The sequence below is a fragment of the Lissotriton vulgaris genome, chromosome 2_1, assembly GCF_964263255.1.
Source record: "Lissotriton vulgaris chromosome 2_1, aLisVul1.2, whole genome shotgun sequence".
NCBI lineage: Eukaryota > Metazoa > Chordata > Amphibia > Caudata > Salamandridae > Lissotriton > Lissotriton vulgaris.
The window spans coordinates 1539834010-1540122367 of NC_141687.1; the positions used below are offsets into that span (position 1 = coordinate 1539834010).

The window sequence follows — 288358 nt, forward strand, 5'->3', positions numbered from 1 at the left end:
CCACGGAGGATGGGTGCAGTGTGAGAACTCGACCGCGTGCTACGTAGAATTCAATGAGAGAGCTGCGGTTGCAGTTTTAAAGTTTAAGGACCCTTCCCAGTGGAGTACAAGGAAGACCTTTGGATCATAGGAGCTTGGAGAGCCACCCCACCCGTACATACCGTAGTACCAGATTTACTTATCCCTTAGAAGCCGGGTGCATACGGCTGAAGTGGTGTCGGAAACCGCCATCGATCTCAATGAAGGACTTCAAGGAAATGCCACTGCGGGAAAGAAGAAAAGTGTCTGTTGGAATCCAAAGGTGGATTCTTGGTGAAGAGCATCTGAAAGCAGAGGGGACAGTGTCTTGGTCACTCAGGAGTGACCAGGGGCTTGGTAGACGAATGCCCACCGATGTCGGGTCCTTCAGGTGTGATGATGTAGACCTTGACTCTACAGCTGCAGGGACCAGGAGACATCGAGGGCAACTAGGAGCTGGATACGAACTGGCCCACGAAGGATGTTGAGTGCTGAGGGGTCGGTGTCTGGCGGGAGCAGCAATAAGCCTTGGCAGTGGCAACCCACGAAGAAGGTCAAGGAAGGTTACGGTCTGGCCCAGCAAGGACCAGGGGACTCACCACAGCAAGGGGAGTCAGGGCAGGCCTGAAGCAACCAGGGGAGCCCATGAAAAGCAATGTTGACCCTCAAGAGGACCCACAGGCTGGAGGGACAGGAGTCACAAGGGGACCTTGAGCAGATTTACAAAGGAACGGCCCACAGAGCACTCAGTGCAAGGAGGCCAAAGTTCTTTGTATGAAATATACCCAGAGGTTGAGGCTATTTGCAACCCAATGCACTTGTTCTGGAAATAACAACAAGCATATGCACTTGTAAAAGTACGCGGTGTGCAGGGGTTTGTGTTATGCTGTCTCCACGAAGGATACTGGCCTCAGACATGGTGAGAGGACAGCTCAAACCCAAGGAATGTAGGAACCCACCTCCTGCGTTGATGGAGCCTTTGAAGTCTGCAGGAGCTCAGGATCAGCAGACCGGTCAGTTGCATTCCGGTGCCGCCGAATGCAGGGGAGTGACTCCTTCACCCCAAGGGAGATAACTTCAGTTGTCCTTGAGCTCCAAAGGTCCTGCACGGAACATGTATGGTGCAAGTGCACAGACAATGCTTTGGGAGGAGAGGGAGATGACGTCGGACCCAGTCGAAGTCTAACGAAGTCCAGAGTGTCCAGACGGTCGAAGATCAGTGGTTTCTTGTTCAGAATCTTATCAACATTGAATCTAGGGTCCTACAGCCAGGTAAGCCCTTTTGTACCCAAGGGAGAGGGATGGGCAGATTCAGGGGACCCTCTCAGGGGAGGGTCAGGACAGTGGGAAGGATACTCACATGTCCTTTGTTCAGTTTCATGCCAGAGCCGGAGCCAATGGCTCCCAGGACTGGTTTGAACTAGACGATGCACAGGGATACCAAATGTGCCCCTAATGCAGACTTTCAGGGACTTTGGAAGTGCACCCACCCAGCCCTAATACACTAAATCCTATTTGGGAGGTGGTCACACCTCCCTGTGACAGGATGCCTTTTGTTCTGCCTTCCCCTGCTCGAGCTCAGCTCAGCAGCAGCAGGGCAGAATTGTGTCTCTGGTTGGCTGCAACCATTTTGTGCTGTTCGGGTCAAGAAGGCTGGTACCGGGAAGACCAGGGACCCCACAAACCTCACTTCAGCAAGGTGGAATCATAACTCCACACTGGTTACCGGTACAGAGGTATGATTCCAAGGTGTTTGATACCAAACACGACATGTTTTGTTGCAGCCTATTTTGATATAGCATTTTACGCGAGCATATAATGCACCCCTACCTATATGTCTGGCTGCGTCACCGGCAACCCAGGAGAATGGTCTTTGAAGGATGTAGGGCTGTTCTGCTCTTGCAGGGACACCCTCTCACATAAAACCCAGCACCTTGCCTTCAGGACTGTTAAGGCCCGCTAGAGGGGTGACTGATAGGTTTTAAGAGTAGTGACCTATAGATATAGGAAACCTATATATTTTGTAAGCGGTGCAAGCACCAGCTTACATAGGCTGCACTGGCAGGAATGTAGTTCCATTTTGCAAGGCCTCTCATGGGTGGCATAATACATTCTGCACCCCATTGGTGGCCTCTGGGGTACCTATGCCCTGGGTATATGTGTACCATATACTACGGACTGACAAGGGTACCCCAGTATCCAATCTAGAGTGTACCTAAGGACATGGCATAACATTGTAGGGAGAAAGCAGATAGAATGGGGTCCTGATTAGCAGGATTCCAGTCAGACTAGTCAAAAACAGTATAACATTAAGCTAAAAGTGGGGGTAACCATAAGAAGCAAATCCTACTTTCCTATAGTTTATGATTAAATAAATCCCTTGCTGGCACTTTCACTTTTTTGCACACTTATTCACTCAAAATGTGCTTTGTTGTGGATGTTGAGTGGTGACTCAATCAATTACTTAACATTTGTATAGTACAGCAATGTCATCCCTTGGGGTATCTGGGTGCTGTGGTTGTGACGTCAGAATAAAGTTCAGAAAGGAGAAGAAGAAGCTAAATCAAGGTGAGAAAGGAGCAGAAAGAGGCAAAATATAGGTCAAAATAAACAGCAAGAGGGGGGCGTGGCTAGCAGCCGACCAACATGGCTTTGTAGTCGAAGAGCTCCGGGGACAACGCGGCCCTTCACATTAATCTGCATACTAATCCGGCAATCAACGCAGCTCCAGGGGCTGATTCAGAGGTCCAGGACCAGGCGGCGAAGACCGGTAAAAGTCCGTAACCGCTCCGGAGCCGGGAACTGCGGAAAACAAGGGACGAACATTGGCGGCCTACACAGAAACAAAAGACCGCGGCCTAAAGTAACTCAAGGTCTGGAGCGGAAGCGGAGGTGTTGCGGACTCCGGCGAATCAAAAGACCGCCACGCCTCAAACACGAGCAAAACAACCGGGAACAATCGGCAGTAAGCAGCGACACAAGTATAACGGCTACAAGCGGCGAGGGAAGAACTGGAGCACCCAGACAGCGCAACGGGAAAAATCAACACCGGGGACTCATCGTGCTCACCGCGCAATAAGGCAAGGAACAACAACATATCTGATGCAGGTGTACACGCGCACAGCATTACTAACAGCACGCTAGGAATGAGCGAAGGACCCCCCCATGAAGGTGAGAAGAGAGTGACCTAAGCAAAGGGGGAACCGACAACGGTCTACCTTGTATGCCGAGACCGGGTCAAAAAGTAAACTGAGGCCGGAGAAGGAGGGGTGTGGGTGTGGAAACACAGCAACGGCTGAACCGGTAATACCTGGAGAGCAGAGACAAAGCGAGAGTGAGGAGAGCCCTGGGACCAGCAAACGGCAGAGTGAGACGCAAGCAGGGAAGGAGCGAGGTGGAGGCCCGGCACCGAAGGTGCAATCAGGAGCCTGAACACAAGGGTTATAACAAGGCCAGAGGCCGACTGACCTGAAACACACACTCTGCACATTCTGCCATGGCAGTCCTAACGAAGGTGGACACAACTGGAAAACCGAACTCGGCCCCCCCTCCCCTCCCCCACAGAGTGGGTACCAGAGAATGAGGTGCCCCGATGGGCACTGATTAAAGGTCGGACCACATCACTCATGGACTGCGGTGCAACCAGAAACGCAACATTGGTAGACCAGGTCAGCACTACAACAAGGTGACCCGGGACACGCCAGAACTTGAGTCGGTGGCGACCATCTAACAGGAGCTACAGAGGAATTAGAACCGCTGCCCAGGCCAACTGCCGAGTCATATATAGGGCTAAGATTAACAATTAACAGCTCGCGGGCCCGGTGACCAAACGTGAAAACGTAGTGAAACAGCTGCCTGATTAACCTACCAGCGGGGCCAACATGTCTGGCAGGGGGCCTAGAAATCAACCAATGCAGGCAAAACTGGACAAATATGCATACGACAAAAGTTTCCCGCCCCTGACGGGGAGGACGCCCATCCACGGGGGAAACACTGGAAGTCGAAGGGGCAAAGAAAGTGACGCTGGAGGACATTATGAAAGCGCTATCGAGCGTACAAACAACGGTAGGGACAATCTCAACAGACGTCTCGCTGCTGCGGGCAGACTTCCACAAAATGGCTGAACGGGTTAAGGAAGTAGAGGTGGTCACCAAGTCTCTGGTGGAGGACACGTCGGAACTGCAAACGGCGATGGCCCGAATCGAGGCAGAAAACAAGCAACTAAAGGAGAAGTTGGACGACCAGGAAGGGCGCTCAAGAAGAAACAATGTACGCATTCTTGGGGTTCCTGAGACCGAAGGCACCCAAGCAATGGACCTCTACTTGGAGGAACTGATCAAGACAAGACTGCAACCCAAGGGACTGTCAAGTTTCTTTTCAGTAGAGCGAGCACATAGGGTTCCCGGTGGCAAACCAAAGCCAGGAGCTGCCCCGAGACCAGTGCTGGCCAGATTGTTTAACTTTCGAGACAGGGACGTGATCCTCCAAATGGCAAGAATTTCCCCACCAATTCGAATACATAACTCTACGATCGCTTTCTTCCCCGACTATACAGCCGAGGTCTCCCGTCGCAGAAGAAGTTTCATGGAAGTCAAAAAAGCACTAAGATCACACAAACTACCCTACTCCTTGCTGTTTCCAGCGCTGCTTAGAGTAGCAGCTGAAGGGAAAACATGGTTCTTTGAAACACCAGAAGCTGCTTACGATTGGCTAGAGTGATGGAGACGAGTAGAGGGCCCCCGTCGTGGAAACAAAAATCACCAACACCAGATGGAAGACGAACACCCCGGATCTCAAGCATCAAGGCGAGAAGATCCAGACCGCTCACCGGGAACAAGAGTTAAAGGAAACGAACATGGGCCGGACTCTTGAATAACCGACTCCCGAGATAATATCTGTTGACATGAACAATGAGGGTCGGCCGACTATGGACACTGGACTGAGGCGGGCCTTGGAGAGCAGGAAGGGCCGCTGCTCTCACGGGACTTTTTACCCTGACAAGCAAGAACTATGGTTTGGGGAGGGGAGAAGCACTCTGCTAAGTTGGGGTGGCGGGCGGTTGCAAGTCCGTTAAGCAGGGAGGCAGGGAGGGTGCTAGGGATGGAGGGTGAAGTTATTGTTTTTTTGTTCTTTTGGTTTATGGCAGGTCTCGACAGTGTGGACACATCGCAAGCTCGACTAGTTGGTAGGTACATTAATGTCTTAGCACAGAAGCAATTCCTCATACCTAAGCAAGTCACTCATGGCGCAAGATTTGCAACTTAACAACACTTGTGAAATGACACAGGAGAACCCAGTAGCACCCCTACGGATAGTAACATGGAATGTAAGAGGCTTAGGCAATAAAATAAAGAGGGGTCTAGTGCTGCAGGCCCTAAAACGACATGGCCCAGCACTAGTGCTTTTACAAGAGACGCACCTCACGGGGAAGGCATGCAAGGATCTGGATAGATGGGGGGTACAAAATGGCGGCACACTCTGAATTCTCCTCGGGATCAAGGGGTACGGGTATCCTGGTAAAGAAAACCTCTCCACTCATAATACTACGGAGTAAGGTAGATGACTATTGACGTTTCGCAGCGATACCAGGGCAGTGGGAGGGCAGACTTCTGAATATAGTATCAATCTATATACCTCTGGCGCTCCAATCAGTGGCACTGCCTGCACTGGGAGAATTCATTCAAGCCCTACCAGAAGGTGACCTTATTATGGGAGGAGATTTCAATACAACAATAAACACTAATGTGGACAGGTTCCCTGTTCGACCTCAGACATCCGGACCTTCCCGGATCCAGGGCTTCTTAGAGGCAATGGGGTTGGTAGATGTTTGGAGAATCATGCACCCGCAGCTTGCCAGTACACATACCACTCTACAGTGCACAATAGTCTGTCACAAATAGATTACTTCCTGATGTTGGCCGCTAGACTGCAAAATGTCGAGGAAATAGAAATAAAGCCGAGGGGCATCTCGGATCACTCCCCGGTGATACTAACACTCTCTTGCTGAGAGAAATCTCGTAAGAGGTTATATCCTATCTACCCTAACTATCTTAAGATTCCCAGCATTAAGAAGGAACTTAAGAACACTACTAAACATTATTTTGAGGAAAACACAACGTCAGTAGAATCGCCGTCGATAGTATGGGAAGCATATAAGACAGCCCTTAGAGGTCAAGCAATAGTCTCTATCACCTGGTATAAACGGACACAGCAGAGGGAGATGGCAGAATTGGAACTAACAGTGCAGGCAGTGGACACGGCACACATGGCAGACCCCTCACCAGAAACAGCACACTCCCTGAGCATACATCATCAACAATATAGGGACCATCTAAAAACCTAGCTGTCGATAGATAACATCAAGGCAACAGCACACAAAATATACGATGTAGGAGACAAAGCAGGTAAGATTTTGGCTTGGTTAGATAAAAGAGGGGAAGGATCCAGGGGAATACAGCAGTTGCGAACGCGGGAGGGGACACTCCAGACACATCCTGAGGAGATAGTATACACACTGGCGGAATATTTTAGAGAGGTATACACTTCAAGCCAAGAATTGTCGGAGGCTGAAGCAATGGAATCACTCAGACACATAGAGACGCAGACACTTACGCCTGAAGCAGCCTTAGAACTGGAGGCGGACCTGACGATAGACGAAATTCAAATGGCAATCCGCTCGGTTCAATCTGGAAAAGCGCTGGGCCACAATGGGATCCCCATAGAATGGTACAAGCTTATGACCGAGACTCTAAGCACACACCTGTTAGCAATGTACAACGAAAATTTAATAAATGCAGAGCTCACACTGGATCAACGAATCGCGACAATAGTGGTGATTCCAAAACCCGGTATACCCCCGACAGAATGTACCTCCTACTGCCTGATATCACTGCTAAATGCAGAAGCCAAAATTTTTGCTAAACTATTAGCAAACAGGTTGATGTCCCCCCTCCCACAGTTGATTCACCCGGATCAGTCGGGTTTCATGGCAAATAGGAACACAGCCCTCAATCTCAGGCGCGTGCATGGGGTACTAGCACGGGCTTTTCGAAATTATTGGGACCGGCGGTGATACTGTCATTAGATGCGAAAATGGCATTTGACATGGTAGAATGGCAATATCTTTTTGCTGTCCTGTCCCACATGGGTTTTGGGCCAAAATTTAGAGCTTGGATACGACTTTTATACTCTAAACCGTTGGCTCAGGTTACGGCTAATGGCCACATATCCCACAAAATACAACTGGCAAGGGGGACGCGCCAGGGGTGTCCCCTGTCGACGTTGCTGTTTGCTATAGTACTGGAACCGCTGACAACATTAATTAGGACAACCCCGTTGCTGAAGGGAATTAGCTGGAAGGAGGGATGGGAAGACCTTCTCTCGCTCTACGCTGATGACATGTTAATATATCTGATGAACCCGGAACACAGCATACCAGAGCTCCTACCAATTTGCGATACACATGGGAAAGCGTCACGATACACAATAAATTGGTCCAAATCGGTACTTTACACTCTGAAGGGACCGGAGCCCTCGTTCCCCGCTGAGTGCCCACTGGTGCTGGCAGGGGACTCCTTTAAATACTTAGGAATTCACATTACTAGGGACATGACAGACTTCTTCGCGAAAAATCTGGCTCCACCTCTGGAACGTTTGAGACGCGATGTCGCGCATTGGGCGTCTTTGCCCCTGACGCTTCTGGGTAGAGCAGCATTATAGAAAATGATGGCACTGCCGAGATTTCTTTACGCACTTGATAATACGCCCCACCGGGTCCCACCCCGGTACTTTAAACAAATAGCAGCGCAAGTCTCGACCCATCTATGCGGTAACCGCCCAGCACGTATAGCCCAAATCAAACTGTTCAAAGGTTGGTATGACGGCGGGACTGCGCTACCAAACTTACAATTATATTACTGGGCAGCGCAACTTAAAACCCTCAATCAATGGATCCACGCACCTCAAGATGATCCACCATATAGGGCGGATAGGGCGCAGTTGGGCACGAACAACATGCTAGCCGTGCTCTACAACAGAGGACTCGCCTCGAAACTGGAGGGGCCCACAAAACAAACGGTCACACTATGGTAAACGGCGCGGGCAAAACTGGCATGGAAAGGGGTTATAACTAAACTTACCCCGCTTTGGGACACCAGGGCTCTGGGACATCTGAGACGCAGTAAGGGCTTCACACAGTGGGATAATATTGGTATCTCCACGGTGGGAGACTTATGGGATAAAGGAACAGTAATTCCATTTGCCCAACTTCAACAACAATATGTTCTGGGCCCGATTGAAACATATAGGTACGTAAAAATTACACATGCGTTATTAGCAGCACTTCCACCAGACACTGACGTCCCGGAGGCCTCCCCGCTGGAAGACCGTCTACTCACTGATTACATGCAAAAACGAGCAACGTCACTCACATACCGAAAGTTACCCAACAACCTACCTGACCCTACAATCACACTGCGGGAGAAGTGGGCGGCAGAAGTGGGGGAAATAGAAGATACGGAAGGGATAGAAGTACTGGCGTCCCCTAAGGAAGAAGGAATTTCAGCCAAGCTTAGACTGGTGCAGCTTAAAATCCTACATCGCATATACTATACCAGAATCACCTTACACAAGCTACAAAGAGCACAACATCCATTTTGCCTTTGAGGGTGCCAGGAGGAAGGTACCTTTTTCCACACTATATGGGAGTGTCCAGCAATAGTAGAATACTGGCGACAGGTGCTACGCACAATATCACAAACACTGGAGGTATCCCTTCTGCCAGAACCATGTAAATGTCTCCTAAATATATGGGATCCCAATGATCCGACTCGCCATGGACAAACCTGGGTCACGCTAGGCCTCATGATTGCTAAAAGGGATATAGCGCAGAAATGGGATGCGACAGACCTGCCCACGTTGGCAACATGGTGTAGGAACATGGACCTTGCAATGGTTACAGAGCGCACAGTATATACAAACAGGGGAAGCCCGCGCAAATGGAACAAAATCTGGGCGGCCTGGAATATTTTCAGAGGAGAAATATGTGACCCGTTGCCAGAATCGGATGTAGATAGCTCAGATGAAGAGGTAGAGGGGGAATGAGGATACGGAAAAGATACGAGAAGTAGTAAAACTGATGCAGAGAATATAATGTACTAATGCCATAATAAGAATTGTATATCCGACCATGTATAATTGTATAGATGTGAAATCACTGTGTACCTATTGTCATGATTGTCAAAGAGAAGTTTGGTTTAATAAAAACATTAAAAAAATAAAATAATAAACAGCAAGAGACAAAATAAAGGTCAGAAATGAGCAGGAATATGTAGAATAAAGGTCAGGACCTAGCAGAAAGAGGCAAAATAAAGGACAAAAACAACTAGAAAGTGGTATAATATATGTCAGAAATGAGAAGAAAAAGGCAAAATAAACGTCAGAAACCAGCAGAAAGAGGCAAAATAAAGGTTAGAAATTAGCAGAAAGAGGCAAAATAAAGGTCAGAAAGGAGCAGAAAGAGGTAAAATAGAGAGCAGGAGTGAGCAGAGAAGAAATAGAAGAACAAGCAGAAAATGAGCAGAGAAGGCACAGAACCAAAGGCAGCAGAGAGTAGTGGACTGTGGGCAGGCTGGACAGGAGGACTGTCACAGGGGGAGTTGGCAGGAGGACCTGCTCAATGGGGTCATGCTGCGACCTTCAGTAAGTAGGTCCTTAAGGGGAGGGCGAGGTGCTGGGAGGTGGGAAACGGCGAAAGGAGGGAAATGGCGGGAAGAGGGGGAAAATGGGCATAAAAAGGCAAAATGAAAGTCAAACGAGCAAAAATAGACAAAGTCAAAGTCTGATACAAGTAGAAAGAGGCAGCATAAAGGTCAGAAACCGGCAGAAAGTGGCATAATAAAGGTCAGGAGTGGGCAGAAAGAGGCAACAAAGCGGGCAGAATGAGCAGAAAGATGCAAAATGAAAGTCAGAGACGAGCAGAAAGAGGCAGGACAGGAGTATCGGGGGAGCAGACACGAGGACCTGCTTCATGGGGTCACACTGTGGCCTCTATTAAGTAGGTCCTGGGGGCAGGATGGGGCGGGGCATTGGGTGGTGGGAGGAAGGAAATACAGGAAGAGGGGGAAAAGTGGACAGAAAGAGGCGAAATGAAGGTCAGAATCAACAGAAAGAGGCACAATAAAGGTAAAAAACGAGCAGAAAGCTGCAGAATAAAGGTTGGAAACAAGCAGAAAAAGACAGAATAAAGGTCAGAAATGAGAACAAAGAAGCAAAATGAAGGTCAGAAACTAGCAGAAAGTGGCACAATAGAGGGAAGAAATCATGGGTCAAAAATAAGAAGAAAGAGGCAGAATAAAGGTCGAAAGGAGCAGTAGGAGGCAAAATAAAGTTCAGAAACTAGCTGAAATAGGCAAAATAAGGACAGAACCGAGCAAAAAGATGTAAAATAACGGGCAGAACGAGCAGCAAGAGGAGAAACAGAGGTCAGAAACAAGCAGAAAGAGGTAGAATAAAGGTAAGAGAAGCTGAAAGAGGCAAAATAGAGGGCAGGAGCAAGCAGAAAGAGGCAGAATAAAAGTCAGCTATTAAAAGAAAGAGGCAAAATAAAGATGTAAAACGAGCAGAAAGAGGTAGAATGAAGGTCAGAAACAAGCAGAAAGAGGCAGAATAAAGAGCAGAAATTAGCAGAATGAAGCAAAATAGAGAGCATGAGCGAGCAAGGAAGAGGTCAATCTTTGCCATGCCCTTTGTAGTTGACCCTGTGTCACACCTCTTTTCAACTATTTTAAACCAATTTTTTATTTGCACTTTTTATTGCACATGAACAGCATAATCCATCCAAAGTTATAAGTGTAAAACATCCCATACATTTGCATGCTATCTTACATAGGTCTGTTTTACAGTACTATTTTACCGCCAAGTGTTTGGCGTTTTGTTTTTTGCCAATAGGAGTGACTTTTGACAGTTTCTTAAACTGTGCCCGGACCAACATCCGGTTTAACCGGAAGAAGGAGCAGAGCAATGTCTTCCCGTCAGTTAATAATAGTTTTTTTAGCATGTCTGCCATATTTCACCTTTGTCCAGCGTTATTAAGCCTCAGCAGTATGTATTTAGATTAGTTAAAGCTGCTTTTGAAATATCGACTTCAGAGGCTTTAAACTTACTCCTGGATGTGTTGAGTAATGTTTGCTATGAGACATTTTGCCCAACCATTGGCAATATTAGCAATTGCTCTGATCCAATACAATCAAAATTAATAGTGAGATCTTTATTACATTCTGTACTAATGATCTACAACTGAAAGTTATTTTTAATGATTTTTGATTTTTATTTGGTGCATGGGAAATTGTGTTTAGTTTATTACATTCTGTACTAATGATCTACAACTGAAAATTATTTTTAATGATTTTTGATTTTTATTTGGTGCATGGGAAATTGTGTTTAGTTGTGCTAACTTTATAAACAACAAAAAAAGCTAAAACGTTGGCAACTGTAAGAATACTAAAATACTAAATTCTAAAAATACTAATATCGAACCTGCTATGCATATCCTTAAAATCAACATTAACTTGTTTGAAAAGGGCCTGGTTAGGATTCATGTTAACCTATTGCCCAAGGTGCCCCCTGACCTGTGAACATGCTGGTGGATAAAACCCGCCGTTCAGGTAGGATCACATTGCTGAAATCTTTTCTTGCGAACGCTTGTGCTCTAAGGAGCGTGTTTAGAAAGGGCGGGCCTTGCGTCAGAGGTGACGTTTACCATGAGTCAACTCTACAACAGAATAAGCATGAATGAGATGTATACAACTGGGCCATTCGACGGTAGCACGGCGCCACTCAAGAGCTCACGATGACCAGCACCAGTTACCCCAAAAGATTGACCCGAAACCCACAGTAAGGCTTCTCTGGTGTACCCTCAGAGTAGTGAACCCCTAAAGAATGAACCCTGTGAAATGCCCGTCATTGCATGTTCTCTGCTCAGCACGCTGAAGGGTGCCTAATGTGAATTGTGCCTCCTGGCTGCAGAATTGCGATGCTAGACCAATGCATTTTTGAACATTTTATTTTAATTTGCCAAGGGATTCTATGTTTATTGTCATTTCCAGATTTGATACAACATATATATTTTTTAGAATTTACGGCTTTTTTTTAAATGGTTCTTCTTACATTTTCCTGCACCCCGATTTTTTATTATGCCGCTGTACGTTTTAAATCAATAACAATTTTCTTTATCTAGCTTGAACCCCTTCATAGTGTTGTGCCCCATGTTGTTTGCGATCAAGTAATTGTGACGCAGGGGCAAAAGAGAGCCAAGTCGCCAGCTAAATACATGTCAATCTATTTTCTACTACAGGTTTGAAAACTGTGCTGTATCCAGTTAAAGGGACCCTCGCCAAGGAAAGTCTGATGGTATTCATTCTCGTTTTTGGAAACTCTGCCAACACCACAGGATGGAGGGGATTCTGCTCTTTGTCCAGGGCACCTTGACTCGAGTTGTTCTCAGCTTTTGGTCTTCAGTCTTCTCCTTGGCCGTTTTGTGGCTTTTCAGCGTCTTCTGCTTGCGGACCCTGGAGAGGTTCCCCAACCTCTGTCAACTGAAGCAAGGATTTCAAGCGCAGGCGAGTTTTAAAAAAAATGTTTTATTATTCTTTTCATTAAAAAACAAAAATGTACATTTTTCATCTTTGCATATGAACTAGCAGGCTATACAACATCGGTAGTGCAGGTCGGGGGGGGGGGGTGCGGGGGGGCGGACAATATCACATTCAGTGGGTATGAGGGAAAAGTCCACTCCTCTTCCAAGTATTTGCAATGTTGATACCATCATTCCCCTTCCATGCCCTCCATATTTTCTCCCATTTTTTGGGGCATCCCCTGCCCTGATAGATGGTTTTAGGCGAGTTATTTTTATTATCATTTATATGCACAAACACCTCACTTTGTTCAAAGATAATGACTCAGTGTACTACTACAACTTCTCAGTAATCATAGTCTTCTGGTACATGAGGACCTACATTTGTGTCGGTAGGATTTGAATTTGTGACATTTGGTATTTGAATTTGCCTATGGTAAATTCCAATGGGAGTATGTCAATTTTTGGCACAAAATGTAATTGAAATGTCACTGGCAGTGAAAAAAATACATTATATGGTGTTTTATTATTATTATTATCAATTTCTGCTAATTTACATTAACATTCTTGCCATCAACTAAATCATATACCGTCAGTACATGTATTTTGATATATCCATTACTGCTGATGAATGCAGATATGACAGACACAGTTCTATCTATATGGTAAAACAGTGAAGCTGACAAATTAAAAAACAAAACTGTCTACATAAGGTGGCTCGAGGCCAGTTTGATAGTTCACAAAAAATAGATCATCCATGTAAACCTGTGCAGGATCATAGTGACTAGAGTGTGTGTTTACGAGGTAGGACCACCCATCTCACTTTCAACTTGTGCCCATATTGGAAACCGCACTCTCGTTTCTGTCGCTCTATATCGGGGTTGTTTCAGCACAACAATCATAGCAGAGCCACGGGAAAATTATTGTAGAATGAGTTGATGAATGATTGATTTAATATAGTAATTTACTTTCGCTAGAATATAATGTTGGCCTGTAAATGTTAAGAGTATCACATCAAAATGTGCATTGGTACCTAAAACAGTTTACAATCCTATCCCGAAAAAGTATTTTCGCTGATTACTTTACTTTGGTCTCAGAAATCAGGTAATCATCATCATCATCATCATCATCAGCAATCTTTATTTCGACAGAGTGTTGTCATAAAAGATACAAAACAGCTCAATACAATAATGAGTAGTACATTAAAACAAGCATCTGCAAGGCATTTTAAAACCAACGAGTACATTTTGTCAGTTATTCATTAAAATCAACAACTATGGGGCATTTATAAAACCAGCGCATGATCCAATTTTAACAGTTATGCAGCATCCCCAATTAATAGATGTCTTCTCTTATGCCATATTCTTTCTAAAAATGTGGCTACGGCAAATACAATCATACCGGATAAGTCAGTTTTAAAAACCCTATACGCCTGCAAACAGTGGGAAAACCCTAAATGTTTGCAGGCTGGGACAATCCAGTGCCTCCTGGCCCGCACGTAAGTACGGCAAAAAAACAATATGTGCAGCTCAGTTTCTTGCTCTACTTTTCACCCGGGACAGTGACGCGGGGAGGACTCAGACCATTTACTGGTATACGCTCGAACAGGCAAACTGCCATACCTCCATTGTAGGTACAGTTTCCTGGTGGCGGTTGGGAATATAGGGCCAGATGTAGGAACCCAAATACCGGTCGGTAACGGCCGATTTCGTCCGTTACCGTCGGTATATTTACCGATTCGGTAAAATACCGAATCGGTAAATATATCGATTCTGTAATTTAATATGTAGGTGGCACAGTTTACAGTGCCACAGCCCTTTAGAAATTCGTTATTTACCACCCAATAGTATTGGGTGGTAAATTACGAATTTCTGTGTACATGCACATCTGTGCATGTACACCTGTGCCATGTGGCACGCATGTATGTGTGTCACATGGCACTCAAGCCTGACTCAGGGGTGCAACAGGGTGTCAAAGTGACACCCTGTCCCCCTTGGAAATTCAGTATTTTTACCGATTCGGTAATTACCGAATCGGTATTTGCTATTGAATCCTATGGGCTTCAAGGCCCACAGGAACCAATGGCAAATACTTATTCAGTAATTACCGAATCTGTAATTACCAAATCTTACTGATTCGTTGTTTTGACCAATTTTTTTTTTTACATAGCAATTACCGATTAGAAAATACAGAATCGGTAAAATTCGGTATTTACCATTCGGTAATTTGCTATTACCTACATCTAGTCCCCAATGTCTAAAACTGGTTCAAATTTGTACCTGTCCTTAGCCTTTAAAAATGATTGAATGAATGAATGAATGAAATAAAATTTATAATGCGCAACTAAAACCCGGAGGCATCAAGGCGCCTAGCAAAAACAGATCAAAACACAGAAGGCAGAACACCACTACGAATATGACTTCGCAAAAAGCCGAGTTTTCAGAGCCTTTCTAAATGACTGCATGGTGGGAAGGGACTTAAGATCCACCGGAAGGATATTCCACCACTTAGGTACCAGAGTGGAGAAGGCTTTGCCACCCCATTTAGCTCTACGCGTGCGAGGGACTGATAACAGAGATTTGTTGGTAGAGCGCAAATTCCTCGAGGGGCTAAAGGGAGACAAGATGGATCCGATCCCAGTAGCACTGCCTCTGGCCAGAGCGCCGTAGGTCATGCACATTGTTTTAAAGAGGATCTGATCTTCGATGGGGAGCCAGTGTAGCGATTTTCTGGCGGAGTTGGCCGAGGCACGTCTGGGCAGGTCTAATACAAATTTGGCCGCCGCGTTCTGGACCATTTGCAAGCGCTGCAGCAGACCCTTGTTTAGTCCTGCATACAGCGCATTACAATAGTCCAGACGGGAGCCAATGAGTGCAACCACTACCTGTTTTCTAGCCTGCTGAGAGAGATAGTGTCTAATCTTCCTCAGTACATAGATAATTCCCCAACAGGTTGAAAACTGTCCTATTGGCCTGTTGACGCATGCTGAGGGTAGGATCAATCAGGACTCCTAGGTTTTTAGCTGATATAGCAGGGACAGGACAAGCTCCCAGTGAGTCCGGCCACCAGTTCGCCGACCATATCTCTTCCTTTCCTCCGAACACCATGACCTCCGTCTTCTCCCCATTTAATTTCAATGAATTGTGGATCATCCATTGAGCGACTGCCTCCATGCAACATCTAAAACTGGAGGCAGCCGAGCTGGCCGACTGGGAGAGAGAGACGAGGATCTGGGTGTCGTCGGCATAGGAAACTACCTCCATCCCGAAAGATCTGATCAGTCTGGCAAGTGGGGTCACATAGATGTTGAATAGGGTCGGACTTAATGCCGACCCCTGAGGGACCCCACAATGCACAGACAGGGATGGAGATAGAAAGTCCCCCAGCTTCACCCTCTGCTCTCTCTGGTCGAGGAAAGAGGTCAGCAAGCACAAGGCAGACGCCTCAACCCCAATCTCCCTCAGGCGGGATGTTAAAACTGAGGGAGAAAGGGTGTCGAAGGCGGCTGTGAGGTCTAGCAGGATCAGGAGGGTGGTCTGGCCCCCATCAACTTGTGTGCGGATATTATCCAGCATTATGGTGAGGGCCGACTCGGTGCTATGTTCCCTCCTGAAACCGTGCTGCGAGTAATCCAGCTGACCGGAGCTTTCCACGAAGCCCGCAAGATGCTTATTCAGATGGATTTCCAGCATCTTCGCAGGAGCAGGGAGCAGTGAAATAGGGCGGAAGTTCTTTAGTACCCCAGGATCGAGAGATGGTTTCTTGAGTAACGGCTTTACCACTGCCCTCTTCCATTGCTGACGAAAGATGCCGTCCCTCATAGCCCTGTTCATGATCTCAACAAGAGGGGGCAGGAGAGATTCCCTGCACTGCTTGAGGATCTTAAGCGGACATGCATCTAAAGGGGAGCCAGACCTAGTTTTGTCCAGAAGGTTCTCTAGTTCCTCGAGAGAGAGAGGAGGAAAGGAGGCCAGGCGCCCCAAAGAAGAGTTCTCAGCAGAAACTGGTGCGGAAACAGAGGGGACAGAGGGCTCAGAAGTTAGAGACCTCTGCAGCTCTAAAGCTGAATAAATATCCGTGATCTTAGTCTGAAAGAAAAGAGCTATGTTGTTACACAGTTGCTGAGAGGCAATAACAGGATCCGGGGTCTGCAGGGATGTCAGAGAGTCAACAATCTTGAAGAGCTCTTTCGGGGAGGAAAGTGAAATGGTAAGAGCCGTGAAATATTCCTGTTTCACCCTTATTACCTCCACCTTGTAGCTCCTCAATAAGATCTTATGCGCCTCTTTGCCCCTTACATCCCAGCTGGTATGCCAGAGACGCTCCTGTCTCCTGACTCCCTGTCTAAGGAGTCTTAGGTGCTCAGAGACCCACAGAGCCGACGTTTTTTTTCTCGCCGAGTAACGCGGCCGGGCAGGGGCCAGTTCGTCAAATGCCATAGTAACGGCATTTTCAAACTGCGAGACCGCCAGATGAACGTCTTCCTTTTGGGTGGTGGACATACTGGAAATCCAGGGGGCAAGGGAGCTATTAGAGATATTTTTAAAATTCCTCCGTGATTCCATTTTGCTCGGGACCTTTTCGTTCCTGTCAGCAATCAGACAGGTCACTTCAATCGGTACAGCGAAATGATCCGACCAAGAGAGGGGGAGAGGGTCCTTTACAACCAACCTGTCATCATTGGAGAAGACCCCATCGAGCGTATGACCGGCTTGATGGGTGGCGCCTTTCACAAGCTGATTCAGCCCGCAGGCGGACAGGGCATCCAGCAGGGTGAAAGTATCACTAGCCTCCAACTTCTCTAAGTGATAGTTCAGATCTCCCAAGACCGTTAGATGTTCACGACCCAAAGTAGGGTTCAAGGATGTGAAATAGCTGTTGTCCGAAATCAGCTCTGGGGCCGGGGGGACGGTAGATCAGGATCCCATTAAATGGGGATTCATAAACACCCTTTAGAGAGAAGTAGAGGGCCTGGAAGTTATCCTGAGGATCCGATAGGGGTAAGGTGTGACAATGAAAGCTATATTTATAAAGGATAGCCAGCCCTCCTCCTACCCGACCTATTCTATCCAGCCGGGCCAAAAAATAGCCCTCTGGTACTGCCTCAACAAGGTCTGGGCCAGACGAATCCTTTGCCCACGTTTCCGTGACAAATACCCATGAGGGCTTTCTATCCAGCACAAAATCCTTAAAAGCGATGTTATGCTCGATTAGTGAGCGAGCATTAATGAGGAAGCCGTCTTCTCTCACAGTACTGCCTCCTTTTTTAATGTAGTGTCCGATGGGTGGGGAGACGGAGGGAGGCTGGGGCCTCCAGAACCCTCAAGGGAACATCCGCAGCATAGGGGATGTGAAAGATCCTCCGGAGAGATTTTAAAGTGACATGGGAGCTGAGATGGTTTTAGCCTAAGCAGGTCGTAAGTAGAGTACGTGACAGCCGTAGATTTATCCTCGAGACAGCCCGGCGACCAGCCGTCCAGCCCGTCCCCAGCGCGGAAGGGCGCAGACGGGCTGCACTCTGGCGTGACTCCGGCGTCACTGCGCGCCATCATATCGGGTTTAAATAGGGCTCTAGCTAGTCCACCTGACTGCTAGAGCGCAGAGTGAGGCGTGAGCTTCCCTGAATCCCCCCCAAGATGACGCTCACAAGGGTAGAAAGCGCGAAGGACAAGCCGCCAAAATAGCGGTGCGGGGCACAATTAAGGTGCGGCAATGCGGAGGGGAGATTAAAAACAAGGTAAAATGTAGTCCCAACCAAATACAAATGAAATGACAAAACGGGGATATTTAAAAGCACTGAAGCGTCTTGAAACAAAGTGCAGCGCGCAGTAGTTAGGAGCCTAACAAACCGTTCCTCTCTCGGTCAGCCCTTAAGTAGATAATGCCCAGAGAGTCAGAGTGCCCGAATCTGTGTTAAGTATGTGCGCCTCAAGTTTGCTGTCGTAATACAATGTGACCAGGTGCTTCCGTGATACCCTGGCGCAAGATGACAGGGGGTCAGACCATAAGGAAGCTAATCCCAATCGCCCTAGTTCATTCCTTATGTAATTGAGCCAGGGAATTTTCACAACATTTGGGAGGCTCAGAATTTCCTGCAACTCTAACCTATAATTAACTAACTCTGGTGTAGTCCATATCCTGAGCCAGAAGGTTAAGGGCCTAACACTCAGATCTTCATCAAGGGGTTTAAGACCCAAATCAAGCCTCATCGGCAACAGGGGAGTGCTAGGGGGTAGTAATAGTAGCTGCCTGATGAATTTATTCTCTGTTGCCACTAGTTCGCGTTTACACATGTGGCCCCAGAGCTCGCCTGCATACATAACCGCACCCCTGGCCTGAACTCTGTAAATCTCTAACGGCGGTCCAATCGGCTTAGTGGAGGATTTATTTCTGTTTGTAAGCCTGGTGATTCCCCCCGCCAGTTGGGCCAGTTTTAGTTGTGATTTAATTTGATGGTGCCCCCAGGTCATTTTCTCATTTAGGGTGACCCCCAGATACTCAAAGGTTCGGACCCTTTCTAGCCTGTTGGCACCAATATGCGGGTTGGGGCGAGATTTTGATGGTGGAGTGAAAACCATGAATTTGGTTTTTAGTGCATTGATCTCGAGACCATGTTCTCCACAGAACGCCTCGAAGCCGTCAAGCACTCTTTGGTCTCAGAAATCAGGTAATCACTTTTGAGTTATGTGAAGTAGGCAGGAGTGGAAAAACTTCAGCTTCTTGCATTATTCTAACATTGTTATATATGGTTGTAGCTGAGGGCCACTAGCCCGAACACCTGATTCTAAATATGGTTATTCACTGCTATGACATAGCAAGTGGGAAACAAAAGTTGTTACTCGCCCTTGCTATGTCGTAAAGGCTGCTGTAGTACGAGATGGAGAGGAGAGGGCACAGTTTCAGGAGGAGTAGGGGTTCGGATGGTACAGAGGGTGATGGGTTGGATGGGTGGATGCTAGATGTTGTTGATTTTACATTTATGTATGGCTCCCCATTACTCCTCTGCCCGTGGGTAGCAGTTGACAGCAGGGCCAGATGATTTTGTGGGTGTGGGGGGCTTGCATAATACATTTATAGAGGGGAAAAATGAATAAAGGGGATGTTTTTCACCACGGGGTTCTGAGAGATATCATAGACAACTTGAGCTTCACTGTCTATCTGATGTCACTCAGGAAATCTGGTGGAAAGACATCCCTGTTATTCACCGTTAATCATCTATAACATATGCAATTATAATATCTGTGTTGTTGTGTAGTGCTTTATCACCAACTGGCAAAGTTCAGTAATATTAGGTAACTCGATTACAAAACTCAAAGGTAATTATTTTATTTCGTTATGTAGGTTTCTCACAGAGAGCCATTAGCATGGCAAACGGTTTAAAATCCAGTAATTCCCTGCTATGACGTGGCAGCAGTGGGCAACAGAACTTGTTAAACACTGTTGCTATGTCATAAAGGAATTCCAGTCTGTTCTGGCAGGAGAGAGTGGTAGAGGGGGTGTCAGGTAGTCATTTTTATTTATTTTTTGTACATTTGGGGGAGGAGCCAGAGGCCACGTTATGTATGGCTCCCCCATCACTCCTCTGACCCTCTGTAACAGGAAGTGAATAGCTGTTGGTTTGCGGGCAGTCAACCAAAGTAGTACTGGTGCTCCAGTCAAGGGGAACAGTAGGATTGCTCCACCATCTATTTTTTTTTTTTAGGAGAGGCAGAGGTTAACTAACCCAAAGAATGACAGAATGAAGCCTATGCAAAGCTTCTTCTGAATGTGCAATTGTACCATGCTCATGCCCGCCCAGAGCTCGACCCTGCTTCCTGCTCAAGCGTCAGCTCAGACCTTCGGTGTTTTTCTGGGATCCTTGTCTATCTAAATGATATTGCTGTTAGCACTATTTCTTTTTTTCACTGGGACGCTGTCACAGCTAATGGGCCAACACCTGGGAAGGTGTATGGTTCATGCTCATGAATAATAGCGACTGAAAAACACGCATGGTAATCTGCAGTCTAGCTGGGATGATGTATGACACAGTTTCCATCAGTTTGTGCCGTCATAAGGTAGACTGTTTATTGACAACAGGAAAATGGAATATGATCTTTCTAGGGAGTTTTGTGGGCGATTGATGTAAACCGAGCACGGCTAGAGGATAACATTGAGGAACAACAGATGCAAAAAGTATAAGCATCTATTACTAAAGTAATATTTATCATGCAGTAATGTAAGAAAGACCCTGAAGAGCTGTGGGTGGTGATAGCGGTTCAAGAGAACATAAGGTGAGGTGGACCTGGAGGATCAATCAGGCGTTCATACACACAGTAACATAGCCTGAGAGAAAACACAGCAATTTAAACATGTGAAATGTTCAGCCCATTACCCTAGGAAGAAAGGGTTAACAGTAAATGTACTCAATATAGTGTTAGATCTGGGGGTCTCTAGTTGGCAATGGTATTCACCTTTGTCCAAATAGGGACCCTTACTTCTAAGTCAGGATAAGGGGATTATACTCCTAGATAACCCCTGCTCACCCCCTTGGTATCTTGGCACGAGCAGACAGGCTTATCTCAGAGGCAGTGTGTTAAACATTTGTTAATATACCCAGTAATACAGTGAAAACACTACAGATGCACACAACACAGGTTTTAGAAAAAAAAGTATTCTTTATATAGACTTAACACAAGACCACAAATGACAAAAATCTACAATACTACACGTAAGATTGCTTTAAAGATGATAAAAGTTACTTAGTTCAAGTTGATGATAAATGCGACAAAGTTCTCAACAAAGTACCTGGATGCGTCGGTTCCGTGATCCGGGGTGTTGGAACTGGCCCTTTTTGCAGGGTTATCCCCAAACTTTTTGCTTCTTCCTCCCTTATTTTTTCTGACCTGTGGCTGTTGGCAATAGGACTCTGAGCACTTTACCACTGCTGATCAGTGCTAAAGTGCATATGCTCTCTGTGTAAATTGTTATTGTGATTGGATATAAATGATTGGCATATTTGTATCACCGAGAAGTCCCTAGTAAAGTGCACTGGGTGTGCCAAGGTTGGTGATGACAAATGCTACTAGTGGGCCTGCAGCACTGATTGTGCCATCCACATGAGTAGCCCTAAAATGGTGTCTCAGGCATGCCACCGCAGTGCCTGTGTGCAGTCTGTGAACTGCCATGTCCTCCTGGTCAGTGTCCCCACTGACCAGGCCTAACCCTTCCCTTTTTTTGCACATTGGTCACCCCTATGGAAGGCCCAAGGTACCCCTTTGGGCAGGGTGCAGTGTATGTGAAAGGTAGAGCATGTACTCGTGCAGGTGACATGTTTTGGTAGTGAATTACAGCCATTTTCGGTTTTCACTGCTGCAAGGCTATCTTGCTCCATAGGCTATCGTGGGGGATGCTGGCTACTGTGGCTACCAGCATATCTTCCCATAAGAACAAGATAGGACATAAAAGTCTGGTATCCCTGAACTCAGAATTTAATAACACATCTTTTAGGAAAGGTTGTTTTTAAATCCTGTGTTTGAGAACAGCACTTTTAGAAAGTAGCTGTTCTCTTGTCTGACCCTTCTGTGTGCCTTGGCCATTCTCTTGTCTGACCCTTCTGTGTGCCTTGGCCTGTTTGTGAATTGACTGTCTGGCTTGAGAGTGACAGGGGCTGGGGAGCCCCAAGGAGGCTGGCTGTGTCAGCCCTGGGCTGAATGACTGCATTTGCAACTTGAGTGGTGGGAGGAGATAGCACCTGGACCTGAATAGGGCTGTGCCTGCCTTCCACAATGCTGGTTCCACTTCCTGCTGGGCGGCTGACGACCATGCCCCTCACTCTGAAAGGAAAGGAGAAGCCAGGAAAACAAAGTGCTCAAGTAACACCCAGAACTGGTTCAGACCGGGTTCAGGGCTCACTTCCACAAAGAGAACAAAGACTTTTAGGGGTATAAGTACAGGACCCCTGACAACAGAAAATTAGATCATACTGGAATCAAGACGGAACCTCTGCCAAGGAGAAATCTGAAACTGAAGAAGGAAGATTGTACTGCTGTTGCTATGCTGGATTGCCCTGCTGTTGCTTTGCTGTCAAGGAGAGGGGAAGAACTTTGCTTTGTGCTGTGTCCCCTTGCTTGAAGGAGTCTCCAAGGGCCTGAGAAGAGCTGGCTCCCGGTTTTGAAGCCCCAGGAAAAAAAGGACTTCACCCCCAGCTTCCCTGAGCTCTGCTGAGAGAGCTCTGTCCTTCCTGGAGTGCTTGGCCCCTGTGTGGTGCCTCTGGAAGTTGTACCTGTGTTGGGAAGCTGGAAATCACGCTTTTAAAGACTTTACAACAGAAAAGTTATCGCATCGCTCACTGCGGAGCGCATCCCCGACAGTTCGAGGAAATTCCCGCTGCTACGGAGGTCGAGATCGTCGCAGCGCCTGTTGCTGCTGCCTAAGATGTCGCACCCTTCGCTTGCGGAAGGATCACCATCGCTGCGAGTATCGTCGCAGACCCTGTCATCGCTGGGTGAGATCATCGCACTGTTTGCTTGTGGACCACATCACGTCGCTGCGAACATCATCGCAGAGCCATCGCATTGAGGAGCTGCAAGAGAGAGATCGCCGCTGGATCGCGCATCGTCGCCCCGGAGATCGTCGCAGCCCCCACGAGATCGTCGCATCGTGCCTTTGCGAGAACAAATTTCCTACCGAACCTATGCACCAGAATCCATACAAGTGGCCTTCCTCCCCATACAGACCGGATTCATCGCAACATGCCCGCTGCTGCAGCGGGGCTGTCGCAAACGCCTCCCCAAGGTCTCAGGAGCAACGCATCGCTTGTTTTCCACCGCACCAGCTTCTACTTTTGGAACTTTGTCGCATTTAAAGGTAATGTTAGCTAAACGTGACGCAACTGTGAACTTTTCATGCAGCTGTGGATTATTATTATCGTAATCTTAAGAACTCTTTTGCAACCATATTCTTGAACTGTGTATGTTGGATTTTTGTCGTTTTGGTCTTGTGTAGTTTAGATTAAATACCTTCATTTTTCTAAACTATTATGTAGTCAGTTTGTGGTGTTTTCACTGTGTTACTGTGAGTGTTGGTTCAAATACTTTACACATTGCCTTTTGATTAGCCTTGACTGCTTGTGCAAAACTACCTAGAGGGTGAGCAGGGGTTATCTCAGAGGGTTTCCTCCTTACCCTGACTAGAAGCAAGGGTCCCTATTTGGACAGTGGTACCTACCTCTGCCAACTAGAGACCCCTAGTTCTAACACGGGGGAATGATGCGTTGTGCCTCATTGCTTGCACAGAGTAGGGGATGCATCGTGATCCTTACCGGTGCGGGGTTGATGCGTAGATTCTCGGTCTGCGGGCCCCTTGCGATGCGCAAGATGGCACCTTGATGCAATGTGATGATCCGGTTGCGATGCGAGAAGATTGCACCCTTGGTGCAACGATGCAATGGCGCTGCAATGATGATGCGTAGGCGCCCTTGCAGCCTTGCGACGACTCTGTACTTTGGAGCCGCGACAGGCCCTGGGACACACTTCTCCAGGGATGCAATGGCAACGCGCTTCTCCGGTGATGCGACAGCAGGCAGCTTTGATGAACACATGCTTCCAGGGAGATGCGGCGAAGGCTCGCTTCTCCGGCGATGCGATGATTTCAGCTGCAGCGGTGACACGCTTCCTCTCGATGTGTCGCGCTTCCAGCTCCCAGCAACACGCAAATGTCTGGAGTTAGAATTCCCAGCAAAGAAATTCAGAGGGGAGCTGGAGATGAAGTCTTTTGTCCCTGAGACTTCAGCAGGAGGCAAGCACAGTTCAAGCCCTTGGAGAATATTCTGTAGATGATGAAAGTCCTTAAAAAGTTTCTTCTCCTTTCCTTGGCAATGAAGCAACCACTGCAGGCTAACCCAGCAAACAGCACACTGGCAGAGGGGCAGTCAAACTCCTGCAGCTTCCTTAGTTCTTCTCCTTGGTAAAAGGTTTCTTGTTCCAGAAGTGATCTAAAGTTCTTGGGACTGGGTCCCAATATTTATACCCCAAAATCCTTTGTTATCTGAAGGCAGAGGCGGCAGAGAGGCCTCTGCCTAGTCCAAGCCAGTTCCTGAGCACGTTGTTTTCATGACTCTCTCCTTCCTTTCATTGTGCAGGGCAGAGACACCAGCCGCCCCACAGAAGGTGGAGCCAGCACAGGGGAGGGAAGGCACAGCTCTGGAGCATTTTTTGACAAGATTCCTTCTCTCCTTTCACAGTGCAGGGCAGAGACATCGGACAAGCCACAGGAGGTGGAGCCAGCATTGTAGAGGGAAGGCCCAGCCCTATTCAGGTCCCAGGTGCAACTCCTCCCTCCCATCTAGATGCAGATCTCTCTATTCACCACTGGGCTGTCCCAGCCTGTCTCCTGGAATCCCCTGCCCTGTCACTCACAAGCCCAGACAAGGAATACATAACCTAGCAGAGGCAGGCCTGGACAGTTAGGCATTTCAAACACAGAATATTAAAACCAACTTTACTTAAAGATGCATTTTATCATTCTGAGTTCAGGCATATTAAATTCGAATTTCTACCATGTTCCCTGAGTCAGTTAGGATTATAAGAATGTAATAATCTAACTGCCCATTCTAGCCTATGGAGAACAGGTATCCTTGCAATAGTGAACAACGAAAATGGCTGTAGTTCACTATTAGGGCATGCTACACACACCAAAGCATGTCCTACCTTATACTAACAATACACCCTGCCCTTGGGCCTACCATAGGGGTGTCTAATAAGAAGCAAAAGGGAAGCTTTAGGGACAGACAAGTGGGAGCACTTGCCAAGTCGACATGGCAGTACTAGACTGCACACAGGCCTTGCAATGGCAGACCTGAGACACACTTTACAGGCTGCTTCTGTGGGTGGCAAAACCAGTGCTGCAAGCCCACCAGCAGCATTTGATTTACAAGCCCTGGGCACACATGGTGCACTGTACTAGGGGCTGAGAGGTGAATCGAATAACCCAATCATGGAATCACCAATTAGTACTTCAATTTAACATAGGGAGCACTTGCACTGTGGCATGAATAGCAGTGGCGCAGTGCCCAAAGCATATAACCAGCAAAAACATATCAAAACAGAGGAGGCAATCGGTCAAAATGGAAGGGAGACTCACACCAATGATGGCAGGTTTAACATATAGCCTTAGAGCCCGACGTAGCGGGCTCTACCAACCATTAAAGGCCACCTCTAGCGTTAAAGGCCCAAGCCGAAGGTGAGGGCTTTTAACAACAAGGGAGCAAGCCTTTAACGGCTCGCAAAGCCTGTTACAAACGGCTCTAATGCTATTGGAACATTCCGCCACTAGAGGGCAGATTGGTCTAATTTGTAAAACAAGGGCCTCATGGAGCACAGGGGGTTGAAATCCCCTCGGGCTCTGTGAGGCCTTGGTTCACAGCTGTTGCTGTTAATAAAACATTTATAAACCAAAAGCAAAACCAGTATTGCCACACTACTTGTTTTGGGGATCACGGGTGATCGCTCGAATCACTGACTCAAACAGTAATTCTCAAGGAATCTTGTTTCAGAATGAATCAAATTTGTTTTATTTTTAACTTAATGCATATATCAAATCAATGTGCACTTTTTATCTCTTTTTTCAATAGAAAACGTTTCTTTAGTTCCACATAATAAATCACAGTAAACACAAATTATACAAAAGACAAAAAAGAATATAGTGTTTAGACAAAAAATCACAACTTGCATTCAACATTCATACCAAACAACAAATCTACATACATTTTAGTTTTTGTACAAATATTTACAATATCACAATTGGAAAAAGCATTGGAAAAGAACCAGTAAACAATGTTGGTATGTTTCAGAGTTAATCAAGGATTCCTAATGCTGAGTAGAAGGGGTCTACGCGTTTCGATAACCCCTGGTTATGGGGAAATCTCGTCAGGACCAATAGCCTGTAAATGGAGAACGAAATTGGGTCAGGCGGGAGGACAAAACCAAAACCTCGCAACGCTACAGTGGGGAGAGAACTAATCATACCTCTTAGTTGCTGGCTTCACTTTTGTGGTTGGAACTGTAAACAAAAGATGAAGTATCTTTTAGCCTCAAAATATATAAACAAGACAGGGAGGCGTTCACACCATTTTAAAAAAGACATTCATTCGTGGTTACTCACATAGTCTTACGCCTGCTGCGGCTTTGCTTTTAGCTGGAATGGGATTCGGGTGGAAGTGGAAATCTAAGACAAATCGAAAGGACTGGTAAGGGAATTTTTAAAGGGGGAGCTCATGTCGGATGGTCACGTTGATTTCAGGATACGACTTACTTGTATTACTAGCGCGGAATGTTCACGGATGTTTATGTCCGCGTGGAGCAATGTTGCGGCATGCTCCGGTTTCCTGAAAGGGAAAGGGGAGCTGGCGTCAGGTTTCCAATTTGTTAGTCAAGGTCGCCTCTCTGGCGATGTTCGTCTCACATGATGTATCGGTTTACCTGTTTAGGTTGTGTCCGCTGTATCAATCGGGGGGTCCGCGCTCTTCGGTCTCTGTTCGTAAGTCCAGTTACCGGCACCATCCAGTCGGTAACTCTGGTCTCGCGTCTGGTGGTTTTACTCACTTCCTGGTTCCCAAGGGATTGTGGGGATTGTAGTTTAGATGTCCGTTGTCTTGGAAACGGATCGCGTTTCTATTCGGTCAGGTAATGTGTGGCCCAGTTCACAGTCTATGTGGGAGACAGTAGTCTGAATCTCGGTGATTCCATCTTTATTGACATTTTACAGGCGGTAGATCTCAGAGAGTTCATTGAGGCCATCTATTGCTGAATTGAATTTCACTATCAGCAAGGCTTCCGTGTGTGACAATTTTTCTTCGATGTCACCACCTCTGGGGTCTTTCTCAATTTTCGCAATCACTGTCCATCTTAAGTCATCGGCGGTGTGTTTGTAATTCAACCAATGATTAAAAATCATTGTGTCAATCGGTGTGTTTGTAATTCAACCAATGATTAAAAATCATTGGTTGAATTACAAACACACCGCCGATGACTTAAGATGGACAGTGATTGCGAAAATTGAGAAAGACCCCAGAGGTGGTGACATCGAAGAAAAATTGTCACACACGGAAGCCTTGCTGATAGTGAAATTCAATTCAGCAATAGATGGCCTCAATGAACTCTCTGAGATCTACCGCCTGTAAAATGTCAATAAAGATGGAATCACCGAGATTCAGACTACTGTCTCCCACATAGACTGTGAACTGGGCCACACATTACCTGACCGAATAGAAACGTGATCCGTTTCCAAGACAACGGACATCTAAACTACAATCCCCACAATCCCTTGGGAACCAGGAAGTGAGTAAAACCACCAGACGCGAGACCAGAGTTACCGACTGGATGGTGCCGGTAACTGGACTTACGAACAGAGACCGAAGAGCGCGGACACCCCGATTGATACAGCGGACACAACCTAAACAGGTAAACCGATACATCATGTGAGACGAACATCGCCAGAGAGGCGACCTTGACTAACAAATTGGAAACCTGACGCCAGCTCCCCTTTCCCTTTCAGGAAACCGGAGCATGCCGCAACATTGCTCCACGCGGACATAAACATCCGTGAACATTCCGCGCTAGTAATACAAGTAAGTCGTATCCTGAAATCAACGTGACCATCCGACATGAGCTCCTCCTTTAAAAATTCCCTTACCAGTCCTTTCGATTTGTCTTAGATTTCCACTTCCACCCGAATCCCATTCCAGCTAAAAGCAAAGCCGCAGCAGGCGTAAGACTATGTGAGTAACCACGAATGAATGTCTTTTTTAAAATGGTGTGAACGCCTCCCTGTCTTGTTTATATATTTTGAGGCTAAAAGATACTTCATCTTTTGTTTACAGTTCCAACCACAAAAGTGAAGCCAGCAACTAAGAGGTATGATTAGTTCTCTCCCCACTGTAGCGTTGCGAGGTTTTGGTTTTGTCCTCCCGCCTGACCCAATTTCGTTCTCCATTTACAGGCTATTGGTCCTGACGAGATTTCCCCATAACCAGGGGTTATCGAAACGCGTAGACCCCTTCTACTCAGCATTAGGAATCCTTGATTAACTCCGAAACATACCAACATTGTTTACTGGTTCTTTTCCAATGCTTTTTCCAATTGTGATATTGTAAATATTTGTACAAAAACTAAAATGTATGTAGATTTGTTGTTTGGTATGAATGTTGAATGCAAGTTGTGATTTTTTGTCTAAACACTATATTCTTTTTTGTCTTTTGTATAATTTGTGTTTACTGTGATTTATTATGTGGAACTAAAGAAACGTTTTCTATTGAAAAAAGAGATAAAAAGTGCACATTGATTTGATATATGCATTAAGTTAAAAATAAAACAAATTTGATTCATTCGGAAACAAGATTCCTTGAGAATTACTGTTTGAGTCAGTGATTCGAGCGATCACCCGTGATCCCCAACACAAGTAGTGTGGCAATACTGGTATTGCTTTTGGTTTATAATTGTTCTGATGAGGCTTGTCCTTATTGCCAGTGAGCCCAGGCCCTGTTTTTGGTGTTAATAAAACATTGGCATGTTGATGCTCCGGGCTTCTACAAACCATTAGAAGCCGGAGCATTCCATTGTTTTTTATGGTGCACTTAACATTCCTATGTTCTAATAAATATTACAACATTGAACTGTTAGGAGCACCATTAAAGACAATGGTTTTGCTCCTGGCTTAAAATGGCTGGTACAAGCCTTCTGTGCCAGCATTCCAATGTTTGTCTTTCAGTTTCACCTTTTTTAATTTAGAACACTTTACCCTTACTGGGCGGAATATTGTAATAGCGTTATAGCCCTTCTGCTTTGGTCTATACCAGTTGTTGAAGGATTTCACTTTCGTTATACCTCAGGTTTAGGGTCTTTATCAACTCGTATAGCCGTTGGCAGTGGGTTAAACAGCTATATTATGAGGGGACTTCTTTGGATGATTCCCATGACACATATGTAGTGACAGAAACTGAGACCCCTGGAGAGGGGTGTATGAACTGGAGCTGGTAGCAGATGGAGCAGAAAGCAACATGACCACCACTACCAACAACCACGCATAACCTGCTCTCTTCTGGTAAAGTCTACAAAAGACTTTGTAGGAAAGCACTTTGAAGTGAAAAGAAGTGAGGCAATTCAGTCATTCATAGATACAGAATCTATTTTAGATAAATATATAAGTAACACACAAGGGTCCGAAGCCATGAACAGGTAACAGTAGACCCTGTAGAAAGTCTCCTGACTGGCATCTTCACCACTTATGGTCACCTGTTTGCTATGAAGTGAACTGCAAATGGAGGAAATAAATGATGAGAGTATAATCCATTTGAATCCGAAAATGATCAGCGTGGAGTGGTCAATTCACACCTAGGGCTTGTGGGCACTCTAAATACACAATAACCACTCAATTTGTACACCTGGAGACATCAGCAAGACCTTCCTCCTCTATGTTAGATGTAATGTTATTAATGCAAAATACTCTACAGGGAATATTTGAAACCATGGTGTTAAATATTGATGTACAAAAAACACATTCAAATCACCAAGCTAGAATAGCAATAGAGTTAAATCTTACAAAAAAGCATTTAACCTCATTAGTACAGCCAATTGCAGAGGTCAATAATAGTACTATTATAGGTGATGTAGAGTGCTTACATACTCCGAAAAGACTGGTTGCATTGGTCTATATTTCAAGAAGGTCTATGCTGATAAAAAAAGGGGGAAACACATATTTTATAAAAGCTATATCCAGCTGATGAAAATATATTATAAAGTAGACGGGTATTTAAATAAAGGAGCAAAGAATAATTTAATTAAAAAATAAGTCCAATTATTAGGCTTTAGTACAAATATTAGGAAAATAAAACCCAATGATACAGCGGGCAAGGCATGTACTCTCAAGTTAAAGGGGGAGAGAATAGCACTTCAAGCGGTCCCTCAATCAATGAAATGGAGAGATAGCGAGCAAAAGAAAGGATGAGGCTTCTAAACCAAAGAGTAAAATGTTTATATATACCATGGCAATTTAAGAAAAGATGTACAAAGAAAGGGAAGAAGCTCAGTTAATTTGACAAATGAACGACCTCCTCATATTAACTATAAATACTATTTATCAGTGTATATGGAAACATTGCAAAGGAGTCAAAATAAAGAAATTGAAACCTTTAAATTTAGTGTGTTATTATTGCATGCATATAAATATATATATCTCTATGTGTATTTGAATGTGATTCATTTTAGCATCTGGGAAAGCCTTTCTGTTAGAGAGCATTGCATAAATAAACCCCAAGCCTTATTCTAAAAAGAGTCTTTGCATTTTGTAAAATAAATCCTTTTCTAGGTGTTGTTGTGTTTTATGTCTCCTGCTTCACCGTGTTTGAGCCACCGTGTGGGAGATTCTGTATTATCTGAAAAGGGAAGCAAGACACAGTGATACATACAAAATGTAAATGGACAGTGGTGACTTTAGTAAAAATGTATAAGAACCTGTGGAATATAAATGATATAATTGTGAATAATATTTACATTAATCCAATAGATACTGTTTCATTTAAATCTGAACTGGAACTTTTCTATGACGATCTTACCCATATTTTGTCAAAATTTTAACCCTGAAAAATTGTGTTGTGCAGAAATATTAATCTATGCTTGAATTTGCAAAACATTTATTTGTTTAAAAAGAAATACTTGAATCTTACAGTGTCCCCATTGCAATATTCCAAGATTGCTATCATTCTAGATATGCCAGTGATCTGTGGCAAACATTTGATGCTTCTTATATGCTGACAATTTAGTTGTAATGGATACTATTCAAATAAGGCTTCAACGAAAACTAGCAAAATCCAACCATTATTGTATAAGTAAGGTAACTATTAATTTTGAGAAAACCAAAGTAGTGGTACTAGGAGGAAAATCATCCTCATTTTCCTGGAAGTTAGGAGCCTCAAGAGTTGAAGAGGTTTCCTCCTATAAGTATCTTGTTGTAATGTTTAATAAGAAACTACAATGGAATGAATATACAGAGGCTATAAAAGCTAAAGCATTATCTTCTGTAGCGGGATTAAAAAAATGTAATAAGACATTTATGGGAACCTTGATAAAACTGCTCTTTAGTGCCTATTAAAACCTCAGTGGCAATATGGAGCAAGAGCTCTCTGTTTAGATGGAAATTATCAGGGGAAAAGGTAGAAGTAAATGTTTAAAATATCTATTGAATCTTCCATGGGTCGCCATGATTCACCTCATAAAAATAGAGACCAATCAAATAGCATGGACCCCCTTCGCCTGTTTAAAATTTCATGTTTTTGTAAAAGATTGGAGAACATAAAAAAATACAAGGTCACAACTCTTAAAAAAAGAGAATGAGGAGCAAACTCAAATGGGCACATGAAGTAAAGGTAATTATGAGCAATGTATACAACATTTTAAATTTAAGTAGGGAACCTCGCAGTGCTTTATCAAGAATACCAGAATCAAGGGTTAAACAAATTATATGATAATTCTCGAGAAAAAATGATTTGGACTTTCTTGGAAGGTAAACCATTGACACAACTTATTAGAGAGTCATGTTTTGCCGAAGGGGTATTGCCCTATATTTAACAGTTCCTAAACTCTGAAAGAAGAATGACAATATTAAAAATGAGAATTGAATTAATTTGATTTGATTGATGTTCCGAGATGTTGTAAGAAGTTCATAAACATCAGGGGAAATGTGTATGTAAGTCATATATGACAAGCCATTCGTAATGTATATTTTGTTAGACTATACACTACTAGTGTTGGTATGTAAAAAAAATATTTTTAAAAAAAAGATGGTCTAAGAACTAGGAGGGAGATTCACCAATATTTCACACAATACAGTTTCCTGTGTTGCATGAAAGGGAGAGAGCTGAAATGTGCCTTATCTAGTAAGATATGGGGCATTTCTTCTGTCTCCTAATGCTGGAGCACTTATGACTGTTTAGCGCTAATACAGGCAAACTTGCACCATGTTGCAAGGGTGCCTGCATTATGAGCAGGATTGTTTTTGTGCTGGAAGGGGCTCCTTTCTGCACAAAAGCAATGCTGAAAGTCATTTTCACCTTTGTATGTGTGCTGCACCAGGAAACGGCACCTAAACACAACATGGATACATCCAATTTTTACACTGAAAACTGACCCTTTTTTTGCAATGTGGGTGGCTGTGGATTTTGGGCCCTAGTTCAGTAGACATGGAGGCAAATCTGGGTGGGGTGACTTGTGTGGGTCTCACAAGGTTTCCTTTCCCATAAATCCTTGCAAATCTCAAACTTTGGCTAAAACACATTTTCATCACATTTCTGTGAGGAATAATTCCAGAATCTATGGGCAGCCACAAATTTCCTACTGCCCATCATTCCCTTAAGTCTCCTGACAACACAGGTACCTCACTTGTGTGGGAATGCCTAGTGCCTGCACCAGGAAATGGCCCAAAATGCAACATAGACCATCACATTTTTCTATTGAAAATAAACTCTTTTTTGCAATGTGGGTGGCTGTTGAATTTGGGCCCTAACTCAGCCAGACCCTAGGGAAACCTAGAACCTTTTTATTATTGAAATCTAGACACCTAGGTGATCCCAGGGTAGGGTGACTTGTGTGGACCGCATTTCCCTACCCATAATCCTTTGCAAACCTCAAACCTTGACTAAAAAGCACTTTTCTAACACATTTCTGTGAGGAAAACATTTGGTGAACTAAGGATTTCCTAACTCCCACCATTCCCATAAGTCTCCTGATAACAATGGTAATTCACTTGTGTGGGAAGGCCTTATTACTGCAACAGGAAATGGCCCAAAAAACGCAACATGAACAAATCATATTTTTCACTGAAAACTGTATTTTTTTGCAATGTTGGTAGCTGTGGATTTTGGGTCCTAGTTCAGCCAGCACCTGGAGAAACCTTGCAAACCTGTAGATTTGTTTTAAACTAGACTCATTAGGGATTTCTGGAGGGGGTTGCTTGCATGGTTCTCAGCAGGTTTCCTTATCCATAAGCCTTTGCAAACCTCAAATTTAGACTAAAAACACACATTTCCTCATATTTCTGTGAATAAAAGTCCTGTATTCTCTGCAAAGCCTACCACCAGCATTCACCCAAGTCACCTGATTAAAATGGGTACCCCACTAGTTTGGGTAGGTCTAGTACCCACGACAGAAAAGGTCCAAAAACGCAACATAGACCCATCACATTCACTGAAAACTGACCATTTTTATGTAATATGGGTAGCTGTGGATATTGGGCTCTAGCTCAGCCAGCACCTAGGGAAACCATGGAAATGTGTAAATTTGTAAAAACTAGACACTGAGAGAAATCGAGGGTGGGGTGACTTACATGGCTCACCTGAGGTTTTTGTACCCAGCAGCCCTTGCAAACTTCAAACAAACTTTGACTAGTAATACACATTTTCCTCATATTCCTGTGGAATCTATGGGAAGCAACAACTTTCCTATCTCCCAGCATTTTCCCAAGCCTCCTGATAACAATGGTACCTCACTTGTGTGCATAGGGCTAGGGTTTACAACAGGAAAGGGCCCAAAACACAACATAGACACGTCATGTTTTTCCACTGAAAAATGACACAGTTTTACGATATGGGCAGCTGTGGATTTTTGGCCTTAGCTCAGCTGGCACCTAGGGAAACCAAGCAAACCTGTACTTTAAAAAAAATTAGACGACTATGGGAACCCAGGGAGGGGTGCCTTGATTGTCTCTCTCCAGGCTTTCTTACCCATAAGCCTTTACAAACCTCAAACTTTGACAAAAAACACATTTTCCTCACATTTCTTTGCAGGAAAGTGGGGATCGATAAATGTCATACCACCCAGGGTTCCCATGCATCTCTCGATAACAACTGTACCCCTCTTGTTTAGGCGGGCTCAGAGACCGCCACACAAAATAGCCCCTAAAACGCTTTGTGGAAAGATCAACCATAGAGGTAGCTGCTTTATTTGGGGCCGTGCTGGTGATCCAGCAGAAGCATACTTAAAAAATCTTATACTTATATGGCTGAGATACCCGCCACCCCCTCTCAACACAATCCCCAAGAATTTGGGAAACCGAAACAGTTCTTGAACTTTTGGAAGGCGGGAAGGGAGTCACCCTTCCCGGCCGTATTTATTAAAATATGAAACAAAATAAAACATTAAAATAACAGTTTCATATTATGTACAATTTCATTTCCACATTACGATGTTTGGCTAACCTTAACAGATCTCTAATACAAAGGTTCTCCTAGCCGAACTAACACCCTACAAAACATTTGCTTGAAATTGTACATCCTAACGTTAAGGGCCAACGGCAAGGTCGCAACCGGTGTCAGATCCCTAAACCAGAAATATCACCCTCACTTGTGAGGGGACCAACCGCACAGAGGCGAACCTCATGTGCACATACCAATTTCCCTTTGTACTTGACGGGGGCCCCAAAAAACTCGACGCCATTTAACGGTCGTTCGAGGACTCGTGTGAGGTGTCTAAAAGGTAGCGTAAACCCCCTCCCGCACCCCACACAACTTACCCATCTGCCGTCGCAGATGTCCTGGCCCCGGGAAATTCCCCAGGAGGGGCCGTAGCCCCTCCTATCCAAGAAGGGGCCTTGACCACCTTTCCTTTCCTTCCGGCGGCCTCTCCTTAGACAGGACCGCCTCCCCGTTGAGGGGCCAATTGGCCACCTCCCCCGCGCGCTCCCATCCGTAATGGGTGACGCCCCCTCATAGGGATCTTCGAATTACTGCTCACCGATCATGACCTTACCGCCCGACCAAAATTAAATACGACAATTCTACCTAAGTTACTAAGATTACAAAGCAAACATCACTTATTACCAAGCGTAAATACTGATCTATCCTTGTTCCAAATTACTTTATTTGCAAAATATACTGAAAAAATAACCAATCTTTATTACATCTTAAGAAATTTCACGATATTATCACAACCTGTAAGAAACGGAGAAAACAAAACAAGATACTATTTCAACTGTATTCACAACGAATCGCTGTCCTCAGGGGCTGGTGGGTGGGTCAAAATTGGCTCTTCGTTCCGTCTCGAGCTCACGTGCAGCGGGGAGGTGCAGCTTCAGAGCACAGGAACAAGAGGATGCTTTCTTGGCTTCCGCTCCTTTTATCCGTCTTCAGGGTGGGCGTAAACCCGCCCCCGCCTGCCTCCGAGGGCGTGGCCGGCCGCGTCGGTGTCTAGGCCAGCCCACTCTAGGGCGGGAAAAAGGCGCGCCCCGGCTACGCCGCTTCGGGCATACCAGCCGAGACTCGCCTCCCGCCCAAGATGGCTTCCCGGGGGGATCGTGGTACTCCACCATACGTTCGGGGGGACCGAATGGTCGGCCCTTTCCATATGGCTGAGATACCCGCCACCCCCTCTCAACACAATCCCCAAGAATTTGGGAAACCGAAACAGTTCTTGAACTTTTGGAAGGCGGGAAGGGAGTCACCCTTCCCGGCCGTATTTATTAAAATATGAAACAAAATAAAACATTAAAATAACAGTTTCATATTATGTACAATTTCATTTCCACATTACGATGTTTGGCTAACCTTAACAGATCTCTAATACAAAGGTTCTCCTAGCCGAACTAACATCCTACAAAACATTTGCTTGAAATTGTACATCCTAACGTTAAGGGCCAACGGCAAGGTCGCAACCGGTGTCAGATCCCTAAACCAGAAATATCACCCTCACTTGTGAGGGGACCAACCGCACAGAGGCGAACCTCATGTGCACATACCAATTTCCCTTTGTACTTGACGGGGTCCCCAAAAAACTCGACGCCATTTAACGGTCGTTCGAGGACTCGTGTGAGGTGTCTAAAAGGTAGCGTAAACCCCCTCCCGCACCCCACACAACTTACCCATCTGCCGTCGCAGATGTCCTGGCCCCGGGAAATTCCCCAGGAGGGGCCGTAGCCCCTCCTATCCAGGAAGGGGCCTTGACCACCTTTCCTTTCCTTCCGGCGGCCTCTCCTTAGACAGGACCGCCTCCCCGTTGAGGGGCCAATTGGCCACCTCCCCCGCGCGCTCCCATCCGTAATGGGTGACGCCCCCTCATAGGGATCTTCGAATTACTGCTCACCGATCATGACCTTACCGCCACAGGCCGGATAGTTGACCGGCTATCCGGACCCCCCACAACACTCCTACCTAAAGGTCATGCTGTAAACCCCTTAACCAGGCTATGAAGTCTCCTATGAGTAATTCGTTCCCCACCCGGGACAAATGAACACCGTCCCCCAAATACATACTGTCCCCTTTGATACAACCATGCGAAACAGAATGCAGTGTATTTGAACGAAATAGTCTACTCACTTTGTTATTTATCTTCCTTACTGAATGATTCAGTGCATTAACCGAAATAGCCCCCCGCCACACTTTCCGTGGGATCATATGGGACCATGCAATTGTGCACCCTGGAACTCTTCTTGCCAACCAACTTACTGTGGAAAGCATTGCCTCAAGAAGAAGTCGTCTACCAATGGCCACCAGATCGTTACCCCCAAGATGGACTATGATTATAGACGGCGATGACCTCGTCCGCTCTAACAAACCCTCAAAAAAGAATTGAAACTGGTCAATACAGAGCCCGCCCTTTCCGTAGAAGGACACCCTGTACCCGTATTCCCCAGCCACGTGACTCATATCACCTGCTTTGAATACGTCCGCGGCACGCCTCACGTATGAGTGGCCCACGACCCACACCTCCTTATTCGCAGACGGTGATTTCTGACCGCTGGTCCCCAGGAGTCGGGTCGACTGTACAGTCCACCCCGCTTTGTAAGCTTGCGTAACTGGAAATCAAACAGAGACAAGAAGCGTGAGTATATCATTACAGCTTCACAACATGTGCAACCGCACATACCTTTTATAACAGTTAGAGGACCAACGCCCCACACGTTTTATTTGCTCCACACTCAGACCCCTGGCTGTAGCCTCAGTAGCAGCCCCTATCCGAAAGGAATGGGTCCCGAACTCGCCGGGGTTCAAGCCCGCGGCCGAAATAGACATCGCAAGCACCCTCTGGAACTGAAACCTCGTCAGTGGGGTGGCGTCAGCGTGTCTCAACAAGGTCCCCCCCCATGCCGCCACCCTCTGCGCTAAATATTCCTCAACGCACAACACAGGGCACATGGAAGACCCGGGGATCCTCTGAATGATTACGCAGTCCCCGATTGCACCCTGATCGGATTTGGACCTAACAAACGAGACCGTCATCGTCTCCTCCCTGACCTGAATGTGTTCCCGGCACAGTCCCCCCATCGTATCCCGCTTGTTCTTTGCCACTAATTCGCTTACCCGCATAGCCCCATGGAATGCTAGTGCAAATGCGGCTCGAAACAACACCGCTTCGTACTGGGATGAACATGTTGCCGGTAGTACGGACAATAACAGGGTCAACCTATCCAGACCTATCGGGTGCCTCTCGTCTACTCTGCGACCCTCAAGGCGTTGCCACCCACGTAGCGCTTTCTGCACAACGAAAGACGCTGTCGGGTCCTGGATCCCATGAGCCTTTGCCATAAAGGAAATGGCGGCCCGATGCCTCTGGGCCGTAGCTACTGATTTGCCTGCCTGATGTAAAGAGAGCAGGAATTTCACTACAAACTCTTCCTGACCCCAAAGCTCCCCCCCAGCAGTACCCAAAAAGGCCCAATAGGAACGGAACGCCCCTTCATATGCCTTCCTCGTCCTGGGTGCTAAACTCTCTCCCACGAGGTTTTGTAGTTCGGGGCACCGAGAGACCAGAGAGCTTCGGGAAAGGGTGCCGCCACCGGGTCCGCTGTGGGCAGAAAACCCCAGAAGGCCTGCATACGGAAACGAGAAAGCGCATCAGCCGCTTGGTTCATCACCCCCGGCACGTGTCGTGCCCTAAACAGTACATTCAGTTGCATGCATAACAACACAATTTCCTTGAGCAGTCTCAAAATCAATTTGCAACGTGCTGCCTGACTATTGATACACTCAACCACGGTCATGTTATCGGACCAGAACACCACAGAGTGATCCCTAAACCCTTCAGGCCATGTTTTCAAAGCAACCAGAATAGGGAACAGTTCGAGAAAAGCAATGTTACTCGTCAACCCGCACTCATGCCACCATGACGGCCATTTTTGAGCCGACCATTGTGTACCCAATATGGCGCCAAAACCCATACTCCCCGCCGAATCTGTCCAAAGCCCCAACTCCTCGGAGGACACCGCTGGTTTGTTCCAGACAATTCGACCATTGAAATCCGCCAGAAATGCCAACCAAATGCGCATGTCCTGGCGAACCTCTGCCGAGAGTCTCGTGCGGTGATGTCCCTCCTTCAGGCCGACCATGGATTGTGCAATCGAGCGGGAAAAGGGGCGCGCCATCGGTATCACTCTTAGGGCAAAATTCAACTGACCCACCACCTGTTGCAATTGATGCAGGTTTACTTTCGTTGCACGAATACATGTCTCAAGGGATAACCTGAATTTTAACACATTTTCCTTGGGTAATCGAAAACAACCTTCCCCCGAGTCGAGCTCGATCCCCAGAAACTCGATCAAGGTCGAGGGACCCACAGTCTTACCTGGCGCCAATGGCACACCAAATTGATTCATTAAGACACAAAATTCATGTAAAGCCTGTCCACACTCAGGATCCCCGGCTGCCCCCAAAAAGAGAAAGTCGTCGAGATAGTGCATAACATGTTGAAAACCTGTCTTCCTTGTGAATACCCACTGCAGAAAACAACTGAACTTCTCGAAATAGGCACATGAAATCGAGCATCCCATTGGCATACATCTATCCATGTAATAGCGACCCTGAAACTGAAAACCAAGGAGACGCTGATCGTCTGGGTGTACCGGGAGCAACCGGAACGCTGACTCGATGTCCGATTTTGCCATCAGCGTCCCGGGCCCCAGGCGATTCAACATGGCTACGGCCTCATCGAAAGATGCGTACCGCACTGAACACACTTCCGGGTCTATCGCGTCATTCACGGAAAGACCACGTGGGGCTGATAAGTTATGTATCAGCCGAAACTCACCCGGGTCCTTCTTGGGGACCACCCCTAGAGGAGAACAAACAAAGTTAGCAACCGGTGGCAAATCGAATGGACCGGCGACACGACCTCGAGTCACCTCTTTCCCAATCTTTACCTGCACCACCGGCGTGTGCTGCAAGACCGACAGTTGGTTCTTACAGTTTGGTACACCCTGAAAATCCCCCACTGGGATGCGGAAACCATATGAGAACCCGTTTCGTAACACCCCAGCGGAAGCATGATCCGGGTATTCGTTGAGCCAAGGAATCATTGCCATGGTATCAATCGGGGTAGGTAAAGGCGCCCCTCGGACTGTATTAGACCTATTTGGCGCCTCCCTTACCACCGTTATCACCCGTTTTGGCTCTGCACATGGACTCAGGATGGGATGGCTGCCCACACCCCCCACACTCATGTCTGAATTTGCATGACCCCTGGGGCCTCGTACATTTCCCTCTGTTAAAATTCCAACAAATCCCCCTTTTACCTGTGTTGCCACTCGGCTTCGAGTGGTACTCGTTACCTGCACCCGTCCGAAAGGGTGTCCCAGAGTTTTGGCGGGAAGATTCCCCCCCGTTACTCCCTACCAATGGTACCTTCAACATTCCTGTACTCTCCATTTTTTGCCATGACACGGAGTCGTAACAATCCCAAGTCAACAACGGGTTGTGTTCCTTAGCTTTTCTAAACAGATTGTCATAGCAGAACCACTGATTGCCCCCATATGCCACAGAATACTCCATAATACGCGACTGATAAATGGGTAACTCGGTCAGCAACTCGGGCCTGCGCTCGCCCATGATGGAGGTAAATATGCCCCACGCTCTGCCCCAAGTACCAATGTTCTCGTCGACCTTAAAGGCGGCCATTTTTGCGCGCCAAACACTCGGATGCATGAGCTCCTTTTGACTCTTCACATGCTCTATCTCGTAATGGTCGGTAAGCAATGAAAACATGTTTACATACTTATCCGCCCAAATCAATTCCTTAATTTCTTGTGGGACGTGCTGGGCAATTTTCTCCCTTCGAGAAGGTACAGACCCCTCCCCCGCAATCGGCAATGGCCGCTAACCTGAAGTAGACCCCGCGCTTGTCGCCGAACTTGGGCCTGCTGTACTTGCAGCCGCCGGGACCTGTGGGGGAACAGAAGATGTTGCCTTCGCAGCCTCCCTAGATTCCCGCAGTTGCCTCATTACTGCCCGGGCGTCGTCAGCCGTGGCGCCCTCGCTATCGTTTCCCAACCACGCTGCCAATTGTGCTGCTAACTCGGGGGGCATATCCTCCCTGTTCACGGGGATTGGATTCCCCTCTTTCGGCACCGGGATTGGCTCCTCACGTGGGGTTTCGGGAACCGGGGTGTCTCCCCCAAGTGCTCCCCTTCTGGGCCTCTTGCTTTTCCCACCGGGGACTGCTCCCTGCAAAGGCCGTTTCGGTCCTCCCTCCCCGTCCTTAGCCTCCACCTTTTTCTTCAGATCGGCTATCTCTTTCATGAGCATGCGGAGCATCTGCTCGGTACCGACCCGCTTTCCGACTTTCTTGGGCATTCTCAGACGGGATATCTGTAAGACAAAAGAAAGATTACAACGCTCAAAATTGGCTCTTCGTTCCGTCTCGAGCTCACGTGCAGCGGGGAGGTGCAGCTTCAGAGCACAGGAACAAGAGGATGCTTTCTTGGCTTCCGCTCCTTTTATCCGTCTTCAGGGTGGGCGTAAACCTGCCCCCGCCTGCATCCGAGGGCGTGGCCGGCCGCGTCGGTGTCTAGGCCAGCCCACTCTAGGGCGGGAAAAAGGCGCGCCCCGGCTACGCCGCTTCGGGCATACCAGCCGAGACTCGCCTCCCGCCCAAGATGGCTTCCCGGGGGGATCGTGGTACTCCACCATACGTTCGGGGGGACCGAATGGTCGCCCCTTTCCATATTTCTTTCTCCATTCTTAATCTACTCTCATATTACTCCTATAATCATACTGGGCCCTTTGCGATTAGATGACCAAATCAAAGTCTTTTAACACAGAGGCATTGATCCTCTGATGAATGCTTTTCCGCAGGTAAGGGGGTGGAAATTAGGACGTGTAAAACTCTCTGTTAGCTGTCCAATGAGGACGATTCATTGACAGCCAGCTCATAGGTTAGAAATCAGATATAGATATACCACTCTACTTTATACTGTAGATATAAGGAATATCAAGAGGAAGTCCCAACCTCCTAAAGAAGTTAAGACAAGTGAGGATTATTCAAACCAATTACGCTGCAGTCTCTACACAGAATAATAGAAGCACCACCTGATTTTCAGGCAGGGCTTGCTGATTCTTCCTACAATAAATATACATTTAAACCATTAATCACAATCATATGATGAATCAACAAGACTCAATAATAGGCTCAGACAAATTTGAATACAATTGTTATTGGATTAGAGAGGCAAAATTTATCATAATCAGCAATTGCTTAAGAAGCTCATATAGAAATATAATGGTTTTAATAACAAAGCCAAGCATTTATGCAGGCATTTAAATCAATAATAGCCACAGAGTTATAGAGTCCAACCACCAAATAGGCAGAAAGATAGTTGTAGACTAACAGCTCAGATTTTAAGGGGATGGAAAGATTCAATTAGTGTCTATTAAGGGCGAGTCCATTAGCAAAACCACACTGAAAAGAAAGTTCAGTATTTAGGCTCAGTCTGTATGCCACCGACTGTAGCATAGACCAGGAAGTCCAAAGTTAACAAGAGTTCAAAAATCAAATAGCATCAAGCTCCACATTCAATGCACTGTGCTTCGAAAAGTGTCAGGAAAAAAATTGTCTGTGCTGTGTGAGTTGAGAGAGAGAGAGATGAGAAAATGAGTGGGTATTGGCATTTTCCCTTCTTTGAGGTTTCTTCTTTTATAAGTTCTTTGGTAAAGTCCTAGTGGCACAACAACATACCACCATCGAAGGACCATCACATGGCTATGGTCGCATTATGTCACCTAAAATGATTGAAACATTGAGCTGGTTTCCCATGCTTGACATGAGAAATGAAACTATGCGATTCCACACAGGCCTAAAGTTGCTAAAAAGAAAGTATGAAGTTGCAGTTTACAGTCATAGTTACAATTCTGTTCCCACAGGAATATTTCACTGTGAACCTTAGAAAAAGAAATGTCAGGGGATAGAAGTGCACAGGACTAAGTATGGGCGGAAAATCCGTTCCGCTCGCGGATTTTGCGGATTATCGGTAAATTCGCAATCCGCGAGATTTGCGAATTTCCCGCGAAATACGCAAATTCGCGAGCAGCGGATTTTATGGCTTGCTCGCACTGTTCGCGTGAGTTCGCGGCTTCCCAGTTCAACTTCGCGCCCCGCGAATAAGCGCTAAATTGCAGATATACGATCTTAGCAAAACTGAAACTACTTACCAGGTTCAAAAGTTCAAGCTCACCATTAGTAGCCATTTCCTGTAGTGCTTCCTGAGGGTCCCCTAAGAGTTCAGTTGCCTACTTGCAACTATTATGTGACCCTCCTTTGACCCTCAGAATAGTTACACATATGCCACAAAGGTCCTGAATTACAGCTAAGGGAGACAAGTAGGAGCCAGGCTGGAAGTTCAAATCCAACAGTGACACATTAATCAGCCCTTAATTCATTATTGTCAGTTGGGGCAGGGCAGGTGTTGTAACTAATTTTGCAACAATGAAAGCACTTACCAAGTGCAAAAGATCACTAATCAGGAAGCACTAAGGAAGCAGGTGCCAGCTAAAAAAATATTCTGTGACACATTAATCAGCCCCAAATTAATTCAGGTCACTTGAGGCAGGGAAGGTGTGCTTTGCTTTGCCACAATAATGTACACTGGACAACCAGAGGGTGCTGTGATGAAACAGAGGGTGGCATGGGTGGGCCAGAGGGTGGCATGAGTAGTCAGAGAGTGGCAGTGGTGACAGAGGGTGGCAGTGATGAAGAAGAGTGTCCCAAACAGGCTGGACACGTAGAAACAACAAGTTCGCAAAACTTGCGACCCGACAGGTAAGTTCGCGTTTGCGAAATTGTACAAAACCCTCGCGAACTGGCAGAAACCCGCGCGAACACAAAAAAAAATCTGCAAATTCGCGAGAATTTGCGGATTTTTGCGGATTTCGAGTTCGCAAATCCGCAAAATTCGCGAATGCGAGATTCGCAAAATTCGCCCATGCTTACACAGGACAAAATAAGTCACATTACTCTTGCAAAGAACTATCTCCATTGTATTAAATCTGGGGAAAGGTCAACAACAGAGAAAAAGCATCTTGAAAAGAAGGCTTTTAATTTAGCATTGTACAGCTAAATGTAATACGCTTTTCAACTCTACCTCAAGCATAATGAATTTAAGTCAATTCACATAAAAATGTATAAACTTCACAACCAGTATTACACAAAAATAGCTAACGTTAGAAATATCATACTACTACCAATTTTTCACGTTATTTATATAAATGCATGTTTTTCCCAAAAACATTTTTCAAAGGTTTTCATAAACTATAATATCTCTATTATCATTCTGTAAAATATCAAGTTTATTACTTCATTGCTTACACATTTTTGCACCATATAAGCAAAAGCATTAAAACACTAGGCCATTTCATTTAGAATAAACTCCAATAAGAAGCATAAGTATCATTAGTGCAATTTCGTTTATATGTATTAATACTACTCTACATATGTTTTCTTTATCTCACATTTTAAAGCACACTTTTACAGTGCTTTTACTACACTTGTCTCTATTTCATGTAGCACCGTATCTATTATGTGCAATGTATATGTTCAATGTTTTGTGTTCTCTACATATAAATGGGTTTTGTATTATAATTTTCAAAATTTCAGTGGATCACTAGGCCGCCAATATTAGTAACCTCCCAACCACAGACGTTTATGAAAAGTAGACACCCAGGCGATTCCACGGTGGTGTGCCTTGCATAAATACCTTAATGTTTTGTTACTCACAATGCCCTTCAACACTCAAACTCTGGCTAAAACCATGCCTTTTCCTTTTATTTCTGTGACAGAAACTTCCAGAATCAGGAGGACTCCACAAAATTCCTACCACCCATCACTCCCCACTTGTCCCAATAAAACAATGCCCCACTTGTGTGGCTTGGTCCAGTGCCTGCAACAGGAACAGTCAATGGGAGTTCTATTATGAGGGAATGCTGGGTGGTAGGAATTTCATGGATGCCTGTGGATTCTGAAAGATTACATCACTGAAATGCAAGGCTTTGTGGGTAAGAAGGCGTTGTGGGCTCCACATGAAGCACCCCACCCTGGACTCCCCAGGTGTCTAGTTTTAAAAAAATGTGTGGGTTTAGCAGGTTTCCCAGGTGGTGGGCGAACCCGGGGCCAGTTAAGGTAGTTGCCCCGGTTGCCAAATCCATTTAGTTTTCTGACTGGAAATGTTGATGCTTCCACATTACGTTTTGGGGCCTTTCCTGTTGTGGACGATAGAGGCAGCCATACAAGACGGATAGTATTTTTATCGGTACAAGTGCTTGAATATTGTGGATCTCTGTGTATTCTGGATGTTTACATCTCAGAAATACAAGTAAAAAGTGTGATTTTAGGCAGAATTTGAGGTATGCAGAGCACTGTGGATAAGAAAATACATGGGATCCATGCAAGGAATACCACCCTTTACACTCCTCGATGTCTAGTTTTCGTAAATGTCTAGGCCTGGTAGTTTTCTCCAGGTGGTGTCCTAATGAAGCCTAAAAAGTGCAGCTATTCATAAGAGCAAAAGGAATGATATTGGTATTTAGCGCCACTCTTCTGGCCCATGTGTAGAAACAGCACCCAAAAGAATCAAATGTCTTGTAGCTTGTCATTTGGATGGGAAGTTTAAGAAAGACTGTTGAGGGTTTAGGGTTGAGGGTGGTGCCTAATGTCAGTATGAGCTAGACACACCCTATTATTTTATTTTACAAAAACAAATAATCATGTTATCCAGTGGGCATTCTGTCCAACCTGGAAGCAAACTGGGGGGCAAACTGCCCTCCAGCTAGTCCAAAATACTAGTTTATCCCTTTGGGGTGGGAGTATGGCCTGTCAGAGTGCGACACCTGCACCCCTTTCTTTTGCCCCAAATGCAAAATCATAGGTGTTTAGTGAGCTTTCTACCACCCAGGTGAAGAAAAATAGAAACCTTCTCAGGGGCCTCACTGATACCTGGTCCTTTTAAACCAAAAAAGAAGAAATTGGCACAGAAGCTGAAATATAAAAAGAATGCATTTATTAACCTAAGATGAGGGAGACTACGTCACACAGTACCCTCAGAAACTGTATGAGGCAGTCTAAAGAGTACAGAAAACAAGGGCTTTATATATGCTTAGGGTTACATAGTCAGCATAAAACCAAGGGGAGGTCCTGGCTCATGTAAGCATGCAAAATGCCTAATATTGGCATGCAAGATCTGCTTGCTCAACAAAGTGGGAGGAGAGTTACTTCTCCATACATCAGTAAAAATAGCCTGACATATATATAAGAGGAGGAGGTGCATTCTACTAGCTAGGCGCTTCTGAGCATGTGCAAGGCTCTGAAGAGGGAAACAGCACATGGCGAGCACATGGCTAACTAAAATGTCTGCCAAGTAAAAATATGGCTCTCAGCTCATGCTAACAAATCCCTGCAATCTTTAACAGATAGTCCTTTTAGCATGAGCTAAAGACATTCCTATGATCCAGTAGGAACATAGAAAATATTTGCACATTAATTTTCATAAATTTATCAATATCCTAATTCATTGCTAGGTGGGCATTTTCCATCCTAAACATTTCATTAAGCGGGTACATATGAGGTATAAGCACGAAGACAAAGGCAACAAAGCATCGGGTCATTATTAACATACAGATAGCAGGAGAGAATAATGACTATTATCACAAACAGAATTATCAGTTCTCTAGTGCTGAGCAAATCCTAGAACTATCTAGTAAAAACATTTTCAGAGCTCCTTTATATTTCAGTGACAATCCATTTCAATTTCAGAATAGCCAACAGCACATATCTAATAAAAACATTTTCACTAGACTTTTACAGTGTTCCCTTTATGAGGGCTAGAACATCAATTTAATACATTTAAGGAAAGGGCAAAGTCACATTTTTCAATTGCTCAGAAAAATGTTTTTCATGCAGAATAAATATAACTAAAGCAAATATTAAAGCAACTAAACAGATTTTTACAAAAACAATCCTGGCTCCAAGGGACCAGGAGGACCACACAGGGCCATAGGAATTAGGACGAAGAGCTGCAAAGGGCTACTCCTACTCAAAAATGGGACGACTAAAGGGGTACATGATTAACAAGAAAAAGAAGAAGTCCTTGGGGAAATTTAAGCCGCTGTACAACCAATCCAGAGGGGAGGCTTCTCCCTGTGTCCGTTTGATCCTCACAGGCAGGCTCTTGTTGTTTCCACGGTGGAGCTGCACAACTCGCAACTCAAGAATCATGGCCCAGTTTCAAGGAAAAAGTTTCTTCTTTTAGGATAGGGCAGTCACCCACCAGGGCAAATGCTCTCAGCGATCCTGTCCAGTGTCTCAGGCTGTGCACCAGTTTTATTCACTTCAATCTAACAGGCATCAGAGACACAGCACCTGTACCCTTAATTCAAGTCCTTCCCTAACTCCTGTATTGCTCTGCTGGCGCACTGCTCATTCGTTGGGGACACATATTTGCATCCAGTGTGCTCAGGCACCTCTTGACCAACAAACAAAGGTACAAACTTGCACTCACTTTAGGACCAGGATTCAGAGGCCTGATGCTAGGATCTCAGAATCAACCCTTGTTTCAAAAGGGGTAACCTCAAGCAAAGCCTCCTCACCGTTCTGGTCGGTCTGTGACTCTGAGCTGGGCATCAAAAACTTGATCCACAATTTCTCCTTTCTGGTTTGTGACCTCGACTTTCGCCCAAGACAGTGGCAGTGGTACAAATTTCATCCCAGGGCTTCCGCCTTCACTGAGGTCCAAGTTGCCAGCAATGCCTGTGCTGGTTACCTTCCCGTGGCTTCAAGCTGGACTGGTGCTGACGCTGACGCTGACTCCCCAGGCTGAATCTGATATCCAGGTCCCTCTGGCAATGGTTGTAAGGCAGCATATATCTATTGGTGGACAGAACAAAAGGTCTTTAGACAAGGCACAGAAACAGTTCATCAACAGAGAGGATAGTCTCAGAATACTTCCTAGTCTTGGGACGCCCCATATATTAGTAAGGCACCCAAGAACCACTTCATCTACGTGAGAGTAAACAAAACAACAGCCTGGACCTATTGGTAAGTATAAAAGGAACTCTTTGGTGAACTGACAAGAGTAATACATCACCCAATCCCAAGCAGCCAAGGACGTCTGTATTCATTTACTAAATTCTTAGGAAAAGAGAAAATGAGACACAGACATACCCTAATCCTTACATTGGTGTATTCATGTGTACTAATCTGAAAACTCTCAAGAAGAAAGGAAATGTTCTACACTTTTGCTCATAAACTTAACATTACTTGTACAGGACTGCAGACACTTCTAAAATGATTTCTCTTAATAAAAGCACCTTCATTGTACGCTTAATACCATGGTCTCATGTTATAGGAGCAACAGGAAAATCTAAAACTGCTAATTTAAAAGGGGTTCTTATCTATAAAACAATATTTCCTTCAAAAATATTTGCTAAGGATCACATGGGCATCTTCCCTGCGTTCTACTTTTCATGATCCAAACTATGCAACATCAGCTCTAATAAGGACTCATCTTATTCACACAGACTAGCTAATAAAAACTAGCAATGCCCTTGCAAAACTATGTAGCATGAGAATAACATACAATAATGGTGTTATCACCTTAAGACTTGTAGAACAACAACTACCCACATCTAGCTCCCCTTAAAGATCAAAATAAGGGAACAACAATCTAGACTAATCATCCTGTCATAATTTCATCAAACAGGATGGCCAGTAACATAACATATATACTTATTCATTTTAGGAATGCTAACAATCTTTAAAACAGTATTACTGAATAGCCAATGAAATGTCTCATTGCTATTTCACAGACAGCTTAGACAGGCTAAAAATAAATTGAGAAAAAGAGAGAGAAACATACATTTGACCTACCCTTAATTTGTAGAGGAACCAGCCTCCTTCCCCCATTTCGACAGTAGGAAACCTGAAACAGGTTTCACTTCTGTCAACACTATCAACCCCTAATTGTAGCAAATGGGCATAAACAAAGTTATAAGAGGTACATAGCACTTTTGAGAGGGCTAAAACATGAATAACCAACCCCCAATCATTTTAGCAGATGTACAAATTATAACATGAGGGCACAGGAATTCAAACTAAATTTCATTGCCTCAGCTTTTGTACAGTAATCCTCAGACTAAAAGCATTAGTGCTGTATATAAATATGGCAAAGCTTTCTATTAATCAAAGTTCACATATACCATTATATCGTTTTTTTATCATATGAGTACATAAAGTGCTTGCTTTTGCCCAAAAAAGTAAGCAAAACTTCTCCTTTTCTCATTTGTCTTCTTTCAAAAAGTTTCAGAGGTCAAAATGTCAAAGCAAACTTTACTCTGGGAGCCATGCTAGGCTTCTAAATATAGAACTGACATTTAACCCTTTCCAGCTGTCCTATTCTGTGTGCAAGAGTTTCCATGCGGCTTTCCCAATTCAAAGTCACCCTAGAGACAGAAAGCTGGAAAACACTTATCCCCCGTTTGTCAATTTAGAGTTAAGAGAATGACTTCTGCTAGTTTTGTTACATATTTTCAATTATAAGCAGTGTGCAGTATACTTGTCTAACAATATAGAAGTCAGCTGTTTATATTATACCTAAATGTGTGCATTTACTGAAGTCTAAGGCAGTTCAAAAGCTGCTCAGAGTGGCAGAATTTGTTTTCAAATTAGTGTATTTTACCCAATTTCGACTTTGATATTTGGGGAACTTAAAAATAAATATCCTATAATTTGTTTGCATAATAGTCATCCCCAGAATGTTCTCTACACATTCCAGAGATTGGGCATCAGAAATATATCATATATACCATTATAAAAATGAGTTTTTTACGCCTGCGCAGAGTGAAATTTCACATGCAAGTTTCCTCATTATGCGGTACAACACAACTTAAATTTAATTTTAATGCTAGGAGGTCACAGACTGATTTTTAAGCTTTATAAGTATTAAAAACCGAATTAAAAAGCACTTATTTTTTAATAACTTTTTTTCATAATTCTTTTTTTAATAAAACTAATCATTTTGATAATTCCACATATGGAAAGGAAGCTGCATCTCTTGCCTATCATAAAACACATTCATTCATAAGCCTAAGCACAGTAGCCTAACTCGAAACAAGAAACATTTTGAGACACTTTTTAAAAGGACAGTCGTTATTTAACATCAGAACCATGAATGTGCTTATGTAAAAAGGCTTAAAGAAAGGAAATCCCTACTTTAAATGTTTTCCTGTTATCTAAAATAATGAACCTTATTTTTGTAACTTTTTAAAACAGCAGTCTGAATTGCAGGATTTTACACCATGTTAGCACTGACAAAATCCTAGCTGAGTTAACATCCCTGTCTCTCCGTGGCCTACAATCAAAACAACAGCTGTTTCTCAGCGGCAGTTCAAACACAGCTGTTGGAAAGCTTTTTTTAGTGTTGAAATGTAAGCATTGTGACAGTCGATTTAAAACTGAGGCTTTTCAATGCATGTTCTATAATATGTGTTTAGTTCAGCAGCATCCAATTTACTAAAATGATGTGTTTGCCTGTTTATATCTAACACAATGTATCTAAGGAAAATGCTGTACCATTTTATAATTGTTTCTTTATTACATAACACACAATTTCGTTTTTGAGGCCTATTTTATTCCTATTGAATGTGAATTCTAATTTTATCTTTTAAGCATTGGCAGTTTGTGCATGTGCATAGTTGCTTACTCTATCAATTTAATAGTAACATATAGGTATTTAGCATATCATATGGTTCATTTCTGGATTTTTATTTAATATTAATTAAATGACATTTTACATAACAGACTGATGACACCAAAAAAACACAAACAAACACATGGAGCTCATTCCAGACATATACAGAAGGGGGGTCAAACACTCAGAACACACAATACAGCACGCTTACGGCTAACATTCTTTCACAAAGAGCGCAATCGCTATTTACTCACAGAAGTATCAATAATGGGAAAACCACAAACCACAGACATTTAAACACACATTTAACCCACAGATCAACACTTAGGACAGAAACAAAGGACAGCCCACAGACTGTGCTTAAACCAAACCATTTGTAAATACTAGTTGTAAGTCATAATTACAAGAAGAGCTTCTCAATAGTATTCCAAAAGACTGCACAAAACAGTCCAACAGACTGTTTTATTTTCAAGAAGCCAAAATGCAATCAATTCACTAGCTTTGGCTGGCAGAACACCAAAAAATCGCTCTGCATATCTCTATTTTTAAAAGTGCGCAGATTAGGATTCTTGTTTGTTTTGTGGTCATATTTTAATTCCATGGCGTCCATATATCAATCACATACAAATCCAAGTTGGCCAACACAATTCCAAAGCCACATCAAGCGTCGCAAAACGACCTTAACAATCCCAGGCATCAAACCAACAGCAAGTGTTGCCTCAAAACAACGCATACCAATCACTTGGGGTCCAGATTCTAACTGCCAAGTTCTGAATGACATAACAGTCATTTTTTTTAGAATACTCACGCCAAAAAGGTTCTCCGTCAGGAGCGGTAAACATGTGAAGGATCAAAATCAAGAAGACCAGAAATATACCGGACTGCAGAGACCGATAATCTCCAGAATCTCTGTGCACAGAGTACCTCCTCAGTAGAATTCTGTCCTGTCCTCCTCAGTAGATTCCTGTCTCCTGACAAGATCACTCCCTTGGATAGCCACTTCTCTGATGAGGTCCACGTTGGAGCGCCATTTGAAGAAAAATAGAAACCTTCTCAGGAGTCTCACTGATACCTGGTCCTTTTAAACCAACAAAGAAGAAATTGGCACAGAAGCTGAAATATAAAATAATGCATTTATTAACCTCAGATGAGGGAGACTACGTCACACAGTACCCTCAGAAACTGTATGAGGCAGTCTAAAGAGTACAGAAAACAGGGGCCTTATATATGCTTAGGGTTACATATTCAGCATAAAACCAAGGGGAGGTCCTGGCTCATGTAACCATGCAAAAATGCCTAATATGGGCATGCAAGATCTGCTTGCTCAACAACGTGGGAGGAGAGTTACTTCTCCATACATCAGTAAAAATAGCCTGACAGTTATATAAGAGGAGCAGGTGCATTCTACTAGCTAGGCCCTTCTGAGCACATGCAAGGCTCTGAAGAGAAAAACAGCACATGGCGAGCACATGGCTAACTAAAATGACTGCCAAGTACAAAAATGTCTTTCAGCTCATGCTAACAAATCCCTGCAATCTTTAACACAGGGGCCACATTTTGGGAAATCTCCCTTATTGGGGCATGGTCCTATCTGACTCCAGGGGGGCAATGCTAGGATAGTCTGCATCACCCTTTTGTTTGTACATTGTTGAAATTCAATGCTCTTTTAACAGTTTTGTGTGGTTTTAAGTTTTTGAACTTTTTTTTAGTATCTACTGATATCAGAATTTAAGTCTTTCTGAATCCGAGTAGTCACAGTAAATTAAGGTCGGGAAACAAAAGTATGTTTCTCTGCATTAAGAAAGAACACTTTTATTCATTCTGCTCACTTTTAATTTGATGAAATTTAAACTATATATTTTCCTTAGCACAGCTTCTTAAAGGTACTTTTCCCTTTTAAATGTAAGTACAACTCCTTTCAGTGACATACCACATCACAGTTGACCTCCTGGATAACGTCACTGAAGGTAGAAACAATTCCTCTTTTCAGCATCTCATTGATGAAAGTTCAAATACATGCCTAAAAGGAAATGCTAGTGAGTAAATTCAGCAGGTTTCTGCTCGATTGTTTACAAGGAAGGATCTAGGGGGTGCCTCATGCGTACAATTGGTGTTAAAGGCCACACCCCTGTGCACATAGATAGTACCAGTGGAACGTTGTGGGCATTGGCGCGGTGCCTGTCCATTGGCAAGGATTGCTCAGAGTGCACCCAGCCCTCGCAAAGGCCCTGGCTCTCTGGCTTTGGTCTTATTGATAGACTTTTTTGTTTGTACACTTTTCTATAACTGTCGTTTGAGAAAACAACCCAAAGAAATACAATTGTTTCTGGAATGCTTTCTCTTCTCCTTTTTCCGTTTAGGACGAACGGTTCCAAATAGGGCCCATTGTTCAAGAGTGCATAATCTGTCTCTCAGGGTTTTTGAAGCGGCCTCAGCTTCGGACTGGTGATGCTGTAATGACAGTTTGGGCTCAAAAGTCTAGTTTGTGAAGTGATGTTTTCAACTCTGTAATGGTTTGGTTGAGTCCTTAATAAAAGATTGCATTCCAAAGATTTCAACCTAGTAAACTGAGGCATCTGCCGCCATCTGCCATGAGTTTTCAGGAGTTCATTTTTTCAGGGTTTTTTGGGGGCCTGAGGAGGCATCACCAAGTGTTGTTAGCAGATAGAGTTGCCTCAGCAGCCCATGTCCACATTACACGGCCCTCTACCACACCACAAACAATTGTAGAGAATTATGAGCAGTAGTCATGTGATACGCCGCGTGGCAACCTAAACCTGGGTTTTGTTTAACAAATAGTGGTGATTTTTTTTGGTTAACCTGCATAGATCGCATCACAGTAATTCATCTGTTCCAAACTATCCCCATTTTCTGTGTGACGTAGCAGCTGCTTGTATGATGGTTAATAAACGTATGTTGCTCATATTCAGTTTGCTAATCCATCAATGACTGAAGGAATGACTTCGGACAATATATCACATTCAGTGGGTTAAGCCATCCTAGGAGTAAAAAACAATATTTTTCTCTCAGAACCATCTGGCGCAGTGTGGTTTGCTGGCTTCAGTAATGAAAAGGGGGGCCCTCGGTCCCCCCGCTCGCATGGCGGTGCGGCGATCCCCTTTCCCCTTGCCTCCCGGTGGTGGGGGGCGTGACCTCCCGGGGTCCAATGATTACGCGGGGGTGCGCGCCGCACCACCGGTTGGCTGGCGCCTGATCCATCACCCGGAAGGCGTTGTGCAGACTTCCGGGTCAAAGGGGCGGGCGGCTGGGGGCGGAGGGAGGGGGCGTGCTGCCCCCTCCCCGTGTCCCCAGGAATAAAGGAGGGTGGGAGCGCTCAGGTGGCCCTTCTTGTCGCCTGGACGCTCCCCCACACTGGTCGTTCCCCGTGATCGGGGCCTCCTAATTTTCCCCACCCACCATCCCTGGAACAATGCGGTGTTGTACATATTGTATACCTGTTCTGATATTAATTACTTTTTTTCCCGTTTAGGAAGTGTTGTTGAAGCATAAATGTCGGTTACTATGTTGTTTGGTACATACTGTTTACCCGTTTATTGCGTGTATTGTCATGTATTAATTATTTGCTTCCCGTTTGGGAAGTGGTGTTGAAGTGTAAATGTTGGTTGCAATTTTGTTTAGGCCTTTTTTCCCCTAGTAGCGTGATGATGGTATGTCATGAAATGTTGATTTAGATAGTGTAGTTGTCCTTTAGCTCTTTTTTCCACAGGTCGTCGTATTTATTAGGGTATTGGACATGTGGTAAGGTCAAGACCGGTGAGCAGCTATTTTAAGGTCTGAGGGGGCGGCATCATCCTTTGGAGGTGTCCGCCTAGAGGGTGGAGGGGTCACTGGCCCCTCCTAGAACATCAGGGGCAGGTATAACTGGTAGGGGAGTCACGCTGTCCTTAGGCTGGTAGCCACCCCGTGCGTACTCATGACGTCAGCGTATGACGCGAGTAAGGGCCCTCCTTCAGTGGTTAAATGGAGTTCACGGGGTGGACCGAGTAATTAACGGGCTCGGCTGCATGGGTGGACCGAGTAATTAACGGGCTCGGCTGCGCATGCGCACCTGCGGTAAGGGCGCAGCTTGTAAGACCTGACACTGGTTAGCGACCTTGCCATATGGCCATAAATGTTAGTATGCAAACATTTTCAGATGAGGATGTTAGATTTGGTTAGGAACAAGCTCTATTAGAATCTTGTTAAGGCTAGCCTATCATACTTGTCGATATGATTATATCTAATGTTCCTGAATATGTTTGCATAAAAATTGTATATTTTGTTTAACAATTTTATTATTTTGTATCTTAATAAATACGGCCGGGGGGTCTTGCGATCCCCCGCCTTCCAAAGACAAATCATGTTCCGTGTCAATGTGTTCTGGGTTGATGTGGGTACACAGGGAGGGGGGCGGTAGCCGTCACTGACCATGCTGGTGTTTTGATTTTGCCCTCTTCACTTGTAGTGCTATGCATTCGTACTTAATTAGTGGTTGGTGGCTATGCCCTGCTCTGGAAGACTGGCAGATCCTAAGGGGCCAATTACGATGTCGGTCGGAAAGGCTCCGAACAGCATTCGATTTGTCCAAATCCGATTCGGAACCCACGTTTCCGACCGACTCGGAAACACATCTGACCGGCCGATTACGATAGTCGGAAACTGTTCGGTCGTTCTGACTTGGTTCCAATCGGCATTCGGAGAAACCGAGTCGGTCGGAGCTGAATCGTACAGGTCTTATGATGTCAGATTCGGACAGCCTTTCTGAATCGGTTTGTCTGATATGGATCGGCTGACGGAATCTAACAGTGTGGGCCCGTAGCAGGCCCCGCTTCACCCAGAGACCTCTAGTTGGGGCATGTGGGGGTACCCATGGGTTCCCTCTTTCCAACCATGCACGGTGTGGCAGGCACTAAGGGGTGCCCACTACAGGGTGCAAGGTTTTACGCAACCACCTCTATTTTCAACGAAAGCCTGTGTTGCTGGTCGGAACACAGGCTATTATTGAAGTCAATGGAAGTCTGACCGAACGGTGTTCGGAAACATCATAATCGGTCGATCAGACTCCACAAATCCGATTGAGTCGGAAATCATTTGTTGGATTGGAGTGTTGGATTGCTTTCCTACTGACATCGTAATCGGCCCCTAAGTGTTAATGTTGAAGGAGGCTGAGATGGAAGTTGAGCAGGAATTATAGGTGTTTGCTACAAGAGAAAGTCAAGTATAGCCCTAAGGTGTTTATATTTCAAAGATATCTACTCAAGCTAGATATGCACTCAATTCATCAAAATGGAACTCAGTTATGCACTTTATCATTTTCCTAAAAATATGGCTTGAATCCATCCTTGTTGGAATAAAGCTGCACACACGTCTGTAGGATTTAAATAGCCACTCTGCCCGAGCCAAATCACATGCACATTAATAATTAAATAACACAATAAATAAATAAAAGAACTGCCACTTCAATATGGGGTCAAGGTTATTGCCTTCCTTTATTGCATGCCAATTAAGAAGACCCAGATAGGATCAAGTGAAGGCACGAATCCTAACCTATGAATTTACTGGCATGATTTTCATCTTTGTAACATAAGAATTTACACCAATAATTGGCGTTCTTTGCTATTTTTGACCAATAAAACCACTTTCCCTTTTTTCCTCAACAGCAATCGTCGGATGCTAAAAATCAACTGGAGTCCAAAAAACAGTAAGTAATTATTTTGGCGACATTTGAACAATCTTTTTTTAGAGCGCATCATGGTCATCAAGGTGAGAGGCTGCAAAGTTCCTTTGTGTGCACAGTATACTTTGAAACAACACACAATCTGCACAGTGCCTGGCCTTGAACAACCTCCTGCCTCGAGGTCTTAAGAGAGGAAATTATACTGACAACTTACTGATAAAGCTTCTTGGCTAACTTCAGCATCACATTTAACTGGTGTCTTGCGTTCATAGGCGGTGGGTGGTTGGAATTGATGATATTTGGGGAATGGTCTTTCCAGGCCAAGTTCACACTTGAGTTGGGCTAAGCCATCTTTTTGCTTGTGAGGCCATCTAGCCTATACTCTCCTGTTGACCTTATGGGTGGCTGGTCCTCATGGGTTTCAGCATCTGCATACATGTGAATGAGAACTTCTTACCCACAGTAGGTTTAAGGTGTCAACATTGACCATTTTGTCTAGATTTTGTTCAGAGGATGATGTTCTTTCTGTCGCTGAATCTCTTCTTTGATCCTGACATGGATTCAGATCTGGAAGAGTTGGAGCCTTTCCTTACTGCTGATCTGCAGCGCTGCATTCTGGAAGCCTTATGTGATCAGAGCATCCGGAATGAATGCATGTGTATGTGTGTGTGTTAGGGTAGGTGTAAAGCACCAATCCTAGCTCCAAAGTGATGTTCAAAGGAGCAAAAAGACAAACGATTACAGAGTGTGGGGAGGAAGAGGCTGCATGGTATGGGGAGGGGTTAGCGAGGGCAGAGAGGCCATTCAGGAGTTTGGCTACTTCATACAGAGGTGTGAGGTCTTTCATTCAGAGGTGGGTCTGGAGTTTGGCACTGAGGAACATGGTCATGTAACTTCAGAGCTGTGGTGGATCTAGCCCTTCTTTGGCCTGCTGGCCTGCTACCTGTAGAGTGGGGATATTGGAAACCTGAGGGTTTGATGGGAGAATCAGAGGAGAAGCCAACGCGCTAACACCAACGTGCAGGGTCTGCTCCTGGGCCATGCATTCTCTGTTGCTTGGTCAGTCTCCCACCCTTATTTGTCACTGAGGCCTGCAACCCACTGCCTGCCGAAAATAGAAGGGAGGCTACCACACACGTCATAATGAAAGCTGCACCTCTTCCATTTTGTGGCCCTTAACACTGTCCTTACATTTTTGCCATGAATGGTTCAACACCTGTTGACTGTGGCCATCATCATATAGTACTGAAGGACTCTGTGAGAGAGCGTGGCGCCAATGTGGGGGGCATGGTGGATAGCCACGATCGCAGAGACTAGCTCTTGCTGAGGAGTAGGGGCATAAAGCAAGCCCCTGTGAGGCAGGGAGGGTCTCCCCAAACCTTCACAAGGCCCCCAAACCTTAAAGGTGGCTGCATTCAGTCCAAAGTCATAAATATCTGGGATTTGGGAAACTCAGGGTCCCTCCACATTCATCAGGGGAGGGCAGTCAGTTTTCGTTACGTCACAGGAGTGGACAGCTGAACAAATGACTGCAGAGTGAGTCCGCTTGTCCGTAATAAGTGGGACAGCTGAAAATTGATTAATGACGGTCTTGCCAGACCCATAGAAATAGAGAGAGGACTGATGCCCTAAATGAATATTTATAGTTGTATTGTACCAGCCTCGACTGTGATGTGAACCTCGTCTCACTGAAATGCCTGTGCCAGTCTGCTTCAAATGCTCCTCTGACCTTATAATGTCAAATAACTCTCCCATGTTTTCTGTTACTGTGCAGTAAGTACATCCACAAATCAGCCTGGAAACAGTGACAGCCACTAAGCAATTTTTGGGTGTACATTTCAGATACCTGACATTTTCTGAGTATGATGGGCATGCCTGAATCTCCCCCATCTTCACTACACTAATGGCCGCGGGTGCTAAGGCGAAAGAAATATTGTTGCATTACGTGCATTCCAGCGCTGAACCTCGGCCTGTCGATGCAACCCTCAGGGCCCTAGTGCACGAATCCCTACTGTTATGAGTCACCCGATGACAAACAGCATGCAAATTCTTTTTTGGCAACATATGTAGCGAGCAATAAGGGATCTCCTGATGCTGTGGGCGGCCGGAAGGCCTGTGTTAGAAGAGGAATAGTGAGGGGCAGATATAGCTAAATAGAACACTAGAGACACCCAGTACCAGATTTACTCAGGGTCTACACTAGTGTGGAGCTAAGCAATGGAAGCATTTCACACAGCAGCAACAGATCAATTCCATTCGCAAAAGCTATTTTGCGCTCAAAGCTGACCCTCACGCTGCACCCACACATTTGTTGTCACTTCCCTGCTAATGTATGTAAGGGGGCATGTTTGCGGCACGCTGCACAGAAATCTGAGGTTTTTGTTCAAAACCAGATTTACTGAGATAGTTTCATCTGGCTTACGTGTGCTTTACCATGCAATGTGCCAGATATAGTGAGTTTCATAAAATAATATTGATATGAAAATTCTTGTGAAGTTGTTAGAGAATAGGGTGAAAAAGGTCAGACCACTCCTACTGATGAATCCTGAGATCTCTATGCCCCAAATAGTTTCCTTTTCCTGGTTCCCTGTCGGTAGGATCAACTGGTCTAAGTACAAGGCACAGGCTTTATTCGATCCACGATGATGCCATCCCTTGGGGGGTGAGGGTGTACCATTCTAGTAAATACAGTCCTAGAGTTTGTTTATTGATAAAGGCCTGGAGACCATGATTCGGGACAATGTATCTATTTATAGCAGTTATATAGTGCACAATCGTCCTAGAAGGGATATCCCGGTGCTATACAACCATCCTGACCCCCTAACTGCTCCAACAACCAAATGCAGAGAACTTCAGGGAGAAAACAAGTTTTCAACAATTCGCGAAATGTGTTAAGGTCAGAGGTGGAGAGCAGATAAAAAGGGAGGACATTCCAGTGAAAAGAAGCCAAATAAGTGATGGAGTGACCACCCATAAGTGACCTCCTTATTCACCTGCATTGAATAGTAGCCTGATTGGTAGATCGAAGAGCTCTCGCTGGATTGTGGGAAGAAATTAAGCATCTTAGAGCAGCAGGCCCGGTGTAGTAAACCGCTCGATGCACATGGCAGAGCAGCTCGAAAACTTCTCTTTTACAGATAGGCAGCCAGTGAAGAGAGCTCAGACTGGCCAAAACCAAATTCCTAGCAGGAAGATTGCAAATCACTCGTGCCACCATATTTTGAACTGATCATGCACGAGTAAAAAAATAATCAACCATCCCTTCATATAAGTCATTGCCATAGTCCAATCTGCTCATAATAAATTCACTCTAGTCAAAGAATAGCGAAAGCGTTCAGGAGCCACCATCTGCCTGGAACAGTTTTCCAAGTCGGTGATGATAAAGTCTCTTTCAATTCTTCTTTGGCTGGCCCACTACCCGCATGTTGTTCCTTCTGGTGGGCCCATTCGAGACCTCAGCTCCATATTCCAAACAGCGTACCTACTCTGTTAGATCTCTCTGGTTTTGATGTAGCTGACTTCTGGTCCAAAATGATGGTTTCTGTCTTGATGATTCTCTCCGCATTCTTCTTCTGATCACCCTAGAGCAAGCCCAAGTCCACTACAGTAGCATCATTTTTGCTGTCCAGAGTCTCTGGTTGACATTATGGCCACCAGCATAGAGTCCAACTTGTACACTCTCTCCATTCTGTCTCCTCTATTAGCAAGCAAGGATGTAGTGGGGGATGCTCAGCCTTTGTTCTGATGTGGCCATCTTCATTTTGGGGTGCCTTCCCATCACAGGGTCGTTGTGCACTTCTTTATTCATGCAATGCACATTTTCTTACAAACTTTGCACTATCCCCAGTACCAACACGAAACAATGGTTATCAGTCAATTGTTGAAGTCCCAATGCAGCTGGCAAACCCAAGGTCAGCACAGATCAGTCCCTGCAATGCTGTCCGGTCAAATAACTTTAAATCCCCTTTTTGCAGGGTCCTGCATTTTCAATGATGGACATCATAAGGGTGGACGGTGTACCCAATTTCTATTTTATTAGGAGCTATTAGACTTTCTTTTTATCTGCAGCATCGTATAGCAGTATGGTATATTAGCCCGAATCCAGTGCATTCAAGGTGTCAGTACTGCTACTAAGGCTATGGCCTTTCTGTACCCAACCTCTGGGTTTCATAGCTGCAGTGCTTGGATGGGGCTGCAAACTTTCCTTGGCATATAGCTTCTAAGCCTGATCAATGCTTGTTGCTCAGTTGATGATTACTTGTATGTGCAGGGCTGTGGGTGCACTTATTCTGGTGCTCTGGGTGTTACTGTCCTTTATTTTCACCTGATGCAATGCATACTTTGGGGGTGCAATGCCCACCTACTCTCCCTCCCCTCACCCCACATACCCTAATAATCACTTTTGTCAGCTCACTGCTGCTTGGGTTAGTTGTATGTCTCCTGTTCTTACCTCCAGCGTGGTCGCGCTTCCAGGTTTTCTTGCAGACCTTCGAGCAGCTGCCTTCTCTCCACCACTTGCTCTGCAATGTTTTGCAGGTACCCGCGTCCTGTTGCTGCACTGCTCTAGTTTCCACCGCTGCTCTCCTTTAGAACGGGGACAGCTCCAGTTTGACATTGCACACCCTTCTTTCCAAACCAAGGTTCTCCTTCCCTGGTATCGTCTGCTGGTCACCATCTTGTTCCAATTGCACTGCTATTCTTCTTACGCCCTATCTGTGCGGTTTTAGCAGGCAGTCAGGCAGACAGCGCAGCACTCAGTAGGGTTGCAATAAAGTCGGCCAGTTCAGATGACTGTTCCTACCTCAGGATAATGCATGATTGCAATGGCCCACTGAGAGCCTAGACAGCCTATGTCATGCTCCTAGATAGCCTCTGTCATGCTCCAGAGGTGTAAGATTGCGTCCACACCTTTGCACACAGACACACAATAGTCAAAGATCTGAGACAAGTGGAAACATTGTCCTTAGATTTTGACTGTTCCTACCTCAGGATAATGCATGATTGCAATGGCCCACCGAGAGCCTAGAAAGCCTATGTCATTCTCCTAGATAGCCTCTGTCATGCTCCAGAGGTGTAAGATTGCGTCCACACCTTTGCACACAGACACACAATAGTCAAAGATCTGAGACAAGTGGAGACATTGTCCTTAGATTTTACACATTTTTATGGTATGTGCTACTTTGCCATGAAAGTCTAGATTAAGGTGGCAGACATTTTAGATTGTAGGATAATTTTCCAGATGGGTATTTCCTCTTTCAGGTATTGTGGTGTGTCTCAGTCTTGACATGTTGTTGTGTTAAGATTTTTTTTCAAGATGTCGCCTAAATGCCATCTAAATTTGTGTTTTCTAAATGAGCTTTATCATATACTGCTGCTACCTTTTACTTCAATAAAGATTTGAATTAGCAATAAAAGGAGATGTTCATTTCCATCTGGAAGTGAAGAAGGGATGACATTGACAAATTTAGTTGGGAAAGGGATTCCAGAACATTGCAGGATGGCGCTGAAGGCCTGGTCACCTTTCTGTCATTGTCGTGTTTGGAGATGTTTAAAGCTTACTACCCCTGTAGAGGCACTAAACCACTTTATGGTCGGTAACATTGTACTCCGTAGCGCAAAGTTAGGGGTTAATTCAGTGTTGTTGATGTTGCTTTAAAAATGTTGTCCTTTTCTATTGAACATTTTGTCCTTTTCTACTTACAGCAATTTGGGCATAGTTAGTGCCCATCAAATCAGCCCACTTCTTCCTCATCTCTTTTCTTCCACCTTACCTTCTCCCTCATCTGATCCCGGGGATGAATTCTCCTACCTTCTCTCCTATCCTCTTGCCTCTTCTATTCATTCTTGCCTCATCCCATCTTCTTCCTCCTCTGACTCATCTTTCTTTTCCCATTTGCCCATTTCTTCCTCCATTTCCTTCTCTATATATTTCCTGTTCTTCCTTTTGCCCATAGTCCTACTCCACCCCTTGACATTTATACCTCTATCTTCTTAACATTTTCTGCTTTTATTGCAGAAGAATGCGCTTCCTCAAGGGAGTAGACTTCAAAATGTTCCTACATTAGAAAGAAGTTGGATGTTGTTACAATTCGAATAAAGAGGGAATCCCTAGATTTTTTTAAATCCACCAGCCATGTCATTTAACCGGTTACTGCGCTCTGCACTACTGTAAAACTTGACCATCTACACACTTGTGTTAGTAGTAGTTAATTATTTAAGTTTATATTAAAACTATATACAATAAAAGACTAATCACTCATGCACTACGAAGAGAACATTCTGCATAAATAATAAAAAAAATGAAAAATATGCACTCTTAAGGCCATCCAACAATATATACAGATAGTCAAGTCAAGTCAAATAGTCTTTATTTGGCCATAATCAGGCCATAAAAGACACAAATATACATAGGTTCAAATAACGTCCAACTAAAATAGAATATTCCCCGCCAAGGTCGTCGAGATGGCCATCAACGCCCAACTCTGCAAGTTCATCGAAGAGAACCACGTCCTGAACAACTCTCAAACCGGCTTCTGAAGTAACCAAAGCACCAAGAACGCTCTCCTCGCTGCCACCAATGACATCCGCTCCCTCCTCGACCATGACAAAACGGCTGACATTATCCTACTGGACCTCTCGGCTGTCCTCGATACTGTCACCTACTGCACCCTAATCACGAGACTCCACGACACCGGCATCCATAATAAGGTCCTGGACTGGATCCACTTCTTCCTTATCGGTCGAACACACAAATCAGACTAACTCGGTTCCTCTCAGAAACTACAGAGATGAGCTGCAGTGTGCCCCAGGGCTCCTACGAGCCCCACTCTATTCAATATCTCCATGGCCCCCTCCCGGGCATCATCAGAAACCACAGACTCAATATTGTGGAAGTTGGCCTGGTATATGCTGATCACTAGTTATAGTGGGCACCTTGTACCAGTCCAAACAATCCTTATTGATGATTAGGTTAAAGACAACCTTTATTGAAAGCTATCCTAGTGGTAGCTATGGAGAGCAGCCTTCAGGCTAAGTCCCGAAGGAATGTAAAGCAGCTTGTTTTACCGAATCAGAACCTCCTGAATGACCAAATGAAAGGAGAACCACAAAAGGAATATATAACATATATATATTTATTACTAAACACTCTCTACTAACCTCTTTATGAGTTTAGAGAACAAAGCACACAATATTAAATCACTAGAATGACAGTAAATAGCACAATACACAGCGGGTTCCAGGGGGAGACCGAACCATATACTAAGAAAGTGGTATAACAACCATGACTTGACTAGACACAGTGCCTAGAGCACGTAGAATTGCTGGGACCCCACGGAAACACCCAAGTTAGTGACACAGGGGACCCACGGAGGAGGGGTGCAGTGTGACAACTCTATGGGAAAGTCGCGGTTGGAATTTTAAAGATTAAGGACAGTTCAGAGAGGACTTTGAGCAAACCCTTTAAAACATAGAAGGTTCTAAGGCCAGTACCCTTGTGCGCACTGGAGTACTCATATTACCTAGCCCTGGGAAGCCGGGTGCATAGGTGTCAGTTGATGTCGGGAATCTTCGTAGTTTTCAATGACGTGATTCTGAAAAGTGCTTCTGCTGTGAATAGGAAAAGTGTCTGGTGGAAACCAAGCCTGGTTTTGAGGTGAGAAGAACCTGAAAGCAAAGGGGACAGAGTCTGGGTCACTTCAGGGTGACTAGGGGCTCGGTAGACGAATGTCCACCGATGTCGGGTGCTTCAGGTGAGTTGACACGATACTTGACTCTGCAGCCACGGGGACTAGGAGATGTTAAGGAAGACCAAAGTCTGAAAGTGAGCTTTCCCACAAAGTATGTCGAGTGCTTGGGGGTCAGTGTCCGGATGTAACACCAACAAGCCTTGGCAACTGCAACCCACGCAGTCAGAGGAAATCAGCTTTGGTGAGGACCTGCAAGGTCCTGGGGACTCTTCACGCAAGGGAGAGTCAGGGCACGTCTGGAGCAACCATAAAACACCACATAAAGTCAAAGTTACCTTCACAGGGACTCACAGGGCAATGGATCAGGGATCGTGAAGGTGCCTCAAGAGGAATCACAAATACCAGCCCACAGAACACTCGTGGAGTGTAGGCCGGAAATCATCAGTGGAAACACTGATCAGGGTCAGGACTACAAGTAGCCCAAAGCACAGCCTCAGGGGTCGCCAGAAAGCATATGCTGCTGCAAAAGAGCACGGTGCACAGGGGTTTGGGTTGCACGGTCCCCACGAGGGATACGGGCCTCAGAATAGCTGAGAGCGCAGATCAACCTCAGAGACCTTGGGAACCCACCTCCTATGTTGCAGAAATCTTTGGAGTCCTCAGGAGCTTTGGAGATGCAAACCAGTCAGATGCGTTTCGGTGCCTGCTTAGCTTAACTCCTTTACTCCAAGGTAGATTCTTCAGTCGTCCAGCGCTAAACGGATTGTCGAAGTACTTGGTTTCTGCAGCAGAGTTTAGTCCAGGTAAAATCAAAAGTCCTGTAGTCAGGGGTTCCAACTTTATACCCAAGGAAGGGGTGGGACAAACTCTGGGGACTCACCTATGGGAGGGTCAGGACAGAGGGGGTACACCCATGTCCTTTATCCAGTTTCCCACTAGAGCATGAGCAAATAGCTCCTGCAACCAGTTTGAGCTGGACTATGCTCAGGGACACAAAATGTGACCTCAGTACAGACATCAACATTCTGAGAGTACACCCACCCAGCCCCAATACACTAAAGCCTGTCTGGGAGGTGGTTACACCTCCCTGTGACAGGTAGCCTATTGTCAGGCCTTCAGCTGCTCGAGCTTGGCTCAGCAGCAGGAGGGCAGACTTGTGTCTGTGGCTGGCAGCATCTATTTTGTGATGCCTAGGTCGAGAAAGCTGGTACCTGGTGTAAAGGTGTGTCTCCTATGTCCCTTTAGGAGGGTGGAATCATACCTCCCTCGCCAGTTGCTGGCGGGGAGGTTTGATTCCAAGGTGTTTGACACCAAACACAACATATGTCTAAGCAGCCGTTTTAAAGTTAGCATTTACAGTGAGGTTATAATGCACTTAAGAGTATATGGTTGGCTGTATCACAGAACAACCCCGTATAATAGATTCCGAAGGCTGCAGAGGGGTTCTGCTCATGCATGGGCACCCTCTCACGTAAAACCCAGCACCCTACCTTCAGGATTATTAAGGCCTGCCATAGGGGTGACTGATAGGTTTATATGTGCAGTGATATAAGGTAGATATAGTGAACCTATATCTAAGTAAGGGGTGCATGCACCACCTTACACAGGCAGCAGTAGCAGACCTGTGGAGTTAGTTTGAGTGGCTCTCATGGGTGGCACAATACATGCTGCAGCCCCTGGGAGGCCTCTGGGGTACCTATGCCCTAGGTACAAGTATACTATATACTAGGTGTTAGATTTGGGGGTATCTAGTTGGCACTGGTAGGTACTTTTGACAAATAGGGACCATTGCCTCTAGTAAGGGTAAGGGGGTACACTCCTAAATTAACCCCTGCTGACATTCTTGGTAGCTTGGCACGAGCAGACAGGCTTATCTCAGAGGCAGTGTGTAAAGCATTTGTGTACACACACAGTAATCAAGTGACAACACTACAGATGGACACCACACAAGTTGTATATTAAAAATAAGTATCTTTCATATAAATTTAACACAAGACCATAAACGACAAAAATCCACAATACTGTACTTAAAATGGTAGAATTAGCTTAGTTCTCTTTAGATCTTAAAATGTGTCACTTTGAGTCAATGTACCTTAAAATGCAATACAGCGAAAGTGTTGCAGGGAAGGGGATGCGTCGGTTCCCTACTGCTACGTAGGGGATGGTGATTTGTTGGTTTCTTACTGTGCTTCCGTGGTGATGCGGCAAGCAACGCCGTGATGCGATGAAGTTTTGGTGCAAAGAAATAAAGATGTCATCTTCTTCTTGATGCGGGCCACAACAGGCCCGGCGACAAGCTTCCCGGTGATGCGGCGGCGTCTGCTGCTATGTTGATTCTCTTCTCCGGCGATGCGTGGTGCGTTGACAATGATGCGAGCCGTGACAGGCCCTGCGACATGCTTCCCGGTGATCGGCGGCTTCTGCTGCGACATTGATCCTTTTCTCCGGCGATGCGAGGCGCTTCAGGGGCCCTGCGATGACTCGGCGGTTCTTGGGGGCCACGACAGGCCCTGTAACACGCTTACCGGTGATGCGGCGGCATCTGCTGCGATCCTCTTCTCCGGTGATGCGAGGCGCTCTTGTGTTGTGAAGCGGCAGTCCGGCGTCACGCTTCTTGCTTGTGACTCGTGCTTCCAGCTCTTTGCGATGCGCAGTTCCTCAAAAAGTCCCACACAACTGCAGGCACTTCCAAAGCACTCTTGGGGAGCTGATGGGTGAAGTCTGTTGTCCCTGAGAGTTCAGCAGGAGGATAGCCCTTTTCTCAAGCCCTTGGAGATCCTTACAAGTTGATGAAAGTACACAAAGTTCCTCTCTCCTTTCATTGGCAGTCAGGCAACCACTGCAGGCCAATCCCCCAAGCAGCACTTCAGCTTAGGGTTAGTCTATTCTCAGTCTCTCTGGTTCCACTCCTCAGCAGAGGTTTCTTTTTTTTGTCCAAAGTGATCTAAAGTTCTGGGGTTTGGGGCCCCTCTTTTATACACAGTTTCTCTTTGGTCTCTGAAGGCAGAGAGCCCTTTGCCTAGTCCAAACCAGTTCTGGTCAGTCCTGGAGCACTCTGTTTAAATGACTCCTTCTTTCCTTTCACAGTGCAGGGCAGAGACATCATACACACCACAGGAGGTGGAGCCACCATTGTGGAGGGAATTCACAGCCCTATTCAGGTCCCAGGTGCAACCCCTCCCTCCCATCTAGATGCAGATCTCTCTATTCAGCACTGGGCTGACTCACCCTGTCTCCTGCAATCCCCCAGTCTCTGTCACTCAAACTCCAGACAAGGAATACACAACCTAGCAGAGGCAGGCTTGGATAGTTAGACAAGAAAATGCCTACTTTCTAAAAGTGGTATTTTCAAACACAGAATGTTAAAACCAACTTCACTAAAAGATGCGTTTTATCATTCTGAGTTCAGGCATACTAAACTCGAATTTCTTCCTAGTTCCCTGAGTCAGTTAGGATTATAAGATGTAATAATCAAACTGCCCATTCTGGCCTATGGGGAATAGGTAGCCTTGCAATAGTGAAAAATGAAAATGGCTGTAATTCACTATTAGGACATGCCACACACATCAGGGCTTGTCCTACCTTATACTTACAATGCACCCTGCCCTTGGGCCTACCGTAGGGGTGTCTGATATGAAGAAAAGGGAAGGTTTAGGGACTGGCAAGTGGGTCCACGTGCCCAGTCAACATGGCAGTACCAGACTGCACACAGGCTCTGCAATGGCACACCTGAGACACACTTTTACAGGCTGCTTCTGTGGGTGGCACAACCTGTGCTGCAAGCCCACCAGCAGCATTTGGTTTACAAGCCTTGGGCACACTCAGTGCACTGTACTAGAGTCTGACCAGTAAACCAAATCAGCCAATCATGGAATCACTAATCCATACATCAATTTACAATAGGGAGCACTTGCACTGTGGCACTGGACAGCAGTGGCACAGTGCCAAAAAGCATCTAACACCAGCAAAAACCGATGAGGCAAAAGAAAAAATGGAAGGGAGACCCACACCAAGGTGCCAGGTCTAACACTAGGACTTATGAGGGAACCCCAGAATCCAATCTGGAGTGTACCTAAAGTACATGCAATCAATTTAGAGAAGAAAGCAGCTAGCCTGTGGTCCTGGACAGCAGGATCCCAGTCAGAAGAAGTCGAACACAGTGAAGCATCAGCAAAAAGTGGGGGTAACTATAAATAAATCATAGATACGCTCTTATATAGCGCCTTATCACCATAAGGTCTCAAGGCGCTTGCTTTGGGAACCCGTCCTGGTCTTTCCCTGCGAGATTACCCCTACTGGGCATCCCCAAGGTGAAGACCCATCGCGGTGGGGCTGTAGTGGAGATTAAGCAAGCTATTGCCCAGAGTTGCAGAGTGTGAACCCATGATTCGAGTAGGCACCGAGGCGAGAATTATCGAGTCAGTGGACATTATGAGCTCAAGACCCTGCCCCGTCGGGAATTGAACCCTGGTCCCGGGTATGACCTCTGCATCAGGGTCTGCCTCCTCTAACCGGTGAGCCACACTTCTCCATTAAGAAGCAGATCCTACTCTCCTACAAATATCATCTCCTACGCCAGTGACACCGAGCTGATCCTGTCCCTACCCAACAAACCCACAGCCACCAGAACCAACTTTCACAGCGGGATTAAAGCCATGGCCACATGGTTGAAAGATAGCTCCCTCAAGTTCAACTCGGACTAGACTGATTTACTCATCCCGGGACCTGCCCCCCTCAGCCTGGGACAACTCCTGGTGGCCCGCTGCAATGGGAACTCCTCCCACCCCCATTGACCATGCACGTATCCTCAGCATCATACTGGACTCCTCACTCACAATGCCTTTGTATCCTTATCCTGCTTCCACATGCTCCGCCTGCTTCGAAAGACATTTAGATGGATCCCTACAGAATCCAGAAAGGCGCTCTCTAACACTCATCACCAGCAGACTCGACTACAGCAACACACCCTGCGCCGGCGTCACCCAGAAACCGTTTTAGAAACTACAGAACATTCAAAACGCTGCAGCCAGGCTGGTCCTCGACATCCCCCACCACAGCCATATCACATAACACCTCTACAACTCCACTGCCTCCCAGTCCTCAAGAGAATCACCTTCAAGCTCCTCACACATGCCTATTAATCTCTCCACGTTGCAGGACCATCATATCTGAACCACCACCTCCTATTCCATGTACCAGCCAGACAACTTTGCTCCTCCAAACTTGCCCTGGCCACCATCCCACAGATTCACAAGACCAGACCCAGAGAAAGATCCTTCCCTACCTCGTCGCCAAGACATGGAACACCCTGCCCTTCCAACTCAGGCAATCCCTGTCGCTGACCCAATTCAGGAAGGATCTCAAGACCAGGCTCTTCGACTGAACCTCCACGCTCAGACGGATCAGCAGCCCCCCACCCCTCAGAGCATTTAGACCCTCACGGTGAGTAGCCGTGCTATACAATTTCCTGATTGAATGAACAGCACATCTTAAAACCCCATAGAGATCATAATTACAAAAATGATAAAAAACACATACAAAATACCTAGAAGTCCATGGAATTATGCCAATGCAGGACTTCCTTTAAAAGTCCTCCCATAGCATGGCAAATAGTTGGCTCAGAGAGCATGCAAAGAAAATAAAAAGATGGTCTATAGTGTTGAAACTCATAAGCTTTAAGAATAGGCAATACATAGCGGCGCCTGACAAAATCATAATAACAGCAGAAAAAAGTAAAGTGCTTGAGTCTATTATGCGTCTTACAAAAGTCATAGGGTCCTTAATTTAATAATTGCTGCCGCTTACACAATACAAAATATAAAGGCATTTATATAAGAGTAAGCTATATGTGGTAAGTTACATGAATATCGATTCTTTGACGTCAATTGTTTACTTAAAAAAGAGTCTCCAAGATATTTGCATACATCATTTGCTCAACTTTTCCTAATATATTAGTGAAGTGACACCTCAAACCCCAAACCTTAGATGGCCCTGCATGAGACAAAGGAATTAATTTTCATTTTATTTATATTTTTACCATTTTACAGAGGACTGTACTTAACACGAAGGTCATATAATATTGAAAAAACAGGAGAGGAAATTATTTGCAGATGAGAAACCAACGTCCAGATATAATTTAACAGAAATAATGCAATTGTCAAATGATGATAACTAGGCAGAAAATATACAGTACAATAAAATGAAACATAAAAACACTAATAAAAGATGGATATGAGACAGTTACAACTCAGAAAACAAATTGCTGCTGCTTTTGGTTGATGAAAGCTGGTGTCTAGCCCTGCTGGGCAGATCGTGTAAAAATAAAGAACAAGCTAATACGCTACAATGTGAAACTGGTCAAAACCTTGAAAACAAGCATTGGAAAGGCCAATACGTCTGGTTTTAATGGAATGGTCTATGGTGATGTGAAGCATTACAAGTGAATAGCATGGGAACAGATATATATTTGTGTAGAAGCAAATACATGTAGAATAGTATTGGTGTAGTTTAGAAGCTGTGGTTACAGTCGCACTGTCAAACAAGACCTAAAATCTATGTAGGTTTATGACTGCCCCCGTCCCTGCTGTGCTGCTGCCAGAGAAAAGCAACATAAATTATCTATTTATCTAAGTCACTTTAATAGCATTCCAATGCCATGCGTGCACCTCTGAAAGTTCAAGCTTGGGTAGCTGGATAAATAAACAAAATGATCACAGCTGTGTTGAGGGCCAGTACTTGTTTGTAGATTCACACAACTTCTGCCCAATCAAACCATGTGCTTTTGGCTCCCAACATGAGAGATTAGCCGAAACCCCCCTATAATGATGCTTACATAAGTGTCTGGCGACAGCTGCTTTGTCAAGCCAGACCATAATGAAACATAATAAAAATGAAAAAGAAACAGGTGGTGGCAGCAGGCCCGGACTGGCTGTTGAGGGCACCGGGCAATTCCCCGGTGGGCCGCATGGTTGGGGGCCGGTTTTGGGCCCCTGGGGCCGTTTTTGTTACAGGGCCGTTATGCTGCAAAAACGGCCCTGTAACAAAAACGGCCGAAAACCGGCCCTGTCACAGAGCGCGGTCGCACCTCTCCTCCCCCCCCTCTCCTCGGGGGGCTGGGAGGGAAGGGGGAGGGGGAGGGGGGCCGGCCGAGCACTTTGCCAGGGCCGGTTCTGGTTCCCAGTCCGGCCCTGGGTGGCAGCATCAACACAGAACATTCCCCTGCTTGGAATGTTTACCGAACAGCTCAGACAAGTTTCTGGTTTGAGTGGCAAGGATGAATTCTTCTGCTCTGGGAAGCCAAAGACGCACAATTGATGGACGGAATGCAGTCACTCCTGTATGCAGAATGTGGGTCGGTGACTTTCCACTAAATAGTTTGCGTGGCAGGGGAACATCAGTTGAAGCGTTGAACACAATAAAGACACAAGGAAACTTGCAGCATGTTTGAATATGTAGAAGGGGCAAGCATCTAACTATTAGATGATCGATCTTATGCATTTAGAACTTGCCTCTGTGAGAGAAGGGTTAGGACTGTGACCACCAGTGAGTCGCATAGACTGCCTGCATACTTTACCCATGTCACAGTGAGATGACACGATGATATGAACCCTTATGGAAGAAACCTGCTTTGTCTAGATCACCAAGGTCGCAGTTACACCTGCAAACTACAAATAGCCTCATTGTAATGGTCCTGGTGTTCAGCTCGGTAATCCCACACCCGGCAAATACAAATAGTGCGGGTTTGGAATTTACGGGGTACAGTAATCCCTTCCCTTTTTGAGTTCTGCACCTCGGAATGAGGGATAACATGATACACGCATGTGTTTTCTCCATTCTAAGCAGTGACATTGAATGTTGCAGTGTTTCCATGCGTACATTTTAGCAGGCCATTTTACCAGGCATAATTTCTATAGGAAAAAGTGCAGAAACTTCCCAATACTCGTTACAATTCGGCTGCAAACTTCCAAGTGCTCCTGAACCAAGATTACCAGAGTACTCAGAATGAGCCTAAAGAACCTTGGGGCATATTACCAAGCAATAGCGATAATTATCGCTATTGCTTGGTTAGAGACAAAAATTTACAGCTGAGCTGCGGTGATTTTTACCGCAAATAAACCTTGGTATTACCAAGGTTTATCGCAAATGCGATAAAAATCGCCGCAATGCATGAATATCGCTGAAAAGTCAGCGATATTCATGCATTACCCAGCTAATGCTCTTAGCCATGTTATCCACCTCCCATTGGATAACATGGCTAAGAACTGCTCAGGGCAGGTGTTAGCTTTTGGAGATATTCGCGCTTAGCGCGAATATCTCCAAAAGTTGGTAATAGGAGATAGCGATGTTAGCGACTGTTTTCAGTCGCTAACATCTTGGCACGCCCACTTTGCATGTCATTAGTGATAAATACCACTGACATGCAAAGTGGGGCCCAAGATGGTCGCAACCTCCTACTAGCTGTCGCTAACTGGTGTTAGCGACAGCTAGGTAATAGGGAGATAATTTTATCTCCGCTTTCTTGGCTTTTAAAGCCAAAAAAGCGGAGATAAACCCCCTTGATAATATGCCCCCTTGAATGTTGCTAACGAAAGGCGGTGAACAATATGCATGCGTAGGGCAAGTAAAATGTGGAATTTACCTTTCCTTTAGCAATGCTTTTCTCTGCAATAAGGCTATATTTCCAGTTGCCACCACACTACATGTGCTATGTGACTATGAAAACACATCTGTGCTCTTTTGCATACTTTCTGAAACGTTTAAGCATGCAACTTTTAGATATAAGTTGGATCTATGTTATTGTAGTTGGTTTTATATAGGGCTTACTACCCTTTTTGAAGCGTTGAAGCGCTTTAGGGCAGGTAGCATTCTACTCCATAGCCCAAAGTTAGTGAATAACCCAGTGGTTATTTGTTATTGTTGTATGTTGATGATTCTTGGGTTCGCTTTGTTCTCTGTGCAACTGTTTGAAGTATTTCCCCTATTTTATAGTGGTGCATTAAGTCAATAGGATTTAAGTGTGGTGATTAGAGGGAGTTCATGCAAATAGAAAATGGTATAAGTAACTAGGAAAGAAAAGTGTAGATATTGTGAGACTGCAAGACATGCAGATGAGTTTGGTAAACTAATTGCAAAATGCAGACTATGCCAAACATGGGAACATTTATTTTGCTTAATAGCCACATGACCACAAAACAATGCCACAGCAACCTGACCTTTCAATAAATGAAAAGGAGGCCCATCATATAGAATACCAATAAAATGTCTGCAGCCAAATATTCAGTTTTGGGTATGGTCTGCATTCTTGTTGATGAACCTCCTTAATTGGAATTAAAAAAGAAATGCTCTTTGAGCATCAACACAGTCTAGGTAGTAAAACATACTACCACAGATGATCCATTGTTTACCTTTATGAAACTTGCCTTCTCAGAGGTTAACCTGACATTCCGGATTAGCACAGCTCTTATGCTCTATTGTTGTTGGGTGCTGCCTGCGTTGAAAGGGATCTGCTGTTGCGAGTACTTTAACCCGTTTAACGCGTCGAACATTCCGCCCCAGTGCGGACGTTCGATCGCGCTAACGGGATTCGGACGTCCAACTCCAACTCGTGCGCAGCACTAGCGAGGTAGTGCACGCGACGACCGTTGGACGTTCGCAGCACTTAAAGGGTTAATTAAGTTGAATGCTTTTGAGTTTTTTATGCCTGACAATCACATGAGGCATCAATGTATTGAGTAAGTACATCTCTCCTGATGATGGTCATCCTGGTTTGAATACTCTTGAGCACCAAAACACTGACTTATATGGAGTGATTGGGAAATCACAGCCTATTTTATTTCAGTGTATCTTTGCAGTTTGTAATGGGTTGCCTTTTCTGATGTCTGGCCGTCTACCTATTTATTTTTTGTTTTCTTTCATGTGGTAGTTCTGATGAATGCTTCTAACAGCAGATTCTTCTTCTTGTCAATATTCCCCAGGTGTAGTCTGGATCCGTATCCTCAAAATCAATACTTCTGCCCGCCAGTAGGAGGTGTCACATGGCTCCACATTGACGTCGTTCCACTTTGGAAGTGATGAGTGGGGCCTCAAATAAGTGCCACCTCAGCTCACTGGCATCAGTTCCTTTCTTTCAGCGCATTCAAGTGTGGATTTGGAGCTTTACTCATCTCGTCTTTGACACATCTTTCCACCAAAATTCGCATTTTTTTAAACCTGTGAGCGATGAAACTTTTCCCAAGAATACTGGTGTCATGCCATGTAGGGTCTACATGAAGTATGTCTGTGGTGCCTGGGGTCTGAGCACGATTCCAGGGCCTGTGATGACTGTGCCCAGATGAATCCGAAGGCTGTACAGGATTGCAAGGCAAAACTTTGTCTACAAACATTGGAAGACTCCATGCCGTGACTGTCAAAGATGAAAGGAAGATCCCGTTCCCTCTCCCAAAGTCTTTCTGGAGGCAGGTCCTCATCACCATTGAAGTCTTTAGGTAAGTCAAAAAAGAAGCCAAAATGGACTCACCCCCTTCCTGACACTCTCAAACTCCAGAGAGGCTGTGAGGGCATCAACATGCTGCTCGGGTTTGCTCCTCAAGAGCTGATTCTGAGTTTTGTCCTGATGTAACTCAAATTTCCGGGTCTGTCTGTGACTTTGCATCAAATAGAGGCCCTTACAGTGGCCATGGTGCACATATTTTTCACATTTCTGGCTTCCTCTGGCACGCCCTGTGGCTCTAATGATCTGCAGAGACCTACACATGGAGTCCCACCGGCAGGTTCACCCTCTGCGCTGTCTGTGCCTCGAATCTGCTTTGGGTTCCATACTGCTTTGGCTTCAGTGCTGACTTTTGCCCCGGTGCCACTCTCTGCTCTGGTTCGGCTCACATTGATGCAGGTGCTGACGCCAATTGTGCTGAATTAAGAGTAGCTGCTTATAGTGGTTTCTGACTCTAAGCCTGCTTTTTTACGATGGAAGCCATGCTCTGATCACACTGGAGCGCAACCTAAAGTCAACCCTACATTCTCCCATACCTTACCTTTACCTTAGGACAGAGCTCATACTTACATCAGTTCTTCTGTTTTGATATTAACAAGAACAACTACGATAAGGGGTCTGAATGTGCTACACAATACAACAAAGTCAATTGGTATGCTGAATTACAGGATGCCAGTAGTCTGGACACCTCCCCAAACACTGAACTTGTCTCCCCCTGGTCCTGCTGGGCAGAGAGGAGAGTGCATCTTTTGATGTGGTTATGCGAAGGACTGCGGAGTCCCTGACCTGCAGCTCCCTACAGTGGAAATCAGAACAAACTTTATGACGGAGGTTCTGCACCTTGGCCTGTCACCTACTGAAGCTCTCTTATCATATATCAAAGCCGTAATGGATACCGTCTTGGGTACTCAGGCAGTGTGTTGCCTGCTGCGATCTGCCCTTGCCAGGCTGTATCCTCACCAGTTCCTCCCTTTCGTGGTTATATCAAGGGTTTCCAATACCACCAGCGCCAAATCCCGCTGCTGGCAAAACAACCTTCTCTGCCATTTCGTTCCAAAAGACAATGTGCAAAACATCACAGACAAGGGGCAGCTCAGTCTCTCACCTGTCTGGCAACCACAACTGCAAAACCACTTTAGTATGTTCCTTTTGACATACATCCACCATGTTGGAAACAGAATATAACATTTTCTCCAAGGGTGGCAAGCCATCAATTCAAGTGCATGGTTCACCCAAATTGTCAAAAGTGGCTACACCCTCCCATTTCTTTCTCTCCTGCCGCATCTTCAACTCTCATCAGCGACCTGCATTTCTGCTGTAGTTATTAACACTTTTTCATGACAGGCAGGCTATCTCCCTTCTAACTTTCTTTGCCCCACCTAGTCTCTCGAAAGAAGAGACTGCATCGTTTGGGCCCAAAGAGTGTCCTCTTTATCTACACTGATTATACCGGGGAGCATCAGGAAGAGGTCAACTCTTTGTTGTTTCTTTCAGGGGCAGGGTAAGGAAGCACAGAAAAGAACCATCTCTTGGCGGATTGTCCTTTCCATAACAATCTGCTGTTTGCTATCTAATAAGATGGTTTGAGAACTCATTCCTTTAGCGCCAAGGCTGCAAATCACCGCACTGGCATATGCCTCGCCTGTTCTCGATATCTGTCAGGCTGCTATGTGGGCATCGGTGCACACGTTTACTATTGCCTTGACAGTCAGGACCGTTGGGATGGACATTTTGCCCATGTGGTCCTGCTAGACATTGCGATCTGAGTCAATCTATAGCCCCAGTCCCAAGGTAGTGCTGATTTGATATCTATTCACAAGGTGCGGGCTCCACAGTTAGAAGAATCCATCATAAGAACAAGCTATTTACCTTTGGTAACCCTCTTTCTAGTGGATACTCTAACTGCAGATTCCCCTCCGTTGGCGAGTTTTTACTTTTATTCTCTAATAAATGATCAGTTTTTGCCATCTAGTGGAAATAACTGCAAATAACATCTCCCTGTTAACAATGTCACAGTCATCTCGGTGTGACTGAGATTATCGCATTGTGAAGATGATTAATAAAAGCATGAAGATGGAATTTACTTATGTGCCCAAAAAGCCATTTGCAATTCCGATCTGTTTCACTGAGTCAAGATTAGTGGATGTTTTGAAGTACCTTGCTGAAGGCCGAAAATCTGAAATCATTTGTTTTCAGAAGGGGCTTTAGAAGGAGCTGTAGTCATGCAAAAGGTAGTAAACACCGACAAACCATTACATTTGTGCATATCCGAGATCGTTTTGTAGGTACTTTCTCATCATGGAAACGCGTACAAAAAATGCAGTTTCAGTTTGAAACAGGGTAAGTGCTCCTCTTTTTCCAAAATAGTTTTGGGAAGAGAACACCTATATTCCCGAGTGTGGAGTGGGTTAAGGGATAAACTGAAGCTACAAAATAAGCACAGGGGCATTTTGGCTATGCACTCACAGTCTCCACTCTCATGCAGAGAAGAACAGGAGTGTGCTTGGAAATATACAATTACACTGATTTCCATGTATTTGTTAATGCTTGAATATCTGGAGATGTATGCAAGTAATCATGAGGGGTACCTTCCACATCAAGCAAAAAGTCACAGTTGTCCCACCTGGAAGTTGCGTTACTTCGTTACTGGGACTCCGGGCCCCTGCAGGGGCGTAACAAAGGCCTTCGCAGACCCTGCTGTGCGGGGCCCATGCTCCAGGGGGCCCCCTCGGCACTGCACTCTGGCCAGAGAGCTCCTGATTGAGCCTGGAAGGGCCACCTCTTCATACCGTGCAGGGAGGCCCTCTCAATTTTCGTTATGCCAGTGGTCCCCCGGTCGGCCTCCCTAGCAGTGATGTCACTTCTGGGGAGCCCACATTACTGTGTTGGTTCACATGTGTTGTGACATCACCCTGGTCATGTGCTCATGGTTCTACCACGTAGTTAGGGCTCTGCGGCAGCCCTCAACGTACCAGAGCCCCTGGAGATCAGGTGACCATGATGTAATGTAGTTGAGTATGCCCCTTTTTTGATGCTTGGGATAAATATAATGAGCCCCTAAGCAGCCTATTCCAAACCCAGGAGGCGCTTTCCAGAAAGAGATCATTTGGTCATTATGAAGAGATACAGCCACCTCATCAAAAAGACGCCCTCTGATAGTGGTTTGAACATGATTGATAGATATTATCATAGCCTCACACCAGAAGCAAAGGAGCAGAATACGCCTCAGAGAGTCCTTAAAAAAAGGGCATCACCGGTTTTGACGAGGAGCTCTGTTGATGGTTGGAAAGGCTCAGCCTCAAGGATTTGCCGCAACTCATATTGCCTATTATGGGCTCCAGCAGCGAAGCCTTGAGTTTAAATGTTGGAAAGAATTTCATTGACATGGAAGATGGTGAAGAATGTAGATTCTCCAAGTTTGTGATGAGAGAATCTGGATTTCATTAAAGACACGGAGGTTAGCGTTATGCATAACCTTTTATTCAACCACTCCTTGCAGCACTTAGAAGTATTACATCACCAAACCAAACTTCTAGAATATAGAATGTCCAAAACACAATATAACCCTCAACACAGCAGCCATCTTCCTCTTTTACGCTGCTCCTGAAGAAAAACAAAATAACTCCAACTTCACGCCGATTTTCTCCAAAAAATTCCTTCACTGTGCATCTGAAATAAACAACATTTTTTTTTCTTTTATAAATTCCACAAAACATATAACATTCTAAATCTTGTTACCCCCCCAAACCTCACCCTAAAAAGGGAGGGAGGGAGGGATAATGCTAGCCTCTGTGTCTTTAATGAAATCCAGATTCTCTCATCACAAACTTGGAGAATCTACATTTCATGGCAAGACCGGAGGCTAGCATTATGCATGTTCAAAGCTGTGATAAAACTACAGACGACACATGCCCCAAAGGTTTCAAATAAAACTTTGCAAAAACATCCGCACTTGACCAATCAGCTGCACGCAAGATCTCCTCCAATCGACCACCAGACAAGAAAGCTTTACTTGCCATAGCGCCTCTTACTGAATGTGCACTAAACTCATCCAAATTCACACCTGCTTCAAACATACAAAATCTCACCCATCTAGCAATTGTAGCTGAAGAAACTGGCCTAAAAGGCTTAACAAAAGAAATTAGCAACTGCTCATCACCATCCCTCCTAAACCCACTCATTCTTGACTCATACTCCTTTAAACACATGGACACACACAGTTTAGGATGATCCAAAAATCTTGGATAAATAAAGGTACTCGACATGCATTTAGTTCTCTTAGTTACTAAAAAGAACCCCATCAGGAGTAAAACATCTAATACGAATATCCAAAGCCTTTACATCAGAAACTCTCCTAAAAGAAATGAGACATAAAAGACTTGCCAATTTTCCCGACAACTGCTTAAGACTCAAATACTTATTAGCTGGCCAACTCTCAAACAAAGATAACATCTTATTAACATCCCACATACCATTATATCTAGGTTTAGGAGGTCTTCTCAACTTAATTCCTTTCAAAACCCTGCAAACCAAAGGTTCCCTACCAATCGAACAACCTCCAACCAAACTATGACCTGCTGCAATAGCAGACCTATAACAATTAATTGTCCTATAACTTAAACCTTTACCAAACAAAACAGACAAGAAATTAGCCAACTCTATGGCAGATGCCTCCATGGGATCCAAACCCCTTTCCAAGCACCAACATGACCATTTCCTCCATGCTCCCAAATATCTTTTCCTGGTTCCTGGAGCCCATGATTCATTGAGCAAATCCTGAGCCTGCTCCGAAAGCTCTCCGAACTGCCCTTCTCTCCTGATATCTTCCAAACAAGAAGGCTCAATGCCCCTTCCATAACCAAAGGATGATATATTCCTCCTTCTACTATTAACACATCCTCCAAGCCTGGGATTAACATAGGCTCCTCTACCGCTAATTCCAAAAGACCTGGAAACCAAACCTGACCAGCCCAGAACGGCGTCACCAACACCAGCTTGCACTCCTGTTTCTTCACCATCAACAATACTCTCTGAATCATTGCAAACGGGGGAAAAGCATAACACCGATCCTTCCTCCAATTCTGCTGAAATGCATCCACTTCCTCTGCCAATGGATCCGGCCTCCAACTGTAGAACCGGTCCAGCTGAAAAGTCAACCTCGACGCAAATAGATCCACTTCCAACGGACCCCACTCCTTCACTATTCTCCTGAAAATCTGAACATTCAGCTTCCAGTCGCTGTAATCCCTTAAAAATCTTGAATTCCAATCCGCTACAACATTGCTCTTGCCTGGGAAATATTCTGCCTTTAAACCTATTTTCTCCTCCAAACAAAAATTCCAAATCTCCTTTGCCAACTGAGACAGATTCTTTGACCTGCTTCCACCCAATCGATTTATATAACGGACAGCTGAAACATTGTCCATTTTCAACAACACATTGAAATTCTTCAAATTCTTTCCAAAACTCTTCAGAGCATAAAGCCCTGCTTTCATCTCTAAACCATTTATATGCATCGATCTCTCCTCCTGAGACCACCTTCCTCCAGTCTCTTGATCCTCTAAGCATGCTCCCCAACCAAAAAGGATCGCAACTGTTTCCAAAACAAAATCCGTGCAAATTCCAAAAATTGCACAACCGTTCCACGCTTCCAAATTCTCCAACCACCAAACCAACTCCTCCCGAGCCTCTCTTGAAATTACAACCTGATCTCCTTACCACAATCCCTTCCTGACAGCATCTGCCTTCAACCGTTTTAAGGCTCTGTAATGAAGTGGACCCAGGAAAACTGCCTGAATGGAAGAAGAAAATAAAGCTATTACTCTCGCTAAAGCCCTCAAGTTCACAAATTCCTTTCTCAAAACACATCTCACTTCTGACTTTATCTTTTGCACCTTCTTTTCCGGTAAACTTAAACTCGTTTCTACTGTATTTACATTGAAACCCAAAAACTCCAAACATTGAGTTGGAACCAAAACAGACTTCTCTTTGTTTACTAGAAAACCGAGATTTTCTAAAAGATTCATACAAAACAACAATTGAATCCTCAACTCCTCCTGACTCTGTGACATTAAAAGAAAATCGTCTAGATACATAATCATCCGAACACCCCTCTCCCTCAAAAACTTCGCCACTGGTCTTAAAACCTTGGTGAAACACCACGGAGCAGATGACAGACCAAAAGGGAGAGACGAAAATTGGTACAACCGACCCAACCACCTGAACTGAAGATATCTGCGACTCTCGTTCGCAATTGGAATCGTGAAATAAGCATCCTTCAGATCTAACTTCACTAACCAATCCTTTTCCTGCAAAATATCTCTTAACAGATGGATTCCTTTCATCTTGAAATGCCTGTAAACCACAAATTGATTCATACTTCTTAAATTTATTACAGGCCTCCAACCCTTTCCTTTTTTCTCCACCAAAAATATTGTACTTACAAATCCTTTGTACTCCTCTGAAACCTCTTTGATTGCTCCCTTTTTCAACATTTCCAAAACTTCCATGCCTACAATCTTTTTTAATTCCCCATTGAACACCAATTGATTTGGCTCTCTTAATTGAACCGGAAGATCCATCAACTCCACAACATATCCTCTCACAGCTTCTAATACCCAATTGTCTCTTGTTATCATTTTCCAATTCTATTTGAAAAATCTTAACCTTCCCCCTACCTTGTCTGGGAAAGAACCAAAACTCGTCTTCATACTTACTAAATGAACTTTGTGTAAACTGTGCTCTTCCTCTTGGCTGCCGCCCTCTTCCAGATCCTCTTCCTCTTTGCGGGAAAAATCCTGTTGCAGACTGGAAGCCTCTGAACGCAGCTCTTCCACCTGACTGATACTGGGCCCTCCAAAATCCTCGGCCAGTGATACGGGCTCTTCCCCCAGCCCTGTCAAAAACACCTCTGTTGAAGACCCTTTTTAGGTTGGACTGAGCCTTATCCAAACTTGTAAAAGTAGCAACATATTTGCCAACTCCTTTAACTAACCCTTCACCAAAAAGATACCCTTTCGGGTCATCTGTGGGTTCTTTCCAACTTTGGGCTAATTCTCATAAGTACTCCTTTTCTTCTCTCTGAAATCAGGGCCGCGTTTGCATTTCCCAACAAGCAAACTGCCCTTTGAGACCAACCTCTCAAAAGGTCTAAATCAACCGCAACCTTCTTCATCTTGGCCTCCTCTGCCATATCCAGAATTCTTGCTAAAGGCCTTAGTATGTCTAATGGCCTGTCTTCACACTGTTTCAGAGCCTTCTCAATTCCTTTCCTAGGATCTCGACCCAACTTAAAAAGAAAACTAATTAGATCAGGGTCCAATTCAGGAGTTAAACATGCCTTACCATCCACCACAGGCCTTGAACACTCAGCTTTCATGACTGCCCTAGCCTCTTTCTCCAATGGTCTCCGTATCCATTGTTTAATAAACTCCGCAACATGAGGCAGAGGCTACCAGTCACCACTTCTAGGATGTCTAATTAAATCCGGGCTAAACATCTCCTCATCCTGAGGATCTTTCCCTAAGCCCTTTTCCTTTCTATTTTTTTCTAATTTATCACTGTCCATGTCCCATCCGTCGTCATCATATTTTTCAAGAATGAATTCATCCTCTTCATTCTCACTTCCTTCATCCGAAATCTCCTCAGAAGATTCCTCAATATCTTTTGTGCCGCAAGGGACACCCTCTTTTGTGCCGCTTTGGACACCTCCATCTCTTGTGGCGCTTGAACCACCAACTCCTTTAATAAACCTTACATCAATATCAATATTCTTAAGCTTCTTTGCTCTTTTCCCTTTTTTTAAAACCTCACTACTCTCGTCTTCATTAACTGACCAAAATTCCTCCTCTTCATCATTTATTACTCTCCTTTTCCTTTTTAAAACACTCTTCAGAACATCTTTCATTGAGTTCTTAATTTCCTCCTGAACCATTCTTCTCAAATCAGGCTCCCCTGACCCTTCTCCTTCTGCCTCAACACTAACCTCCATAATCCAATTCTAAATACCAATCATACTAACTTCCTCAATAAAAAAACCCTTTTCGCGATCCTTCTATAGCGCAATAACTTTCTCAAATGACAGTTATAACTGTCAACTCGATCGCGTTACAAAAAAACGCTCTTTTGCGCACTAGTCCTCATTTAAGATGGCCGCCAAACGTCATCAGGCACGCACGCGCGATGACGCAACCGCACCATCTTCACTTTCCACAACTCGGAACGACTCCCCCGCCTCGTGGGCTCCGACACGAAGGTTCTAAAGCCACTGCGAGACGAGTAAGTACCCTCGCGAGTTCTTTTAAAAAAAATAACAGATCGCCTAATCAAAAACGTAAATACCTTTCTTTTCTATTTTTTGTAATCGAAGTAACATTACACTAACCAAACTTACCCTATCAACAACATCAAACCCGCAAATTGGGGTATAAAACATTCAAAACATTAAAGTTCACAAAACTCCTCACTCTCAATCCACAATTAACTATGTAAACGTTCACCTCAACACTTTAAACTCATTAAAAACATTCATATGACTTAAATCTTACTTTTAATCAAAATTAAAATATGAGAAAAACACAAGTATACTTATCTGCAAGGAGCAGCAAAATAAAAGAGGAAGTTGGCTGCTGTGTTCAGGGTTATATTGTGTTTTGGACATTCTATATTCTAGAAGTTTGGTTTGGTGATGTAATACTTCTAAGTGCTGCAAGGAGTGGTTGAATAATGCTAGCCTCCGGTCTTGCCATGAAATCTATAACAGCTCCTAACTCACCTGTCTATGAAGATATGGGGTTTCTGAAGGAATATGCTCCGGAGGCTTTCGTCATGCAGCAGCCACTCGCAAACTCCGATGCCAGTTATGCCTCGATGGACCTCAGCAACTCTCAAAATTACAGAGCCGCCGAGTCCCACGAAAATGACGAGGTTAGCAAAAATCGCTATAGACACTTACTAATACCGTATGTACGGCTATAGTTAAATTTATAATGAATAGTCTGTCTTTATAGCTTTTGTGAACCATAGAAAGCATCAGCAAAAGGAGCTGTGGTAGAGGGAGCACATCTACAGGTTAACACTATACATTTTTACTGCCTATGCTGTTCAAAACAGAATGAAAGTTCCACAATCCAAAAGAAAGAGCTATGTAAGAAATGTGTTTGTAACTATAAGATTGCAGATTTTGGAAAGGAAGCTCCTGGCTTATCCTGCAATGCCATATGGCCTGTTAAAGGTTTTGCTGCGATTGTTTTGAACGTGTGTGTCAAACGATACTAATATAACCTCTGCTAAAGCCATAAAATTATTGACCCGCAGCAGGAGGCTCATCAGGGTCTATATGACTCATATACTTCAAGAACAATCTGTCATATATGTAGCTTGCTAGACCCTCATAAAATATATGATCTGTTAAGGTTGCGGTATGGTTTGTCAGAGGAAAAAAAGATATCAACCCTGATATGATTAAGGTTTTGTTGACCATAGTCAAAGAGATCTGATGCTCAAATGAGCCACGCTAAAAACTCTGTCATATGCAAGATTTGTGTATGTATTATATTAGAAGGATGGCAGAAAGAGCTATAGAAAGATGTATGTGCAATATTTATTTTAAAAAATTGACAAGTTAACTCTTTAGCCCCATGAAAACAGTTTTAAAAAAATGGTGAGTCTTGTGATAGCACGTCATTATTGTATTATTTAACGTTACATACTTTCTCACTTTTTGGACAAGCATCAGAATGTCAGTGCGCAAGATGCTTCTGAGTTACCTCCAGGATACATATGTATTGGCAGATTGGTATATGTGTTGCTTACAGAAAGAAGAGTTGAAATATAACCTATAACTCTGCGCTATCTGTAGCTTGGGGAGCTGCCCACGGTAATGCAGTGTGACAGTCTTCCAAGCATAGCCAACTGGTGTATCAATGCGTGGCTGCCTACAACGGCTGAATACTTGAGCGCGTACAAATGCCATATGAGGGAGTTAATACTATCACCGATTACTAGCTTACGTATCACCTTGGAGCGTCTGACCAGAGATTATTTCAGAAATAAATGTTTGTATTGTACGACAGAGAATTGTATGCTCTTTTGAATGCCATCAGCATACTGAGTGTACAAAGTTATAGGAGGGTAGAACAGGAAGTCCTGTCTTGAACTGTTGAGTTTACAGCTGTAAAAATATGAAAAATCATTACGCTGAGGCAAAATATCTGCTGGGCCCCTAATAATGTAGGTAGCATGTGTAATATTATGTATACATAGTGAAAAGTCAGCAAACTGTCTACCACAATGACAAGACAAGTACCATGAAACTGTAAAGTATGCCCTTTTTTGTGTTGCTAACAGTCTTTATTTTTAATAAAATGCCCTTACACAAAACCATAGGTTTTCATTTCATTTGATGCAGGGGCTGATAACATGTTGGGGGATGGGTTAAGGAAGATTTATTATGATACAAGCTGGGTCGGTAGCTTCGGAAGCACTGAAGCTCTGTTTTGAAGGGCTCTAGTTGAAAATGAGCCAGTAAACAGAGCGCAGGTAAAGACCTGGTTATCCGGGGAAGAGGCGTATTCACTACACAAGCCAGCCAGGAGGCATTTTAAGAGGAGACCAACCATTGTTAATGAGCAGTTAGATTATCAATAGCAGGCGGACATAATCAGTCTTTAAAATCTAACCCAGCATAATAACAGAGCTCAAGATATATTAACGGTAATATATGTATTGTTCAAGTGTGCCTTTGCAGAAGAGCTGCGTGATAAAAGTGGTACTAGCGTCACCACGGACTTTAAAGCCCTCTTCAGGAAAGTGCAAACTCCTCATACACTGTAAACAGATAACGGAAAATTATTTTTAAACAATTTGTTTCAGAAATTATTAAAACAGCACGCTGTTCATCATTTTGTAATGCACACTGAGGTAAAGGCTGCCTTTATAAAGCATTTTAACAGAACTTTAAAATTTAAGATGTGGAGATATTTCTCGGCCTACCACACCTACCAATATGTGGATGTTCTGCAGCCATTTATAGATGCTTATACCACCAGTTATCAGAGAACCATCAAAACATCTCCCGCAAAGGTAACGACTGATAATTCCTTAGCGGTGTGTTGAACGGTGTACAGGAACTGTTTCACTACCAAGGTAAAGAAGCCTCCACTAAAAGAAGATGATCATGTTAGCCTTTACAAAGGGCTGCCAGCAGACTTTTAGCGACAAAATATTTATGGTGAAGAGCATGGAGCTTAATGAAGGTATATTTATTTACAGGTTAAAGGACTACGATGGAGAAACAGTGTTGAATGCCTTTTACAACAAAGAGTTACAAAAGGTTCCGGATGATCCACACCGTATGTACGGGGTTGGAAAATATTCTGAAACAAGGTAGCGGGGCTAAGAGACAGGCCTTTGTCAAGTGGAGGGTGTGGCCCGAAAAATTTAACAGCTGGGTGCTGGGCAGCTCCCTGCAGGGTGTGTGAGTAAGGGAGCTCTCTGAAAGCGACAATATGAAGACAACATAATTTTATATTACCTTGCCTCGAAGGACATGTTCCCCAACAACCACATTTCTAATTATACGGTGTATCTGGCTAAAACCTATGGACCGAAAACTAACACTGCACTAGCACTAACTGAAATCCAATACCCAAGAACGTGAAATACATTTACAATGCCCAAGGCCAAATTTACTATAAACCATGATCAGGACTCCTTGAGCATCCACTATTGCATTCCTCACGGCTATTACCCCAGCGTTGCAGCGATTGTCAAGGCCCTCAACAAACCCATTGCCAGCATCAAAAACGTATTTGAATATTCAGCTACTATTAGATAATGTTAGAAGGAAGGTGTTTCTTAAAGCTCAAAATCATGATTCAGAGTTAGCTGTACGCGTAAATTAAAAAGAGTTTTAGGAACAGTGCAATATGTAAAAAGCCAGGTAGAGTCGAATCCTCCGTACCCCAATTTTAACAGAGGGTTCTATACACTCTACATTTATAGTGACTTTGTGAAGCCGCAGAGGATTGGGCCAGTTATTCCCCATTGTTACGATGGGTCCAGATGAAGGGGTAAATTAACAAAGTTATTAATATTCAATATATCAAACCTGACTACGTATCAGTTTCTAAAAAACATTTTGACACTATGTCGGTCATGATCTTCGATGATCAATCTGAGCCTGCATTCTTTAAATACAGGAAAACATTATTAGCTTAATTTAAGACTGTTGGACCTGCGATGGGCAAGCCCAGCACAAAGGGGGTAGCTTGGCTCAAGTGTCAAGGCAAGTGAAGGCTGTCGTGTTAAGCCGGCTTTGACCCAATAATATCTCCTTGTACAACCGCCAAAAAGAAGGACACCACACCACTGTTGTAGAAAAATACGATTCCTTTATGTAAAAATTCTCTGTTGTGAATGGGGATCAATTAGGAAAGCACATACACATTTCTTTTGGCCACAATTTGCTGGGTTTCGATTTTGGAATAAATACAATAAATAAGCTCAGGAATAAATATCATCAATAAATAGAATAAATATCAGGAATAAATACCATCAATAAATAGAATAAATATCACTTTTGTTTAGCAGAATAAATACTGGTTCATTTAAATAAACAACCACATGTTCATTCTGGTATCGCTGCCACCAATTAATTACTTCAGGAACATTACACTTGCAATGCACTTTAAGTTGGAAAGATAACTCATACAGTTTATGATGGTTTCACCAATCCTATACACAGGCTTCTCTGGGCACAAAAGGGGTGTTGGGACTCTTTAAGAATCACACGGGGTTATGCGCGTGTATCTAAAATACAAGGAAACACAGTGAACACTTCATTTACACTCGGCTGCCACCGGGTTGAGATCTCTATTTGCCGGTGGGTCTAAGCGCGCCTAGGGGCTTTACCACTGCTAGCACTCAGGCGGCACCAGTTCAAAGTCTGTAGACTGACGAACGGGGCTGCCGAAGAGGTCACTTTGCGCTCAGTCATATAAAGGCCGGTTCACAGTTCCTTTATATCACCGCTTCCCACCTGAAGAAACGGGCCCACCTCACATCGGCTGCAATCGGAAAGTGATTCAGTCGGGTTCAGCATTTCTCTCACCAGCGACGGGTTCTCAGGGGCTCCACAGACCTCCCTCCGACTTCCTCAAACAGGGATGGTTCCCGCCCACAGCTACAGCCGCCGATTCACTGGGGAGGGGCAGAGACAGTAGTCCCGCCCAACGAAGGCCGGCCTTTCCCCGCCCCGGCGCACCACCTCACCTCAGTCTGCGCAGGAAGCACTCTACGCTGGTGGAGCTCGGAGACGTCCGAGCTCCTCGCTGGAGGCGCCTGTCACAAAGAGGCACAGAGGACGCTCGCGGTCGCGGCGATCTTGCTCTCGCCTCGCGACCCGAGTCTGTCGTAATTCACCACCGGGGGGGGGGGGGCGGGGAGGCACACGAACATGGCCACAGTCTCTTGGGGGTAACGAGGTAATTGCTGGGCAGGCGCTGTAGGCGCGAGGTCACAGCACACACAGCTGACTAGAACGCCAGTGACCCTTGCTTGCTCTACTGTCCGCACTACCAGCCGCCTCAGGGGTCAACAGGGCAGGTGTCAATCTGGTGTCAAGTCTGGAATCTCCTTCTTCACCTAGATCTGGAACGTCATTATCCTATCTAGTCTTCTGGTCATCTAAAATGGCCGCCAGGGACTGGACCTTATATAGCCAGTGCCCTGAGGTGCTAGCTCGTGCCAGTAGGTTCTAGAACCTTCTTTGGGCTAAGCCAATGACATGGCACTTCTAAGAGCTATTTGGGACCCTAACAGCCACCATACTGGGGTTCTAGAGCAGCCATTTTGTGTACCTGAGGAAAATAAACTAATTCCTGTCAGGAATGCGCGCCAAGTAAAAGGGCGCCAAAACCTTGAAAGGTCAAGGTTCATGGAGGCTCCAAGGGGAGTCACTCACATGAGGAAAAGGGATGGCCACCATTTTGAGGCCATACATACAGGTTGCCAATCCCAGTCTATATTGTCACAGGTTTCGCCAGGTGTCTTGTAAATAGGTGCCAAAAACTTTGTGAACAACTTGGCGTCAAGGAACATCTAGCCCCATGAAACAGCACACAAAAGGTCCTGGTAGACAAAGAAAAGCGACAAATTTCGGGAGGTACAGGGGAACAAAAGAAATCATAGTGGTGAGGGGACTCTCAGAAGCAGACGGGTCTAACACGCGTCCCCCCCAGTTGAAAGTGGGGAGAGCTACCCAACCCCTTGGGAGTTCTCAACACTAAGGCGGAAATACCTGGAGAGACCGTCTGCATTGGCGTGGTCAACTCCGGGTCGGTGTTCCACCCGAAAGTCCATTCCCTGTAGGGGGATAGACCACCTCAACAGTTTGGGGTTTTCCCCCTTCATCTGCATGAGCCAGCGAAGGGGTCGGTGGTCTGTCTGAACAAGGAAGTGTGAACCAAACAAGTATGGTCGCAGCTTCTTTAGTGCCCAGACCACCGCAAAGGCTTCCCGTTCAATGGTACTCCACCTCTGTTCCTGGGGAAGCAGTCTCCGTGACAGAAAGACCACGGGTTGATCCAGACCCTCTTCATTGAGTTGCGATAACACCGCCCCAATGCCAATGTCGAATGCATCTGTCTGGACAATGAATTCCTTCGTGAAGTCTGGAGCCTTCAAGATGGGAGCGTTACACAATGCTTGTTTCAGAGTGTCGAATGCTCGCTGACAAGCCTCCGTCCAGATGACTCTCCTGGGTTGCTTCTTGGCGTGAGTTCCGTAAGGGGTGCCACGATAGTGCCATACCCCTTCACGAACCGTCTGTGGTAACCTGTGAGGCCCAGGAAGGCTCGGACCTCAGTCTGGGTCTTGGGGGGTTTCCAGGCCATGATTGCCTGAATCTTCGCCTGAAGGGGCTGCACCTTTCCCCTGCCCACCAAGTGACCTAAGTGCACTACTGACCCCTGTCCAATCTGACATTTGCTGGCCTTGATCGTCAAGCCAGCCCTTTCCAGGGTTTGGAGAACGGCTTGCAAGTGCTGCAAGTGATCCTCCCAACTGCTGCTGAAGACAGCTATGTCATCCAAGTAGGCAGCAGAGGAGGACTCCATCCCGGTGAGGATCGTGTTCACCAACCGCTGAAAAGTGGCAGGAGCGTTCTTGAGCCCAAAGGGCATGACGCAGAACTGGTAGTGTCCATCAGGTGTGGAGAAGGCTGACCTTTCCTTGGCTCCGTCAGTCATGGGAATCTGCCAGTACCCTGCAGTGACGTCAATGGTACTGAGATATTGGGCAGCTCCCAACCGGTCAATTAGTTCATCCGCCCGAGGGATCGGATGAGCATCCGTTTTGGTTACCGAATTTAGTCCTCGGTAATCCACACAGAATCGCAATTCTGGTGTGGTGCCAGGTGGAGCAGCTTTGGGCACCAAAACCACCGGGCTAGACCAAGGGCTACTTGAAGGTTCAATGACTCCTAGCTCCAGCATCTTAGCTACTTCACTTCGAATGCTGGCCTTCACCTTGTCAGACAGCCGGTAAGACTTGGACTTCACAGGTGGGCTGTCTCCTGTGTCCACATCATGGGTACACAGGTGGGTCTTACCCGGGACAAGGGAGAACAGAGGAGCGAATGACCCCAAGACCTGGCGACATTCCTCCTGCTGCTCAGGAGTCAGGGATGGCGAGAGTTTCACTCCCTCCACCGACCCATCCTTTTCTTGAGACGCAAAAAGGTCAGGGAGAGGCTTTGTGTCCTCTTCCTCTGATCCGTCAGTCACCATAACCAACATGACTTTGGGCCTCTCGTAGTGGGGCTTGAGGCGGTTGGCATGTAATACCCGATGTGGGTGCCGAGGGGTCTTCACGTCCACCAAGTAGGTAGCCTTGCCCATCTTCTCCAACACCTCATAGGGGCCTGTCCAACGGTCCTGGAGGGCACTCAGCTCCCCAGGCTCCATCACCCACACCTTCTGACCAGGCTCCAGCTCCACCGGGTGAGCATTGTGGTCATACCACGCTTTCATCACAGACTGGCTGGCTTCCAAGTTGTCAGAAGCTTGCTTCCACAACTTAGCCATTTGGCTCCGGAAGGCCAGCATGTAGCTCACCACGTCCCGGGGAACTTTCCGAGGAGACTTTTCCCAGGAGTCCCTCACCAGGCTGAGAGGTCCACGTACAGGGTGCCCGTACAAAAGCTCGAAGGGGCTAAAGCCCACTCCCTTCTGCGGCACTTCCCTGTAAGAAAAGAGCAAACAGGGTAGGAGGACGTCCCATTTCCTCTGCAGGCTTTCGGGTAGACTTCTGATCATACCCTTCAAGGTTTTGTTGAACCTTTCCACAAGGCCATTGGCCTGTGGGTGATAAGGAGTGGTAAACCTTTAGGTCACCCCACACTCCTTCCACATTGCCCGCATGTACGCTGACATGAAGTTGGTCCCCCTGTCAGACACAACTTCTTTGGGGAATCCCACTCGGGTAAAGATCCCCATCAGGGCCTTTGCCACTACCGGTGCAGTAATGGTTCTCAGAGGTATTGCCTCCGGATACCCTGTGGCATGATCCACCAGTACCAGGATGAACCTGTGACCGGATGATGTCGGTGGATCTAGAGGCCCAGCAATGTCGATGCCCACCCTTTCAAAGGGGGTGCCAACGACAGGAAGTGGTTCCAGGGGAGCCTTCAGCTTCATCCCTGTTTTCCCACTGGCTTGGCATGACACACACGACCGACAGTATGTGTCGGACGCCACCCTCATTCGAGGCCAATAAAAGTGGGGGACAAGCCGTGCAAAGGTCTTGTCCTGTCCCAGGTGTCCTGCCAAGGGAATCTCGTGAGCCAACTCTAATAGGAAGGCTCGGTAACACTGTGGGACTACCAGGGCCCGTGACAGTCCGTGCACTGGCGCCCTGGGCTCACTGTAGAGGAGACCATCCTCCCAGTAAACACGATAGCTCCCAGACTCGTTACCTGCTGCCTGGGCTTCAGCCTGTGCCTCAGACCCTCGAGGGTGGGACATTCCCTCTGTCCCTTGCTCAGTTCCTCCCTGGATGGTCCCCCCTCCGCTCGCCACTCAGCGGGGATAGGCAGATCCTCCAACGGAACCATGTCCTCCTCCGCGGACTCCGGGTCCATCTCCTCCGATGGCCTATCCGTCTCACAGGGCACGGACATCAAGGCAGGCTCCTCCTGTCCTCGAGATGCTCCCTCATCGGCAGCTGGGTGGGCCATTGTTCCAGGCTCCAACCCATGCGACTTCTCCTCCCGAGCAGCCCCCGACCTGGTACTCACACAGGCCCAATGAGGTGTACCCAGCATCTCAGAATGAGTCTGGTATTCCACCTCCTTCCAAGCATTGTGCTCCATATCATTGCCCTTTACAAAACAGAGAAACCCACACTTCACGTTATTTCAAAAAGTCTTATTCAAGTGAAAAAGAATGAACAAAAACTAATATGTTCATCTCGGCAATTATTTGCGCCTTTTAATCGTATTTTTAGAATGATAAATACTGTTTTTTAGAAAGAGAAGACAACGTTCTTCACATACATAACCACACAATCTTGTTGTCTTAATTATACAAAAACATATATACAAAAGAGTGAAACATACGGTTATTACGATTCATTTCATGTTACACAACATTATATTCAAAAATGAAAACGGGAAAAAATGAAAGGTAAAAAAGATGTCAAATTATTTTAAATGAACATCATCAAAATACCAAAACATAAGTGCAATTCTTTTCTAAATACTGAAGTGTCATCAATCAATGTGGATACTCAGTATGAAGTAGATGTCAACAATGTTTTCAAGAGATAAGGCTTAATCCCATTTGTCAAGAGCGTTTTCAAAAAGTAGGATTTAATCCTTTTTGCCGACGCGTTTCGAGTGTGGGTTCCTTGTCCCCAGACTCTCATCAGGGCCAAATCAATCCTTTTCCCAATCCTTATCCTAATAATGAAATAACAAATTGTACATACTTATTAAGACAGCTTCCCTCAACCTTCTCAGCCTGTTTGTTATCTACATGCTTTGCACTAAGGTGCCTTACCTCAAAGTTGAAGAGGTAAAGGTCACTCTTCAAGCTTGTGAATGAAGCTGTGTGCACGCTTCTAGAACAAAGATTATTGTGTATTTATTAGCTAAGGTGATTCTACATTCATTTCTTTTAAAATATACAAAGTGGGGGGCAGGACATTCATACCTGCAACTGAGTGTCTCAAGAAATCAGATGTATGAGCTATTTTTTCTCATCGTTTTGAAACGGGACCACTTGTAATTCCAATTTTATTTCTTTCTGTGAAAAGAGTAACCAAAGTGGCGTGTTATGGCTGTCTTTACATTTTGGTTCATAGCCATTGTTCTCCTAAGGGGACCGCTGAACTACTCACCGTGAGCTTCCTCACGTTGGTCGCGTTGTCTCGCACCAGCCTTGACTAGCGGTAGCCGTTCACTGACTGCGAATCTGTAACATGAAAGAACCCGTTAGGGCCGCTGTATCGGTAGCAAGGAATGCGAGCGTTTGGAAACAAACCAGGGATCCACGCTTACCTATTTATTTCGCTAGCTTTCCTCTTAATGCACTCCTTGTTCTGAATCACCAGTGTTGGTCAAACAGGCCGCCGCCTGTTGGTTTCTTGAAACTTTCTTGGCCAATCCAATGTGAGCATTGCGGTGAAGCCACGGGAGTGCATTCTGGGAATTGTAGTGAATTGGACGACTCATATTGAGTTATTGTTAGAGTCTGTTCAATTCGCTCATGGAATTGAGTCCTTTGTTAATGCTGTCGAATCTCATTAATAGGTACGCTTCCTTGCGCAACAGGGCCTGCTCTACATTTGGTGATCTATGTTTTGGATCAATGCTTGACAAAACCGTCCAAGTGAATTCGGTCTCTTTGTGATTCAAAGCCACAAAATGGTCTACCATTGGGGCATTTGGTACTCTTTTCTTTAGTCTCGATCGATGCTGTGAAATTCGAATGTTCACCTGTTGGCATGTTTTGCCGATGTATATTTTATTGCAAGCACACATTACTGCATAAATGACGTTCTTGCTTTTGCAATTAGTATGCATCTCATGCCTCCATTTAATGCCGTTATGACAGAATTCATTTCCTTCTATAGTACTACTGCAGGCGACACACATACCGCATTTGTGGTGTCCAGCGATGGGTTTAAGTTTCCACTGTGATATAAGGTCACTCTTAGTTTTTGGAACATAGCTATCTGCCCGGATGATTTGTTGGCCGATACTGGGATTTTTTCTCATGGCGAAAATTGGTCTTTCCAAAGGGTATTCAAGTCCCTCTAGCAAGTGCCAGTTTCGCAGGATGATTTGCCTGAATTTATTGGTATGAGTCCCATAGGTGGTGACACAGACCAGTTTGTTTAGTTCCTTTTTCGGTTTAATTTTTAGGAGCTCTTCCCTAGGAGTGTACCTCGCTCTTTTTTTTTAGTGCTTTAACAGTTTTTTGGGGTAACCCCTCTTGTCCATTTCATCACAAAATGAAGCTGCATGTGTATCAAAATCAGTTATTTCAGAACAATTTCTTCTTATCCTCAGCAGCTGGCCGTTAGGAAGATTTTGTTTCAGGCACTGGGGATGCGCACTATTATAATGTAAAATAGTGTTTTTGTCTGTCTCTTTTTTGAATAGAGAGGTTGTAAACCTATCTCCTTCGATGCCAACTTCCACATCTAAGAAAGTCATTCTCTTTTTGCTTGAATCAATTGAGAATTTAATGTCTGGATGTCTTACATTCAACCAGCCATAGAAATTATCGAGTTCTACCTGGCTCCCCTGCCACAGGAGCCAGATGTCATCGATGTACCGTGCCCACTGTTTTATGTTGTCACTGTATGGGTTGTTCCTATAGATGAATCTTTCCTCGTACTGGGCCATGTACAACACAGCCATTTCTGGCTCGTAAGGACAACCCATGGCCGTGCCTTTGATCTGAATAAAAAACTCATTTTCAAATTTAAATTAATTACTCCTCAAGGAGATTTCTGCCAATGATATGATGAAAGCAGTGGGGACCCTATGGGGTCTCTCCCGTTGCTCCAGATAAAATTTCATGACTTCTAGGGCTTCATCCTGTGGGATCTGTGTGTATAACGAGTTGACATCCATTGTGGCCATCACTTCAGTTTCCACGTCAACTGTCATGTCTTGTAGCTTATTGATCAATCGTGTCTCTTAGGTATGATTTTACCTGTGGTAAAAACGGTTTCAAAAAGAAATCAATATATTTGGAAATAGGTTCCAATGCTGAATCACATCCGGAGACAATTGGTCTTCCGGGAGGTGTCTGATGGTTTTTGTGAATTTTTGGCAAAAAGTATAGGACAGGCGTTCTTGGTGATTTTTTGTTTAAAAATTCGAACTCTTTAGGGCCCAGGAATCCTCCTTCTAGTCCTTCTTTAGTTAGTTTAGCGATCTTATTTTGGATTTCAAAAACCGGGTCTTCTTTTACAGGTCTATACCATTCCCTGTTGTCTACATGTACCCTGCCTTCTGATAAATACATAGGTCGAGGCCAAATTACCACTGCACCCCCCTTGTCTGCCTGCTTGATTATGATTGAAGTATCCGCTTTGAGATCCTGGATGGCCGTCAATTGGCTCTTACTGATATTATGGTGAATGAAGCTTTTACTCGTTTCCAATTTTGTCAGTGACGACAACACCGCCTGTTCGAAGGCGTAAATTTGTTTAGGTATATTTGTTGTTGGCAAAAATTTCGATTTGACCCTTAATCCAGTGGTTTCACTGCTTGGAGTGGGTTCAGCACCGGCGAAGAAGGTTTTCAACTTAATTTTTCTGCAAAAATCAATTGCCTCCAACTTTAGTTTGGTGAAGTCGGTTCTTCTACTGGGGACAAATTTTAAACCCAAACACAAAATCATTTTTTCGTCTGTGGTTAAGGTTTTGTCTGAAAGATTTACAATTGTGGAGGTGTCTAATTGTTGTAGTATCTGTTTCTCGTGCGCATCTCCCATGGCTGTTTGAAACGGACCGATTGCTGGCCGCCCTTCCCTAAAAAAGGCTGATTGAAACCCTTTTTATTCTGTCCACCTTGTCTACCTTGTCTTGACTCGGGTGAAGACCCCGACGACGAGGTAGAAGAAAAGGTAGTGAACCTTGTTTTTGATCTTCCCTGGTAGGAATTTAAGGCCCTTCTTGACTCGGCCGTTGTGTAGTAGTCCTCCTTTAAGAACGGATACACTTGGTCTAGTTTGAATGACTTCGAATCTCTTTCGAATTGGGAGGTTTTAGTATTGATGGTGATATCTTTAAAGGTTTGTATTTCCTTTTCAATCTTCTCTAATAGGGCTTTAGCCTCAGTCTCTGTCTTATTATCAGCAATGGCCTTTATTAAATCCGCAATCTCCTGTTCTTCCTGACTGCATAAGCGTTGGGCCGTCTCTATTGTGTGAACCATAAGGTCTCTGCTACATTTTGTGTTAATGCAGCTGAAACCTTTTTTATATTCAGTGTCTTCGACAAAAATCACAGGGATGTTCTTAACTTGTAGAACCCACGGTATGGTGCCAGCCTGGAGGTGCTGCAGAAGGAAATACCCATGTAATTCAGTTCTTATATGTTTCTTTTGAAGGCGAGTTAGTTTATCTGCCTCGTTTTGGTGTTTTGCTGTAGTGCTAAGTGAAAGACCTGAGAAGGGATTAGAAGCTATTAGGTTTTTGATGTGGCTTTCTGTGAAGGACAACGTCTCGTTCTCTGACATACTTTTGCAGGAGATTCTTCTCCTGACACTGAATTAATCTAATGATCAAGGAAAAAGGACCGTAAAGGTCACAGTCCAAACCCACTCGGGTGACAACCCGCTCTAAACTTTGAAAAACTGGGGGGTGTGGCCCAATGGACAGAAGTGGGGTAGGGCCCAATATGTGTTTTACAAAACAGAGAAACCCACACTTCACGTTATTTCAAAAAGTCTTATTCAAGTGAAAAAGAATTAACAAAAACTAATATGTTCATCTCGGCAATTATTTGCGCCTTTTAATCGTATTTTTAGAATGATAAATACTGTTTTTTAGAAAGAGAAGATATCATTGCCCAGCAGACAATCGACCCGCACGGCGGGGCTTACGGCAACTCGAAGTGAACCTGCAACCCCTCCCCACTCAAAGGGAACCTCAGCCACGGGATAGTGGCTCATTCTGCCGTCAGCCATCGCGGCTGGATGAAGTACGCCTGGAATCACCTGCTCTGAGGACACCAGATGACTCCTGACTATAGTCATACTGGCTCCTGTATCTCTCAGAGCCTCCCCTCTATGGCCATTGATGGTGACCCTTTGCCCATACTTGGTAGTATTTGGGGGCACCTGGATCTTTGGAACCACCTCCCGATCACCCAGGGACACTAAGGTGACACCCGCCCACTCCCTCCCCTTAACTAAGGGCATCTCCTCCCCGAGCGCTACACTAGCAACTCCCGGGGCCTTTCCTCCAGTGGGAGGGGGTGGTCTCTTTGGGCATTTCGCGTCTCCCTTATAATGTCCAACACCACCGCACTCAAAGCAATGGACAACCCTTGGCTGCTGACTCTGGCCAGGATTAGGGTTCTTTTGTGGGCTAGCCTTAGAGTTGGAGAAGAAACATTTCCCCTTAAAGTTATTTTGGGGGCCTTTGGAGAACTCCTGTTTCTTATTATCTCCCCCTCTTTCTTCTGGGGAGCGCCCTGTCCGGACTTCTGAGAATCTCCTCCCGTCCCCTTCGTGGACACTCGGGTACTTACCCAAATGTCTGCCTCCTCAGCAAGCTTACGGGGGCAAGTAAGTTTGCTGTCTACCTGGTGCTGCCTCAGCTCGGGAAGACATTTCTCGAGTAGATGTTCCTTGAGTATTAGATTGTACAACCCTCGATAGTCTTCCACCTCACTACCTTGGACCCACCCATCCAGGGCTTTCTTGGCATAATCCAGGAAGTCAACCCAATTCTGTGAGCTCAGTTTGTGACTGCCCCTAAACCTCTGCCGGTATTTCTCGGGGGTCAACCCAAACTTTCTGATGAGCGCCACCTTCATGGCGGGGTAGTCTACCTGATCCTCCCGGTCTAGGGCCAATAGGGCATCCCTACCTGTAGGAGGCATGTAGCGATACAATCCACCACCCCAATGCTTCTCATGGATCCCATGGGCTCTTAAAGAGACCTCATAGGCTGCCCGCCACTTAGCTATGTCATCTCCAGCGGTATAACTGGCTACCACGTCCTTGGGTAAGTGAGGCCTGAGCTCCCTGGCAAATTCCTTAGACTCGACACCCTCCGGAGTGATGTTATGGGCCCTGAGGTCGAGCTCTCGTAGCTTGAGCTCGTGTTCCATCCTCTTCCCTTCCATCTCCAGCTTGGCTAACTCCCACCTCAATTGTCTTTCCTCTCTTCTGTCAGCTAACTCGGTCTCTGACAACCCTCCTGTTGATGTACTGCTGCCCTCCCGTGAGGCTACATTGGGGCTGATTATCATATCACCCACCCCCAGGGGACATTCCGCAGTCCTCTCAACGACAGTACCCCTGTCTGACTCCTCCTCCTCTACCGTTCCCTCCGGATGCTCTTCCACCCAGGCTCGCAGACTAATACGGAGCTCCTCCCTTTTGGCCCCTCGCCTAACGAACACTCCCCTTTCCTGACAGAACTCCTTGAGCTGCGCCACAGTATAGGTCTCCAGCTCTGACATATCGAATTCCATCTTGTCAGTGAAATGTGTGGACAATCACCTCGAAGTAGGTTACAAGGATAGGAACTCTGAGGGTCACCTCTACCCACCTCCAGAAGAGAATTTGGAAAAATCTAAATATTGAATTGGAGGGCCGCTGGGAGAAAACTCCGGGTGTGTACCTGTGGTGCATACGGAATTATTATGGGGTCCAAAACAAGCACGGCTCGTGATCCCACCCGCTGAGCACCAATTTTATGTTGGACCTGCGATGGGCAAGCCCAGCACAAAGGGGGTAGCTTGGCTCAAGTGTCAAGGCAAGTGAAGGCTGTCGTGTTAAGCCGGCTTTGATCCAATAATATCTCCTTGTACAACCACCAAAAAGAAGGACACCACACCACTGTTGTAGAAAAATACGATTCCTTTATGTAAAAATTCTCTGTTGTGAATGGGGATCAATTAGGACAGCACATACACATTTCTTTTGGCCACAATTTGCTGGGTTTCGATTTTGGAATAAATACAATAAATATGCTCAGGAATAAATATCATCAATAAATAGAATAAATATCAGGAATAAATACCATCAATAAATAGAATAAATATCACTTTTGTTTAGCAGAATAAATACTGGTTCATTTAAATAAACAACCACATGTTCATTCTGGTATCGCTGCCACCAATTAATTACTTCAGGAACATTACACTTGCAATGCACTTTAAGTTGGAAAGATAACTCTTACAGTTTATGATGGTTTCACCAATCCTATACACAGGCTTCTCTGGGCACAAAAGGGGTGTTGGGACTCTTTAAGAATCACACGGGGTTATGCGCGTGTATCTAAAAGGCAAGGAAACACAGTGAACACTTCATTTACACTCGGCTGCCACCGGGTTGAGATCTCTATTTGCCGGTGGGATCTAAGCGCGCCTAGAGGCTTTACCACTGCTAGCACTCAGGCGGCACCAGTTCAAAGTCTGTAGACTGACGAACGGGGCTGCCGAAGAGGTCACTTCGCGCTCAGTCAAATAAAGGCCGGTTCACAGTTCCTTTATATCACCGCTTCCCACCTGAAGAAACGGGCCCACCTCACATCGGCTGCAATCGGAAAGCGATTCAGTCGGGTTCAGCACTTCTCTCACCAGCGACGGGTTCTCAGGGGCTCCACGGACCTCCCTCCGACTTCCTCAAACAGGGATGGTTCCCACCCACAGCTACAGCCGCCGATTCACTGGGGAGGGGCAGAGACAGAAGTCCCGCCCAACGAAGGCCGGCCTTTACCCGCCCCGGCGCACCACCTCACCTCAGTCTGCGCAGGAAGCACTCTACGCCGGTGGAGCTCGGAGACGTCCTCGCTCCTCGCTGGAGGCGCCTGTCACAAAGAGGCACAGAGGACGCTCGCGGTCGCGGCGATCTTGCTCTCGCCTCGCGACCCGAGTCTGTCGTAATTCACCACCGGGGGGGGGGGGGGGAGGCACACGAACAAGGCCACAGTCTCTTGGGGGTAACGAGGCAATTGCTAGGCAGGCGCTGTAGGCGCGAGGTCAAAGCACACACAGCTGACTGGGACGCCAGTCAGGATCCACGCCAGTGACCCTTGCTTGCTCTACTGTCCGCACTACCAGCCGCCTCAGGGGTCAACAGGGCAGGTGTCAATCTGGTGTCAAGTCTGGAATCTCCTTCTTCACCGAGATCTGGAACGTCATTATCCTATCTAGTCTTCTGGTCATCTAAAATGGCCACCAGGGACTGGACCTTATATAGCCAGTGCCCTGAGGTGCTGGCTCGTGCCAGTAGGTTCTAGAACCTTCTTTGGGCTAAGCCAATGACATGGCACTTCTAAGAGGTATTTGGGACCCTAACAGCCACCATACTGGGGTTCTAGAGCAGCCATTTTGTGTACCTGAGGAAAATAAACTAATTCCTGTCAGGAATGCGCGCCAAGTAAAAGGGCGCCAAAACCTTGAAAGGTCAAGGTTCATGGAGGCTCCAAGGGGAGTCACTCACATGAGGAAAAGGGATGGCCACCATTTTGAGGCCATACATACAGGCTGCCAATCCCAGTCTATATTGTCACAGGTTTTGCCAGGTGTCTTGTAAATAGGTGCCAAAAACCTTGTGAACAACTGGGCGTCAAGGAACATCTAGCCCCATGAAACAGCACACAAAAGGTCCTGGTAGACAAAGAAAAGCGACAAATTTTGGGAGGTACAGGGGAACAAAAGAAATCATAGTGGTGAGGGGACTCTCAGAAGCAGACGGGTCTAACAAAGACCTTTTTACAACAACGATTAAGAAGTCATTATGGTGATCTTATAAGCATATGACAACCTGCTCTGTACAGGAACTATTACGGACACCAGACTGGATATAATAATAATAATAATAGGGGCATTTGTAAAGCGCTGAGTTACGCACACCGGCGTGTCCCCTCGCTATGGTGAGAGAGGCGGAAGCTGGGATTTTAACTGAGGGGCGGGCAGTCTACCTGACATATAGGTATGTTTTTAATTTAGCACGGAACCTAGTTTCTGCCGGTTCTAGTCGCAGCTCCACCGGAAGTTTGTTCCAATGATTTGCCGCTAAATACCTGAACGATCTACCTCCCATGCGGGCTTTCTTCACCTTGGGGATTTTTAACAGTCCCCCACCCGCAGATCTTAGTGCTCGAGCAGGTTCATAGGGCTCAATCAGGCTCTGCAGTGGCCGAGGTGCCCTGCCATTCAAGATACGATGGCAGGTGCAAAGGGCCAAGTACTCTACTCTGCTCCTCACGGGGAGCCAGTGTAGCCTCTGCAAGGCCTCCCTCGAGGGCGCCCTTTTGGGCAGCCTGAGGATCAGGCGTGCTGCCGCGTTCTGCAGCACTTGAAGGCGACCGAAACTTTTCCCAGGTGCCCCCAGGTACAGCAGGTTCGCATAATCCAACCTTGCGGTCACCAATGCATGTACCAGGGATTTGCGGGCCTCCGTGGGCAGCAGTTCCAGAATTTTCCTCAGCCTTTTTAAGACTCCAAAGCACATACCCACCACACGGTTGATTTGGGGCCCAAAGGTGAGACCCGCATCAAACCACACCCCCAGGTTTTTTGCCTCCTGACAGGGGGTGGGGGTCGGCCCCAGACAGGATGGCCACCAAGCCGACGACCAAGCAGACTGGTCTCTCCCCACCTCAAGCACCTCTGTCTTGCTGCCATTGAGTTTCAGACAGTTCATAGCCATCCAGTCGGCAAGATCTTTCATACATGACCGGAAACTATCTGCCGCAAGACAGGGCGCGTGCGACAGGGAGATGACCAGCTGCGTATCGTCGGCATAGGATACTATCTGAAGGCCATGGTTCTCTACAATGGAGGAAACAGGCGCTACATACAGGTTAAAAAGGGTCACCCTGGCCCAAAGGAACCCTTTTAGAGTAGCAATCTCCTTGCCTCGCTTGGAAGCCCCTGCCAGTTAAGAAGGCCTGGATCCACCTCAGCGCTGTATCAGCGATGCCACCTCTGCTCAGACACTGTAGCAAGGTGGAATGTGCTACAGTGTCGAACGCCGCGCTGAGGTCCAACAGGATCAAGGCCATCGTTTGCCCCTCATCTACACCCTGTCTCAGATGCTCTGTTGCCATCAGTAGGGCAGACTCCGTCGAATGGCGAGGTCTAAAGCCGAACTGCGTGGTGTGGAGTAGCCCTGCCTCCTCCACATATTCCATAATTTGGGCATTTACCACCTTCTCAGCCACTTTAGACATAAAAGGCAGGAGAGAGATGGGCCGCAGATTTTCTAACACCTCAAAACTCATATGAGGTTTCTTCCGAAGGGGGAGCACCACTGCCTGTTTCCATCCCCTAGGTAACATGCCAGTCTTAAAAGAGACATCCAGGACATGCCTTATGTAGGGTTCCAGGACCTCCAGGCTGTCCCCCAAACGTTTAGGGGACACCGGATCAAGAGGGGAGCCAGATTTTACAGAAAAACATATCCTGATTAGCTCTTCAGGAGGGGGCGTGATGAAATTTGTAAGAGGCCCCAGGCTCTCCGTGCCCCCAGATGTTACATCAAGCTCTACCCCTGTAGAAGGAGGGTTCGGGAAGGTCGAGTAGATCTTTGCAACCTTAATAGAGAAGTAGTCGGCGATACGATCACATGATTCCACCGAACAGTTCTCCGGGTCTGCAAATGATTCTATAGTTGTCAAGGACTTATAAATGCAGAAGAGCTCCTTAGCCGAGTTCTTTGCCCCTAGGATTTTTCCTGCATAAAAGGCCGCCTTCGATTTCTTTATCAGCCTGTGATGTATCCGCCTCTTTTCTAAAAACAGTTCCCTGGCCTGACTGACATACGCTACCCTCCATGATCTTTCCGCCCGTTTACATTCCGCCTTGGTCAGCCGCAGACCATATAGAGGGCCACCATTCTTTCAGGGGGCCCTGTTATATACCGGTGAGACTTGGAGGTTTATTTTGTAGTTTGTTTAAAAGAGCTATTGCTTTCTGGAGAAAAGGCTATGAAATTGCAAAAACCCATGTGAAAGCAGCGGCCTCACACATTGCCCACGATGTGGTGAGATCTGTGACTTCTTCTGTTGCCGAACACATGAACAAACAACCCCAAGTAGGAGGGGGACTTTTGTACAGGCCAAGCACAATTATTAAAAGGAAGCAAATATCTTTGAGGTGTAGGGGTATGCCGGCTCCTTCAAAAAAAAGGAGGCAGTCTTCAAAAAGTGCTCAAATCCATAAGGCAGAAGAGAGCCTTGAAGAACAAGATAACACCCGCTAGCATAACTAATTTTTATGAAGCAACATTCTGAAACATGGTCTTTGTACAGTGTGCATTATGAGGATGCGCCGATTCAGAGTTTGACTTGTTTTCTCTCAAGCCTACTCAGACCAGTATCCAAAACAGTTTTTTCATGGAAGTTTCACCTCTAGCCACTTTGACACCGTTGGTGTGATAGAGTCTTTTATGTCAGGGTCCACGGATATGACTGTGGATCTTAACAGTACTCTGCTGCATTGTGTTTGTAAAATCGTAAAAGCAGACTGTGCCAATATACCATCTGCCCCTAAAGTGGCGACGATCGCTTACCCCATCACGACCATGTTTAATCAGGAGGACATTACCCTCGGCAATCGACTCATTACACAAAGTGATAACATGTATGCCTACTGAACTTACATCAAGAGTATTCTAAATTAAAGTCGCAATGCGCTGGACACACAGCTTTCAGCAGGGCTCTACAACAAGGATATTTATGCACATTTTGAAGACAAGGAGCTGGACAGTGACAATCGAGGTTTTGTAAAAAGAGCAAGCTACGCCGCTGGCAGTAGAAAGTTTGACCTCCTCGGGTGTATACATTTAGAACTTTTCTTCCAAGATAAATTGCTCATCAGCGGTATTGAACAGAAGATCAAATTTAACCACAACAAGCACTCATACTGTCTGCTAGTTTGTTTGTAAAGAGAGTGAAAGTATCCCCAAATGTCAGGCTGGCTCACGCCGAAGCTTTACAGTTATTGAACACCAAGTACACCGTTGAAAGAGTAGCTCTGAAGATATTCAGCATCCTAGCCAGTACCAGATTAACCCAGCAGCAAATTTTATTTTTAGGGCAACTACAGAAACTTATTTTCATAGGTTTTGTTGACAACACAGCTTTTAGCGGTCTCTATACCTCAAACCTTTTCAACTTCAAAAATACTAAGACATCAAATACATGGCGCTGTTTCATGATGGGGCTGTGATTCCTGCAAAACCATTCATACCCAGCTTTGGGGATGCAAATTTTATCAGGGAATATCTGGGCTTTAGGCTTTTGATCTGACCTTGACATGGAAGACGGCAACCACTACAGCTTGATCAAAAATAGAAATCTGAAAGCAGGAATACATTTTATTCAGCCCTTGGCTAGAATTGTGAATGTGGTTGTATTCTCTGTATTCAACAATGTCATTCAGATCAACCACGCCCAGCAGATTTTATTTCACTATCTTTAAAATATTGTAAAATGGACGCTGTTCAGATTCGGGATTTCTTAAGCCGACATAAAAACGCAAAGAAATACTTGTTAGGTTTTTTTCTACTAGCGACAGTCTACCTGGTAAAATAGGGTCTGAAAGACCCCACACATTTGTCTTTAACACAAGTCCGCACTACATGGAAGGAGCTCACTGACCACCCTGTTATCAGATAAAGACAAAGTTACAGTGTTTTGAAAGCACAGTGGCTTTCCCCTAGCATAGTATTTATACAAAACCTATATTAAGTACGTAAAGAAAACTGCTGTGAGGAGAAGTATTACAAAATACTGGTACAGGATTCTCTCACCATCACATGCGGGAGCATTGTATACATTTTATTAGTATAAGGTCTGAGGGTATGACGTTTAGATTTTTTTAATCTATATTGGAACAACCTAGTTGACAATGACAGTATTGTTATGTAATATATTTGAAAGAAAACTCTAGGTCTACATCAAGCACTGTTAAAACAGATGACGCCGTTTGTCAAAAGTCTAAGGTCATGTAATACCTCTTATGTATAATCATGACTGTCTAAAATAGAAGAATCAAAACTGCAGACTCAATATCTTTATTCTGACACAAGGAACACACATTAAAAATGTTTTTAAAAGATGACAGAAATCCTTTGAAAAGTTAAAAGGTTTATTTACAATACAGATTTATCGTAGTACAAGCATGACTGATAAACCTACTAAAGATAAAAAAGAAGAAAAACGTAAAAATGTTTACTATGGTAAAACTATACACACGAATACAGGCACATGTATACATGGGTTCAAAAGTCAGAAGAAACACCAGACATTTAACCACTTGTTCATTTTGGACAATGTCTTTTTATTAGGTTCCAGAGGCAGAGGCTCGGTGCTCCAAGAATCGCATAGCCAAGGAAAGAAAGGGGATGATGGCATCTTAGGGAGGGGTTAAAAACAACAGGTGTTGGAGTACTTGGTGGGCTGTAAGTCTGGTCTTTCAAACTTTCAAACAGCCGCCTGTGTTCAGCATTATCGATGATGATCAAAGGAATATTGAATTCCGCAGAGGCTCGCAGAAACTGTTCTCACCTTTAGGTGCTTTCTAGAGCGATAGTGTTTTGGGGTGTGTGAGACCTTTGATTAGGTCGTAGATGTGGGATGAACAACCGGTTGACCTATGTAGAAGAATTTGCCTCTCTCATTTGATCAGGACAGGTCTCTTCAGAAGCTCACATTTTACTTAGCAACATTTGCGTGGTCCCTCTGTACCTTTGACTTATATTTTTTTAAAGTTCTTCAACAATGATGTCTGAGGATGGTGGAGGTTCTTTAGGCATTGAAGTGGGTGGTGGAGGTTGTTCACAGTCAGGGGCAATTAGAGTCATCCTGTATTTATTTTCAGCATTCCCATGCCTGTAACATTTTTTAAAGTTTTGAAGAGTGCTGGAGTAAAGACCTGCTTTGTCGTAAGGTTTTAAATCAGTCTTGGAGGGACGAGTTTCTAGATTATGTAATATTTGTAGTTTTCTTTATTGTATGATAAAGTATAGGTGTTGGACATAACCTCGCTATGAATTTTTAGGCTGTCTTTTCTTGATACAATTTCACGTATTTCTCTCTCTTCCGGAAGGGGGGTCACAAAGGGCAGATTGTATCGCTCAGGGAGTAGAAAGGAGGTTTCCCGGGTGTGGGGTGCATAGGGAGAAAAGATAAAAAATTAGTCTTCATTATGCTATCCTCCAAAGGGATGAAGGGCACGTTTTGGTCCATATGGGTTGGGAAGTTAAATGAAGGTTCTGTGCTGAAAGAGATGAAGCAGTGTAACAGAAACAGAGTGTGGGAAATTAACTATGGATAGGTCTAACGTAGTTAACGTCTTAACATGGAATGTGAATGGGTTGAGAATTAGGAAGAAGGTGTCCCGGGTAACAGAATTCCTAAAGAATAGTGAGGCACAAATTATACTGCTGCTAGAGACCCATCTGGAAAGGAGTGAGTGTAGACAATGCTTCAGTAAGTTACGATTGGTCCAGGAGGTAGTGTGATCAGACCAGAGGGGGAGCACTAGTAGAGTGGCCCTTATTATCAGAAGTAACTCCAGAATAAGGGTAGTTAAATATGAATCGGATCTCTCTGGTAGATGGTTAGTGGCCCCCCTATTAATTCAAGGTAGGCAATTAGTGTGTGCTGTATATTATGGGCCAAACAATGATAACCCAGAGGCCCTAATGAAGCTAGAATCCTATGTATTGGAGACAATGACCCTGATAGTACTGGGAGGAGATTTTAATTTAGTCCTGAATAAGGATCTAGATAGAACATTAAGAGTCAAATATATTAGTCCTCCAAAAAATTTGCCAGACTGAAAAGTATGATGAGGGAATTCAATTTGATTGATATCTGGCATAGCAAGATGGGGGAAGTTAGGGACTTTACTTTCTATAGTAAGAATTATAGGCACTACTCCCGTATTGACTACTTTCTGCTGGATCAGGAGCTGAATGCAGATGCGGAAGTGGTAACCCATATCCCAGTGATCCTGTCAGACCATTCTGTGGTGGCCTTGTCCCTGAGGTTCCATCAAAAAGAGGGGCAGAGGAGGTGGACACAGGATAGGACTATATTATTGGACGAGGAAGTGGTACTTAAACCTGGGCAAAAAAAAACAAAACGCTATTTTCAGTCCAATAATGGCTCTGCAAAAGAGCAAATAGTCTGGTATGCTTTTAAAGCATATCTGAGGGGGGTTTTAAGGTCTATAATGGTGGGAAAAAGGCGGGTGGTAAAGCAGGACAATAAGAATAGAATTAGAGAGATTAAAGTAAAAGAAGGGGATCTGCAGAAGACCTCGACGGATGGCTTAGATCAGGGGTCTCCAAACCGGTCCTGGAGGGCCGGATCCATGCCAGATTTTTAAAATAAGTACATGTATCTCAATGGGGATATCCAAAAAATCTGGCATGGATCCGGCCCTCCAGGACCGGTTTGGAGACCCCTGTCTTAGATAGTGTGTCTGTACTTAGTAGAGAATTGGAGAGGTTGCAGGCAGAATTCCAGGCACAGCTAGATAAAAATATACTTGACAGAAGGAAAGTGAGTAAGCTTCAACATTTTGCCTATGATGAGAAATGTAGCTCACTGTTGGCCTGGAAGGCTAAAGCAGATAGGGCAAGAAACACAATACAGGATTTAATCAGTAGGGAGCTAGGAGAAGTGCTGTTTGCCAATGCAAATATATGCGGAGAAGCCCAAAGCTATATGAGGAACCTATAAAGCGAGGATATACAACCTGGCTGGGAGTGTATAGAGGATTGGTTAAAAATGACGACACTTCTACAGTTAACAAATGAACAGAGGAGGGCCTTGGAGGGAGATATTCTGGAGGAGGAGATCAGACCACAGTGTAGGAGAATGGCAAGGGGAAAGGCAGCTGGACCAGTCGGTCTCCCGGTTGAGGTTTTTTCTGCATTATAGATATAGTGGCCCCAGTTTTAAAAGACCTATTCAATGAAATTTATATAGATGGGGAAACCGCCCCCATCTCTTAGCCAGAGGCCACGGTTACTTTAATCTTAAAACCGAATAAAGATCCGCAGAGAGTGGATTAAAAAAAAATCAGTGTAGTGTAAAATGTCTTTGTTCTCGACATTCAGGCGCTGAGTCTCATTTTTCCGGATATCCCAGGCATCACCCGTAGATGTCCTCAGCTGTTCCAGCTGCTGCTGTGGTACCAAATACATCTTTTGAGCATAATCCATCACTTACGTTTAGGAGGCTGGTAATTAGCGGTATAGCTATGCCCAACAAAGAACCTATAAAACCTCCCAACTTCTTTACCAGTTTCTTCTTAGAAATGAGGGAAGCCTTTTTATTACTGAGCGTCTTCATGAGGTGGCGCTTCTTCTTCAAAACACGGAACTGGCGCTCTGATATAGGGACCTTACCTTTTAAGGTGTTTAGGGAGATTTCTGAAATGGCAGCCAGTAAATCCTCCGAAGCCACACACAGGATGGCTTTTCTTTGCTAGGGGATAGCTGTGATTAGCCTTTTTAGATGGGCTAGATTACGGAGTAGACACACTGACATGGTCAGTACCAGGTATTATAAGGTCTGGAGTGTAAATGTTATGGGAGACTCTTTAAAGATTATTTTTATAGGCTTTGGGCTTGGCTTTAAGTGTGTATGTGACAGGGCGATCAGGTGGGAAAATACCAGCACACAGTGTGTAGTCTTCTAGAGTATTGGGTTTTAAGTTTTAAGACTACCAATAAGGGTTTCTCGGTAGCGTCTTTAAAGGCTTCCAAGAAAAACTGGGTGTTTCCAGGGTACACCTGTTTAGCTATAATGGATATCTGTTGTTTGTCTCGGGGGTGTTTAAATAAAAGCAGGTATGAGGTGTTAAGAGCTATAGAACGACTGCTCTAACCCTTTTAAAACAAGTTCTGCAGGATGTAACATATGCTTATGCTTAGATTGCGATGGTGTGAATATTGAGTAAAAGCTTTCTCTATGTCAGGGTGAGCCCCACCTTCACCCATAAGGTTGTCTACACTCACCAAGCTTACAAGGTCTGTAGATTACAATGCATCGTTGTTAAGATTATTTGGTATGCCAACTATACATTTGATATGTGGGAACCTTAGGGATAGTTCTGTATAAAGATATTGCCAGCACGAATAAAGACAAACAATATTGTTAGGGGTTTGGGATAAAACACTGGGAGTATTTTCTAATAGTTTCTTTATAAAATAACTCTTCCTGCAATTTGAAGGGGCTGCTAAAACGCAGGAGAACAGGTGCTGCAGCCTGGTATCTATAGTTAGAGTTGCGAGACTCTAATGCACCTTCAATAACTGGTAGGGTTTGTAGTCTTCAGTCAGGACCATTTTTATCAAACATTATGCGTAAGGTGTTATGCAATGGCTGGGTTGTAATTTCCCACCGTTTTTTGGACCGGACTGTGCTAGGTTGGTTTACAATGATTGTTTAATCATTTTCACTGTTGCTCGAGGTAAAGTATTTGTTCAAGAGATCCTTTAGACTGTCAAAACTGATTTTGACACTGTTGTTTCGATTTAAAGTGATGCCTTTGGCTTCCATACATACTGCATTGTTAGAAGTTCTGTAAGAATTGGTTTTTGGACTGGATGTCGTGAATTTGACTATGTACTCATCCTTTTTTTGCTCGCAGGTCAAACGGCCTAGAGAAACACAGAGTTGGGGATCTTCATCCCCTAATTTACTTAGAAAAATAACAGTCAATATCATGATACAGACACCATTCCTGAAGTTTATCGATCACATTGTAAAGCTCTAACCGAGCGTGACAGGTTGTGATACAGACTATGAAGATGTTTATATTGTTACATGTTGTGGGGTGCTCTTTTGTTTATTTCCAACACGGCGCTGTGGTTTCATCACCAATAAATTCGCAGCTGGACACCTTGTAACACGGCACAAAAAGATATATAAACAGTTTGTTACAATCTGTGATGATGATTGTGTTTGACAAAGTTGTATGCTGTGTGAATTTTTCCCATTAGGAATTGAGGCACAGTTTGGCTAGCTGTTGTCTGGCGGGGTTGACTTCAATGAACTTGGGTCTCAAGCATATACCCTAGAGAGCGTAGTATGTATCAATTTATTTTTGCTTTGAGGCCTCGTAATGCGCCATTTTGGAAACCCCGATGCCTACTGCTTGTCTCTGATCTGATATGTAAAGGTACAGCCATTACCAGCATCAGTTTGGAGCCCTGGGTGATGAGTTCTACAGGCATCTTTCCCCTAATCATATTTTGCAAAATAAAGAACAAGTCCTATGCTTTTGAGTTATGGGCCATCAGGGTATACCCTTTGAATTTTATCTGTATAAATGTGCAAGGAATTTGTTCACGCAAGAAGGGCCTTCCAACTCCCAGTTGCCATCGGAAGTTAGATAGTGCACAAAAATATAGTTAGGCTTGTGAACTCCAGGCTCTTGGGTACACTCTATATCAAATACTATGTAGTCTTCTATTTTGGTCTGGGACCAGCCTTTATTATGTAACACATTTTTCTGATCACAGAGGGAATACCTCCTAACAACAGGGGTATTTCATACCTTTGCATTCATGTTTGGCGGTTGTGTAGTGCCCGCATCCTGCACAGTTTGTTTGAGGGATGCACTCAATAACCACAGTGTATGTTCAAGCAGTTTTGCGAGTGAATGGATAGATTACATCTAGGAAATCTAATCTTCTGAGCAGCAACTATGATGCAACCGTCCCTTTGATACATTTTACAATGCATTTCACACTGATGAGCTGTCTGTGTGTTGTAGATGTGATCGCAATGGACGCACATGTACTTGGCCTCTAGAAAACCCTACAGTTTCAAGATACCCTAAAAGTGAATTTCATGGTGGATAATGTAAACCCTTTTACTTTTCACAGGTTCGCCAGATGTGAAGTACTTCCACGATCTGCTGTAGGAAAGAACTTTTACAGTGATGGCAAAATAGTTTAAAAAAAGACACTTCTCCAAAGCCTATCAGACTGTTTGGAGATATTTTTCAAGCGCAGTATGGGCTTCAACCTCTCTAGACAGGATGACCATGTTGGTAGTGCTGCGATCCATTAGTAACCCAGTGATGCTAGCTGCCAGATTCATGTTGGCACAATTGCGTTAAAGTTGAGCAAATACTGCTGTTTTTTTTCCTATGACTTTACTGTAAAAGATACGCTTTAAAGGTCTGAAAATCCCCCCTTTGCGACCCCGAACAACAAAAGCAACTATTCTGAAGGTCCCAAATGCTGCTTTTTCTGCTTTGCTCTGTAAAAGTTTGGCGAAGTTTTCTATAAAATTCCATAGCACCAAACACATTGCAGGGTGTTCATCTGGTGAACAAGGGGTTGTCAATACCCTGCCCATGGAAGCAGAGCTAAAAGAAGTCATTCGGCCCGCGTCATGTAACAACCACTCTATGAGCATTTCTACTGCCTAGTGAATAGCTAAAAACCAATGATCAGATGAGTTTACACATTCTAAGTTAACAAATATGAATTCTTCATCATACTCTATAATGTTAAATCTCTCTATTTTCGCCGGTACCTTCTGACGCTCTTGAAAAACACCATCTCTGAATCCTCAGATTGGGGGTTTGTGTTGGATAATGAGCTCTCTGGCAACTCATTTTTGGGGGCTGACTGATTCTGAGGCAGTTTATCATTAAGCCTACTTGTAGCACAAATTCAGATTTTTCTTTAATTTACTGATTAAAAGCTTACACTGTTTGGCTCTATTAGCCCAGTTTTGTTTTTTTACCGGCCCACCTGTTTTTAGGCACCCCCCAGAGCCTGTTTAAATGGTCTCTGGAGTATTTGCTGAAGATGCTCTCCCCCATTCTCCAGCTACAGCCTTTACTTCGAGACTGTCTTTGTATTTGGTGTATCCGGTCTCTAAGCTTTGCCCCGTGTATTCTTGAAACTTGCTAGGCATAGTATTTTGTAGAGGAAGGCTACCCTTCCTGTACAAAACCTATGCTAGACTCAGGCAAGCACCTTAGCGCTATGGTGCTATGGTGTATGCCTGGCGCATGACAGCTGAAATCAGCACCGATGCCAGTTGAGAGGAGAGGAGAGAACCATATCTCTGTAGATATGGTACACTCCTTCTCCCTCCTTGTCACACGATGCAGTGCAACATTTTTAGCAGCTGCGCTGCGTTGCGTGACTTCATTGTAACTCTGCCCTTAAATATTTGTACCTTACAACATTTCAACCGTTTCCTCATGCTCTGTGTTAATACTGGGAGATCCTGTGTGCAGAGCAGACATATTTGGTTTAAAAGAGCTCTAGCAAACATCGCCTGTCCTAATTGATCGAGTCATTAAAAAACAATTCTAGAGATGTGTTGTTTACAATATAATAAAATAATTGACATTTGTTGGAACAGGCATTCTCAACAAGTTGCACAGGCAGCAGGGTTAATTTAAGCCGAGGCTTTGAAACAGTCCTAAACAGTTCTGGTGTCTAAGCCCTGGGGGCAGTGGTAGATCTTTAACCCTCTTCCGGAATTGCACCAAAGCTTATTCAAAATAACCACATCACGATTTAGCAAAGTGTGAAAATACACATTTTGCCTCAGACAATTTGTGCTATTGCACAGACCATTTAACATTTACAAATAAATATTCAAGAAATAGAACAATCACAACCTTTTCATTTTTTTTTAAAAATCCTTACAGTTGCCTGTGTAGGGGATGGTGTATACATTACTCTATTTCTAAATATCATTCTCTCCAACCTTTGGAACTAGTTCAAATCTGACTATAGAACCTGTTTCCCCCTCCCTCTCTGCCAAGAGATCTGTCGCACTGAATCCTTTCTCCCCCCATAGCTCCTCCTGCCTGGCCTGTCGCTCATCGCTTTGAAAACACATTCCAAAGCCTGCTTCTCACCTTTAACTCCAGGCAAACCCTTATTTCTCCTTGTTTTTTTCTACAGCACACATAGAAAGAGGAAATAGCCTACCAGAAATGTTTTTGTCGTGGAAGGTACCTAATCCTGCACAAAAACAATCTTGCTGACAACACAGGAACCCTAGCACCATGGTGCAAGGGTGCCTGCGTTGGCGCTAGGCTGCCGAGGTGGCTGAAGTGCAGGGGGACAGGACAGGAATGTACCACATTGGATAAATACGGTGCATTTCTGCCCTTTCACTTCGACATAGGGCAGCTCAGCAAGGTGCCTTGTTGCTCTGCCCTACACAAAACCCCATCAATGAGGCCGTATGTTTTTAGATTAGAGCATAGGTGGGAAGTACTTGAGATTTAAAGTTTGGCCTGTGATATTTTTTCTGGTACGTAAAAAACATGATGGGTGGTGTGTAACCCCAACCATTTGTACTCATTCAGGCTGCTCATCTCTGCATCGCTTTTTGTCCAATTTGCTACGCCAGTCAAAGAGCAGCTGCATGCAAGCCAATAGTCCAATAATAAAGTGCAACTTGGTCAAGATCCCTGTCTGATGGTTAAAAATCAATTCCAGAACAGTTCCAGCCTTATTTGCCCACATCTGAGGTTCTAGTTGGGCACATTGAGTTTGAGATTCACCCATAATATTAACCACACCCCTCACCCTTTTTGCTGTTCTGGTTTCTCGCACAGTCATGGGGTACATTTAGGCTTTATTTCCATTTGTCCCACCTGCATTCACAAAATGTCCGTTGGTTTGCTTGGTTGATTCAAAACATTCACTGATGCATAATTTTTTTGTATACTCTATTTTCTTTACAGGGTACAGAAAACAACAAAAGCTGCTGCCCCCAGTATTGCAAATGCGGAAGAGTTTGTTAAACTCTTTGAGGCCTGGCTCTACGCTGAAGATGTAGAGGCCGGCACACGTCAAGCGGTCATTGATCATATAAAAAGACTGCAGGTATGTGACCTTCTGCAGCCTTTATACCTGGTCGATCTTTTTCTTCCTTGGTCTACCAGCACCTGAGGATCTCAAATAACCTAAAAGATGTTCAAATCATCTGGGTAGAGCCAAAAACGTGTTCTTACTTATCCTTTTCTAACTATGTATTTTATTGATCATTTTCCATATAAAGAAAAAACTAAGATAAAAGAAGGTCAAAGCACTAAAAGTTGCCTGAAAATATATTTTTTCTATACCTTACTATTTTGGTGCAATTGTCCTCTGCTAGGAATACTGAAATGAAAGATACTTCATTGTGTGTGTCTTCTGCTATCAGACAGAGATGTGTAGCATCCTCAGCTTTGCCACAGTCATCCCTGCCTCCGACTTTGCACTTCAATTTTCTGACTTAGGGCCAGATGTAGGTAAATTTTATTTTCCGACCTCTTAAATACCGAGTCATACCGACTCGGTATTTCAGAGGTCGGAAAATAAAAGTACCGAGATGTAGGTAAATGCAGATGTGCAATTACCGAATCGGAAACAGTCGGTATTTTCCGATGCGGGAAATACCGACCAGTTAATGCCCATTCATTCCTATGGGCTTTGAAGCCCATAGGATTGATTGGGCATTTACCGGTCGGTATTTACCACATCGGAAAATACCGACTGTCACAAGGGTGCAGGGGGTGTCACTTTGACACCCTCTGGCACCCCCAAAAGAGGCTCGGGTGCCATGTGGCAGGCATACCTGCCCTAAGGGCAGGTCTGCCTGTCATATGGCATAGGTGTGCATGCACACATGTGCATGCACACCAGAAACGGTATTTTACCATCAAGTAGTATTTGATGGTAAAATACCGATTTTGTACTGCTTGTGGGACTCAGAAGAGTCCCACCTACATACCAATTTACCGGAATCCGTAATGATACCGACTCGGTATTTTACATACTCGGTAAATTTACCTATCGGTAAATTTACCACCCGGTAAACGCCTACCTACATCTGGCCCTTAGTGTCTTTCTCTCAATTTTCTGGTTTAGTTTCTTCCTTTGCATGTAACACTCCTGTTGGGGAGAAGGTATGAGCTCGCATGCAAAGCCTCGGGCACACATGAGCAAAGGAATTTAGTTGCATGCTTGCGTCTCTTTGGCATCACTCACCAGTAGTTTAAGGAGATCTTCTTAATACTGGGCATCATTTTAATGGCATAGGAGAAATTTGCAAACTTTCCAAATTTTGTGTTACATGAAGTTTACAAAATGTTTTGAAATTTCTCATTACACAATTTTGACCAATGTTTGACCGCAGAAGACTGGTTTTCACAGAAATGTCTTGCTGAGAGACATTTTTGGCTTAAACAGCCTACTGCTGGTATCTCACTAAATTGTTCTTTTACACGAGGCCCATGCGCCCCTAAACAAAATCATTGGCAAAACACATTTCACCCTGACACATTTCATGAATGTTTCATGGAATTTCATGAGATGTTGCAAAAATTGTTGCACATTCCCTTAAATCCTTAGTTTTGTTTACCCAACTCTCACATTGATAGTTTTTACAAGTTCCACTATGTGTTTAACTTCAACATTGTTTTGTATATAAATAATGCTGTCAGAGTAAGCTGTAATGCAGAATGATTACAGAAAGCTCCTAGTGCTCATCATTTTCACTGTAGAAGGAAATCTCAGATTTAGAATTTTTAGAGCAGAAATAAAGGCCTCATTTTCGAGTAAATGATGCAGCGGGTGCCGCAAGCCATTTTGCTGCACCCAGCTGCGTTCGTTTCAAAGCACATGGATGCATTGTATTAATTATGATACACATTTATGTGCTTTACCTTGCACTGGCACACAATTGGCTGCCATACGCCAGTCCAGGCACCGCTCTGTCATTTTGCAAGGGTGCCTGCATTGCGGGGATGATTGTATTAGTCAAGGATGGGATACATTTCTGCACAAAAAACAATCATTGATGGAATTTTCCTTTTTCTGTGCGTGTTGCAGAATGCAGCGTGCATAGAAAGAGGAAAAAACGAGGAGAAATACAGGTATTTCTCCTTGTTGTGCCACTTCTACTCCTCCCCTGGGGAGGAGTAGGGTATCTGACGCATTCCCAGCTTCACAAGACCTTGGAAATCTGGGAATGTGTGAGTTTCCATGGATGTTGAGTGGGAACACTCACAGCAACACTGATGGAAGGCCCCTTTCACGCAGAGTAATGCGTAAAAGGGGCCCATATTTACAAAGCCATGAAAAGTCACTCAGGGTGACTTTACGTGACCTTAGAAATATGGGCAAGCTCATTGTGCTAATGGTGCGTCAAAACAATTATGCACCAGTGTCGCAAACGGCTTGTAAATGAGTACCATGGTTATTGAAAACAATCAATTAAATACTGGATTATACTGTTTGTATGAAAAAGAAGAGAAAAATGCTGAATGATATTGTTCTCAATTTGGGATTTAATTGAAAACATATTTGGTGCTCTATGACGCAGATTAATTTTTTAGAAGTGAGAGATTTTTGAAGCAGGTGTCTGCAAGGTTCGGCTAACAAAGGGCACTGATTGAAATTAGAATGTCATATTTTGTATGCCTATTATATCACATCATATTTTCTTTTGTTTGCTAATTAATGGGTGGTAGGCCTGGGAAAGCATCAACATGCTAATAGCGACGAGAAATATCTTTATTTCTCCTAATGTTTTCCTCTTTGTATGTGTGCTGCACAAGTAAAAAGAGGAAAAAGCCTCAAAGGATTGTTTTTTTGCAAAAATATATTTGTTCCTGCATGAAAACAATCCTGTCTACAATACAGGGTCCCTTGCACCATGGTCCGCGGGTTCCTGCATTGGCGCTAGGCAGCCTAAAGTGCGCCAGCGCAAGGCGAGGCAGGAATGTATCACACCTCGATAGATATGGCGCATTCCTGCCCTCTCCTTTTCAAGCAGCATAGCAAGGTGACTTGCTGCGTTGTGTGAAAAAATTATAAATATGACCCATAGTTAATTTACAAAGTAGAGCAATTTACAGTGGTCATGACTAGCAGATTTTAAATGCAGGCGCTGCAGGGCACTGGGATTTGCCAACTTAATACATCTATCACCCTATTGTGGGAGCATCGCCATGGTGTTTCATACAGCAAATTTCGGATTACATTTCTTTGGTCCTGTTTTGCAGAATGCAGGTAAAGAAGTGCAGCGGATTAACCACGTTATAGCGTCCTTTCAGATGAAGCGACGCTTGTGGATGGAGAGCTATGACCCACTACTGAATAAAGAAGCAGTTCGAGTGCAAACTCTTACAGACAAATTTGAATATGTTAAAACCTACGTTGAGATGAGGTGAGTAAACAATGACACCTTGGCGGAGTAGGAGGTTCATGCAAAGATGTCTACTTGCCGAGCTGGCCCAACAGATTACAGGATGACCTTCAGTATTCTGGTGGCCGGCGGCCTGTTTTCTGGGATGGTTGGGCTGAAGGAGGCTTAGTGGCCCAGCCCGAAGTGGTTGCATATAATTTTCATTTAGGCACACACATGAATTGCTGCTCATCCATATCATTCATAACCTTAGTATTGTACTATATCATGTGTTTCTCTTCAAGCAGCATTCAAAACTTATGGCTTTTTGCAAATCTGTTTAGTAAAAACTGTTGCTCTGAGGTTGGACTCTCCTGCCTCACTCACACACTCGGTTGGTTCATTATGCTCACATGATTACAACAGTTCCCATGGCTGCTTTTTTCCTTCTAGTCCTCTGGTAAACACTGAGTAGGTAATTGGGGCTGACCGCTTTCTTCTCTATTTCAGGCTCTTTCTATTGAAGAACTTCATGACGTTGTTGGACAAGTTTGAGGTGCATCGAAAGGAGGTGATGGTGAGGGTTGAGAAGACCCAGGACCTGCAGGAGAATCTACATGCCACACCATGTGATGATGACAGTGTAATTGAAAAACAACTTAAAAAGCAACAGGTAGGGAACCTATCAGTGAAGGAAACCTCTTGACTTTTTCCTTTTCTTTTCTTTGATGTCTTTGCTAATATTACTCTATGTAAACAACAAACGAAACCGATATTTTAATCAACGCCTATCACCCCGTCCACTTCCGTCTTTTGGGGGCGTGGCTAGTTTACTGTGCACACACTGGATATTGTGGGCCATATTGAGGCATCCGTAGAGGGATATGTTTTACTTTAAACTCAGCATGCAACTAAAATTGTCTTTAAGACCAGTGCCTATGGACAAATATACTTTATAGTAGGATGGCATTGTATTTGAAGATGAGAAAATTGAAAGAACCTTGATTCTATTAGCATTTTCTAAAAGTGCAGCCCCTCAGCACAACTGAGGAATCACTGTTCAAATTTAGCCTTGACTGTGGCAGTGGATTCATGAGGTAAGAGCGGGGTTCCAGCCTGTACCGACTTGCTCGGCATTGGCAACATTGACTTATTGATTAATGTAAGGGAATGTGTTCAACAGGTTAATGTTAGCCGAAATGTTAGCCGAACTTTTTGAGCGCACGGCTACCCCAAAAGGGTGTCCCGGCGCTTTGGCAAAGAGGCCCCTAGAAACAGGAAAAACCAAAGGCAAACACACTACAGTTACCGCGGGTTACTTGGTGAAGAGCAGAGTCTTCAACTCCTTCCTGAAAGCCAGGAGGTTGTTCGCTTTCCGAAGGGAAAGTGGGAGCTCGTTCCACAAACAGGCTGTGACGTGTTGGAAGAAGCGACCTCCCATCCGGACACGTTTGACCACAGGTACCTCCATTTTGGCCAGTTCCGCCGACCGCAGAGACCTCCGTGGCACATAGAAAGCGGTACGCTTCCTCAGATAGAAAGGGCCGATCGCATGGAGAGCTTTAAACGCCAAAGTGAGGAGTTTAAATCTAATTCTCCCAGCGATTGGCAGCCAGTGCAGCCTAGCTAAGAGCGCTGAGGCGCTGGCTCTCCTAGGCAGGCCATAGATGGCTCTGGCCGCCGAATTCTGAACAGTCTGCAGTCTGGATAACAGATACTTAGGTAGGCCCGCAAAGAGCGCATTTGCATAGTCCAGGCGAGATCCCACAAGCGCCTGAACTACATTCCTACGGTACTGCAGTGAAAGCAGAGGAAGAAATTTCCTAAGCATCTTGAGGATGCTGAAACATTTCCCTGCTAATCCCAGGATGTGTGGACGAAAAGAAAGATCAACGTCAAACACCACTCCGAGATTTTTTACCTGAGCAGATGGTATCTCAGGGGGGAACATGTCCTGGGCCACCATGTCTTCCAGCCCGGGTCTGGAGCACAGCCAAAAAAGAGCAGCTCAGACTTGTCTGAGTTGCATTTCAGGCTGTGCCGCTGAAACCACGCAAAGACTGCGCTCAGACAGTCCTTAATTCTGCCGCCGTTGAAGACCTCTCCCTTCCTGCAGGTGAACAAGAGCTGGGTGTCATCAGCGTATGAGATGACCCGGGCCCCAAACGCCTCCGCTACCTCCGCTAGAGGGGCCATATATATGTTGAAAATGGTGGGGCTCAAGATAGATCCTTGAGGCACCCCCACCTCCAGCGAAGGCATTTCGGCCGAGAACGGCGGAGCCCAGATCACCTGTCGGCGGTCGGCAAGAAAGGATTGAAACCAGTCCAGCACCGTCCCTCGCAGACCAATCTCCCTGAGTCTTGAGAGGAGGCCTGCGTGAGGGACGGTGTCGAACGCCGCCGATAGGTCCAACAAGACTAACATCGCCTTTCCCCCATGATCGAGTGTCTCCCTGATGGCGTCGGTAACCTCTACCAGAGCGGTCTCTGTGCTGTAGTTTGCACGAAAGCCGGACTGGGAGTCATGCAGCAGTTTGTTGTTCTCAATAAAGGTGGATAGAGTATGCTGAACATGTTTCTCCAGCACCTTCGCCAGAGCAGGTAGGAGGGAGATCGGTCGGTAGTTAGCCCATTGCAGGTTAAGAAGGCCCCCATCGCTAAAATAAGTGCAGTGAGAGGTCTGTGCCAATCTTGGTGCTGTTTTCCCATTTTTGTGGTGTGACATTTACAGAAGAAAAAAAAGATGCAGTAGTGTGCATTCTAATATCATATTCCTGGTTTATTTCGCAACGCCCTCTTCAATGACATCTCATCACTCTGCCTTCCATTGTGATACTTTACTACTTAATCAGGGGGGGGGCTCCTCCGTTATGGTGGAGGAACATCCCCCCACTGAAAAATAAAATAATAATAAAACCGTTTTATAATAATTGTATTTGTCTTTCCTAATCATTCCTTTGCCAGCCGAGGTAAGGGTGGGACCATCATGACAGAGTGTCACAGTAAGGAGGGTGTGGTGACCTGACAAGTAGGACATTAGGACCCTGTGGGTCAAGAGGGAGGTGACCAGGTCACCGGACACCACATCCGGTCAGGGGACAGGAAGAGGACAGATTCGACCAGGACAGAGAAGGGGACGGACGTGTGTATGACCAGATGCGAGCAAAAGATAAATAAAGAATCGTGAGTGCACCCACCTGTGTCCCGCGTGTGATTATGCTGCAAGGGGCCCACTGCATAGACACGACAACTGGCGACGAAGGGAAGTGACGAATTCACGTGTGAGGATCGCGCTGTGCACGAGAACGAACGTCACTGGTGGCAGAGAGACGCAAGGAGCTACACGGGAGCCCACCCCGATCAGCGTCCAACAGAGAACTACAAGCGCGGTAAGAGCATTGGAGGAACAGCACTAGTGCCCAGTCAGAGGTGCGAGATCCTCGCGCTTAGAAATTGAAGCTCGAAGTCTCGCGAGAAGAAGAAACACCGGCGGCCATCTTAGAGACAGGCGGGAAAGCCAATAGAAAGAAGGAAAACACGCGGCGGCCATCTTAGGAACAGGCAAAGCAAGACTTTGAGAGCGAAGTCTCGCGTGAACAAAAGGAAGCCATTTTGATGGGGACAACATAAAAGAAATAATGGGAAAATAAAGAGCAGCCATCTTAAGGACAGGCTAAAGAAGGAAAGAGGCAGACGACCATAGGAAAACGACAAGGAAAGCCTAGAACAAGCTAGAACAAAGCAAAACAATAGAAGAAGAAGGAGAAAAAGAGAAATAAAAGAGAAAGGAGCAGACAAAAGAAGAAGAAGAAGAATAAAGGGAAGAAAAGAGACAAAAGAAAAAAAGAAACAAGAAAAGGTTAAAGGTTAAAATAAAGCAAAATAAAGAAGAAGAAGAAGAATAAAGGGAATAAAAGAGACAAAAGAAAAAAAGAAACAAGAAAAGGTTAAAGGTTAAAATAAAGTAAAAGAAGAAGAAGAAAAAGAGAAATAAAAGAAAGGAGCAGACAGAAGGAAGAAGGCAAGAATGGCAGATCCAAAGCCCAGCGCACAATACAGGAGACCACTACCGTTCAACTTATCGGAGCCGCAAACAGGAATAAGGTGGGAGAAGTGGATCAGACGGTTTGAAAGATATGTAGAGGATACAGATGTAGCAGACGGAAAGAAGAGAGGTTTACTGTTGAACTTAGCAGGGGATGACGTTGAAGAACTTCTGGTGACCCTGCCTACCGAAGAAACAAAAACATATGAACAACTAAAGAAATGTCTAACAACCAAATTCGACCCTCAACGAAACATTGACTTCGAACGATATACATTTACCATTGCATGTCAACAAGTCGGCGAAACACTAGATGACTTTGCAACAAGGCTGAGAAAATTGGTGACACATTGTGAGTTCGACAAATTCGACAACGAGCAAGCAATAAGGCTATGGATCATAGAAGGCTGTCGTGACACAGGATTCAGAGCAAGAATACTCAATGAGCCGACCTCATTGGAGAACATCCTGTCACTAGCGAGAGCGGAGGCGAGAGCAACGGAACATGCCAAGGAAATGGAAAGAGGGAAACGTGTTGAAATCGAAAACGCACACTTTACGACAAACCGATATCGCACAGACCGATGGAAGAATGACTGGAGGGAACAAAAAGAGAGGAGACGACCTGAAGGAACCTGCTACAAGTGCGGAATGGAATTTCCGCACAGAGGTCCATGCCCAGCATTCGGCCAGACGTGCAGAAGGTGTGGTGGAAGAAATCACTACGCCAGTATGTGCCAAGGTGCACAATTCAGAGATGACAAGGGGAGAACAGGAAGACAACAAGAATCGACAAATAGATATGTCAGGTATGTCGACAACGAAAGGAGAAGTTCATCACGAGGGTCAGGCGAAGAGGAGGAAGAAGAGAAAGTGGAAAGACTATACCACATGGCGGAGGGGCACACCGAGTGGAGCGAAGAAGCAGGAGAAACACCACAGCCCGCAGACAGAAAAACCAGAGGAAAGACGGACTATGCAAAGATAAGAGTAGTAGCGCATGAAACAGACTTTGTACTGGACAGTGGTGCAACATGCAACGTCATGTGTGTATCGGAGTATGAGAGAATGGAAGTAAAGCCGACACTGAGAGCATCCCAGGTAAAGGTTTTTACCTGGGGGGAAAGGAAACAAGTATCAAATTTGGGAAAGTTCACAGAGGAACTGAAGTACAAGGACAAAATAAACAAAGAGGACATTCATGTTTTACAAGGCGATGTCCCAGGGCCATGCCTGATGAGCAACAGCACAGCCCAAACAATGGGCCTTATAACAATGACATATAAAAAAGACAAGAGACATGCTGAGAGCAAGCGAAGGAAAGATGCAGGGACCAGAGAAAGAGGAAGAGAACAAAAAAGAATTGTTGAGGGAACAAACACACCAAGGGGCGGCTGTAGTAAGAGAGGAACAAGAAGCAAAACGGAGGGCGGAGAACAACGATCAAGACAACGAGAGGCTGGCAAAAAGGGAGCAGAAGAAGAACAACAATGGAAGAACAGAAAGAAGGCTAAGAAGAGAGAGCAACGACAAAGAGGAGGAGAGGCTGACAAACGGAGAGCAGGCGGACGACAACTGAAAAGCAGAAGAAAAGATGATGGCAGAAAACGACGACCAAGAAGGGGATGCAAGGGCACAAAGAGACTACGCAGAAAAACGTAGGAACAGAGACTGGGGAGAAGGGTCAACGAGACTGACAGACTCTCTCTCTCTCTCTCTCTCTCTCTCTCTCTCTCTCTCTCTATCTCTCTCTCTCTCTCTCTCTCTCTCTCTCTCTCTCTCTCTCTCTCTCTCTATCTCTCCATCTCTCTTTTCTTTTCTCACCGCAACAATAGGCAAATGCGGTCAAGGGCTGAAGGGGCGGAACTAATCAGGAGAAACAGCATCATGAACATTTGTTTGCAACAAAGGGGGAGATGTGGTGACCTGACAAGTAGGACATTAGGACCCTGTGGGTCATGAGGGAGGTGACCAGGTCACCCGACACCACATCCGGTCAGGGGACAGGAAGAGGACAGATTCGACCAGGACAGAGAAGGGGACGGACGTGTGTATGACCAGATGCGAGCAAAAGATAAATAAAGAATCGTGAGTGCACCCACCTGTGTCCCGCGTGTGATTATGCTGCAAGGGGCCCACTGCGTAGACACGACAGTGGGCACTTGAAAGTGCTCATGTCAGTTTGGCCGTCCGTCATAGACCAGCCAAAGAGACATGCACATTTTGGTTTCTCCAACCCAGCTTTGTTGTACAGTCAGGTTGGAGAAAAACTGCAGGCTCCCTGTGCCTGAGGAAGCGTCAAGTCAGCTCACTCAGGCCAATCACAGCTCTGTTTTAATGGTGGTAAATAATATTACCAGCATGAGAGCAGTGCTGTGATTGCCCCCTGGGAGCCTGTGCAGCGTGCCCAACGTCAGTAGAGGAGCACCGACGCGAAGGCTGCAGGTGATGGTAAGCGTTCATGTTGTTAGAGCAGCCACCACTGACTTAATCAAGGCTAGAGCCTCCCCTAGCTTCCCAGGGGCATGAGCTTGGATTCAAGTTGGTCAGAGCCCCCACACCAAACAGTGGATCATCACATTTTCTCACTTGTGAAGGGGCAGGCTTAGCTTTGTGATAACCTCAAATAGATTGTGAATTATGAGACCAGAAAATTCATTCTGTCTTTTCCAGCTTATAGGAGGAGACTATTTTGTTATCCATTCTAAAACTACTAGACAGACTCTCAATCACAGGCATCTAGATTAGACTGCTTATGCTGAAGAAAGCTCTACGGGACAAAAGAGAATGGCCGTAGTATTGCTATGTGAGTGACATAGGGCATCCAGATGCTGGCACCCATGAGCAATGTATGTTTGTGCAAATGCAACCCCCGCTGCATGCTGCTGATAACCTGTTGCCATGGCTCGGCCTGCTGCTCTGACACTGATGCTCGCGATCGATGGCTAACTCTGAGCTGGTCTGCTGCTCCATGTGCTGGAGAGGTGTTACCTGATCTGTGAATGCAAAGGAAGTGCCAGCAGCTTCCTCTGCTGCTCTGACTGCCACGCTTAGTGGCCTCTCCTTTAACCATGTCTTGGGAGAGGCCTGCATGGCCGATCTCGCCCATTCTCAGTCTCGCGTGCCTCGTGTGTTGGGCTGGGACTGCAAGTCAAGGTGCATGTAACATGGGACACCAACCCAGACCTCTTGTTTAATACAACAGATAGTCCAGCTTGCCAAAGACTTTTACTCAGTTATGTGTTCCCCTTTGATCCGTTGTTTGCAACTTAAAGCACAATAAAACATAAAATTAGGCTTTCTAGACCCTCTAGCTAAGTGCAGGCTCAACGCCAACTTGTAATTTTGAGACAAGAAACCTCATGGATTGTAACCCATGATGAACCACATGCATGTTACATGAGGAGGGTGTGTTCTGGGCAACAGTCCGTCTCATGAGACTAACTGGATTATTTGTTGTTAGTGTGTTCTGACACGTCTTTCACCATGAATGGACACACACACAAATCCACATTATATATTTACAGATTTTATTTAAATCAACGTCCTAGTCCTGTGCAATTTTGTGGATAGATGTAATAATAAAAACAAACAGTATATTGGCAAAGAAAGCGATTAATAAACAATATAACAAAAAGAATTGCAACAGTGTAATGGATTTTTAGAATTTCATTGCTTGATATGATGGGGCTAGTCTCTGTTGTCCAATCCCTCCCTGCTCCTAGCTACATTCCCTTGCACCAAAAGAACCTACAAGATTTTCTAAGCTCATCTCTTGTCTGCCATACCTTAAATGAACAACAGTTGTGTTGTTCTGAACAAAGACGTGCCTTTTCTGTCTATGCATTCATTGAGTTGTGAGTACCTAGCAAGCTGCTAAAGCCAAGCTGGCTCCAAGAAGCCTGCCTGTGCCATTTATGAAGCATGTTTGCAGCTCTCTTTGCTCAAACCAAGTCTCAAAGATAGTTAAAGACTTTTCTCTCTGCCGAATACTCATCTGGACCAAGCCTGAATACATTTCTGATTATTCTGAAAAGGGCAGGTCTTAAATGAATGATGTCAAAAGCAAGAATGAACACATTACATCTTATTGCACTTTCACTTAGTTCTATAAAACATTATAAATAAATATGCCAGTGCCCCACATTGGGGTAGTAAGCGCTTATATAAATACTGCAATACAATACATGAATAAATTATGCACTGTCAAACTATACTTAATATTGTATGGTTATACATGTGGCAACAATATTAAATGCAGTGTGCATTTATAAATTAGAAACATTCACTTAGTTAAATGAACATATGAAACGTATGAAGTGCAATGGGAGGGGGTACATAAGCTGATAATACGAAGATTATGTCTCTTTAGCAATAATAACAGGCGGTCACAGTTCTGTCGTCTCCATCAATGTTAATTATTTCGTCAGTACAATAAAAACACGAGTTCAGCCTTTGGACATTTGATTGGAACTTCATCTAAAGGCTATCACATATCACAAACCATCTACTACCGATTCAACCTATATCCCCATGTTGTCTGCCTCAAATGTTCCATTCATACCCACTTTGCCCTAATCTGATCTCACTGCCTTGTTCCACAATACCTTCCCACTCTACCTGATGACAATTTCTTACTCTTCCCGCCCCCTGCAATTGCTCCACTAGACTTTCCCATATATGTGCGGACGGTAGTGAAGAACTCCTGTTACTTTCATAACCTTATCGAGGATAATATCTTCAAATTACTAACCATCATGGTGTTGTGATCCAATTAAGTGTCAGTGTCACGTATAACCAACCTACTTTCCCGTGAACTAAAGCTTGAGAAAATTAGAGACCAGTGAGGAATAGGTGAGGTTGCCTCGATTTATTGTACGTTTACTTTCATTCATTGAGATTCCTGGTCCATTCTCTGACTTTTTTGAGTGTCTCCCATTGAAGGCAGTGAATTTTAGCAACCTATATTTTCTGTGCTGTTATCTTCTAATCCGAGACACAAGATACTTATTTTTCTCTGATTTCCTTAATTTTGCGTAACTCATTCTAATAACCTTGGACTATGCTCTCATCGGTGACCTGAACTGGCTTCTGATCCATCTGATACTTATAGTCAAAACTCTACTGAAAACATACATTTAATCAGTTTCATCAAGCCAGTCAATTAGTCTTTAGTTGGTGTAGCCTTAGCAATCCAGTGCTAATGATTCCTTCAGTTGTTCTGAGCTGATAACTATACAAATTTTACATTCCTAGTGAGCTTGATTGCCAGTTTAAGTATGCCTGTGCCAATGGCCGCTCCATCCACTTTGTGGATAACTGACCCTTAGCCATAATCTCCTGTTGACATTCTTGGTCACCTAGAAACCCAACTAACCAGTGGCTTATATGCTCTGGCTCTGCCTACACTTTTTGGCCCTGATGACTAGTTAATGGCACACCGATAACTGCGGCATATTGAAGCACCAAAGATGTTGGCATGATGCAAAGGCTACATATTACCTATTTCGAGAGCAGAGGATTCCTTTCAATTGTGCACCGAAGACTCAGCAAACTCAACCAAAAAATGGTTCTACGTCTATAAAGAGATTTATGCCCCAGCTCACAGTGCCTGTCCTCCAAATAGACCTTTGTGACACTTCCATGTTATTCTTTACCAACAACACTGGCAACTTAAGAGCTTGCGTCACCAACTGCAAAAAAGAGTCTGGTCCTCATTCCCCTGTACCCCACCTGCACAATCCCATATTGTTCAATACTATCCTGGTCAATTTCACCCTCTCCAGTTGGGTCATCAGGTCCTCAAACATGCAGTCACCGCTTCAATCCTGAAAAAATAGTGTGGAGTATTTCAAGCACTAAGCCAATCTCCAATCTACCTTGTGTTCAAAAGGCAATTTAAACTCTTGTAACATGCCTACTATCCTCCCACCTGGCGGCAAATTGAGTCCTAATTGACTTTGTCAGGTTTCATACCATGTCACGACACAGAGACCATTCTTCTGCGTATCTTGTAAGAACTACTGAGACTACTCTTTTGTCCACCGTGTGGGGCCTCTCAGCCACCTTTGACACCACTGACCATCAAGTTTTAAAAGAAAGATTTTCCACTTTCGCCTAAATCTAAGGAATGGCATTTACACGATTTGCTTCATTCTTGCACAAATTCTCCATCATGTTAAACTGTGACTATTCTTTTGCAAAATAGCCAACATAATTTATGGTGTCCCTTACAGTTCTACCTTGACACCAACTATGTTCAATAGGTGTTTGAACACCATAGCTGGAATCGTAGACTGCTAGAAAATAGATTATATGTCTGCTGATGACCCATAGTTCCACCACAGACTGGAAGAACATGGTAATCTCCACAACTTATCGCATTGCCTTCTATTAGTTTACCTCTGAATATAAAATACCTAGCTCTGCGTAGACATTTTGGGGCATATTTACAAAGACGGAGTTAAAATTATTGCCGCTTTAGCGGCAGGAAACTGCCACTAAAGCGGCGATAATGGGCTTAATAATAGGCTCTTGAGAATTCCAATAGAAGCCCATGTTATGGTGTAAACTTGGGCGTCTATTGGAATTCTCTGCAATTCTCAAGACCCTTTTATCAAGCCCATTATCGCCGCTTTAGCTGCAGTTTTCTGTCACTTTACCTTCCCTTTACTTCCCACTTTACTGTCCACATTATTTCTTCTGAGCTGTCCCCATCTTCTCTTACATCCTTCTCTCTCCCAATCTTCTATCCTGACTCAATCCACAATTTCCACATTCTGTTCCATTTGCATTACTTAGATTTCCTTCCCTTTTCTACATTCTTTATTTTGCTTTTTCCTTCTTGGCCTGCTTCCATAAATTACTTTTCTCTACCTTTTGCTATCTTTATACTGTCTAAGTTGTTATTTATTTCTTTTCTCTTCTTTTATTCTCTTCTTTTTTAGCTACCATTATTTACCTTCAGCTCACTTTCTTTTTTGTTTTTTGTTTCACATTATTTTATCTCCACATCTTTCTTTCAGCCTAACTCTTTCCTTCACACTTTCTTTTTGCCTTTGTCCCTTTTCCTTTACATCGCCCTCCTTGCTCTTTTTTTGCCTCTCCATCTTTCTTTTCCTCTTCAGTTTCTTTCTTGTTGTTGCCATCTGCATATTTCTTACCTCCCTTCTTATTTTATCCCCTATTTTCTATCTTGATTCTTTTTTCCATCTTGTTCACTTTCTTTTTATATACACTTCTATTTTTGTTGTTCCTCTTCATATCTTTGTGATCCTTTCTGCAATGATTGGGGGGGGGGGGCAACAAGTGGGAGCTCAGCTTTAATGAAAGGAACAAAGAGTCTGTTTAAGATTGGAGTGATGGCCAGGCATGGTGTGAAAGGAGTGAAAGAGCCAAAGAAGACAGACTGGCACTCTGGGTGGCAGTTATCATTAGTGCAGCAGGTGCAGTTGCATTGGGGCCCGGGTGTGGGAGGGGCTTAAAGCACCCCAATTATGAGGGGAAAGGGGAGGGTAGTGTTTCCTGGTCAATTTATGTTTTTGTCTTAAATATGTGCTCTTTAATAATTCTCACATTTTGTGCTGATTTTGAGCCTCAGACAAGTACTCCTGAAATTATCTGATAAGTTCGCCCCCAATGGTTAGCACTGACACTTCAGCGTCCATCAAGCTTTGCGATAAAGATTTGGAGGGGGTCCTGCCGTCAAAACATTTTACTTGGGGGCTGAAAACAAAAATGTTTGAAGTCCTCTGATTTAGGAAAATAATATATTTTTTTTTAAAGAAAGAAGGTTCGATGAAAAGTAGGAAGAAATACTTATAGAGAGGGTAGAAATAGGGAAGGAAGAAAGACAAAGCTGAAAGCAATTGAGGAGGACAGAATTATAGCCACTGACTTCAGAAGCAGGCACTCTCCTCTGCTCTTTGTTAACAATAAGAACCCCAATCTTGGACCATCCCCTTCTCTCTGAGGCCCAAGCTAATGTGTCTCTGCTGCTTCAATAATCCCCACGCTTGGTACAAAGCCTGTAGTAACACTGGAACAGCAAGGGTGCACTGGGCCATAATGCAAGTAAGGAGGTATAGTAGAACAGTCATAATTGTGGTTTAATTTGCTCCACACACCCTTGTACCTTTGAGCCACTGCACCTGCAGAACCAATGATACCTACAGCATTAGAAAGCAGGTTCCTCCTTTGCCCACTCACATGGCATTCACTCCAAAAGGTTGACACCCAAAGTAGGCTTTGTGTAATAAAAAAGGGGAAAAGCCCCAATTTTCAGACTCTGCACCCTCTCACCAGCCCATTACGTGGGCCCTGTTCCCTGCACAATGGTGATTTGGGCCCTAATACTAGAAAGCAAAATGTGCCAGCTACATTTATTTCTGCTAAGAGAGCCATGAGTTCCCTTAAACCCATGATCTCACTGCCACTGAGCCTGCTGCACTAATGGAACCATATAGTAATGTGTTTTACTATTGTTGCTGTAATGTAGTGTTCAATTGGTAATGTTCACTGCATGCTCTGGTGTTCTGCTGCCTGCGCTTGTTTCTACTGGGTTATGGAGTGTTATCATTCAAGGGTGTTCTAAATTCTGTATGTTGTTTTATTGGCATCATCTCTGCTACTTGTATGTGCGTGGTGCTAATAAAGGCGACTTAAGAAACTATACACTGTTTATTATTTACTTTACTACAATTGACAACGACTTGATCCTAGCATCCACTTACACCTGTGGTCCACTAGTGATGGAATTTCCAGAAGGAGGTTTGTAGTTTTTCACCGGCTGGTGAGATCGAGTGAGCAAGGAGTGTCTTCACGATACCCAGCGTGTCTGCCATTTGCGCGACATGCTACTCACCCTTGCCGCATTCCTTGTGGGGGGTTTGGACTGTTATTTGTGGGTTTTGGAGCAATTCACAACCAAGGTACTGTACAGGCTTCCTGAGGGGCTGCAAACAATTGATGCCACACCATTACGTTTCTATGGGGCAGATTTATGAGTTCTGGCGCATCTCTGCAAATCAGCAGGGATGTGCCCGAACTGATGCGTCACGCAATTTCCTCCTTGCGGCACCACAGATGCGCCGCATTTATAATGCGGCGCACCATGGTGCAAGGATGGGCAGATGCGTGACGCATCTTGTGATGTACAGGCGGCGCATTGCTGGAGTAGCGTTGCAAGTGCGACGCAACTCCTGCAATGTACAGAGGCCACCCATACATAACGTGGTGCTTCACTCCTTACGCCTGCTTCAAGCAGGTGTAAGGATTTGACCCAACAGCGTCGTAAAACTGACTCAGTGAAATCTTGTAGATTTCACTGCGTCAGTTTTACGGGGCTTTCCTACGAGGGAACGCCCACCCTGCGACAGAAAGCCCACATGAAACCTGACGCAGGTTTCATGTGGCGCAGGGCTTTACAACGTGACGCATCTGCCTAGATGCGTCACGTTGTAAATAGGTCGCAGGGATGCGCCATGTTTCCGCGCCGTTGCGTGACTTAACGGTGGCGTAAACGTGGCGCAAGTCCGACATAAATCTGCCCCTATGTGTTTTGTGGGCCCCAGCGCCTGTGAGAGATGTACTCCTCATTTGAGTTTTCCCTGCTGTTGGGTCATGGTGAACGGTGAGCAAGTACCTGTCATAGTGTGAGGCAAATGTGTGGAACACAGGCCCGAGTCCTGTATTCAGCTTCAGGAGCGCACTGCGTGACAGCGTCACATGCTTTCAGCCATTCTCCGTGGAGAAGCCCGATAATGGCACGCGCTTGCATTCTTAAAGGCATGGTGATGCGTATACGTTAAATGAATGGCGTGTTCCGCCACTGTTTTGTTAAACGCAGGGTGATGGCACACCCTAAAGGGACAGCGCACACTGCACTTCCTGATTCTTAAAGAGACGCTGATGCCCACACCCTAAATGGACAGCACCGTTTCTGCATGTTTACTTGTGGATCATCATTGTGCATCCTTATTATAGTGCATAACTTTTACACCTGCATTACATTTACAGTTATTATTTCAGTGTTGGGTTGTGAATTGCAATATCACAATATTGTTGTAACATGAGTTCAGCTATGGGCAATCCTCCACCATCATATTTTCAGGAACTAATCAGCCCAGTATGAAGTGGGATAAGTGACTCAGATTGTTTAAACATTACATGTTGGTTATTAATGGTGATTCTTTTGAGTCTGGGAGAAAGAAGGCTCTACATTTAAATGTGATTGTCATAGAGGCTGAAGTAATTGTTGAGCATCTAACGCCTATGGAACCTCCAACTGGAACAGATGCAGAAGATTATGATTGCTTCACTGAAGATTTAGATAGACTAAAGCAATTCACGAAAGGACCACATATTGTTTTAGAGAGGTTCCATTTTTACACCAGACATCAGCAGACAAATAACACTGTAGATGCGTATGTTTCTGCACTAGGATATTTGGCTGCAGATTATGAATTTGGAGAGGGTGTGGATACCTACATTCCAGATCAATTTATTACTTAATGTTCTAACAAAAAGATACAGGAAGAATGATTATGCCATCGTAATCCCTTTTTACGTGACACCATTGATATAGCCAAGAGTGTGGAACAATCGATATCTTCTTTTCAGACTAATAAAGCGGATACGGTGACTTCTGATGTGGCTACTGTGTCAATTAAAGAATATAATTCATGGCCAAAATGTAACAGAAACAATAGTGCATTGGCAGGAAGTTGCAAAGTTTTGTTTAACAAGTGTGGGCTGAAAACTCATTTATCACAGTCCTGCTAGGAATAAGGAGTGTTTCAAATGTGGAAAAGTGGGACATTTTAGAGGCGTTTGTATGGCATTCACCAAGAGAAGGGTATCTTGGGTGCCGGTATAAGCCAGAGATTAACATATAGATGCATCAAGCATCCATTCTGCGAATCTGAAATAGCGAAAAATAACGAATCGCTGTAAAGGAATCGCAGAATGGGATGCACCATCGAAATCGCTAAATAATTGCGATTCGCACCCGCCCACAATCGCCAAATGCGACTCTGCAGAAATCCCTCCAAAATAGCAGAGCTGGCTGTTTCCAACCCCCTACTTGCGTATTCGCAAATACCGAAATCGCAAATAGCAATCTCGCACATTGCGAGATCGCTAAAACATGAAGTCGCATTTGGAGCCCAATGATGACATCACTACCAGGAAGTAGCCTGCTCCATGCTTCATTCAGACCACAGAGCTGGATACAGGAGGAGGCAGAGAACTGAGCTCCAGGAGCCACACCCTGCCGTGCCCATACAGGAGTGGAAACAAAACCACAATGTCCCAGGAAGCTGCAGGACCAAGTGAAAAAGCCAGCAAGCGCAAAATCAAGTTCAGCGAAAAAGAACTTGAGTACCTGATTGAAGGAGTGAGCAGGGACCACGACTAACTGTTTGGGGAGCTGTCCCAGAAGGTGCCCGAGGCAACCAAGAGGCGCATCTGTGTGCGCATCAAGGCAAAGGTGAACGCGTGGGAGTCACCCACCGGTCCATCGATGACTTAAGAGAGGTGGTACGACCTCAGAGGCCGTGCCAAGGATCGAATAGCTGAGAGACTGGGGGAGACAAGGATTACGGGAGGGGGACACTCCACAGTCCCTGAAAACACCCCCATGGAGGACCTAGTGGAGTACACCATACGCCCTGAAGCCTGCGTGGGTGTTACCCAACTGGACATCTCCCGCACCACACAACAAACTCAAGGTAAGAGGCATGCTACTGCGACCCCATACCCTAACAATGCCCATGCCCCCACTGCAATCCATATTTGTGAGCACAGTATCCAGTCCCTGCTCCTCCCAAACTCCCAAATGCATTGTGGAACCTGGAGTGTGTAAATATGCCTTGATAGCCAAACACAGCCAGAATAGTCAAGATAGACTGACCCCTAAAGTCAGCCAGGGAATGCAGACATTAACCAATAGCGAGCCTGCATGTATGCTGCTACATCCCAGGTGCCTGAATCATACCAGTAATCATGCACTCATCCACATCACAGGTGCTGCGGAGACTGAAATGTCCGACAGTGACAACCTCCACATCGCGGAGGCACCTGAAGAGACGGAGGGCGGGAGGCAACCTGCACCTGCCCCTGCACCGACACCCAGGGCCACCCCTGCAGCTACAGGCGGAGCACAACATCAGGTCTCAGCACATAAGGAAGTGGAGCAGACCCCACCCCCACCTAAGAGGCAGACAAGAATCACAGCAAGTGTGCGGGCCCACGCCAGCAGCAGGTCAAGGCAGCAGCTTTCCGTGCCCACCACAGCAGCCATGGAGCAACACGAACACAACGTGGGCCTGGGCATTGAGGCCCAGATGCTGTGCGTGCACCGCAAACAGGCGTAGCACATGGCAGCAATGCAGCTGCAGCTCTACAAGACAGCACGCAACATCAGTCTCCTCACAGGGAGTGTGCAGGAACTGACCACGGTGGTGAAGGAAAGCAACCAGCTGATGGTAGCGCAGCAGGACCTCACCCGCAGACGCCACAGGCAGTTGCTCACACGGCTGTCAGCCTACACCCGTTCTAATCACCTGATCGGGAAAGCCACATCCCGGCTATCGCGAAGATCATTGGCCATGCAAATCCAGATGGCCCAATGCTGTGCTGACATAGCAAGGGCCCAGGAACAGGTCAGCAACGCTGTGGAGCACCAACTCGGGGCAGACCATAGCAATGCAAGGGGGGGATGATGTCAGTGAAGTGGCATCTAGACTCAGCAGCCTGTCTGTGCCGGTGCAAACAGACAGGAGGCGCAGTGCTCGGCCCAACACTGCATCCCGACAGAACCAGCCTAACGTGGAGGGTAGGCATGGGCGGAAAATCCGTTACGCTCGCGGATTTTGCGGATTTTCGGTAAATCCGCAATCCGCGAACTCTCGCGGATTTACTGAAAATCCGCAAATCCGCGCGCTGCAGATTTTTTGCTTGTGCTCGCACTGCTCGCGGCCCGCGGCGCGGGCAGCAACAATCTCGCACTCGCGAAATTAAAAAAATTACAATTGGGGAGGGGTGAAGGAAGTGGCCCAAAAGCAAAAGCAATGAGCAGGTGCAAAAGTTCAACCTCATCATTTGTAACCATTCCCTGTAGTGCTTCCTGAAGGGGCCCTCCAGAATTCGGTTGCCTACTTGCAACTATTGTGTGACCCTGCTCTGACAGTCACAGAATAGTTACAAGTATGCCATTGCCAACAAAGATCCTGTTAAAAAAAATTTACATTGCAACACAAAGGAAAGGGAGCAGACAAGCAGGTGCCAGCCTTCATTAATGTCAGTTGGGGCAGGGCAGGTGTTGTTGTAATTTAATTTTGCAAAACTTAAAGCACTTAGCAGGTGTGCTTTGCTTTGCCACAATAATGTACACTCACTGGTCAACCAGAGGGTGCTGTGATGACACCGAGGGTGGCATGGGTGTGCCAGCCAGAGGGTGGCATGGGTGAACCAGAGTGCCAGTGTTGACAGAGGATGGCAGTGCTTTGCTTTGCCCCAATAATGTACACTGGTGAACCAGAGGGTGCTGTGATGACACAGAGGGTGACATGGGTGAGCCAGAGGGTGGCATGGGTGAACAAAGAGAGTGCCAGTGGTGACAGAGGGTGGCAGTGATGAAGAAAGGCTTGCAAACAGGCTGGGCACGTAGAAACAACAAGTTCGCAAAACTGGCGACCCGACAAGTAAGTTCGCAATTTGCGAAATTGTACAAAACCCTCGCGAACTTGCAGAAACCCGTGCGAACACAAAAAAAATCTGCAAAATCCGCGAGAATTCGCGGATTTTGCAGATTTTCGCAATCCGCAAATCCGCAAATTCGCGGATTGCGAATCCGCAAAATCCGCCCATGCCTAGTGGAGGGTGAGAGGCGACAGGGTGTGTGCGGCAGGAGGCGCTAGTTGCATGACATTTCAGGCTGTGCCGTGGAGAGGCAACCATGCACGCCAGCTCAGGTTACATGACCTTGGATGTTTAAAAGACGTACCCTTATTTGTTGCTGATGGAAGCACATTGAGACCTTGTGAAATAAACAAAGGCTTTACTTTGACAAAAATAATCTTCCTCATGTCAATCATTGATGTGGCTTGCATGAGTGCTGTGTTGTGTGAGGGGTATGGATGCACTAGAAATAGTTCTGTGTGATGTGTGCGCGGCGCCTGTGACCTTCAACAGGATTCTCCCCGTGTGCATGATGCGCATGTGCAGGTGGCAGGTCGTCCCCTTCCGACTCACTACCAGACACCTCAACAGGTATCCTCCGCTTGGCAATATTGTGCAGCATGGCGCACCCGGCCACGATGCGGCAGCAGATCTCGGGCCGGTATTTGAGGGCCCGCCAGTCTTGTGGAGGATACAGAATCTACTCTTTAACATGCCAAATGTTCGCTCAATCACATTTCTGGTGTGTATATGCACACCATTGTACCTCCGTTCCTGTGGTGTTGCTGGGTTGAGGTATGGGGTGAGGAAGTATTCAAGGAGGGCATTGGCGCTGTCACCTGAAGGGAGGAGCAGAGGGTCAGTGCTTGTCATGCGCAGCAACATGGTCTTAACATACTGTATGTGGGCATGTGTACCTACCTAGGAGATGTCCCTCGCCAAATTCACCCCTGGCGAAGCGGGTGTGTATGCCGCTGTGCGGGAAGATAAATGAATCATGTGTGCTCCCTGGGTATTGTGCCACAATGTCTGTAATGATGGTCTTCGCATTGCAGACCACCTGAATGTTGAGGGAGTGATATGACTTGTGGTTCCGGTACATGTATTCGGTCTCTGCGGGTGGACAGATGTGTATGTGGGTGCAGTCGATGCAGCCAATTATATGGGGGAAATGGGCGGTGTGATAGAAGTCCTGTTTAGTTTGCATTAAGTCCTGTTGGGTTGTTGGGAAGGTGATGTGGTGATGGATCCGGCTCAGCATGGTGTCCAAGAAACTCTGTAGGCAGAGTGAAAGTGTACTCTGGGATACACTCCCTGCAACTGCGACTATCCCCTGGAAGCTGCCAGAGGCCAGGAGGTGCAGGCAGCACAGGACCTGGACATGGGTGGGCACGACATTCGTCCTCCGTGTTGGGTGCTGCATCAGGGGCTCAAGGTCTCTGATGAGCTTTAGGATCATTGCCCCATTGAGACTGTTTTTGGAGTAGATCTCATCTTCAGTCTGTCCCTATAGTGTAACCCGCAGCCGGAGGATGCGTTCATGGATCCTGCGTCTGATCTGGGCTGCAGCCTGGAGCCTCAGCCGCCTTGCCAAGATGTATAGGCCTGCCATTGTGACTTTCCTCATGCTCCTAATGGGTCTTCTTAAGTGTGTTTAATTCAGCCAACACCTGTTTGTTATTTCCAAATTATTTTTTTTTTTGCCACTTTGACTTCATGGTTACCACCTGGTTTAGCTTCTCCTTAAATTGCGACTCGTATTTTGCGAAATATGGTGTTTTCGCTAGTTGCAGTTGCTGATGCATGTGGATAGCGATTTGTTTGCTATTCGCTGTTTGACTGCGAATTTGCTATTAAATTCGCAGATTGTGGGGAGAATTGCTTTTAAGGAATCGCAGTAGGGGTTTCTACGGGTTTAGCGATTCTTTGTTTTGCGATTACGCAAATTGTTGCTTTTCCACTTGATGCATTGCGGAAGTGGAATTTGCGATCGCAATCGCTGTTTCGCAGCCATTGTGATCGCAAATTCGCTTGATGCATCTATCTGTAAGTGTCTAAAGAAGACATGGTCCTGGGGATAGTAGAAAAAGTAGAAGATAACCAGGCAACAAGGGTAGCTGGGATTTCTACTTGTGGTATAGATGAGGAACCCTACACTCCTCCTGTCCCCTGTGTGTGAGATTTCTATTGCGGGAAGAAAACTAGAGGTGATTGCTGATTTGGGGTCACCATATACAATTGTATCTGACACATACTTTTACAAAAATTAGGTTAATAAGATTTTGAAAACTAATGGAATCAAATTCTTTGCTTTTGGGAAAAGGGAGATCAATATGATCAGTTATTACATAGCTGAAATTGGAATTCTTGGAAGGTCAATTGTAGGTAATTAGAGCGCTTTACAAAAGCACCAGTTGTGTTACATGAGGACAAATTCCTTTTTGTTGGGTACAGGGAAAATAAGGTATTTACCCAGAATCGCAGGATGTTGTGCGTCCTTACCGAGACTCAAACCCGGTTCCCCAGATTTGAGATGATTGCCCTAGCCGTTAGGCCAACTCCTCTCCCCATTACATTGCCATTGATGGTCAGCAGGTGTTAGGTGTGAGACATCAGGGCAAATTAGGTTTGCACATGGATCCTGGTGCCAAGAATCTGATTGATATTGTAGATGATGATCCGATTGTCAAGAGTATAACCATCAAGGATGAATTAATGCCAAGTGAAACATAAACTGAGGCAGATTCCATTGTCTGTAAGAGGGGAATGTCCATCAGGCTTAAGGATATATGTAAAGAAAAGGTGATTGAACTTTTGGAAGCATGGGAATGCTTATCTCCCAATGTGCTTGTTAAGAAAAAGAGTGGTGATTTGAGGATGTGTGGTGACTCAAGGTCTGTGAGCAAACACATTTTTGTGGACTGTCACCCCTTACCAGGTACACAGGAAATGATTGCAAAGTTGGAGAGGGCAAAGTTCTTTACTACCATTGAGTCGAAGGCTGCATACCATCAGATTGTGCTGACCAATGATTTTCATGATCTTACAACTTTTATTACGCCTTATGGAACTTTCAGGTACACCAGGATGCCGTTTGCTCTTGCATCTGCAGCCTTAGTATTCCAAAAACTAATGTTTTGTTTGTTTGGAAACATTGAAGGTGTGGTTCAGTTTCAGGACGATATTCTGGTCTACACTGATATGTTGGAGAATCATTATCAATTGTTGAACAAAGCATTAACCTTTCTGGAAAACAAAGGTATGATGGTTCAGCTGGGTAATTGTAAGTTTCTGACTTTAAAAGTTGAATATCTTGGTCATGTGATATCTGATGAAAGAGTATCACTGAAACAAGATGTATTAACAGCTATTGAGAATATTCAGGTTTCCAAGGACAAGGATCAGTTACGATTGTACTTGAGAATGTGTGAATATTATTCACTGTTTATCAAGACTTTTAGTGATGTAACCTGCCCCTTGCAGCTACTGTTAAAAAAAGGACCAAGTATTTATGGGGTCTGGAGCAGGACAATGCTCTTTCAACATTGAAACTGAACTTCATTAATTCATCGCCATTGTCTGCATTTTCACAAACATCACAAAGTATTGTGAGGGATAATGTTAGCTCTATTGGTTTAGGAGCTGTTTTAAGTCAGTGCATGGAAGGTGTTGAGTGTACCATTGCCTTGCATCTAGACTGCTAATACACATGAATGTAAATATTCAACCATAGAGAGAGAAGCATTTTGTTGTGAATGGGCGGTTGAACATTTCAAAACATATCTATGGGTAAAATTGTTTCATAAGGACTGATCACAAACCTTTGATTTCTTTGCCTGTAAAAAAATGAGGTAAGTAAAGCTTCATCAAGGTTAATAAGAATTTTGGCTAGATTGTATGAGTACAACTTTTATGTAGTTTTCTTAGCTGGTTTACAAAATGTTAGAACTGGCTGTTTATCATGATTGTCTGGAGATTGTGTGGATCGTGCTGAACCTACATGTGAAGAAAAATGTGTGTTGGCTTCTATTAATGATGTTGTATCCTCTGTGAGTCAAGGGCTTTCTAAGGGTGAATGGATGGAAGCCTCCTCAAAAAATGGAATTATTACTGAAGTTAAAAAACATGTTGTTACATGGTGGCCTTTAAAAGGGAATTTGACTAAAGATTTACAGCCCTTTTGGAAAGTTAAGGATGAATTGTCTGTAGGAAATTATATTGTGGTAAGTAATCAACGTTTTGTGTCACCCAAGGACATCAGGTCTTACATTATTTCCATTGCTCATTCGGGATATGTAGGTCAGTATGGAACCAATAAAAAAACCAGGGATTTGTTTAGGTGGCCATGTATGAATGTGGATATTTTACAGTTTGTTCAACAGTGTCATTCTGCCAGAATTTGGATAAGAGCTTTAAAAGTTTGAGTTCGGATTTTGTTCATCATACCTTTCCGAAAGAACCTTTAAGGGAATTGGCAAATGATTTATTGGGTCCTTATGAAAGTTTTACTCAATGCAAAATGTATGCCTTAGTGGTAATTAACTATTTTTCCAAGTAAATACTGATGCTATAATTTAATTTCTGCAGTAGTGTTTCAGGAGAGAGGGATTCCTGATTCTTTTTTTGTCTTAAAATGGTGCACAATTTACCTCTACTAAATTGGAATCATATTTTGTAGAGTCGGATATTAAATATGTACGCATTGCTTTATATGCGCCCAATATGAATGGTTTAGTTTAGAGGTTTATTAGGGTGATTGTTGAAAGAATTCAATTGGCTATTAAAGCTAGGCTCGATGTTAAAACACTATCTGATTTAATATGGTCCATTCATTGCACTCCACATGTAACTACAGGGTTTTCACCGTTTATGATGCTGAAAGGCAGAAAACCAAGACAATGTTTGAATCCCAGTTAATTGGTTAAAATGGCGAGTAATTTGAGTATGAAAACTGTTTTTGAAAAAGCTAGAGAAAATCTTGAGTTTGAACAAAAGATGGGGCCTGGAAGTGTTTCCACAAGGGTGAGAACTAGCTTTCACGTATCGGTGATGTAAAAATGTAATTAAAACGTCATGTCGTTAAAGGCATTTAAAATATTCTTAACCATGGAAGGTAGTTAGAATGGGAAAAACTTCAGCGTTCCTAAATAATGGTTCATGGTGGACTATGACACAATTGGCTAAAATTGAGGAGAGTGTGTATAACCAACGTGTGGAAAATGTTGTGTTACCTGATTTCAGTTCAGATAATGTTTGCAATAAAAAAAAATATTGAATACACAGAAATAGTTAATCTTGAACTACCTGTTGCAGAGCAGTCTACTTCTACTGGAAGAAAGGCTGTAACTTTCCAAAGGGCAGGGCTGTCAAAAAAGTATGAAGTAAATAGATTTTGCTTTGTTTTAAAAGGTAGTTGGGTTTTATGGTTTGGTGTTTTACAACTTTTGGTGAAATATCAAGATTATAGTTTTTTTCATTTTTGAATTTCTTTTTTATAGAAGAAGGCGGATATGTAGTAATGGGTTTTACTATTGTCGCTGTAATTGAATATTCCAATATTAATGTTCTACTGCATGCACTGGTGTTCAGCTGCATGCGCTAGTTTTTACAGAGTTATGAAGTGTTATCATTCAAGGGGGATTCGGAGTTCTGTATGTTGTGGTATTGGCATTATCTCTTGTACTTGCCAGTGCATGGGTGATAGCAAAAACAACTTAAGAAATTCTACACTGTTTTTCGTATTCACTTCACCACAATGGAAGTGACAACAGCTGCCATATCATGCCACCTCCCTCAGGATATCTTACTGAGAAAGCTGTCTCTGTTTGTAGAAAATCAGCCCCTCAATAGCACATATCTTTAACGATATTCATGTATTTTTCTCCTTTACTCTTTCTCCTCGGCCATTACTCTGAAACCACAGGAGTCCTGGCAATCAGGGCTCTGCTTTTGAATGCAAACCTTTCTGGCCTCCCTGCCACCAGTCAACTCACCTGAAAGAACATCTGGATGCCAATGTGGGCGGGATCTATGGGGACCAATGAGCCCAATCTTTTTTAATTTTAGAACACTACTTCCCATACTTTAAAAAAAAGCAATCAACCTTTAACAGTTAATTTGAACCTTGAGTTCCCTTTGGGTAAAAATGCAGAGGGAGGGATGAAGAGAGGGAGTCTCATGTGCTGTGAATCTGAGGGAGGAACAGAGAGATAAAGATGAAATAGGCCTTCTAATCAAGGTCCTGGCTACCTTAAGAAATACAAATGTTTGCAATTGGTTAATGACCAAATGTAAATGCTGCTTGTTACCTAGTATGGACTTTAATTGATGGAGACACTTATGATGTCGGGCGGATCGCCTCCACTCGCATGGCGGTGACGATGCGCCCGACATCATCCCCCGCCTGCCAGGATGTTGGGCGGTGGAGGGGATATATGGGGGGTACCTATGGACGATGTGGCAGGCACAGCACGGTGCCTGCCACGTTATGCATGCAAAAGCACAAATACCTTTTTTACATTGCGCCGGGAGCTGCTGACAGCACTGCCCACCGCAATGCAAAAAATGCGGAATGCGCTCGCCAGTGTGGTGGGCGCATCCTAATTGCATATGCAGGACCGGCGCACACATAGCGGGCGGTCCCATTTCCCAGGGCAATTGCGCGCAGACAAAGTTCGCCTGCCATTTTAATAGACCCCTTAAAGTTTCATGATGACAGTGATGTATTCTATTTGAAAGGTGACGAATGGGTGCTGAGTTCTCAAATTTGTCCTTTTCATGGGCACTTCCAACCAGGGTTAATTTTTATGACTCTTTGGCCTCATGCACAGACATCTGCAGGGACTGCAGTCACCAAATGAGGTTTCATAATGTAAAGACTGAATTTCCCAATGATTAGTTCAACCTGCATTTATTTTTTATGTGTGGTTCCATTTGCATTTTTGCAGTTACCTGAAGGTGAAAAATCTCAAAAATACAAAATAGTTTGTTTATTTTATTCATGTTGTTGTCCCCGCAACCACAGCGTTCAGAATCGAAGTTCTCATGCTTTTTATGTATGGACATTAACTGATGCTTGTAAATTAAAACAGCCTGGGAAAGCGTCAAATAAATAAAGGTCCGCTTCCAGGCCATCTTCCTTTACAAATACTTATTGAAGCATTTGCGACTTCTGGGAATATAGCCACAGACCCACAGTTTGAAGACTGCTGTTCTAAATACTTTGTGATAAGAATTACCATATTGCTAATAAGGGTTCTCCTCTCACATAAAAATAAAGACACTTAAATCATCACCTCTAAAAAATGCATTATCATAGAGTATGATTAGACTCTATGATAATGGTCTCTGTGATAATAGTGGGACCAATAGCACTTCCACCAATAGTTACTTGTGCTGTGCTCACCATATCAAAGCACAAATAATGAAAAAAAGGTCTGAGATTTTAATATGAGCCCCCTAGGTTTGCCTTTGACCCAGTTGAATACAGAAATACAGAGTACATTGGGGTTCTTAACTTTTTTACTTCTATAGTTCCTCAATATATCTTTACTGGAACCCATGGACTCCCACAAAATCATTATTGTAATCCAGGGACACCCTATTGACTAATTTTTTGAAGCCGGGACCTTGGTTTTAGCATTTTTTATGATTTTAACCATGAATCAATGCTAAAAAAATACAGAAACAAACATTCATTGAACAAATATACAAATGATGAAATATTTAATTTAATTCATAAACAAATATAAAAAATATCAACATTTTGATTGTAATGGGGCTGTTGCAGCTTTTCTAAATTCAAATGATGTCTCTCATCATTCAAACTATACTCTGATACATTTGCACCACTCCCACAAAGGAATCTAAGGATACTACCTTACTTTTTAGCCTCCAACTTCAAATTCCTTCACATTTACAGACCGTTTTAAAGTTTTCAATCTTACATTTTGCATCTGTATTTTTACACTCTTTATTGGTCTGTAAATGTTATTTCCTTTTTTAAACAGTGGTGGACCCTGTGAGTAGGTTTCTTGGACTTCAGGGTGTCCCCAGGTTATAGGTTAAGAACCACTGGCGTAAATAAGTAACAATAGTGGAATTAATAAAATAACTTAAAATAGGTAGAAATTGTAAGACAGCATAGTAGAACAGATTGCAAATGATCCATGTAATGATAGTTGTATAGCATTTGAATTACAATTATATAATATGAATATTTGTAAGTCTCAAAAATGTACTCTGGTTTTAGTCGTAGAACTCCTATGAAACCTCTCTCCAGTGCTGTATGGTGGTAAAACACACATACAAACATGAGTGGAGCTTTATTGGGCCTGCAATGAGCGATAACATTAGGTGAGCTATAAGGGCGGCATAGATAAGTGCCTGTACCTTCGAGCAAGCATTGGTGCAGAACTGACTGCTATTAATCTGCATCTTGAACAGTGTATTTATTCCAACAGTTACTTCACTGTTTTCTTTCAACCTGCTGCCTTTGCATATTCCTGCCCTGCTATTCTTCTTTCCCTTTTCTTTTCATTCTAATTTCACAGTTTTTCTGTTATTTTTCTTTTTTCCATTTTCGTCATATTTCTTGTTTCCCTTCTCTAGCTTCTGTTTTTCTCTATTTATACTTTCATTTGTTCCATCTTTCTTTTTTGCTTTCTTTCCTACTTATTTCTAATCATGATCATACTCTTTTCATATTTGTACTTATTGCCTTCTGTGTTCATTCCTTGTTCTATACTTTTATGTGTTTGATTGCTTCTTTCTATCTTTCTTCCTCTTCTTTCCCTGCTCCTTATTTCTCTTTCCATTATTTTCTTTTTGTCCACTCAATTTCTTCTTTCTTTGCATGAGTTTTCTTTACAAATTATTCCCTCTCTTTATCGTTCCATCTTTCCATTTTTAACCTTCTTTTTTTCTGCTTGAATTTCTTTATTGTTCTTTCTTTCTTACTACTTTTTCTTTCATCTTTCATTTCTTCTTTCAATCTTACTTTCCATCTTTTGCATCTATCATCCATTCAGTTCTACTTTCTTCCTTCTTACTTTCCTTTTTATTCCTTTTTGCTTTTCTAGCTTTCTTTTCTTTAGCCTAATGTTTTTCAGTTATTCCTTTCCTTCCTTCTATAAATTTTTTCTTCAGCCTAGTTTTTGTTTTCATCTTTTTCTTCTTACTTTCCTTTCATTTTTTTCCCACATGTTTCTTTCCCTTTCCCCCTCTTTCTTGAATTCTAAGTTTCTTCTGTACATTGTTCTCTTCGATTGCTTCATCATCCTTTGCTTATTTCCTTCTTTTGCTTCTCTCATTTCTTTTTGCCTTAATTTCTCTCATTACTAAATATTTTTCTTCTTTCTTTAAAATGTTTTCTTTCCAAGTTTCTTTCTTCTGTTTCTAGCCTTCCATGCTTCTTTCCAACTTTCTTCCTTTTACTTTTTTTTATCTACTTAAAACATGTTTCCTTTCTACAGTCCTCCATTCATATTTTTTCATCGTTCTTCCCATCTGTGGTTTCTTTCAATCTTTTTTATACTTTACATCTTGTTCCATCTTGTTCTTGCTTCATCTTTTGTTCTTTTCTTTCACCCTTTTTTCGACTTTTACAATTTTTTCCTATTCTCCCTGTCATCACATTTTTCTAACTTTTTGCTTTCTTTTTTCCATCTTCCTTTCATTTCTTCTTTCCTTCTTTTATCTTTCTGGCCGCCGAGTAGGAGACTCTGAAGGGAGCTCCCAGTTTGGGGACTACCAATTTGGTTATATTCCCCGTTTTAACCACCTCATCGGCTCTCCACCCGCCAGGCCTACACCGGGATTGCATCTCTACTAGCAACTTACAGCCGAAGTGGAAATCAGCAAACAACTTACCTATGGATCGACTGCTCTGGGCTGCACCTCTCGCTGACCGACCTTCATCACTGTGCGGCTGATCCTGCGAGGCCAATGACCCGTTAGTCTCTGCTGCTGAGACGAGCCTGTGGATCTGTCATTGCGGGCTCCTCTTATCCTGTGCCTGCCTCAGAGGATTTTGATCGCCGGGCGCTGAGGGGTGTCCTGTCGTGTGGGTGCCATTCACAGGATCCTTCCCTGGTCGGGAGCTAGACTGTGAACCTCTGCCTGCTACGGGATCCTGGTGGTCTGAGGACCCAACCGGAGCCTGGCTGCAAGCTCCCAGAAGACGGAGCCTCCTTCTCCTCTGCCCCCTTGCTTGTGGAGGGACGTGTATCTAACAGCACCTTTGGATCTCCGGTGCCATTTTTAACCCTTTGTCGGATGAGCCAGTCTGCGAGCCCCTGTCCGCCGTAGTCGCCTTACATCCTGGAGGACCCAATTGAGGCCTGGTGGCCAACACCCGGAGGACAGATCTTTCTCCTCTGCCCCAGAGGACCCCCGGCTCATGGAGAGGGTCTGTGGCAGCTGGCACCGTCTGTTCTCCAGTGCCATTTTGTAGCCATTTGCTCAATTGCCCCCAGACTTTCCAGCAGCCCCGCCGCTGTGCAGGAGCTGCCGTGGTTGCTCTGTGCCGTTGTTGCTACACCCGAAGGACAGATACTTTCTCCTCTGCCCCGGAGGACCCCCAGCTTGTGGAGGGGTCTGTGGCTGCCGGCACCGTTTGACCGTTCGATCCTTGGCGTCATTTTGTGGCCATTTGCTCCATTGCCTCTTGGCTGGCCCGCAGCCCCGCCGCTGTCCTGGAGCTGCCGTGGTGGCTTCTGTGCCGCTGTCGCTACTCCGGAAGGTCTTGCCGACGTGCGGTGTCCCACAAGATCGGCTCGCCGGGTTTCTGCCTCCCGTCTTTTGCTGGCTCCTGCGGCAGACGGGGGACTGGGCTGCAGTGGGGACCGGCGCATGACCTCCACGACTCCTGGCTGACTCGGATGACTGCACTTGCGGTGAGTGGCGACCTCCCACTCTAAAGTAGAAGGCGCTCTTGACTGGCTCCACGGTTGAGGAGCGCCCCCTGCTCTCGAGCCATATCTCATACCCGGCGTTGGGAGGGCAGGATCTCGACCTGAACTGTGGCGTAGACCCGGGACACCGAAAGCGGCCTCCCGACCTGACTTGAATGCACCGCACAGTCACAGGAGCTCACACCGGCATTCCGGAGGCTCCCTTGCGAGCACACAATGCCTCAGGCTCCTGCCACCCCCCTCGACTTGTCCTGCTGTACTCCGGATGCGGTCCCTGGTTTCCACTGTTGCCCGGACCTGCTTCAACCACGCAGGCTCTGAGCCTCTGATGTTTGTTTGTTTTTGCCGCAGTTCCTTTTGCCTCTGATGCTGCCGCCCTGTCCCCTCCACACGGAGACATAACTTAGCTCATGGTGTCTGTTACACACTCGCATCGCCAAAGGCGCGCCTTATACGTCCTTGCCAAGACATTTTTGACCCCTGATGTTCTCATCCCTTTGTAGGTTCCTGAGCTGGAGCTCCCAATCTAAAATGGCAGCGCCCAGTAACTAATCTCAGGTCTTTCCTCACCGCTCCCGCTCATGAATCCTCACCCCCAGTGAGGCTGCTCTACAGTTGCACTAATTTAAAAGTGCATTACTGCCACCTGAATATTTTCTGATCTTATGATTATTTGCACAGCTTATAAACTTCGGCTCAAAACCCCATGCCTGACTCCAAAATGGTGACTGCTGAAGACATCCTCAATCTGCCTTGCAGAGACTGACCTTAAGATGGCGCTATTCCCAAATCTCCCGCCCTACACCTCGGCTCCGTTTTCCGGCCTGAAATCTCAGCTATTTTGTCAATTGGCAGGCTACAAACTTCATATCCTTCTTTTGACTACACCAATGTCTTCTGCAGCAGTTGTTCTCAACTACACTAGCGTCCATGATTGCTCACCTAAAGACCTTCCCTAATATCCGGTGCCAGGATGACTACACTCCTTGCCCAGTTGAACAACCATTGCGTGCCCTTGTAGCAGATTCGACCCGATGACCTAGGAGAAACGCTCCATCCCCTCCGCCACCCTACTACCCTTTAATTTACACTAGTGCCCTTCCCTAAATCAACATGTTACGTCCCACTTTGACGTGGACTGGGGAAAACTCCATTACCTTGGTCTACACCCCCTACCTCACCAGAACCGCTGCTAAATCTTTCAAGCACCCCACCCTAAAATGCCACCCTGAGATGCTGGTAACCGACCTGCGATTCAATGCGGACAGTGGCACTTGTATAAATGACCTTATCTTCTATTACAAAAAAATTGCAGCCTTTCTTAATGTTAGCTCAATGAGAAACATTCCATTTGACACCAAACTCTCAATTGCCCCCTCTTCTACCCTCCGAGCGGACCTTACCATTACGCTCCCCAAAAATGGCATCATTCTGATCCAAGCCTCATCCAATAACCTTAATAAATTTGCTGATCTTTTAACCCGGCTTAGAAACCATGTGCACGACACGGATAAGGTAACCATCTCCCGCACCAAAGGCCCTCCGCCCTGCCAGTCTACTGTGCCTATCCACTCGCCTACCCCCACCCCTATGACTTCCATCACTGTTCATCCTACCCCACCAGCATATCCACTGACCCTGGCCATGGATCCTCCCCTGCACCTCTGATCCCCTCCCACCTAACGCCCCCCACCAACTGCGTAGGTGGTTCTCCCCCAAAAAACCTGATCTCAGTTTGAACTAGCCCGTCACCGGCCCCCCATTTGGGTCAACCTAACCATGACAGCTCACCTCCCAACACCTCCAACAGAGTCGCCCCCAGACCTCTGCTCACCTCCCCGCCAACCATCTTCCATAACCACGAGCTGGTAATGCCTCCAAAGACAATTGAATCGGTTCAAGCTAACCTCTCTCCACTGCCACCTTCAATTGCCACCAACACTGATCCTGATTCCTCACACCCCTCCACTCTAGCAACCCCAGCCTATACTGATCTTGAAATTCTACACTCCAGAGCGACTGATCTAACCCAGAGTATCCATAGCTCCATTCTGGATCTTATGAACCTTCTTCACCTCACCAAACTCGCCCTTGCTGACCTCAAGCCACCTCAATCCTCCCCCCCATAAGATCTCCGATACTCCCATGCACCCACTTCCGCTACGACCAAGACATCTTCGCCCGTGCAAGCAACCCTGCCACTTATCAGAGGTGAAATCCCGAGCTCTTGCACTCACTTACAACTCCACCACTGCCACCTTCACTCCTTTGGACCTCACAGGAGAGGAAATCCTAGCTATCCTCCAAGACCACAACCCTGCCCAAGACATCCCCTGCCTTCTAGATACAAGTCCTGAACACCACATCTGCACTGTCTCCATCAACCCCAACAGAGCAGCTACCCTTCACAACAGAAGTGTGGTTAAAAACAACCTCGCCCCTGTAGTCATGTCCGCCCAGACCCTTGACCCTCCCCCAGACTCTCCACTATCTGGTTTCTTAATCAGTTGCCGATCGGCAGTTAAACATGCCTCGGATATGGCTGACCTCATCCTGAACAAAAACGTAGACCTAACTATACTAACTGAATCCTGGCTCAATGAATACTCTTCCCCTTGCCTTGACTTATAAGTCCCTCCTAACTACAACATTGCTAGACTAGATAGGCACTCCAACAAGAAAGGTGGAGGCATCGCCTGCATCTACCGATCCTCCCTCTTGATCACAGAACTCCTAACGGACGCTACGAATACCTCACCCTCTCCATTTCCAGCAACTCATTACATCTTTGCAACTTGCACATCTTTTACCACCCCCTTGGCTCGAACAACTCTTTCACTGATCTCCTCCTGGATATCATCACAACCAAGATTCCCTCTAATGCCAAAGAGATCTTCCTTGGTGATTTCAACCTGCATTGGAATGACCCTAAAGATCCCTACGTCAATGCTATAAAAGACCTCCTAACTGATCAAGCCCTGTCCCAAGCCTGCTCTCTGCCAACTCACTCAAAGGGGGCCACCCTTGACTGGATCATCTCTAAGGAATCCTCAGTCAAACTTGTCTCCATAGACCCATGTGACTGGTCTGAGCACCACACCATCTCCTTCATTTTACCTGGGACCCGCAATTATTCCCAAACGCTGGATCAGAGACACTAAAAATCTTGATCAAACTGGAAGCACGCTGCAATTCTGATCTCCCCCCGCATATAACTGCAGTCAGTGACCTCAATGATCATTACTCAGCGCCCATATCAAACATCCTGGATGATCAGGCCCCTCTAAAACTAAAAAGGTCACAAATCAAAGACAGAAACCCCTGGTCTCTGATTCCCTCAACCTGGAGAGGAGATCCCTAAGACAATCTGAAAGAATCTGGAGACAGAACCCCTCCGCTGCGCATCATAAACTTCTTCGTCAGACAAGAACCTCTTACAATAAACACATCCTCATCTCAAAAAAGAATACTTCAGATGGGAATTGGGGAATGCCAAGAACAGACCCCGCAAGCTCTTTGAACTGGTCAAACACCAATCTAATAAACTGGCTAAATCTCAGAAAGAATCCCCGAAGTCTCTAATATCTTCAGAGGAATTCTCTTTCTTCACTGATAAAACCATGGCACTAGAAATTGAGCTCAATACAGCCGCTTGCTCTCAACCCCTTCCTGACCTCCCCCCCTTTTCCGCACTACCCTCACTGGCCCCACCTAAAAACCAAGCTCACTGGACCGACTTCGAATACTATGAGAAAGACTCCATCTCCAAAATCCTCTCTACATTGAACCCCAATAACCACTTCAATGACCCTCTACCATCTAACTGCCTCGCCGCTGCCTCCCAAGCCATTATTCCTTGCTGGACTACAATAATCAATGCCTCACTTCAGCAGGGTTCGATCCCGGACCCAAGAAAAGCCGGCCAAGTCCCTCCTATCTTAAAAAAGCCATCGCTGGACCCCTCCTTCCCTGACAATTTCAGACCTATCTCCAATATCCCTCTTTTAGCTAGTCTAGAGAAGTGTGCCCAACAGCAACTAAGTTAGCACATCAACAACTTCCACCTACTTGATGACTTTCAATCTGGTTTCAGACCGGGGCACAGCACGGAAACTACTATGCTCCCCATCGTAGACTATGCCCTCCAAGCCCTTGACCAAGGCAAAACCTGCCTTCTAATCCTCCTAGATCTATCCTCCGCCTTCGATACAGTCAACCATGAAAAACTACTAGAATGTCTTAAACTCAGGATGGGGCTTGATGGCGTTGTCCTAGAATGGTTTAGGTCCTTCCTACATAACCGATCTTAGAGATTCCACATTAACGGCAACCTATCTGCTTCCACCCCGGTCACAGTTGGAGTCCCCCAAGGTTCAACCCTATCACCTACCCTCTTTAATATTTACTTAGAGCCACTCACTGAAGTTCTTCGCACCACCAACATCTCCTACCACATGTACGCGGATGACACCCAAATAATCATCAATATTACATCACTTCAGGAGATCGTTACCCTGAACGAGACCCTGAAACTAACTGTCCAATGGCTAGCCGCTAACCAACTGAAACTCAATGCAAAGAAAACTAAATTTCTCCTGATCTCCCCTCAAAAGCCAACCCGGAGATTGAGACATGGATCAAAGGGTGCACAGACATAATATCGACTCCAAAATATCGTTTGGACAGAATATCGAGTTTTAAATATCGTTTGGACAAAATATCGACTAGACAGAATATCGACAGCCAAAATATCGTTTTTAAGGTAAGTGAAGTAATATCGACTGTAAATAATATAGACAGTGAAAATATCCAAGTATATAATCTAGATAGTAAAAAATATAGTTTTTAAAATAATATTTAATTATTTATAGTGTTTTTATGTAATAATATGTGTGAAAAGTGTCATTTTATTTTATAATTATTTTTAATTAATGATTTTTTTAATTATTGTGTCATTTTATTATGTAGCGGGTTGTGGGTTTATAGGGGAATAGGGTGGGAAGTAATTTAATTATAATTAATTAAATATGTAAATTCATTAATTGGTAGTAATAATTAATTAATTGGTAATTAAATAATATATGTTAATTATTTAAAATTTAATTGGTAATTAATTTAATTTAATTGATTAATTTCTAATTATGTAAATTAAAATAATGTCTTTTCTGTAGCGGGTTGTGGGTTTATAGGGGAATAGGGTGGGAAGTAATTTAATTATAATTAATTAAATATGTAAATGTATTAATTGGTAGTAATAATTAATTAATTGGTAATTAAATAATATATGGTATTTAATTAAAATGTAATTGGTAATTAATTTAATTTAATAGATTAATTGTTAATTATGTTAAATTAAAGGGGTATTTTTAGGGTTCAGGGTCAGTTTTTAGTTTTTGGGTAAAGGGGTATTTTTAGGGTTCAGGGTCAGTTTTCAGTTTTTGGGTAAAGGGGTATTTTTAGGGTTCAGGGTCAGTTTTCAGTTTTTGGGTAAAGGGGTATTTTTAGGGTTCAGGGTCAGTTTTCAGTTTTTGGGTAAAGGGGTATTTTTAGGGTTCAGGGTCAGTTTTCAGTTTTTGGGTAAAGGGGTATTTTTAGGGTTCAGGGTCTTTTTAGTTTTTGGGTAAAGGGGTATTTTTAGGGTTCAGGGTCAGTTTTCAGTTCATGGGTAAAGGGGTATTTTTAGGGTTCAGGGTCAGTTTTCAGTTCATGGGTAAAGGGGTATTTTTAGGGTTCAGGGTCAGTTTTCAGTTTTTGGGTAAAGGGGTATTTTTAGGGTTCAGGGTCAGTTTTCAGTTCATTGGTAAAGGGGTATTTTTAGGGTTCAGGGTCAGTTTTCAGTTTTTGGGTAAAGGTGTATTTTTAGGGTTCAGGGTCAGTTTTTAGTTTTTGGGTAAAGGGGTATTTTTAGGGTTCAGGGTCAGTTTTGGGTTTTTGGGTAAAGGGGTATTTTTAGGGTTCAGGGTCAACAAATAAGATTTAAAAAAATTATTTTTATTATTTTCATTTATTATTTAATTATTATAATTTAATTTAAGTCGTTTTAAGTATATTTTAGTAATTAAAATTTAATATTAATTTAATTTAACACTGTTTTTAATAAAGTCGATATTTTTTACATCTATATTTTTGTTAACGATATTTTTAACTCGATATTTTTGTACTTACCTGTTTGTAGATACAAACTCGATATTTTGACTGTCGATATTTTGTCCACGATATTTTGGCAAGTCGATATTTTGTCAGTCGATATTATTTCAGTGATCCGATCAAAGCCATCACAGCCTTAAACTACCCGCCGACCATTGTGGACTTTGCCAAATCCTTGGGCATACTCCTCGACAGTAACTTGAACATGCGAGACCACATTAACTCAATGGCTAAATCAGCCAGATTCCACCTGAGCTACCTGTGGAAGCTGAAACCCTTCATTGATGCTCCAGACTTAAAAATGGCAGTCCAAGCACTGGTCATCTCGAGGCTGGAATAACACCTTCACAGGTTTACCCAATATCTCTCTGGCTCCTCTAAAAGCCTGCCTCAACGCAGCTGCGCGATTACTCCCCGTCACTATGAAATTTGACCACATCTCTCCACATATGAAAAGGAATAAACTGGCTCCCCATGGAGGCCAGAATACAGCTGAAAATTGCATGCATTACACACATGGCCCTTCACACAAACTCCCCTGCCTCTCTGGTGCAGAAACTTGTGATATCTGGATCTTTGATCTTTCCTCCCCCTCTGTCTCTCTCCCAAAGCTTTGTTCTACCCTAGTTTTTATATGTGATTGGATGAGCATCAACCATTTAAAGCTCAATCCGGAGAAGACGGAGCTTGTCCTCACGGGTGGTCCCTCTAACCCTTGGTCCACGGTTCACTGGCCCCCCTCCTTTGGTCCCCCCCTTCACCGGTTTCCTCAGTTCGAACCTTGGGCATCAAGGTCAGTCATGACCTGTCTATGCATGCCCAAATTAGCTCTGTTGTATCCTCCTGTTTTTTGTCCCTCCGCCTCATCCGGAAGATCTCCCGGTATTTCTCTACGGACGCCCTCAAAACCATAGTCATGGCTCTCATCACCTCCCGCCTCGACTATGGGAATGGCTTGTACGTGGGCATACCCGCTTGTGAAACCCGCCGTCTCCAGGCCATTCAAAATAAGGCAGCCCGCCTCATTCTTCGTCTCCCTAAATCTGCGCACATCACCCCTGCACTTAAGTCCCTTCATTGGCTTCCTGTGCACCTTAGATCCTTCTTCAAACTGGCCTGTCTGGCTTTTCGGGCTCACACTCACTCAATGGCTTCCTGTGCACCTTAGATCCTTCTTCAAACTGGCCTGTCTGGCTTTTCGGGCTCACACTCACTCAGCCCCTCTCTTTATCGGATCACTCATCACTCCTCACATCCCCAACCGCACTCTCTGTTCTTCCTCTCTCTCCCTCCTGCACATCCCCCGTTTTCGTAAATCCAGAACAGGGGGCACCCGATTTTCGGTTCTGGCCCTCCGGTTCTGGAATAGTCTTCCTCTTTCTATTCGTTCTATTCCCATCTTCACTCACTTTCGAAAAGCTCTTAAAAATTTCTTGTTTTCACAGGCATTTCCTGGTTAGCCTTCCCGGTTTCCCTTTGTGAGTCTGGTCAAATCCCCAGCGCCAGGAAGCCGCTTGGCCGCAGCGCGCTTTATCAAGTTCTTTTTCCATTTCCATTTCCAACTAAGAACTCCCGGTCCGCTAGAAACCTCCTGCTCCAACCTGCCCGCTTTCAGAAAAAAGTACCTACAATAGTGCATTCTCCGGAGCAGCACCAAGAATTTGAAACTCTCTTCCCACCTGACATCCGAAAAATCCCTTCTCTATCACGTTTCAAGAAGGAGAATAAAGCTTTCCTCATGGGTAAATTCCTAAGCCAATGGAAAGCTCGCATCCACCACAGTGTGCCTGTCGAATCCATAACTATTGCTTCCTCTTCAGATTACCAACTCACCCTGATAAGTAATTGTGGGACTTCTGTTCTGTTTTTACTGATCCTATTATAACCGTAACAATTCATTTGTCCCCCTTTATCTCAAGGCTCCTCAGCTACCCTCCCCCGCCCCAAACTTTGTATATTTCTGTACTTGAGACTGTTTTGCTTTGTTTACTGTGTAACTGTGTAAAGCGCTCTGGTACCCTCAAGGGTCAAGTTCGCGCTCTATAAAACATTCAAATAAATAAAGAAATAAAATTATGTGTTTATTTCTATTTTAATTTTTCTAACTTTTCTTTAGTCTTGCAATATATCTTTCTCTTTACATTTTCTTTTCACTCTTTGCTTTGTCTTTCTAACCATCCTTTTTGTTTCAATTATTTATTCCCTTCCTTATCTTTCTTTTCATTGCTTAATTCTTCCCCTTCATTTTAGGGTGTTCTCAACTTTATTCCATTACACTTTTAATTTCTTTTCCCCTTTTCTTTCTTTAATTCTTTATTTCTGTAGATTCCTTTCTTTTTTTGCTTCATTTCTTTATTTATTATATGCCTTCCTTTCTTTCATTATATTTGTCTTTCACTTTTACCTCAATATCTTCACATTTCTTTCCATTTTCCCTTCTATCTGTTGTGCCATCTAACTTGCCAAATTTCTCCTTGTAGTTGTCTGCTTTCTTTTACCTTCTCTCCTTCTTTTTCCTCCTATCGGCTATTTTTTGTTTGTCTGTCTTACCTACTTATCATTCTTCCTCTTTCTCTGCTTCATTTGTTTAATCTTTCATTCCATTATTTTTCTTTCATTGAGTTTCCTTTGTTCTTTCCCCCCATTTCTTTCTATCTTCATCTTTTTATCTTTCCTTTGCATCTTGTTATAGTAATCTATCTCCATCATTCATTTTTCCTTCCATCTTTCTGTGCTTCTTTCCATCTTTCCTGCCATCTTTGATCCTGTTTCCCATTTCCTCTTTTCTCTTGTATTTACGATTGACATTTTATATTCTGTCTCTTTACCTTTCAGTACCTCCTTTCTTTCTGCATTTCTTTCTTTCCATCCATCTTTTGTCTTTCCATCCATCATTGGCTCTTTCCACTTTCTTTCTGTCATTTCCTTCAATTGTTTGTTTTGTCCCTCACTCTTTTCAACCTTTTTTCTATCTTTCCAACTTTCCCCCTATAATTACGTCTATTTACTTCGTCTTATTTTTCCCATCCTTTTATTGTTTATCCACTGTTACTTTTTTCTTTGTTCATTTCTTCTATTTGTGTGAGTCACCTTTTCTCCTCTTCTACCTCTTTCGTTTTATATCCATATTTCTTTCCATCCCTTCCAGATTTCTTTCCATGCTTCCTTTCATTTTTCTACCACTTGCTCATTCTTTATTTATTTTATTAGATTTCCTTCTAGCATCATCCTTCTTTCCAGCTTTTCTTTCTCTGCATTTCCTTCCACCTTTTTCATTCTGCTTGCTTTTAATTCTTTTTCACTTTGTCACCATCTTTCAACTTTATCTCCTTACAAATTTTCAATTCTTTTAATCTTTTCCAATGTCGTTTTTTTTATTACTTCTTTTACTTTCTTTCCTGCTTTCCTTCAGTTTATCCCTCATTCTCTTTCCTTTACCTTTCCTATCCTATTTCTTCTCTTTATTTCCTTTCCCATTTGCCCTGTGTCTACTGTTCTTTCCATGTTTTCCTTTTTACTCATTCTCATTTCTTTCCAACACTTTTCACAATTATTCCTACTTTCCCTTCCTTTATTCTCTGGGTTCGTCCATCTTCCCATCTTTACAAACTATCCTTTCTTTTGCTTCTTTCTACTTCTTCTTTCCTTTTTTCTTTCAATCTTTCTATTTCCCTTTCCTTCTTCCCATCTTTCCTTTCACCTTTCGATCCATTGCATTTTCTGTTTCCCTCCTATTAGTCCCAAAGTTCTTTCATTTATTTTTTTCATTACTAGTCTTCCCTTCTTATCTTTTACTACCTTCTTTTTTATTCATTCTTTCAGTCTCTTCCCCCCTTTTCATTCCTTTATATGCATCAATCCTTCTAACACTGTAGTTCCTTTTCTTTTCAGCTTTTACTTTTTTACTTACCTTACTTCTTCTTTTGCTTTTTCCTTCTTTTTATATCTTCTTCTTCATCCTTCTTTCTTTCCTTGGTTCATTCCATTGTTTCTATATATTCTTCTATCATTCTTTTCACCTTTCTTTTCCTGCTTGCTTTTTGTTTGTTCCTTCATTTTTACATCTATTCTTTTTTGCATTCATATGTTCTGTTTTCCTACCTCCTGTATCCACTTACTTTCTATTTTCAACTATTTTTTAACTACTTATATAATTATACCTCTTTTTGCAATCTCTTTCTTTCCTACATTGGTTCACTAGTTCTATATTTTTTCCTTCTTTTCCATCCTTATAGCTTTTTCTCATTCATTTATTTTCTATCTCTCTTCTTTCTTTGACATTTTTCTTTTCTTGCCACCTGCCCTCCTTTTTTCTATACTTTTCCCTCTAATCTTTCCTATCGTTTTCTTTTCCTACAATTTTTCCATCTACCTTCATTTTCATATTTATTGTCATCCTTCTTTGTCAGTTTTCCATATTTCTTGGCTACCCCTAATTTATATATCTTTCCTTTTTAATTCTGTCTTTCTATCTTTTCCTCATGTCTTTTTTCACTTTTTCAATTATCTTCCATCTTTTCTCCCTCGTTTTCAATTTTCCCTTTCTCTTCCGACTTAATGTCCTGTTGTTCCATATTAATTTTTCTACCCATCTTTATATAAGTCATATTTCATCATTATTTCACCATTATTTACTTCTTTCTTATTTCGTTCTGAGCATGTTTGTATCTTTCCATCTTTATTTCCATTGTTTCTTGCTTCTTTCTATTTCTGCCTTTCCACCCCTTTCTTTGTTCTTTTTCCTTCTCTTTCTTTCAAAATCTTCTTTCATCTTTATATTTTACATATTCTTCCACCTTTCCTTATTTATCTTCTTTTTGTTCTTACCATCCTTTCTGCATTCTCTTCATCCTTTGTTTTTCCTCCTTAATTCTACCTTTACATTTCCATATTCCCTTTTTTTCTCTCTCATTTTCTGTAACCTGGGCCGAGCTCAGGAAGTTTCAGTCAGTGGAATTCTGCGGAGTTGCTGTAAAATTCTGCCGAATTCAGCAGAGTTCCGCAAGCAGGCGAAGTATTATTGCTTTGCCATTTTACATTCTCTAGGTGCCTTCTTTGCGTCTCCTACAAAAAAGCAACACCAGAATTTTCAACTTTATTATCAACTAAGCGTTAACACTGTCCCGATTTAAATCAATATTAATGAATATTTTTGAAAATGTATAGCCACACTAAATTAACATGACAAATCCCTCCGATAAAATCGAGGCATGCCTACTTGGAAAATCTAACTTCATATTTCAATTGGGTATATATAGGTAAAAGAAAACCATGACTAACATAATGTAACTATTGCGAGAGCATGGCAGGCATGAATTACGATGCTATCATGATGCCTAGGTTAACACTAGAGCTACACTTCAAGTTTGTGCTCAAATTTATATAGAAGAAAACAGACAAGGGCCCTTTTTCCTGGCCACAAGGTGCAGTAACGACTTCACAATAATGAACACCTTTGTTAGTCAAGGGGGAAATATTCCTCCGTGATTTGCTTTTGAGGACTGGCTTAAATGAAAAATGGCCTCCACGCTTGGTGCATACTGGTAAACTCCACTCTTCCAGCGGTTAGTGCAGTTTTTTTTTGCTAAACTCCACCCTCAAAGCAGACCACGGAGTGGAAAAACTCAGCACACTGTGCCGGTGAAGCGGAGTTTACCGCCCACCCTAAATTTCAATTTTCTCTGTTGCTGTCCTTTATTTGTTTACTGTAAGCACGGAATGTCCTTGTGACACGTGGTAGAAATTTCTAATTCGTTGTCTCTAAAGACAAGGGGATTACGCCAAGTTGAAATGTGATTAGAATTTCATAATGTCCAGCCAACTGAGAAACAGTAGAGTGGACAGAGTAATTAGTATGTGACTTCTATTGATTGTTAACTCTTTACTCCTCCTACTTCCATATGACATTGGATGGGATCCATTTTAGAGTTATAATGCAATTTAATATGTAAATCCATCTTAATAACCTTTGCTGTTTCACTTTATTTAACAAGATAAGTCATCTGATCTGTGTAGAGAAAGTGCAAACAAAAAATGTAAACAAAAATAGCAATTAGAATAATAAAAAGTAGAAATAAAAATTTGAAATAGGTAATGGCAAATAGCTAAACCTTGACGGACCGGGGGGCGTGGCCTGGTGGCGATCGGGATGGCCGCGTAGCGCCGGAGCGTGTCCAGGGACGCACTGAATGCCCCATAAATCTGACAATATATCCTGTGGCAGCACTCACCTGTTTCCTTCCCCCGATTCACCCGAAGCTCCGGAGTCGGGTGGTACGCTTAGCTTCTCCGTCGCTTGCCGGGCCGCTGAGTGGCACCGACCGGTGGATTCGTGGCCTGTAGAGCCTAACTGCGGCAGAAAGCACCGTCCTCCAGCTACAGCGCGGGCCGATTAGGAGAGAAGCCCGCCGGTGCCCACGCTCCTGGGATAGCGGAATTCGGACACCGGAGGACACATGGGCACGCCCGGCTGTTGTCTGCACCACGGAGGGGCCGAGCACTGATCCTCGGTGCTAACATAGGCGCTGCTCTAGGCCCCCAGGTGCACAACAGGAATTGGTGGCGACCGAGCGCCCAGGCGGAGAGCTATACAGTGGGCCCATTTTTATTGAGGACAGACCTGAGCTGCCCGGTGACTGCCTGAGGGCTGGCCGGATGGTCATTGCTTTGCCTCCCTGCGGACCCGGTGAGAAAGAGAGGAGGGGGCCGGTGGTGGTGGGAAACTGCATACGAAGTGGAGGAGTGCCACGTACAGCGGTAGAGGAGTGAGCGGGAGAGTCTGAGGCCTGGCGCTCTAGGGGTAATTGCAGCAGCGGTGCAGGACCTGACCTGGCTATTGTTGTTTTGGCCGCCCAGGGAGGCATAGGAGCTGGGGAGAGGGCCCGTAACAAAGACCACCACAGGGACCACAATCCGCTTGAGAAATCTACCACCATGCAGATGAATACTATGGGCAATTATACGGCGCAGCCTGGGGGGCCGAAGCGGGTCACCCTGGAGCCTCCAGGGCTGCGGAGTCGTCCCTGGCCGCCATCAAACAGGCGATTCAGTCACTGTGGACAACGTTGGAAGCCAAAATTGATGCTGTCTCGATAGAAAAGGCCCTCCAACGAGCTGACCTTAACAAAACATCTGAGAAGGCCACCCTGAACGCGTTGGCGATTGCGGATCTCCAGCAGACCATCAAGGAGCTGCAGGGCCAGGTTCAGCGACTTACTCAGCAACAGAGGCACACAGAGGCACGCCTGGAGGACCAAGAAGGAAGGGCGCGGAGAAACAACATGCATGTGAGAAAATGGAGGGGCGCAGTGTAGATTTATTCCTTGAGGATCTCATCCTGAATCTCCTAAAGCCCAAGAGACACTTTAAGTTCTTCATTGTTGAACGAGCGCACAGAGCCCGGTGCTCCTCCTAGAACGATCATTGCCAGGATCCTGATCTTTAGGGACCGGCACGCCATCTTCGAGGCCGCTCGACAGCATGGGGACCTGCGGATCGAAAATGCTACCATCCGGTTCTTCCCGGACTTCACTATCAAGGTCCAACGGGAGCGCAGGTCGTTTGCTGCAGTTAAAAGGGAGCTTCGAAAACCGCGCCATCAAGTACATGATGTTCTTCCCTGCACGCCTCAAGATTCTTCTGCGTGGGAAATCATACTTCTTCACATCTGCGGAGGAAGTCTTCACCTGGCTGGTGGAGCAGGCACAGCATCGAGACAGTCTGATGCAGGGAGATAGCTGGAGAGAAGTGGCGGAGCGGTCCCCGGCCTCCTCCGTGGGATCGGCGGAGAGGGGAAGAAGGAACCATGATGCGACTCGAGGGACTGGTGGTGCAAAGGCTCGCAGCCTGTCGGCATCGCCTGACCTGGGCTGAGGTGGGCAGGGGAGCCACAGATTGGTGACTCGAGTGGGAGAGCACGTAATGTATGAACGCTCCACTGCTGGGTACTTGCTGTGCAGGGACATACCTATTCAGACTGGCTGATGGGCGTGACATTTGGTCCTATGCTGACTCCTAGGAGGGGGCTTGGGCGCTGGAGGGAAAATGATTGGGGGAGGCGGTCGGGCTGCGTAGGTGCCCAAGGCCTGGTGTGCCCTTAAAATGGTTTGTACTCTCCTTGATTAGGGTGCTGCAGGGGCTGATTAAGCGACTGTGGGGCTGATTGCTGTCTCCGAGCGGCCGGTCTGGTCGGCGCTCACATCCCTAAAGTTTTTGTTGTATGGGCGACAGGCGTTCTGCTGGTAGGGCTTCATTGGGTCCCGTTGACCTAATAAGCAGGGTAGCAGGGTGGGGGGGAGGGGTGGGGGGAGCAGTTGGTTGTGTAATCTTTGTGCTTTGCTTTTTGCAGACATGTGTGCGTAGGGCTCTAGAAGTATGGCTGACGGTCACAAGGGCGGAGGGCGGTAGTAGGGTAGGGCAAATGTGTTCCTCCTGTTTTTTACTCATACATTATGGCACATACATCGGCGACACAGAAGGTTAACATCTTATCTTGGAATGTCAATGGTCTACAGAAGAAAATAAAATGCACCATGGTCCTTCAGTACCTCCGCAGGCATGCCCTGGACATAGTCTTCCTACAAGAGACGCATCCAGTGGGTAATCATTATCAGGCGCTCAATAGGTTTGGATACACACTGCAAGCACATGCAGGCTTTACCACAGGCTCCAGAGGGGTTGGGATCCTGGTGAAGAACTCACTGGCCCTAGTGATCAACCGCAGGTGGCTTGACCCCCTGGGACGTTATGTAGCACTCTCCGGACGGTGGGAGGATTCCGCGGTCAATCTCTGTTCAGTATACGTCCCACCCAGGTTGCACGGCACCACATTTCCGGACCTAGGGAAACTGCTCCTGGAGCTGCCAGATGGAATCCTGTTAGTGGGAGGTGATATGAACGATGTGATGGTGCGGAAGGTTGACAGCTTGGGGGCCCCACCGGATCGGGGGGTGGGAAGCCAACTTGGGGAGTTCGTCCATGCAATGGGTTTAGCGGACCTCTGGAGGGCGCACAACCCTCACCTTAGACAATACACGCATATATCAGCTGCACAAGGATCAGGGTCCAGAATTGATTACCTCCTCACTCCGGTGGGACATATGTTTTTTTTACAATAGCTGTCATGAAGCAGGAGGGATATCTGATCACTCCCCCGTGGGAGTGCAGATGAGAGGTCCCAAGTGAGATTGGTCCACTCCTCCTCGCCTAGATGCTTTTCTATTTAAAGACAAGGAACTCCAGGAACGGTTCGGAGATAGGGTGGATCTCTACTTTGATGAAAACGTGGGCTCGGTTAGGTCCCCTAGTATCATCTGGGAGGCATTCAAAACTGTAGCGAGGGATTTTGTACAGGCTGAAACTGGGAAGAGAAGGAAAGAAAAGCATGCCCAGGTCGTTGATTTGGAAACGGAGATTCAGGCCCTGGAGAGTGATGAGTGATAGGGGGGGACCCAGGTCCAGGAGATGAACATTAGACGTATGCTACGCATTAAAGAAAAGGAATTAAGGGATGTCTTAACTGACCAGGCTCGATCGCACGCTCTTGCAAAGCAGTGCCGGGTATACGATCTGGGGGACAAAGCAAACAGGATGATAGCATTGCTCGAGAAGAGAGATAGGGATCGCAATTGGGTCCCAGGCATTAGGCAGGTCGATGGGGCCATGAGAGAAACCGGGACGGAAATAGCCGAGATGTTTGCACAATACTACGAGTCCGTCTATCGTCCACACACCGAGAAGCAGGAGTGGGAGTGCACTGCCTTTTTAAGGGATATCCCCTTCTCAGTATTAATGCCAGAAGATAGGGACCTCTTAGATTCTGATATTACAGTGGAGGAGGTAGAGGCGGCCATGAGCGATTTACAAGCAGGAAAGGCTCCGGGCCCTAATGGGTGTCAAGGGTCAAGTTCCCCAGGAGCAGTATCCTCAAGAAGCCCACCTTCAGGCAGCCCGACTCGGTTTTTAAATACACCAGAGTATCAGGATGGCCAGATGAGGGGAGAGAAAGGGAGGGTACTGCGGGGAGGGAGATCTGCAATAATAAGATACAGTGGTGCTTCCAAAATCTTTATTCTCAGAGATATTGGATGACTTTCTTCCTATAAAGCCTTGTTGTGGAACTAAATACATTTAACAATACTTATTGCTTATTATGGTTAAGGTCACCAACATTCCACAAAAGAGATTAGTTTTATCCAACAATTGTACTTGTATAAATAAACAATGTTTCATTGAAATCAAACAAAATATAAAAGAGCATCAGAGAGATTTGCTATATACCACAATTGTAATGTATAATAAACAATGTTTCATAAAATCAAGCGGAATGTAAATGAGCATCAAAAAGGTTTGAATCAAAATATGTACGAAAACTCCAATTTCTAGACCTAAATCAACTGTCCATGATTCTTGTGTCAACGATAGATGGTTTATTCACTGTCAGTATATAATTAAGTTGCCAACCTATCAGAATCTGTTCGTTACTATTTCAAAGTCTAAATAGTAATTATCAGCCCCAAAACTCAGTTCTAAAAGATGTACACTTAGAACTTTCTCCTACGAAGAAATATTTGAAATTCATAACCTTCGATAGCAGGGAAGGATTGCAAATAACCTTTTTCCTGACCTGAGGCTTCTGAACGGCTTGATGAAGAACGGGAGCATCTGCAGAAGACAGCCAACTCGAACCACGTTCCAGGATAATCCGCATCGAGGAAAGGGCGCGCTTTTATTTATAGTCGCGCTGGAGCAGATACGGAGGCCGCGGCTGAACACACTTCTCACGTGTGATTCAGGCCGCGAAATGAAATGCGGAAAACAACAGTTTACAAAATCATGACCACATACTTTGAGCATTACTTTAGGGGCAAAAAGGTATACTAGTGAATGTTTAAGCAGAAACAGGACCAGGGGGGCACATTATGCGTATACAGCGTTTGGCATGTAATTGGATAATTCAAACACTTTGGCATATCATACTTTGGCATTTAAATATAATCCTAGACTCTCTTCATATGAACTGTAGTTCTGACTTCAATGTAACTAAGCACTTTTAGTAACAAAAGACTTAAGCTGCACATATGACCATTCCTTAATGCGCACTAATTAGATCTGGCTCATGCTGCATATGTAACAGTTTGTGCTGGTGCTGGGTCATGACAATGGGTTCCCCGCAGAGGCATTTCGGTGTGTGTCGGGACGGATTGCCCCTCACATGCTACACATGTTTAACACTGCCAACACTGCCAGGGAGGACGGATTGCTCCCGAGGGACCTGAGATCTGCAACAATAGTCGTAATACATAAATCGGGCATACCACATTATCTATGTAGCTCCTCTAGGCCCATTTCCCTCCTTAACTTCGAAACCAAGGTCCTTGGCAAGGTTCTGGCCACTCGACTGGGAGCGGTAATCCAATCCCTGATCGATCCGGATCAGTTGGGCTTCATGCCCCACAGGAATACCAGGCTCAATCTTCGGCGGCTGTTTGGGGTTCTCCAGTCGATGTCCACTCGTCCAGCTGTGCCGACGGCTCTCCTGTCACTTGATGCTCACATGGCCTTTGACAGCATGGAATGGCAATACATATACGCTGTCCTGGCCAGGATGGGCTTTGGAGACGCCTTTCAGGTGTGGGTGAGACTCCTATACACTGCACCACTTGCGAGGATCTGTGTTAATGGTGCCCTTTCTAGAGAGTTTGGATTGGGACGAGGGACACGGCAAGGTTGCCTGCTTTCCCCGACACTATTTGCTCTGGCCCTAGAGCCATTGGTAGCCTGGGTAAGAACTGATCCCATAGTTCGGGGCATTGACCTGGGGGGTGGATGGGAGGAGCGTATCTAGCTATACACTGACGATGTGCTACTGTATGTACAGGAGCCGGCGACCTCCATTCCACGTGTAATGACGCTCTTGCGGACGTTCGGGGAATACTCTGGGTACCGTATTAATTGGGATAAATCCCTGGGTCATCAGTTGTTGGGCCTCCCCTGGATCTGGGGAGGGGGTATGTGAGGGACTGGTCTGGAAAGACGCCTTCCGATATCTGGGTATCTGGATCACAACGTTGGAGACGGAGTTCACACGTTTGAATATACAGACCTGGATAAAACACCTGCATGCAGACGTGGCGCACTGGAGGACGCTCCCGCTCTCCCTGATGGGAAGAGTGGTCCTCCTGAAGATGATGGCCCTCCCCCGTCTTCTTTATGTGTTGCAGAGTGCCCCCTTCACGGTACTGGAGAGGATTTTCCGGGTCATAGATTTGGAGATCCGCGCATTGCTTTGGGGAGGTGGATGCCCTAGAATCGCACTTAGGAAGCTTCAGAGAGGGGTGTTCGAAGGGGGGCTGGCTGTCCCGGATATCAGACTCTACTATTGGGCGGCTCAGCTAGCGAATGTTAACGGATGGGTTTTCGCCACGATGGAAGAGCCTGCATACAGAGTAGACCGCATGGTTCTGCGGAGTGGTACATAATTGGACGCACTCTATAGTAAGGGTAGGCGTAGATTGCCCCCGCTGCCCCAGACGGCTGCCGTGTAGGAGCTTGGAGGAAGGCATCTAAATTGTTGGGTTGGGAGGCGAAACTCACGTCACACACTCTGCTGTGGGTGGGGGACTACCTTCCTGAGGTGTGGAAACTGAAGGGCCTGGGCAGATGGAGCCTGATTGGCATTGATGTGCTAGGCGACCTCTGGAAAAGAGGAGACATGCTAGAATTCTCTGCCTTGCAGGAGGAATATCAGATGGGAGGGGGGGAGTTCCTAAATTACCAGCAAGTCCGACATGCCATCCTGCGACATCTCCAGAAGGGGGATCAGCTGCCAGAATATGCCCTGCTAGAAGACAGATTGCTGTTGGACCCAATGCTAGATAAGGCCATCTCCCACACATACAAGAAGCTCGTCAATAACATCCCTGATCCCATGGAACTGACCCGAGAACAGTGGGAGTCTGATGTGGGGTTGCTAGAGCAGGATGACTGGTGAGAGGCATTGCAGAGCCCTAGGGAAGTAGCAATCCGAGCAAGGTTTAGATTGGTTCAGGGGGGCATCCTACACCGCTCTTACACTCCCCGCACTACACAATTTCGTATCGGGTATGCAGACTCTAGGTTCTGTCTGCGCTGGTGTGGAGAGGAGGGCTCCCCTTTCCACATTTTATGGGACTGCGCCAGAATCCGGGCATATTGGTCTAACCTAGTGGCCATAATGTCCGAAGTGACTGAGGCGGAGGTTCCAATGGAGGCCAGATGGCATATCCTAGGACTGACGAATGACGTCACCTGGCCGAAATGGGACAAGACATGGCTAGCGCTGGCGAGCATGGTCGCCAAGAGGAATATAGCCTGATTATGGGGTAGTGACCTATTGCCGACTGTTGAAGAGTGGGAACATGACCTGGACTGGTGTCAAAGGGCGGAAAGAGTGATTTACAAGAGCAGGGTGTGCCCTATGAAATGGGAGAAGATATGGGGGGCGTGGAGGAAGTATAGAGGGGAAGTGTGGGATACTCAGGATGTCGTATTGCAGCCCTGAGGTTCAACTTGAATCTCGGTCGGTTTCCGTGGATTCATGATGTTCATATTGATATGCATGTATTTATCTGCCGCATGTATGTCCGCCTGCCATTAACAGCTATGTACGATGACAATTTTTATGAGAGCCTATATTTTGATTAAAAGGTTTAAAAAAAAAAAAAACCTTGACGGACCGTGTGGATCTTTCAAAGCAGGAAAAAAATGTCATCAGATTCTTTTTTTCTTAGTCTTCAACACAGCTTTTCTTTAGATTGATGTTGCATTATTATGGTTCACCTAAATAGTTTAAATAAAAAATATCTCTGTGGAACACTTCATATAAACATCCGGCATTAAAAAATGGAGATTTCCATAGAATTGCTTATTCAAATGTTCTCATTATAACATCAAGCCTATTCCCCATTCAATTGAGAAAATGTAGTGAAGAGTCCCACTGAAGTGCATTACAGAATATCATGTTCTTTCAGTAAATAACCATCACATCAGATTGTATGTTCGTGAGGAAAATAATAGAAAAGGATAATTACGTTTCCGATAAATACTGATAGTTAAAAAACACTCTTATTGTGTAGCTTTTTATTACCAGTGATGTTTTGCTAAATTTGGAAGGGCTGACCATATCTGATTCTGCTATAAAACCACACTAAATACTTGCTTAGTCACTTTTTCTTTAACTTCCAGGACATTAGTAAAGATATTCGTGCAATGGAAGTGAAACTTCACAGGTGCCAGGAAACACTGAAAGAGATCACTGTGCTATTGGAGGTAAGTGTCCACATGAACATGCTATGGGATTCTGCAAGCATACAATCTGGCAGTGCACAAAATGCCCTTAACATGCAAACAGTGGAAAACGTAATAGACAGATGGATAAATTCATTTGAGAATAAAATATTCATAAAGTATGGAGGAGAAGCGGCATGGGTTGCAGAAATAATTTTTCACTATTGACATGCTAATAACTTTTAGTTTTTGCAAAGCATGTCGCTATCCTGTGGCTTTATTGCACAGCAGTATGCCACCGTCACCCAACGTAACTCTACTCATTTTATTGACTTTGGAATGATGAAAGGCTGAGCCATCTTTCTTATTATTATGTTTCTTATATAGCGCCAGAATCGACCCCCAAAGGGGTATCTCCGCGCTTGCCTTGGGACCCCGTCCTGGCTTTTCCCTGTGAGATAGCACCTACAGGGAATCCCCAAGGTGAAAGCCAGGCATCCCACCACGGGGGGCCGTTGTGGAGATTAAGCAAGCTTAATGCCCAGAGTTGCAGAGTGTGAACCCATGATTAGGTCAGGCACCGAAGCGAGAATTATCGAGTCCATGGACATTTGAGCTCAAGACCCTGCCGCGTCGGCAATTGAACCCTGGTCCCGGGTCTGACCTCTGCTTCAGGGTCTGCCTGCTCTAACCAGTGAGCCACACTTCTCCACTTAGACTTGGGCCTGCAATCTTTACATTACACACTGACACCTGCAGCACATGCCTTATTGCATTGAGCAATTTTGTCATCACTCTGAACGTACGTGCTACCACCAGAACAAACATCACTACCTGGCAGAATGCTATTTGCAGCTAATGGCAGAATGAAGTGTCACAATGGAAGACACAACATTTAAAGTAAAAAAAAAATAGATAATGCATCTCATATCAGGCCTTGGACTCCAATAGACCCTAGAACGCAACATTATTCCCAGTGCCCGCTAAAGATATCTCACGCACATTCATAACCTAAACTAACCCTAAAGAGGTTTCTAGGAAATACCAATATCAGAAAGTTACATTACTAACATATACTTTCCTGTAATAAACCATACAACAAGCAAAACAATCTTGAAATACTAGAAAACCCCAAGTGTCTAATATTACTATGAATTGGCTAGAATGTGACATTTTAGTGCTGTAGAAAACAACATAAACAAATATCTAAATGAAACGTTAAATATTACCCGTGATGAAGTAGACCTGCCAGCACTTTTGGTGCCACCGTGTGTCACACGGTATCTGACAAGGTGAACTGGAAGCCCCTGCAGAGAGTGGGTTTCCTGCTCATGTTTGGAAGATCTGTTCAGCTGATGCCCATTATGTGCTTATAAGTCTCCCCAGGACAACGACAGCAGACTTCGAAGCTTTTATTTTTGTAGTTATTTGTTTCATTTTGGTAGAGAGGTAAAAGTGCATTGCAGGCAGTGCTCTGCCCAAATCCCCTTGCGTGATGAAAATCATGTAGACGTTAGCAGATCTGAATTAGCTTAGTTTGAAGACTCGAGCTGTCCTCCTCGCTCTCTACAGTAATGCTTCATATCTACATGCTACTTTTAATTTCCCTGTCCAAAGGACGAGTGCTGATGGGCCCATATCTCAGCATAATTCACATTAAGACTTTGCTATAGGTCCAGCTACTAAGTATGTCATTGGAAATATAAGGCAGAGACAGTTGTTTGCTCGCCTACAATAGCTCCACAAAATGTAACGCCAAGTGAACTTACTGATATTTCAAAGGATGGAATGAAAGGCTGTTGTTGGTCTTGCCTACATACTAGGGGTGGGTGAGCCAACAAATTAACAGGTAGAGCCGAGCCAGAAGCGAAATGGCATGTCTCAGTTCCTAGAGCCGATACACTAGCTAGCCCTGAAAATGTTTGCTATGTAAATCATGCAACACACATCACGAAAAATATCATAAAGTCTCATCAATTTTTTGTGGAAGCTTTGACATTAATACATCACGTTATAGCACTGCACTCAGAAGTACTTATTAAAAGTGATCGCTTTTAAACAATTGAACCATTAGTGAACTAAGAGGCAAGACAGTTCTCATGTATATCCTGTACATGGCCCAGATTATAGAAGAGCAACAATGCAGTCTATTAAATCAAACACAATAGATTTTTGTACAACTGGTATTCTGAACGTACATATTTAAAATTGCTTTCATACGCGATTATGAAGAAAAGGGAGTTTTGTGGAAATAAAATATTTGCCTTATGATCACAAAATGTAAGCAGGATTTCGCAATTTATCCAGGTTTTCTGGTTTCACTTTGTACAAATCAGCCACATATAGGTATCTAATTGTCTTTCTTCATGTTAAGGCTTTCTTGTTACTTGTGTGCATTTTTCTACTGTTCCTATATAGTGTGAACTAGACTGAAGGCATCAAAGTGCTTTACATGAGCACCAGTTACATTACAAAAGTCCACATTAATTTTTTATAGGCACTAGCCTCCAGATTCATCATTGTCATGTTTTGCGAGTCCTTAATAGCGATTAAGGAATCGCTATTAAAGACTCGCAAAACGGGATTCATGTAGAAATCGCAATATTTATTGCGATTCCTACATCTTCCTTATTTGCGATTCGCTAATTGCGAATCGCAAATAAGGAATGACTCCCCATTCATTCCTATGGGCCTTTAGGCCCATAGGAATGAATGGGGAGTCACTCCCCATTCCTTATTTGCGATTAGCAATTAGCGAATCGCAAATAAGGAAGCGATTTCAAGGGTGCCAGGGTGTCCAAAGGACAAAGGGTGTCCAAAGGACCCTCAAATTGAGATTCCTTAAATGCAATTCATCGCAATTTAGCGATTTCTATAATTGCGATTTTTGCATTTGGGATCTCAGAATCTGGCCCTTTGCGAGCCAAATATCCTTTGATGAATCTGGCTGTAGGAGATTAAGGACCTGACTCACAAAGGTTAAATTACACTTTTGTGTAAGTTTACGATTGTTTGTTATTTACAAAGGAATTACGAGTAGTATCTTTACGAGTGCAGAGTCTCCGCATATAAAAATACCTATCTTTTTATGTGCGGAGACTGCACTATTAAGATTCTACTCATAAATTCCTTTGTGAATAGCAAACAATTGTAAAAGTACACGTAAGTGTAAGTTTACCTTTGTGAATTAGGCTCCAAGTGCTTTGCCCAGTTGTTGAACCGACGCAGAGACTAAAACCTGTTTCCCCATTTCCAGAGTGGCAGTTCTGGCCATAATGTCACATCCTGGGTAGAAGGAGGGTAGCAGGCATAAACCACTTGAAAGCTTGGCTCGTTATGGGCTCGAGGTTCTACCAGGACTCGTCTACTAGATATGAACGTATGACCTGACAATCACCATGGTTCAATGGTGAACATTCATCTCATTGAACCAATCTACACAAGGGTTAAAAGTGGAACTTCTTACTTCATCGATAATGTATTTCATGATGTGTGGAGTTGAGGAAGGGATTATTTCTATCCTGTGTTCACAGTGTGTCTTCCTCTGTGACTGCCTGGCACTAGCTCAGCACTGTGTTAGTGGAAGGTCAGGTGTGACAGGAGCAGATGCCAACACCTTCCTTTCCCTCTGTGAATGACATACTTTGCACTGTGGCAGATGTATGGGCAAAGGTAATTTCAACTGCACATTTCATGAAATTGTGGATATTTTGTAAATTAGTACAGATGCAAAAGGCACTTTTTGTGCTCTGTTCTTTTGCAGAGCTGAAAAAGCAATTGGTTCTTTAGTGCGCATTCTCACTTGACCTTTAACATTAAAAATAATATAGGTTTCACAGAAGCTAGGAGCAGGTACATTAGGACAGTTCTAGCAAACTTGGAATGTTTTGTCACTTAGCTATGTTTTCATAATAAGCAACTCGTCATGCAACTGGCTCAGCATCAATCCTACAAACGTTTTAAAATACACCCTCCTATAGTTGAAATCATACACTTTTCAATGAAGCACCTCACATTGCTTTGATAACATATTATGAACAACAGCAAAAAACAAATCAACGCATAGGGTTTGGAAGACATACGGTCCCACAATGCAACTACCCCTGCTCCAAAACTTCAGGTTTTAAACATAATTGTCTCCCCATTGATTTAAATATTTCATTATTCACCATTACACATGCCTTTTTAAATGTACCGCGAAATCATCATAAATTATAAATGAATATTTATGTTTTACTTAAAACAAATATTTCAACCAATGGACACTATGTTAAAAGTATTCTCCTATGTAAGCTCCACTTTCTCAACGAAATTACTACAGCCTTACTTTATTTAAACGTTACATAATAAAGCTTAATTCTAGCAATATAAAATAACCAATAAACAACTTTCGAAATTAAATGCTTGCTAAATAACTCTACCTCATCTTTGTGTGTCTTACTTTGCAATTATTATGTTAATATATATATTGTAAGCGAGTTGTATATAAATGCATATAAGGTATCTGTAAATACTACAGTACCCTTATCCACATGTCTATAAATCATGGTGCTCTGGCATTCAACACTTAAATTAAAACATATTGCTCTATACAGCACATTTCTGGTGCAAACTACGGTACAGACTGCACTCAAGCGAATGTATTTTTAGTTCAGACTGAGGCAAACACAATGATCAATACATTTCTATAATGTAAAGCATATTAGGCCTCATAAAGACAATAGAGAGTATTAGATTGGCAACCCATGAAGGTTTATTAATGGGTTAGAAAAGTTACACACTCAAATCGTCAAATTATTTGTAAATCAATAGCCAATACATGAATGAATTAGTCGATAAATTTCAAAGCCTTCGTAAATACAAAGACAAACCATCATAAAGTTGTCTCAAACAACAGAAAGCAGACTCTGGGATATTTGCAATAAAATGTCAGAGTGTGGTGTTTCTCCAAAATTGGTAACGCTGTGCTCCGACATTTTTTAAATGCAGGGATGCGCTGTATTTACAAAAATATGGCACACTCATGTTTTTCCGCTAGCGCTAAAAAAGCTGCCTAGGAGGAGGAGCTTCGCGCGCATTCAAGATGGTCGAATGAGCTTAGGGCTCCTGAGACTCCCGTGGCCCCCCGAATATATCCTGTCGTTTATCCTGGTCACTGTGAAGTGATTCTTGCTGCGTAACCTAAGGAGTATCGGATACTGAAAACCGCATCCTGAACGTGCCCCGGAAAACGGAGTTGGAGAGTTGGAAAGTTTGAGGCCTGTCTCTCTCGGATGTCCTGTACTTGGGTTGGCATTGTGACCAAGGTGAAGTGCAAAAACAACGGCGCTGGGTACCGGAAGTGGCCGGCCAGGTCCCGCAACTTAATTTGGTATCACTTTTGATTTGGCCTGGAGCGCTCTGCGACCCTGCTGGGGTGCACTCCAGATTATCGGAGACCCTAGGCAGTGACAGTGGGCCATATTGTGAGGACATTTCAACAAAGGGGAGACCTGTAGAATCGACACCGAAGATTTTGGGTGTACGTCGCACCAGTGAGGGCGCTGAGGCCTGGGTTCTTTGCCGATCAGTGGGCACAACGGAACTGCAGATGGTTAGCAGACTATCCTAAAGAGTCAAAAGCAAAGGAATCGATATTGGTCCAACTACAATGACTACTGAGCACTGCCGCCCCGAATTGGACGACGAACATAGGATTGTCCCAAAATGGCAACCAAGCCAGAGGGGGATAAACGGCAATCAAAGACCACTAGGGGGGCAAGGTGTACCCAATCTAACAACATAAACCGATATGCGCAAACTAAGGGGTCGCCTAGTGGACTGGGAAAATCACAAGAAGGGGCAAAAGAAACCTCTGCCCTGGAAGCTGAGCCGACGCTACAAGACGTGATGGCCACCATTGATGGGGTCAAGTCCTCTCTCCGGCAGAAGATGCAGACCCTGGCTCATAAATTGGACACTGTGTCTATTGAGGTTAACTTTATCCGAACAGACCTCACGAAGTTCGAGTGAGAAGGTGAATTCTCTGGAAATTAAGACGGCTAGTCTTGCGGATGATGTAACAGAATTACAATCGGAAGTTCGGACTCTGAGGGCCTCAAATGAACTGGTTATCCGTCGACTGGAGTATTTTGAAGGGCGGGCCCGAAGAAATAACGTACGTATCATTGGAGTGCCGGAAAAGGCGGAGGGGCAGGCTGCAGATCTCTTCGTCGAAGATATAATACTCAACCATCTTACACCCAAAGGCCTGAGCAATTTATTTACCGTTGAGAGAGCACATAGAATTCCTGGAGGAAGACCACGTGTCGGTGCCACGCCCCGGCTTTTGATAGCGAGGATATTCCATTTTAGGGACAGAGATGCGATCCTCCAAGCCTCCAGAACTGGGGGCCCTTTGAAGTATGAAAACTCGTCCATCCGTTTTTTTCCCCGACTTTACGCAGGCTGTCCAGAAGCAGAGAATGAGCTTTATGGGGGTTAAACGGAAGCTTCGTGATAAGGGACTAAAGTACGCCATGATGTACCCGGCCAAGCTGAGAATTGAACACGAAGAGAGGGTTTACTTCTTTGATAAGCCGGAGATCGCTGCGGACTGGTTGGACACTATAACTGCTCAGCAAGAGCCCCAGAGACAGAATGGAGATGAAGAAGGGGGTTCGCAAGAACAAGAATAAGTACTGTTATCATGGGAGTTGGGGATGTTTAGAGAACGGACTATTGCTGTAATGTTTCCGACAAAATATTTAGCATAGTGATTATGGGGGGTCAACAGGCTATCGATGGGTCTCCTTCCTCCTCAGACCTACTTTTTTGTAGTTTAGTCTAGATGTTGAGGCGACAGGCACACTGCAAGTTGGGGAGGCTTAATAGTTGTACGCAGGGGTGCAGGGTGGGGGGTAGGTTAACGGGAAGTTTGAGGGGGGTGTTCATTTTTCGTTTTGTTTTTGTGTTTTTTGTGTTTTTGCAAGGCATTGTATTTCAAGTTTGCTCATTAATGGTGCGGGGATCAGGGGAGGGTTGGACCTTCTTTATGTTCCGTGATGGGGGGTAGGGGGTTGAGGTATTGAGTTGGAATGTGAATGGGTTGGGGGACAAAATCAAGCGCAGTGGGGTTCTGCAGTTTCTCAAAAGGCATTCCCCAGATGTGGTCAGGAAACGCACTTGGTAGGGAATGCATGTAAGGCGATGCATAGAAAGGGCTATCGGCTGGTAGCGCATGCGGGATTTACTTCGGGGTCTCGGGGAGTTGGGATCCTCCTTAAGAATTCTCTCCCATTTGTAGCTGACTCTGTCGTCGCAGATGAGAGGGGTCGATATATAGCGATGTCAGGACGTTGGGAGGGATACACTCTCTCCTTGGTCTCGGTTTATGTCCCCCCGGGTCTGCAGAATACTATTTATACTGAATTGGGGAAGATTGTTCTGGACCTTCCTAGCGGATTGTTAATTCTGCGTGGAGATTGCAATGCTGTGGTCTCCGGCACCATGGATAGGTATCCGCCCCGTGACGTGGGACGGGCACAAAGATGGCTACCTGACTTTATGGAGGCTTTGGGTATAATGGATGGCTGGAGATTGTTTCACCCTAGTCAGCGACAGTATACCTTCCACTCTGGTGCTCATGGTAGTCTCTCTCGAATTGATTATGGTCTAGTACCGGCTGCCCAGGCGTCGTATATTACTGAAGTAAAGCATCTGGCTAGAGGCATTTATGCAAAAAACACAGTTGATGGACAGAATGCAGAACAATGTCTTACATTCATCCCAGTACAAAGATCTGGGCCTAAATCCATCGTTTTTTTGCACTCCACACCACCCTAGGTCAGACAATGGCTATATGCAAATCAGCCTTGACCCTGTGCCTCATGGGAACAGTCCAGCACGAACTACCAAGCCATGTCTTTCCCAGACCGGAATCAAGCATCCAAGGACCGGTTCAGCCTGGATAGCTTGACTCCAGTGATGTGGAGAGCCTGGGACTCACGTCTGAGCATACCCAGCCCACTCGGGTTGAAAATTGCAAAAAACACAGTTGATGGACAGAATGCAGAACAATGTCTTACATTCACCCCAGTACAAAGATCTGTGCATGAATCCATCGTTTTTTTGCACTCCACACCACCCTAGGTCAGACAATGGCTATATGCAAATCAGCCTTGACCCTGTGCCTCATGGGAACAGTCCAGCCCAAACTACCAAGCCATATCTTTCCCAGACCGGAATCAAACATCCAAGGACCGGTTTCTGGCTATCAGCCTTTTTCAGCCTGGATAGCTTGACTCCAGTGATGTGGAGTGCCTGGGACTCACGTCTGAGCATACCCAGCCCACTCGGGGTGAAAATTTAAAAAAACACAGTTGATGGACAGAATGCAGAACAATGTCTTACATTCACCCCAGTACAAAGATCTGGGCCTAAATCCATCGTTTTTTTGCACTCCACACCACCCTAGGTCAGACAATGGCTATTTGCAAATCAGCCTTGACCCTGTGCCTCATGGGAACAGTCCAGCTCAGACGTGAGTCCCAGGCTCTCCACATCACTGGAGTCAAGCTATCCAGGCTGAAGAAGGCTGATAGCCAGAAACCGGTCCTTGGATGCTTGATTCCGGTCTGGGAAAGACATGGCTTGGTAGTTCGAGCTGGACTGTTCCCATGAGGCACAGGGTCAAGGCTGATTTGCATATAGCCATTGTCTGACCTAGGGTGGTGTGGAGTGCATAGAAACGATGGATTTAGGCCCAGATCTTTGTACTGGGGTGAATGTAAGACATTGTTCTGCATTCTGTCCATCAACTGTGTTTTTTGCAATTTTCACCCCGAGTGGGCTGGGTATGCTCAGACGTGAGTCCCAGGCTCTCCACATCACTGGAGTCAAGCTATCCAGGCTGAAGAAGGCTGATAGCCAGAAACCGGTCCTTGGATGCTTGATTCGGGTCTAGGAAAGACATGGCTTGGTAGTTCGGGCTGGACTGTTCCCATGAGGCACAGGGTCAAGGCTGATTTGCATATAGCGATTGTCTTACCTAGGGTGGTGTGGATTGTAAAAAAACAATGGATTTAGGCCCTGATCTTTGTACTGGGGTGAATGTAAGACATTGTTTTGCATTCTGTCCATCAACTGTTTTTTTGCAATTTTCACCCCGAGTGGGCTGGGTATGCTCAGACGTGAGTCCCAGGCTCTCCACATCACTGGAGTCAAATTATCCAGGCTGAAGAAGGCTGATAGCCAGAAACCGGTCCTTGGATGCTTGATTCTGGTCTAGGAAAGACATGGCTTGGTAGTTCGGGCTGGACTGTTCCTATGAGGCACAGGGTCAAGGCTGATTTGCATATAGCCATTGTCTGACCTAGGGTGGTGTGGAGTGCAAATAAACAATGGATTTAGGCCCAGATCTTTGTACTGGGGTGAATGTAAGACATTGTTCTGAATTCTGTCCATCAACTGTGTTTTTTGCAATTTTCACCCCGAGTGGGCTGGGTATGCTCAGACGTGAGTCCCAGGCTCTCCAAATCACTGGAGTCAAGCTATACAGGCTGAAGAAGGATGATAGCCAGAAACCGGTCCTTGGATGCTTGATTCCAGTCTAGGAAAGACATGGCTTGGTAGTTCGGGCTGGACTGTTCCCATGAGGCACAGGGTCAAGGCTGATTTGCATATAGCCATTGTCTGACCTAGGGTGGTGTGGAGTGCAAAAAAACGATGGATTTAGGCCCAGATCTTTGTACTGGGGTGAATGTAAGACATTGTTCTGCATTCTGTCCATCAACTGTATTTTTTGCAATTTTCACCCCGAGTGGGCTGGGTATGCTCAGACGTTAGTCCCAGGCTCTCAACATCACTGGAGTCAAGCTATCCAGACTGAAGAAGGCTGATAGCCAGAAACCGGTCCTTGGATGCTTGATTCCGGTCTAGGAAAGACATGGCTTGGTAGTTCGGGCTGGACTGTTCCCATGAGGCACAGGGTCAAGGCTGATTTGCATATAGCCATTGTCTGACCTAGGGTGGTGTGGAGTGCAAAAAAACGATGGATTTAGGCCCAGATCTTTGTACTGGGGTGAATGTAAGACATTGTTCTGCATTCTGTCCATCAACTGTATTTTTTGCAATTTTCACCCCGAGTGGGCTGGGTATGCTCAGACGTTAGTCCCAGGCTCTCAACATCACTGGAGTCAAGCTATCCAGACTGAAGAAGGCTGATAGCCAGAAACCGGTCCTTGGATGCTTGATTCCGGTCTAGGAAAGACATGGCTTGGTAGTTCGGGCTGGACTGTTCCCATGAGGCACAGGGTCAAGGCTGATTTGCATATAGCCATTGTCTGACCTAGGGTGGTGTGGAGTGCCAAAAATCAATGGATTTAGGCCAAGAACTTTGTACTGGGGTGAATGTAAGACAGTGTTCTGCATTCTGTCCATCAACTGTATTTTTTGCAATTTTCACCCCGAGTGGGCTGGGTATGCTTAGACGTGAGTCCCAGGCTCTCCACATCACTGGAGTCAAGCTATCCAGGCTGAAGAAGGCTGATAGCCAGAAACCGGTCCTTGGATGCTTGATTCCGGTCTAGGAAAGACAAGACTTGGTAGTTTGGGCTGGACTGTTCCCATGAGGCACAGGGTCAAGGCTGATTTGCATATAGCCATTGTCTGACCTAGGGTGGTGTGCAGTGCAAAAAAACGATGGATTTAGGCCCAGATCTTTGTACTGGGGTGAATGTAAGACATTGTTCTGGATTCTGTCCATCAACTGTGTTTTTTGCTAGAGGTATTTATGATCACTCGCCGCTCTGGCTCAGATTTGAAATGACCTCGGGTTCAAGTTGTAGAGTCGCCCCCTTCAATCCTTGGTACTTGCGTAATCCTAAGATTCGCAAGGATTTGTTAAAAACATTGGAGCAATATTTTCAAGAAAATGAGGGTTCGGTTTCCTCTTCGATCTCGTTGTGGGAGGCGTTTAAGACAGTGATTAGAGGTCAAGCCTTGTCCCTGATCACAGGAGTAAAAAACCAGAAAGAGGAAGAAGTGGTGAGAGTTGAATCGGAAATAGCAAACATCGATATGGAACAGGAGGTGTCCCGCGCTAGATTGCATGTTTTACAACTTAAGCAGCTTGAGAACAGGACACTAGTCACTGATAGTGCTAGAGCCCTGAGCCGGGAACAACAAGGGCGTCTATATGACGTGGGGGAAAAGGCCGGTAAACTGATTGCCTGGCTGGATAAGAAGGATAGAGCGGATCGGGTGGTACCTGAGATTGAGACGGAGGAGGAGACTAATATAACTGACCTGCAGGGATAGTGGATAGTTTTGCGGATTATTTTCGTAAAGTTTACACTTCAGTCTCAGATAGGCCGGAGGAAGATTTGCGTCTATTGCTAAGGGATATTCAACTTCCATGTCTGACTGAGGAGGATCGCGACTTCATGGATAGCAAGCTTACCGCTGATGAGGTAGCCCTGTCGGTACGCTCTTTGAATTCAGGGAAAGCGATGGGTCCCAATGGTCTCCAAATTGAGTTGTACAAGCTTAGACCAGACAAGATTGCCCCCTATTTGAGAGACATGTTTTTGGAAGCCCGAGAATGCGGGGTGCTGCCCCAAGACCATAGACTGGCCTTGATAGTGGTGATACATAAGGAGGGGAAGCCGAGAATCAATTGCGCTTCGTACAGGCCAATCTCATTGTTGAATTCGGAACCCAAAATATTAGCTAAAGTGTTGTCTAATCGATTAATCAAGGTCATTAGTGAACTGGTACATCCCGACCAATCTGGATTTATTCTGCACAGAAATACGGCTTTGAACCTAAGGCGGTTGTACAGGGTGTTGGCTAAAGCGCATGCCTTGCGAGAGCTGGCCATAATAGCGTAGCTAGACGCAACGATGGCCTTCGACACGGTGGAGTGGCCATATCTATTGGCTGTTTTGGCTAAATTTGGTTTTGGTCCTGAGTTCATTAGCTGGGTGCATCTATTGTATACCGAGCCTCTTGCGCAGGTTGTTGTGAACAATCGTGTCTCGGCGCCATTTTGTCTTGGGCGGGGCACTAGGCAGGGTTGTTCACTCTCTCCCCTTTTGTTCTTGCTTGCTCTCGAGCCTCTGGCGGCTTGGATCCGCTGGGAGCCCTCGATTAAGGGTATTCATTGGTCTCCACAATTCGAAGACTGAATCTCTTTATATGCTGACGACATATTACTTTATTTGACTTCACCCAGGAAATCCCTTAACACTGTCTGTGATGTTTTGGCTTCCTCATGGTAGGAATTCGGGATTGATAATAAACTGGGCGAAATCTTATCTTTACGTATTATGTGGTGACGCCCCCATCCTGCCTCGGAATTGTCCTATTTAGATCGCTAAGGAAGGGTTCAAATATCTCGGGATTTATATTTCAATGGATCCCACAATTTGATATGACAAAAACCTTCTCCCTCCGCTAGCTCGGCTGAAAAGCGATGTGGCTGGCTGGAAGAAACTTCCGCTCTCGCTGTTGGGACGGGCAGCTCTTTTTAAAATGATGTCCCTGCCCCATTTTCTTTATGCACTCCAGAAAACTTTAGATGTGGTACCAGCTAGCTATTTTCGAGAAGTGGAAGAAATGCAGCATAGCCTACTTTGGGAAGGCAGACCACGTATAGCATTAGCTAAGTTGACGCTCCATGGTATGACGGAGGAATTGCCCTCCGTGATATCAAGAGATACTATTGGGCCTCTCAGTTGGGAGCTATACATCATGGTACCTACGGGTCCAATACGGATCCGGGATACGCAATGGATAAATGGCTGCTCCCTGGTGGTAATTATAATAGAGCGTTGTATAAGAGGTCCATAAAGAAAAGTCTGATTGTACCTACCAGAGTGGCGGTAGGTATATGGCATGATGTTACTAGCTCACTGGGATGGAAAAACCGCCTGACTTTGGCTACCCCTTTATTTGGATCTGATAGGTTGGGCAGGCTATGGAACACAAAGGGTTTTGACAAATGGGACTTGATAGGGATTACTACTGTGGGCGATATTTGGGCAAAGGGGAGGGTTAAGTCATTTGCTGAATTACAAACTGAATACGAGCTAAGTGGGACTGAGTATTTTCGTTATTGGCAAGTGAGACATGCATTGATGTCTGTATTCCCTGAAGGGGAAGAGATACCAGAGGCATCACCATTGCAAGACAGAATACTAGATGGGCATCTGCCTGATAGCACCATTTCTCTCATGTACAAAAAACTGATAAATCACAGAGCTGATCTTTTAGTAGATTTAAGGGACGCGAGATAGTATTGAAATTGACGACGAAGATTGGCAATCTGCAGTTTCTTCCCCAAAAGAAGTTGCGATTCCGGCGAGACTGAGGCTCGTCCAGTTGAAAATACTACACAGGGTTTATGTCACTGGTCCACGTCTGATTAGAATGGGTTTAACGGAGGAAGGTCTGTGTAAGCGTGGATGTGGTCAATTGGGTTTGTTTCTTCATATCCTGTGGGAATGTCGATATATGGTAGACTACTGGGGTACTGTCCATGATGTTATGCAGGAAGTAACAGGTGTGGCTCTCTTGCCGGAAGCAAGGAGATGTCTATTGAATATTTTGGAGCCGATGGACCTGAACACTGCGCAAACTCAGTGGGTTACTCTAGGGGCCATGATAACTAAGCGAAATATAGCACAGCATTGTGGATCTGAAAGGCCGCCTACGATAGAGGGGTGGAAGGAAAGTATGGATTGGTGTATGTTCTGTGAAAAAACTGTTTATCTGGCCAGAGGTCGCCCCTGGAAGTGGAATAATGTCTGGGGTCCATGGAATCAGTACAGAGGAAATATCTGTGTACCACCTGCAACTGTTGTCTTTGATGCCCCCCTTTCCCCATGACCCCTACATGTTAATATGTTTTATATCTGTGCTCCCCCCCCTCTCGCCAATATTTATTGTATCACATTTTGAATTTGTGAGCGACCCTCTTCTGTACTAAGCACCTGTATATTTATTAATGCCTTGTTTTACTATAAAGAAATTAAAAAAAAGCAAAATAAAAGCACCAAAAAAAAGCTGCTTAGCGTCAGGGCAGGCAGGTGCCTCCTTTGCAGGGGCGATTGTTTATGTGCAGGAAGGAACACCTTCCTGCACATAAACAATCTTTAAAGGTAATTTGCTGTTTCTATGTGTGCCTCGGAATGCAGCACACATAGAAATAGCAAAATACGAGGAGAGATGAATAATTTCTCCTCTTGTCACAATTCTAATACCAGGTTTTAACCGGCCTTAGTTTTTGGCGCTGCCCCTTCCTTGTAAATATGGTGCAGTGTCAAAAAGCAATGGGTGTTGCTGTAGAATTCCTACTGCAACACTCCTTTCATGCCCCTTATTCTTAAGTGAAGTGTAAGAAGGGGCCTCAATTACAAGGTGGTGTTAAGCCATGTTAAGTGGCTTAACGCTGTTCTAAAAATGGAGAAGGGTGAGGTTCCGTGACGATTTGAACCTGTGTTTTCAATATTGTCGGAAATACATAATATTGGTATCAGCGAACCGCAAATGATCCATTTAGCACATCCTGGTGTTTTCGCTATGCTACGAGCAAGAGTACTCCTGTTATGAACCTATTTCTGATCTACCCACGGCATCCATCTTAGATCATGGCAGCCATTTTGTGTTTCTTGCCCTCACATACGCAATAACCTCTGATCACCTCATTTCGATTAAGGACACGTAGCCTTAGCCGGAGATTCACCTCTTTTATGACACGTGCACCTTAAACCAGAACACGCTGTAGCTGCATGACTCGACAAAGGCTGCCTCCTCTGCCCGAGGCCAGCCCTACTGAACTGGTTTCCCGTGTCCATTGTCCCGATCATGATTAGGCGGCCGAAGCCGGTAGCCTTGCCCATTTACAACCCACAAACATCCCTTATCCCGCTTTTCTATCTTCCACACCTGGCTCCGTTCCTTTCTTTCTGAATCTTTATTAGGGGGAGGTAACGAAATTTACGATGAGGCGGTCCGGCTCTTGAATACAATATTGACAAGGGATTGTGATGAACTAGTGGGAACCCCTCTTCGTAGATGTTTGTATCAGATTTTATCAACGGTTCCTGTGTACGCCAAATATTTATTATTTATGACACAAAGGTTTTGGGAATGTACCAACATGTGAAGAATTCGCCTGAAGGCCAAAATTTAGTATATAAGGAGCAACCCTCTTTGTACAATTTGAACAGGCTCCTAGTTACTGCCCATGCGTAGTTTCTGTGACTTCTGTGTCCCTGCAGTAATAAACCTTTGGTCTTTGACGCCACCATCGAGAAGCCCGTGTTTCTGTTCATTTGCGCACCAAGGCAGGTGGAACTCCGGGGTCTTTGGGTGTTGTTCCCTGACACCTCTGGACGGAACCAAAAAGTCCAGAACTCCAATTGGCGCCCACGTGGGGCGACGTCATTCGGTACCGGTCCAAAAGCCTGAAGAGTTCGAGAAGCTTCGTGTGAAGATTCCTGAGGGAGGCGCCCCACTTCATCGATCCCGGCATATCGCAAAAGTGGCCCGAAGTTCTCTTCCACGAGGGTTTCCCGTTCAGGACGGCTGCAGTGGGCCATTGCCTTGACCGTCGCCCTGTCTTGGACCCGAGGTGCAGCCCTTAGTACAGCAAAACGTGACGGGTTTCTCCTTGGTGACGTCTTCAGTGCCTCAGTTAAGTATTTAGTGGTTGCTAGCTAGCTGGTTACTTCGTGAGGGTTGTTAAAATCCTTTTTGGTTCTTGGTTTGGTTTAGTTTTGTAAGATTATCACTGGTTGTTCTGGTTACGATAATCTATTTGGTTCAGTTTGGGTATCGATACATCAGTTTGGTTTTGGTAGGCCTAAAAGTTCTTGGTTCAGGTGCACATATCTGTTCTGTGTTTTGTTTGTTTTGTGTTCCGGACTGGAAAATGGTAAGTCGGAGAAATTGTATGTTGTCTTGTTTCGGTTGCAACAGTGACTCACGATTGGAGGACTCATGTCTGGTTCCTCCGATTGGGACTCCCTTATATGACTTGTACTGTAAACATGGTGTGGGTCCTATATCTTATAATGAGGTGTGGGTCCGCTACACCGAGAAAGATGGTGTCCTTAGTTGGCCACTGCATGGTAGTTTTGAACCCAAAATTCTTGATAATTTAGAAGCAAAATTGTTTAGGAAGAAAGCCCGGCCGGCAATGTTTGATTCTTTCCGTTACTGGCGAAAGGAATCCAAACAGAGAGAAATTAAGAGGTTAAGGAAAGAACAGAAAGAGAAAGAAGAGTTTACTCTAGAGCAAGCAACTAAACAGTTGCAAGACAACGAGTGTGAGAAGGCCATAGAGGTGGCCATTAGAGAGCATAATTTAGCGATCGACAAGTGCTATCCTGCCTTGCCATCGAAAACAGCCAAGATACTAGAGGACCCCGAAAACGATCCTCTGTTGTCTTATCTGTTACGGTCACCTCCACCGTATGCACAAGGTGCTACGGCTTCACTTGTACCAAATGTTCAATTACCGGTTGCTGGACAACCTGGTATTCCTGCCCCTCAGAATCAAGTTCCTGTACCTCCTGTGGTTAATGTGAATGTTCCTACGGCTCCTCCTCTTCATGGATTGCCGACTTCTATACCTGTATCTGTCTCGCTTACACCTACTGTTCCACAAACTATTTTTCTCGATACTCCTACTGTTCCGCTATCTGTTCCTACCTCTACTGTGTTCTCTACGTCTGCGAGTGTGTTGACTCCACTTTCTGTTTGTCGAAGAATCACTGATTCTGTGTCTAATATGCTGTCTCCTTTCTATAAAACCTTAATTAAGACTCCTACTTCCGATTCTGTTCAGAGACGTAGTCAGCATCCAAGCACTGAGGAACGGGGAATTTTAGATTCCACGGCTCTCAGATGGATTTCGAAGAGTAGGAGATATAGTACGAGAGATGTGTTAGATACATTTATGCAGTGGAAGGAACCAACGCAACGGTATGTCTTTGATGAGATGTGCTCGTTGTTACGTGAGGAGATAGAAGAAGATGATGTTGAATCGAATTTAGAAGACTTAATTAAGGTTCAGAAAGAGTTTGCTGCTGGTATGATAGTAGGTGAAAATATAGAAGAAGCGATGGAACTAATCTTGAGTTTTAGAAATGATCCATCTCTTCGCTCACCGAGAGATTTAGAGAAAGGTAAGACGAAGTTGAGTCGCCAATATCCAATGAGGGAAGTTCCTCCGATTTGGCGCGAAGCTGTGCAAGCTGATGCTCCTAATGGTGTTGTAGCCGCTCCGGCACAATTCCAGAGAGTATGGATACACATTCCGTGGAAGCGAGCCGAAGTGCTAGCAGTAAAACAGGCCTTACCAGATCCGCGTAAGAATCCTGCTGGATATTACAAGGAATTAACACAGACAGTTGAGGCTTGTATAATGAACTTAGCAGACATTGATATGTTATTTGGCAATGTAGTTCCGCAACCAGTCTGGGCTAAAATTCGTAGGGAGGATCATCAAGTTGCTTTAGGTGGTGATTGGGCAGCTATCACTGCAGCGGATGGTCAGCAAACGGGTGGTGCAAAACCCGAACCCCTAATTGCTAATCTTCCAGGTAGAATAATAGACTTAATGAAGACTCTGATGCCCGCATTGCGTGTTAATTGGGACAAGTTATCTGCATGCAGGCAGAAGAAAGACGAAAGTGTCTCCGACTTTTTCACGAGGTTCGAAGAGACTTTTGTAGATCATAGTGGTCAGGATATGAGTACAGAAGGAGGACAGAGACTGTTTGTCGATAAATTTGTGCATAATTTGTTACCTGAGTTGTGCAATAAATTAAAGGATTCAGAGAGTGCGTGGGCTGTTTCTACAACTGCGCAAATACTTGCAACTGCACAATATTACGAAAATAGGGATAAAGAGGAAAAAGAAAAATCAGACAAGAAAACGAAAGATTTAAAGACTAAAGTTCTTTTGCAACAAGCGTATCCGCCTCGCACGAATCAGACTAACACGCAACAGGGTTCGTATCAAAGGACAGATTATAGTTCAACGAGGCCTCAATATCAGTGGAACCAGTGTGCGTACTGTAAGAAAGAGGGTCACTACAAGAATGAATGTCCAGTCTTAGCGCAAAATAATGCAGCAGCAGCTCAGAGAGGTCGCGGTGGTTTTGTGCAGAATTCTAGAGGTCGAGGGCGAGGTGCTATGCCTCCACAGACGAATGATCGTCCTTCCAATCACTTTGATCAAAGAAATGGACAGTCAGCCCAGCAAAATAGATCTCAACAATATCTTGTTGAAGACTATTGTGAAGTGGATGAGGGATTTCAGCAAAATGGGTACTAGGACAGCCATGGACAGAGAGAGGGAGTAGTATCAGTTCCAGTGGATCAGAGTGGGCCTTATGTCGCAGTAGCAACATCAGGTGTGGTCGAACCGTTTCTGTTGGATACTGGTGCCGCAAAAAGTTCTATCATTCATGCGAAACTCCCTGGCGCACCTTTGTCTGGCTCAACAAATGTTTCTGTAGGTTTTTCAGGCGCCCCTGTTTACAACCCTATATCTGGTCCTTTGTCTATTTCTGTTGGACCGTGTCAATTGAAAGCACCCCTGATTTTGACGACAGGTTGTAATGAAAATCTGCTTGGTTTAGACTTGTTAAAACGACTATATGCGACATTGTACTGTTCTCCGGAAGGGGTACAGCTTACATTGGGTAAAAGAATCACCTCTCCGATGTACTTGTCAATGGATGCACTCCCGCCAGAACTGCGTTCACTCCCTGATTCTCTTTGGGCGACTGGTCCTAATGATGTAGGCCTTTTAGAAATACCACCATATGTAGTAACTTTGAAAGCCAATGTAAAATTTCCAAGAATTCCGCAATACAAAATATCTAGTGAAGGTGAGCGTGCACTTTTATTTATTGTGCAAGATTTGATTAAGAAAGGTGTGGTTGAAGAAACTAGAGGAAATGTTTGTAATAGTCCTGTATTACCGATTTTGAAACGAACTGATCCTACAAAGCCTCCAGTGTATAGGTTTGTCATCGACCTCAGAGAAGTCAATAAGATTGTGGTCCCGCAGTTTCCTGTGGTTCCAGACATTACTGCCTTGTTAACATTGATTCCTGCTACAGCTACTTGGTTTTCAGTTATCGACTTGAAGAATGCCTTTTTCAGCATTCCGATAGCCGAAGAAAGCAGAGATATTTTCGGTTTCTGTCTAGGAGGTCGCAGTTTCAGATTTAAACGCGCTCCACAGGGCTACTGTGAGAGCCCATCTATTTACAGTCAAGCATTAAAAAGCCAGTTAGATTCCTTTGTCCTTCCTCCAAGTTCTGCTCTAGTACAGTATGTAGATGATCTTCTAGTGGCTGCCGATGACAAGGAAACTTGCAAAGCAGCTACAGTTTCGTTATTACATCACTTGTCTAATTTGAATCACAAGGTATCACCTTCAAAGATGCAATACTGCTGCCAAGAAGTGACCTACCTAGGTCATCTCTTGTCCAAGGAGGGAAGGAAGTTGACCCCAGAGAGAATAAAAGCAATTACGCAGATGAGTATTCCACACACACAGAGAGAAGTACGTGCCTTTTTAGGTATTACCTCTTACTGTAGGCCGTGGATCCCAAATTTTTCTCTTTTAGCGAAACCATTGGTAGCTTTGACTGGGAAAAATGTTCCGAGTCCAGTGCCATGGTCTGATGAATGTCAGGAGAGCTTTACTGAATTACGAAAAGCATTGTGTTCAGCTCCTGTATTGGGTGCACCTGATTACAGTAAGCCATTCACGCTCTACGTTCACGAGAGAGAAGGTTGCGCGTTGAGTGTTCTGACACAGAAGTTTGGTGATAAACAACGCCCTTGTGCGTATTTTTCATCAACATTAGATCCGGTAGCTAGAGCGTTACCTAGTTGTTTGAGAGCTACAGCGGCAGCTGCGGCTTCCATTCGACAATCTGCTGGTTTGGTGATGAACAACATGCTAGTGGTCATGGTTCCTCATGCGGTAGATACACTCATGAATCGAACAAAGACACAACACCTTACTAGTGCAAGACTATCTGGTTACGAGCTGACATTACTAGCGAGTCATATTCAGATCAAAAGATGTAATGTATTGAATCCAGCAACATTGTTGCCGGCTAATCAAGAGTCGAGTGATTCCGAGCCACATGATTGTTGCTTTAGAACGGAGGAAGAGACAAAAGGACGAATTGACTTAAAGGATACTCCATTATCAGATCCAGATGGCACATTGTATGTGGATGGGTCATGTTTTAAATTGGAGAATGGGGATGTGAGTGCTGCTTATGCAGTAACGACTTTGAAGACGATTGTGGAGACTGCAAGAGTGAGTCAGAATTCTGCCCAAGCTGCAGAATTAATAGCTTTAACCAGAGCGTGTGTTTTAGCTAAGGGAAAGAGAGTGAATGTTTTTACAGATAGCCAGTACGCATTTGGCGTGGCCCATAGTTTTGGCCGTTTGTGGAGAGAAAGAGGTTTCATTACGTCCCATGGGACTAAGATTCAACATGGTCAGCTAGTTAACGACTTGTTGGAATCTCTAACCTTGCCGACTGAAGTTGCGATTGTGAAGTGCAGTGCTCATAAAGCAATCACGGATGATGTTGGTCGTGGAAATGCTTTTGCTGATGAGACCGCTAAACAGACAGCTAGAGATATGATGAGCAGAATGTATGTTGCTACATCTGCAAGATGGATTGCTGAATCTGGAATGTGTGAGGATACAATGGAAAGTGTGAAAGAGATTCAGAAAGAAGCAACTGAGGAAGAGAAACGTGTATGGAGAGAGAGTACGGGCAAGTTGGATTCGAATGGGTGTTGGATTGATTTAACAGAACAGCAGCGTTGGATGTTGCCTGATGCGTATGTGCTTGCAGTGGTGACAATGGCGCATGGAGTAGCGCATATAAGTTCTAAAGGAATCTGTAAGATGTTGGCTCCAGTCTGGAATAATGATGGGATCAGTAAGTGTGCAGAGAGAGTGGTGAAAAATTGTATGGTATGCCTGATGCATAATCCGGGCAAGGGAACTCCAACTCCTGCTGGTCACTTCGCTCCTCCTTCCTGCCCCTTTGAAGTGATTCAGTTAGACTTCATTCACATGGATCGCTGTAATAATTTGAAATATGTCCTGGTGGTAGTCTGTGCTTTTTCCAGGTAGATCGAAGCATACCCACTAAAGGACAATACTGCCCTATCAACTGCCAAAATTCTTCTCAAAGAATATTTCCCTAGGTTTGGAATGCCACGGATTGTATGGTCAGATAACGGAAGTGAGTTTATAGGGAAAGTTATGCAGAGTGTGTGTGCCGGCCTAGGTCTGAAACAAAAGTTTCACAGTGCGAACCATCCCCAGTCTGCTGGTTTAGTGGAAGGTTACAATGGCACCCTCAAGCTGAAACTAGCTAAAATACAAGCATCCACAGGTTTAGCCTGGCCAGACGCACTTCCTTTGGCTTTGTTATCAACAAGAGCAACTGTACATTCTAGAGTGGGGCTTAGCCCTTATGAGATAGTGTTTGGCCGCCCGGCAAATATTTGGGGTGTGCCGAGGCCTAAGGAGTTTTGTTCTCTAGAATATCCTATGTTGATAGACTACCTTTACGACTTGACTGCTAAATTGAGTCTTATTCACCAACAGGTTTTCGATGCTTTACCAAAACCTCCGGAGAGTCCAGGGCATCAGCTGAAACCTGGAGATCAAGTGGTTATCAGGAATTTCGCGAGGACGAAGAATCTTCAGCCCAGATACATCGGCCCCTTCCAGGTCCTGCTTGCAACAAGGACAGCGGTTCGTGTAGTCGGTCGCAAGCACTGGGTGCACGCGTCCCATGTTAAGCGTGTACCTTTGCCACTTCCTTACGACGACTGGGTGAAGAAGGGAATTGGTGCCTCCGAGTCTGAACGCACGCCAAAGTTCATCCCTTTCAGCGATGCCGAATTGATTACCGACACTCCGAAATCTGACTCTCCTCCTGAAAAGACTCCTTTGAACTCTGAACATTTGTCTCCTGCATCAGAAAAAACTCTGTCATCTGCGAACTTGAACACTGCAACAGCCACCAGTGATACGCTATTTTCCGATCAAACAGTACCTGCGAAGCAAAGATATAATTTACGAAACCGTAAAATGGACAAATAAAGCAGGCAACTGCATATTGTGATATTTTGAAATATTGAACTTTTGCCTCCAGCCAGGAAGTTTGCTATTGTTTTATTGTTTTTAAAATTGCCTTGCCGTCTGGGTAGCCGTAGGGTCGTGGCTGTGTACCTAGCTGAATCTGCGGGGGTCTGACACAAGGTCGATCTTTCTGTTAGTTCTGGGAACTCCCAGGACTGATAGAGGCATTTTCATCTACGTACACATCATCAGTGGTCGCGAGCGGATTGTAGAAGATGGAGCTTCCTGAGCTGCAACGAGAAAATATGATTTATGTTCGCAAAAACAGACTTTACAGAATCCTTCACAGCAAATGCTTTTTGATGCAATGTGCCATTTCATTTTTAATTGTTTTGATAACGTTGGTGGGTGGAATCGTTTTTGGCATAAGTTTGATTTTTGTGCCAGTTACTACAGTACCTCCCCTTAATCCTGTTACTTCTACTGTTTCCTCTATACACTCTTTTCACTCGTTTCCTGAACATGAGCAAGCCCGACGCTCAGAATTCATTAATAACACTTTTGTACAGCTCTTGCACCAACACCAACTGGTAGTTAACACTACAGACTGCTGGGTGTGTGGCTTGATACCCCACACTATGGATAAAGGCATTCCCTATCTGGTTTTGCCTTTCAGCTACAATGGATCATTTCAGGCCCTTCAAACCATCTTTGCTTATGCCCTTGAAACCTATCCTCCGCGTCCACCACGTTCCACTAAATATAACTCTGCCAACAAAGCCTTAGTCCAGGGAATTATTGACATGATCAAGGACGTCAATAATACTCCATCATACCCTAGAGACGAATTGCGAGTATATTTAAGTTGGAATTCTTCAGAGTATCGTCTTAGTTTGGGAGAAAGCAAGCGTAAAAGCTCAACTCCAATCTGGGTCGTACCTCACCGAGGTCAGGTCTGTTTGCAAGGTAATGGGAGAAATCCAAGAGCTCAGCTAGGGAGGAGTGAGTGCGTTGAGACTTATGTGTTTCCGGCTAACTCTTCCCCTGCTTTCCTTACTGCTAGGGGTACCTACTTTATCTGTCGAGACCGAGCATATACATGGTTACCTGCTGACTTTTCAGGTTCATGTTATATTGCTCGATTGTTGCCTCCAACATACACTGCTTCATCTGACTACCACAGAACCAGAGTAGCAAGAGGTGTCTTCAGCAAGGAAGATACCGCTGGTCAGGAAGCTGGAGACTTCTTCAAAGGCTTCCTTCCGTTCTGGGGGCCTATGGCCAATAGTAGAAATATACGTCAGCTAACACGGGTAGTTGAATCTACTATTACCGAAACTGCTGGTGCCCTTAGCAATTTGACAGCTGAGCTTCAGGCGGATAGACTCATGACGTTGCAGAACCGTATGGTTCTAGATGTTATACTTGCAGATCGAGGTGGGGTATGCAGAATGATCCAATCGAGCTGCTGTGTCTTTATTCCCAATAATGCTCCAACAGTCTACGAGGCGATCTCTAAGCTACACAAGATTTCCGACTCTATACACGTAGACAAGGGAAACTGGTCCTTCATGGAGTGGTTTTGGACTCTGATCTCAGCGTGGGGATGGAAGGTTCTAATGGTCATTGGTGTCATCTTAGTATTCCTCTTCTCATGCTGCCTGATTATCCAGTGTGGTCCTGCTCTGTGTAATCTTTGTGCTGCAACTTGTTTTAGAAAACCACCTGTGTTTGGAGAAAAGGCACAAGAAAGGATGATGATACAACAGCACGTCACTGACCTGATGAGCATAGAATTAGATTCTGACATAGACTGAGTAATTGCCTATGTAAGGGCAAAAGGAGGGTCTGAGGTTCCGTGACGATTTGAACCTGTGTTTTCAATATTGTCGGAAATACATAATATTGGTATCAGCGAACCGCAAATGATCCATTTAGCACATCCTGGTGTTTTCGCTATGCTACGAGCAAGAGTACTCCTGTTATGAACATATTTCTGATCTACCCACGGCATCCATCTTAGATCATGGCAGCCATTTTGTGTTTCTTGCCCTCACATACGCAATAACCTCTGATCACCTCATTTCGATTAAGGACACGTAGCCTTAGCCGGAGATTCACCTCTTTTATGACACGTGCACCTTAAACCAGAACACGCTGTAGCTGCATGACTCGACAAAGGCTGCCTCCTCTGCCCGAGGCCAGCCCTACTGAACTGGTTTCCCGTGTCCATTGTCCCGATCATGATTAGGCGGCCGAAGCCGGTAGCCTTGCCCATTTACAACCCACAAACATCCCTTATCCCGCTTTTCTATCTTCCACACCTGGCTCCGTTCCTTTCTTTCTGAATCTTTATTAGGGGGAGGTAACGAAATTTACGATGAGGCGGTCCGGCTCTTGAATACAATATTGACAAGGGATTGTGATGAACTAGTGGGAACCCCTCTTCGTAGATGTTTGTATCAGATTTTATCAACGGTTCCTGTGTACGCCAAATATTTATTATTTATGACACAAAGGTTTTGGGAATGTACCAACATGTGAAGAATTCGCCTGAAGGCCAAAATTTAGTATATAAGGAGCAACCCTCTTTGTACAATTTGAACAGGCTCCTAGTTACTGCCCATGCGTAGTTTCTGTGACTTCTGTGTCCCTGCAGTAATAAACCTTTGGTCTTTGACGCCACCATCGAGAAGCCCGTGTTTCTGTTCATTTGCGCACCAAGGCAGGTGGAACTCCGGGGTCTTTGGGTGTTGTTCCCTGACACCTCTGGACGGAACCAAAAAGTCCAGAACTCCAAGGGGATATTGCAAGTGTCGTTCTGGTGGCGCTATCCCCTTGTAAGTCTGCCCCTGAATTCCCCACGAAGGGAAAACCCTAGTCGGATAAGCTAGATAAAAGTCAGGAGAGTTGTGAAGAAGTCAAGAAGAAAGTGTCAGCATTGGAGATGGCTCTGAATTCGAGTATACATGAATCAAGTAAAGTTCGATCTAGCAATTGGGAACATATCTGAGTGCGTAATCTGCATTACACTAGTTAAACATGTTTCAAAATATTGCTACACCCACACACGGGTGCCATGAAGGAGTCAGTCAGGTTTAAGCACATTATTATAACACAGTCTCATTATTTTTAGAAGCTAAGACACAATGAAATCTCTTCTAATCGTCCTTCAACTTCAGTATCTGCACAATAAGAAGATAGACTTGTTCCAAGATGTTCTCTTCTAGGTGCTTGTTAGTGGGTAACTTGCGAATTGTGTAAAATGAAACCATTGCATGAGAAAATGACAACAAATGATACGTTACTCGAGGTTGCTGGTAGACCTTTCCTCCTGAAATGAACAAGAGGATTCATGAGATGGAAAACATGTAAGACTGACGTTGGCCATTTTAATATGCTACCTATGTTACCTACTGGCAAGTAAAACGTGAAAAATGCACAGTAAATACATAGTAGTGCATGTTTATATTGTTATGTGTGCAAAACATTAAATTATGAAACATTTCCTTCACATCCTTCCTCTGATGACTCTGGAGCCATCACACATTGCCCATAATGCTCTTCGAAATCTTACTTTACAGAACAGTTGTAGATTTATGCATCTTACGTCTGGACCTTTCCGAATCACGTAATTCATCATATTCATGTCTTTGTAGCTCTTCAAGCTCCACCTATGCCTTTTTTCTTTTCCTCCCTTTCAATTTTGTCAGCTGTTCCCCATTAGATTTTGAGCCACCCTTTGCAGTTATTAGTTTTACCCCCCTTATAAAATAAAAGGAATAGACATATATTAGCAATCACAATGATTAGTGGAGTAGTTAGAGGGTACCTATCAATCCACTGTCAATACCACTAAACCATATGCCAACTTCCAAAAATCCTTTCCCTATTGCTTCGTAGGCACCTTTCTTTTACAGATCCTTCAAATCTTTAGAAAGCTCAGAAATATTAGTGACATAGCATAAGTACTTGTAAAGCGCATGTTCACCCCCAAAGGGGCATTTTGGCACTGAATAACAGATGTTTATTGCTACCCAACTCAATGGTACTCATTTTATCAACGTCAGAAAGGATGAAAGGCTGAGTGGACCCACCAGGAATTGGACCTGTAACCATGAGGTCAAACACAGATCCCTGCAGTGGATGCATTAGTCCACTAAGCCACCAGACCCAGCTAAACAAACAAATTAATTTCTTGGCTGGTGTTAGGCACATAGGTTCACCACTGCTGGGCATGTAAGATGCAGCAGACTCCACCCTCTTTCACAAGTAAGATATCTAAAGCAAGCCACTTCTGTAAAACCACTGCACATTATTGCTGCAAGCTAAGAGTTAACAGCAGTTACTGCTCCAGCTGTATTATTTGGGAGGTGGTCGGCCAATGTAGACAGTTTTCTAATCTTTAGGTCATTCAAAACTACCCCAACAAAAGAATCATAGCACCAAATATATCCCCTCCCCTGCTATTTGAGAAGCACTACACTTACTTCTTTCATGAGTCACTATTCTCTTATCTGTTTCATCTGCATGATACACTTTAGGAAACACTAACGCTAAAGAGCAGTCACCAATTCAATTAGCAAGAAGTTGAAAATAAGCATTCTTCCATCACACATAATAAAATCCAAGAATAACAGGATCCTTCCCTGAAAATATCTGCTCACCCAAAGCTTTACATTTCTCTGCACATTCACTCCAACCCTCCACCTGAGGATTCTCAACTTGTTCCTTTTTTTACAACCATCTTTTACTGATTTTGGCATACACTAACAATCAAACACAACCAAGATTACAGCCCTCCCTTGTAAAACACGATACTGTACAAAGCGTAATTGAGTCTTAGACATTCCCCGCATCCAGTCCTTGACAGTCCCACCATTTGCCCTATATCTTCCCATGTTTCAGGGGACAGCCTGGGCGTCTTAGATAGGCCATTTCTGTTGAGCACACCAGTCCACCCCACCTCACCATTCCGCCACAGAAGGGGGTATGGAGACCTTACTTTGCGAGCGATATCCGGTGTTGCAACTTGCATTGCAGCCCCAACAAAGGCACATTCCATTCTCTGCCCACCCATGTCCTCCAGCAGCCCCAGCAACGTAATCCTGCGAGTAAGGTCCAAGGACTGACACAAGACTGAAGAGAGCTCCATCCCTCTCCCATCCCAATAGGGCACCAGACTCAGGCATGACCAGATCACATGAAGAAGAATCTGCATCCGGCCAAGTACAGTCACCGGAGGGATCTTACCAGCTTGGTGAAGCCGTAAAGGGGTCATAAAATTAATATGTAGGTAACTAAGTTGAACCAGCTGGCATCATCAAGCGCCCCTACCCAAGCTTCCCACTGCCGTCTCAGCCATAGGGAAATTGTACGGGGCATTGATGACCACCACCCCAGTTTGTACATCAAAATAATTTCTGCCACTCTTACCACCACCACCACCATAACCCTGGCCACCATCACCACTTCCATAGCCACTATTACCCCCTATTACTATCCACATCACTGCCATCTCAATTACAACCCCCTAATCACAGCACAATGGCCACCATTATCCTCCCCCTCTCCCCCACCATTACCACTAGGATCATTACTGCTTTTCTGCTTTTATATTCCCCACTACTATTGCCACCCCTATTAACATCAACACCATTACTACCACCACCATTACCACCAGCAAAACAATTACCAGTGCCACACTTACTCCCCATTACCAAACGCACCATTACTACCTCTACATTTACCTAATCTTTACCACTGTCGCCTTTACCACATCCATCATTACCACCACTCCTGCAGTTGTTACCAACACAGTTATCTTACCCATTATCCTGGCTATTACCACAAACATAGCCACCATTAATATCATGACCACACTTACCACCACCATCATTACTACTAACTAGTACCACAGCAAAAAAACATTACTATTACCTTCAGCTTAGATATCTATTAACATTTTTGCTATCACCCGCTTCTCTACCTTTGGCTATTAGATAAAGCTTTTGTATATTATCAAGCATTGGTCAAAATAAAACTTAGCAAGAATAATATACTTCAACACACTTTACTTACTGAAATGGCGTTAGAAAAGAAAGAGCTGGCAGGCTATGCTGTTATGCGCTATATAGATTAGCATGCCTTACAACCTGGAAGAATTGGGTCATGGTATATCAAATCTAAAGGGGTTTATCTTCTAAAAGAATATTTAGACCCTCATTTAAAGTGGTATGTAAACTCCAATGAGAAATTCCTACACACAGAATTACCAGTCCTATGGGTATCACTAAATCCAGAAGCAGGAATACTGTGGTATTCTGAGCTGCACACTGAGCACCGCCTGAGAAGTAAAAAATTAATAAATGGATTGATGTTCCTCCACCCGATTCTCTTGGTAACTCCAACTCTTAATTTATAGCCAGTTTCCCACTTCCAAATTCCACCAGCTTTTAGTTGTGCAATTTCCTGGTGAGAAACACCTGGATTGCTGTATTCCCACATCACTTGCAATTCACGATTTGACTGCTACTTTGTTGCTGTGCAAGGTGGGAATTACTCACGAACGCCTAAGAGTTGTAATTTCTCTAAATGACTGGTGCAGTAATAGAAACGCTGCCAGACTGTTTGTAAATTGCAGGATTTCCTGACAGGACAGTACCCGTCAAATGGTGGTAGAGTGGGGCAGATTCAGTTTGTCAGCCCTTGTAGTGGAGGTGTAGTTTTACAAATTTCTATCTCCTGCTCAAAAACCAGAAGTCACTTCCCCGGTATCACCTTCAGCTGTTTCTATTTAGATACAAGGGAGTTGGGAAAGCTGAGTTAGACCACCCGATTTTTTACCAGTGGTCCATACTTGGCAAAAGCTGCGCCTTACAACTGCACAACTACGTACAGGCAAGTAAACATGACTGAGTTTAAGTCTTCTGTCTGTTGTCCACGATTACAACACCTCCCCTGGGCACTTTCAAGGTACAGTCTGGTGATGCTTACGATATATGAAAATAATAAATACAATAGGTCTATATTCTTCCTTCTAGGAAATCAGAACTTGGACAGAAAAGTTTAGACAGACGATTCTCCAGAAGTTGCCTCAAAATGGGAGTCAACCGTGGACTATAATTATGACTGAAACCATCTCGGAAGAGGCAAGTGTGCACTATGTTTCACTATCTTTATGCCTGGAAGAGAATGATACATGCCAAGCCCTTCTTCAGGATTCAGATTCTTGGTGGGCCAAGAAGATGAATGAATTTACCTAACTTCTCTCTGGTGTCTTATAGCTGGTCTGGGATTTTTGGGCGGTCTTGTTGGGGTATGTGCTGCATACTCATAGTACTGCTGGAGTTGTGCTTTCTAGTTTTAACTCTATTTCTAAAATGTTACACCAATGTGATTTAATTATTTTGCTCTCCCTGCCTCATCTTCCTTTCTCTCTGCCTCACCCTTCTGTCTCTATTTTATGTACACCTCACCTGCCTTTCTCTCCACTACATCCTCCTCTCCACCTCCGCTCTACCTTCTACCTGCTCTTCTCACCCTCTACAGCCTCACCCTCTCCAACTCACATTCCTAATTCTTTGCCTCACCCTCCTCTTTCACCATCACCTCTCTCTTTCTCTGATGTGGCCTCCTCTGTCTCTTTCTTCCTTCTCCTTCCTCTCACCGTGCATCCAGTTCTACCTCATGCTTCAGTCCCCACCTCCTTCTTCTCTCATGCATCACCCTTTACTCTCTTCCATGCCTTTCTCTCACTCTCTTCCTCACTCACTTACATATTCTCTTTACTCCACTACCCGCACACTTTCTTCACCACTATCCCCTCTCTTTGCCGCACCTTATTTTGTGGTGGTGTTGGTGATTCTATTTTGGTATTAATAAGGGTGATAATAGATGACTGTGGTGCTTATGGTAGAGTGGTTAAAGTGGTACTGGTAATGGTTTTGATGGTGGCAATTGTGATGGTCAAAATGGCACTGGCATTGGTGGAAGTGGTAGTAATGGTAGGATCGGTGGTGGTGTTAATGGTGGTGGTTGTAACTAGTTGAGGAACTGATGGTGGTGGTAATAATAGTGGCAGTGGTAATAGTTTCATTGTTTGAAATGATGGTGTTGGTAATGTTGATAACAATCATTTTAATGGTGCAAATGGTACTAATGGTAATAATGGTGGTAATAGTGACTGTAATTGTAATTATTACAGCAGTAGTGGTGATAAAGTTAGCTATAGTGGTGATGTTGATATTGTTGAGAAAGGTGATGGTGGCAGTGACAACAGTGGTGATAATTTTGGCAGTGGTAAAAATGGTACTGGTGATGTTGGTTGTAGTGGTAATAGTGGTTATCTAATGTGCTGGTGCAAGGAAAGATGGTGGTAGTGAGTCTGCTGGTGATAGGCATAGTGTTGTAATGATTGTGGTGATAGAGTTTATGGCAATATTCGGGCTGCATTTATCAGTATTTTTATTAATAAATGACATTCTGCACTGTGCTAAGACTACAGCTTCTGAGGTTGACGAGTTGTAGTGTCATTTGGTGGCTAGTTGTTCAATCAATATTGATCTGCCAGTCCTTTGAGTACAATGTATTTAAGGGGACCAAAGCGGAAATGTACAGCTCTTACCTTAAAACTGAACTGAGTCGTCTAAACTGTGACCCTAAACGGTGACTGGCATGTTCCCTCTTCTTTCCTGTTCTCATCCTTTCTGCCAATATTCTTTCCTATTTTCATCAGCTCCTCTTTATCCATCACTTCTCTGTCCATTACTCTCTTCTCTTCTCTTCTCTTCTCTTCTCTTCTCTTCTCTTCTCTTCTCTTCTCTTCTCTTCTCTTCTCTTCTCTTCTCTTCTCTTCTCTTCTCTTCTCTTCTCTTCTCACTCCTGAGGGTTCTCTAACCTCTCAGGTTTCACAGAGTGGGTGCAACAGCCCTGGGTGTTAGGTGCCCTACTTCCACTCTACCTCCCACCAGTTCAGGGGTGGCAAGCTGAGACTGGCCACTCAGCCCAGGATCTGTACCCTGAGGTTGGACAGGGGACAAGGGTGAGTCATCCCTCACCTTGCCCCTTCACTGGTCTCCCGCACACTTTGCTTGTGAGTGGTACCCCCAGAAAACAGAACTGTCAGGACGTCCTGGGCAGCCATCCCTCTCAGTTTTCTTGACACCGGGGGCAACCTATTCTCCAGCATGCTGTCTTTGGGTGTCTGGGTATTAGCTATGACCCTTCTCTGGGTCACCTCCCCACCCTACTCCGGGGATACCAGGGACATAGGGCGGAAAGGGTCCTGCTCATGGGCCTGAGTTACCCTGCACATCTTGCTGTGTACTTCTCTGGAGAAACTAGCCTTTCCACTATCATGGTCTAGATAGCCACGGTGTCCCTTGGAGCAGTGACAGTGATCCCATTCACTTTCACCTGGTGAAGGTGATGACTCCCACCCTCAGAGTCCATGGCATGGTCTATGACCTGGCCCTGGGGACTAATTACCCTTAAGGCCACATTGGCCATCCCTGTAGGAGGTCCCACCAGTTGGTGGTTTCTTTAAACAGACAGAGCCCCCCTGCTTGTGCCTGGACTGGAAGCAGTGGGGTTGGAAACGTGACACTCTGGGCCACCGCCCACCAGAACCACCCTCCTGTTTCTCAGACGGGACTTGGAAACCCTGTCTCCACCTTACTCAGGGACAAATCTGGAGCATCTTTAACCTTCCAATCACTCTGCTGAGAGGAACCTGACCCACTCGTCCTAGTGTCACTCCCAGGTACCTTCTTGGACACTCTGGTAGTGACCCAGAGTTTTGCCTCCTCAGCAAGCTTCGTGGGGGCAGTCAGCTTCCTGTCCACTAGGTGCAACTCTGTAAAACATGTACTGAGCATATGCTCTCTTACTATCACATTAATAAATCCACTAAAATCATCAACTTTGCTGCCCCACACCCAACCATTCAGTGCATTACAAGAGTAATCTAAGAAGTCTACCCAAGACTGATTAGGAGGCTTGTGGATGTCCCTGAACCTCTGGTGGTATTTCTCAAGGGTCAGCCTAAATTTGGTGACAAGATGGCCTTCATGGGGTCGTACTTGGTCTGGTCATCTACCACTAGTATAAGTAAGGTATCCCCCTCCCCACTGTAATCCTATGCTTCCACAAGCCACCATGCAGTGCTCCTCTGGGATCTTGAGTGCCCTCAGGGATACCTCTCATGCAGCAATCCACTTGTCAATATCATCCCCACCACACAGTTTGCACCAGGTCTTTGGGTATGCAGACCTTCTTGTCACCGTTAAACACTGCAGGTAAGCTGCCATCATTGCTTTATTCTGAGACTTGTCTGGCTTTCATCTCTAGTTCATTCAGGCTCTTCTCATGCTCTTGCAGCATTCTCTTCTACCAAGGCCCTCCCAGCCTTCTTTTCCAATGTCTCTAATCTCATTTTGACCAACTGCAGTTTGAGCTCCCTTTCTGACTTCCTGTCCTCCAGCTCACAGCCAGTTATCCTTTGTTCCCAAATCAAATTCCCCATCTTCAGGATCCTCCATATTGCATCCTAGTGACTTCCTCATAGGAATGGAGGGCTATCTGAAGGTCCAGTTTTGTAGTCTTTTTCCCTGCACGGAGACCCCTGTCCTTGCAGAGTTTCTGCTGCTCATCACTGCTGAGGATATCCACATGGAGTCTTCCCACATCCATGGTAAGACAAAGAGGTAGAGAACTTTAGAAGAAAAGAGAATTTAAAAAGGCTCAACATGATCTTGAATTATTTATATGGGATGGTAGTGTAACACAAAATTACTATATGCACAGACACAAGTCCAATTCCCATAGCTGCCACCAGTGTATGAAACTGGATTGCTGGTTGAGGGGAGTAAACCCCTACTCAAGCAGAAACCACAATCCTTATCAGGGTAAAGTCACAAGCAAACCTTAAATTAACCTGTGCTCAACCCCCTGGTAGCTTGATACAGAGCAGTCAGGATTATGTTAGAGTCAATGTATAAAGTATTCGTGCAACACTTCAAACAGTAATACATTGAAAACACATTACAAAAGCATATATATTCTTTATTAAATAAAACAAGACCAAGACAACAACAATCCAATCAGTACAACCAGAGATATCCAATTTTAAAAATGTAAGTGAAGATATCCCCAAAAAGCACAAAGCACCAACTGTGGATATCGGGTCACGCAGGACCAGGACAAGTCGCAAGTTAAGGCTGACTGCAATGTAGGAACCAGTGTCATCGTTGAGGCTGCCCTCGATGGGAGATTTGCGATGCGAGGGCCTGCGTCAGTGAAGCTTTGCACAGCTGTAGTTCTGTTGCATGCTGCGAGGTCAACGTGGAGTCCTTTGCTTTGGTAGAACTCTCACAGCAGAGTTGATGTGTCAGTTCTGCACAGGATTGTGTTGGTTGTGCTTGGTCCTCAGATAGGCTAACAGAGAAACTTCAGTCCAATTGCCAAGGCTCCAGGACTGGGGTGGTGCCACTTGGCAGTATATATTTATTCTCCCCATTCGCTTGCACACATTTTTGAAAAACTTCCTTTGTTCAAAATGGCTGGAGCCATAAAACTGTAGTCATAAATCCCATCCTGTACCTTCTTTTGGTCACGAGGCTCCACAATTTAACTCCCCCACACAAGACCTCCATAGCAGAGATAAGACTCCCTCCAGCAAGCTAGGGACTGGACTTGCTTGAATAGAAACTGAAACTGCACTTCCCTGCTCTCAAAGCAAAACAACAAAAAGAGGACTAACTATCTATCTTCACTATTTGGTGGCCATTTTAGATTGGTCTCTCTCCCTCTTGGGCGGCCATTTTGGACTAGTCATTCTCTCTATCCGACCATTCCCTAAGACCTGGCCTTGTTAGATAGCACACTTGACATAGCTTTGTATTTAAACCCTCATGTGACTAAGAGTCTACCTTTTATTGCAGTACTATACCTCTACTTGTATTTTGTACATTTTGTGTAACCTGCACAAACCTCACTCTTCTTACTAGTAATGTACAGATAGCTACCTCAATTATTTCTGGCTGCTCGCTAATGTCATTTCTGCTTCATGCAGCTTTTGGTTGCACCGGTACCTTGTATCAGTATATCATTCTTTGATTTGTTTATTGTACATTTTGTAAGCTGCACCTATTTCACTTTTATGCCTGGAATGCAACGACTGATACCTCACATATACCATCATGCAGCTTCTTGGTTGCACCGGTATCCTGTTCTCAGTACATCATTAGTACCATTCTTGTAGTTGTCTATTGTACATTTTTGTAAGCTGCACCTATCTCACCTTTATCCTGGAATATCTCACTTTTATCCTGGAATGCACCGATTGTTACCTCATATATTTACGTATATTTTTGTACATTGTGTTAACTGTATCGTGTGCTACCTCATATACACTTACACCTTGTACTTTGTAATTCACCGTATATACCGTATGCTACTATTGTGTATCAAGTGCACTTGCACCTATCAACACTATGGTTTTAGGGCATGTGAGTCCCCATTCGAAATGGCCAGCTGGACTAGGAGTCTGCAAGACTTGTAGGGCGCCAGGCCAGTAGATATTTGTTGGTGTTGGAAATCGCTTTGCATATAGTATATTCTCCGCACCCTGCCCTGAGCACCTCTACTGATACTCTTAAGATGTTGAGGCTGGTTTGCACACCTAGGCTTTGCTAGTCCCAAACGGCACATTAGCTCTGATATCCTCACCTTAGCGTCCGGACTATGTGCCCCCTTTATGCCCTTCTATTTCTCTTCTCCACCGCTTTCCCAGTAACACCTTCCTCTTATCCCCCCCACACTCCTTCGCCACTTTTCACCATCATGGCCACCCCCCGAGTTAAGGCTGGAACTAATTGCTACAAAATCATTTATCCTCCTAGCCTGTCTAAAGCCGCAACTAAACGATGGAAACATAACACTATTGAACGTTTCCCAGATTCCCTTTTTGTGGATCAATTTTACAATAGTCGTTTTGGGAGGCTAAAAAATGATTTCATTTTCTTCACTCATGACATCCCCTCCTGGTCCAACAGTTTTTACTATTCCCTCAACGTCACCTCCTCCTCCTCTATCCCCCATGGGAAAAAACTAAAAATTTCCCCCTCTGCTTGCTTCAAAGGTAACCTCACTATCTCACTCTACAACAACGGTACTGTCCTGATCCAAGGCACAGACAACTGCCTCTCGCTCTTTGACTGCCTCTTCCCCTCCTTACTCCCCTCCTCTGCAACCGGATTCCGCCATCACTCTCCTTCCAGCTCCACCCATTACTCCCTTTCTCCTCCGCAGACCCCACCTCACTCCAATTGGCGGCTCCCTCGAGGAGCACAGGTCGGCCCCCTTCCCTCCCCCCCCATTGTGACCTCCCCTCCTATTCCTCCCCCCTCACAGTATATCCCTTCACACATCATTTCAACCTTACCACAAGCCAATACGCTCCTCGTCCCATCTGCACCATCCCGTTTCTCCAATCTCTTCTCCTCCCCCATCTTCCTTCCCATTACCCCCCTTTTTAGCCCACCTCTCCTCCGTCCCTCTCCCCAAGTGTACTTTCCTTATGCTCCCCTCACCCCTTCCATCCCTCCCCCTTACCCCCTCCTCCCCTCGTTATTCACCCCGTCCTCTCCTCAATCCCACCGCATCTCTCTCCTCCCTCCTACTCCGCCAGGAATGCTGCACTACTCCCCTTCCCCGCCCGGTAACCCCCTCCACTTCCCTCCCTCGGACCCAGCAGAACCACTTCCTCTCTTCAACTCCCCTTTCTCCCAACACCCCTCACTCTGCCTGATGCCCGTTCCCTCGCAGCCACCTCTCCTAGCTGACAGGTCCTCCACAACCACCTCACCTCTTTTCCTCCCAAACCTCCTGCATTCTCATGACGCCACACAGGCCTCCCCTCTCATTCTACCCAACCGCCGAGTTCCGCACACCTCTCCCCCTAAATTTGTCCTTAATTCCTCTCCCTCTTGCAACACCAACATAGACAACTCTCCCTTAACCTCCGTTTCACTAACTCCCGCTCTCACCCACTACCCTTCCCCACTTATGAACCCCACACCCAAAATTACCTCCTTTCCTGCCACCTCTCCCTGCCTGCCACCACCCACTCCACCCCCCCTTGTTTCAATAGAGCCACCCAACCTTCCCCAACCCAACCTTCCGTGCTCTGCCCCATTCTCACTGGAAAACACACTAGGCTCTCTTATCACCTCCATCTCCCAGCTTACAGCCGCCATTTCACTTTTATGCTCTAAGATTGTCACCCCTTCTTGCACCGCTACTCCTTCCCAACTTCCCACGAGATGCACCTCGCCCCCTCACCCCAGTACAGCCAAGCTTAACCTATCGTCGGGAAACTCTGTTAACTCACTCAAGCCCTTGAGCGCCACCCCTCCTCAACCGACATACCCTAGCAACCCCACTATCTACGCCATTCCGATCATCACCTCTGTCAGAACAAAGCATCCACCTAAACCCCCCGAGCACCCCCTCATAAGTACAATATCCCGATCACCCTTCAGAGCCCTAGTGCCCCCGTCACCAAAACAGTCTTGACAGAGCTGCGCTGCATGCTTCACAACTGCAGATCTGCAGTAAAACACAAACTTGAAATCTCCGATACCATCACCCTTCATAACATTGACATGCTCTTCCTCACAGAGACCTGGTTCAAAGATACATCTCACTCTATATTTGATCTCCTATTACCCACAGGCTACTCTTTACTTAGGAATGACAGAACTGACAACACGGGGGAGGTGTTGCAGTCATCTTTAGAAACACCCTCCAACTCAAGGCCTCTCCTAACAGCTCCTCCAAAACCTTTGAATGCCTTTCTCTTGAGCTTCAATTGCAACACCGTTCACCCCTCAGATTCCATGTCATTTACCGCCCGCCTCGTAGTGGCCCTTCGTTTATGGATGAACTCACCGACTTCATCAGCGACCAATACTCGCGAAGTGACAATCAGACCTTCGTGGGTGACTTCAATCTCCACTGGGGAGTACCGCAAGACTCCTCTGCGAACTCACTGGCCACTTTCCTATCTACTAACGATCTTATCCAACACTGCACTGAATCAACCCATTCTAAGGGCGCAATCCTGGACCTTGTTATTTCTAAAGCAGGCATGCTTTCTACCACTACCCCAATTCATGTAGATTGGTCTGACCACCTCCTCATCCCATTCTCTCTTCAACTTTCACACTCTATAACTCTTGGCCAACCCAAGAGGGCCATCTCATGGTTCCGGGATGCTAAAAATATTGATGTCGGTCCCCTCTGTGAATCAGCTTTGCTATCCCTTCCAAGGCTCGACCCGAACCTAGATGTTGACGAACTCACCTCTCAAAGCCTCACAGTTCTTGCAGCTGAAATTAATAAAGTCGCTCCACTCAAAAGCAAAAGGTTAAGGCCCACTCCCTCAGCACCTTGGTTCAACAAATCCCTTTATGAGGAAAGGAAGCAGCTAAGATCCCTGGAGAAACAATGGAGGCAAGTGCCCTCCTCCGACAATTTGGCCAAGCTTCGCTCAGCAAGATCCAAGTACCACAAGCACATCTTCCTTGGGAAAGCGACACACTTCAAAACCCTCCTTGACTCCGCCAAAAATAGACCCAAAAAACTATTTGATCTCATCAAAATGCCTAACTGCTCTCCCCCAACCTCCAAGGTGGATGATTCTACAAAGAGAGCAGCGGATTTTTCTATTTTCTTTGATGAAAAAGTGAAATCACTTGTGGATCAGGTCGCTCATCCTACCCCTCCAGAGGAGCGCAAATCCTTAGCCATTTGGCAGAGCTTTGACCCTATATCTGAAGATGCCCTTCTCAAGTGCATACGAGAAACAAAGCCATCCAACCATTCTCTTGACCCTATCCTCAGTGCCATTGCCATTGACTTCTATACCCATTCCCTCTCCTATTGGACCACTCTGATCAACCTCTCCCTCTGGCAAGGCTCCCTTCCTGCCTCCTTCAAAACTGGGCAGGTCACCCCTCTTCTGAAAAAACCCACTGCTGATGCGAATGACCTCAACAACTTCCGCCCCATCACTAACCTTCCCTTTCTGGCGAAGATCACAGAAAGATGTGTAGCAAAACAACTCTCCTGTCATATCAAGGACAATGACCTTCTAGACCACTGTCAGTCCGGCTTCATCCAAAACTGCAGCACTGAAACAGCCCTACTGCAAGTGGTTGATGACGCGTTGAGGATACTCGATTCAGGGGGGTCCTGTCTGCTAATTCTCCTTGACCTTTCCGCAGCCTTTGACACTGTCAATCACAATACCCTCCTCAATATTCTTCAACAGAGAATGGGCATGGAGGGCACTGTGCTTAAATGGTTTGCATCCTTCCTTTCTGGCAGATCCCAAATGATCAAAATAGCGAACAGTCTTTCACCTCCTGTGGCGGTAGGTCAAGGTGTTCCCCAAGGCTCGATACTTGCTCCCACACTGTTCAATCTCTATTTAGAACCACTGGGAAATCTCCTAAGTAAATCCGGGATTCACTATCATCTTTATGCTGACGACACTCAACTCTACCTCAAGATTGCCTCTACTCACGATCTTTCCATCCTAAGCTCCACTCTCGACTCCATTCAAAACTGGATGTCAACTCATCAACTGATTCTGAATCCCTCCAAAACTGAATTCCTCCTCTTCTCCTCCTCACTCTCTCCTCCCCCGGTTCAATCATGGATGGATCAGATGAATCTACTAAACAATAAACCCATCATTGTCGACAGCGCCAAATCCCTTGGTGTCATACTAGACAAAAAACTTAATCTAATTCCCCACATCAATTCCATTGCGAAATCAGCTCGATACCAACTGCACCTTCTTTGGGGAATCCGTCGCTTCTTCGCGGAGCGGGACCTTATAACCCTGGTGCAAGCACTGGTCCTCTCCAGACTCGACTACTGCAATTCTCTTCTTACTGGCCTCCCCAAATCCCACGTGTCCCCACTTAAGTCTGTTTTCCACTCAGCAACTTGTTTCATTTATGGGGCCAAAAGAAGCGATCACATCACACCGATGTTATCTACCCTCCGCTGGCTTCCCTTTGAGGCTAGAGCTATCTACAAGACCGCTTGTATCACCCACAAAGCCCTGCACTCCTCTTCTCCTCTCTACCTGGCGAATAAACTGAAACTCTCTGGAGGTTCTAGACCTTCACGCAATGCGGAGAATCTACTGCTTGAACCTCCCACTTTCAAGAAGGAAAGAACGATGGCCCAATCATTTTCAGGCAACGCAGTGATAATCTGGAACTCATTGCCGCCTCAGCTCCGGACCACAGCCTCCTCCCAGGCCTTTAAAAGGGACCTCAAAGCTCTCCTCCTCCAGAGACACCTCCAAATGTAACTCTCTTCTGTCTGAAGGAAGATCTCCCACTACTGATAATTTCTACTTCTCATGTCCATGGAAGTGCCTTCCCAGTGTGTTCTTGCGGTTAGAGTGTTTGCCTTTTATTGCAGTATTATCCATGTACTTGTGTTTGGTACCCTCTTGCAACTTGCACTCACCACTTTGCCCCTGTAACACACGGTTTGCTTCCTCTCACAGGTTTTTTACCTTTGATACTTGCACAAGTGCCACTTTTGCCTACTTAATCGTTTGTTCTTGTGCTTGAGTGTGTAACATATATTGCAGTATTATACCACAAATTATACTCTATTTTCTCTTGTAGCCTGCACACTTGTCACTTTTCCCTCCTGAGCACTTTTTACTACCTCATGTATTTTTGGTAGCCCACATGTTTACTACCTCATGTATTTTGTTTGCTCACAAGTGTCACAATTACCTTGTCTACCTCATGTATTTTTGGTTTCTCACAATTTTTACTACCTCATGTATTCTTGGTTGCTCACAATTATCACTTTACCGTATGTAACGTAACGAATGCCTCTGCAATCTGTTGCTCGTGTAACGTTCTCAGTTTGTATCTTTTCTGTTCCTATTGTGAAGCGCTCTGACACCTTCGGGTAAAGTCCGCGCTATATAAAATTGCATAAATAAATAAATAAATAAATAAATATAGTACTTAGAGATGGCAGAGTTCAGGTGATGGGTTCAAGGTTGTTGGAGCCTTCTTTCCCTGAGGCTTTACTCAGGAGGCCAGTCAAATTGCCCTTGGAGTCATGGGTTGAACAGATGCAGGTCCAGTCCTTCTCACCCAGGCAAGAGGGCAGCAGGTCAACAATTCCTTCAGAGAAGCAGTCCAGCAGACTGGCTATCCTTTCAGCAGCACAGGAATCCTTGTTCCTGGCCGAGTAACCACAGGTCCAGAAGTGTACTGAAGAAGTGGTGACTGAAGTCCAATATTTATACTTGGTGCCCTTCTGGAAGGTGGTGGAAGCATCCAGTAATTCTCTTTAAAGTGCATAGGCTTCCTGGCTTGGCTTCAGACACAGTACAAGGGGTATGCAGCCCTTTTTGTGGAGGCAGGACACAGCCTATTCAAGTGTAAGTAAGGCAATTGTAAGTAAGGCAGTGCCCAGCTCTGCCCTTCCAACATGACAGTCATGGTCCATCCAGGCACACCTAAGCTCTCTATTGTGTGTGGCTGTCTAGAAGGTGTACAGAAAACCCAAATGCCAGCTAAACGCAGTCATGTGACCCAGAAACAGGTTACAGGCACTAAATGGCTAAGGCAGGAGAGTGCCAACTTTCTAAAAGTAAGCAAAAACCAAAATACGCCAGTGCTGACAATCCTTGAACATTAATCTTTTGATTTTATGTTCATGACGCTTAATCAACGTGATCCCATTTTTTTATTCACTATTAATTCAAACACATTTCTATCAATCTGTATGGAATACTGTCATAAACATTGAAGCATCATAGAAAGATGACATGAACATTCAAATGCATTTTTGCTCAAAACATAATACTGAAGGAATACCTTACAACACAAATGACAAAGATATTTCTTTTGACGCAAGAAGAAAAATGAGTGTCTAGGGTGATACCTAGGGATTTGGCTGAGCCGACGATGTGTGGGGTGCAATATGAGGCAGAGAGATTGGACATAAATTCTTTGACCTTAAAGGTGGAAGTGGGTGGAGTGAGTCATGAGAATTTGGTTCCAAGGGCAATGAGTTTGAGGTGATTACGAATCAGCCATTGTTGTGTTAATGTTAGGGAGTTAATGAGGGTCAGGTTGTCCTCACCGGAGGCCATGCTTATGTAGAGTTGGGTGTCATCGTCATACATTTGGTAGGAGATGTGGGAGCATTTGGGGTTAGGGGTTCCATTTATAGGTTGAACAATTTGGGGGAGTGGATAGAGCACTGAGGGACTCACAGTGATAGTGGGGCATGCACGGATAAAGTGTGATTAATGAGGAAGCGCTGCAACCTGTTGTATAGAAAAGAAGAGATCCATTTTAGCACCATGCCAGAGAGGCCCATCCTCAGTTCTGGAATGTCGAGCAGGGTAGCATGGTTGATGGTGTCAAAGGCTGCTGACAGATCTGATAGGATCAAGAGGGAAGATTAATTTCTGCTCAAGCGAGCGTAGGGCATCATCCACAATATGGACCGTGGCTGTTTCAATGCTGTGTGGGGATGGGAGCCCTCACCCCTCCAGGCCCTGGGCTTCAAAATGGAATCCACAGCCCTTCATGTTAGGTACGATCCACAGGCACATACACACAAAACCCAAACATGCACACACAAGTTTCACAGGCTGTCTGGCAATACATGCACTCCATACAGGTCAAGGGTGAATTAAGTACACAGACACATAACTTTAAACAAGAGAGGCCTCTGCCCAGTGACACAGGGAAAAAGGCCTGTTCACATCACTGGATACAAAGCAAGTATGCTGCCACCACAGTGCTTCTGCATGTAACTCAAGTTAAGGAAAGTAGCCCTGTACCTTCCCTAAAGGTATTTCCTGGTGCATCCCTCCTGGTCTAGGTAGACTGAATTACTGTGAGATCTATGTCATGGTGCATATGCATGATCCATGTTTGCCCATGACCAAAAATCAGTACCAGGGATCCAGATATCCATGCAACTGTGGCACTCAGAGTAGGGGTGTACATCCGTCACCACCGTCACCATGCAGTGTATTTTTCTGTTCCAACAGTAGGCTACCAAGATATTCAACCTTGGAATATTTCCACCCACCCTGTAGCCCTTAAGCCAGCCCTGTGCTATTGGTTCTTAAGGAAGGGTCAACAGAACCTGTGATTTTGAGTTGTCCATATGGGCTCTCCACGCTGTCATGAAGAGAGAGAGACACACACAAACACGCGCGCTTGCGCACGCACGCATGCACGCACGCACGCACACACACACACACACACACACACACACACTTTCTCTCGCTCTTTCCCTCTGTCACAGAGTATGTTTGATCAGACCAGTAGCTACTGGCAGATAGCTGTAATACCTTGTGATAAGTAATAGATTGCATTCCCCACTGTTGCAGGCCAACATCAGTTTAAAGTGTGGGAGCAAATCGAGGCTACCCTAAAAATGGACACATCTTAATATTTAACTCAACTGGACCTCCCACGATTTACTGGATCAGAGATGGTGTTGAATCTTAATTTCAAGAGGCAATGGGTCCACTGTTAAAGTACCTCCAAAAATATCAAAATCAATCAAAATATAGTTCATTAAAAATTCCAATTTAAGAATAATTTGGATTCACCCAATAGTACTAGATCACTGTAAAATTGAAGGTTTTATGTGCAAAATAAAAAAATAAGCCATACAGAGTTAATGCCATGAAGGCGTTGTAAGACAAAGTTATAGAGTATGTAAAAGTTAGAAAAGATTCTAAGTCCTAATAGGCATGAAAATCATTAGATAAAAAAAACAGAATCCCTAGCAATAAAAGGAAAAGCTCAAAGTCTCACTCACACCTAAAATCAAGGGGTTTTAACAAACAATCATTGGATATTAAATCAACATTTCTTCAGAATCATCGTCGTGTGAGGAAATGTATAATTTCTTCAGCAAATCAGAGCAAATGGAAAATAAACATCACCTTAACACCTGAGCATTATCCCATTGCCTTGAATAATTGTTCAGCACCCTCTATTCAACTGTCACCCAAAGATGTCTGAACAACTATGAAACATTGACAATAATACTTTCTTCGAATTAATCGATCCATTGAGGAAACATATACATGACTACATGTAAAAAATGTACTTCCACACCATGAAGGGTTCAATGTAAGTAAAACAATAACAGCAATGAAATAAAACTATTAGGACTTCATCTTAACTGTGGGATGCAGAGCCTGTGGGAAGAGGATATGTGCAGTGGTCTGGGGATGGAGCACAAGCAACTGAGATGACTTCCATCTTGTTTAAAGATGGCGCCCTTCCACAGAAATGGGGTCTAACTAAAACCCATTATTAAATACACTTCTACATATCAAAAGCAATTATGTTAAATAAGTCTGTGGATATAAAATAGAGCATGTAACTGCATATTACACCTTGTTAATGATGCACAAAAATGTAAATCTTTAAAACACTGCAATTATTTTTTTAATGTTTATTGGGGCCAAAGTACTCTCCTTCCACTTTGGAAAGCCTAGTCCAGCTTGTGTTTTCAGGACTGAAAAGAGTTCTGCGAGGCTTGCTTTGGTGAGATTTCTCTGTTTAGTACTTCATGATAGGACCACTTTGGACACCTAGGGCAGGTGCTTGCGAGTATTCCAATCGAGGCAACATAGTGCCAATAACCATGCCTCCCACTCTGAAATAGGGAAAGGTGCAACAGAGTTGCTCATAGCATGTAGCGCTTCAAATCAAATCAAATCAGGTGTTTGTTAAGCGCGACTACTCACCCGTAAGGGTCTCAAGGCACTGGGGGTGTGGGGGGGTTCGCAGGTTCCAGTCCATCAAGAAAATGGTCTGTCGAAGAGCCAGGTTTTGAGGTTTCTTGCAAAGATAGGGAGCGATGTTATCTGAGGTGGAGCGGAAGGTCGTTCCAGGCACTGGCCGCACGGAAGGGAGAACGGGCGGCCTCCCGATCTGGTCTTTCTGGTGCGGGGGACCACGGTGTAGTAGAGCTGGGCTGATTGTAGGGCCCCTTTGGGGTGCGTGGAATTTGAGTCGGCTGTATAGGTATGCTGGTCCGGTGTCATGGAGGGCCTTGTGAGTGTGGGTTAGCATCTTGAAGGTGACTCTAGCTTCGATGGAGAGCCAGTGGAGTGTGCCCAGGTTCTGGGAGATGTGGCAGTTGCTTGGCAGGGTGAGGACCAGTCTTGCGGCGGCATTTTGGATGTTTTGTAGCTTGCGGGTGAGGTTTTTGTTTATTCCGGCATAGAGTGCATTGCCGTAGTCGAGCCTACTGGTGACCAGGGCGTGAGTGATGGTCTTTCTGTGTTCGTGGGGGATCCATTTGAAGGTCTTACGTAGGAGGCGGAGGGTGTGGAAGCAGGAGGACGAGACAGAGTTGATCTGGCGGTCCATTTTCAGCTCTGAGTCCAGGATGATTCTCAGGTTGCATGCATGGTCCATGGTGGTGGGCGGGCTTCTGAGGGCAGGGGGCCACCAGGTGTCGTTCCAGGTGTTTGGGTTTGGGCCCATGATGAGTTCTTCTATTTTGTTTGTGTTTAGGTGCAGGCAGCTATTTTTCATCCATTTGGTGATGGCTTCCATACCTTCTCGAAAGTTGTGTCTGGCGGTGTTGGGTTCGTTGGATAGGGAGAGGATGAGTTGGGTGTCGTCTGTGTATGACACAATGTTAAGTCCGTAGGTTCTGACGATGGGGGTTAGCGTAGCCATGTAGACGTTGAAGAGCGAGAGGGAGGACCCCTTGGGGACTCTGCAGGTGGTAGGTGTAGGGTCTGAGAGGAAAGGGGGGAGTCTGACCCGCTGCGCTCTGCCGGAGAGGAAGGAGCGGATCCAGTCGAGGGCCTTGTCTTGGATCCCAGCATTGTGGAGTCTGCGTATTAGGGTGAGGTGAGAGACTGTGTCGAACACCGCTGAGAGGTTGAGGCGGATGAGGGCTGCTGTTTCTCCTTTGTCCAGTAAGGTACAGCTATCGTCTGTTGCGGCAAGGAGGGCGGTTTCACTACTGTGTTTTTTTCTGAAGCCGGATTGGGAGAAGTCGAGGATTTTGTGCTCTTCGTTGAATGTGGTGAGTTGGCTGTTGATGGCTTTCTGGATGACTTTTGCTGGGAACATTTGCAGGGAGATGGGCCTGTAGTTTTTGAGGTCGGTGGGGTCCGCCAAGGGTTTCTTCAGGAGGGGGTTGATCTAAGCGTGTTTCCAGTTGTCGGGGAACGAGGCAGTTGCCAGGGAGCGGTTGATGGTGTGGCAGAGCATGTGTGCGATGGTGTCGGCTGCTCTGTTGAAAATGTGGTGGGGCAGGGGTCCGTGGGGGCCCCTGCGTGGATTGATTTCATCATCTTCAGTGTGTCTTCGTGGTGAGGGCTGTACAGTACTCTTTTTTTTGTCCTCATTTTCCACCAGGTTTCGTATATTACAGGTTGATCAAGTCCCTTGTGCTATCTCAGTACGTGACTGGCAAGGGTTATAGGCTATTACTTTTCCGTCACCCTTCAGCAGACAAAGGTCCCTTCAGAAACCTGCGAATAGAAACCATGTAGTCATGGACGATACTGCCACCAAGCCAGGAAATACATACATAGCCCAGGCAAACAGAGGGAGGTAAACCATGGCAGCGTAATCATTGGACCGGGGGAAAAGAAAAAAAAAAACCCCGGACAGCTAATTCCATTTAAACAAATGCCAAAAAGATCTTTTGTTGCGGTTCCCAGCTCTTGCCAAGTCAAGTTTAGACACTTGTAGGACCGAAGCTCGCCAATCAAAGAGAGAGGGTGGATGCTGATCCTTCCACTTTTTACAAATCTCCCTTCTAGCTAATAATATTGAGTAAAAGAGAAGATTTTTTGCAGGGCTCCACACTCCATCCATCACTCCTAGAATGACAAGAGGTAGGTCAATCGAGATTTGAAGTCCCAAAGATATCGAAAGCAAGTTGCTAATGGAATCCCAGAAAGCTGAGATAGAGGGGCATTCAAAAAACATGTGGGCATCAGAGGCCTCTTTCAGACCGCATCTAGCACAGGCCACCGGAGAACCTTGGACAAATTTTGACAATCTTTGTAAGTAATATGCTCTATGAAGCGTGAAAAGGTGTTTCCTACGCAACCATGCGGGCTTCACGGTATCCCATAGGACTTTAAATGATGTAGACCACAGATCTTTTAGGCTAGGACAGGCAAGGGAAGAGCCCCACAGCAACTCGGGTAGTTGGAATTCCCAGTCAGACTCCTCCAGTATCAAATTATACCACACTGATACCTCTTTTTTGCCCGATGGTTTGTCCAAAAGTAGAGTCTCAAGTTGGTTGCCACCCCCAACTAGAGTTCCACTTCGAGCTGAGATATGCGAGGTATATGACTGCGTCCAACTGGTGATCTGAATATATTTAAATTTAGAGAGATTTGATCCTGTCTTCTCATTTAGAACTTCCCATGGCAACAAGCTTCCTTCCACAAAGATGTCTCCCCATACCCCTAGCCCCCCATCACGCAAAGGAACAGCTAGACTATCTTCTAGCCACTCAGGACTTCCAGGAGATTCCCAAAGCGGGGCCCTGCTAGAAAAGTATCCAAGCTTTACTAAGATCCTCACCATAAACCACATTTTCGCCATCCCCTGTAATACCTTCAGCTTAATTTTCTTGAAATATTTGGGGTCTCCAAATTTGAATAAAAAACCTGATTGTGCAACTACTTCACCTTTAAGCATAGCTGAGAACAAACTACCAACCCCATGATCTACAGGCATCTTCAACAACATTCGAGCATGGCTAAGTTGGAACGCCCATGCGTATAATTGTAGGTCAGGAGCTGCTATGCCTCCCTTCTCCCTACGCCGCCTGAGCTTCTTCCATGCAATCCTTGGGATATGTTTATCCCAAATAAAAGACGTTATATCTCCCTGCAATTTAGATATAAGTAATGAATCAAAAAAAAGGGGAATAGTAATAAAAAGAAATGACACCTTAGGCAAGATAGTCATCTTGACTAAGTTAACTCGCCCCAACAAAGATAAAGGGAGATGTGACCAGGTTTACATGAGTCTACGGCATTCCCTTGCAACGTTAGTGAAGTTAGCTATGGTGATTTTATTAATGTCTTTAATAATATTCAGACCCAAGTAACGCAAACTTGAAACAGGCTGTACCTCCATAACACTCTCCGTATCATTCCACACCATTACCTCGATCTTAGAGGCATTAACCTCGTAGCCAGATATTTCAACAAATTCTAGAGCAAGTCTAATAGTCGCTGGGAAGGCTGTACTTATATCTGAGGAAAATAAAATATTGTTGGCATAAAGGGCCACTTTCCTTTCCCAGCCTTCATAGACAAATGGCTTAATAGCCTCCTCTTCCATCAACAGCTGAGCAAAGGGCTCTATATATAGATAGAACAATAGAGGGGAAAGAGGGCAACCCAACGAGTTTCCCTTCTAATGGGAAAGGGACCCGACAATTCGCCATTCATCAACACACTGGCCGAAGGCCTTGAATATAAAAGTCTTACGGCACGACTAAAGTTCTCCCCGATATTAAACTTATCCAAGACCCCCGACAGGTAAGCCCAATTCACCCTGTCGAAGGCCTTGGTAGCATCGAGTGTCAGGACTGCCAATGGAAGTGCATGCGTTGTTGCTATATCTATGGCCCCTATCAAATCATAGGTCAGCTCATACAGTTGACGGCCCTTCACAAACTCCTTCTGGTCCTGATGTAAAATGCCCGGTGCCACTATACTTAACCTCTTCGCAAGAACTTAGGCAAAAATCTTGTAATCCCCGTTCAAGATGGACATAGGCCTGTATGACCCACAGGACAGTGCTGACTTCCCCGATTTTAAAATCAAGGTGATCGATGCACTATCCCAGGAAACAGGGGGAGATGTTCCGTCCTGCAAGATTTGGTTAAATAACATAGTTAGAAAGGGTATGACTGCCTTCTCCAGGGCCCTATAGATCTCAGCTGGGAGGCCATCTGGACCGGCAGCCTTCCCCTTCCCACTATTAAGGATAGCAGCTCTAACCTCTCCCTCCGTGATAGTGTCATTCAGTGAGGCCCGTTGCTCCTCAGATAAAGAAGGAAGAGACACCTTATCCAGCCAGCTGTCAATCATTTCTTCATCCAATATTTTCTCTTCATGATAAATTGTTAGGAAGAAATCTCTAAAGATTCTCCTAATATCCTCATCTGATGAGTACGATGTACTATCATGGACTATGGACTCGATGTTATTACGGACCCGGTCAGTTTTAGCTTTCCAGGCCAAAAGTTTTCCAGCTCCCTCACCAAATTTGAAGTGAGCTATCTTACTAACCTCCCATTTCTCCTGCAGCCGTTGATTAAGCACAGACCCCATCTGAGCCTTCAAGGATAGTAACTTACTACCTAGAGCTTGTGTAGAAACCCCCGATGGAGCTTGATCAATCTTATCTTGCACTTCAGCATTTCTGCTTCTATGGACGCTACCTTCTCCCCATAACACTTCCTTCGAAAAGAGACCTTGTTTGTAATTAGGCCTCTAAAAAAGGCCTTACGAGAGTCCCATACTATCCCAGGGGCAGCTGATCCAAAAATGGTCTGTATGAAGAACTGTGTTTCGGTGAGTAGAGAGGATATGTCGTCTGCTGCTGATAAGAGCAAGCGGTCAAACGTCCAAGATTTAGACACCTTAGGGAACCCCTCAAGTTCCATAAAAACTGCAGAATGATCCGATAGATGGGATGGGAGGTAACAGATATTTTTCACAAAATCTACCAAACGATGGTAAATTAGAACAAAGTCAATCCTAGACTGATGGTGATATTTCTGATTTCGAAAAGAAACCCCCTGCTTCTGTCCAACCCGATTCCTCCAGATATCGACAAGCCCATACTGCTTCATAGATCTAAGTAGAAAAACCCTAGTCTTTGAAACAGCTAATGGTCGACTGTTCGGAGTTTTATCCAAACGTGGGTCCAAAACTATATTAAAATCCCCCGCCAGGATCGTTGGTTCTGGGAAAGACAAAAGATGTGAAAACTTAGAATTTAATACAGAGGGATCATCTATATTAGGCCCATAATAGCCCTCCATCGTAATTTGCACTCCGGCTATTAGTACTGAAAGAATGACCCATCTACCACCTGGGTCCACTACTCTCGCCACTAACCTTACTTGCAGTGGTTTTTTAAAGATGACTGTAACTCCTCTAGTACTAGTGGGTTGCGTAGTTGATATAGAAAAGTCAATCAACCTGTTTTTCTTCACCAATGAGAGTACTTCCGCCTCCATCATATGAGTCTCCTGGAGAATGAAGACCTGCGCATCAGAATCCCGCAAGTACTGCATGATCTTATCCGCCCTAGGTCTGGTGTGGAGGCCAGTCACGTTCCAGGAGACAATCTTCACACTACTCATAAGAGCTCAACAGTACCCCCCAACAACAGACAGCAGACAAGAACTCTGCCCTAATCCGAAAATTGCCATACTACAATCAAAGACTCCAAACCAAGAACAAACCTGAATCATGTGGAAAATCAGGTATTTTTTACTTCTCCATCCACCCACCACCCCCCCTCCACCCCCCAGTGCCCTGAACTTCCCTCCACCCACCCCGAGAAACCCTTGCCCTATCTATCCGGAACTAGTCCAGAAGATAGTGCCCCAACCCAATGCTCCCACTGTACTAACTATAAACTATAAACTATAAACTTAGAACTCCAAAAGTGATATCAACACGTGAGGTTGCCTGGTCAACTCTAAATATAAATCAAACTACCCCTGCTGTCTTTCCTTCCTCAGACAACCCTTTTTCCCATTATGCCCCCCTTTTTTTTTTCCTTATTAGTTTTTCACATGTGAAAACAAAAAAATTCTTAATTATTTTTTCTTTTTACTTGTTTTTACCCCCTGCATCTTTAAGCGAAAAAACACTAGAATACTGTTAGAGGACAATAAATACCGAAATCTCAGCCAGAAGAACGCTTCACACCCCCCTTAGCCCCCCCTATATTAAGCAATAGTTTGTCCGCCTCTTGGACAGACCTAATGTTAAACATTTTATTATTATACATTATTCTCAGTGAGGCAGGGAAATTAAGTTGCGCTGATGCGCCTGCACTTCTAAATGCGTCCAAGCGCCTACCAAGCTCCCATAGCTTCTTGAGGGTAGCCCTGGAAAGGTCTGATGTAATCTGAAAATTAAACCCTTTCCCTGCCAATGATTTATGCTTCAATGCAGCATTAAGAATAGTTTCTTTAAGAGTGTAGGTGTGGAAATTTACAAGAATTTTACGAGGTTTGTCTCTATTAGGATTCTTCCTAAAAGGGTCTCTGTGGATCCGTTGGATGTTCTTGGCCAGGTCTTCAGGTAATTTCACCAAGTTCAGAGACTCCTTTAAGAGAGAGACCACGTACAACTTAATGTCGGACCCTTCGCTTCCCTCTGGGATATTTAAAATGCGTATGTTACTACTACGTCTAGAATTGTTCTCAAGAGTTTCCATCCTTTCAGCCATTAAAAGATCTTCTCTCTTAAGCGTAATGATGTCATCTTTGGCCTGATCTAAATGTAATGATAGTCCCGCAACTGTCTCTTCCAGGGCTGATGTTCTAGCATGAAGGCCTTCAATCTTGTTGTCTAGAGACTCACAAAAGTTTCTTATCTCTAATTGGTTTGCTTTGGACGCTTCAAACCCATTCTTAATGCCACTGGACAAAGCTAGAAACATAGACTGCAAAGAGGTAGTCATGGAGGCAGCCATAGGGGCATCCGTATCTACCCGTAAGGGCTCTTCCTGCACGACATCCAGCTCCAGAACTTTCTCTGCCGCCATTCCCTCTGGACCTGCACATATGTCGCCTAACAACGTGGAGGAAAAAGATGCCATGTCAACAACCTGGGAAGGCAGATCACTTTCTATGCCCCCCCCACGTCTGCGTCTGAACTTGGACCATCCACAAGAGTAAGGGAAGGGGGAACCTCCATAGCAGAAGCACTACCAGCCACGCTTAAATCCAGCAATTGACGCTCCAGGGAAGCAGGCTGAACCAAGGTTAAATCTTCTGAGAGATGCAGCACTTGTGGAATAACCTTAAAGTAGGAACTCAACGAAGTGGTGATTCTGTACCCGGCACCAATAGCTAGATTCTAGCCCTTTAATGCCTTACAGCTTTTTGCCCGCTTAGCTTTAATTTCTGTGCACAAGTACAAGGTTTTCTTCGGTCTTGCTGTACCAGAGTCCGGATTATTAGAAACTTTTGGTCTCGGAGAAAGAGGCACAACAAATGGGTTGACAGGTACTGATTTAACAAGTGCTGGTGCTGGTACTACAGACGTTAGGGTTAACTCGCTCTCACCAGATCTTACAGTGGCACACTTGTCCCCTGAGCCCTTCTTCTTTCCCCCACGTTTACCTCTTTTTTTGTAACTATTGTAACTATTGGTACAGCTCTCACGGGGTTAATCTTATTCAAAGAGCGCACCACAGCCTCACCGTCACTCTTAGTTGCACCAGCAGGCCCCGCTAGGTCTCCCAAAGACACGTTTGGTTCCTGTAAAGCCTCTGTGTCTGCTGGTATCTCCTCTCCTCTATCACCGATACCAAGATTACTGGAGCTGCCGTTTGCAACGCAAGAAGCGTGCAATAGGCTCCGGAGCCGCTGCCCTCTCCTAAGCTCCAGGGCGGGCCAAGACCAAAGCTGCATCCCCCGGACTTGGACATGAGCCCAGACACGTTGAGGGCGAGTTGGCAGCGAGACTCCCCAGTTTCGCAAGTGACGAGTCCCTCACACCAGCTGCCTGCCGGAATCCAAGAGGAGCGGGAGGGAGAAAGCTCGCCTCCAAACACATCGGAAAAGAAACAAGGCTGAGGACGCCAAACAAGACGCCGATGAACCTCGATAGCCTCAATAGCCTCAAACAAGCAGCCAAAGCAAAAAAAAGGCAACAGGGGGCTAAAAACTAGCCATCTGCAAATTTCACAAGCCTCTCTCGAAGCCCTGTCATGTCAGACACTCCTCACGGCACCGCACATTACACCGGAGCAACTCTGGAGCAACTAACAGCGAGAGCATTGGAACGGAGCACCGCAGCAGCTCAGCTTGCTGCCGCCATGTTCCCCGTCGCTGGCACTGGGCTGGCACTGGGCTGCCAGTTGTCGATCGCTAGCTTCAGGGTGTCGGGGTGGTTGGTGAGGGCTCAGTGTGTTGGTTGTCTTCATCGAAGTTGTTGTAGATGCTCTTGATTTTGTGGTGGAAAAAGGTGTTATTGGACTCTCGAAGTTAGGTGGTGAACCATCTAGCTTTCTTGGCGTGGGTGTTGTTGTTTTTCTTGAGGGGGGCTATGATGTTGGTGCTGTTGGAGATCCATCTGTGCAGGGTTCGGGTTGCGGTGTTGTCATTGTCATTTCCGCGATGGTTGGGGTGGAGTTGCTGAGTGATGTGGTTAGCTGGTCGTCAGTGATTCTGGTCCAGTTTCTTCATGGGAGCAGGTGCTGGTGTCTGTGGATGGTGGGTGGGTGTTCTGAAGGTGAAGGCGCTTCCACACCATCATGGTTGTATGTACCATATAAATAAGGGAGACCCTGGTTCCCCCAGTGAAGGTCCTCCTGTGGTGGAACAAGCACCATGTAAGTTGGTAATTGCAAATGTCTGGGCAAGAGCATATAGGTTACCAGCACTGTTTGCACCAGCACAGTTAAGGCCTTTATTTGGGGAAGAGGTGAGGAGGACTCTGAACACTCTGAGGGCTGCAGTCTTGATGCTCTCTCACAGACTGCCAAACACCGGGTTCTCCTGCCAAGTGTAGGCTAGGGGTGCTTTTGCATAGAAACATAGCCTACGACTGGGGCCACACTCCTTCGCCTTTCTTTAAAGAGGGGGTCTCCCTTTGAATGTGGGTGTAGTTTAAATGCTAGATAATAGAAACCCAGTTTAGAACTCATTTTCCACCCATGTTCAACTTGTGGCCTGTATATTTGTAAAGTTTTCAATAATTTTTCGGTTTGTACTCTCAAGTGTGACCCACATTGATAGGTAATTGACCTACTAGTGTTGTGATCTGAATGGATTTGCAAGGTCTGAATTTCGTATAGAAATGTTGGTACAAATAAAAAGAAATATATATTTTCATTAAAATGTACAACAATCCAATACCAAAAAGGTCATTCATATTTCTGATGGATAATTTTAACCGTAGATTTCGCACCTTTGGAATATTACCCGTGGCGCCGGACTGGATATGGAAAGTTTTCTTACTAGTGCTCCTGTGCACCGCCTAGTGCCACCCTACGGCTCTGCATTGGCTTAGTTCCACCTTGAACGGAGCCCTACATAAACACAGATGTCAGTTCCATTCAAATGCAGATCCGGAGCTCCACCACCATTTTCGACGGTCTTTGGACCATTTTTCAAACAAAAATTTAGTATACATTATAACAATGTCCCCTCCCTCCAAAAACGACAGGTTTCAAACCATGCAATGACTACGGAAAATAGATGCTGTTCACCGACCCACATGAAGTATGTCTTTGGTATTTGGGCTTAGTGCAATGAGTGTGTCCTCATGCATGGAAGGCGATCTGGGACCGCAAATCTGTGCGCTGAAAGCAGAGGTTACAGGCCTTGTGTAAATGCCACTCTCATTCCAAGCTAATGACTTGGACCCACTCCCACTTCCATGGCTGCTCCCAACATATGGCTTCTTCTCAGCTGCAGTCCTCCAGTAAGTCAAAGTCCAAGTGGAAACCTAAGAAGGCAAAATGGGACTTACCCCATCCTGCCATGCTCAAAAGAGTAGCCAAAACGAGGGTACCAATTGCTCTTGCCCCTTATCTCTGACTGAGGAGCCATTTCTATGTCTGATCATGATGCACCCTGAGTTTCTGGGACATTGATATCGCAACAGGTGGAGGCCTTTAAAGAGGCCATGCTGTGTATCTTAGGCACTCTTCTTGCTCCCTCTGATGTGCCTTTGGGCACCACTGATTCACAGGGGCCCACAGCCAGATTAGTGCTGGCAGATCCATCTTTAGTGCCATCTGAACCTCTTGGATTTTCCTCTGGTTCAGCACTGACTCTGGTGCAGACTTCCACAGTGGCTCTGAGACACAATTCGGTCCCTCCTTCATTGATGTCAATGTCAGACCCCAAAATAATTTCAGCTCATCCCTGACTGAGGTTATACAGAGTCTGACCCTATGCTTCCTCTATCAGAGAGAGGTCCTCAGATGCTCCATTGCCTTTTATGTCCTGACTCTGACCAGAGCTTGCCATCACTTGGAGCCGACTGTGGTGGGAATGATTTACTCCCCTCACTATGATGATGAAAGTTTTTATGTGAAATTACAGGAGGCCAGTGGGCATTATACTACCCCTAATACAGGGTTGATTTTGCTTGTGGGTCCCCCAACAGAGAAGAGTGCCTTCTTTGCTGTGGTAATTCGACAACCACCTGAGGTATTCAACATACAACTGCCTTTTGTTGAAGTCGAGATAAATGTCCTCATAGAGGTTTTGAACCTAGGTCAGCCTCATTTGAGCCCTTGCTTCTGTTCAGTGAAGCCCTCACTGACATCTTAATGGCAAATGGTCTAAACTCTTTTCTTGCCCACTGGTGAATAGGTAGGTGGCCAAAAGCCATACACCTGCTCCTTGTGACACTGATTTACTTGGACAGCATCCTACTCCAGATATTCTAGTCATTCATTCTGTCACATGCTCAGAAATATAGACTGGATATTACTCTCACTATTTTCTTGTGCCTCGCCTGTTTCAGAAATTCTGCTTCTGAATGCCTTTGTGAGAGAGGACGAATCCAAAATGCTCATGTTGGTCCAGGTTCTGTTTGCTGTGAACTTGGGTGACTGTAAAACGTGTATTTTCATATACCTGTCCTGCAGTCCCACAGACGTCACCTGCTGTTCAAGTTAGGCCAAGACCATTTTCAGTTTACTCCCCTTTTACCTCACCAGTGCCCCACAGGTGTTCACAAAAGTGATGGTGGAGGTCACTGCTCATCTTACGAGGTTGGGGATACCTGTTTTCCCCTACCTAGATGACTGGCTGTTGAAGGCGGGCTCACCACAGTTAGTCGGGGACCACCTCCAGATGATAGCAAACCTACTGACATCGTTGGTGTTCTCGATCAATGTGCTAAAGTTGTACCTGACTCCTTTACAAGGGCTTCCTTGTATCAGAGCACTCTTGGACAAAGTGCAGTTCTGGGCCATGCCTCCATCACAATGAATCCAAGACATTTGAGGTATGTGCCCGATGTTTCAACCTATTTTTCAACGTCAGTCCCGGATCTTGGCAGGAGCAGTTCTGAGGCTTCTTAGCCTGTTGCCTCCCACATCCTTCTTGTTGACGACACCAGGTGGCATACGCAGGCTCTGCAGTGGAATCTGAAGTCTCATTGAGTCCAGCACAAAGAAAACTTGAAAGTTGCCATTCAGGTTTCAGAGAAGGCTGCACAAGATCTGCAGTGGTGGCTACTCAACCACAATTGGATCAGTCGCAGACCCCTCTCTGTTTACCACTAAGAGCTCTCAGTGGTGATGAATGCATCATTAATTGGTTGGGAAGATCATCTGGGGGAGGTGGAGATCAGAGGACTCTGGTATCCAGTAGAAACCCTCCTCCGTATAATCTGTTGGGGTTCCTAGCAATTAACCGAGTGCTGAAGGCTTTTTTGCTGTCCATCAAGGAGAGTTTGGTAGACTGTCTCACAGACAACACTACCACGATGTGATAGTGATACTGCAGCAAGCAGTGCGGAGTGGGGTCCAGGGACCTGTGCCAAAAGGCTTTGCACCTCTGGTTTTGCCTGGAGCATCAAGGTATCTCTCTGATTGTAAACCACCTGGCGAAATCTTTAAATGTCAGGGTTGACAAGCTTAGCTAGAGGGGCCTGGTGAATCCCGAATGGCATCTGCATCCTGAGGTAACACAGGGCATCTTCTGAAAGTGGAGCAACCCCAGCTAGATCTTTTTTCCATAGCTGAGAAAGTGTAGTTTCAAAAACTTTGCACGTTGGAGTTCTCTTGAAAGCTTTCACTAAGAGATGCATTCTGGCTGAAGTGGAATACAGGACGCCTGTATGCCTTCCTGCCTCCTCCTCTCTTGCCCAGAGCTCTGATGAAGATCAGGAGTGACGAGGCCAAAGTCATTGTAGTGGCCCTGGATTGGACCAGGAGATTGTGGTACCCAAAGGTTATGGCCATGAGTGTCTGTCCCAGAAACAGGCATCCACTTTGGGAGTATGCTCTTTTACAGTAACAGGAAAGGGATTTGCAGCCACACTGGAACATTCTACACCTCCATATGTGCAGTTTGAATGGTGGCAGTGACTGCGTTTGATCTACCACCTGAGGTTGTGGATGTCATTCTTGTTGCCAGGTGTCCATCTGGATTGGACACTGGGACAACTTTATGCCCTGTTGCGGTGTCCGCAAAATGGTCCCTTTGCAAGCCAAACTATCAGATTAACGTAACATAACATTGGCAGGTAGTGCTTTGATATCTATTTTAAAGTTGGGGAATCTGTGGTTAGAGATATCCATCAAAAGAACAAGCTGCTTTCCTTCAATACGCTCTTTCTTTTGGATACTCTCTCTTACCACATATTCCACACTGCCCTCACACCTCCACATTCTGTGAAGAGGTCTCTTTTATACCATCTAAAAAAGTCCCAAATTGGTGATCTGCACAGTGGTACCTACAATTGTTTTATGCTCCGCTTCTGATGACGTGGAAAGATTCAAGGAAGAAACTAACATCAGCGTGCAGGGGTGAGGCTTATATGTGGCTCTGCTCTGTCACTTCCAGGACGGAACAAATTCAGTGTGAAGCTGCATGGAGTCACCTTGCAGTGCATGGGAGCACTGATAAAAAACTTCCAGATCCTTACCAGTACCTGGGGGAATATTCAAAAGGTGAGGAATCTGTGTTTAAATTGAGTATCCACTGGAAAAAGCATTACCAAAGGTAAGGAACTTGTTCATTTAATTGAAATGCCATTTTGTAGGGGAGTGGGGACTAGCAGGAGGCAATACATTTTTAAAGTTTTTTCAGTATTCTTGGTACCTTATGTATCCAGGCTTGTACTGCCATAACAAAATCTACTTTTCATTGCAGTTCAAACAACTGAGGCAACAGTTTGCATCTGTGTCAAAGCTCGTCAACTGCTACACAACACACTTGGGAGACTTGCATCTCTTATCCCAGTGGGGACAGGTGGCACAGCAATACCGCAGACGCACCTCTGATATCCCAGAGATGTTTCAATCCATGCTACAACAAGTTGGCAGAAGAACATCCAGTATTACATTAAAGAGAATTCTCCTGAAGGAACCACCTTAATTAGGACTCTACAGCGTCAGTCTTTACATGGAGAGGAACCGCCTCATTTGGGGAAAGTAATAGGACTAATCACTCTACAAGACAGATGGTCCTTTGAAGGGAATGGTGTATTGGATCAGAAGAGGAGTACAAGACACTTGGTTCCTCACAAAAATCCAAACAGCAGAGGAATCCTGAAGTTTGAACTTCTTTCTTCATAAAAGGAATTCAAAGACAAATTAAAAAATATTTGTTAACTTCTCAGGATAGGGCGAAACTGAAAAAATACCCTGTTCCAATGGAAATTTTCTGAAGTCATACAAATGTTGTGGATGTTAATTGCTATTAGCCTTCGCTACCACTCATGTTTTTCAGAAATTGTGCCAGAGACAAACAAGAAGTAGTGCATCATCTAAGCTAAGCTTGTACAAAATACTTGTAATAAAAATGTTTTTGGGTAGATGCTGCCTAATGGGAGCTGCCTAATGTCTTGCTGCCTCTAGGGTGGTAGACATGAAATTACAAGGAGGTCTTCTTTTTAAGGACCACTAACTACAACTTCTCAGAATATGTGTTGTGAAAAGCTTCCCATAGAGTGAATCTGGCAGTTTATCCTTTGAAAAAATATATTTTTTAACTGTAAAAAGCTGTATGTAAACAGTACTACATTTATCATTTTGACAAATGATCATTGTCTTTTGATATACTCATTTTCAATTTGTATTCCCATTTTAAGTAACAGTTCGCTATAAGATTTTTTTCCACAAATAAACCTGCATTCAGAACATACAATGCATCAGTGAGCATTTGTGCCAAATAGCTCTTTTCTCAATCTTAAATACCTTCTATAGTAGGGTTGTTTTTAATAGTATACATTATTTTGTATACATACTACAGTGTGAAGAACATTATTTCCTATAGATACTTATAACCGGAGATTTCTCACCCTTAGAATATCCCTGGGCACCAGACTAACTCTGGCGAAGTTCAACATCAAAGGTCCTGTGACATTTTCAGATGTTGACGAGGACATTCTACAGAACAGGGAGGTAGGAGGACAGTGAGGAATCTGTAGTTAGCTTGAGTAACCACCAGAAACAGTATTATCAAAGAATGTAACTTGTTCTTTTGATTTATAATTCTAACCAAATATTGCTCACTTTTAGATTAGATACCAAGGCAGTACCTCCCAAGATGGAGGGTCTGGGGAGTGGGATCAAAAATTCCTACAGGACAGAGTGAGTGAAGTGACGCTCTGTTTGGACTGGCTGTCAAGGCAGTAGTGGTTCATGAATGTATACACTGATGCCCACGATACAGCCTGGCAGACATCAAGATTACACCAATGCTGTAGTACCGCACGTAACACTGGTGAAATGGGCAGTCACTAACACGCCAATACTACCAACACACCACAAATCATTTGAAAATTCAATATTTCTGCTTTTAATGTTCTATTATGATTAAACAGCTGAAGCCATATAATGAAGAGCTGGGCATGCTCAGCACAGAGCTGAGCACCAGTTTTGTGCATTTGGGGTGCCTAAAGTTAATATACATAACTTGGAACTTCTCAGAGATAATCTATGCAGTCAGCACAAGTCAGAAACAGTGAGCATACTACCACTACCTTCAGCACTATCGCCACCATCACCACTACTACAGCAACTTCCAACATCACCACCACCGGTATCATGCCCCCACTGCTGCTATCATCACTGCCACACATCACTGCTACCATCACCTCTATTGCCACCATGAGTACTACAACCACCACTAACACCATCACCATGACTACCACCATACCTACCATTACTACAATCACCTTCAAACCACCAATACAACCACTGTTACAATCATCACAACCACCACTTTCACACCATCACCACTACTAATACTATCATAACCATCACCACTTCTATAGCTATCAACATTACTGCCAGCACTATCACCATTACGACCACTGTCACCATTACTATCACTGCTACCACCACCACCCGTATTACTACCACTTAAATACCATTATAACTGCTAATACGCACCATCAACACCACTATCACATCTGTTATAACCATCAGCATCATCAATACTACCACTAATCATTCCTCTGCCTCCATTGCCACCACCACAACTATCAATGTCATGGCACTACCCTTATCAAATACCTTCACGATCTCCACTGATATCAATATGTTGCTCTCACCACCATCAAATCAATTCATCACTACACCTAACATGATCACCAACATCACCACAATTACTACCAACAATACCATCCCCCAACCTTGACCACCATAACTTTCATCATCACACCACAGCACATACTAATACCATCACCACATAGCTACTACTAACACTATTGTCACCAACACTACTAGCACCACTGCTATTACCATCAATAAAACAACATCACCATTTCCGATACTATCAAGGTCAACACCACAACCACTGCTACCATCATCCCACTTCTACCACTATTACCATCACCGTAATAACTAATAGCACCGCCATGACCACCACTTATATCACCACTGTCATCTCCACTACTGCTATCATTACTATTAAAACTAATCACCACTTATGCACCATAATCATTTTGATCACTATCATCTATGCTACTGCCACCACCGTCTTCACTACTTCTCCTACCTTCTCCTTCATCACAATACTTTCCCTACTGAAACCTCACTCAACAACACCATCAAAACATCTACACTACTGTGACTAGCATCACCATTATTGTAAAAACCACCCCATCACCAACCCTAATATGATCACCATTTACTACCACTATTCTTGCCACCACCACTTTCTCCACCATCCCCACTATCACTATTGCCACCCTCACCAGCATTACTTCTATTGCCACAATCACCGGCACTACCACCACTATTTACACCATCTGCACCACTATGACACGATTACTTGTACTTGGACCTTGAAGGACGCCAGTTTCTCTGCTTCCCTACGGACTTTGCTAACAGTTAGCGGAACCCGCTCCGCGGGTCCCGCTTCGCAGGAGGAGGACAATCCAGGCTGCCTTGTGCTGGGCGGTGAGTGTGCGACAGGGCTGCGAGCTGCAACCCGGACTCAGTCTCCCAGGAGTCCCGGGTTGTTCAGGCCGTTCCAGCTGGCCCGCTCTCCCTGACCACCCCGCCCAGCCCCACTCGCCTCATAAACTCTGGTAATCCTCGTTTGCCCTGGGACCTTGAAGGACGCCAGTTTCTCTGCTTCCCTACGGACTTTGCTAACAGCTAGCTGAACCCGCTCCGCGGGTCCCGCGTCGCAGGAGGAGGACAATCCAGGCTGCCTTGTGCTGGGCGGTGAGTGTGCGACAGGGCTGCGAGCTGCAACCCGGACTCAGTCTCCCAGGAGTCCCGGGTTGTTCAGGCCGTTCCAGCTGGCCCGCTCTCCCTGACCGCCCCGCCTCTTCCTCTCCTGTCAGTATATTTCCGGCTTGAGTGCCCAGCTGCGCGGGAGCGCGCGGGAGGGCGCTGGGAGAAGCCCGGGACAAGGGTGGGACCGTCTGTGGCCGTCAGGGGCCAAAGGAGGCCGGGCTGGGCCATATCCCTTACCTTTTACTTCCAACTTCTATTCTGATTAAGGTGATGCCCTCGCCGGCACCACGCGAAACTCCATCAAGGGAGGGGGGCAGCAACACAGGGACGCTGGACAATTACTTTAAATCTGCCAAGGGAGATGCGGGCAAAGAAAATTCTCTGGAGAGACGCAGGGCGGAGCGGCGGCGCTCCACTGAATCCATGAAGAGCAGACCCTTGACTGAGATCATCCCGTATCCTATTTCCCAAGAGGAAGGTACGCCCCTCAATAGCTTAAATCCCCCGACTCCTGAGGATTTCCCCCTCTTACTTCGGGAAATTCCTAGCTCCCCTGGGTTGGTGCCTGGAAAGTCTATAGACACAACTCCTCCCATGACATGTGTTACCCCCGTTAATTTGGTTACCCAAACTCCCCCTTTGCATGTAACTAAGAAAAGTAAGCCAAAACAAAGTGTTGTGGTGGAGTTGCATAGCGTCCACCAAGCAAACGCAGTAGGAAGTCAATGGGGGGGCGGGGGAAAACCAAACTATCCCATCTAGATTTTGGCAAAAAACATATAAACGCACTCCAATCTGGGAAGGATAATGAGATTGTGACTATCGCTCTTCCCTCTAAGGCCCCAAGTTCCAACATAGCTGATACCAACAACGACCCAGTGGTCAATACATCTAATACAAACCCCCCTCTCACATCTATAGGGAGTATAGAATTCCTATTTCGTTCCCTTCTGCAGCCCATTAGGGATAGCCTCAAAAAAGTTGAGATTAGGCTCACTCTACTAGAGACATCTCTTACTACCTTGAACACCTTAGTTAGTAAGCAATCCAAAAATGTGGGACCTCATCTCCCCGCAGGAAACCCTCCTAAAATAGGAGCCCCACAGGGTGCCAACAAAGTCCCCCCGCAGAGTGTGCCTACTGCCCCCCCCCCCCTGCAGCCACTAATGGCTATTTCAGTCCAGGCACCGCGCAGTAATTCAACCAATAGGCCTTCGCAACCAATAGACCCTGTCCCTCAAAGTTCCCAGATAGGGATTAATGATGGCCACCAAGAAGCCGGCAGCGCCCCTTTACACTCCCCGGGCCGGCCAGCCCCAAGACCACGGAGACCAGATCTGCCTCCAGAAGCTAATAGTCTAACGGTGGTCCTAGCAGGTGCCCCCCATCTAAGATCAGGGGAAAATGAAGACTACCAATCCCTAAAGAAAAAGGTCATTAAATGGCTAAATTGGAACCGACCCCTACCATCTCATTTTAATAATGAGATTATTATGGTTAGAAGGGTCCCTTGGTTAGGGAAGACCAGAAAAACAATAATAGGGGATTGTATTTTGGTAACTTTTAAAGATCCGGGCACTGTTCTGCACATCTGTGAAGGAATAAATAGATCACTGGATTCCACTATTCAGACCCTTCCAGTATCCTTCTTCTTCCCCCCTATTCGCATGCATTATGCTCCACCGCATGATGAATGGATAAGGGTGGAACGTAGACGCAGACACAAGGATTATGTACAACGCCCAAATCTTCAATTGCCGGACACACCCTATTTTCATTTCAACCGTTTCAATTGCTTGAATGGCTTGGATGGGGTTGATTGACTTTCCGCTCACAAGCCAGTGACCCGGGATTGCGGCTCCCGCAGACTTTTCGAGCCATCTACCCCGATTGTTGGCAAAACCCTTGGTCCACTGAACGATCCAGTGTTTCTGGATAATGGCACCAGCAGACTTTCTGATCTATCTGCCCACAATGTTGACAATGCCTCTGGAATATTGAATAAGTCAATACTTGTGGAGATCGGCTCCTGTAGACTTTCTGAGCCATCTGTCCCTACTGTTGGTAATGCGTCAGAACTTCCGATTGAAGTAGAGTCAGGAACCATCTCCTCCAACCCTTCTGGCACGGCAACTGACACCCCTGAACATTTGAGGCTAATTTGCTGGAATGTTGCTGGACTGGTCAATAAACTGGGTGATCCGGACTGGGCAAATTACATCGAGACTGGAGACGTATGTATGTTCCAGGAAACCTGGGCCAGAGAGGACTATGGTCACCAAGGCTACATGTCATTCTTCATTCCAGCGAGGTGGGAAGGCAAAGGCCGTCCGTCAGGGGGGCTTACGACCTGGGTTGCATCTCATCTGGGCTGCGTGGCAACACGGTTGTCGGCTAAATCTGAAGATATCCTTGTGGTTTCATTATCATGGCCTAACCAAGCTAAACTTTTGTTTATTAACATCTATTCTAGGCCAATGGGAATTGCAAAGGAATCACCGACCATAGATGAACTCTCCAACTATATATCTGACCTACGGAGTGATTCATTCTATGTAGTGGGAGGGGATTTTAATTCTCACTTCGAGCCACTCCCCGGCCTTCTGGACGGGTTATCATCGGAAGAAGAGGCCAGATGGGCAGTGCCCCTAGTGGAAGCTCCACCTCCGAAGGCTTGGACCCCACTAGCACTACAAATTACAGCCCTCACCCTAAAGTTCAGAATTAGAGCTTGCAACGGGCGAATGAAATCCGACATACCCAGTAAAACTACCTATATTAGACCGGGAAGAGAGTCCCGTCTGGACTATGTCTTGGCCCAAATGGTGAAGTGGCTGACAATCCAGGACTTTAGGGTGATGGAAAGGACCGATAGTGACCACAATGCACTTGAGCTTGACCTTGTCCACCCTGGCCCCCAAGCTCTCGTGACTAACGCGGAAGGGAACAATCCTGCGCTTCTCCTGGACAACAGCAGGATAAGAATCAGGTGGGAGCACTTGGTTACAAGCAAGAATAAACTCCCCATGCTCTATGATGAGATAACTCCCATCTTGGAAACTGTGGGGAGCTTGGATACCGAGGCAAACAACAAAGACTCCCAGGACAAATTGTACAAGGCTCATGAGGACCTCATAAAAGCTGCGGCACCTCATTTCACCTGTAGTTTACGAAAGCCAAGAGGGGGGCGGCAAGGCAAAACATCATGGTATAACCTAGCATGCAGACGGGCAAAATCAGAACTCCTCAGACTAATCAAGGAGGGTTCAGGGGGGGATAGCCTTAAACAAAGCAGGCGAGCTTACAAGAAACCCGTTGCCCACGCTAAGGCCGAATGGGAGGAAAATCAGTGGAAAGAACTCACCAAGGCCCTAGCGATCCAAAACCAACGCCTGTTTTGGAGGATAGTGAACGGGGGGTCGGGGAATTTACAATCGGCACTAGAGCCTAACATTGCCCCAGGGGTGTGGCAGGCTCACTTCCAGTCCCTATACAGCTCTGAGCCGAGAGAATCTCCTGCTGCCACTGAGGTGGGCTGGCCGGGCTATGAAGGGGAGCCAATAACGCTGGGCGAGGTCACTGCTGCCATTTCAGGTCTGGCTTCCGGGAAGGCGCCAGGACTGGATGGTTTACCAGGGGATATGTTTAAACAGGAGCCCATTGTTTGGGCCCCTTACCTTGCCGCCCTTTTCAATGGAGTTCTTGGCGGCATGGAAATCCCTAGTACTTGGCTAGGGGCAGAGGTGGTCCCCATCTTTAAAAAGGGCTCGCCTCTCCTCCCAGCCAACTACAGACCAATCAGTTTAATAGATGTAGCACAGAAACTGTTTGGTAGGGTTTTGCTGAACCGGCTCCAGGACTGGATGGAGGAGGTGGGCGCCCTTAGTCCCTACCAGGCGGGATTCAGGAAGGGGGTATCCCAGTGGACCAGGTTTTTAGATTAAACCTAATCTATTGGAGGGCAGCAAAATTCGAGGGCGGTAGTCTGTACACAATGTTTGTGGACTTACGGGCCGCCTTCGACCTGGTGCCCAGGGGGAAACTTTGGAGCGTCCTGGCAGAGATGGGCGTTCCCCAGGACATCCTATTGATCTTACAGAGGCTGCACCACAATAATTACGCCCGAGTGAGGTGCGGGAGGTCGGGGGAACTGACCGATAGATTCCCCGTTGGCCGGGGAGTAAGGCAGGGTTGTGTGCTGGCACCGACCCTGTTTTGCCTCTTCGTCAACGGGGTAATCGCCCACCTGAACGCCACTGACTATACTGACGCCCCCAAATTAAATGGCAGCAGGGTGCCCGCAATTATGTTTGCGGACGACACCCTGCTGCTATCCAAAACCCCTATGGGTATACAGAGGATTCTGGATTCCTTTGTGGCCTTCTGTACTGATAGGGGGCTAGAAATTAATGCGGCAAAAACCAAATTCATGGTTTTGAATCCGAGCCAAAAATTGCGGCCAAATCCGCAATTGGGAGCTGTACGGCTCGAGAGAGTAGCCACCTTTGAATACCTTGGTGTGACTCTTAATGAAACCATGACTTGGGGATCTCATCAGAGTAGGGCTAACCTCAAACTCATCCAAACCACTGAAGGCATCGCCCGGATGATGACCGGCTCATCATACCGTCCATTGGGGGCACTAATCCAGATATACAAGGCCCAGGCTAGGGGAGCGATTATGTATGGGGTGGAACTGTGGGGTCACACACCCTGCCGGAGTCTGTCATTAACGGAAAACAAGTTTATAAGACAGATAACCGCACTCCCGCCCAGCACCCCACTCCTCTCCTTGAGGCTTGACTTGGGTTTACGACCGTTAGCTGATGAAATAAGCCTGAGACCCATAGCCTTCTGGCGTAGGCTGTGGAGCAGCAATGATCTTGCAGAATACAGGGCGGAACTGGTCGAACTTCTGAATCACCCAAAAGCGCTCAATATCCCCTGGGTCAAAAACATCCAGGTCACTTGCATGGAATTAGGGCTCCCTGACTTATAGACTGAGCCGGCGAATGCCGCACTAAACATCTCCAAAAGGTCCCTGGCTAATGTATATCACGAACACAAATTTGCCAGGGCCCAAGCTACCCAGGAAGAAGGGTCCTTATCCTCTGTGTTTTTGCAAAGCAAGGATCTTTATAGGTTTGAGAAGGTACTGGATCCTATTTCCCCTGTACTTGCCAGAAAGCTGTTTCTCCAATGGAGATACGGCACACTGCCCTTCCGGTCCTTTACAAGCACCTGGTCATCGGCTCCCACCACAAAGCAGTGTCCGGTTTGTGATGCAACGGAGGAAACCGACTTGCATGTGGATTTCTTCTGCCCAGCCTACAAGGTAGCAAGAAAATACTGGCTCCTCCCGTTGATAAGGAATATGGGTTGCAGGGAATACGCACCAATGTACAGGATTTTAAAATCTGATGTTTCTGGCCCAACTGTTTTTGCTTTAACAAAATTTCTTATCAATGTTTGGCATACGCGTAACCGTATTTTAAAGGTGTTGGGTCCCTCTTAAAAATTTTTAGATGCATAGTTTGTATAGCATTTTTTAGCACATGCATTCCAATGGTTTTTATCCCTTTATGAATTGATTATCTGTGATTGTATATGTGTATTGTGTATCTTTTATGGCCAAATGGCCGAAATAAAGATTGGAAATGAAATGATTACTTCTATCATCACACTGTGACCACTGTCACCCGCCAATATTAACATTGTCACTGTCAAAACCACTACTAACATTGTTACCAGCACTTCCAGCATAGCCACTACCTCCTCTAGTCTGACCACCATCACAACTGCCACTATTACAGCTCAGCGGATTGTAAGAGCCGATCTGGGAGTAAGCAAAGCCAAAACTGATTTACGCACATTGTGGAAACTACCACCTGTAACAGGCCACCATAAATGTGGTTCATGTGCTTCCTGCCCCAATACAATTGAAGGTGAAGAATTTTCATTCAAGACAGCAAAATGGACACATAAAGGATTCTCGAACTGTAAAACAACAAATGTAATATATGCAGTCATGTGCCCTTGTCCTAAGTTGTATATAGGAAAAACCACTCAAAAAGCCAACCAACGAATATCCCAACATAGATCCAGGATTAAGAACAAAGTACTGTCCGCACCCATGGTACAGCACTTTGTGGAACAGAAACACAATGAAAACGAATTTAAATGGACAATACTACAAGCCATGAAGGTTCCTCCGAGAGGAGGAAACATCGATGCCATGTTACTAAAAAAAGAGGCTTATCTAATTTTAAAATTTAATTGCGTGATGGATGGCCTGAATGAAATGTCGGAATTACAAAGAACCAATTATTGAGTCCCCTCTGAACCCCACCACCACTGAAGAATTACCCATTAAAAAGTAGCAAGTCAATGCGCTGCGCCCAACCTTTTCACTCCAAAAAACTTAATACACAACCATATCAAAATGTGTGAACTGTTTTTAAAAAACTACAAACCCCACAATCCCTAGCAGAATACTTAAACAGGAAACCGTGTTCCATCTGGTGTTCAAATCAAACCAGAATAGCAGCACTCTGAGTGAGAAGCGGCCGCACAGAACCCCAAGCGCAGCAAGAGACCCACAGACATAGGTGAGAATGCATCGCGTAAGCCTAACTAGAAGGGCAAATGCTATAGAGAATCAGCGCCAAGTAAACGCCAATATCGGCTTGATTCCCCCCACAGAACTCCGAAAAGAAGCGTAATCGCTCATCTAAACTACGCGAAGAGCCTGGGTCGCCTGTCGCGCTACACACAAGTAAGCGAAAATTAAAAATATAAACAAAACTCGAGCCAATGTTTCACTCGTGGAACTGATTCCAAACCTTTAAATATACAGATCGGAGTCACCGCGGAACGCGCCATAGACCATAACAACAACATCACTTTGAGACAGAGAATAACCGAAAATAAACAAGTAAGTGTCAGCGCAACCCTCACATAGATACCATTTGTACAAACAAGTTTGAAAACCCTATATATTCATTATATTCGCCCATCCTTAACCACATCCAGGTAATGGTGAAAATTCAAGTTTACCTGATGCCCCGTGTTTGAAAGCAGCAGTCAGCAAATTCGTCACACAAGGTAAAATCCCACAGGCTTCGCCTGTATATGAAGCTAAGTAAAGAGTTCAGGAAAAAGGAGATACTAAATGTCCCTAATTTTGCACCATAGGTACACAGCCCAGCCCTGAGGAAGAACCCATTAGATTAAAAGAAGGGTTTGGAAAAGCGTCGGCTATTTGGCTGTTCAAAAGAGGCACACAACAGCATAGCAATGCAATCGTAAAATTAATGTACCCTAATGAATTTTGGTGCACATGATTCAATGCCTGTTTCATGAAAAAAATGAAAGTGTAACTGTTTATGAATTTTTCTTCATTCATTTTTTGTCTGCATATATTGATTTGAAATGTACGAAATATTGTGTTCATTTGTATTCCCAGCAAAAGGGATTTTTTCAGCCTCTGTATATTGTTGAAATATGAAAAATCGTTTTTGAAATCCATGAATAATGACAAATGCATACCTTCTCGAAATAATGAAAAGAAGGCACACACCAGCTAAATAAATTAGTTCTGGTTTGTTAAACTCGAGCCCTGGCATTTTCTTCTTTACTAAACGTATCTTGTCCAGCCAGGACCCGTAGGACAAAACCCCTCCATTTATAGACTATTACAGTACTAACATTATTACCAATTGATAGACCTGCCATCCTTGGCTTGGTTTCCCTTAATTTTTTGCCTCTATCTCCTGTATTTTTGACACTGTGCTGGATTTCGTTTTTTCTGGTTTAGCTGCTTTAGGCACTTTGCCACTGCTGATCAGTGTCAAAGTGCAAGTGCTCCCTGTAAATTGTTATTGTGATTGGTTATCCATGATTGGTATACTTGTCTTACCAGTAGGTCCCTAGTAAAATGCACTGTGTGTGCCAGGGCTGGTAATTCAAATGCTACTAGTGGGCTTGCAGCACTGGTTGTGCCACCCACATGAGTATCCCTAAAAGGTGGTCTCAGGCCTGCCACTGCAGTGCCTGTGCGCAGTTTCTTAACTGCCATGTCGACCTGGCCAGTGTACCCACTTGCCAGGCCTTACCCTTCCCTTTGTGTTACACCTAGGACACCCCTATGGTACGCCCAAGGTACCCCCCTGGGCAGGGTGCAGTTTATGTAAAAGGTAGGACATGTACTAGTGTGTGTAACATGTCCTGATAGAGAAATACTGCCATTTACGTTTTTCACTATTGAAAGGCTATCTTGCCCATAGGACAGAATGGGGAATGCTGTGTAACATATTACCAGCATATCTTACCATAGGAGTGAGATAGGAACTTGGAGTCTGGTATTCCTGAACTCAGATTTTAATAGCACATCTTTTAGGAAGGATGGTTTTTAAATTCTGTGTTTGAGTACAGTACTTTTAGAAAGTGTCTATTTTCTTGTTCATCCTTTCTGTGTGCCTCTGCCTGTTTGTGGATTGACTGTCTGGTTTGAGAGTGACAGGGCTGGGGTGGCTTCAGGAGCCTGGGTGAGTCAGCACTAGGCTGAATAGGCCGATCTGCATTTGGAGTGGTGGGAGGAGTAGCACCTGGGCCTGAATAGGGCTGTACCTGCCTTCCACAATGCTGGCACCACCTCCTGCTTTGTGTCTGAAGACCCTGGCCCACACTAACAAAGGAAGAAGTTGTGCACTGGCAAAGTGCAACCAGAACTGGTTTTCACTTGGGCCAAGGCACCTCACACATAGAGAACAAAGACTTTTGGGGTATAAATAGGGGAGCTGAAACCCCTGTAAGTCAGACTACTTCGTGATCAAGAGGAATCCTTGCCAAAGAAAATCAGCTGAAGAGACTGAGGAGAAGTACTGCCCTTGCTGTGTGTCTGGGGTTGGCCTGCAGTTTGCTGTTTCTACTGAGGAGAGGACCAAGGGACGTTGCTGTGTGCTCTGTCCCCTCCTTGCAGAAGGACTTTGCTTTGTGCTGTGTCCAGTCTCCCAGGGCCTAAGAAGAGCTGGCCTCCTGTTTCTGAAGTACCAGGCACTAAAGGACTTCACCCCCAGCTTCCCCAAACTTCCTTGCTGGGAGTTCCAGTCTGCCAGGAGGGCCTGTAACTATGTGTGAGGCCTTTTTGCTGTGGGGAGCTGGAAGCGCGACGCAACGAGAGAGAAGCGTGACGCCGTCTCAGCAGCCTCTGTCGCATCCTCGATTGAGCGTGTTGCAGCTGCCGCTGTTCGCCGTCGCATCACTGGAGAAGTGTGCCACCGACACAGAGGGTGCCGTCGCATCACCGGGGAAGCGTGACGCAGGGCCGTCCCATCCCTGAGGAAGCGTGCCACCGCTGATTGCCACCGCAACACCAGAGAGACACGTCGCCGTCACTGAGGGTGCCGTCGCATCACCGGTGAAACGTTTTCAGGGCCTGTCGCGGCTCAGAAAACCACAGAGTTCGCCGCACGGCCGTTGGGCGTGCACGCATCTCCTCCACATTGTCGTATTGCAACTGAGACGCCATTTTGTCGCATTGCACAGGATCGTCGCAAAGCATCGAGGCGTCATCTTGTCTCATCGGAACCGGCGCGAAGGAAGAATCGACACATCGCCTTCTCTGCGCCCCTTTTGTTTGTTTTGCGTTACGCATCCCGGGTACTTTGAGTCTAAAGTGTAGCATTTATCATCTAGAAGTTTATTTTTGCAACAACCTTTTTAAAGACATTCTACTAAGTAAATGTATGTTGGATTTTTGTCGTTTTGGTCTTGTGTAGTTTAGATAAAGATATTTAATTTTTTTTAACTGGTTTGGTGTCTATTTGTGGTGTTTTCACTGTGTTACTGTGAGTGTTGGTACAAATACTTTACACATTGCCTTTGGGATAAGCCTATCTGCTCGTGTCAAGCTACCAAGGGGGTGAGCAGGGGTTATCTAAAGTGTGTATCCCCTTACCCTGACTAGAAGCAAGGGTCCATATTTGGACAAAATTACCTACCTCTGCCAATTAGCGACCCCCATTTCTAACACCTATTTTAGCACACCCACTTCATTTGAGACCATCACCAAAACTACAGTTATAATCATCTCTACCACCATGATCACAATTATTGCTACTACTACCATTACCACCACTGTTATCAGCATCATGACAACCACTATCACAGTCACACTACTACCATCAGTACAACCTCCACAAGCACAGCATCAACAGTATTATCACCCCATCACACTACTAGTGCACTCACCATCACTACCACCATGGCCTCTACCACCTTTACCACACAGTACTAATAACACAAAATAAAATGAAAGTAATAAAATGAAAAAGATTTATAGATTACACAAATGCCCAAGGGCATCAAGGCGCTAATGAAGAGTCATAATAAGGGGACTCAGCAAGGAGACTAACTTGGTGTTCAAGATAAAATATAGAACCGTATTTTAGAATCAATAATTTTTATTAAGCGGCAACAACATCGAAGAACACAGCCCAGCTGCCTACATCAACCTGCCGGCAGGGCGGATACACACACCAAAGACACAGCGTTTGGGTCTACACCCCAGAGGTAGACCCCATGTAAATGAAAGGCACCACCGCCCCACCTGGATCATAGCCACCATTTTATAGGGAAACAGCAAAAAATAGGCAAAAAGGAAACAGTCCCCCCTCCCTAGCCCCGCACCCAACCGAAACCCCCCTACCCCTGCCTCCCAGACCCACCCCGCTCTGCATCAGCTATTCTACGTCATAAATATCCTACTGATCCAACCCATCAGTCCGACCACTTGCAATGGTCTTTCAAGAGCCTGGCGTGGCACCCACGGGTTCCAGTGGAATAAGTTGTAAGATTTGCAAGTATTTCGGGCATCTCACTTCCCGTAAATCTTTGGACAGGTGTCGCAGAAAAGGACCCCAGAGCCTAGCATACTCCGAGCCCTTTCCATCCATACCCAAGGAAAGACGCTCCATGGCAAGGGTATGCCACAATCGTTGGATCCAATCTCGGAAATCAGGTATCTCCGGGGAACCCCACTGAGCCAAAAGGACATGTTGCGCCGCTAGCAAAGCCAATGCAATCTGTCTGCCCCTAGGAGAGCGCAGAGGAAAAAATTTGGAAAGTGGTAACCCCAGCAGCGTATGTTCAGGGAGTCGTGGAAGTGTAATCTGAAAAGCAGAATCTAGCTCATCAAGGACTGCAGCCCAGTAACGCTTGAAAAGAGCAACTCAGGTAGCGGAATTGTGGTATTATTTTAAGAATATTATGTTTTTCATTACAGCCTCACAGAATGACATGATCTATCATGATCTATCAGTCTCTTTTTTTTAAATGGCGCACATAAAATGTCTTGCATGGAATACTGCAAGCAAAATTAATAGAAGGCTGGTCCGGGAAGAACTAGCTCTCCATGACCGGAATTTTGTCTTTGTGTCTGAAACACACATAGCCTACAAAGATAGGAAGTTACTTGGTCAATTGGGCTACGATGTGATTGTTTGTTCTACTTTTAATGCCTCAATAAGAGGGGTCACTATTCTAAAAGACAAACGTTTTAAGGTTGAGATGTGCAGAACTGCTTGTGATAAGAATGGCAGATGGGCTTTAGTGCAAATACTACTTGAAAAATGTAAATTTGTTTTTTGTGTGGTCTATGGGTCAAATTTCGACAAAGCATTTATATTTGATCAATTAAATATGGAATTACTACAGTGGGAAGGGGAGTTAGTCATTATGGGTGACGTCACTGAGGGTGCCGTCGCATCACCGGTGAAACATTTTCAGGGCCTGTCGCGGCTCAGAAAACCACAGAGTTCGCCGCACAGCTGTTGGGCATGCACGCATCTCCTCCACATTGTCGTATTGCAACTGAGACGCCATTTTGTCGCATCGCACAGGATCGTCGCAAAGCATCGAGGTGTCATCTTGTCTCATCGGAACCGGCGCGAAGGAAGAATCGACACATCGCCTTCTCTGCGCCCCTTTTGTTTGTTTTGCGTTATGCATCCCGGGTACTTTGAGTCTAAAGTGTAGCATTTATCATCTAGAAGTTTATTATTGCAACAACCTTTTTAAAGACATTCTACTAAGTAAATGTATGTTGGATTTTTGTCGTTTTGGTCTTGTGTAGTTTAGATAAAGATATTTAATTTTTTTTAACTGGTTTGGTGTCTATTTGTGGTGTTTTCACTGTGTTACTGTGAGTGTTGGTACAAATACTTTACACATTGCCTTTGGGATAAGCCTATCTGCTCGTGTCAAGCTACCAAGGGGGTGAGCAGGGGTTATCTAAAGTGTGTATCCCCTTACCCTGACTAGAAGCAAGGGTCCATATTTGGACAAAATTACCTACCTCTGCCAATTAGCGACCCCCATTTCTAACACCTATTTTAGCACACCCACTTCAGTTGAGACCATCACCAAAACTACAGTTATAATCATCTCTACTACCATGATCACAATTATTGCTACTACTACCATTACCACCACTGTTATCAGCATCATGACAACCACTATCACAGTCACACTACTACCATCAGTACAACCTCCACAAGCACAGCATCAACAGTATTATCACCCCATCACACTACTAGTGCACTCACCATCACTACCTCCATGGCCTCTACCACCTTTACCACACAGTACTAATAACACAAAATAAAATGAAATTAATAAAATGAAAAAGATTTATAGATTACACAAATGCCCAAGGGCATCAAGGCGCTAATGAAGAGTCATAATAAGGGGACTCAGCAAGGAGACTAACTTGGTGTTCAAGATAAAATATAGAACCGTATTTTAGAATCAATAATTTTTATTAAGCGGCAAGAACATCGAAGAACACAGCCCAGCTGCCTACATCAACCTGCCGGCAGGGCGGATACACAAACCAAAGACACAGCGTTTGGGTCTACACCCCAGAGGTAGACCCCGTTTAAATGAAAGGCACCACCGCCCCACCTGGATCATAGCCACCATTTTATAAGGAAACAGCAAAAAATAGGCAAAAAGGAAACAGTCCCCCCTCCCTAGCCCCGCACCCAACCGAAACCCCCCTACCCCTGCCTCCCAGACCCACCCCGCTCTGCATCAGCTTTTCTACGTCATAAATATCCTAGTGATCCAACCAACCCTTCAGTCCGACCACTTGCAATGGTCTTTCAAGAGCCTGGCGTGGCACCCACGGGTTCCAGTGGAATAAGTTGTAAGATTTGCAAGTATTTCGGGCATCTCACTTCCCGTAAATCTTTGGACAGGAGTCGCAGAAAAGGACCCCAGAGCCTAGCATACTCTGAGCCCTTTCCATCCATACCCAAGGAAAGACGCTCCATGGCAAGGGTATGCCACAATCGTTGGATCCAATCTCGGAAATCAGGTATCTCCGGGGAACCCCACTGAGCCAAAAGGACATGTTGCACCGCTAGCAAAGCCAATGCAATCTGCCTGCCCCTAGGAGAGCGCAGAGGAAAAAATTTGGAAAGTGGTAACCCCAGCAGCGTATGTTCAGGGAGTCGTGGAAGTGTAATCTGAAAAGCAGAATCTAGCTCATCAAGGACTGCAGCCCAGTAAAGCTTGAAAAGAGCAACTCAGGTAGCGGAATTGTGGTATTATTTTGAGAATATTATGTTTTTCATTACAGCCTCACAGAATGACATGATCTATCATGATCTATCAGTCTCTTTTTTTTAAATGGCGCGCATAAAATATCTTGCATGGAATACGGCAAGCAAAATTAATAGAAGGCTGGTCCGGGAAGAACTAGCTCTCCATGACCGGAATTTTGTCTTTGTGTCTGAAACACACATAGCCTAAAAAGATAGGAAGTTACTTGGTCAATTGGGCTACGATGTGATTGTTTGTTCTACTTTTAATGCCTCAATAAGAGGGGTCACTATTCTAAAAGACAAACGTTTTAAGGTTGAGATATGCAGAACTGCTTGTGAAAAGAATGGCAGATGGGCTTTAGTGCAAATACTACTTGAAAAATGTAAATTTGTTTTTTGTGTGGTCTATGGGTCAAATTTCGACGAAGCATTTATATTTGATCAATTAAATATGGAATTACTACAGTGGGAAGGGGAATCAGTCATTATGGGTGACTTCAATTGTATAATGAATTATCAGATTAATACCACAAGGCACAATTCATTCCAATGCATGCGGAGAACCCGCGCCGCCATATTAGAGTTAGGCCGCATTCATAATCTCAAGGATGTGTGGCGCAGTGCTTTCCCCAACGTGCCAGGTTACACATATTATTCTGCTCCCCACAAGCTTTGTTCAAGGATTGATATGGCCTGGGCGTCAGACAACCTGTTGAAGGATAGTACTATAGAAATCTGCCCACGAATAAACTCTGACCACAACCCCATTTTATTTACTTTTGATACCAAACAGAACCGCACAGCGTCCCGAGCCTTTTCTTTTCCCAGACATCTGTGCACACACACTTTATTTATTTCACAACTCAAATTGCACATTATAGACTTTATTGAGCTCAATCTTAATTCTACCACATGCCTTATCGTTTGGGACGCTTGCAAGGCAAGCATCCGAGGGTTCACAGCAGTTTTTGTATCAACAAAATGCTGAACTTCGCAAGAGAGATAAAATATTGGTTAACGACATTCTTACTGTAGAACTACAACTGGATGATGCTCTCCGCTCGTGCCCTGAAAATGTGACTCCATTAGGATTACAACTAGGGTGTTTGAGGGCTAGACTGAAAACTATCTTTTGGGAAAAGAGCTGCTCAAACCTACACAAAACACGTTACTCTCAATACGAGAGCGGGGACAAGGTCGGGAAACTGTTGGCTTATAAAATAGCCGACGAAAAAGCTAGCACTTCGATAAAATACATAAGCGGCCCTAACAACACAATATATGACCAACCAGCCCAAATTCTGGAGCAATTTGCAATGTTTTATGAAAAGCTATATACCCCGGAGGCATACCCAACCTCGGCAGCTATTCAAAAATACCTTGATTATTTTGTAGGAACATCTGACCCCCTCGAATTGGAACAACTATCTAATAATATCAGTCAACAGGAGATCAGACAGGCGATCTCCTCCTTACCATCCAGAAAAGCCTCCGGTGAAGACGCAATACCAATAGAGATTTATAAATTATGCTCGGATGAATTGATCCCTCTCTTCCAACAAGTTATTAACTAAATTGGGGACTACGGGAAAGCTCCTTGGTCTTGGAACAAGGTTAAACCTGGTGTTCTTTCTAAAAAAAGGGAAACCACCTGATAATTGTGGATCTTATCGCCCTATCTCATTGGTCAACGCTGACGCCAAAATATTTGCCAAGGTGCTGGCCACTCGTTTGGCCCCGTATATACCAAAAATTGTCAATCCGCATCAACACGGTTTTGCAATTGGCAGAGATACCACGGCACACATCAATATGGCAATAACTGCCTTTGAGATTGCAGATAAGGAATCCACCCCACTCGGTATGATTTTACTTGATGCAGAAAAAGCCTTTGACCGAGTGGGGTGGGGGTACCTCTGGCGGGTGATGACTAATTTTGGCTTCAGTGGTAAATTTTTGATATGGACCCAATCCTTATATGATAATCCCACAGCTAAAATCGGTTATGCCGTTATCACATCAACTCCATTCTCTATAGCTCGGGGCACCCAACAAAGATGCCCCCTATCACTGCTTTTGTTTGCCTTATCAATGGAACCATTTCTTTTGCCTTGCAATCTCAACCCTGTATTTCTCCTTTTAAGTTTGGCCCTCATACATTACAAATTACGGCTTATGCCGATGATATAGCTATTTATTCAACTGACATCACAGAAACATTAAAGGGTATTACGGATGAGGCCAATCGATTTGGAGATATTTCCGGGTACAAATTGAATTTAAATAAAACTCAAATTGCCTCAAATTACAAACCTGTAGCGACAACTGTAGGAATATGCCAGACTGCAACCTACTTGGGGGTTCAAATCTCTGATAAAATAAAGAACATCATTAAAATAAACTATGAAGCCCTATTCAAAACCACAGGCATATTATTAAAAAAGTGGCACAAGATTCCTTTAAATATTATAGGTAGAATCAATCTGATACGAATTATTACATTGCCAAAATTTCTATACCTATTTCGCTCCATTTCCTTGGCTCTCAATAATTGTTTCTTTAAAAAACTGGATTGCATATTTAGCAGCTTTATATGGGGGTATCGCAAAGCAAGGCGATCAATGGCTCTGTTAAAAAGGCCCTTGGATGTAGGGGGGCTAAACTTTCCGGACTTTAAGTTATATTTTTGGTCAACTTTTATAGAACATTTCCGACGTCTAATTAATTTGGTGACAACAGACAACCAATTCTATTTTTTTACTTTTATGTTAGATGGGGATTCAAATATGTTTCTTTGGAGGGTTAATGATCCCAACTACTTCAAAAGGGTCAGGTTTAAGACTGTTAGGGACTTAGTTAAAATATGGAGGAATATTCTGGATTTCTGCCACACCTCTTTTTTCCATCCTAAACTACTATCATGGGGTAATCCTGGACTCCCGGAAATCTTTAATATGGGCACAACAAATATTTGGTCAGCACACGGTATAAGGACACTTGGGGATCTTTACGGAGTACAGGGATTTTTGAGTTTTGAAACATTAAAAATTCTCTATAAAGTAACTGATTGTATGAGATACAAATATATACAGATACACGACTTCCTTATCCGAAAGATGAAACTCTCTAGTATCTCGGAATCGGATATTTGGGACTGTATATATGTACATAAAAATAAGGGGTTAATTAGTGCTAGTTATAAATGCTTCAATACTTATAAAAATACCGTATGTAACAAAATAGTGGAAAAATTGAGCAAAATGCTTGATAGTAATATTACAACGACGATGATTAACAAGTCGTTGCGTAACATTAATAATGCAGTCTCTTCATCTAGTCTAAGACTCCAGCAATTCAGAACAACCTGTATGCTATATCATACTCCAGAAAGAATTTCCAAATGGGCTGGGAACTTATTAAACAATAATGAGCGAACCAAATGCCCTAAATGCGCTTTAGTAGCTGCAGACTTGGTACACATTCTGTACTCTTGCCCAAAGCTATCAGAATTCTGGAGAGCCCTGGGTAAGATAATTAATCAAAAATTGAACTGTCTTTTTCCTCTTACAGCTTTTTCTGTTCTACTAGATATCAATACCATTAACACCCCACATAAGGCTATTATTACTATTATGTTGTCCTGCGCCAAACTTACAATTGCATGTGCCTGGATTTCCTCAATCCCCCGACAGTCATGGAGTGGCGGGCTCTGTTTAACGAAATTCATGGTATCATGGTATGGAATTATCTCTAGCCAGACTTAGGGGTACGAAGTCAATCAAGAGGTTTGAAAAGATCTGGGGATCCTTCAATAATTGATTTCTCTCTGTTTGTTTGAACCTGCCCCCTCGTCCCTTTCTGCTTTTTCTTTTTTTCTTAATATTCTCTTCTCTTTTCTTACTGGAATACTTCTCAAACTGCGATAATTCACGTCACTTAAATTTACCATGTATTCTGTTATGAAATCTAATGATAATGCTTTTTAAGTAATGTTCATTCTGGTTTTGCTGTTTGACTTTTTTGTATATCATGGTCTTTTTGTAAATGCTTCCCTGAGTTGCAATAAAAAAAAAAAAGAGAGAACCCATCCGGCCCGGGCGAATTGGCCATCTTCAGCCGCGCAATAGCCAAAATAACCTCCTCGATTTGTATCTCAGCATCTAGCGCCTCAGCCGAGTCTCAATACAAAGGTGTAATACCCGAGGATGCTAGAACCTTATTTTAGAGTAAAAAAGTAATTTCTGAAGGAGGTCATGTGACAGGGGTGCAAATTCCAGAGCTCAGCTGCCACAATCAAAAAGGCTCTGCCTCCCATCTATGAAATCTGAGGCCCACGACCAAGTTACTGTCCGCTGAACGAAGTTTCCTAGTGGGAACATGCCATTAAAACATTGTTCTAATTCCTTCAGGATTTGAGTTGTGTAGGGCTTTGTGAACAATGCATAGTGTCTTAAACATAATGCCCTTTTTTTACAGGTAGCCTGTGGAGTTTGAGTAATTTTCCTGAGACTGACTGATGTTTGGGGGTGTCTAAGTTCAGTCTTACTGATGCATTCTGTAGCAATTGTAGCTTATTCTGTGCTGTCTTGTTAATATCAAGGTAAAGCACGTTCCAATAGTCAAGCCTCAAAGAGATCAGTGCCAGGGTTACTTGTGTGCTTGCTGAGAGAGGGGTGAAATGAACGACCTACTGCAGCATTCTAATGATCCAGAAGCGGGTCGCAACTGTGCAGTTCACCTAAAGGTTTAGCGCCAGTTCATTGTTCAGGATATTCCCTGGTGTTTTGCTGATTGAGTGGGAGAGGAAAGAGTACCCAACATTTATGTCCACTTGTTGTGGTACTATATGGATGGTTTACTTACAAAGATCACAACCACAGTCTTTTCACCAGTAAGTTTAAAACAGCTCTTGCCCATCCAGGTGTCCACTGTCTTCATGCAATTGTTAAAATTAACTGCAATGGCCTCTTTGTCTTTTGTGCTGAATACAATTATTTTTGTGTCTCTGATTTCAAGATTGCTTAGTGGGAGGGATCTCCTCTACAGCCAAACGTAGCAAGTTTGAGAACTCAGCTGCAGCCAGGTCCACATCATCATGGTGCCTGTCTCTTAGGACTTGGAAAGGGATTCTCTCCAAAGTACCTTTCCAATTTCTTTTATATGATGTGGTATTATCAGAGATATCCTTGTTCTGAGTGTCAGGCAGGACAAGGGAAAATTCAACTTCCTGATGATCAGACCAGCTGAGTGTAACCACCTCAAGCCTCTTAACCGGACTTATTCAAGAAAATGCCCTCTAATGTATGTCCTGCTGCATGTCTGAGGGCCTTAACCAGATGTGAAGCCCAAAACATGTCCTTGTGTCTCTAAGTGCCCTGAAATCTCTAAACATCTCTTCCTCCAGATGAAAGTTGAAATCACTTAAAAGAGTGAAGATGTTTTTGCCTAAGTGAACTTCAATGAAGTATACTAGGTCAGAAGGAAAAGCTGACCTAGGCCCTGCTGGTCTATATACTGTGATTGGTGTGCAGTCTAAACCTCAAGTTTTTAATATCGACTGGACAGAATATCGATTCCAGAATATCGAGATGGCAGTAATATCGAGGTAAGTAATATCGATGTCAGTTTGATCGATTTTTAAGGAATAAAAAAAATATATCGAAGTATAAAATATCGAGTAGTTTATATCGAGTGTTCAAAATCTCGTTTATTTGTATTAGTTAAAAATATCGAAAGTAAAAATATAGAGTGTTAGAATATCGAAAGTCAAAATATAGAGTGTTAGAATATCGATTTGTGAAATGTAGACTGTTTATAATGTTGCAACAGTTATTTTTTGGTCTAAAATAATTTTTAGGTATGTTATTTTATGTTATTAAAAATATAAATAATTAATTTATTTAAAAAAAATATTTAGTTAAAAATGTATAATACATTTTAGGAGCGGGTTGTGGGTTTTTAGGGAATAGGGTGGGAAGTTTTTTAAAATATATATTAAATAATTCTTGAAAATGTTTTATAATTGTAACATTTTGAAAAAATTATGTTTTAGGAGTGGGTTGTGGGTTTTTAGGGGAATAGGTTGGGAAGTGTTTTTAAATTTTTTTAATTCAAATTTAGAAATTATTATTTTTTTTAAATATGTTTACATTTTAGGAGCTGGTTGTGGGTTTTTAGGGTAATAGGGTGGGAAGTGTTTTAACATTTTTAAAATTCAAATTTTGAAATTAATAAAAAAAATTCTTTTAAATATTTTAAAATATTTTTATTTTGTTCAAATGATATGTTTTAGGAGCGGGTTGTGACTTTTTAGGGGAATAGGGTGGGAAGTGTATAATAACATTTTTAATTTAAATTTTGAAATTCATTTTAAATTTAAAATTTAAATCTTGAATGTAATTTTAAATTTTTAATTGTATAAAAAAAATTGTTTTAAGAGTAGGTTGTGGGTTTTTAGGGGAATAGGGTGGAAAGTTTTTTAAAATATTTTAAATTTAAATTTTGAAATTTAATTAAAATTTTAAATTTCTGATAAATTTTATGTTTTAGGGACGCGTTATGGGTTTTTAGGGGAATAGGTGGGGAGTGTTTTTAAATATATGATGATTAAAAAATAAAAAAATTGTATTTTGAATTAGATTCTGAAATATATTTTACGGGTGTGTTGTGGGTTTTTAGGGGAATAGGATGGTGAGTGTATTAAAATAAGTGAATTTTTTTTAACAAAATGAAAATTTAAATTAGATAGAGTGTTTAAATGGTTGTTGTATTAGAAGTGTCATTCCTTGTTTTAGGGGTGCATGGTGTGTATTATTATTAAAAAATCATTAATAATTAATAATTTAAAAATAAATTTATTTAAGAAATGTTAAATTATTACAAATAAGATAAAAAATATTTTTAAAAATTATTCTACATTAATTTCTAAATTAATTTCTAAATAGAAATTTAGGTAAATTAGAATTAAAATTTAATTTCTAAATGAAATTTTGAATTTGTTATTTAGTCATTATTATTTGTAAAAAATAATATGAAAAAAAATAATATTTATCCCCAAAAAAATTTCAATGGTTTTAATGTCCAGCACCTTCCATGAATAAATATTTAGTGCAGTTGGAATAGTAATTGATATGGGTTGAATGTCTAGCACCTTCCATGACTTTATACTTGGTGGAGTTGGAATAGTCAGTCAGTCAGTCATATTAGCTTTGTTTCGATAAAACATATCTTAAAAGCTATGATACATGAGTTAAAAGCAGAATTATTATTAAAAAGACAAAGCATTACCACAAGTATTTCTAACAGTCTAAATGACTGAACATGAGAATTCATCTGGACCTTAATAATAAAATAGTTAAAATGGCATTAAGAGATAATATGTACAACATAAAATGAGAAAAAGTACAGTTTGTAAAAAGCGGGTAGCTCATAGCAGCAGCAATACTTAAAGGTTAGCTTTCAAAGATCTCGACCTAATGTTCCAAGCCCAGCTCAGAAATTTGGCCAAACCACAAACATACAGGGATTGCGCATCAGATCTTAGAATGCGCAATGCTGCGAGATGGTTACGAGTGCCCAATTCCCTGCAAAGTGGTTTAAGCCAGCGTTCCCTTGGAGCTTTATAGGCTGGGCTTGCAAACATAATATGTGCCACTGACTCTAGAGTGGCTTCACAGATCGGGCAGGAAGCTGGTGTCTGGTAGGGAACCTTCCATCGGGCAGTCATATCACGTGTAGGAAGCGAACCAACCCTAAATGCGAAGAACAAAGCCCTGTCATAAGGTTTCTGAATAACATCTAGGTAGGGTTTGTAAAAAGTGGAGTTTTTAAATTGCATAAACTCCTCGGTTAGCCTACCGGATTTGGTATCCAGAAAACCCTTAGTGCGAACTCACGACCAATAGATTTTCTTGAGTTCTGCCTTTCGCGGAGCCGTTCTATTTGACCACGCTTCGCCCAGACCAAGGTCGTATAAGAGGGTTTTCAGGTCCTTCAGCCATTTCAACTTGTGCCATCCGTCCATGTTCAATATTTCATTTAGCCCTGCCGCATACCCTGCAAATTCTGGCGTCCGCCATAGGCGGGCCCACAGCAGGAGGGGATGCAGTCTGGCCAAGTCTCTAAATGGATAGCACCCTAGGTCTTGCTGCAAGGGCCATAAGTTCTTTTGTAAATTTATTTTCAGATCGCACTAGTTGGTCTACATTGGAAAAGCCCCAGAGTTCAGCACCGTAAATTGCAGAGCTCACTCCTCTTGCCTTATATATATCAATTGCAGGAGCAATAGGCCTGCTCACTGAGGTACGGTGCTCTTTAAGTATTGCCCCCGTAACCCTCTTGTGATTCAGGAGCATTTTCTGTATATGACTATTCCAGAGCATGGAGTCAGAAATACGAATGGCCAAATAATCGAACATGGTAACCCTCTCTAGTGGGACCATGTTCAGTACAGGGGGAGTCCCAATATTCTTTGGAGGATTCAAATCAAATCAATTATCTTTATTTAGATATAACACATATATCTTTAAAAGAAGGTTACAAAATTCACATTGTGTATCAATAAATAAGATTAAAAAATCTTGAAGAATAAAAACATGGTCAGTTGACAGTCATTATAAAAATGGAAATTGTCTTCTCTTAAGCCTCTTTAAATAAAATAGGGTAGCTTGAAGCATGATGTATAGGGAAAAAAGTTGTCTCTTCCTCCCTTTTATATTATACTCGGCATCAATGGTATCCTACTTTTAGGAAGCAGCCGACATTCCTGAGGTTACTGGTCATTTTATTTTAACCTCCCTAAGGGTTGGAAAGTGGGAGGGGCACTTTAGCAGGGCCTCTTTTGATTGAAATTACGGTATGCTTGCAGAATGAAGGTTATGAGTCTTATGTTTAGGGATGTGTTTTCCGGATTTAAAGCTACCATGATAGCTTGCCTGCAAGTCCTGGCACCCAGCCTATTCCATTCTGGTTTTAGTCTCCGCCTGCGTTCTGAATTAAAAGCTGGGCAGAGGCAGATCACATGCGACATAGTTTCAGCTGTTTTGCCACACCCTCTACAAGTTAAATCTTCAGCGGTGCGTCGCCAGGAGGGTAAATCTTTCAGGAATCGCCAGTCGCCCATTCTAATGGCGATAAGGCTGCGCTTTAGATGGAGTGAATATGTACAGGCCAGATAGGAGGCGGGGGCTAGCCGTCTATAAGAGTTTACAAGAGCCCAGGCGTGACTGCGTTTCAAAAAGAGTGCTTTATCCATGATACTTGATCTCATTCTCACACCCTTTTTGATCCCTATTTTGAATGCTGTCTGACTAGGATTCAGGGCCCACAAATCACTTGCTGACATTTGCTGAATGGCGTCTTTAAAGAGACGGCCGTATGTTCCACCTGGATTTTTCTGGGTTATTTCTTCCCAGACTAGGGATTCTAATGTATTGGGGTCCGCTTGTCTTAGTTTGTGACAGAGATTAAGATATGCCCCGATGTTGGAGGCATCGTAGTTTATCAGTCCCATCTCCAGTCTTATCTGTGCAGCAGATGCGGATTTTGGCAGCTGGAGAACCTTTTTATAAATTTTGGTTGTGTGCTGGTTCAAGGCTGTATTCATTTTCCCCCCAAATAACTCTATGCCATACGACAGAGTAGGGCCAATTTTTGCTCTCATCACCTCCAAAAGAGGCGATAGGGTTGGGCCTGAGAGATTTTTTGCAAGCTTGCCTAGTGATACCGCAAGGGTTATTGCTTTGACTGCGATCTCGTTACGCTGCTTTCTAAAATTGTATTTAGAATCCAGGTGGACGCCTAGATATTTATATGACTGGCCTGTTACGAGGCTTATGTTGTTGAATGACCAACCACCACCTGTGTGTCGTTTCTTACCAAAAGGAACGACTTGCGTTTTTTTTAAGTTGACCTCTAATTGGTTAATAGTCGTATAGTCATGCAGTTTATCAAGGAGGCTTTGTAGGCCAACCCTGGTGAGGCTAAAAAGGACAAGGTCATCGGCGTACAAAAGGTTGCTTAGACCCAAGCCACCGACTTTTGGAGAATGGCTGTTGGTATCGTCCAGGGTCGCCGACAGATCTGCTATAAACAGGTTAAAGAGAAGGGGGGCCAACACACATCCCTGCTTCACGCCCCTAGTTGTCATTATTTTCCGCGAGAGATGTGTGCCGGACCCGAGCTTCACTCGAACCCATGTACGCGAGTGGAGTTCGATAATTGCCTGTAATAGATTCTCTGGAATCCCCCACTTTCTTAATTTTACCCATAGAGCCTCCCTAGGGACTCTATCAAATGCTGCTTTGAAGTCGACGAAGCAACAAAACACTAACCTAGATGTGTTTAGTGCCTTGTCGACTATAGTTGAAATTGCTAGCAAATTAGTGCTGGTCCCTGAGTTTGCAACAAACCCTGTTTGATTCATTGGCAACAGTTTATAGTCCTTTGCCCATAACCTTAGATCCTCCAGTAGGAGGCCTGCATAATGCTTGGCTTCAATATCCAGGAGGGCAATGAGTCTGTAATTGCTCGGTTGGGCACGTGATCCTGATTTGTAAATTGGGTGGATTATGGCGCCCCGCCATGAGTCCGGGATTGTTGCTGTTCTCAGAGCATAATTGAAGAGATTAGTTAGTGTTCCGGACCAGAAGACAATGTCAGATTTAAACAGGCTCTGTGGCAGGCCGTTTGGGCCAGGAGCTCCATCAGATCTTGCTTTTGTCATTGCTGTGGCTACTCTTTCTTGTGTCACTTCAAGGTCCATGTTGGCGGGGTGTAAGCAGTCGGCGGGTAGACTCTGTATGGTGGCAGGCCCATGGTTAATCTCATTTAAAGAGCTGCTTCCTTTGGAATCTGGGTATTCTGGAGACTTGAAGTGGTCAGATAGGCATCTTACCCAGTCTGATTCCTGGATGTTTGCAGATCCAAAGCTCGATGTGCTAGGATTAGTGTGGTTAATAAGAGCCCAAAATTTTCTAGAGTTTTTTTGCTTACTCTCCCACACCAGTTTGCACCAAAATTGGTTTTCGTGAGACCATTTATCTTTTTTGATCGCCAGCTTGAAGGATCTTTGAGTAGTTTGATAGTGAATTGTACGTTCACTGTTCCCCGGAGATTTAGCCAGTGCCCGCAGGGCTGCGTTTCTTGCTTTCTTAAGTGACTTGGTATGCTGTGAGATTGTAAATGGACGTGTCTGAATTACCCTTTCGGCCTGATACTTTGCTGGAAAAAGGTGAGTCAGGTGGGAACAGAGCATTGTCCAGGTTAAAGTCGGGATTGCCTCTTGCTCGGTTCCTATTCTTATGATGTCCACACTTGCTTGGAGGATATTCGGGCTAATTTCTTCAGTCCACTTAAGGCGCTTTAGGTTTTCGGTATGTATTCCCCGGCATGCGGATGGTGCAGTTTTGTGTTTCACAGGGTTTATATTAAAGGAAATAACCTGAGGCCTGTGGTCGCTTTCGGTTCTTGGATAAATTTGGAAGTTGGTTAAACAGTGAAGCAGGGCGGCATTGCAGATGGTATAATCCAAGTAGGATTGCTTGGTGCCGTTTGTCCAGGACCAGTTTGGCGGGGTGTCACCTACTGTTCTGCCGTTGATGACAAGGTAACCTGCACTGTAGAATTTCATCACACAAAGCTCGCCCAGCCCACTTTGAGTTTGAATGGGTGGTTTGGTTTGATTTATAGCCTCGGTGATTGGAAGTAGGAAGGGCCCATCAATGTCTGCTACGTTCCCTTGAAATAAGTAGGTATTAAAATCCCCCGTAACAATACAGTCTGAGTTCCAGTGTTCCGCGGCTATATCGTTCATGATTTCCGTTAAACGTGTCAGATGCTCTTTTTTTGTACGAGTGCTGGGGTTGATGTATACGTTTAAAAGGAGCAGTGGACGATGTTTCCGCCAGGCATTGATTTTAACCCCAAGTAGCCAATCTTCATCAAGGGGCAGTCGTGAGATTGGACCTTTTAAGGTGTTTGAAATATATATTGACAGGCCACCTTTGGGGTGACCAAAGCGGCTGTCCCTAAGTGCTGGATTCCTTAACTCAATGTACCCGATGACTGGGCACCCTTGTGTGGCCCAAGTTTCCTGCAGGGCTATTACTGAATGTTCACACAGGAAAGAAAAGGTATCAGGATCCTTAATTTTTTGCTGGAGGCCGCTTATATTCCAGGAACATAATGAGATGGTAGAGTCCGCTTGTGTATTTAATGCTGCTTCTGGGGGAGGTGGCGTTGTCAAGCGTATGAGGCCAAGGGCCACTGCCTCTGGTTCGGGTGGTCATTCTGAGCTTTTGGTTGATAGAATGGCTGGAAGCCAATCCCATCCTTGGCTGGTGTCGATGTTAGAGACCACTGTGGGAAGGATATTCTGATCTTCCTCTGGCCCCGACGCGTTTTTTAAGATTGAATATATTTTCTGGTGGTCTTTCAGTCTTATAATTCCAGTTTTTTGCGGTGGTGTTGGCTGGTTTAGTAGGGCGGTGGGGTAGCCTGGGGTATGATATGGGTACGCTCGGATGCCCCATTCCCTTAGTGTGGCTTTGTGGTCCAAGAACATGCCTGCCCATGTAGCCAATTTAAATGTCACTAGCGTTACCTCCGACGGTTGGGTTCCTCTTGGTGGAAGAAATTCAATAGATTCAATGTCATCTGATACTAGACCAGGGAATCCGGGGATACCATTTGCCAGTTTTATAATGTTTGATCTGTTAAGAATGTCTTGGCGGCCCTTTGATTTGTATTCGGGTGCCAGTAAAATGTGGGAATATGACGAGTCATATGAGGGCTCAGTGTGTTTTTGGCTTGTAGCCAACTTATTGGGTTTAATAGTAGACGGACCTTCATCCAATTCTTGCTCCTGTTGCGTTGAAAGATGGCGGGCCTTCCAAATGGGCCGACGCTTTATAGGCGCAGCTGTTTTCTGATTGTAAATTGTTTTCATCAATTTCAATCCTGTCGTTGTGCTGTCTGTCTTTGATGAAAATGAGGCATGCACAGGTTTTAATTTCGCCTGGGTCTCTGTGGGTCCTGGTGTAATTAATTCATCGATTTTCGTGATTGTCTTTTCTACCACAGGGCCAGGCTCTTTTTTTGCGGTTCGCACTGCTGGTTCTCTTGCCACGTGTAGGCTCCCCGCGGTTAGTTGAGTGACTGGTGCAGGTAAATCTCCTTCTGATTTGGACACTCCAAGGTTTCCTGAAGGTGAGAGTGCGTTTGTTTCACTGGGAGCCTGTTTGTTGGATGCCATTGCATAGAGGGGGTAGTATTCCGGGTGGGTAGCAGTTGTTTTTGCCCTTGCTTTGTTTCTCTGTTTACGCTGGCGCTTACGTTCTCTTTTGCTAAGTTGAGGTTCAAACGCTGGCAACTCATCCAAAGTAGGAGGAGCCGGGGACGCAGGGCTGGTCTTTGGACCTATCGGTGGGTGATCAGTGCTCATAGTACTCCTACGCGAAGTCCCAGCGTTTCCTGATGCTGCTTCGGCCAGGTCAGATTGTAGGTGGCCGGATTTTGATTGTTCGCTCGGCCAATTTGAGCTGAGGACTGTTCCCTCGTTTGGCTTAGTGCCTTTGTTTGTTGTGGGCTGTAGGTTAGCTGGATATTCGATCGTGTCTGATGGATTTTTTGCTAACGGACAGGGAATTGTACTTGGGTTACCGCCTTTCAGCATCCTAACTTCCTTTATAACACTAGTTAGGAAGTCAGGAAGCGAAGAGAGTGAATCAATAATTGGAGAACAACAGCACACCGACTGTATGAGCTTTGTCGAGGCTTGTGCTCCAAGTATTAAGTTGTTCAGTTTATCAAGTTTGTTGTCAATCCCTGACGTGAACACTGCCAGAGTGTTTAGGAGATCGACCTGCGCGTCCAGTTTGTCCGAGTGATAGTTTAATGCAATGACGGTTTGTTGGAATGTTTGCAAGAGTTGAGGCCAGACGCTGATAGCTATGGGGTCTTCTTGGATGGCGTTAGGGGTGGTGTTTGACGTGACCTTGGTAGGGTTGTCAGTATTTTTAAAGAAAAATGACAGGTCCGCCAAAAGCTGGTCGCTTGGGTCGGCTTTATTGGGCGACTTTTGCGGCGATGGCTTTATTGCTGCTGATGGCGAAAATGCAATATGCATTGGGCTTGACGCAGTCAATTGGTCCATAGGTGTACTTATTGTTTGAGGTGAGTGGGATGCTTGGAGAGGGTTATTACTCGCATGGGTACTTTGAACATGGATTTGGGCGAGAGTTTGCTGTTGATGTGGAGCTTTTGAGGCTTCTTTTGAAACGGCTGGGTCTTGACCGGGAGGTTTTGCCAGTGATTCCGATTTCTGGTTTTGAGCTATGGAGGGGCTTAGGGCATCCCGTAGACTCATTGGGGATGCTTGCAGCGTGCAAACTCCTTGGATATTCGCTGCAGTGGGGCGTAATTGCTGACCGGATTCCTGTGCTGGTTTCAGCTCTGATTGCTTGTTAGTAGTGAGCGATACAAGGCTTGCACCCCCCTGACCCTCCGGCGTAGGTTTGTTCGGTGCTGATCCAAAGATAAATACCTCCGCAGGATGGACTGTCCTTTTGGCTTCAATTTGCCAATGTTGTGGGGATAGTGGTTGTTGAAGAAGTATACTTGTTTTGGGCTGCCTAAGCGAGGCTCCACACCTGGTTGTCTCCTGAGTGTGAGACTGCCAGAGATTATTAGACGGTGTTGGAGTTTTTTTGAAGTAGTCCAACAAATTAGAAGGTTTTTTGTCAGATGACTTTTCCATGATCATGTTTTTTTGGCTAGGATTGCCAAAGCCTTTTGATGGAGATCCTTCCGCTGTTAAAATTCCGTTGGTAGCCCGGGTGGACTTGTGGGTGCCCGGGCTGTCCAAATGGGGGTCCTTGGCCGATTCCAGTTGCTTGGATTTCCTCCGTTTAGGTGCCAACGGTGCCTTTCTTACTCTCCCGGATCTCATGACTTTTAGCTGCTAACAGGAACCGGTGCTGCAGAGGTAGCTGGAATTACTGAAGTGGCACTAGTGCGACGCTGGTGTGGCACTTCCGGGGCTACTTGTGGTCTGTGAAGGTTTTGCAGTAGATCTGATGGGTCCAATATGATGGGTTTGGTGTGTCTAGAGGATATTTGGTATAAAATCTGTGCTCATAGGTTGTTTGCTGACTTGTCCGGGCTTCAGTAGGCTTCAGCAGGCCTCAACGGTGTCAGTTGATTGGAAGCTGGGAGGGGTGGGATGAAGTGAAGTATAGCACTGCTGACTTACAGTTGTGAATTAGCCAGGACACAGCTAGGTGGTGGGACGCAATTGCAATAGGCAGATATTAACAGCAGCAAGGAGCAGCTGTCGTCGGGGAAGAGAGTGATACCAGCAGTGGGTGAGTCAATAGCCCTTGGAGGTCATGAATTCAGGGCAACATTGTGACTCCTAAAACAAGGATTAGGGTATTTAAGGTATTCAAGGCAATTGTTAGGTGGTTAGTTATTGATTAATAGCCCCTGCAGGGTCCTGCAACAGCAGCAGCGCGCCACAGAAGCACACCATAGAAGCCGAGTGCTCTTACAACACAGAACTTGCCGAATTTGCAACGATTTGGAGCAATCAATCTCAACTAAAACCAAACAGTTCATGCAGAGCACCATGCACCCACGAGTTTTACAATTTTTTTTTTTTTTTTTGATGTTCAGTGATCAGTGCTCTGTGGCGCTCAATGCACGATGCAGGTTCGCTGACCTCCTGGGGTAGCAGTATCGCGGTGGCTCCGCTTCGCTTATGACCCCGCCCGTCCGTTTATCAGCATTTTCCCCTGTAATGCCGTAATGCCTCGGGCCACCTCTCACCTCTCACCTCTTTGTTGTTAGTTTCCTTTCCTTTCCTTTCCGTACTGTCTCTGGCTTGACCCCCACTCTCCCAGTCTCGCTCTCGCATACACTGCATCCACTGCAGATCCGCTCAAGTCTGGTCAGGTCTGGTGAGGTGAGGTGCTGCCTTGGTGAGGTTAGGTGCTGCAGTAGTTATCCCACCTTGCTGCTGCTCGGCGTGGCTGCTCCGGCGTTTTTGGTGTTTTCGGCTCTTCGGCTCTTTGCTGCACTCTCCGTGGGGGTCAAATGGAGCTTGGTTCTGCTGTCTGCCTCTTCTGTTGCTCCCCCAGCGCTTCCAGCCCCTCACAGCGACTGGTACTTGCTCTGTTCTGTGATCCCTCTGCTGCTAGCTCCCCAGGCTCTGTGTTGGTCTCGTGGCTCCGTGGCTCGTGGCTCCGTGGGTTCTGCCTGCTGTTGGTGCCGCTACCAGGCCACCAGAACCAGAACACTCCCGCGGCTCCTGCCGACACCACCTGGCTGTTCCCGGGCTACCACAGTGCTCCCGCGGCTCCCGCCGCTACCGGGCCGTTCCCGAATTTCACCCGCCGCTACGGAGGTCTCTTTTGTTGTTAGGTGCAGCTGCAGACTGTGCCGCTGCTGGGGAGACCTCGAGACCCCGGCAGACCCCGGAAGAAGCAGAGCGGAGCAAAGCCCGACCGTGAGCTCGGCTCGGCTGCTGCGGCCTCAAGCGTCTCGCTGCTCACTCGCTCACCCTCGGCACTCAGGAAAACGTGTCAAGGATCAAAAACTCCGCAGAATCAGGCTACCACAATTTGGAGGATTCAATACCAAATACTTAGTTTTTTCAGAATTGATAACCAGTCCTCGGTCGTTGCAAAACGACTGGAAGCTGTCTAACAAACTCTGTAAGCCCTTCGGGCTCTTGGAGATAAGGAGGGTGTCATCTGCGAACAGGAGGGTAGGAATTTTTTTGCCCGCCAGGGCTGGTGCGTCAGATGGTATTCGCTTTAAATGCTCAACCACCCCGTTCACATACAGAGAAAATAGGGTGGGAGCTAGAACACAGCCCTGGTGAACACCCCTGTTCAGCGGTATTCTATCAGTCTTCTCTCTTTGGGTACCCCATTTTATTTGGGCATAATTGCCCTCGTGGAGACGCATCAGCAGGCTTAGAAGATACTTTGGGACCCCCAGTTCAGCCAATACCTGCCACAGGCGCCCTCGAGGGACCAGGTCAAAGGCAGTCTTTAGATCTATAAATGCAAGCTAAAGACTTCCTTTGCCTAGCCGTACCACCTTCCAATAAAGGAGGATAAGCATGAACACCTGCTCTATTGTCCCTGTACCGGCCCTAAAGCCTGCTTGGAAGTCGGAGAGGATCGTGTTATCATCAGCCCATTCCAAGATCCTCTCCAACACCACCCTCCCAACAACCTTTTGTACTGAGTCAGTTAGGCTTATTGGGCGATGGTTGGCAGGGTAGTCCCTGGCACCCTTTTTATAGATGGGGACGACCTCTGCTCCCTTCCAGGAATCTGGGACTGGGGAGCCTTTGTCAATGGCGGTAATTAAGATCGTAATACATTTCGCCCATTTTGCGGGATCTGCCCGGAGAAGATCACCTGGGATGCCGTCTGGGCCTGCTGCCTTAGCTGGAACTATACCCTGAATGGTGGTTTTCACCTCTTTCACAGTAAAGGGATAGCTATTTTCGTCCCCCGGGCCTATACTGGAGTCGGTTAGTGTACCTTCCTGTACAACATCCTCAGTGGTGGAATAGAGATTCAGAAAATGATTATACCAGATATTGTTTCGGATGTTGCAGGTAATCGATTCACAATCAGGGCGTGTCTTAGATCTGATAAGACTCCAGAATAGGCCAGCATCCTTCTCCAGACTGGCTGATTTTAGGTCTTGCCAGTGCTGCTCTTCCCGCTCTTTTTGAGCATGGGTCACTTCCTCCTTATAGTCCCTTCTTGCTTGCTAGATCTTTGGGAGCTATTTGCTTTTCACTGCAGCAACTAGGGCGTTTTTTTTTCACCTACAATCTTTCGTGTACCATCGGTCATTGCTGTTGGACTTCTCGGACACATGGGGAGGGCCTGACCTAACGGTAACACAAAAGAGATTCCTCAGTGTGCTGATAGTTTTTTTCATAAATGTACGGGATTTTATCAGTGGTGACAGGGTCTATGGAGGCTTCGCTCATTGCCCAAAAGGCCTCTGCTACTGTTTCTCTAATGACAGCAAGTTTATTGTCGTCCAGAAGGACTCTATACCATTTCAAATATCTGTTGCAGTTGGAAGGGATTACTTCCCTTGTTGGTATTAGATATTCTGGGCCACGAAGATCATAATTGGACAGCCATGAAGATTTTAGGGATAGAGACAGTGGATTGTGGTCACAGATGACTGTTGGTATTATTATCATGACTATTACGTGCTGCCACAATTTGTAATTCAAAAGAATGTAGGGCCTTATGTAGGTAAATACTATTTACAGATTCTAAAATAACGAATTTTACCGATTCTGTATTTTAGAATCGGTAAATGGTATGTAGGTATAGATTTGGTAATTTTTACTGAATCGGTAAAATTCGGTAAATACTGATTCGGTATTCCCCATTCATTCCTATGGGCCTGGAGGCCCATAGGAATGAATGGGAATTACCGATTCGGTAATTACCGAATCGGTAATAGGGGGAAGACTTACAAGGGTGGCAGGGTGTCACATTGATACCCTGTTGCACTCCCTGAATAGTGCATGGGTGCACATGTGGCACACATGCATGCCCTAAGGGCATGTATGTCTGCCGCATGGCACTGTTGAAAAAGCACAAATTTACTTTTTCACGGGTTTTCGATATTTACCTCCAAATTGTAGTTGGTGGTAAATAACGAATCCTTACAAGTGAAAAGCACTCACTTGAGTGCTTCCTACATTAAGGATTCGGTAATTTACCAAATCGGTATTTAAGAATTCGGTAATTTACTGATTCTTTAAATTACCGATTCGGTAAATTACGGAATCTGAAATGTAGCCACCTACATCTCAATAGCCTAATACCGGTCGGTAACGTCCGAAATTCGGTAATTTCGGCCGTTACGGACCGGTATTAGGCTTCCTAAATCTGGCCCATAATCAATTCGCGAGGAGCAACCCACCCTATTGTAGGTGTGTGCCCCTTTTGGTCAGACACTGACCTTCTGTTTACCGCCCTTAGCCCATACTCTATAACCATAGAATTCAATTGGAGGGCCAGTTTGGTCCATCTTTTTATTGGTGGGATGTTTAGCGAGGGATACCCCGTTTCGCATCATCCTCTTCGATGTCCAGCACATCCTCAGCAGCGAGAGGCTCGAAAGTGCACTTAAAGTCTCCCGCTACCAGGATGTGTGAGTCATGAGGGCAATTAGAGAGCTCAGCCTCTAGAGACGTAACTATTGGGGATTCTGCTCCTCCCTTTGTTCCCCGAACATAAATATTAAACATTTCTAGGGTTCTGCCTCCTTTATTTTCCCTAACAGTCAATCTTAACAGGTCAGGGGAAATGCAATGGACTTGTTTCACTGAGCAATCCAGAGATATACTAATCCATACCAGTAACCCCCCCGAGGAGCACCCTTTCCCTGTTAGCGGCGGTACTGCTGGAACATAGTAGGACACAAAGCCTGGTTCGTGATGGACATCCTGGCTCCAAGTCTCTTGAAAAATACAAATTGCATAGCCTTTAATAAGTCTGTTCCAGTCTGGAAGGGATAACTTCTTGGAATGGCCAGCTATGTTCCAGCAGAGGACCTTCAGTCTTGCACTGTCTACTTTCTGATACCCTTGTTTATTAAACAATTCAATGTGGATACAATCAGGTTCCCTAGTAGAATTCACAATCCATGGACTTGAGCTTAGGGCTATCTGTCCAGGATCTGGAGTCTTAAGGGGAGAGTGGAAAGAGACAGGTTGGTTTAAGCCTATCTGGTTGTAGACACTCCATAGAGCAATAATAGGAATAGGGGCGTTGGAATAGTAATTTATATGGGTTTAGTGTCCAGCACCTTCCCTGCGTTTATACTTGGTGGAGTGTGAGTAGTAAATTTTATGGGTTTACTGTCCAGCACCTTCCCTGAATAAATACTTATTGGAGTTGGAATAGTAATTTATATGGGTTTAGTGTCCTGCACCTTCCCTGAGTTTATACTTGGTGGAGTGGGAATAGTAATTTTTATGGGTTTACTGTCCAGTACCTTCCCTGAATAAATACTTAGTGGAGTTGGAATAGTAATTTACATGGGTTTACTGTCCAGCACCTTCTCAGAGTTTATACTTAGTGGAGTGGCAATAGTAATTTATATGGGTTTAGTGTCCAGCACTTTCCTTGAGTTTATACTTGGTGGAGTGGGAATAGTAATTTATATGGGTTGAATGTCCAGCACCTTCCCTGAGTTTATACTTGGTGGAGTGGGAATAGTAATTTATATGGGTTGAATGTCCAGCACCTTCCCTGAATAAATACTTAGTGGAGTTGGAATAGTAATTTATATGGGTTGAATGTCCAGCACCTTCCCTGACTTTATACTTGGTGGAGTGGGAATAGTAATTTATATGGGTTGAATGTCCAGCACCTTCCCTGAATAAATACTTAGTGGAGTTGGAATAGTAATTTATATGGGTTGAATGTCCAGCACCTTCCCTGACTTTATACTTTATGGAGTGGGAATAGTAATTTTTATGGGTTTACTGTCCAGCACCTTCCCTCAGTTTATACTTGGTGGACTGGGAATAGTAATTTATATGGGTTGAATGTCCAGCACCTTCCCTCAGTTTATACTTGGTGGAGTGGGAATAGTAATTAATATGGGTTTACTGTCCAGCACCTTCCCTCAGTTTATACTTGGTGGAGTGGGAATAGTAATTTATATGGGTTGAATGTCCAGCACCTTCCCTGAATAAATACTTAGTGGAGTTGGAATAGTAATTTATATGGGTTGAATGTCCAGCACCTTCCCTGACTTTATACTTTGTGGAGTGGGAATAGTAATTTATATGGGTTTACTGTCCAGCACCTTCCCTCAGTTTATACTTGGTGGAGTGGGAATAGTAATTTATATGGGTTGAATGTCCAGCACCTTCTCTGAGTTTATACTTGGTGGAGTGGGAATATTAATTTATATGGGTTTACTGACCAGCACCTTCCCTCAGTTTATACTTGGTGGAGTGGGAATAGTAATTTATATGTTTTAGTGTCCAGCACATTCTCAGAGTTTATACTTGGTGGAGTGGGAATAGTAATTTATATGGGTTGAATGTCCAGCACCTTCCCTGAGTTTATACTTGGTGGAGTTGGAATAGTAATTTATATTGGTTGAATGTTCAGCACCTTCCCTGACTTTATACTTGGTGGAGTTGGAATGGTAATTTATATGGGTTTAGTGTCCAGCACCTTCTCAGAGTTTATACTTGGTGGAGTGTTAATAGTAATTTATATGGGTTGAATGTCCAGCACCTTCCCTGAGTTTTTACTTGGTGGAGTGGGAATAGTAATTTATATGGGTTGAATGTCCAAAAAAACACCGCCCGCCACTTTTCCGCCCCGGTCGCCTTGCGGCCGGGGCGGAAAATGTTTAATATGGTGGCGGTGTCTATTAGACACCACCAGCCATATTACAATGGGCTTTGGTAGATGCCTTTCCATGGCGGCGGCATGCGGTCTTCACTCTGGGGGCCCCCTGCGGGCCCCCAGAGTGAAGGAGAGTACGGGGGTGCACACGGGGGGGGGTACCTGTGGTACCCCTCTGCATTAGCATAATTAAAGCGGCAGGCACCGCACGGTGCCTGCTGCTTTGATTATGCAAATGCTTAAATGCTTTTTTAGCATTGTGGCGGGCGGTGCAGAGAGCACCACCCGCCACAATGCTAAAAGATGATATGTACATTCAGAGATGGCGCGGGACCCCCGCCCTTATGGCAGGCGGTCCCGATTACCATGAGGATGGCGGGCGGGCAAAGTCCGCCCGCCATCCTAATGACCCCCTTAATGTAGATTTTTGTAGATGTCGCCATATACATTGATTGAAATGATAATAGCAACTTTGTATTGCTGTGTGTGGGTATGTTTTAAGGATACTGTTTTTCATTGCTTTTTCAAAATCAATGATAATTTTTTGTGGGAAATAGTCATTAGTTTGCTGTTTGACTTTGGTTAGGACTTCTCGGTAGGTAGATTGCTGTTTGCTTGGTAGGAGGGCATATAGGAATGGAATATTTGAATTTTGGAAATGACCATGGATAGTGTACAATTGGTAAAAAGGTTTAGGACATACTGTAAAAGTACCATCCATCATCCAAGTTTGGCATTGGTGTAGTTTAGTCATGTTGTCTGCAGTGGCAAACAGTATTACTCTTTTATCTTTTGATTTGTTGTCATATAGTATAAATGGTTCATTATTATGAGTCAGACAGAGTTCAGGGGGAATTTGCACTTCTTCAAAAGTTGTAGGTGTGGGAGGAGTAGCTGATGTAGCTTTTTTTTGTCTAGCTATGGTTCTTTTAAGGGAATCTATAAAAGGTAGTTTGCTAGAGGCATGTTGGGGTAGAACACTTAAATTCTGTTTCAGAATAGCAGTTGTTGCTACATCATTACTAGTACTAGCTTCTTTAAGGGAATCAAGCATTTCTCTAATCTCTATTTCTGTTACATTGGGTGGGTGGTTATGTTCCTTAGTATAAGTCACAGTAGTTTCCTGAGTTATAGCTCTACCATAACATTTTCTAGAATAGTATTTAGTGCACTTCCAAAAAACTTTCATATCTTTCTGTTTCTCTTGAGTATATACATATCGCATGTAACAAAAAAGCATTTTCCCTTTCTGAGAATACACAAATTTTGCTCTTTCAGTCATGCTTGCTTTTTGGTGCTAGGAGAAATTAAACATTAAATTATTAGTAAAGTATTTAAATGATGTATTTTGTATTATAATAACACTCGTTCATTATTTACCAGTTTATTTCTTTGTTGAATTCAGGTGTTGCTTTTCTTCAAACTTTTCTTTTCTGTGTATTTCTTCAGTACCTCTGGAGATGGAGAAAATGTGTTACAATATTTTAAATGTATTTATGTTTATTTTGTTGTGCTCTGCTAGCTAATTTGGACTTTGTTGTCTATTAATTAAGGTTTTCAGTCATGTTTTAAATTATATACTTACTTTTTATCTTTTTTCTTTGAAGTGCAGATGTTGTGCAGTTTTTCTTTATTTTCTTTTTCTCTGTAGAAAATAGAGTAGAAATAAAAGAGATGTTTTAGTTATTTGTTTTTCAAATACAGGTTTGAAGTTTTAGATTTACGTTTTGGAAATATATTAAGGTGGTAGCACTTACTTTAGATAGGTGTAGCTGTTTTTTTGTTGAAGTCAATCAGTTTTCTCTCAGCAATCCGGCAGAGTTTCCCCTTCCTTTTCTTTGGTGGTTTAGATTGCAATTTTAGCTAGTTTAATTCTTCTTTTTATAGAATTAGTTTAATTGTTTCTGAAAGTTTATTGGTTGTTCAAATTGATATCTTTTTCTTATTTGTTCATTTGAATTTTATTAATTGTTTTGCCAATTGTTTTCCTTACATGGGTGATGCCAATTACTTTATTTTCTAAGGGTAAGGCATTTTTTGTTATAGGTAATGCAATTTTTTCTGATTTAAAGTGAAAGAATATTTATAATGTGTATTAAGAAATGTTTTATTATTTGCAATGTTGTTTATGTGTTTTACATTGTTTGTTTGATGTAAATGTTTATTTTTAATTTTTTCCAATTTTTATTGTATGCTGTATTTATTTTATAAAATAGTTTATGGTTATTTGTGATGTGTATAATATGTATTTTTAATTAGAAAGTGCATTTTGTATGTACTTTGTGAAGTCGATATTCTATAAGTTACGATATATTTATATTCTATATTTTGATGTTCGATATTTTGGCTATGTTTCTTGTTAAGAATTGAAAGTCGATGTTTTTTACATGCGATAATATTGATGGTCGATAATGTTGTAGTCGATATGTTTTTCTATCGATATTGTGGATTCGATATTTTTGTGTTTTTGTGTTTTCTTGTCTAAGTATTGGGATTCGATATTTTGTCTAGTCGATATTCGGTCTGTCGAGGTTATGTCAGTGATTCACTCTGATCCATGCAGTCGAGCTGGTTGCTCACATATTTATCAAGAAATGGAGAGCCTTACAAGGGGGAGGACAATGAATTGCCTCCTTGGGGCAATGATGCTTAGTTTTCTTTAATATGGCAAGACCTCCCCAGATCCGCCTATCCTGTCATGTCTCAGGACAGTGTAGCCCGGAGGGGTTGCAACCACCATATCAGGGCCAGAAGCAGTCACCACCACTATTACTAGCATTAATCCAACTACCCCATCAATAGCATGACTATGATCACCACTACTAATGTTAGCACAATTATCACTAGCACCACCTCTACCTTAACCACCATTTTCAGTACACCACCTATTCTAAAGCAAAAATCATCACTTCTATCACCATCAATACTAGTATTATCACTACAAACATCACCACTTGCATGTTACTACTACTGCTCCATTACAGCTAATATTATCGTTGCTAAGACCATTATTAACATTAACACTATCATCACTACTCCCAACTTCATTATCACAGCCATCAGTGCTACCATATCACTGCATTTCTACAGTTAGCACCATTATTGCTCTATTACCACCATCCTCACCCTTACTTCAACAAAAACCACTATCAGTCCCATGCTACTCCCCAAACTAAGTTCATGCAGATGCATATAGACCAACACCACCACCACACCACTGCTGCCACCATTACAACCAACATGAACACATCATTGCTACTTTCACTGCCTCCACCAATATCACAATCACCACATTTGTCAACGCCATCACCACTACCAACACAGGTACCACTATCATACTAATACCAGTACTAGCATCAGCTCTACTACCATTCTTATCACCCCTACAGCTATGATATTCACAACCATGACTACCAGCAGCACCAAAACTAGTCATACCACTATGGGCAGCACCTCCACCATTATTACTATTGCCACCATTAATATGACTACTGTTATTTCTATCATCATCACAACCATCACTACTGTCATCATCACCAATATCACACTGTCACCACACTACTACTGTCATCATTACCATCACCAGTCCTTCAACTCTCACCACAACTACCACTCCACTACTAGCATCAACCCCACTGACGCCAATAAAACTACGACCATCACCACTACCAATGGTGTCACAGCCATCCCCAATAACTATGACCGTCACCAACACTATCAACATCATCTCTGCCACCACCACCATCAAAGTTAAAGATGTTGAAGGTACCCTTACTGTGGGTTCATGGGATTTTGAGCCATTCCCGTTAGCACTGTTTTATTTGTACACGATAATCGTGTGTTTGTAGCGATGTCTTGAGGTTAATGACATCGCTTCTTAGGAGAATTATGCCCAGGAGACCAGTGTACATGAGGCTCTACACATGTTGTAGCATCAAAAATTCTTTTTGAATCACATTTTTGCCGATACACGGCGTGATTAACTGTGGGGAGAGATACATGATTGGATAATGTATACTGTTAACACACTCTCTTAAAGATGATATGTACATTCAGAGATGGCGCACAAACACAAATGTTTGTTGTAGTCCTATGTTTGTTTCAATCACTCACAGTGAGTCAACATAATGGCGCTGCGCAGGGTGTTCGAGTGTAAACACTGATGAAGGGAGTTCCTCCCGAAACGCGTCTGTTCTTGTAATAAACCTGTGCTGAGAACTGAAACCCCGAGAGCGCTGTATTCTTCTAACCCGGCTGGGTATTGTTGAGGAATCTGGAGCAGATATTGTTATCGAGGGACACCGCTGCGGAAACAGCAGCCGCTACTTGAGTGACTCGTGTTGCTGCTGTTCAGGAGCGTGGATATATATATATATATATATATATATATATATATATATATATATATATATATATATATATATATATATATATATATATATTCCAGCAAGAGTTTTGGCGCAAAGCTGCATTGGCCACTTCCAGCGGCGGGCCCAGGACGGGATCGCCAGTCTCTTTACACACCAACCAACTCGTTCACAATCCTCAAGAACGACGTCCAGGCCACAAGTAGTTTTCAAAAACTGGATTTATTCACAGCCTTCAGTAAGGCTGTGAATAAATCCAGTTTTTGAAAACTACTTGTGGCCTGGACGTCGTTCTTGAGGATTGTGAACGAGTTGGTTGGTATATATATATATATATATATTTTTTTTTTTCTCGCTCCACTGTCAAACAAATGACCGGACCAGCACTCACGTTAGATTAAACCCCACTTAGGTTTATTGCGCAAAAAAATTTAAACAAGACGCGTTTCAGCCTTAGCCTTCGTCATATATATATATTCACTGAAAAAACCATAGGTTTCAGGGACGTTATAATTAGAAATTAGCATTTAAAAAACCTCCGAAATTCACTGAATATACCTTAGGTTTCAGGGACGTTATAGTTAGTTGGACATTTCACTCGTTCAAAACCAGAGAAATTCTGCCGTTGTAGTTAGTTGACTAGCTATAACTCGCTCATGACATCATCCAGTAACTGTGTTTCTGAAAAGTTTAACTATCAATTCATACTATTCCAGGCCACAAAAGTTATAAGAATGGCTTGGGAGGTAGGTATTAGTCATTGTAAATGTAAATTGAACTAATAAACAGCTGTTGTTTTGGTCATACCTAAATTAGCCAGTCAGCGCCACCATGTCATAGGCCTTGGTGCTGGCAATCAGGTGCCAGTGCCCAGCACCAGAAACCACTGGCTCATATTAAGCACTGTGCCCAGCTCATTCCATGGAAGCAGTCATCCTCTCAGTCGTAGGCGACATGCGTAGAAGGTAGACTGAGGCTTCACTCAGGCTCTCATCGTCCTTGACCTCTTGAGGGTCTTTGATACAGTTCACCATAATCTTCTGGTGGACTGTGTCAGGGCTTTAGGGATTTAGGGCTTTAGGGCTGCAGGGCTGCAGGGCTACAGGGCTTTGCAATGAAATGGATCATTTCCTTTCTTAAAGATAGATCTCAATCGGTTCAATTCACCCCCTTCAACTCACTTAAAGTCCAATTGAATTGTGGTGTGCCATAAGGTTCCTCCCATTCGACACATCTTTTCAGCCTATACATCTGCCCCCTGGGGCATTCTCTCAAAAAGATGAAGGTTAAAATATACAATTATGTAGACAATATGCAACTTCTTTTTACAATTGATAGCATTCAGGAATCTAAAAAGTTTTTCCAAGACATGCTGTTGTTCATCCGGGACTGGAGGAACAGCAGCCACTTAAAACAAAACTCTGACGAAACAGAGAGAGTTATCAACAAAAATAAGCTTGAAACTTGGAGCCCTTCCATCTGGCCCTCTACGAAGAGCCTCCCCCACCCGAAGAAGTCGGTAAAGAGCCTTGCAGTCCTTATCGATGAGGAACTCTCCCTGAAACATCACCATGGATTTGTGATTTCATCCTGCTTCCTACAACTCACCAGAATCAAGAAAATAAGCAAAGTTCTTACTGTAGAGGCACTGGTTCAAGTCATAATTTCCCTGGTTATGTCAAGAATAGATTATGCCAATTCTCTCTACCTGGGCCTCCCTAAATGCTTCACTAGTAGGCTCCAAATGTTCCTAAACCAGACTGAACAGCTGATTTACCAATTTACCAGACATTGCCACATCTCCCCATTGTTGAAAAATCTCCACTTGCTCGCTTGAGCTCAGAGATCTACTTTTAAAACATACTGCATCATATTCAAATCCCTCAGCACGAGAAGCCCAGCCTTCAATATAAACTTGTATCCAAAATTACATCCCCAATACAATCTTAAGATCTACCCATCTGTACTATCTATTGATCTCTCAAATAAAAAATTAAAAAAGGACAGGCGGATCCAGATTTTCAGTCATTGCCCCCCGCAACTGGCCCTCCCTGCCCCTAGAAATTAGGATGACCCCAACTATAGGAAATTTAGACAGCTTTTGAAAACATAGGGGTAGATTTACTAAGATTTCATGTTATGTTTGCGCCACAAAAGCTTTTTCCCCAATTTACCTTCCAGCGCTAAACTTGTTTGTGATGGAAAAAATGTGAAAGTAATCAAAGCAGCTCTTAGCACTGTTTTACAATACTTAGCACCAAGGGGGCGTACCTTTGGTGGATCATGGGTGTTCCCATACAACCACCCAAGGTTTCTGATGCTAAACCCAATTTATTAAATAAAGTAGACAGGGTTTAGAGTCAGAAAACTGCACCCTTTTGAAGTAGGGGCAAGGAAGGAGAAATGCTTTCATTTTTTTGTACTTATGCCGCACTGTACAGCACACATACAAAGAGGGAAACGGGTTAAAGTCAGTCTATGCATTAGTATTTTGTACTGAAAGGGTGCCCTTCCAGTACAAAACCTATGCTAGACTCATGGAGACACCCTTGCACCATGGCACAAAGGTGTCTCCATGGTGCATGGCAGCTGATTTCAGCACTGGCCCTAGGGAAAGGGGAGGGAAGTGTCATATTTCAGTAAATTTGGCACTCTTCTCCTCTCTCCTTTTCACACAGTGCAGCATTAACATCTTGAGCTGCCATCTGGGTTAGGTTAGCTTAGCGCCAAGAAACTGTTTGATGTATGTGTACTCTACATATGTTAGTAACATAACATAACAGCAAGTTAAGACAGATGCATAAATATCTGCCTGCACTGCAAAAGCTATTGCTATTTTTAGATGGGGAACTAACTGGCCTTTAGAGAGTTATTGGAGCTCTTTGTGGCAGCGAAAACATAGTGTAGGAGAAGAGAATTAAAGACAATCAGCAACTCCTTAGAGATGTTTGACAAGACTAAAGAATATCAGGGAATGGCGAATCTAGAAGATAGTACAGCACATTGTTTTACTATAGGGTTAGGGGAGACGCTAGAGGACAAGGCCCAGATTTACCAACAATATACGCAACGTAATGCAACAATACAAGTTGCTGCATTGTGTGAACTGCACCATATTTACAAAGATATGGCACTGTTGAGCTCTCTCCCTGCACTAGCGCACTTGTGACTGCCTAGCACCAACATAGGCACCCTTGTGCCATGGTGCAAGGGTACCTGCATTGTGGGAAAGATTGCTTTTATGTAGGAAGGGATACCTCCTGCACAAAAACAGTCCTTAAAGGCTTATTTATCTTCGTATGTGTGTAGCTGAAGGCAGCACACATTGCAAGAGTAAGTAACAAGGAGTAATACAAATATTTCTCCTTGTTATGCCAAGGTTGGGTAGGTGCTCCATTTAAAAAAAAAAAGATTTTATTTGTTTTTATTGACATTTTGAGATAGCACACACAATGCAGTAATCAATGGCAATCAATAGCGCATATAGGTAACTTGGAAGCATGTATGAAGCAGAGGAAGCGAAAAGGGACGAGAGGGAGAAAAAGAAGACTGGCAATGAGAAACAACACACTGTTTCATGCATTGAGCGGGATACATAAATTACACAACCTCGATTACTGTGATAATGTCACTTATTGGTGCTTTATGATACACGCCACTTGAAGTAGACATCGAGCATCTTTATCGAGTATACCCACTAACACTGGAAGTGAATTAGTGAAGTGAGGATCAAAGGGCAGGACTGTCCTGTCTGGCCTTAGGGGAAGGAAGTGCATGTGATGCAAGACCCAGTATCTCGTTGTGGGAGGCTGTCTGTGACAATCGAGCGGCTGCATCTTTCGAACACAAATAAATGATCAGAGGTTCCCAAATGTCGTTGGGGAGGGATGTGGTGGCAGCAGTTCCCAAAAGTGTGACAGTTGATAGGAGCAATATTTGGTATCCCACAGCAAGACCTCCATCATGAGAGATGGTCATCTGCCCCAATTCATGGCCACCCTGTGTTTGGCCAAAAGAAGCATCATAGCTGTGAACCTACGTTGGCCAGCTAGGTTACTAGGTTATCCCTGAGATAACCTATTAATCCTACCAGTGGTGTGCAGTAAATTGTCAATTCAGTTATCGACTAGTATAATCAAGAAAACTTCACTCTGAAAACTGGCCACCTTAGGGCACTAATTAGTATCAATGGGAGAGGAAGGAATCGAAGATAAGCTAGTTCACTTCCCCTTGGTATATATCGTAATCAAAAGAGAGCTAGCTTTTTAGATAGGCACTCAAAGTGTGTGTGTGTTAGAAGAAACTTTGGGTTTTTTAAAGGCCCTCACCCACCAACCTAGTTGGTGGTATGCTTCATCATCGGGTCCCACTAAGGGCACCGAATGTGCCTCGGGTGTGCTGCGACATCTGTTTACAGCGGAGCGGATTGTGTTAGGTGAGTGTGCAGTGATGGTGTTAGGAGTGGTTTTTAAAATACTGTCCGGAGGGTCCCAGTGTCCACAAGGAGTTTTTAATGGTGAGCCCCTAGCAGTGTTAAAAGCAAGGCGATGGATGTGCTTGGAGGTGACTATGAACTCCCACATCCAGTGTCGGTCAACATGTTTCAGCCAGGCCTTGTGTTAATACTGGCTTTCATGAGGACCTATGTGTTAGTAGTGAATTTAAAAGGAAGTATACAAAATATGTTATAGCTCCTAAGTGACTCATTCGCTAAGGTGCGATATATGTAAGGTGAGGATTTCCTCTTAGTTTAGTACCTGTGGGGTAAAAAAACAAACTGACATGTAGACAAACACACACCAAATGAGTAGGCATACATTCAGGCACCATTACATAATGTGACTTATTATTGTCATGCCTGTGTTATACTCGGAAAAAATGCAAAGGTGTAACACGGAACTTGTCGGCGCGTAATTCTGGAGTGTCGATTTGATATTATACGGTAACGTGCTATAGGTTTAGAATAGCGGAGAATTATATAGACACACAGTGGTAATTGTGCTTAGCGAGGCAAACAAAAGTACTAGGTTCTTACTCTGATATTTTAAGAGTTAGACTCCATGAGTCCTTGGAGGGGGTGCAGCTTTTGTCACACTCTGGTGGTTTTTAGGAGGGAAACAAAAGAGAAGAAAAGAGCCCAAGAGTTAGGGTCTAGGTAAGAGGATCTAGGTAGAAGGATCCCCCACTCACTTTGTCACAGCTCGGGCCCGCCACTCAACCTACTTGGCCTGTACATGGTCAGTGATGTCACTGACCATGTCATGAATGATGTAATATGTGAAATCATGAGGGATGTATGTCGTTACAACGCGTGGTATTACCACGCGTACCGTTACAACGCAGGTTTTACAACGCAAGTCGTTACAACGACTTGCCTTGGGGGGCGCATGATAGTGGAATAGTTTAATTTATTTTTCCAGCTCCAGTCCCCATGGATAGTAGGGAAGGTGTTGGACAGTAAATTAAACTATTACCTATCCTACAGCGCCCTCCAGCGCAAGTCGTTGTAACGACTTTCGTTGTAAAACCTGCATGGTAACGGTACCGCGTTGTAAAAGATTTGTGGTAAAGGATGTGCTTTGCGGGGGCGTGAGTTATAGTTAGCTGAACCAACCATAGCAGTGGAATTACTCTGGTTTTGTACGAGTGAAATGTCGAGCTAACTATAACGTCCCTGAAACCTATGGTTTTTTCTGTGAATTTCTAAGTCTTTTTAAATGCTAATTTCCAACTATAACGTCTTTAAAACCTATGGTTTTTTAAGTGAATTTCAAAGGTTTTTAAATGCTAATTTCTAACTAAAACGTCTTTAAAACCTATGTTTTTTACAGTGAATTTCAAAGTAAATTTTAAAAAGATGTGCATACTTTTTGTATTGAAAAACTAACTGTAACAGTAGTCTGTTATAAGTTATAATTTAACAATGTTTAAAACTTTGGGGTCGATTAGGATGGCGGTGAATCCGCATCTTCAAGGCCGGCGGAAGCCACCGCCGGCCCGGAGGATGCGGATTTACCGCTGCGGACCTCCAAAACACCACCAGCCACATTAGGATGGCGGTGGGATCAGCGGCGGACGGCAAGCATCTACAAGACACCGCAAGCCAAATTACGACGGGTGAGGAAACATGCTTTTCCGCAGCTGATTTTCTGCCGTGGAAAAGCATATGGACCTTTGCTTCTGGGGGCCCGTTGCGGGGCCCCAGGGTGTTGGGGGTGGGGGGTGCACATGGGGGGTACCTATGGTACCCCCCTGCATATGCATGCACAAAGCGGCAGGCACCGGGCGGTGCCTGCCGCTTTGTGCATGCATATGCAAAGCATGCAATTTTAACCTTGCGGCGGGCGCTGCTTCAAGCAGCACCCACCGCAAGGTTACAGATACGGGATGTGACCGCCAGGGTGGCGGTCACATCCTAATTTGCACGGGGGGACCGCTGCTGCCCCTGCGGATGGTCCCTCCACCTCGGGGGTGGCGGACGGACGCCATCCTAATGAGGCCTTTAATTAGCAGTAATTAACATATAAGTGTGGGAAAAGTGTGACGCAGCAGCTATGATACCTGACTTCGAACAACAGCGTTCACAGTTCGATTCCCGGCTCCAGCGGCATGTTAGCCCACCACTATGTCACTGTAGGCAACACCTTGCTTAATCTTCCCGACGCCCCTGAGCGCAGACACACCTTTCTGGGAGTAGCTCTACAAATGCTGGCATTTTTTAAATTTAAAACCATAGTGATGACAAATATTAGCACATATGTTTTTTTTCTTCTGTTGTGAACAATATTTTTTTTATGTCTTCTATTTATAATAACGGCAATTAATAGATGTTTTTAGTCATGAGAATGGAAAAGTGCAGGCAAATGTCAACCTGAGGAGTTATTCTGATAAAAATCATCATTTTCAGAAGGTCTATGCTGCTTGCTAGAGGATTTCTTGTGCAGCATTGCAATTTTTGTAATTTCGCGAGTGCGAGATTGTTGCTGCCCGCCGCACCTACATGTTCGCAATTGCGAACTTACACCGCACGCCGCAAAATTGTATCACCAAGAAAAAAAAATCCGCTGCGGATTTTCGGTAAATTCGCGAGCGTTCGCGGATTGCGAATTTACCAATAATCCGCAAAATTCGCGAGCGGAACGGATTTTCCGCCCATGCTTACTGCCAACACTTCAACCAGGAAGTGCTGGAAGCTCTCTTGAGGCTTGGCCTCAATCGAGTCCCCAAATAAAAACATAAAAATAAAGTAAAGGGGGTAGGTTAGGCTTACCATGATCCCATTGCCCTGCTGCTGGGGTCACCTAGGGACCTCACCAGGGGCGCCCTGTGAACCCACACCATTGGGCTCATTGAGCCCTGGGGACCACCACCTCTCTGGGGCTTTTGAACAATAGTGGAATAGACTGTGCGGCCCCCCTCCTGAGGCTTTAATATGCCTCAGGGCCAACCACCTTCCTGGCGCTAAATACATAAAAATGCAGGGAGATGCATGGACCCCCCGGATCACAGGGACCACCACCTCCCCTGGGCCAAACACATATAAAAAACTGAGGCCACCCCTCCTTGAACACTCATGGCTCTGGGGACCACGATCCTCCCTGGGGCCTGGCCATGCGGTTCCCCCTCCTAGAGCCATTTATGGGCCCGGGGAACGCCACCCCCAGGGCCTGCTCCAGCTATGTCCTACGGTGGACATCCCTGGAACATAGCAGTTTCCTCTCGTTTGCTGGGAGCTGAGTTTCTATCCATTTCCCTGCCTGCTGTCATGTGGGCAGGTAAACAGAATCATGGTTTCTCCTGCATGCATAGAGCTGCATATTTAGTAGCTCACTGTGTGCAGGAGCAATGCTGGCTCCCGAAGGAGGCAGGGAGCTGGCTGGGGCCTTGGGGGCATTGATGCTCCTCCCACGGCCTCATCAAAGCATACTGGGTGGAGGAGAGTAGGATCTGCTTACAATGGTTACCCCCACTTTTTGCTGGTGTTTCACAGTTTTTCGACTTTAGTCTGGCTGGGGCCCTGCTAACCAGGACCCCAGCCTAGCTGCTTCCTCTCTAAAATGATTGCATGTACATTAGGTACACTCCAGATTGGTTACTGGTTACCCTTGTGAGTCACTAGTATATGGTACCTTAGGTACTAAGGGCATAGGTACCCCAGAGGCCTACCAGGGACTGAAGCATGTATTATGCCTGGGAAGCCTTCCAAAATGGCACCACAGGTCTGCTACTGCAGCCTGGGTAATGTAGTGCATGTACCTCTTACTGAGATATAGGTTACCTATATCTACCTTTAATCACTGACACATATAAACCTATAAGTCACTCCTATGGCAGGCCTTATCAATCCTGAAGGCAGAGTGCTTGGTTTTGTGTGAGAGGGTGCCCATGCATGAGCAGGACCCCTCTGCAGCTTTTGGAATCTATTCTCTGTAGCTGTTCTGTGATGCAGCCAGACCATATACTCTTAAGTGCATTATAACTTTGCGTTAAATCCTAACTTTGGAATGGCTACATGGAAACATGTAGAGTTTGGAATCCTATCCCCCCCACCAGTCCTGGTGGCAGGGGTAGAATTCCACCCTTCTAGAGGGAGAGACATGTACACACTGACCTAACCGGTGATAGTTTAAAAGAACCCCAGCATCACAAAATGGATGCTGCAGCCACAGACACAAGTCTTGCCACCTGCTGCTGGATGAAACTCTGGCAGGGGAAGCCTGGACAATAGGTGTCCTGTCACAGGGAGGTGTAACCACCTCCCAGACAGGCTTTACTGTATTGGGGCTGGGTGGGTGCATTCATAGAATGCTTTTCAGACAGTGCTGGGGCACATTTGGAGTCTCTGTGCATATCCCAGTTCAAACCGGTTGCAGGGGCACGCAGCCCCTGCTCTGGCGCGAAACTGGACAAAGGGAAAGGGGTGTAGCCACCCCCCTCCCTAGATCCTACCAAAGGTGGGTCCCCAAAGTATGTCCAACCCCCTAACTTGGTATAAGTATGGGAACCCAGTCCTTAGGACTTCAGATTACACCTGGAAGAAACTCTGCAACATATATCCTGGAACTTCGACATTCTACATCGACTAGAAGACGGAATAATTTCCCTTGGGGTCAAGGAGTGACTCTCCTGTTCAAACAGGCACCAAAGAAGCATCTTGCCGGTCTGCATTCACAAGGCTCCTGATGGATTTGTGACTCAGGACACAGACTTTCAGACTTCTTAGAGGCCGACACGAGATCCCAGCATAGCTGAGACCCGCAGCCCTCAAGAGTGACGTGGGACTGGAACTCCTGAACAGCATGCACATTTGCTAGTTCATCAACTTCCAAGCTTTTCTGAAGTTGTGCATTGGGCTACTTGCAGTCCAAGCCCCAAGCACCATCTGCACTGAAGATTGTGGGCCTACACTCCACAAGTGTTCCGTCAGCCCGCTTCTAGCATTTCTGCTTGAGGGCCCTTTGCGATCCCTGGTCCCTCAAGTGGTGGGTCCCCACGAAGGTAACTCTTCTGTTCCTTGGGTTTTCCTGGGTGATTCAGACGTGCCCTGACTCCCCACCACAGAGTGAGTCCCTCAGACCTTGCTGGTCTGCACCGAAGCCAATCTTTGGTTTCTGCGTGGGTTGCTGTTGCCAAGGCTTGTTGTGTCCAATCCGGAAACCAACACTACAGCATTCAACATCCTTCATGGGCAGCTCGAATCCAGCTCCTGGTTGTCTTCGACACCTCCTGGTCCTCGTGACTGAAGAGTCAAGCCTCACCTTCTTCACCTGAAATCCCCCGACATCGGTGGGCATCTTCTCATCGCCTTCCTGGACCCAGACTCTGTCCCTCTGCTTTCAGGTTCTTCAGATCTCCGCTACACCCTTGGATCCACCCTGACACTTTTCCACTTGGTCGCCTGCAGCATTTTCCAGCAGCTCGCCATTGAAATCAGCGATCAAACCCGGCACAAAAAGACACCTATGCACCCAGCTTCCCTGGGTGAGGTAACTTGAGTACTCCGGTGCTCCCGTGGGTGTTGACTCTAGAACCTCCTAGTTAAAAGGGTTTGCTCCAAGTCCTCTTCTAAGTGTACTTAATGTGTAATTTTCCAACCGCGACTTTTCCAGTAGAAGTTAATGGTGATTCACGGCTTTGTTTAGACACTGCACGCGTCCCCCCTGTGTCGCTACCTTGGGTGGTTCCTAGTGGCCCCAGCGGGTCTAAAGGCTCTAGGCCTTGTATATATGTCAGTTGTGTTTCTTATACCACTTTCTTAATATATGGTTTGGTACGCCCCTAGGGCTCAACGTATATTGTGCTAATTTACTGTGTGCTAAATAAGTTTACTGAATGTACTTTTGCCTCTAGCCTCATAAAGAGACTAGAGGGATGTGTTTAGAATAAATACATATATTTTAAATATATACCTGGTGTGGTTCTCCTTTCATTTAGTCATTCATGAGAATATAGACTGGTAAAACAAGCTGCTTTACATTCCTTCAAGACTACCACTAGGATAGCTTTCTATATAGGTTGTCTTTAAACCTACCATCAATAAGGGTCGTTTGGATTGGTGCAAGGTGCCCACTAGAATAGTGGACAGCATATGCCAGGCCAACTTCTCACACTGGGTGCCTGGGTGGGGCCATGGCACCCAGGTAGACTTGGCCGGCCCCTGGGGGGTGGAGTCCCCGGGCCTTAATCGGCCTGAGGAGGGGCATCACACAGACCCCTCATCCACTAAGTTTTGGCCCAGCCTGGGTGGCCCTGATGCTCATTTCACAGAAATTAAACTTCAACAGGAAGCACTTAAATTTCGAAACATAGCAGGTGCCCCAACTGAAGCTCCACTTATGCAAAGGACAAATGTTCCTGACGTGTGTTTTTGATGCAATTCCACACTGAGAGGCAATCTGAAATACTTTATATAGGTGAATGCATCGTTGATCTATTGGAGCGCAATCTGTAGTAACTGTGATGAGTGGGTTCTTTGTTGTCCTTTCTTGGTGAAAGCAGAGTGCATGGTTCTCCCTTTAAATTACTACGAGTATTCACATGCGCTAAATCACTTGGAAGCTTCACCTGTTTGGCACTGCCCACCTTACTAGTATTCAAAGGTCTTCCCGCCTTTTGCCAGGATGAGGGACAGCTTAAGAAGAGGCCCTCCAGCGCGTTTCATTGCTGATTTAGGTGATGCGTTCTTGAAGGAGAAGAATATGAGGACATCTCCACCAAAGTAAGAAGCACTTACTTCATTTAGTTGAAAAGAAGGACCCTTGTTTGGTGGAGAGTTACCTCTTTGTACTCTCATAGTTGTCTTTATTGGAATATTCATGTTATCACAAATTTCTGTATTAAGACATACAAGGAACAATCACATTGTCAAACCCCACACAATGTCACTGGTGACATTTCCTTGTGCTCCATTACGCAGATGTAGCATAGAATTTGAATTTGAATTTTAAAATATTTATTTAGCGCACTTATACCGGAACGGTTTCATGGCGCTAGACGGCGGTGAACCAGTAGAGGCAGAGAGGGAAGCTAGACTGCTAGGGATCTGGAAAACAGGAAGGTCTTGAGGTGTTTACGGAATTCCAGATAGGCGGTTGAAGCTCTGAGGGCAAAAGGAAGCGAGTTCCAAAAAGATGGAGCTAGAACCGCAAATCCCGTCCCCCCGGACTTCTGCTTCCTGAAGCGGGGAACTGACAAGAGGGCCTGGTGAGAGGAGCGGAGCTCTCTGGCCGGAAGATAAGATGATATAGCTTCACAAAGGAAAGCGGGGGCAGTCCCTGACCTAGCCTGATAAGTGATGCAGCCCAACTTGAAAAGAGCCCTCTCCTTCACCGGTAGCCAGTGCAGAGACTGCAGCAGAGGGGTGGCATGGTGAAATTTAGGGAGACCGTAAATCAGGCGGGCAGCCTGATTTTGTATCAATTGAAGCCGGCGGATCAGGTAGTCTGGGGCGCCATTATAGACCACATTCCCATAGTCAAGGCGCAATAGCACCATGGCCATGAGAATGAACTTAAGGGCGGGAGCAGAAAAAAAATGGGAAACCTTCCGAATGGTGCGAAGGGAAGAGAAACAGGAAGACACCACTGAGTGAACCTGCGTGTGAAGAGAAAGCTGGGAATTAATAAAGATGCCCAGGGTTTTGACCTTAGGAACCGGGAGGGGAGGGGGACCAAGTGAGTGGGGCCAGAAGGAAGGGGACCAAAGACTGCAACCACTCCCAGTCAAAACCAGTTCGGTTTTGTCGGGGTTCAGTTTGAGGTGGTTGCAGTTCATCCAATCTTGGATGAAAAGCATCACCCTCTGGAAATTCTGGGCAGAGGTGGGGGAGTGGGAGAGGTTAAAGATAAGATGGAGGTCGTCGGCGTAATTGAACACCGAGACCTCCATCTGCTGTAAAGAAAAAATGAGGGGTGAGATGTATAAATTAAATAACAGGGGAGACAAGGAGGAGCCCTGGGGAACGCCGCAAGTCACTCTACGAGGAGGGGCAGCAAAGTCTGCCAGATGGACGGCCTGCTCCCTGTCCGTTAAAAAGGACCGGAGCCAGGCATGGGCCGTACCCCCAATGCCCGCCGCCTCGACACGGGTCAACAGAATGTCATGATCCACCGTGTCGAACGCGGCGGACAGGTCTAACAAGACCAGGGCCTGGGGGAGGCAGATGTCAATGCCCTCCCTCAGTTTGTCCATAACCGAAACTACCACCTTCTCGGTTGAGTGCAGTGGGCGAAAGCCCGCCTGACGAGAGGAAAGGTGGCCAGTGGACTCCACAAAGGAGCTCAGAGTCCCGGTAACATGAGCCTCTGAGACCTTCGCCAGGTAAGGGAGAAGGGAAATGGGACGGTAGTTAGCCGGCAGAGATGGATCGGCACCTGCCTTTTTCAGGATCGGAATAATAACTGCTGATTTGTGGGCGTTTGGGACTATGCCAGTTTTGAGGGAATGATTGATTAATGTGAGTAGAGGGGAGTAGCAGCTAGAGAAGATCTCTTTCAGGGCAAATGCCGGGCCAATGTCCTGGGGTGAACCCGATTTTACCCGGGCCAGTAAGGGGAGGAGGGTTTCTCGTGTCAAGGGGGGAAGCTGAGTGAGGAGTGGAGCAGAGGGGAGCGGGTGAACAGTGATCGATGTCGGGAATGAAGGAGGGATATTGGCCTTAATGAGAGCTACCTTCTCAATAAAGAAGGAGTTAAGGGAGTTACAGAGTGATTGAGACGGGGGGTATTTTAGAAATCGCCCTGTCGGAGGCAGCGAGCTCGTGTACTGTAGCGAATATTTCCTTGGATTGATTTTCCGCTGCCAGAATTCTACCAGAGAAATACTCAGTTTTTGCTTTTAATATGTTCCTTTTATATTCATTGAGTACCAGGCAATAATTTGCTTTAAGGAGGGGGCAGTAGGTGTGTCGCCACGCTCGTTCTGCTCTGCGCGCCGCCAACTTCTTGTCCCTGAGGAAGGGAGTGAACCATCTGTTGGCAGCGTGAGCGCGTTTAATAGCCACTCTCTTAAGGGGAACAATGCTGTTGCATGCCTTTAGCAGCCAGTTGTTGATGGCTGTGAGCTGAGTAGGAGGGGATAAATCATTAAGCTCAGGGCTAGATGCAGCAAGGGAAGAGCAGACATCGGGAAGGACAGCCTTGTCCCACTTTCTAACCCAGGTGTTTTTGGGCAAGGGAGGTTTAGGCGGCCGTCCAAGGTCCAGTGCAAAAGAGATAAGGGAGTGATCTGACCAGGGACAAGGCGAGGTGGTGGGGGGGTTAGTTGGGATATTGAGGGTCCATATTTGGTCAAGTTGATGACCTTGGATGTGGGTAGGTGTAGCAAGCTGGGGAAGGAAATTGAGACTAATAAGCAGGGCCGTGAACTCCTTAGATCTAGCATCCCCAGCCGGGTCATTCGGCCGGTAGTTTAAGTCCCCAAGAACCAGGACTGCAGAATTGTTCACTGCTAAGGTGGCCAATAGGTCCTCAATGGAAGTAAGAAATTGGGGGGTGGACTGAGGGGGACGATAAATAAGTACACAAGTCAGGGGAACCCCAAATGAAGTAGAACGGACTACTAGACAGTCCACTGCGGAAATAGGGGAGGATGGTAGTGTCTGGAAGTGAAAATCAGTGTGGGTAATCAGGGCGACGCCTCCCCCTGTCTTTCCCCCTAGAATACGCATATGTAATTAACCAGTAGAAAGTACTCCACTTGTGTAGATATTTGGTACAAAACTGTGAATTCTTGTTGGATAAAGGAGCAGGTGCGGTTCCATTCTGGTCCAGTCACTGACACAGCGACTGACACACCCACACAGACACTTAGACACCCACTCACACATTCAGGCACTCACACACCCACTGACAGACCCACTCAAAAACTGATACACCCACTCACAGACCCACTCATACAAGCCCTCCTTTGGCAACTTAATATGAGACGAATTGAAATAAAAAAAATTATTTTGGCAAAGATTTGGAGCTGCAGCCAAATTTCAGGAAATTTGGGGTTGAAAGTAGGATGGCACTAATCCTATAAATATTTTAGAGACCAGGGTTTTCTTTCCTTGTTTTTTTTTCTTTTGATGTAAAGGCCAAATATCTATACATTTATACTTGATCTATTTTTATTATGTATATGAATGATACAAGTATCTTGATGAATTGTGGTAATTATGTTTTCTTGCTAACTGCGATAACAATAAAAAAAGAATGATAAAAAAGACACTTACACAACCACTCACACAACCACTCAGGTCTACTCAGACACTCTAACATGCACCCATAGACCCATTCAGACACTCATGCATCTACTCACAGACATACATAGACACTCTCACCCACAAACCTACTGAGGCACAAATTCAGCCATTCAGAACCACTCACACTCTCACACTCTTGTTTGAGGGTGGTTTTTTACCACATTATGGGGTTGATTCCGATTCGGGAAAAACCACTCTGAAACGCCGTTCGGAGCATATTTCCCGTACGATTCGTACCCTGCCACGTCCCCCGTATGTACGACGAAGTATGATTCGTACCGGGAGCAGGACTCTGTACGAATCGTACAAAGACCGTACGATTCAAATCTCCGCTCAATTCTCCCTCGGAACCGTCTGTACGCGACATCCGTAGGGTTCGCGGCTGGTTTTTCTGGCCCAGCAAGTACGATTCGTGTATGACCCTTTTCCTACGACAGCCGAAAACAGCCGTAAAAGTAGAGTTTGCCTCGAAACAGGTAAGGAACGCCCCCCCCCCGGGTACGGTGCCTACCCCCCATGATCGCAGGGGTATGGTGCGTACCCCTGTGATCATGGGGTGTACGCACCGTACGGTGTGTATGTGATTGTGTGCTTTTCCGTACGAATCGCCCTTACCTGACGTGGACCATACGAATCGCGTCCTCAAACCCCGTTCCGGATCGTACTCGTCGGGTCGTACGGCATGTGTTTGAGTCGTACGGTTCACGGTTTCAGCCTTGCAATACGTACGGATCGCAACGATTCAGACGGATTCACGAAATGCGGATCGTACTACGCGACTTGGACGGACGGGTATGATTCGTACGGAGAGGTCTCCGGATGCGAATCGTACGGACGTTTTTTCTCCCGAAACAGATTCGACCCCTATATAGGGCAGAAATGTGCTATCTAAAATAACAAGACACACATGTGAAATGCAAGAACTGAGTCAAGAGTGGCACTATTTATTCAAACAATTTAATACAAATGTCAATGAGCAGTCTCAAGATTTGAGCTTCATGTTTACCCACTTTTCCTGTGGTTTTAGGGACCGTTTTCAGAAATGCGGATTTGGCCCTCAATTATCAAGTACATAGTATGCTAACAGGTATTCAACCAAGACCTTTTGACTGGATAAACATTCTTGAGCTAAATTAGTACTTGCCACTACATGATTCTTGTTTGTTTATTGTTACTTATCTCCTTTAGCCCAAACTTGAACCACCTTTTGTCCTCTAGGCAGTTGCAGGTAGTAATCGACTACCCATTTTTTCTGCCTAGGTAAGAAAAGCCTTGATATTTACTATACAGGTCACTGGTGTCTATCAGGTCTCTGGCTGTTGGCTATACATAGATATCACACTCATCCTGAGTTTAGACACATATACGTGTTTAAATCTTTTGCTACATGAACTAAAACTTATACAACACAATTCTTTCTTCACTGTGTGCACAGATTGGGCTTTTTTAGAATCTTTGTACTTCTTTTGGTGGAGGTGTACCAACAAACCTGTTTTCTTAAGAGATGTTTTTCACTTAATGTACCTTGTATTTCACTTTTAGAGATGATACTTTTAATATGGCTTCCTGATGAAAGGCGGCACGCTTGCCGAAACGCGTGTCAATACTCCAATAATCAGCTCCACATTTTTTAAATTTGAATACATGTTCTTACAAATAATTTAGTTTTTTAAGTGTGGCAAAGTATGTTTATGTTTGCATTGTGTCCATGTTTAGTGAAATTTATTACGTTGTAATGAATATTGCATTGTACAGCAACTATTGTTTAGGCTCATAAGACCACCCCAATGCTGCATTATTACCTTTAAGCCCCAAGTCAGTGGTAATAGCCAGCAACATATTCATTTTGTTCAAATCAAATCAAAAGAGACTTTATTTCGGTTATATTTCAAACCATAAAAGTACACATATAAACAATACAATTAAAAACACATTGTTCTCATTATTTCCACAGATTAAATCCACAATAAAAAGTCATATTACACATGTCTCAGTAACAATAGGTAAACGGAATGGCAGAAAAGTGCTAGAGTGCAAAATAAAGTGCAGAGGGCAAGGTTTATATAATCCATAAACTAGCCAATTAGTCAGGCAAAATAGAGCGGTCATTGGTCCACAGAGAGTCTCAGCCTAACAGCTAGGTTTAAAAACGCTATTATTTGGAGAACACTGTCGCTGTGCAAGAGCTGCAGATAAATAAGAGCTGGTCTGATCTGGTTAAATTTAAGTCTTCTTAGGATGGCAACAAGGTAACGTTGGCGGGGATATTCATAAAATTTACATAAAAATATAAAATGCAGCATATCCTGTAGAGACTTCCCATCGCAGTCACAGGGCGCTGCAGGCTTATTAAAAATATCCGACTTGGGTCTGATTAAAAGATGATGAAAAATGTTAAATCTGAACCTTGACAACAGAAATTTTTCATGTGAAGTAAACGATCCTGCTAAATATGGTTCCATGCTATCACAGGTCTTTAACATCACATAATACCTAACACTAGGCTTCAACAATTGCTCACTTTCTCTTTGGGCAAGCCTGTCGTTACAAAATGCATATTTAATGGCTGCTACATCACCCTTTACAATCCCACTGGGATGGTCAAACAGATCTGGACGTCCCAACCTTTCAAAGCAGGATTTTAAATATTTTAGCCAGGGGATACACATAGAATTGTCCTGAGATACAAGATCTCTTACAATCTGGTGAGTAAGTGGTATATCCTGATTTAACCACAGGTTAAGCCAACAGGTCAACGGCCGTAGAGCAAAGTTGTCACATAGGTACTGTGGGCCCGATTCACAGAATGAACTTAGACCTTTTGGCATTCACAGAATGCACTTACTACTTTTGGTATTCACAGAATGAACTTACTCATTTCGGTATTCACAGAAGTTAGGACTACTAACTTTAGGACTCCTAAATGCCTTCTGTGAATACCGAAAGTCTTAAAATTACGATTTTTCTCAATTTAGTAGCAGTAAAGTTAGGACTACTAACTTTAGGACGCCTAAATGCTTTCTGTGAATACCGAAAGTCTTAAAATTACGATTTTTCTCAATTTAGTAGTAGTAAAGTTAGGACAACTAACTTTAGGACGCCTAAATGCCTTCTGTGAATACCTAAAGTCTTAAAATTACGATTTTTCTCAATTTAGTAGTAGTAAAGTTAGGACTACTAACTTTAGGACGCCTAAATGCCTTCTGTGAATACCGAAAGTCTTAAAATTACGATTTTTCTCAATTTAGTAGTAGTAAAGTTAGGACTACTAACTTTAGGACGCCTAAATGCCTTCTGTGAATACCGAAAGTCTTAAAATTACGATGTTTCTCAATTTAGTAGTAGTAAAGTTAGGACTACTAACTTTAGGACGCCTAAATGCCTTCTCTGAATACCGAAAGTCTTAAAATTACGATTTTTCTCAATTTAGTAGTAGTAAAGTTAGGACTCCTAACTTTACTACTACTAAATTGAGAAAAATCGTAATTTTAAGACTTTCGGTATTCACAGAAGGCATTTAGGCGTCCTAAAGTTAGTAGTCCTAACTTTACTACTACTAAATCGAGAAAAATCCTAATTTTAAGACTTTCGGTATTCAGAGAAGGCATTTAGGAGTCCTAAAGTTAGTAGTCCTAACTTCTGTGAATACCGAAATGAGTAAGTTCATTCTGTGAATACCAAAAGTAGTAAGTGCATTCTGTGAATGCCAAAAGTAGTAAGTTCATTCTGTGAATCGGGCCCTGAGTCCCCAGTTCTTCATGGACTGCCAGATTAGAAGTACTGGCGGGCACACATAGGAGACGTTTAAGGAAGTTATTTTCAGCGACCTGTAACTGATCTCCTGTTACATAGCCCCATAGCTCGCTACCATATTCTTCTGTAGCGACAGTTTTGGCGTTGTATAACTTGACCATTGCACTAACTGGTTTCTTCCCCAGTTTCGTGGCAAAATTGAAAATGGATGCGTTGACCCTCGCCATTTCTCCCTTTTTCTTGGCCAAGTGAGGGCCCCAACTGAGTTTAATGTCAAATAAAACGCCAAGATAAGAAAACGTTTCTGTAACCGGGATTGGCACATCATCAAGTTTAAACACAAAATTATTTTTTGGTTGCCGGCCAACATGCATAATGTATGATTTTGAATTGTTGACCAGTAAGTCCCTGTCGGTCAAAAAAACATTAAAAGCATTTAAAAGCATCTGGAGTCCCCTCTCCGTTCTTGAAATTAAAACCGCATCATCTGCGTATAAAAGAACTGGAATACCCCGCCTGCCCACTCTAGGACAGTCTGCCTGTACATTCTGTAAAAAAGCATCTAATTCATTTATATAAAAATTAAAAAGAAATGGAGCGAGAATACATCCCTGGCGCACTCCCTTTTTAATATCAAACTTGCCAGTTGTGTCGCCTTTCGCCGAGTATCTAACATTAGCACTAGTGTGACTGTGCATGTCCACCAGGAAGTCAACGATCCCTGAGTCCACTCCTCTCTCCCTCATGTACTGCCACAACCTTCCCCTGTTAACACAGTCGAAGGCTGATGACAGATCCATGAAGGCGAGATGGACAGTTCCCTTCTGAGCCACCGTATATTTACTCAAGACGAGAAACAAGTTTAGACACTGGGTTGTGGTGGAACGCCCCACACAGAAGCCATACTGGGAGATCGACATGATGTTGTTGTCGGTCGCCCAGCATGTTAGTCTCTGCAACAGAATTCTCCCAATAATTTTAACCATCGAGTCAATTAATGAGATTGGCCGGTAACAGTGGGGACTGCCCTTATCTCCTTTTTTGAATACTGCCACAATAGTCGATAGTCCCCAAGCCAGCGGACAACCTACCTTGGCAGCAGCATTAAAAACTGCCACCAAAATAGGCGCCCAAAAATTTGTTTTAGACTTGAACAAGTCTGGGGGAATCCCATCGGGTCCGGGGGCCTTTCTTGCTGTCAGTCCTTCTATGGCCTCCAACACCTCCCTAATGTCAAATTCAATATTTTCTCCTCTACCAGCAGTGACTGATTCCACTATTGTAGTTCCCTCAGGACAATACCGTTTTTTAAAGTGCTGCTCCCATTCCTCCTTAGTTATGCAGCAATCCAAGCCGTCACCTGGCTCTTCAGTCAGGAACGGTTTTTTAACTAATGCCCAAAACCTGGAGCTGCAATTAAGAGTGGATGGGTCCAGTATCTCACACCATGCCTCTTCTCTCAGAAACTCCTTATGGGTTTTAAGGACAGACTTATACACTTTGCGGCATACTCTAATGTTCTCCTGGATTCTCGGGGAAGCTGACAATGCTAGTCTAAGATTCCGGGCCGATTTAGAGCAGTCGTGGTTAAACCACCTTGGCCCAACTTTCCCCAAACTCTTTTTAACTGGGACCATCAGCAGGTCTGACACCTTCCGCGACAGATCTTGGTAAGCAGTTAAAACCTCCCGTGGCTCTGCCCCCTTCTGTGTACAGTTAACAATATCCTCTGTGAAATTTTCCTCAATGTTTTTATACAGAAGATCCGGGGTAATCATTGACCATTTAAGTTGCCGCCTCCCATCTATGGTATTCAGCCTCCCTGCAGTACTCGTCTGCATTTCATTGGTGATCCCCAGTCCCTTCAAATAAATTACAAGAGGGTTGTGATCACTAAATTCGTTTTTCTCAATATCAAAAGATTCCAGGAAGGAAAACATTGTCTGTGTTAATAACATATGGTCAATGAATGTGCCCCTACCATGCCCCTTAAATGTGGGAGTTTCAAAACTTCTTAGGGGATCCCTGAGTATCATTGCCAAAGACGGATCAAAATTATCTAATAAGGCATTACACAGTTCCCCATCCACTGTGTGTTCTAGATGTAGACCATTAATGAGCTCACAGTGCAGGTCCGCTATACATTTCTTTAATGGATCGCCGCACAGTTGCACATTAAAATCTCCCATAATCATTAGATTATAACTAAAGTCCTTCATAGAAGTATTAATAAAAGCATGAAGTGCAAGTAGTTGATTAGATGCTGTAATATCATTAGTAGCATTATAAAAATTTACCAGACCAACTTTCCTATTTTTACCATTTAAGACTACACCCTGCACACCCGAATGATATCCATCAATTTGTTGAATTTTCGAGGTGACCAGAATAGAAACAAAAGTCACCAAGCCACCCTTTAGCCTGCCTCTAATTGATGGAGTAGCAGGTACATAAAAAGCCTTGTACCCTTCTAAAAACAAATCACACTCTACCAGCCATGTTTCCTGGAGACAAATAACCTCGAATTGTTTGATATAAGTGAGCCAATTTACATCTGCCATTTTTGCAGCCAACCCCGCCACATTCCATGAAACAACATTCCTGCATCCACTTTTGTCCTGTAAGTCCATAGTGGGAACTGGACCATCTATGGTTACTATGTCCTGACCCACAGGTATCTCATGTCAATCACACATATTCATTTTGTTGTTATTCAATGTTCAGGAATGTTAGACAATACTTTGCCAGCTTTTTAAATATTACATATTTTGAAGAAATAATAAAAGGAGATACATTTCTAATTCTGATTGGTACATTAAGTTGTTCTTTCATGATGTTGCTACATTAGGGTTGATTATATTAGTATTTGACCATCTAGTTGCCTAGTGAATCTATATTGCCAATGACACTAATGTCAAAGACACATCATTAACCAAAAATAACACTATGCAATCTAGTAAGTTACAAATGTTAAAGACACAATGCATATCATGAGCAAAGTTTAAAATCAGGGCAATCCAGAAGAAAAAAGAGAGAGAGAAAATTAATATCAAAGTATAATGAAGTATTACAACCTCAATCAAAATGCTGAATAAAACTATGAACTGGGAACACTATCATCTTGAGAAAAAATACACTGCACGAGGGGGTCAATGAATGGTCAATTAGGTAGCGCAGTTATACATTTCAAATGAGGAACTGTTGACTGCAAGATCTAATTTTATTCTGGCAGGTGCTTGACCACAGAATATAACAAAAGTTTGAACTTTTTATCAAAAACACTTTGGGCCTCATTTATGACGCTATGCGTCTCTTTTACGCCGCCGGTGCGTCACTTTTTGTGACGCACCAGCAGCGTAAAAAATGTGCCTTGTTGCACCATACTTACAAAGTGACACATCTAGGTCGATGCCTCACTTTGTAAACCCCTGCGCTACATTATACCTACGCCAGGTATAATGTATGCAAGGGGGGCGTTCTGATGCAAGAAAGGGTCATAGAAGTGATGCAGTGAAATCTAAAGGATTTCACTGCGCCACTTCTAGGACACAAATGCGTCAATTTCTTATGCCTGCCTCACAGCAGGCATCAGACTGAGGCAGGCCCTTTCACATGGGGCTTGCCCCATGGGAAAGGACATATTGCTGGAGTTGCGTCACTTTTGTGACACAGTCTAATAATGCTGACATATCTGTA

General features: G+C 44.7%; 1 pseudogene across 1 annotated transcript; it reads left to right on the forward strand.

Annotated features, from left to right (window-relative positions):
* The first annotated feature begins 11791 nt into the window (after nt 1–11791).
* Nucleotides 11792–224192, forward strand: LOC147732869 (uncharacterized; annotated as a pseudogene). The gene is made up of 9 exons (XR_015308690.1): nt 11792–11910; nt 12371–12635; nt 56269–56309; nt 113421–113562; nt 116727–116890; nt 117359–117521; nt 165859–165942; nt 195079–195186; nt 223226–224192. The product of XR_015308690.1 is annotated as an uncharacterized LOC147732869 (transcript).
* Nucleotides 224193–288358: the final 64166 nt, after the last annotated feature.